Source organism: Pan troglodytes, chromosome 14 (assembly GCF_028858775.2).
Source record: "Pan troglodytes isolate AG18354 chromosome 14, NHGRI_mPanTro3-v2.0_pri, whole genome shotgun sequence".
NCBI lineage: Eukaryota > Metazoa > Chordata > Mammalia > Primates > Hominidae > Pan > Pan troglodytes.
In genome coordinates, this window is record NC_072412.2 from 57,623,676 (window position 1) to 57,854,347 (window position 230,672).

The 230,672-nt window shown below is 40.7% G+C and overlaps 5 protein-coding genes across 37 annotated transcripts; all 5 read right to left on the minus strand.

Annotated features, from left to right (window-relative positions):
* Positions 1-898: 898 nt before the first annotated feature.
* On the minus strand, positions 899-90,188 carry NEK5 (NIMA related kinase 5). 14 transcript variants are annotated; one of them, XM_063792588.1, is made up of 25 exons: positions 90,100-90,186; positions 88,669-88,736; positions 88,440-88,578; positions 84,868-84,992; positions 80,410-80,506; positions 73,331-73,428; positions 71,560-71,643; positions 71,406-71,476; positions 69,385-69,471; positions 65,622-65,676; positions 63,213-63,413; positions 63,054-63,135; positions 60,861-60,994; positions 54,170-54,351; positions 50,362-50,428; positions 48,446-48,562; positions 47,386-47,472; positions 44,490-44,582; positions 38,991-39,071; positions 38,688-38,756; positions 34,528-34,654; positions 28,087-28,212; positions 26,650-26,784; positions 14,935-15,052; positions 899-1,887 (listed from the first exon to the last, which is right to left on the minus strand). In XM_063792588.1, exons 5-25 carry the CDS (start codon positions 80,504-80,506, stop codon positions 1,617-1,619), a joined length of 2,382 nt encoding a protein of 793 aa, XP_063648658.1. In that variant the 5' UTR covers positions 84,868-84,992; positions 88,440-88,578; positions 88,669-88,736; positions 90,100-90,186; the 3' UTR covers positions 899-1,616. The 14 variants fall into 14 exon arrangements, with proteins under 14 accessions (XP_063648658.1, XP_063648659.1, XP_009425278.3 ...); XM_063792589.1 differs by lacking the exon at positions 90,100-90,186 and adding an exon at positions 89,895-89,915; XM_009427003.5 differs by lacking the exon at positions 84,868-84,992 and having other exon boundaries at positions 90,100-90,188.
* Positions 90,189-93,717: 3,529 nt separating this feature from the next.
* NEK3 (NIMA related kinase 3) lies at positions 93,718-121,354 on the minus strand. 13 transcript variants are annotated; one of them, XR_010150749.1, is made up of 17 exons: positions 120,682-120,859; positions 117,215-117,388; positions 115,221-115,314; positions 115,036-115,133; positions 113,740-113,823; positions 112,454-112,521; positions 112,275-112,361; positions 109,531-109,585; positions 105,801-106,001; positions 105,025-105,097; positions 102,103-102,152; positions 97,891-97,993; positions 97,196-97,339; positions 96,809-96,943; positions 95,496-95,583; positions 94,758-94,884; positions 93,718-94,297 (listed from the first exon to the last, which is right to left on the minus strand). XR_010150749.1 is itself a non-coding variant. In XM_054664984.2 (17 exons), exons 3-17 carry the CDS (start codon positions 117,329-117,331, stop codon positions 94,213-94,215), a joined length of 1,521 nt encoding a protein of 506 aa, XP_054520959.1. In that variant the 5' UTR covers positions 117,332-117,388; positions 120,682-120,825; positions 120,991-121,354; the 3' UTR covers positions 93,718-94,212. The 13 variants fall into 13 exon arrangements, 11 of the variants coding, with proteins under 11 accessions (XP_054520959.1, XP_001160404.1, XP_054520960.1 ...); XM_054664984.2 differs by lacking the exon at positions 95,496-95,583 and adding an exon at positions 120,991-121,354 and having other exon boundaries at positions 120,682-120,825; XR_010150748.1 differs by lacking the exon at positions 120,682-120,859 and having other exon boundaries at positions 117,215-117,480.
* A 7,493-nt stretch (positions 121,355-128,847) lies between these two features.
* LOC746049 (protein SGT1 homolog) lies at positions 128,848-151,064 on the minus strand. 3 transcript variants are annotated; one of them, XR_010150750.1, is made up of 7 exons: positions 150,789-150,924; positions 147,843-147,983; positions 141,737-141,809; positions 136,772-136,909; positions 132,300-132,390; positions 131,133-131,245; positions 128,848-130,448 (listed from the first exon to the last, which is right to left on the minus strand). XR_010150750.1 is itself a non-coding variant. In XM_063792600.1 (7 exons), exons 4-7 carry the CDS (start codon positions 136,778-136,780, stop codon positions 130,388-130,390), a joined length of 231 nt encoding a protein of 76 aa, XP_063648670.1. In that variant the 5' UTR covers positions 136,781-136,909; positions 141,737-141,809; positions 147,843-147,983; positions 150,789-151,064; the 3' UTR covers positions 128,848-130,387. The 3 variants fall into 3 exon arrangements, 2 of the variants coding, with proteins under 2 accessions (XP_063648670.1, XP_063648671.1); XM_063792600.1 differs by having other exon boundaries at positions 131,133-131,202; positions 150,789-151,064; XM_063792601.1 differs by lacking the exon at positions 150,789-150,924 and adding an exon at positions 145,125-145,263 and having other exon boundaries at positions 131,133-131,202.
* A 29,751-nt stretch (positions 151,065-180,815) lies between these two features.
* On the minus strand, positions 180,816-190,806 carry LOC112205260 (phosphatidylinositol 3,4,5-trisphosphate 3-phosphatase TPTE2-like). Its single transcript, XM_024348555.3, has 5 exons — positions 190,700-190,806; positions 188,419-188,510; positions 184,688-184,780; positions 183,206-183,276; positions 180,816-181,102 (listed from the first exon to the last, which is right to left on the minus strand). The coding sequence occupies exons 2-5, from the start codon at positions 188,464-188,466 to the stop codon at positions 181,000-181,002; spliced, it is 315 nt and encodes a 104-aa protein (XP_024204323.2). The 5' UTR covers positions 188,467-188,510; positions 190,700-190,806; the 3' UTR covers positions 180,816-180,999.
* Positions 190,807-204,932: 14,126 nt separating this feature from the next.
* Positions 204,933-226,425, minus strand: CKAP2 (cytoskeleton associated protein 2). 6 transcript variants are annotated; one of them, XM_063792159.1, is made up of 10 exons: positions 225,960-226,154; positions 225,413-225,443; positions 224,985-225,069; positions 219,956-220,031; positions 219,004-219,872; positions 218,355-218,559; positions 215,454-215,624; positions 212,579-212,648; positions 207,196-207,451; positions 204,933-206,388 (listed from the first exon to the last, which is right to left on the minus strand). In XM_063792159.1, the coding sequence occupies exons 3-10, from the start codon at positions 224,993-224,995 to the stop codon at positions 206,142-206,144; spliced, it is 1,905 nt and encodes a 634-aa protein (XP_063648229.1). In that variant the 5' UTR covers positions 224,996-225,069; positions 225,413-225,443; positions 225,960-226,154; the 3' UTR covers positions 204,933-206,141. The 6 variants fall into 6 exon arrangements, with proteins under 6 accessions (XP_063648229.1, XP_063648228.1, XP_063648227.1 ...); XM_063792158.1 differs by having other exon boundaries at positions 225,413-225,531; XM_063792157.1 differs by having other exon boundaries at positions 219,956-220,034; positions 225,413-225,531; positions 225,960-226,132.
* Between the last annotated feature and the right edge of the window lie 4,247 nt (positions 226,426-230,672).

The window sequence follows — 230,672 nt, forward strand, 5'->3', positions numbered from 1 at the left end:
AGTAAACAGACCTTAGAAATAATCTGACCCACCTTACCTCATCTTTGTTTTCTCAGTTTAACAGTGTATCGGTGAGACATTTCACTTTTATTATAAAGCAGATATTTCAGGCAGAATTCTACCACCCTGAAATGTAACCACCCTCTCCTTCCTAAGCCCAGACATACTCCTTAGTATTTAAATAAACATCTGTTAAGCTCCAGGCCATGTTCAACGTTGGAATTGTTATGATCAATTTTAAAAAGTTAGTTTTCCTACACCAAACAGCTTACAGTCTTAATGAGGAAATGTTTTAGCATTTATTAATTCAGGAAATATTTCTGGCACTGTGCTAATAACTGTATATAAGAAAATCATTGTAAGATATAAAGACCAGATATAGTCCCTGCCCTCAACCTATGCACTTGAAACTATTAGAAACTATTGAAACTATTAGACAAAATGGCCATGGTCATTTAGTGCATAATTAACACACCATGCCTTGTTCTTCTTGCTCAATTGCCTTATTCCTGTGTCAACATCAGCTTCAAAAAAGTGTATTCAATGCAACAAGAAACTTCAAAATCACAGTTTTGTAAAACGGCAGATTATGTTAAATGAGTGAACCTGTATATTGTATTTGTTTTCTATTGCTGTCCTAACAAATTATCACAAACTTAGTTAACACAAATTTATTATCTTAACAGTTCTGCAAGTCAGAAGTATGAAATTGAACTCACTAGGCTAAAATTAAGTTCTTGGCAGGGCTGTGTTCCTTCTGGAGGCTCTAGGGAAGAATCCATTTCTTTGCCTTTTCCAGATTCCAGAGGCTGTCTGAATTCTTAGTTTGTGGCCTTGTCCAACATCTTCAAAGCCAGCAACATCAGGCTGAGTCCTTTTCATGCTGCGATCTCTCTGGTTTTCTCTTTTGTCTTCCTCTTCCACTTGTAAGGACCCTTGTGATTACACTGCACCCAGGTGGATAAACCAAGATAACCTCCCTATTTTAAGGTCAGCTGATGAGCAAACAATTTCACCTGCAACCTTAATTCTCCTTTGCCGTATTCGCAAACTGTGGGGATTAGGATGGGACATGTTTTGGAGGGGGCGTTGAGCCACATTACTCTGCCTACCACATATATTAGCTGAAAGCTTTTTTTTTTTTTCTTTTTTTGAGACAGAGTTTCGCTCTTATTGCCCAGGCTGGAGTGCAGTGGCACAATCTCGGCTCACTTGCAACTTCCATCTCCTGGGTTCAGGTGATTCTCCTGCCTCAGCCTCCCAGGTAACTGGGATTACAGGCATGCACCACCATGCCCAGCTAATTTTGTATTTTTAGTAGAGACGGGGTTTCACCATGTTGGTTGGACTGGTCTCAAACTCCTGACCTCATGATCTGCCTGCCTTGGCCTCCCAAAGTGATGAGACTGCCTGGCCTAAGATTTCTTAATAGAAACTTTAAAGTAAAAATATTAATGTCTATATTCAAAAGTTCTACTTCCTAAATTGAAAGAAAAATTAATAAATCCTTGAGATTACTAGAAAACCCTTACAGTAAATGAGCATTTATGACTTGTACCCAAATAAATACTATAGGTAATAGACACTAACTTATTACTTAAGAAAAAGTACAATAATCACACTTGTATATTTTGACTGGTTGTTGATGTTCCTTGGTCTTCATCAGTAATACAAATGTGGTCATTAGATGTAGTAGAAATATTCTCCAAGCCCTCCCTTAATTCTTCAGATTTCTGCATACTTATCCCCTCTCTTTCTCTTGACTTTCTAGAGTCCTTAGAGGTACTGGAGGCCTCTTCTGTTTTTTCTTCCCCTTTGAAAGTAGCGAGTTTTTCTAAGTATTCTACTACTTCATCTCTCAACTCATCTTCAGATTCTTCAAAATTTCTGAAATAATAAGCAGTAAAAATCAGCATTATGATATGAAAGTACTGAAGAATACATGTAAAAACTCGTTTCCCTTTTCTCCATCCCCAGTTGAGCAATATAAAAGTTGCATTTTCACCTAGGTTTTTCTAAGCATGATAAACAGCTAATGTTGGGAGAATCAGTCTTCTGTTGAGTTGTACATTGTGTTAAACACCCTTTATTATATTTATTAATGTCCATCATCTAATGTTTAAGAGGAGAGGAAGAGAGAATAAAAAAAAAAGAAAAAAACAATTGCCGTACATCGAGCCCTTACTATATGTCCATCAATATCCTAGGGTACTTATACCATATTTCACTTAATACTAACAACATTTTGAGGTAGACATTATCATCAAATTACAAATAAAGAAGCTAAGGCTCAGAGAGGTTAAAAAATGTGTTGAAGGTCTCACAGCTACTAATTCATAGAACCAGGAATTAAAATTGTGTCTAAGACTGCAACATTGGTATTTTTAGAAAGGAAAGGGAATAGATCAATAAGACAATCTGCACCAACCTAAATTAAACCTAAAAGTAACTGCACCAACCTAATATTTAAGTAGCAAGTATGAGGTCAGGAGTTTGAGACCAGCCTGGCCAACATGGCAAAACCCCTTCTCTACTAAAAATACAAAAAATTAGGCATGGTGGCGCACACTTGTAGTTCCAGCTACTCAGGAGGCTGAGACAGGAGAATCACTTGAATGCAGGAGGCGGAGGTTGCAGTGAGCCGAGATCGCACCACTGCACTCCAGCCTGGGAGACAGAGCGAGACTCCATCTCAAAACAAAACGGAACAAAAAAAGTGGCAAGTGGAGGAGATTGAGAAAGAGCTGATAAGGGCCAAGAAGATGTGTATCGTGGAAGCCAAAGGAGTAGCCAAATAGGATGAGGACTGAGAAATGATTACCTGACTTGCCAATTTCAAGGTAATAGATGACTGTTGAAAGAATATTTCAGATGAGTGCCGTGCAGCAGGAGCCAATGTACAGTGGGTCCAGAAAGCAATGGAGATTAACAAAGTGGTGACAGGTGGGGACTACAGGTGAGCACCACTATGCCCAGGTTTTTTATTTTTAGCAGCTAGGAGGTCTCACTGTGTTACCCAGGCTGGTCATAAACTACTGTGTTCAAACAATCCTCTCACCTCAGCCTCCCAAAGTACTGGGAGAGCTACTCAGGAGGCTGATGCAGTAGGATTGCTTGAGCCTAGGAGTTTACACAGTTGTAATGAGCTATGATCATGCCACTGCACTCCAGCCTAGGCATCAGAGCAAGACACTCATCTGAAAAAAAAAAAAAGTGGTGACAATGAATTTAAACTCCTCTTTCAGCGAGCCTAGCTCTGAAAGGAATGGTATTATTTAGAGAACATGGGGGCAATGGTTTTTGGTTATTGTTTTTAATGGGAAAGAGTTGGGCATGTTTATATGCTGAGGAAAGGAGGTAGTAGATATTCAAAACAGGAGACAGGTGGAATAACCAATAGGAGCCAGGTCACTGAAAAGAAGCTGGGTTTTAGAGCACCTGCAGAGCATGGGCTTTCAGCAGGAAGAGGGACAGTTTTTCCTAAGAAAAAGAAGATAGGGAGAGAAAAGGAGAGAAGGACTCATGGATATAGAGAAGTTATGGAGCTAGAAAACTGATTCTGCAGAACGCGTACTATCTCTGTGAAGGAGGAGGCACAGTCACACGATGAGCGTGTGTGGATGGGAGTGAGCTGAGGGATGAGGGTTTGGAATCACTGATACACTGGGAAGGAAGCTGACCAGGCTTAGGATTGCCAGTCATCATGGAGGACCCCACTAAAACTGGAGACCATAAATTTGGGTGGACCAGTAAGTGCAACTCCCACTTACTGTTACCATTCCTGAGATATGTGCTTTACACAGATCTTTCCTTTGTCTTTGTTCCTCTACTAAACTATGCTGTGTATAGGTATAAATTTATTTTCGTTGTTGCTGCTTGATAATTGTTTTATTTCCCAGATATGATGATTCCTGGCTTCAAATAATTATAGAAAGTTCACAGCTGGAATTGATTTGCATATTGTTTTCTCATATTCTTTTCTTCTGGAACTCCTTTTCATATACATTTGACTTCATGCCTCTTAACTTCTCTGTCACATTTTCCATCATGTTTTTACTTAGACCTATCTTCCAGTTACTAACTCCTTTATTACCTGTACCTATTCTGTTTTTTAAACCATCAGTCGAATTTTAATTTCTATTCATAGATTTTTTTCAACTTCCAGAAGTTCTAGTGAATTATAAAAATTTTTGCTATGGTCTGAATGTTTGTGCCCCTGTTCCCAATTCATGTGTTGAAACCTAATCCTCAATGTGATAGTATTAAGGGGTGGAGCCTTTAGGAGGTGATGAGTCATGAGAGCACAGCCCTCATGAGTGGGATCAGTGCCCTTATAAAAGAAGCCCAAGGAAGCTTGTATGCTCCTTCCACCAAGTGAGGACACAGCTAGCAGGTGCTGTGTATGGAGCCAAAAGCTAGCCCTTACCAGACACCAAATCTACTGGCACTTTTTTTTTTTTTTTTTTTTTTTTTTTTTGAGAGAAATCTCACTTTTGTCCCCCAGGCTTGAGTGCAATGGCTCAACCTCGGCTCACTGCAACCTCCGCCTCCCAGGTTCAAACGATTCTCCCGCCTCTACCTCCCAAGTAGCTGGGATTAAGGCACCTGCCACCATGCCCAGCTAATTTTTGTATTTTTTAGTAGAGACGGGGTTTCACCATGTTGGCCAGGCTGGTTTCGAACTCCTGACCTCAGATGATCCGCCCACCTCGGCCTCCCAAAGTGCTGGGATTACAGGCGTGAGCCACTGCACCCGGCCTCTACTGGCACCTTGATCTTGGACTTCCTAGCCTCTAGAACTAGAAGAAGTATATTTCTGATATTTTTGTTAACTCATCTAAGGTATTGTGTTAGAGTAGCCCAAACAGGCTAAGAGAAACTTCCTGCTCTTTACCGAGGGACTATATTTTTCTTATGTTTGGATTCCTGAATTTAATTAAATTAAATAATTTTAAATACACAGTATTATAGTCTTCCTAAGATAATTATATTATCTGAAATTCTTTATGATCTAATCAGCATTTGTTCTATTTGCAATCTCTCATAGTGGATTCTGTTTTTAAATGTTCAATTGTAAGTTCATCTTCACCAGTGCTTCAGTGAAAAAATCCAACATTTATCCCTCCAGAGTGTCTTATATTTACTTCTAAAAATCCCAGGAGTATTACCACCCCTTAATGTTAATTTTAGTGTTAATTTCTCAACATAGATGTTTCCAGCCCATACAAGTATTGTAATTCAAGCTCCAAACACAAGTGAAGTCAAATCTATGGTTATAAATGTCTTAGGGAGAATTTTTCTTCCAGAGATTGGGCTAAAACAGACAAGCCACATTACTGGTATTTTTTTCCTAGACCACACTTGCTCTTCAAGGGTCCCAGCTAGCAAGAATGGAGGGGGACCTAAGGAAGAAGACCCTATTAGATATTTAGGAGGTATACAGGAAGAGGAAGGAAAGGAAGAAAAAGCAATTTTAAACCCTCCAAAACAAAATGAGCCCACAAACTAAAATTCTAACACCTGAATAAATCTAATGGTAAGACAGATGGCATAAAATTAATAAAAGAAAAAAATTGGACCATGAACTAACTCCAGATGAAATTATTTTTTATGGAGGATTTTGATAAGTCTCCTAAAGTAAGTATGCCCAAAAAGATAAACTAAAGCAAAGCATTTAAATTTTTTAATTATGAGAAATCATTATGCATTAATGAAACAAGACCATATAAATATAAGAAAAAATAATTATCTTGGGCATGAAATATATAATCATTTAAATTAAAAACTCAATAGATGGTACCCAGATAGGCTTAGAAAACACTATTCAAGGATTCATCCACGCCTGTAATCCCAGCACTTTGGGAGGCTGAGGCAGGTGAATTGCCTGAGGTCAGGAGTTCGAGACCAGCCTGGCCAACATGGTGAAACCCCATCTCTGCTAAAAATACAAAAATTAGCTGGGCATGGTGGCACAAGCCTGTAATCCCAGCTACTCGGGAGGCTGAGGCAGTAGAATTGCTTGAACCCAGGAGGCAGAGGTTGCAGTGAGCCGAGATCACACCACTGCACTCCAGCCTGGGCAACAAGAGCGAAACTCTGTCTCAAAAAAAAAAAAAAAAAAAAAAAATTCACCTGGAAAGGAACAAAGAAGAGAATAAAAAATATGAAAGTACAATTATGTACTACTGGAGATAATTGAGAAGATAAAAAATATATCTAATATCTAATTGGAGAATCAAAATGGATGCAATAAGAAAAGCAAATATTAAAATTTTCCAGAACTAAAGAAAGTCATGTGTTCTCAAAAGAAAGTGAAGCAAGCAGGATAAAAGACATTTTTAGACCTAGACATACCATAGTGAAACATAAGAATGTAAGGAATTAAAAAAATTATAAAAGTATCAGGGAGAAAGTTAGCATCCCTATAAAGGAAAAACAATGAGATGATAGTTGATGTGTCATCAACAATAATAGAAGCCAGGAGAAAAAATAGTTGTCAATCTAAAATTATATGCCCAGCAAAATTACTGCTGAAGACTCAAGTCAAAACAAAAACAATCTTTGATATGAAAAGAATAAGAAAGTTTACTACTCACTGACATATCATAAATAATTACTAAAGAATATACATCAACAAGAAAAAAACTGAAATCAGAGGGAAAGCATGGGATAGGAAAAAAATGGCAAGTTCAGAAAAATGATAAACTAAATTGGCAAAGTGAGTTACATTTGAGAATATGTATATATTAATACATATAATAATATATATAATATTTTTGTTTGAAAAAAAGGTAAAATTGGATGAAATGATTTGATATCTGAGACTTAAAGTATTCCACACTTACAAAAAAAAAAGTGTGGGGGACATGAAGACAGAAAAGAAACAATGTTGATAATTGTTGAAGCTAGATGATGGATACATGAGCGTTCATTATGCTGTTCTCTACTTGCACTATAAATGTTTGAAATTTTTAATAATAAAAAAGCTTTTTAAGTAAAATTATACTTCTATATTAAAATATCAGAATAAAAGGGTTTTGTGGTGATTAAAATTGTTTTTTTCATATTTGGGAGGAAGGAAGGAATACTGAGCAACTTTTGAATTTGTTAGATCAATTTGTAGGTAGTGTATAAAAACTAACCATTAAAAGATTAGAAATATAATCTGTATCTTCAAAATTATTATGGGGGAAAATTAATATAGAAAAGTTTGTCAACCAACAAAAGGCTAGGAAAGAAGGGTAAAAAAGAAATAAGAAAAGATAATAAATAGAAAACCAAAATGGTATGGTAGAGTGAAATCCAAATTTGTCAACATTATAATAAATTTTACTAAATTAACATTAAAAGACATTTTCACATGACAAGGAGCACATAAACCAACTACATGCACTTTATAAGAAATACAGCATAACAAAATTACAAAGAAATGATGAAAATAAAAGAATAGAAAAATACGTATTATAAAAGTACTTAAAAAAATAAAGAAGTTAGAATAGTAATATCTGTATCAGACCAAATAGAACTTAATGCAAACAGCATTAATAGGAAAAAAAAGTGACAATGTAAAAAAGGGACACTTTACCAAATTGATATAACAATCATAAATTAGAACACAGCTTCTATGTATTTAAAGTATACTGAAAAGGAGAGCAAATGATGAGAAATCATCAAAATCACACAGTTGAAGATTTCAGTGTATCTCTATTAGGAAGTGATTTTTTGTTTTAAAAAGGCTACAGAACATGTTAACAAAAAATGTTTAAGCTTGATACAATAATTACATAGAACATATGTACTCCCCAAATAGTAAGAATATGCATTTGTAACAGGCATAAAATTGACCCTGTGCTCAATGGTAAAAGAAGTCCAATAAACCTTTAAAATCACTAAAATTCAGATGATAGTCCCTGTCCAAAGTGCAAATAAATTAGAAATCCAGATTTTTTTTTTAAAGTGATTAAGGCCGGGTGCAGTGGATCATGCCTGTAATCCCAGCACTTTGGGAGGCTGAGGTGGGTGAATCACAAGGTCAGGAGTTCAAGACCAGCCTGGCCAAGATGGTGAAACCCTGTCTCTACTAAAAATACAAAAATTAGCCAGGCATGGTGGCAGGTACCTGTAATCCCAGCTACTCGGGAGGCTGAGGCAGAGAATTGGCTTGAACCCCGGAGGCAGAGGTTGCAGTGAGCCGAGATCACACCACTGCACTCCAACCTGGGTGACAGAGCAAGACTCCATCTCAAAAAAAAAAAAAAAAGAAAGAAAAAAGAAAAAAAAGTGCTTAAAAAAAAATTAGTCAGAAATTTCCAACTTGAATCATACCATTAAGAAAATGAACACAAATACCCAGATGGTGAGAAAATGTTAGCAAAGCAGATATCTGACAAAGAACTAGTAGCAAAGATATATAAATAATTTTAAAATTAAAAGACACCACTTCACACCTAGTAGATGGGTTAAAAATGTTAAAACTGACCATACCAAGTGTTGGTAAGGATGTTGAACAACTGGAACTCTTACACACTGTTCACAGGAATGTGAAATAGAATAACCACTTTGGAAAACAGTAAGTTAAACATTTACCAACTGTGATGGTTTATACAGAGTGTCAACTTGATTGGATTGAAGGATTCAAAGTATTGATCCTGGGTGTGTCTGTGAGGGTGTTGCCAAAGGAGATTAACATTTCAGTCAGTGGGCTGGGAAAGGCAGACTCACCCTTAATCTGAGTGGGCGCAATCTATTCAGCTGCCAGCACGGCTAGAATATAAGCAGGCAGAAAAATGTGAAAAGAGAGACTGGCCTAGCTTCGCAGCCTACAGCTTTCTCCTATGCTGGATGCTTCCTGCCCTCGAACATCAGACTCCAAGTTCTTCGGTTTTGAACTTGGACTGGCTCTCCTCTCTCCTCAGCCTGCAGATGGCCTATTGTGGGACCCTGTGATTGTGTGAGTTATACTTAATAAACTCCCCTTTATATTCCATTACTTCTGTCGCTCTAGAGAACCCTAGTACACCAACCATACAACTCTGCCATTCCACTCCTAGGTGTTTGCCCACAAGAAATGAAAACTTAGGTTCACATACAGAATATACACAAATATTCATAGCCAAATGAAAACTTAGGTTCACATACAGAATATACACAAATATTCATAGCCAAAATCTGGAAACAACATAAATGTCCGCCAACAGGTGAATCTACAAACAAATTGTGGTATATCTACACAATGGGATACTACTGAGCAATATAAAGTAAATGAACTACCAATATATACAACAACATGAATAAGTCTCAAAATTATTCTCAAACAGTAGGGTTTCTAGGCAATTTAAGGGTGTTGTTTCTCTGTAGTCTAAGCCAAAGCCCAAGATAGAGAAGGGCCTATATCAAAAAGATTTGTGGGTCTGGCTGTTACCTAACGAAGTGCCTCCCAATAAGAGTTGCAGAGACCTCTAAGATTTTTGAAAGAAATATATATACAGAAGCATAACCAGGTTGGACTGAAAGGGACACAGACAGTATGAAACGAAAAGAGGCCTTTGGATTCCAAAATTCTGCTGGCAAGGAGGCTAAGAAAACTCCTTCTTTTCCTCCTTCCTTTGCTAGACAAGGTGATTCTAATGTCCATATGGAAAAATAAGCAAAACAAGCCTGAAAACTCTAAGGAAGAGTATTTAGGGGACCTAGCCCTCAAAATAATAAACTATATTATAAACAATGTGTTTATAAATCAATAATTAGACTAGAAAGAATAGGAATTGAATGCAAATACGTATAAAAACATACCATAACAGTAGCATTTCAAATTAGAATAAAAAATCTTTTTTTTTTTTTTTTTTGAGACGGAGTCTCTCTGTCGCCCAGGCTGGAGTGCAGTGGTGTGATCTCGGCTCACTGCAAGCTCTGCCTCCCCGGTTCACGCCATTCTCCTGACTCAGCCTGCCGAGTAGCTGGGACGACAGGCACCTGCCCCCACGCCCGGCTAATTTTTTTGTATTTTTAGTAGAGATGGGGTTTCACCGTGTTAGCCAGGATGGTCTCGATCTCCTGACCTTGTGATCTGCCCTCCTCGGCCTCCCAAAGTGCTGCCGCGCCCGGCCAGAATAAAAAACCTTTTTAAGTAAATGGTGCTGGAATAAGTGAGGAGTTATTTGGGGAAAAAAAAAAAGTTGGGGGCCGAGCACGGTGGCGCACGCCTGTAATCCCAGAACTTTGGGAGGCCGAGGCGAGCGGATCACGAGGTCAGGAGATTGAGACCATCCTGGCTAACACGGTGAAACCCCGTCTCTACTAAAAATACAAAAAATTAGCCGGGCGTGGTGGCCGGCGCCTGTAGTCCCAGCTACTCGGGAGGCTGAGGCAGGAGAATGGCGTGAACCCGGGAGGTGGAGCTTGCAGTGAGCCGAGATTGCACCACTGCACTCCAGCCTGGGCGACAGACCAAGACTCTGTCTCAAAAAAAAAAAAAAAAAAAAAAAAAAAAAAAAGTTGGGACCTGCACGGTGGCTCACGCCTGTAATCCCAGCACTTTGGGAGGCTGAGGCGGGTGGATCACGAGGTCAGGGGTTTGAGACCAGCCTGAACAACATGGTGAAACCCCATCTCTACTAAAAATACAAAAATTAGCCAGCCATGGTGGTGTGCGCCTGTAATCCCAGCTACTCAGGAGGCTGAGACAGGAGAATCGCTTGAACCCAGGAGGTGGAGGTTGCAGTGAGCCAAGATCATGCCACTACACTCCAGTCTGGGCAACAGAGCAAGACTCCATCTCAAAAAAAAAAAAAAAAAAAAAAAAAGTTGGATCCACACTTTGTAGTGTAATATGAATAAAGTTAAAGATGAATAAATTATTTTACTATAGAGAAAATTAAATAATCAATATATTTTTAAAATCCTGGGATTGACAAGGTACAGTGGCTCATGCCTGTAATCTTAACCCCTTGGGGGGCCAAGGCATGAAAATCACTTGAGTCTAGGAGTTCAAGACCAGCCTGGGCAACACGGCAAGACCCTGTCTCTACAAAAAAAAAAAAAAATTAGCTGGGCATGGTGGTGCATGCCTATACTCCCAGCCACTCAGGAGGCTGAGAGGCAGGAGGATCACTTGAGCCCAGGAATTCAAGGTTACAGTAAGCCATGATCGGGCCACTGCATTCCAGCCTGGGGAACAAAGTAAGATCCTGTATGTTTAAAAAAAAGAAGAAGAAGAAGAAGAGTTTAAGACCAGTCTGGGCAATATGGTGAAACCTCATCTCTACAAAAAATAAAAAATAAAATAATTAGTCAGGCATAGTGGCAAGTGCCTGTAGTCCCAGCTACTCAGCAGGCTGAAGTGGGAAGTTAGATTGAGCCCAGGAGGTCGAGGCTGTAGTGAGGTGCGATCATGCCGCTGCACTCCAACCTGGGTGATAGACGGACACCCTGTCTCAAAAAAAAAAAAAATCCTAGAATCTTTGTTTTATAAAATAATTGATTAATCTAACTAAACAAAAATAACATGGCACAAGTCACCATAAACAAAATAAAAGGCAAAAACCAAGGAAAATATTTTTGAATCATGTTACAGATAAAAGACTAATTTCCCTGAAGTGCAGAAAGTTCCCAAATCAATACAATGTTAATACCCAAATTTTAAAAATGGCCCATGAACGAATTTTCCTGAAAGAGGAAATAAAGATGGCTCTTTAGCATATGGAAAGATAACCCCACTCATAAAAGAAATGCCAATTAAAACTATCATGAACTGACTTTTATTTAACCTATCAATTATGCAATAATCCAAAAATCTGACAACACACTGAGCAAGAGAATGGGGAAATAGGCACTTCTAGATACTGATGTTAATAGGTGTAACCTCTGTGAAGGACAATTTTATGATATCCAATTTACAAGTGTACATGCTCTTTGACCCAATACTTTTTGTTCTGGAAATTTAAACTATACATATACTAGTTTTTGAAACAATAATATGTATTTAACATAATACTGTTAAATAAAAAAAAAGCAAATTATAGGACAGTGCACTATGGAACCACTTATATAAAAAGACACATTTACACAAGAAATATATTTTTGCTTATATTTGTATGGAATTCCTCTGGAGAAGTATACACAAGAAGCAGATTAGATTGGTTGACTGTAGGGAGGAGGACTGTGTAGCTGATGTAAAGAGTTAGGTAGTAGGAAGACTGAAAAGGGTCTACTTAAAAAATTTGGGACGTATTTTAAAAGTAAATCATGGGCCAAGTGCAGTGGCTCATGCTGTAATCCCAGCATCTGGCTCACAGTTTACTTTATGGGACGCCCAGGTGGGAGGATCACTTGAGGCCAGGAGTTCAAGATGAGCCTGGGCAACATAGCAAGACCCCGTCTCTACAAAAAACAAAAAAATTAGCCGGCCATGGTGGCATGCTACACCTGTAGTCCCAGCTATTCTGGAGCCTGAGGCAAGAGGATCACTTGAGCCCAGGAGTTCAAGGCTGCAGTGAATATGATCATGCTGCCACACTCCAGCATGGGCAACAGAGAAAGATCCTGTCTCAAAACAAATGTTAAGTAAATTATAATAAAATTTTAAAAATTCAAAGGACTCCAAAATTTAGAACTAATAAGAGAGTTTAGTAAAGTTACAGGATACATCAGTAGTGTTCTATACATTAGCAGTGTCTCAAAACAAATGTTAAGTAAATTATAATAAAATTTTAAAAATTCAAAGGACTCCAAAATTTAGAACTAATAAGAGAGTTTAGTAAAGTTACAGGATACATCAGTAGTGTTCTATACGGTAGCAGTAGTTCTATACATTCCTCTTGAAAACACAAGAGGAAAAAAGGGAGAGATTTGTTAAAGGACAGAAAATTACAGCTAGATAAGAGGAATAAATTCTAGTGCTCTATACCACTGTAGGATGACTATAGTTAATAGTAATATGGTATATAGTTTTAAATCACTAGAAGGAGGATATTAAATGCTCCCAACACACAGAAACAATAAATGTTTGAGATGATGGATATGCTAATTACCTTGAACTGACTGCTATACTTCATATGTATTGAAACATCACTGTGTATCCTATGAATATGTAAAATCAAAATTTTTCAATTAAAAAATAAAATTAGGCAGGCACAGTGGCTCACGCCTATAATCCTAGCATTCTGGGAGGCTGAGACGGGAGGATCACTTGAGCCCAGGAGTTCGAGACCAGCCTGGACAACACTGTGAGACCCCCATCTCTATAAAAAATAAATAAAATTAAAATACAAAAAAATCCCATTTAAAATACCAACAACAACAAAATTAAGTGGTACCTATGCCATAAACAAAATTATAAAAATACTTAAAAATACAAAGAAAAAAGAGACATAGAGAGCTATACTATATTTATGGATGTTAAGATTCATAATCACATTAATGCGTGAATAGATAAAGAAAATGTGGTGTATATATACAGGATGGAATACTATTCAGCCTTTAAAAAGAAGGAAATTCTGGCATTTGTGACAACATGAATAACCCTGGAGGGCATTCTGCCAAGTGAAATAAGCCAGACACAGAAAGACAAATGCTGTATGAGCTCACTAACGTGGAATCAAAAACAATCGAACTCATAGAAGCAGAGAGTAGAATGGTGGTTTCTAGGGGCTGGGGTTGGGAGAAGGTGGAAGGGAAAGCCAGGAGATGTTGGTCAAAGAGTAGAAAATTTCACTTAGACAGGTGGAATAATTTCAGAAGATCTATGGTACAGCATGGTGACTATAGTTAATAACAATTTATTGTATACTTGAAAATTGCTGAGAGTAGATTTTAAGTGCTCTCACCATAAATAAATGATAAGCATGTGAGGTAATACATATATTTATTAGCTTGATTTAGCTATTCCACAATGTGTACATATTTCAAAACATCATGTTGTATACCGTAAGTATATATTAATACAATTTTTATTTGCCAATTAAAAATAATTTTTAGGACAAGTGCAGTGGCTCACACCTATAATCCCAGCACTTTGGGTGGCCAAGGTGGGAGGACAACTTGAAGCTGGGAGTTCAAGACCAGCCTGCACAACATAACAAGACCTCATGTCTACAAAAAATAAAAAAGATTAGCTGGGCATGGTGGCATGTGCCTGTGGTCCCAGCTACTTGGGAGGCTGAGGTGGGAGGATTGCTTGAGCCCAGGAATTTGAGGCTACAGTGAGCTGTGATTGTGCCACCACACTCCAGCCTGGGCAACAGAGTGAGGCTCTGTCTCAAATAATAATAATAATAATAATTTTAAAAGATTCATAATCCCAAATATGCCAATTCCCATAATTCAATCAATAAATAAAATGTCATTCCCACCAAAATCCCAACAACGTTTCTCATACTTTATAAGAGAATGCAAAGAGGTACAGCAGGGGTGTCCAATCTTTTGGCTTCCCTGGCACATTGGAAGAATTGTCTTGGGCCACACATAAAATACACTAACACTAACAACAGCTGATGAACTAAAAAAAAAAAAAAAATTGCAAAAAAATCTCATAATGTTTTAAGAAAGTTTACAAACTTGTGTTGGGCCGCATTCAAAGCTGTCCTGGGCTGTGGCTTGGACAAGCTTGATATACTGTGTATGATGAGGAATGGGCAACAATAGTTAAGATAATTTTGAAGAAAATGCTGTGAAGACTGCTAGCACAATGTGTGAGGACTGGCCCCACCAGGTATCAGGAGGTACAATGGAAGCCATGGAAGTTAAGACAGAGTATCACTGACGCAAATGTAGAAAATGATGCCATTGGAGAAGAATGGAGAGCCCAGAACCAAACCCGTGCATTGTAAAACTTGATTTTTGTAGCCAGGTCTCAGTTGGCTATTTTGAATGTCTCAACTGCAGCATTTTCACTTTGTACCAGTGCTTGACTTAGGTATCGGCAAATGATCTACTTACGTATCATCATCATCAGATCTTGGTTCTAGTTGTTCCTCACCTACTTCAATGCCAGAGACCATTTCTACCTTCCCTTCATCTTCTTCTTTGGGTAGCCATTGTTTTAATGTTCCCATTGCTAAAGAAATGACAGAGAAAGATATGAAAGCATCCCAGCCTATATACCCAATGAGGGGCATATACCAAAAACCTGATAGTGAACATCAATATAATGGTAAACCTTTTAGCCATTTCCATCAAAACAGAGAATAAGAAAGGGATAACACAACCAGACAAGAAAAAGTGACAGGAATAAGGATCAGAGAGGAAGAGATAAAACATCTCCACTTTTGGGGTAGATGCTTTCATTGTATTAGAAAAATTAAGAAAATCTTTGTGTAAAAAAAAGATTTACCACAGTTGGACCACTTTTATTCTCCACTGTTTCTATAACCTGAGTCTCCCACCATGGTTAGACTTCATCATGAATGCCTGTAGGGAAAACCCAAAGCACACACACACCTTCATCTTTTTTTTTTTTTTTTTTTTGCAGTTTTTTTTTTTACTTAAAATGTGCTTTTTATTTTTCCTCTTGGGAAAAGGACTAGACTGAAGATAGCACAATATTTCATTTGTTTTTTTTTTTTTTTTTTTTTTTTGAGACAGAGTCTGGCTTTGTCACCCAGGCTGGAGTGCAATGGTGCAATCTTAGCTCACTGCAACCTCTGCCTCCCAGGTTCAAGCAATTCTCCTGCCTAAGCCTCCTGAGTAGCTGGGATTACAGGCACATGCCACCACACCTGGCTAATTTTTGTATTTTTAGTAGAGACGGGGTTTCACCATGTTGGTCAGGCTGGTCTCGAACTCCTGACCTCCTGATCCACCTGCCTCGGCCTCCCAAAGTGCTGGGATTACAGGTGTGAGCCACCGTGCCCGGCCCTAGTGTTCGTTTTTTAATACCACAAAGAATTATAAGGCAGAGGCTTTTTTTTTTTTTTTAGAACTCTGGTCAGAAGTCAGGTTAATTAAAAGTTTAATATTTAGGCTATAAACGTTTTTTAAAGGCCTTTTCTGCTTTTTCTTCTTTTGGATGCTGTTTCCAGAATTTTTTTTTCAGTTGTTTCCTATCTTTTTGGCATGACTTCTGCTGAGAAAAATGTACAACTTCTCAATGGCCTTTTAGTTAGCTTAAAAACCTCCCCAAATTGGCTCCTATATGACTTGTTCTTCTATTTCCTTCCACTTCTGCTCCTCCTTCCTTTTGCCATTTTCAATAACACGTGAAGGAATCTGCAGGAGACTTCTAATGACTCTAAAACCCCTCGAGGAGTGCAGAAAAGGTGCCACTCATCCCTCCTTAGGTTGGTCTGTTTTCCTAGTGGAGTACAAAGAGTCATGGGCAGGTTCCTCTCAGATCTAAAGCTCTACTGTCTTTTGCAGTAAGTTACTTGATCAATCTGACTTTGGGGTACCAGGGATTACATTGTACTGTGAGAGAGAACTGATTTTTGTGTGTGCAATGGCTGACGAGTCACTGATAAAAGCTGTAGTTTTGGAAGTGGCTGACAGCGGCTGCGGTTGTGAAAGGAAAATAAATCTCGGGACCGATTTATCACTAAGGCAAGAAGAGAAAAGCTGAAAACTACGTCAGGCAAACCTGCCTCCCATTTTATTCCTAAATAAGATAGCTACAATTATAAAAAAGCTACATACCTCCCTCACAATTTGCCCACAGGGAAGTTCCTTGTAGGCCTCAGGATCTTTACCCTAAAACAATTCTGTTGAATTTCACCTTGGCAATGTAAACTGATAGCTGATCTTCACAGGTGCAGGACAGAAAGTCATTCCTCTGCTCACCCGAGACAAATCATATCTGATTGCTTCTGCCCTATTGTTTATGTAAAAATGCAGATTCACTGAGCCAGACTAACTTGTGTATTCAGTGAAAGGCTGATCAAGGACTCAAAAGAATGCAAACTTTTGTCTTTTATCTACCTATGACCTGGAAGCCCTCCCCCCGACCCCGCCCCCGCCCTGCTTCAAGTCGCCCCTCTTTTCTGGACCAAACCAAGGTACAATTCACACATAGTAATTGATGTCTCATGTCTCCCTAAAATGTATAAAAGCAAACTGTACCCTGACCACCTTAGACACATGTCATCAGGACTTCCTGAGGCTTTGTCACTGACGCATCTGTAACCTTGGCAAAATAAACTTTCTAAATTGAGACCTATCTCAGATATTTTGGGTACACACAGTGAATGGTTGTTACTGGATGGGGCTACTTACTTCTTTGTGCATTTAGATTAAAAGACAGGTTTGAACACTTGGAGGTTATGGGAACACCACCAAGGTATAAGACTCCTATTGGGGATGGGCTGCTCACAGAGTAGCTTGACTGGCATTAGGTTACCCACCAGCCTCAGGGGAATGTATTTGCAGCAAGGAGTACAGTCTCATGGTGTTTCCCTCTTTGTGGGGGACCCAGGATTCAATATAGAAGTGAGATCCTTGATTTTGAAAGATTTAGATGCACTGCCTTCGAGTTTTGCCTGCTTTTCACATATTAAATATTAGTCCCTGTTTTAAAACTCTTTGTAAAAAAAAAAGATTTATATCTATAAAGGAAATCTTCATTTGTAAGGCCTCCCTCTACACCCAAGCCACCAGAAATTTTTAAGATGGGAAAGGCATTGGTTTAAAGTTCACATAACAAACCTTACCTTTGTTCCAGACACCTTTCCTGGCAATCTTGTCTTGACTAAACCTTGACTGTGCCTTTTCCAGCAAACAATAGTGTTTAGATCTAAGTTCTGTGCCCTTAAGAGTCGTCCTTTCAGAAGTACAAATTTAGGGTTGGCTTGCTAACAATTGTTCAGGGCAATGGAACAGGTAATCAAGAGACTGATAGTCTAAAGTTGGAGGACATGGTGGCTCAGGCCGGGTGCAGTGGCTCACGCCTGTAATCCCAGTACTTTGGGAGGCTGAGGCAGGTGGATCACTTGAGGTCAGGAGTTCGAAACCAGCCTGGCCAACATGGTGAAACCCAGTCTGTACTGAAAATACAAAAATTAGCTGGGCATAGTGGCATGCGCCTGTAATCCCAGCTGCTCCAGAGGCTGAGGCAGGAGAATCACTTGAACCTGGGTGGTAGAGGGTGCAGTGAGCCGAAACTCCAATCTGCGTAACAAAGTGAGACTCCGTCTCAAAAATAAATAAATAAATAAAATAAAAAATAAAGTTGGAGGAAAAATTATTTGAAAACTGGCAAATGAAAGCCTTATGAAGCTACAAAACCTGCTTCTGTATGTTTATATGTATCATGTGTATGTGATTTTGTAACTGAGTGCCCTATTTTTAATTTTTTTTTCCTCCTGCAGCCCTCTGTATTAACTTTTTAGTAATGAAATAAAAATCTTGACTTTCTTTCCACCAAGCACTCCCTTGCATTGCTGGCTTATCTAATTATGTTTGCTTAGAAGTTCCAGAGATTGAATCTTGAGACAATCCAGATGCCTATGAAATTCTCCCCAACCAGGAACTTCAAGGCTGCAGCTAATTTACAACCCAGACAAGCCCAAGATGGTACCAGCCCAATTCACCAGATGGGGCAATAACTCAAGATAAGTCATTGGAACAAGTCACGTAGACTTGCACCATCTCGCCCCACATACCCTCCATACCAAACTTCCTCTTCTTAAGCCCTAGCATTTTGCCTGAGAATTCCGAAGTGGTTTTACTAAGGCAGGAGCCTGAACCATCTCCCCACTGCTAGCGCTGAAAAATAAAGGCACTTTCCTTCTACTGCACCTTGTCCTTGTTATTCAATTTTGCAAGTGGAGGGCAGCTGAACCTGTGTTTTGTTGATATTTCACTACCAAAATATATGAAAGAGCTATAGTTAATTGGCTTAAAGAAAAAGTAAGTGCTTAAATGAAATATTTTATCAGAAAAGTAGAAATGCACTAAAATGCCTTTTAATTCTTGTAACTTGGGTAAATTTTTGGTAAATAAGACTAGTTTTTTGGTTTAATGAAAGCAGCAGTGTCATTTGATCAGCAAAACGTCCATGTATTAACCTTAGGGCTTTTGCTTTGGTGGTGACTGCCTAACATTCACAAACTGTAGAAATGATTAATAAAGAAATAAGATGATGGCTAGATTTGTCCAACGTTTCCTGAAAATCTCCAAACATAGTTGTTATGAAGGAATAAATAAATGTAATGAAATAAGAGGTTTTTGTTTGTTTGTTTAGAGTTGGAGTCTCACTCTGTCACACTAACTGGAGTGCAGCAGCACAATCATGGCTCATGGCAGCCTCGAACTCCAGGGCTCAAGTGATCCTCCTGCCTCAGCCTCCCAAAGGGCTGGGATTACAGGCATGAGCCTGGCCAGGTAGAAGTTTTAATAATAATTAGGTTTTCCAAAAAGACAGCAGTAACCTCTGCAGACTTAAAAGTCCCTGTCTGACAGCTTTGAAGAGAGCAGTGGTTCTCCCAGCACGCAGCTGGAGATCTGAGAACAGGCAGACTGCCTCCTCAAGTGGGTCCCTGACCCCTGACCCCCGAGCAGCCTAACTGGGAGGCACCCCCCAGCAGGGGCACACTGACACCTCACACAGCCGGGTACTCCAACAGACCTGCAGCTGAGTGTCCTGTCTGTTAGAAGGAAAACTAACAAACAGAAAGGACATCCACACCAAAAACCCATCTGTACATCACCATCATCAAAGACCAAAAGTAGATAAAACCACAAAGATGGGGAAAAAACAGAGCAGAAAAACTGGAAACGCTAAAAAGCAGAGAACCTCTCCTCCTCCAAAGGAACGCAGTTCCTCACCAGCAACAGAACAAAGCTGGATGGAGAATGACTTTGACAAGCTGAGAGAAGAAGGCTTCAGACGATCAAATTACTCCGAGCTATGGGAGGACATTCAAACCAAAGGCAAAGAAGTTGAAAACTTTGAAAAAAATTTAGAAGAATGTATGACTAGAATAACCAATACAGAGAAGTGCCTAAAGGAGCTGATGGAGCTGAAAACCAAGGCTCGAGAACTACGTGAAGAATGCAGAAGCCTCAGGAGCCGATGCGATCAACTGGAAGAAAGGGTATCAGTGATGGAAGATGAAATGAATGAAATGAAGCGAGAAGGGAAGTTTAGAGAAAAAAGAATAAAAAGAAACGAGCAAAGCCTCCAAGAAATATGGGACTATGTGAAAAGACCAAATCTACGTCTGATTGGTGTACCTGAAAGTGACGGGGAGAATGGAACCAAGTTGGAAAACACTCTGCAGGATATTATCCAGGAGAACTTCCCCAATCTAGCAAGGCAGGCCAACATTCTGATTCAGGAAATACAGAGAACACCACAAAGATACTCCTCGAGAAGAGCAACTCCAAGACACATAATTGTCAGATTCACCAAAGTTGAAATGAAGGAAAAAATGTTAAGGGCAGCCAGAGAGAAATGTCAGGTTATCCTCAAAGGGAAGCCCATCAGACTAACAGCGGATCTCTGGGCAGAAACTCTACAAGCCAGAACAGAGTGGGGGCCAATATTCAACATTCTTAAAGAAAAGAATTTTCAATCCAGAATTTCATATCCAGCCAAACTAAGCTTCATAAGTGAAGGAGAAATAAAATACTTTACAGACAAGCAAATGCTGAGAGATTTTGTCACCACCAGCCTGCCCTACAAGAGCTCCTGAAGGAAGCACTAAACATGGAAAGGAACAACTGGTACCAGCCACTGCAAAATCATGCCAAAATGTAAAGACCATCGAGACTAGGAAGAAACTGCATCAACTAACGAGCGAAATAACCAGCTAACATCATAATGACAGGATCAAATTCACACATAACAATATTAACTTTAAATGTAAATGGACTAAATGCTCCAATTAAAAGACACAGACTGGCAAATTGGATAAAGAGTCAAGACCCATCAGTGTGCTGTATTCAGGAAACCCATCTCACATGCAGAGACACACATACGCTCAAAATAAAAGGATGGAGGAAGATCTACCAAGCAAATGGAAAACAAAAAAAGGCAAGGGTTGCAATCCTAGTCTCTGATAAAACAGACTTTAAACCAACAAAGATCAAAAGAGACAAAGAAAGCCATTACATAATGGTAAAGGGATCAATTCAACAAGAAGAGCTAACTATCCTAAATATATATGCACCCAATACAGGAGCACCCAGATTCATAAAGCAAGTCCTGAGCAACCTACAAAGAGACTTAGACTCTCACACATTAATAACGGGAGACTTTAACACCCCACTGTCAACATTAGACAGATCAACGAGATAGAAAATCAACAAGGATACCCAGGAATTGAACTCAGCTCTGCACCAAGCGGACCTAATAGACATCTACAGAACTCTCCACCCCAAATCAACAGAATATACATTTTTTTCAGCACCACACCACACCTATTCCAAAATTGACCACATACTTGGAAGTAAAGCTCTCCTCAGCAAATGTAAAAGAACAGAAACTATAACAAACTATCTCTCAGACCACAGTGCAATCAAACTAGAACTCAGGATTAAGAATCTCACTCAAAACCGCTCAACTACATGGAAACTGAACAACCTGCTCCTGAATGACTACTAGGTACATAACGATATGAAGGCAGAAATAAAGATGTTCTTTGAAACCAACGAGAACAAAGATACAACATACCAGAATCTCTGGGACGCATTCAAAGCAGTGTGTAGAGGGAAATTTATAGCACTAAATGCCCACAAGAGAAAGCAGGAAAGATCCAAAATTGACACCCTAACATCACAATTAAAAGAACTAGAAAAGCAAGAGCAAACACATTCAAAAGCTAGCAGAAGGCAAGAAATAACTAAAATCAGAGCAGAACTGAAGGAAATAGAGACACAAAAAACCCTTCAAAAAATTAATGAATCCAGGAGCTGGTTTTTTGAAAGGATCAACAAAATTAATAAACCACTAGCAAGACTAATAAAGAAAAAAAGAGAGAAGAATCAAATAGATGCAATAAAAAATGATAAAGGGGATATCACCACCGATCCCACAGAAATACAAACTACCATCAGAGAATACTACAAACATCTCTACGCAAATAAACTAGAAAATCTAGAAGACATGGATAAATTCCTCGACACATACACTCTCCCAAGACTAAACCAGGAAGAAGTTGAATCTCTGAATAGACCAATAACAGGATCTGAAATTGTGGCAATAATCGATAGCTTACCAACCAAAAAGAGTCCAGGACCAGATGGATTCACAGCTGAATTCTACCAGAGGTACAAGGAGGAACTGGTACCATTCCTTCTGAAACTATTCCAATCAATACAAACAGAGGTAATCCTCCCTAACTCATTTTATGAGGCCAGCATCATCCTGATACCAAAGCCTGGCAGAGACACAACCACAAAAGAGAATTTTAGACCAATATCCTTGATGAACATTGATGCAAAAATCCTCAATAAAATACTGGCAAACCGAATCCAGCAGCACATCAAAAAGCTTATCCACCATGATCAAGTGGGCTTCATCCCTGGGATGCAAGGCTGGTTCAATAATATATGCAAATCAATAAATGTAATCCAGCATATAAATAGAACCAAAGACAAAAACCACATGATTATCTCAATAGATGCAGAAAAGGCCTTTGACAAAATTCAACAACCCTTCATGCTAAAAACTCTCAATAAATTAGGTATTGATGGGACGTATCTCAAAACAATAAGAGCTATCTATGACAAACCCACAGCCAATATCATACTGAATGGGCAAAAACTGGAAGCATTCCCTTTGAAAACTGGCACAAGACAGGGATGCCCTCTCTCACCACTCCTATTCAACATAGTGTTGGAAGTTCTGGCCAGGGCAATGAGGCAGGAGAAGGAAATAAAGGGTATTCAATTAGGAAAAGAGGAAGTCAAATTGTCTGTGTTTGCGGACGACATGATTGTGTATCTAGAAAACCCCATTGTCTCAGCCCAAAATCTCCTTAAGCTGATAAGCAACTTCGGCAAAGTCTCAGGATACAAAATCAATGTACAAAAATCACAAGCATTCTTATACACCAACAACAGACAAACAGAGAGCCAAATCATGAGTGAACTCCCATTCACAATTGCTTCAAAGAGAATAAAATACCTAGGAATCCAACTTACAAGGGATGTGAAGGACCTCTTCAAGGAGAACTACAAACCACTGCTCAAGGAAATAAAAGAGGATACAAACAAATGGAAGAACATTCTATGCTCATGGGTAGGAAGAATCAATATCGTGAAAATGGCCATACTGCCCAAGGTAATTTACAGATTCAATGCCATCCCCATCAAGCTACCAATGACTTTCTTCACAGAATTGGAAAAAACTACTTTAAAGTTCATATGGAACCAAAAAAGAGCGTGCATCGCCAAGTCAATCCTGAGCCAAAAGAACAAAGCTGGAGGCATCACACTACCTGACTTCAAACTATACTACAAGGCTATAGTAACCAAAACAGCATGGTACTGCTACCAAAACAGAGATATAGATCAATGGAACAGAACACAGCCCTCAGAAATAACGCCACATATCTACAACTATCTGATCTTTGACAAACCTGAGAAAAACAAGCAATGGGGAAAGGATTCCCTATTTAATAAATGGTGCTGGGAAAACTGGCTAGCCACATGTAGAAAGCTGAAACTGGATCCCTTCCTTACACCTTATACAAAAATCAATTCAAGATGGATTAAAGACTTAAACGTTAGACCTAAAACCATAAAAACCCTAGAAGAAAACCTAGGCTTTACCATTCAGGACATAGGCATGGGCAAGGACTTCATGTCTAAAACACCAAAAGCAATGGCAACGAAAGCCAAAATTGACAAATGGGATCTAATTAAACTAAAGAGCTTCTGTACAGCAAAAGAAACTACCATCAGAGTGAACAGGCAACCTACAAAATGGGAGAAAATTTTCGCAACCTACTCATCTGACAAAGGGCTAATATCCAGAATCTACAATGAACTCAAACAAATTTACAAGAAAAAAACAAACAACCCCATCAAAAAGTGGGCAAAGGACATGAACAGACACTTCTCAAAAGAAGACATTTATGCAGCCAAAAAACACATGAAAAAATGCTCACCATCACTGGCCATCAGAGAAATGCAAATCAAAACCACAATGAGATACCATCTCACACCAGTTAGAATGGCAATCATTAAGAAGTCAGGAAACAACAGGTGCTGGAGAGGATGTGGAGAAATAGGAACACTTTTACACTGTTGGTGGGACTGTAAACTAGTTCAACCATTGTGGAAGTCAGTGTGGCGATTCCTCAGGGATCTAGAACTGGAAATACCATTTGACCCAGCCATCCCATTACTGGGTATATACCCAAATGACTATAAATCATGCTGTTATAAAGACACATGCACACGTATGTTTATTGAGGCATTATTCACAATAGCAAAGACTTGGAACCAACCCAAATGTCCAACAATGATAGACTGGATTAAGAAAATGTGGCACATATACACCATGGAATACTATGCACCCATAAAAAATGATGAGTTCACGTCCTTTGTAGGGACATGGATGAAATTGGAAATCATCATTCTCAGTAAACTATCGCAAGAACAAAAAACCAAACACCGCATATTCTCACTCATAGGTGGGAATTGAACAATGAGAACACATAGACACAGGAAGGGGAACATCACACTCTGGGGCCTGTTGTGGGGTGGGGGGAGGGGGGAGGGATAGCATTGGGAGATATACCTAATGCTTGATGACGAGTTAGTGGGTGCAGCATACCAGCATGGCACATGTATACATATGTAACTAACCTGCACGTTGTGCACATGTACCCTAAAACTTAAAGTATAATAATAAAAAAATAAAAAATAATAATAATCATAATAATAATTAGGTTTTCTAGTGTGTTTACCTAAAAAAGGTTTTTCAAACCCTTTTGGTAACTTTTTCTCCTCAAGTTTTGCTAAGCTAAATTAAATGATAGGTATTCATTATCTAGATCATCTCCAAATAACATATAATGCTAAGATATTAATGACTAATTATGAGTTTATAATCTTAAACTTTTGGCTTCATACTTCAGAGAAACAAAGATACTTAGATGTGTTAATAAAATGTCCTGTTCCACATAAAAAAATTCCATTAGAAAGCCTCTTTCAAAATATTATAAAATGTGTATTCATTAACTGTTGGGACTCAACTGACAGTTAAAAATTACTATGTTTTTGTAGTGGTAATTAACTTTATAAACTTTTTTTTGTTTTTTTTTAGACAAAGTCCCACTCTTGTCCCCCAGGCTGGAGTGCAATGGCGCCATCTCGGCTCACTGCAACCTCCGCCACCCGGGTTCAAGCGTTCCTCCTGCCTCAACCTCCCAAGTAGCTGGGATTACAGGCGCCTGCCACCATGCCCACCTAATTTTTGTATTTTTAGTAGAGACGAGGTTTGGCCAGGCTGGTCTCGAACTCCTGACCTCAGGTGATCCACCTGCCTCGGCCTCCCAAAGTGCCGGGATTACAGGCATAAGCCACCGCGCCCAGCCTAACTTTGTAAACATTTATCAGCCTCCAAGAATATCTAGTACCTTAGTTTTTCTACTTGTTTTTCAACCTCACTTCACCACAAAACCAGGTCCCAGACCTCACACTCACGCAGATGCTCCTGGGATCCCTGCTTGCCTGCAGTAGCTTTTCTTGTAGCACTTCACACTTGAATATCTGATATAAGACCAAACCCTCATTATGATGTGATTTCCCTCAAACTTTATTTTTTATTTTTAGAGACAAGTTCTTGCTCTGTCAGCCAGGCTGGAGAGCAGTGATCATAGTTCACAGCATCCTCTAACTCCTAGCCTCAAGAGATCCTCCTGCCTCATCCTCCCAAAGTCCTGGAATTATAGGTGTGAGCCATTACACCCAGGCCCCTCAAATTTTAGAAAATGATGGTTGGCTTCCCTTAAAGCAGTGGTCCCCAACCTTTCTGGCACCAGGGACCAGTTTCATGGAAGACAATCTTTCCATGGGGGCAGGGAAGGGGAGTGGTTTTGGGGACCTCAGATCATCAGGCATTAGATTCTCATAAGGAGCACACAGCGTAGATCTCTCACATGTACAGTTCACAACAGGGTTCATGCTCCCATGAGAACTGAATGCAGCTGCTGATCTGACAGGAGGGCAGAGCTCAGGCAGTAATGCTCACCTGCCTGCCACTCACCTCCTGCTGTGTGGCCTGGTTCCTAACAGGCCACAGACTGGTACTGGTCTGCAGCCCGAGGGTTGGGGGCTCCTGCCTTAAAGTAAACAAAAGCAGAATCTTGCTAAAAATTGGAGGAAAAAAACAAATGATATTATGTTGTATTTTTATTGTCCATGGGATAGTAATTTGAGTCCACTGAATAGCTGTCAGAAATAAACTGACTCAGGTAGAGAAAAACAATACTGGATCATCAGCTACAAAGCCAGTAGCCCTACTTAAACTTTTCACCAGTTGTCAGCTGATTGCATTAAAGAAAATTACACCACTCTCCTGGAAAGCTCATGTCTTTTGTTAGTAGCATTTGGAATAGGATTGGACAAAGCAAATCAGCTTCTGAAAAGGCTAGACACCCTCCCAATTCTCTCTCCCAGCTGAAGGTATTTTTATCCCCTTTCAGCATTTGCAAGTCTTGACAAAATTCCTCTGGGGACTGGTTATGTTGTTAAAAATAAACTACATACCAAATTCTTCATCGGCAGAAAATGAGCTACTCGTTAGATGTGCTGCTGCCAAAACACTCATTAAAGTTCCTGGAGCTTCATGCCGCCACTGTTTCCTGTTTCCTGGAATGCCTTCAATCACAATAACTTGGCCATCTGAAGAGGGAAGTGTTATTAAAAATAAAAATGCTTCTTCACTGGCATTTGTATAAGATCAAAGAATGTTAAAACCTTGGAGGTAACCTAATCCCACCTCTCATTTTATTAATAAAGAAGCCGAGATATAGAAAAGTTTAGTGACTTCTTGTCACATAGCTGATGAGGGGAAGAGTCATTCATTGCTTTGTAAACTGGCCTTTTTGGTGTGATAACAATTTTTATTCTATTTGCCTATTTTAAATTGATTTATAACTTAATAAGACAATTGAGGGGAAACTCAATTTATACACATAATTGCTCATTTCAGTGATATACTTACATATTTCAACTTACAGCACATGTACAAATTTTAGCTCCCTCAACATAGGAAATAAGTAATAAAAATCTTTACCACCTGTGAAGATAACATCCAGAGGTTGGAGGCTGCTATGGCCCTCTTCTTTTTTTTCTTTCTTTTTTTTTTTTTTTTTTTGAGACAGAGTCTCACTCTGTCAGCCAGGAGTGTAGTGTCACGATCTTGGCTCACTGCAACCTCCGCCGCCCGGGTTCAAGCAATTCTCCTGCCTCAGCCTCCCGAGTAGCTGGGATTACAGGTGTGTGCCATCACACCCGGCTAATTTTTCTATTTTTAGTAGAGACAGGGTTTCACCATGTTGGCCAGGCTGATCTTGAACTCCTGACCTCATGATCTGCCCACCTCAGCCTCCCAAAGTGCTGGGATTACAGGCATAAGCCACTGCACCCAGCCTGCTATGATCCTCTTCTAAGGAAAGGCTATGTGAGAGGTTCAAATGTAAACGACGGAATTTAGGTAGAAAACATAATCATATCCTAAACACTCCTAACATTTAAATAGCACATTGGCTTCAAAGCAATTTATATGTATCTTTGAACTATTAACTCTCGAAATCTTGTAGAGATAGCTACTCTTTTAATTCTTATTTTACTGGTGGAAAAAAAATGACCCTATGAAATCGCATAAAAAGTTGTTGAGCTGGCCTTGGAAGGTAAATCAAGTCAGCTGTCCTTCCTCACGCATTTTTCCTCACTCTGAGGAAGGTGGCATCCTGGATTTTTCCTCCTTTATATGTGCATGTCTAGAGTGGTCATTTGTCCAGGATAATTAGCAGGCAAGTCTCTTTAGGCGTAGGGAGATATCAAAACAACATATTTGAAAGTGTCTGATACAAGATCTATAGGGTGTATAGTGAGAAGTAGACTATCACATCAGGATGAGCACTGGGCTGTACGGGTCCTTGGTCTTCCCTTCCTGACGACTGACGCTAAGCACAGACTCACTGTCAGGCCCCGTGGGGCAGGTGGAGGTGATGTCGGCCACTGCCATCATCTGCAGCAGAGTCTGAGGCGCTCCTCCATCCCACTGCCTCCTGTTTCCCACAGCAGCTACAGTCTGCGTGGAAAACCCTGGGTGTAAGAAAACAACTCATTAATTCGAAAGCAGTCAAAGTGTGACTAATTGTCCCAAACACTTCTTAGGAACTCAGAGGCAGTTTATCAGCAGGTATGTTCAAAACCAGAAAAATGACCACCCTTGTTCTAACAGATATAAGACTGAAATGACAAAAAGGTGTCAACACTGTTTTACTTTTACTGTTAGTGTTTGACTGACTAGCCAATATTGCTAAATGCTAAGGAAATATCAGTGACACAAATGGACTTCCTTGAGGCATCTATGAGAACTTTCAATCTAGCCTTTTTCCACAGAAACAAAATCTGTTCCATTTTCTTAATTTAAAAAATAACTTGTTTTGTCTTTTTCCTTATTACTGTTTTCACTATAGAAAATCTGAAAATCAGGTAGGTAGAAGAAAAAAAAATCACCCATAATCTCACTGTCCAGAGACTATAATAATTTCAATTTTTCCCTTCTGCATATGGTTTTTGCTTTGTTTTGAAACAAAAAATTGGACCACATACTACATGTCCTCTCAGAGCTTGCTTTTTTCAATCAGCTACAGATCATATCCAGGTTATTAAGTATTCTTCTATACAGCTGTTTTAAAGCAAACATAATATTCTGCTTTATGAATGTAATATAACTAATCATTTCCTGCCAGATTTTTAGGTTGCTAGTGATTTTTCACTATTAAAAATAATACCATTATATAATGACCTCATTTGTAGCTAAATTTTTGTGGACATTTATGATTATTTAAACTAGATACATTATTGAAAATGACATTTCTAGGGGTTAGTATGATTTGCTTTATTACAGCTTTTTGTTGTTAAAGTTGAATTATTACTAATTTATTCTGTGTTTTTTTTTCTATGTATTTTGAACAGATAGCTCTTCCCTGTTCAAAAAAAATTACCTCGGCCAGGTGCAGTGGCTCACCTCAGCACTTTGGGAGGCCGAGGCGGGCGGATCACAAGGTCAAGAGATCGAAACCATCCTGGCCAACATGGTGAAACCCCGTCTCTATCAAAAATATAAAAATTAGCTGGGCGTGGTAGCGGGTGCCTGTAGTCCCAGCTACTCGGGAGGCTGAGGCAGGAGAATCGCTTGAACCCAGAAGGTGGAGTTTGCAGTGAGCCGAGATCACGCCTTTGCACTCCAGCCTTGGTGACAGAGTGAGACGCTGTCTCAAAAAAAAAAAAAAAAATGACCTATGTTCTTTTATTTCATTTTCTAATGTATAACTTTTTACATATAACTCTTTTTTTAAAAACTTATTTTGTTGTATCATATTATATAGGGTCTGATTTCACAATCTTCCCCAAACTGTTAACCAATTGGCCCAGCAGCATTTATTTGAATAATCCTTTCTTTACACGCTGACTTGTGATGTTACTTTTCATTTGTGCTGAATTATGATACATACTAGGATCTGTTTCTAAATTTCTCTTCTCACTGTTTTAACTATTTGGGTGCTACTATCATATTGTGTGAATGACTATAATTTCTGTAATATATTTTGACATTTGGAAATGTAAGTACCACTTCACTGTTCTTCTTTTTCAAAATTTTTGGCCACTTAAGAAGCTCCAGGATTCTCCAACCTGCCAAGATCTCCCCATACCACTAAAAAAAAAAATCCTACTGTGGTTTTGATTGAAATAGCCATAAATCCACATATTGAGGGAGGAGAAAGAAAGAATCAGTTAGGCAGGCAGTTAGGGCAGGTCCTCAGAATTCTTTCAAACAAAAGAACAGTCTGAAAAATCAAGCTGCAGACACAGATAAGGGAACTAGCACAGGAAGCTTGCCTAAAACATGCCCACAGCTGCACAGATAAGGGAGCAAAGCCCAACACAGAAATGCCTTTGTCCTTTGTGCAATCAGTGGGCCTCTAGCAAATAGTTCCTTCTCCTTTTGTGGGCATGTACATGGTGGGCCCCAGTGAGCACATTCCTTTCCTTTTTGGGGCATACTTTGGACTGTGAGCCAAGCCTCTGTGAACCATCACTCCAACACTCAGCTGGTTGTGGGCCAAGGCTCCAACTGGTCTTTACACCACGTCATTTTTTTTTTTTTTTTTTTTGAGATGGAGTCTTGCTTGCTCTGTCGCCCAGCTGGAGTGTGACTGGAGTGTGGTGGCACAATCTCGGCTCACTGCAACCTTCACCTCCCAGTTCCAAGTGATTCTTGTGGCTCAGCCTCGCAAGTAGCTGAGATTACAGGTGTGCACCACCACACCTGGCTAATTTTTGTATTTTTAGTAGAGATGGGCTTTAGCCATATTGGCCAGGCTAGTCTCGAACTCCTGGCCTTGAGAGATCTGCCCACCTCAGCCTCCCAAAGTGCTGGGATTACAGGCATGAACTACCATGCCTGGTCAACCATCATGTCATTTTCTGAGTGGTGCCTTTTCCAAAAACAACCCCCAGCCAGTCAGCATACTAGGAGAACAGGGTGGAGCTGCCAGAAATTCATGCCTTATGCAAGTGAAACACCCAGCCCTATCAGGTTCCTCATAAAAGCCTTTGTACTCAGCTGTGAAATGGCAACCCTCTTGGGTCCCCTCTCCACAGTGAAGAGCTTTCCTCTTTTGTTTATTAAATTTTCGGTCCAAACTCACCCTTAGTGTCCACCCTCCTTATTCTTTTGGTTATGAGACAAAGAGTTCTGGGTAATACCTCAGACAACGATACTGCAATATTTATTTGGAAAAAATGTTTCCAATATATAGCACCGTTATTTCTCTCCATTTATTCAAGTGGTCTGTAAATACCTCAGTAAGGTTTTACAGTTTTCTTTCTATATGCCGCACAATTCTCATAAAATTTATTCCTAAGTGGATGAATACACAAATACACACACACACACACACTCATATATATTTGCTGTTATTACTATAAATGAGATCTGACAACCAACTGAGGAAAACATTTGCAATACATATTACAGGCAAAGGTTTGATTTAAATCAGTCTTATAAAGAAAAAAACAAACATGCCATTTTCAGTAGAAAAAAGGATGAAGGGCATGAGTACATAATTCATAACAGAAATATGAAGGGTTGGCCGGGCGTGGTGGCTCACGCGTGTAATCCCAGCACTTTGGGAGGCCGAGGTGGGCAGATCACCTGAGATCAAGAGTTCAAATACCAGCCTGGCAAACATGGTGAAACCTCATCTCTACTAAAAATATTTTAAAAATCAGCTAGGCGTGGTGGCGCGCACCTATCCCAGCTACTCAGGGAGGCTGAGGCAGGAGAATCGCTTGAACCCAGGAGGCGGAGGTTACAGTGAGCCAAGATTGTGCCACTGCACTCCAGCCTGGGCGACAGAGGGAGACTCCCTCTCAAAAAAAAAACAAAAAAAGAAAAAAGAAAAAAAAAGGAGAAATATGAATGGTCAACAAACATACGGAAAAATTCTTCAGCCTAAATAATAATTACAGGAATACAGATTAAAATGAGAGACAATTTTCAGTATACTACTGATGAAGGTTTTTTTTTTCTTTCATCTAAAAAACAGCCAACCCCCTCTGCTTTTCCCAGCAAACTGATGCAAAGATAACCATTGAATTTACCCCTTACACAGTTGACTGCTTTCCCTGAGGCCATTAACGGCTCCTGAAGGGCCAAATCCCACTCACCTCCTCTGGCCTTTCTCTTCCAGTTGATGCTGCCAATTCCTGTGCCTCCTCCATGACCTGTCTCTCCTCTTTTGGCTTTACTCTCTCCTGATTCTCCAGAGTTTGTTTATATAGTGGTAGGGTTATGTCCTAAGCTCCATTTCCTTCTCACTCCAGTCCTTCTGCATAGGTATTTTGACCATCACCAAAGTTAAAAACCACGGATATGCTAAGGGCCACCAAGCTATATCTTTATCCCTGATATGCCCCAGGCCTTCAGTCTTATATAGAATCTGCAACTGATGCTCTATAGACCTAAATCTCAACATGTTCCAAATTTAGATCACTACCTTGTCTCTCCTGACCCCACTACCCTCCATGTGATGTATTTTTGGTTGACGAAAGCTTCATGCATTTGAATTAGAAAACTGGGAATATCCTTGAGCCCCTTCTCTTCCTCAGTTCCCACACTCAGTATCTATTCTCCCTGCACCACTCTGGCTCATGCACTTGGACTCTTCTCCTGCCTTCAGTCTTGCCCTCCATGCCATCCTTTGCTCTGCAGCCAGCATGATCCTTCTCAATCACAAAAATGATGGCATGCGAAGCCCTGGAGGAGTGCGGACCTCCCTGACTCTCCACCCAGCTCGCAGTTCAAACAGTGATTAACATTTCAGGCTCAGAAAACGTGTTTTTGACTCTTTTGCTCATAACACTTCTGTGATATTGAGAACAGGGCCCAGATTTCATTCATCTTTGAGCTCCCTACCAGCAAGCAGTCTTTGGCACAAAGGAGATCCTCAATAAGATACCTGCTGAATGGAGATTTTTCCAGAAGGAAATGAGGCAGAGAGTATTCCAGGAAGAGGAAACTGAGCCAAGTCAGTTCTGTAAATGCTGTAGGAGAAAATGGGCATTCCAGCTGTAGGAGAAAATGGGCATTCCAGCAGGCTGTATGGATCCCATTTTCCATGGAAGGAAAGAGGCCATGCTGGGATGAGAAAAGTGGGTCACAGCAGAATTAGGCCATGTAGTGTTAAATGTGATAATATGTGGAATGGACCTTATTCTGCAGGTATTATCCAAAAAAAAATCTGAGCAGAGTAATAATATGCCAAGATAACTTTAGTAACTGATATCGTTTGGCTGTGTCCCCACCCAAATCTCATCTTGAATTCCTGTGTGTTGTGGGGTGACCCAGAGGGAGGTGGTTGAATCATGGGGGCGGGTCTTTCCCATGCTGTTCTCGTGATAGTGAATGAGTCTCACGAGATAAGATGGTTTTAAAAAGAGGAGTTCCTCTGCACAAGTTCTTTCTCTTTGCCTGCTGCCATCCATGTAAAATGTGACTTGCTTTTCCTTGCCTTCCACCATGATTGTGAGGCTTCCCCAGCCATGTGGAACTGTAAGTCCAATTAAACCTCTTTCTTTTGTAAATTGCTCAGTCTCAGGTATGTCTTTATCAGCAGCAAGAAAATGGACTAATACAGTAACCATTTAGAGAATGAAGGGGAAATACTAGAGAAAGGAGGTCACATAAGCAAATAAGGCAATACAGCGAGGGGAAGGAAAAGGGAAAATGAAAAGACAGCACTTAATTTAGGCACCTAGTATGTGCCAGGTCGTTTATACATCAAAACTCACTTTGGTCCTCACAATTACCCTGTGTGGTTATTCCTACTACTATTATCCCCTGTTCCTAAGGTGAAACTGAGATTCAGTGTTGGAATAACTTGTGAAAGAAAGGTCACATAACCAGAAGGTGGCAGCAACAGCTGAGATTCAATTTCCATCTGTCTCTGAAGCCTACACCACACTACTGAGAGATGACAGAGCCCTAAACCAGTAACAGAGAGAATGAAGGAAGAGGAAGACTCCAGAGACATCTCAGAATAGACACTACACTAAGGGTGCACCCTGGTGACAGCACTGACTGTGAAGTTCTCATAAGATAAGTAAACAACAAAAAGGGAGGGGTCCCAGGTTGGGGGTGGGGATGGGGGAACAACTGTTCTGAGAGATGACTCATCACAGACAAGCTGCTGGCACATCCTGTTCCCAAATACCTCATTCCTTCTACATGTAGCCCAAGCAGCAAAACCTTATCTGCACACCTTATCAGCATGTAGCTCCTCCAATATGACCCTATAAAACTTCCCTCTAGCCCCTGCCTCTTAGCAGACAGCCTCTTCTCTGCTGTGCTGCCCATTGCACTCTTGCAACGTATCTCTGTACTTTAATAAATCTGCCTTTCTTTACTTACAATTGTGTTGATAAATTCTTTTACTGCCCACAACACTGGCCCCAGCCAGTTGCATCTGTGACACTAACCAAAATAAAGGGTCACTGGGAAGAGCACAGAAGAGCTTGACTTTACACAGCTGAGTTTCAGATACTGGCAACACTTGTCCATGGAGCTTCCCAGAAGACAATGAGAAAGACTGGTAAGTCTGGAGCTCCTGGGAGAAGCCAAAGCTGCAAGAGGGAGTGGGTATGGAGCAGGAGAGGAGGGCTGGATCTCAGGGAGTGTGGCCACTGCATGGGTGGCAGGAGAATAATAAGTGTGTTTCTGCCTTGCTTAGAGAGGGCAGAAAGGGGTCAAGTAACAGTGGAGCCGAGGCAGATGCATGGGGACAGAGTTCAAAATGGGTTGCTAATAAAACAGTTCCTTCTCATTTACAACTTTCAAGAAACACATACCTGCTTCTGGGCAGTGAAGTTTTTCAAATGCTTTGTCTGTATAATCTCCATGCTCCTTTACACATTCATATTCCTTAAACTTCATGCCATCCTCAAAGGTCAAAGTTTCATTTAGTATATCCATTGCCTAAATCAATTCCACAGTGTTTCATGATAAATTAGCCATATTTTGAAAGAAAGAAAAACCATATTTTCGTGTTCCTAGTAAAATTAATTAGCAAGGTATATAGTAAATATTCAACAAATGTTTACTAAACAAATAAATCCATAGAGTTTTAAAACTAGAGCTATGTTAGATAAAAACAGAAATGTTTTCATTTCTTCTCCATGTTAACAGTGTCAAGCACTGGTCATAAGGCAACTTAATTTTATCTAGACTTTCTGACTTCAATATTATTCCACTTCAGCTCCATTCTACAGTGCTCTCAAGCTTTTCTCATTCATGCCCTGTTTTAAGTGTACAACATTCTTAACCAGCTCCCTAAATCTGCTCCTAGTATTTTGTAGTCAATACCAAAATGACCACTTCTGTTTCACGCAGATCAAAGCAAAGAATAAGAAAGAGTGGCAGTTAAAACTTTTTGGACTCCAAGGAGCTGAAGGCCAGTCTGGGCAACATAACAAGACACCATCTCTAAAAATAAATAAATCCCATTAAGATTGAAGAATGTGCATATTGCATTCAAAAGTCATCTGAAGACATTATTTCTGTGTCAACTTGATATACAGTTATGTCCCTGTGTTTTCAATTTTAGGGTTTGCTTTTTTCTTTTCACTTTGATTTTATTTTTTAATACAGAAAATGTTCAAAAGTCAAAAGTAACTGAAAAGGTATACTCTGAGAACTCTTGTTTCTTTCTCTATACAGGTAACCCTGTAAGTAACCTATAAGTAAAAAAAAATTTAAGTTTAAAAAAAAAAAAACTTTTTGGACTCCATTCTTTCATTTCAGCAGGGCAACGTCAGCACCTCACTTCACAGAAGCTCTGTGAGAGTACCACTTCTCAAGTTCCCACTCAGAAGCAGGTCCCCAGATCTGCTCCACTCTGATGTCTCACCTCTGGGGCATTTAGGAATTTATGGTTGAACAGAGGTGAATGCTAACTATCACCACTCTAATGAAGTCTTTATGTAGCAAATGCTCATAAAAATAAGAAATGCTAACACGAAAATGTTTTAAGCTAATAAAGAACATTAAATAAAAACTGAGCATCAGGTATAATTATTCATACTTATATTGACTTAAAAGGTGAATTCAGAAAGGGTAAAATGGAAAAATAAACCAATTAATTTTGACATTTATTATAGGTCTGATAAAACCAGGATAAAAAAAGATTTTAAAATCAACTAATAAAATGAAATTTGGATTTGCTGCATTGGATTTACTGTATTTACTCCTTGCTGTGGCAAGGAGAGCCCAAATGCATAAATGAGATTTACTTAAAGTTATCAATAACTAATTAAGACCTAAAATAAATGTGCCTGGTTTCAGGGTACCTGTTCAATTTTTTAGGTCAGTATATTAGTTGTTGACAATGTATCAGGTCTTCTATTTTAATTTGGCTATGATAAAAATTAATATTATGAGTAAAATAGCTCTTTTATTTAAAGAAAAGTAAATTAAAATGTAATAATTTATCTAAAGAAATAACACCAATAAAATAAAATGGGAGAATAAAAAGTATTTGGAGGACTCATTTGAACACCAAACATTTTTCTTTCCCTTTTTTTTTTTTTTTTGAGACAGTGTCTCACTCTGTTGCCCAGGCTCGAGTGCAGTACAGTGATCTCAGCTCACTGCAACCTCTGCCTCCTGGGTTCAAGTGATTCTCCTGCCTCAGCCTCCTAAGTAGCTGAGACTACAGGTGGGTGACACCACACCCAGCTAATTTTTTGTATTTTTAGTAGAGATGGGGTTTCACCATGTTAGCCAGGATGGTCTCAATCTCCTGATCTCATGATCTGCCCGTCTCAGCCTCCCAAAGTGCTGGGATTACAGCTGTGAGCCACCGTTCCCTGGCCTTGAGCACGAAACATTTTTCTAGAAATATTTTCTAAAATTCTAGGCATCCAAATAAGAAAAGAAGTCAAACCATCTCTTCACGCTTATGATACTATAGGTTGAAAACCCAAAGACTCGACCCAAAGGTTCCTGGAACTGATGAACAACTTCAGCAAAGTTTCAGGATACAATATCGAAGTACAATAATCAATAGTATTCCTATACACCAATAACATTCAAGCAGAGAGCCAAATCAAGAATGTAATCCCATTTACAATAGCCACCAAAAAATAAAATAAAATACCTAGGAGTACATCTAACCAAGGAGGTGAAAGATCTCTACAAGAAGAACTACACAACACAGAAAGAAATCATAGATGACATAAACAAATGGAAAAACATGCCACACGCATGGATTGGAATAATCAATATCATTAAAATGGCCATACTGCCCAAAGTAATCTATAGATTCAACACTATTCCTGTCAAATTACCAATGTCACTTTTCACAGGATTGGAGAAAAAAAAACTATTCTAAAATTCATATGTAAACAAAAAAGAGCCCAAATAGCCAAAGTAATTCTAAGCAAAAAGAACAACGCCAGAGTCGTCACATTACCCAACTTCAAACTATACCATAAGACTACAGTAATCAAAACTGTATGGTACTGGTTCAAAAACAAACACATAAACCAAGGAACAGAATAGAGAACCCAGAAATAAAGCCACTCATCTACAGCCATATAATATTTGACAAAATCGACAAAAATAAGCAATGGGGAAAGGACTTCCTATCCAATAAGTGGTGCTGGGATAGCTGGTTAGCTACATGCAGAAGAATGAAACTGGACCCCTACCTTTCACTGTATACAAAAATCAGCTAAAGATGACTTAACAATTTAAAAGTAAGACCTTAAACTATAAGAATCCTAAAAGAAAACCTAGGAAACACCATTCTGAACATGGGCCTTGGGAAAGAATTTGTGATTAAGTCCTCAAAAGCAATTGCAACAAAAACAAAATTGACAAGTGGAACCTAATTAAACTAAGGAGCTTCTGCACAGCAAAAGAAACTATCAACAGAGTAAACAGACAACCTACAGAATAGAAGAAAATATTCGCAAACTATGCATCCAACAAAGGTCTAATATCCAGACTCTATAAGGAACTTAACTGAACAAGAAAAAACAACCCAAATTTTAAAGTGGACAAAAGATAGAAAGAGACACTTCTCAAAAGAAGACATACAAGCAGCCAACAAATATATAAAAGAATACTCATCATCACTAATTATCAGAGAAATACAAATCAAAACCACAATGAGACACCATCTCACACGAGTCAGAATGGCTATTACTAAAAAGTCAAAAAACAAATATTGGCGAGGCTGCAGAGAAAAGGGAATGCTTATGTAGTGTTGGCGGAAATGTAATGTAAATTAGTTCAACCACTGTAGAAAGCAGTTTGGATATTTCTCAAAGAACTTAGAACTACTGTTCAACCCAGCAATCCCATTACTGGGTATATATCCAAAAGAAAACAAACCATTCTACCAAAAAGACACATATACTCACATGTTCATCCCAGCACTATTCACAATAGCAAAGTCATGGAATCAACCTAGGTGCCCATCAGTGGTGGTCTGGATAAAGAAAATGTGGTACATATACACCATGGGATACTATGCAGCCATAAAAAAGAATGAAATCATGTCCATGCAACATGGATGCAGCTGGAGGCTACTATCCTAAGCAAATTACATAGGGATAGAAAACCAATTACATAGGGATAGAAAACCAAATTCTGCATGTTCTCACTTATAAGTGGGAGCTAAACATTGGGTACTCATGGACATAAAGATAGCAACAATAGATACTGGGAGCTACTACAGTGGGGGTAAGAAAGGAGGGAAGCAAGGCTTGAAAAACTAACTACTGGGTATTATGCTCAATACCTGGGTGAAGGGATCATTCATATCCCAAACCTCAACATCACACAACATATCCAGGTAACAAACCTGCACATGTACCACCTGAATCTAAAATAAAAGTTGAAAAAAATTATCCCTACAGCCTGTGAAATAATTTCATGAAACATGCTATTAAGATATATGCATTTTCTGATACCTACTAATGGAAATTTAGACTTAATGGCATACCTCTTCCTCTTGGAGGATGTTTTCATCAGAAATACATTTGTCTAAATTAATTTCAAATTTTACCCCCTTCTAGGAGAAAGCAAAAAAAAAAAAAGTTTAGCAATTCAGTAAAAGCCTTAAAATTACAACTCCCTAGGTCAATTTTGTTTGACATTATAGATTCTTAAAACCATTGGTCTCATATCACAAAATAGAGCAATTCTATAAAATACTAGGGTTAAAATCATGCAGGCAACCGAGATCACAAGGTGGCTCCCCAGCCAGCTATTTAATATGGAACCCAAAGACAAAAGTATTTCTTACCTTAGCTTTATATTTCTGTTCTGGATTTTTACTTTCCTTTGTGTTCTGAAGCCTCATTTGTTTCAAGTCTTTTTCAATGTCCTGAAAATTTAGAGAAAAATACAATTCTCTCACTGTATGTTTACATGAGTTGATTTCTGTGTTAAATCTGATGATTGATTTAATAACAAAAACAAGCTTTTATAATGGAAAGTTAATAATAATTAACTAAAAACTTGGGCAGAGTATCCATTAACTTGAAATATTAATACATTTAACACTTGCACTTCAGTGGGTGGAATTCTATAATGTGACAATACTTATCACTCCAGTCCACTCCAGTCCAACCCAATTCAATTCAAGAATGTAATTTTGACTACAGGATCTTTCCCTTAAGAGGCTTATGATCTTAATCAGGAAAATAAGCAAAGTGCGCAACTCATGATGGTATAAAGGAAGGAGAGGGCTCTGAAAATTGGCAGGCAATTTCAAGTAGGAAGAGAAGAAAACTAAAAGTGGATGACAAGAATTTCAAAGGCACAACTGAGATGTGAACTCCATATTCGGAGGTTTCTTAGCATCCTATCTTGGGCCATCTGCTCTTCTCTTCCCTAATACAAGGGGTTTCATTCATTCCTATGGATTTAAACGCCACTGTTAAGCAGAGACTCTTAAATGTGTATCTTCAGGCTTCACTTTTCCTCTCCTCTGAGCTCCAGACTCACATATCCAACTGCCTACTTAGCATTATCTTCATCTTAATATTCACTCCACAAATTCACACTGAGCACTCCCCAGGGGCCAGAAACCCTCAAAATGGGTTAGCACAGTGGACATGACCAGAAAGGTCCCTGCTGACACGAAAATTACATTTTACTGGAGTAGGATAGGTAATAAATGAGTTAACGAATGACATAATTTCAGAAAGTGTTAAGTGCTATCAAGGGAACAAAATAGGATAACAGGACAGAAAATGAGTAGGGAGTGAGAGTAATACAGGCAAAGCTTATCTGGCAATCAATTTAAGCCCCGGAATGATATTGGACCTTGGCATATGCCAGTCTGAGGAGAGCATTTTCCATGCAGAGGGAACAGTGGGGTAAAGGTTCCAGAGCAGGTATGTAAACTCTCACAACTTCTCTAACTCAATGTCCAAATGGAACTCTTGAGTGCCCTCCACCCCTCTCCAGCAGTGGGCACTGAAAACGTATGCTTTCAGCCAAGACAGAGTATCAGAAACCAGATTTAATTCCGCACCTGAAACAACCAAAGAGCCAAATCAAACATATAATAGATAAATGGTTTTTAATACATTAGACATCCAGCAATGAAAGACAGTAATCCCTAAGAAACAGAAAACCAATGAGACAAGCCCTGCAACTGCCCCAGCCTCCTGTCTTGAGAGAGTTTGCAAGCCATGGTGCGGGGATGGGGAACTGAAGAGGTGCAGGGATGGAAACCGAAGATGAGTGTGGCCGACTCCCTGAGTTGATAAGACAAGGCTTGGGGGGTATAAGGTGCTAGAGTCTGAAAGACAAAGACCCAAAGAGGAGAGAGCTGCACAGAGAGAACTGAAACACTCATACAATGTCAAGGGGAGTGTAACACAGTGCGACCATTCTGGAACACCATTTGGTAGTTCTTTGTAAGTTAAATATACACCTACTATATGATCCATCCATCCCAGTCCAATGTATTTACCCAAAAGAAAGAAAAGAAGCATATGACCACATAAAGATTTGTACATGATAGCCAGGCACGGTGGCTCACACCTGTAATCCCAGCACTTTGGGAGGCTGAGGTGGGTGGATCACCTCAGGTCGGGAGTTCGAGACCAGCCTGACCAACATGGTGAAACCCTGTCTCTATTAAAAATACAAAATTAGTCGGGCGTGGTGGCACATGCCTGTAATCCCAGCTACTTGGGAGGCTGAGGCAGAAGAATCACTTGAATCCAGCAGGCAGAGGTTGCGGTGAACTGAGATCGTGCCATTGCACTCCAGCCTGGGCAACAAGGGTGAAACTTGTCTCAAAAAAAAAAAAAAAAGATTTGTATATGAATGTTCCTAGCAGCTTTATTTATAATAGCCAAAAGCTGGAGACAACCCAAATATCCATCTACAGTGAATGGATCAATAAATTTTGATACATTCATACAATAGAATATACTCAGCAATAAAGAATAATAATGAACTATTAATATGTGCAACATAGATAAATCTCAACATTATTATGTGAATGAAAGTAGCCAGAAAAAAGAGCACATACAGCACGACTCCATTTATGTAATCCAAACAAATCTAGAAAATTCAAACTAACCTACAGTGACAGAAAGCAGATCCGTGATTGCATGGGGATGAGATGGGAGGAGAAGTAGGGAGAATAAGAGAGAGGAGTTTACAAAAGGGCGCAACAAACTTTTGCAGGTGATGGATATGTTCACTATATTGATTGTGGTGATGGGTTTCATGGGTGTGCATGCCAAATTTTATAAAGTATATACATTAAATATGTGTGGTTTATTATGATCAATTATATCTCAATAAAACTGTTTTTTTTTTTTAAAGAGATGGCGGACTCAAGTCCTAATCTGTGGCAGTACATTGGAGTAGTGAGCAAGAGACTGCACACCAGCCTAGGGTTCCTGCCTCAAGATCCCAGACTCCATGGCTACACAGTTAATCAGTCTTCACAGGGCCAAGAGGGCCTTTCAGATGACATGACCCTGGAGAGCTTGACAGCACACTAAGGTTGAATGTCCCACCCACTGGAGTAGATTGGGGTTGGAATCTGAGATCGTTGTATTTTAAGGAAAGTAAAGTAATGGAGCACTTATTGTACAATTCAGATGACCAGACTATCCAAGCAAATCAGACAACCAACTTCACAAATATCAGTAAGATAGATAAGTCATAGTCCTGATTTCAGACTTCATACTACTGCAAGGCAGAAAAACCCTTCCCAAGTTTGCAGGGCAAATAGCTAATAATGCTTCAAACCGACACAGGCTGGTGTATGAAGTACTTGGAAATGCTGTGGAAATACAGATGAGGCAGTTATTAATTCTAAGGGAGAAAGAGAAAAAAGCTGTGCTAGAAACTTCACCAGGAGGTCTGATAGATGTGTTCTGCAAGAAGAGAAGAGAGGGAAGGGATATTTCAGTAGAGAAATAAGCATTTTACAAAAGCCTGGAGGTTAAAAGGAAGATGTCTTTTTAAATAAGTAGGGCTTTAAAAAGTAATCTGAGACGTTTAGAGCTTTGGGTATGTTTGGGGGAAATGTGAGCAATGAGGCTGGAACATTCTGTTAGGAACAACTCACAAAAGTCTAGCATGCCATGCTAAGAAAAATGGCAGTCGCCATTGATTGTCGTGTAGAGAAATAATGTTCAAATCAGTATTTTGGAAAGATAACTCTACAAGTAGAGACTTTTTTAAAGTGTCTTATTATATAGCTGCATATTCCCTTCAAAAAAGATAATTAAAACCTGAATCCAAAAATTAGACAAATTAAGTGATAATTATTTCCTTTACAAAAGTTTGCAAAGGTATCTGCTGCTGGATTGCTCTGGAGGAGCCTTCAGGAAATATCAGATGCCTTTTCTTTTTTTTTAGAGACGGAGTCTCACTATATTACCAAGGCTGGTCTCAAACTCCTGAGCTCAAGGGATCCTCGGCCTCCTAAATAGCTGGAACTATAGTCTCGTGCCACCATTTCTGTCTTTCAGATGGCTTTTTTGTTTGAAGATATTGATTAGAGTGCTGACAGAACTAAGGAACGGATACTTTATTATACATATTTGTAGTAAAAGTTCTGTAACCTTCTTATAAAAAATCTAAAAAGTAGAGAGACAATAATCATTCCTACTCACACCAATCCAGATACCACCAATTACCACCATTGGCATTTTGGTGTGTTTTCTTTCAAAGTTACTCCTCTTGCATAAAATATACAAAATTTTATTCATCCAATTCCTGATACGAACTTTTTGAGGCAAGGTACCATCATTTGTTTGTGTTCTTCCAGTGGCTTATTTTTAATTACCTGACTTATTAAAAACTTTAAGGCACTGGATTTACTCTAACCAGGTTAAAAAATGTGAGAGAAAAACATGTCTGTAACATCTGAGCCGTGTTTTCATGGAATGTGACTGTGATCCTACTGGCACCTTTAAATGACAAGTTTATAATACCTTGAGGATTTTCCATTTCTAGTTGACTCTGGACCAAGCTCTAATAATAAATATAATTTAAAACACAGAGAATTACTCTAATTATAAAGATAATAATAATTCGCTCAGGCGGGGTGGCTCATGCCTATAATCCCAGCACTTTGGGAGGCTGAGGCAGGTGGATCACCCGAGGTCAGGAGTTCAAGACCAGCCTGGCCAACATGGTGAGACCCTGTCTCTACTAAAATACAAAAATTAGCTGGGCACGGTGGCAGGCGCCTATAATTCCAGCTACTCAGGAGGCTGAGGCAGGAGAATCGCTTGAACCTGGGAGGCGGAGGTTGCGGTGAGCCAAGATCGTGCCATTGCACTCCAGCCTGGGCAACAAGAGCAAAATTCCATCTAAAAAAAAAAGATAATAATAATTCTTAGTATGGGCCAAATCATTGAGAATCTTCTTACTAAGCAAAAATAAAAGCACACTTGGGCTTCTTATTCGCAAAATAAATATAACTCCTTGGAAAGTAAAACATTTTATGTAATTATTTTATGTAATCATAAAAGCATTGTTTATCAGGTCATTTCACAGGTTTAATAATTCTCAGAATTGGTTGAAATCAACAGATTCATCTTGTATTATAATTGCATTACCTTTTCTCAGAAGGGAAAAAAACTCTCTTGAGATTTACTTGTTATTTCAACTCTGCCCAGGCTCTTACCTCCACCAAAAACATAAGGTTGAAATGGAAGAGAACGTGACTCAGATTTCCTGACCAATGTGTCTGATACACTGACTTAGACCCTCCAGAGAGTGGAACGTTCTTATACTAAATAGCAGCAGTTCTCAAACTTGGCTGCTTACTAAATCACCCAGCAAGCTTCTGCAGACAGAATGCCTGGGCCTCATCCCAGACCATCTGGGGCACAGAGAGGCATCTGAGTTTTTAAAAGTTCTGGTAAAAAGGTGGTGGCTCATGCCTATAATCCCAGCATTTTAGGAGGCCGAGGCTGGTGGATCACGAGGTCAAGAGATAAAGACCATCCTGGCCAACATGGTGAAATCCTGTCTCTACTAAAAATACAAAAATTAGCTGGGCATGGTGGCGCATGCCTGTAGTCCCAGCTACTCGGGAGCCTGAAGCAGGAAATCACTTGAACCCAGGAGGCAGAGACTGCAGTGAGCCAAGATCGCACGACTGCACTCCAACCTGGCGACAGAGTGAGACTCCGTCTCATAGAAAAAAAAAAAAAGTTCCCTACGTGGTTCTGCTGCACAGAGAAGGGTAAGAGCCACTCGGGGTAGAGCACACACACTGCAAGCACACACATCTGATCATAGCCATCGTTACCTGCACAGGTGCTTCTCCCTCAGATGCATCTTGATGGACAGGCAGGTTACTCTTCTTCACCAAATAGGTTTTATGACTTATTTTTGAGTTCTCCTTTAACACAAATTATACACAGTCAACAAGATTGGTTCTGAGTGAGCTCTGAAGGCTACTTGGCTGATGCGCGATCAATGATGAAATGGCTGGACAGAACCCTTTTTATAGCTCCTTTTCCCCGCCACAGCTTCAGTATTTCCCAAATCCTTCCTCCATAGTCTCTGTAGAAATGTCTGATATCCACTTTTTTTTTTTTTTGAGATGGAGTCTCACTCTGTCACCCAGGCTGGAGTGCAGTGGTGCGATCTTGGCTCACTGCAAGCTCCGCCTCCTGAGTTCATGCCATTCTCCTGCCTCAGCCTCCCAAGTAGCTGGGACTATAGGCACGCACCACCACACCTGGCTAATTTTTTGTCTTTTTAGTAGAGACGGGGTTTCACTGTGTTAGCCAGGATGATCTCGATCTCCCGACCTCGTGAGCCGCCCACCTCAGCCTCCCAAAGTGCTGGGATTACAGGCGTGAGCTACCGCGCCTGACCAATGTCTGCTATCCATTTTTGCAGGGCTCAGGCTGCCCCTCCCAGCACACACAGTCCTCTGTCCCAACCTTTGCATGGTTCTTTCAGAATGCGCACTCTCCTCCTTTAACTCTGCCTCTCCAAATTCCATTCTTTAGGCCCCACCCACTTCTTCCATAAAAACCCGCTTCCTGCTCATTCTGCTCATCTTGGCTCCTGTGCACCTACAGGGCTTACTCTATGATTGTTTTATACATGTGTCTCGTCATTCCAACCATTTATAAGTAGAACTGCATATGCCAGAAAGAATAGTGGTTATAATTGTATTTTTTTATTTTTTGGGACAGGGCCTCCCTCTGTTGCCCAGGCTGGAGTGCAGTGGAAAAATCACAGTTCACAGCAGCTTCAACCTCAGCCTCCCACCTCAGCCTCCTGAGCAGCTGGGACTACAAGCATTTGCCACCATGACCCACTAATTTTTTAAATTTTTTGTACATATGGAGTCTCATTATGTTGCCCAGGCCGGTCTCAAACTCCTGGGCTCAAGCGATCCTTCTGCCTTGGCCTCCCAAAATGCTAGGATTACAGGCATGAACATGAGTAGGGGTTTTAGAGTCAGATTTTCATTTTATTTTACTTTATTTTTTTGAGACCGAGTCTTGCTCTGTATCCCAGGCTGGGGTACAGTGGCACAATCATGGCTCACTGCAGCCTTTAGCTCATAGCTCAAGCAATCCTTCTGCTTTAGCCTCCCAAGTAGCTAGGTCTACAGGTGCAAACCACCATGCCCGGCTAATTTAAAGAGAGAGAGAGAGAGAGAGAGAGAGAGAGTGTGTGTGTGTGTGTGTGTGTGTGTGTGTGTGTGTGTGTGTGTGTGTGTGTTTAGAGCTAGGGTTTCCCTATGTTGCCCAGGCTGGTCTCAAACTCCTAGGCTCAAGCAATCCTCCCACCTCAGCCTTTCAAATTGCTGGGATTACAGGCATGAGCTACCGTGCCCAGCCTAGAGTCAGATATTTAAATATTTCGTCTGCCTTGTAATAGCTACGTAACTTTGGATGAGCTACTTAACTTCTCTGTACAGGGGTAAATAAAAGAAAGTATGAACGTGATATGGTTTGGCTCTGTATCCCCACCCAAATCTCACCTTGAATTGTAATAATCCCCATTTGTCAAGGGTGGGGCCAGGTGGAGATAACTGAATCATCGGGGTGGTTTCTCCCATACTATTTTAATGGTAGTGAGTAAGTCTCACAAGATCTGATGGTTTTGTAAATGGGAGTTCCCCTACACAAGCTCTCTTGCCTGCCTTCATGTAAGGCATGACTTTGCTCCTCCTTTGCCTTCTGCCATGATTGTGAGGCCTCCCCAGCCATGTGAAACTGTGCGTCTATTACACCTCTTTTTCTTTATAAATTACCCAGTCTTGGGTATGTCTTTATTAGCAGTATGAGAGCAGACTAATACAGTATGTGAAAGCTCTAGTTCATGGCCTGGCAAACACAACTGAATTGCACCGTACATTCATTTGACTTATATGAATTTATCTGTATGCACTGCGGTGGGAGAAAGAGAGAGAGAGATCAATTTCAGCAGCATGGTAGCTCTACTCAATGAGTGTGTGGCCAAGTGCATGTGGGATGGGAGACAGCTGTCTCAGTGCCTGCAAGCTTCTCCTAGGAGAGCATTCCAGGGCACTGAGTGTGTTCCTAGTGTTTCAATAGCCATGTGTCTTTCTTACAACATGGTTTCCAAACACAGGCTGGCTATTTCATGTGAAGCTCTTTTGAAGAAGCAGTGATCTGTGCCAACTCTAGAGACCTTCTTGGGAGATGGAAGGATGAATTTCCAATGTGGCGCCTTTAAGAGATTTTTAAGAATCAGTTCAACTGCACTCAGATTTTGCCTTAAATAGCCTTTAGAACCTTACCCTGCAGAGAGTTGAAAAAATGCTAGTGTGTTGGGTTTGTTTTTTTCCCACCTTCTGGGCATGAACTTACACTCATTTTTGACTTTCTGCATCTAATCCAGCTCTGGTCTAAAGTTGCCACTCAGTAAATATGTATTGAGTGATTCATGAAGGAAACAATCAATAAGTACTTTTAATAATAGCCATTCCTGAGAATCTCAGATATCCTTATTATCTTGTGTAGTCTCTCATAAACCATAATAAACTGAAGCTCCAATGAGGTCTGACAGCTTTCCTATTAAAAAAGAAGTCTACATGATTATCTCTATGATAAAACTTTATCTTTTCTATAAGGAAATCATTACTTTTAATACCAGCTCAATTTAGTTAGCTCTAAATCGATAGAACAATGTTTCTCCTAGAAGAATGAATTTACCTCTGGTTCTCTCCCCATCTTCTTTCTAATTTCTTTCATGTCATTGTGGTACTGTTGGCGTATTTCCTCTAACTGCTTCCAATATTCCTGGAAAGCAAACCCAATCCAGAAACTTTAAATGTTTATGAACACCATAACAAAAATAATCTTTCTGCAGCCTACAATTTTAAAAGTGTGTAATATAAAATAAGGTTAGAAAAATATGTTGCTCCTAAAGATGATAATCTGCCTTATGTTTTGGCTGCAGTACTTCACTCCCTGTGAGACAGTGGCTTTAGCTACAGAGCTCAATTTTATATATAACCCAAATGTGTTCATGATGTACACTTACTTTATAAATCCCACTTTTATATATAACCCTCTTATGCACTGAACTTTGTTCCTCCCCAAAAAGAGATATGTTGAAGTCCTAACCCCCAGTGCCTTAGAATGTGACCCCATTTGAAAACAGGTTGCTGCAGATGAGACTACTTAAGATGAGATCATACCGGTGGGCCCTTAGTTCAATATGACTGATGTCCTTGCAAGAAGATGGCCATGTGAAGACAGGGACACACAGGAAGAACAGCATGTGATGAAGGCAGAGAATGGAGTGATGCGACTGCAAGTAAAGAAATGCCAAAGATTGCCAGTGATGCACCAGAAGCTAGGAAGAGGCAAGGAAGGATTCCCCTACAGGTGTCAGAGGGCACTTGGTCCTGCTGACACCTTGATTTTCTATTTCCACTCTCCCAGAATTGTGAGACAATACATTTCTATTGTGTTAAGCCACCTAGTTTGTTGAACTCTGTTACAGCAGCCCAGGAAACTAATACAAATCCCAAACCTGTTACTGATGGACGGTTACTCTATGAATCTCAAGGCGAAAAGCTTTATGAACTTAGCCATATCGCATTATCTGAGAAAGTGAAATACCTAACTCTGTTTCCCCTATAACACTCAGCATGGTGTTGACATATTCAGGGGCACTGTAGGAAATAGAAGTAACTCCCTATTACAGTACAAAAAACAGTAATACAAAGAAATACAAGGGTAGCCCTGGAATTAAACAGTTTTTAACCTGTTCCTTCATTTCTTTTTTCCTAAATGGCAGCTCCTGGAATCTAGGCTCTTCTCCATTACTTCTTAGCTCTTGTCTCTGGTTGTAATTTGGCTCGGCAGAAGATGGACGAAGACCCTATTTATTGAATGAAATAATTTATAATGCATACTTTGATTTCGGAAACATCTTCTGATTTGACCTTGACTTTTTCCTATAAATAAGAATTATATCACTAAGCAAACTCAGTATTTGGGAGTTTTTTTTGTGGTAAGTAGTAGAATTTTCTTAATTATAAAGCATTAAAAAATATATATTTTTTTCTGTTTGAGAGCGTCTCACTCTGTCACCCAGGCTGGAGTACAGCGGCATGATCTTGGCTCACTGCAACCTCCAACTCCTAGGCTCAAGCAATTGTCCTGTCTCAGCCTTCCGAGTAGCTGGGACTACAGGCGCCCGCCACCACACCCGGCTAATTTTTTGTATTTTCAGTAGAGACGGGGTTTCACTGTGTTAGCCAGGATGGTCTCAATCTCCTGACCTCGTGATCTGCCCGCCTTGGCCTCCCAAAATGCTGGGATTACAGGCATGAGCCATCAAGCCCAGCCTTTCTTTTTTTTTTTTTTTTTAAGACAGAGTCTCACTCTGTCACCCAGGCTGGAGTACAGTGGCGCAATCTTAGCTCACTGTAACCTTTGCCTCCCAAGCTTAAGCAATCCTCCGGCCTCAGCCCCCTCAGTAGCTGGGACTACAGGCACACACCACAACACCTGGGTAATTTTTGTTTTTTTTTTTGTAGAGATAAGGTCTCATTATGTTGCCTAGGCTAGTCTCGAACTCCTGGGCTCAAGCGATCCACCCACCTCAGCCTCCCAAAGTGCTGGGATTACAGGCATGAGCCATAATATCTGGCCTAATCACTTTTTTGTTGTTGTTTTTTGGTTTTTTTGTTTTTTTTGAGACAGAGTCTCATTCTGTTGCCCAGGCTGGAGTGCAGTAGCGTGATCTCGGCTCACTGCAACCTCCTCCTCCTGGGTTCAAGTAATTCTCCTGCCTCAGCCTCCCGAGTAGCTGGGATTACAGGTGTGCACCATCATGCCTGGCTAATTTTTGTATTTTTAGTAGAGACGGGCTTTCACCATGTTGGTCAGGCTCATCTCGAATTCCTGATCTTATGATCCGCCCACCTTGGCCTCCCAAAGTGCTGGGATTACAGGCATGAGCCACCGCACCTGGCCCCTTGTCACTTTTTTTAATGTGCAGCAGAATCTTTAACAAAATAGAACCAAAGCACTACAGCACTGCAAGGAAATTTGAAGCTCATCTACTCTAAAAATTGTCATTTATAGAAAAGGAAATTAAGGCTCAGATAGGCTGAATGAACTGTCCAAGGTCCCACAGAAGAGATAGAGCCAAGGAAGAAACCGGACTGCTAAGACTCTGATTCAAGCCTGTTCCCATTATTTTCTTTAGCTATTAAAAACTGGGGACTCGGGCCAGGTGCAGTGGCTCACGTCTGTAACCCCAGCACTTTGGGAGGCCTAGGTGGGTGGATCACCCGAGATCAGGAGTTTGAGACCAGCCTGGACAACATGGTGAAACCCTGTCTCTACTAAAAATACAGAAGTTAGCTGGGCGTGGTGGTGGGCGCCTGTAATCCCAGCTACTCAGGAGGCTGGGGAAGGAGAATTGCTTGAACCTGGGAGGCAGAGGTTGCAGTGAGCCAAGATCACACCACTGCACTCCAGCCTGGTGACAGAGCGAGACTCTGTCTCAGAAAACAACAACAACAACAAAAACAAAAACAAAAACAAAACTGGGGACTAGTAGAGAGTATTCTTGACCTTCTGGTGGAATGAACTTTGACTTGAAAATCTGTGAACAGAAAAACTATTAGGAAATTCCTAATTGCTTCCCATATTTGGTATTTTACTTACCAATTGCTTCTCCACTTTCAACTTATATTGTTGAGCTTCAAATTTTCTCTGAAGGTACTCAGCAGGCCTTAGAAAATAAGAATGTTCAGCTTAAGTAGAAACTTGAACGAATCTTAGGCACCAATTTGACAAGTAATTTTCAGTTTAGTAATGAGATTCACAATTCACCAGTGGCTTGAAGTTCCAAGTTCAAGAAGTAGTTCACAGTTACAGAATCTTTACATTGGAAAAGAAAATTTTGGAATCAAAAGGAAAAAAGGATAAAGAGTAACAAGTGGGGATACAGGAGAGGATTAAACAGAAAAATATTCTTATCCAGTGATTTTTCTTCAGGACAAGATTCAGTCCTTCCATTCTCTATAATATGTTGTGGGGAGGAAAACAGACCCACACCCAGAAGTTCTCATGCTTTGTGTAGGTGTCTAATGTACAGGTTGTCGCTCCTGATTTAACAATAGCGGCTAGATGTGGTGGCTCACACCTGTAACCCCAGCACTTTGGGAGGCCGAGGTGGGTGGATCACGAGGTCAGGAGTTCGAGATCAGCCTGGCCAACATGGTGAAACCCCGTCTCTGCTAAAAAAAATTAGTGGGGCGTGGTGGTGGGCACCTGTAATCCCAGCTACTGGGGAGGCTGAGCAGGGAGGCAGAGGTTGCAGTAAGCCAAAATCGCACCACTGCACTCCAGCCTGAGTGACAGAGTGAGACTCCATCTCAAAAAAAAAAAGAAAAGAAAAGAAAAGAAAAGAAAGAATGGCTGCATATCTGTTTCCTGCACCACATACTGAGCTCCCTGAGAACAGAATGTGTCCCTCCATCCATCCCTTTATCTCCGCACATAAATGCTTAATGAGGAAGGAAATAATGGTTTAGCTGTCTCTCCAAATGTTTAAGGTATTTTTCCAGCACAATTTTAGTCAATTCCAGTCAAACAATTTTCAAGTTTATACTCACATTTTATGTATCTATCTTTTTTTTGGCAGAATTTCCTGTAAAACATTTCTGTAATTATTGGTTGCTAAATAAAAACGGCATTTCAGACCATAAGTTTTTTGGAATACGAGTAACTTCTAAGGCTCCAAAGACAGAACTGTAATTTCAGAAATAACTCCTTTAGGAAGGAACATCATGATAAGCATCCCCAATTTACAAAGAGGCAAGTTAATAATCAGGGATTTAGAAATAGGATGAAATGACAAGCTAAAGTCTTTGAGTCTTAGTTCCTCAGCTGTAAAGTGGGCATGGTACCATTTCACAGGAATTGATACGAGGATTAGAAGAGATTAGGGCTGTGAAGTGCCTGACACACAGATAGTTCTTGAATCCAATGAGGGTAAATTGTAGCACTCATCTGTCTCATAAGCCTAACTGGCACATGTATCAATATCTTCATGAGAAAAAGGATTCCAACACTCAGGGGCTGTCCAAAAGACATTCTCTATCTCTCTGTCTACCTATTCCCTCTCCACCCCCCAAATCCTATACAAATTCCTCTTCCTCCGCCGGGCACGGTGGCTCATGCCTGTAATCCCAGCACTCTGGGAGGCCGAGGCGGGTGGATCACAAGGTCAGGAGATTGAGACCCTCCTGGCTGACACAGTGAAACCCTGTCTCTTCTAAAAATACAAAAAAATTAGCCAGGTGTGGTGGCAGGCGCCTGTAGTTCCAGCTACTCTGGAGACTGAGGCAGGAGAATGGTGTGAACCCAGGGGGCGGAGCTTGCAGTGAGCCAAGATCGCGTCACTGCACTCCAGCCTGGGCGACAGAGCGAGACTCTGTCTCAAAAAAAAAAAAAATCCTTTTCCTCCATCCCATGGCCTGTAATTGGACCTCCAGCAGACAGAAAGCTGGGGATGAGGGAGTATACAAAGAGGAGGGGTTACCAGGCATCAAAGGGGCATCCAGGAAAGAGAAGGACCCTTCCTACTGTTTCATGTGAGAGCTTGGGAGATAAAATCACATGTGGTCAAAATAATTGATAGCTTGACAGCTCTCAAATCTAGACAAAGAGTGGAAGATATATTTTCCCAGTGGTTGAGAAAAGAGAAAGGGAGTTTTGTGGCTGCTCCAGTTCCTCTGTAAAATCTATGTCCCTCACTAATTGAGTCCAATATGGATATTACAATTTGAACGGACAGAAGACATAACTTTTGATAATTGTGGAGATAATTAAAAATGTGTTATGAAGATCGATAAAAACCACAACAGTGCCCAATATCTTTAAAGATAAAACATATGCTTTTCCCGTTATATGTTTCTGAAGAAATTATTCTCTTATCATTCTTGCTTATCTCATTTTCACTATTAATGAGATTGCCATCCCATAGTATCTTGTGTTTTTCATAATTCATCCAAAATTTCAACAATAAACAATCAGAGTCGCCAAAGTAACAAATTCTTAACCCTGAACAAAAAAAGTTGATGACAAAACATTTTTAAAATAGAACTCTTAGACTTAAGTCTTCAGGCCTCTGTTAGGTGTCAATTATTCTGGACATAGGAATGTCGACATCAGTGTGAAAAAAATTTGAAAATATTGTAGATCTGCAGAAATCTATTATGGAGTAAATTTTTTGAAAATCTACCATAAGACCAATTTAAGAATACTATTTTCTTTCTAATATGTCCATATTTTGAAAATCCCTAGAACATAAATGCCGAATGAAATATATCTTATTTCTCAAAATGTCTCAAATGATCATTTGATTTTAATGATTCAATTATTGATTCATATTAGTAACCTCTTTGAGAAATGAAATATACACAACTATTTTTTCACCTGCCATATAGTGGAATATAGTAGGAGGAAGAAAGAATATTAAAAGAGCAAGGGTATGGGTCTGTGCCTACAGTTAAGCAGCTCTATGAATAAGAAAATAAGCTAGATCAGACTTGAGATGAAGAAGGGTTACAGGAAAAAGAAGATAATTTATCAATTACTTATCAATTGTGATAATCTATCAACACATTTATTGCTTTATTTAATTACAAGACTTTGTTACTTCTGTAGGCTAAATTATAGTATACATTACATCATAATTACAACACTTCTCACAGTACATGTAATTCCCACATAATTTATAAGAACATGTAATTGTTATAAGCTTGAGATGTCAACAGATTTGATTTGTGTAACATATATGACATTCTGATGGAAATAAAAACAAAATCTTTCTAACAAAAAAAAAAAGAAAGAAAGGCTGGGAATAGTGGCTCTTGCCTGTAGTCCCAGCACTTTAGGAGGCCAAGGCAGGTGGATCACATGAGGTCAGTGGCTGCCTGGTGAGAGGGTACCTGAGAATTTGAAGAACCAACTAACGAGCAGGTATAGGGCTGACATAGAAAGAAGGGACTAACATGGCCAGGCATGGTGGCTCATGCCTGTAATCCCAGCACTTTGGGAGGCTGAGGCGGGCAGATCACCTGAGGTCAGGAGTTCAAGATCAGGTTGGCCAACATGGTGAAACCCTGTCTTTACTAAAAATAAAAAAATCAGTTGGGCATGGTGGTGCACGCCTGTAGTCCCAGCTACTGGAGAGGCCGAGGCACGAGAATCGCTTGAACTCAGAAGGCAGAGGTTGCAGTGAGCTGAGATTGCGCCACCGCACTCTAGCCTAGGCATCAGAGTGAGACTGTCTACAAAAGCAAACAAAAGAAAAAGGTCAAGGGAACTATGTGTTTAAAATGAAGATTTGGAAAGTTCTTCTTGGATTATTTGTGTTAGGAGAATTTGGATTTCAGAATAATAAATGTTAATATATAAAGATATTTTTAGATTAACCAAAGCTTAAGCTAGACCACAATATTACCATTGACTTGGGGATGGACCATGCCTCGTTTCCTGACCATAATCCTCAACGCCAGTATTTTCTTGAGGAATAGGGTGATAACTTGGTTTGTGGGCTCTCCTCCTCAGCATATCAAGTTGAGCATAATAATAATCATAATGTCCACAGACAGCAGCAAGTTTGGGTCTTTCTATCATTTTTATCTGAAGAAAAGAAGAGAGGACGTTTTTAAAAACCATAATACAGGCTGGGTGCGGTGGCTCACACCTGTAACCCTAGCACTTTGGGAGGCTGAGGCGGGTGGATCACCTGAGGTCAGGAGTTCAAGACCAGCCTGGCCAACATGGCAAAACCTCGTCTGTACTAAAAATACAAAAATTATCCAGGCACGGTGGTGCACGCCTGTAATCCCAGCTACTTGGGAGGCTGAGGAAGGAGAATCACTTGAACCCAGGAGGTGGAGGTTGCAGTGAGCTGAGATCATGCCACTGCACTCCAACCTGCACAATGTGAGCGAGACTCCATCTCAAAAAAAAAAAAAACCATAATACAAATTTATAATACTTGACAATATAACAGTGACCATAGCTAAGATAAGGCACTGAAGGTGTATTTTTGCTGTTTTTCTTCTATACCTTTTTTTCCAGAATAAAATAATCTTAAGAGTCCCCAAATCCTAGAGTACAAAAAGACCTAAGTACTAGATAGTATAGTGGTTTACAATTTTGCTAAGATATGGATATGAATCATGCATACTTCATGGCTAGTATGTGAAAAATACTTAGCTAGTGAGTATGCCCAGGCAACCCAAGATCCAAAACTAAACTCAGAATTATTGTTTTCTATTTTTCATAAACTCATTTATACCTTACCATACTTTACAGGGAAATAAAAAGCATAGTGAAACTCACACATATGGGGATTTGCAACATTTTTAGTTTCTGATAAATTGACTAAATGCAAAATGGCATCATGACTTAAAGGAAAGAAGATGCTGAATCAGAATCATTCTTTCAGAGAAAATATTAAAAAGGTCATATAACAGCCATGATGGGCATATCACCATCCCAGCCCTCACCACCCTTCCCAACCAGAACAGAATGAGAATAGGAGAACCAGAAATGACAGTTTATCTTCCAACTGAGTAGAAGCCACTGAGCTAGAAGACAAGAAACAGATCAAATTAAGATATAAAAGCCAGTCAAGACCTTCTTGCTAAAGAGCAAAGTGGGGTCAATTTAACCTAAAGCGTGGCAACTCTGTCTAGTTTACAGTTTACAGTTAATAATAAAAAGAGAAAAAAAGATAAAACTACTGGAAAGACCTAGGAACTAATAGTTGGGAATATGAATAACAAGAACAATTAAAACCAAAATGTCCTCATGTAAAGAGGTAACATGTTATATTATTTGTTGTTTTTACTGCTATATGGTTCACATATATGTTAGATTGGACCATATGAAATTGCACATAATTGGCTGGGCGCAGTGGCTCATGCCTGTAATCCCAGAACTTTGGGAGGCTGAGGCAGGCGGATCACGAGGTCAGGAGATCGAGACCATCCTGGCTAACAAGGTGAAACCCCGTCTCTACTAAAAACACAAAAACAAAATTAGCTGGGCGTGATGGCGGGTGCCTATAGTCCCAGCTACTCGGGAGAATGGCACAAACCCGGGAGGCGGAGCTTGCAGTGAGCCAAGATCGTACCACTGCACTCCAGCCTGGGTGACAGAGCGAGACTCCATCTCAAAAAAAAAAAAAAAAGAAATTGCCCAGAATTGACCATCATTAATCTAGAAAAATGGCACTTTCATATAGTTCTATTTAAATATTTAAGTAAATGTATAAAATTTAGTTCATTAATCTAAATACAAATTATATGTTTATTTTTAAAATATTTTTTCTTTTTAAATTCTGAGACAGGATCTCACTCTGTCACCCAGCCTGCAGGACTGTGGTGTGATCATAGCTCATTGCAGCTTCAAACTCCTGGGATCCAGGGATCTCCTGCCTCATCCTCCCAAGTAACTGGGACTACAGGCACATGCTACTGTGTCCAGTAAAAAAAAAAAATTTTTTTTTTTTAATTTTACTTTTTGTAGAGGCGGGGTCTCAATGTGTTGACCAGGCTGGTCTCGAACTCCTGGGCTGAAATGATCCTTCTGCCTCAGCCTCCCAAAGTGTTGGATTATAGGCGTGAGCCACTGCACCTGCCTATTTTTAAAATCTTTTAAAGCAAGAAGTAGTTTTCTTTGTTTTACAATTTCACCTGTATACAACCTAGAAGAAAATGCTACTAATGACTTGTTGAAAAGTGGTAAAAAATATAGAAAAGTATTGAAAGGCAATAAACATTTTCTTTAAAATTTTCTCTAACATCCCAACAGTAATAGGAATATCAGAGGTAGTTCCTGTGGAAATCAATTTTACCTTTTCAAGGAACTGGAAAAATGTCAGTGTGTTCAACAGTTCATAATTTAATTCATCCTCAAATCTTTTAGATGTGTTTTCCCTTCTACAGGTCTGATAAAGAGTCCTCTGAATCACAACATACTTTTCTTATTTCTTTAATAAAATTAAGCCCTTAGGCTGGGCACAGTGGCTCACGCCTATAATCCCAGCACTTTGGGAGGCTGAGGCGGGTATATCACTAGAGCCCAGGAATTCAAGAACAGCCTGGGCAACACAGTGAGACCCTGACTCTATAAAAAATAAAAACTAGCTGGGCATCATGGCGCATACCGGTAGTATAGCTATTCAGGAGGCTGAGACGGTAGGATCACTTGAGCCTGGGAGGTCGAGTGATATGCTTTGGATTTGTGTCTCAGCCTGGGAGGTCGAGTGATATGCTTTGGATTTGTGTCTCTGCCCAATCTCATGTTGCACTGTAATCCCCAATGTTGGGAGACGAGGCCTGGTAAATGGATCGTTGGGGCAGATTCCCCCCTTGCTGTTCTTGTGATAGTGAGTGAGTTTTCATGAGATCTGGTTGTTCAAAAGTTTGTAGCGGCTACCCCTTCACTCTTTTCCTCCTGCATGTAAGATGAGCCTGCTTCCCCTTCTGCTATGATTATAAATTTCCTGAGGCCTCCCCAGCCATACTTCCTGTACAGCCTGCAGAACTGTGAGCCAATTAAATGTATTTTCTTTATAAATTACCCAGTCTCAGGTGTTCTTTATAGCAGTATGAGAACGGACTAACACAGTACATTGATACCAGGAGTGGGATATTGTATAAAGATACCTGAAAATGTGAGAGTGACTTTGGAACTGGGTAATGGGCGGAGGTTGGAAGAGTGTGGAGGGCTCAGAAGAAGACAGGAAGATGATGGAAAGTTTGGAATGCCCTAGAGACTTCTTAAAATCATAGTGACCAAAATGCTGATAGTGATATGGTCAATAAAGTCCAGGCTAAGGAGGTCTCAGATGGAGATGAGGAACTTATTGGGAAATGCAGCAAAGGACACTTTTGTTATGAATTAGCAAAGAGCTTGGAGGCATTGTGCCACTACCCTAGGGATCTGTGGAACTTTGAACTTGAGAGTGATGATTTAGGGCGTCTGACAGAAGAAATTTCTAAGCAACAAAGTATTCAAGATGTGGCCTGGCTGCTCTAGCACCCTATGGTCATATTTGTGAGCAAATAAATGATGTAAAACCAGAGCTTATACTTAAAAGAGAAGCAGAGTGTAAAAGTTAGGAAAGTTTGCAGCCTAGAAAGAAAAACCCATTTTCTGGGGAGCAATTCAAACCAGCTGCAGAAATTTTGAAAAATAAAGAGGAGTCAAATGTTGTTAGCCAAGATAATGGGGGAAATGCCTTGAAGGCATTTCAGAGACCTTTGAGGCAGCCCCTCTCATCACAGGCCCAGAGGCCTAGGAGGGAAGAATGGCTTTGAGGACCAAGCCCAGGGCCCCACTGCTCTGTGCAGCCTCAGGACATGGTGTCCTGTATTGTGGCTGCTCCAGCTCCAGCCATGGTTAAAATGGCCCAAGGTACAGCTCAGGCCATTGCTTCAGAGGGTGCAAGCCGTAAATCTTGGTGGCTTCCACATGGTGTTAAGTCTGCAGATGCACAGAGTGCAAGAGTTGAGACGTGGGAGCCTCCACCAAGATCTCAGAAGATGTATGGAAAAGCCTAGACGTCCAGGCAGAAGCCTGTTTCAGGGGGACCCTCTACTAGGGCAGTGCAGAGGGGAAATGTGGCACTGGAGCCTCCACACAGAGTCCCCACTGGGGCACTGCTTAGTGGAGCTGTGAGAAGAGGGCCACCATTCTCCTGACTCCAAAAACGGTAGATTGAACGACAGCTTGCACCACGCACCTGGAAAAGCCGCAGACACTCAACAGCAGCCTGTGAGAGCAGCCACAGGGGCTGTAGCCTGCAAAGCCTCAGGAGCAGAGCTGCCCAAGGCCTTGAGAGCCCACTCCTCACACCAGTATGCCCTGGATGTGAGACATGGGGTCAAAGGAATTTGGAGCTTTAAGATTTAATGACTGCCCTGCTAGGTTTTGAATTTGCATGGGGTCTATAAACCCTTTGTTTTGGCTGATTTCTCCCTTTTGAAATGGGTGTATTTACCCAATGCCTGTACCCTCATTGTATTTTGGAAGTAATTAACTTGTTTTTTATTTTACAGCCTCACAGGTGGAAGGGACTTGACTTGTCTCAGATGAGACTTTGAATTGTGGACGTTTGAGTTAATGCTGAAATGAGTTAAGGCTTGGGGGACTGTTGAGAAGGGATAATTGTATTTTGCAATGTGAGAAGGATATGGGAATTGGGAGGGGCCAAAGGTGGAATGATATGGTTTGGATTTGTGTCCCTGCCCAAATTTCATGTTGAATTGTAATCCCTGATGTTGGAGGAGGGGCCTGGTGGAAGGTGATTAGATTATGGGGACAGATTTCCCTCTTACTGTTCTTGTGATAGTAAGTTCTCCAGAGATCTGGTTGTTTACAAGTGTGTAGCACCTCCCCCTTCGCTCTCTTTCTCCTGCTCTGGCCATTTAAGATGAGCCTGCTTCCCCTTCTGCCATGATTGTAAGTTTCCTGCGGCCTCCCCAGCAATGCATCCTGTACAGCCTGCAGAACTGTAAGCCAATTAAACCTCTTTTCTTTATAAACTACCCAGTCTCAAGCAGTTCTTTATAGTAGTATGAGAACAGACTAATACATCCAGGCTGCAGTGAGCTGAGACATGCCACTGCCCTCTAGCCTGGGTGACACAGCAGGACCCTCTTTCAAATAAATAAATAAATAAATAAATAAAGCCCTTTATCAAATGAAGGGCAATAACTTAATTGGTTTTTAAAAAAATGTTTATATACCAACACATTTTCTAAAATGTCTATATATCAAGTAAACACTTAGTAAATACACTTCCAAATGGTTCTCTAATTTAACCATGAGCCTTCTTTAAAAATACAATTCTTTAATTAAAAGACAGTAGCCATTTTATCACTTACATACCAGAAGCATTTCACTAGTATGACCTAAAAGATTCAACACTCTGCTGAAGTGAATTCAAATAATTAAACACAAAGAATCACTAGGGAAATATCAATTATTATATCATAAAAACTTCTCAATCCTATACATAATATGTTAGAATTAAGAATATTAAATGCAGAGTGTTTTCTGTTGCTATGTTACTCACTTTTCCTATACAGAAAAATCTTATTTATTAGAAATTAGAAGAATTTCAGTTATAAAAAGAAAATTAAGCCTAAAGTATACTTATAAGAGCATACAGCATTGTTTCATAAAATATAAAAACTAGAAGTCGTCCAACAAAATACCATTATAATGCTCAGTACAGAATACTTCATTGTAAGTACAAAATTTGTGGACTCCAAACAATAAGCTTGTACCTCATGAACATGTGCAGATAGGTCTGTCAGAATATACCATAGCTTAATGGGTTAAAAAAACAAAAGAATGAATAAGACCTACTATTTGATAGCACAATAGACTGCCTATGGTCAATAGTAACTTAATTGTACATTTTGAAATAAGTTACAGAGTATAACTGGGTTGTTTGTAACTCAAAGGATAAATACTTGAGGGGACAAACACCCTATTCTCCATGATGTGCTTATTTCACATTGCTTGCCTGTATCAAAACATCTCATGTACCCCATAAATATATACACTTACTATGTACCCACAAAAATTTTTTTTTAATTAAAAAATTAAAGAAAAAGAATATAACAGCTGGGTGCAGTGGCTCATGCCTGTAATACCAGCACTTTGGGAGGCCGAGGCAGGCTGATCGCAAGGTCAGGAGTTCGAGACCAGTCTGACCAACATGGCGAAACCCTGTCTCTACTAAAAGTATAAAAATTAGCCGGGGCCGGGCGCCATGGCTCACACCTGTAATCCCAGCACTTTGGGAGGCCCAGGCAGGTGGATCACAAGGTCAAGAGATGGAGACCATTCTGGCCAATATGGTGAAACCCCATCTCTACCAAAAATACAAAAATTAGCTGGGCATAGTGGCACACGTCTGTAGTCCCAGCTACTCAGGAGGCTGGGGCAGAAGAATTGCTTGAACCCGGGAGGTGGAGTTTGTGGTGAGCCGAGATCGTGCCACTGCACTCCTCCAGCCTGGCGACAGAGCGAGACTCCGTCTCAAAACAAACAAACAAACAAACAAACAAAAAGAATATACCATAGCTAAAAAACACAAAGGAGGGTTTAGAATGACTTACAGATCTGGCCTTCTGGGCTCCAGCTGGTGGTCTCCATTCATTTCTATGCAATATAGCATTCCTTTTAATTGGCACAGATATCCTTGATCTTGGTGGGCACTTTCCCTGGAATCTCACTTTTTGTATTTTACACTCTTAATTAACCAAAATAAAACAGCTTCAATTTTTTAAAAATTGTACACCATTAATACTGATACTTGTAAGAGTATAAACATAAGCTACATTTCATAACACAGTAAGTTTACTTTTTAGCCAGAGATATTTTACACACAGTGAGAGTACTGATGAAAAATTAATATGCAATTTCTTTAAATGAAAAAAAAACCATTTTTTCAGAGTCCCTTTGCATATTTCTAGTAATACATAACATCACTTTTTTTCAGAAAAATAGAAATTAATATTAACATTTACAGAAACAATATGTATGGGGTAATAATAAAAGTTATTAAATTTGGTCATTAGAGCTTGGGTTATCAGGCCACTCCATTCATGCCACATTGTTTGGAATTTATGAGTAGATCTTCTCTCTTTTTTTTTTGTTGAGACAGTCTCACTCTGTCACCCGGGCTACGGTGCAGTGGCAGGGTCTGAGCTCACTGCAACCTTCACCTCCCGAGTTCATGCGATTCTTGTGCCTCAGCCACCCAAGGAGCTGGGATTACAGGCATGGGCCACCAGGTCCAGCTAATTTTTGTATTTTTAGTAAAGAGATGGTTTGGCCATGTTGGCCAGACTGGCATCAAACTCCTGGCCTCCGGTGACCTGCCCTCCTTGGCCTCCCAAAGTGCCAGGACTGAGGTATGAGTAGATCTTCTAATGCTTGTCTTTATCTCCATCAAAATTTGTTCTTGGGCTGAGTGAGGTGGCTCGCACCTGTAATCCCAGCAATTTGGGAGGCCAAGGTAGGAGGATTGTTTGAGCTCAGGAGTTCGAGACCAGCCTGGGCAACACAGTGAGACCCCATCTCAATAAAAAAAAAATTGTTCTTGTTCTCCTATCTTACCTAGATTAGAAATATGGACAATACACAGTCCCATACTCTGTACTTGTCTATTTTCTAAACATTCTCAATCTAGACTGGTATACAACAATGTTAGTCAAATTAAATGGCAAAGAGGCTCATTCACTTTCTCTTTAACTTTCCTTGATTTTAGAATCTCTGTCTCGATGGATAACATTTCCCTGTCATGGATTCCTTTGAGAGGCTTTCTGCTCCTCCTGATATTGTAAGTCCAGGCATTCAGTTACAGCTAAATTCTGGGGCTTTGACTTTCACAGCATCAAATGACTTAGTAATTTTCTCTTTCTTAACGTACCCCTCCCTCTGACACACAGCTTAGCTGATTCTTGACACCAGGACTAAAATAGTTTTCTCCGGCCTGGCGCGGTGGCTCACGCCTGTAATCCCAGCACTTTGGGAGGCCGAGGCGGGCGGATCACGAGGTCCGGAGATCGAGACCATCCTAGCTAACACAGTGAAACCTCGTCTCTACTAAAAAAATACAAAAAATTAGCCGGGAGTGGTGATGGGCAGCTGTAGTCCCAGCTACTCGGGAGGCTGAGGCAGGAGAATGGCATGAACCCGGGAGGTGGAGTTTGCAGTGAGCAGAGATCGCGCCATTGCACTCCAGCCTGGGCGACAGAGCGAGACTCCGTCTCGGAAAAAAAAAAAAAGTTTTCTGTATTTATTACTACCATAAAATATCTCCTGCCTTCTTTGGGAACTACAAAGTAACAGTTCTTACTGTTACCAATTAGGCCCCAAGATCCTAACTTCAGCTCCAATGGTCCTTTGCAACAGAATTCTTAATTGCCAGTCTATCCTCTTTTAGAAAAATAAGTTTCATCTCATCATCCATGTCTATCTGCAACCTTCTCCCACTCTGTCCCTTCACTACACAAAAGTTAAGTTTGGGCTCAACCTCTTCAAGCATCTCTATTAGCATGTCCTCTGCTTCATGGAGGTTTCCTGACTAACGAAAAGGAACCCTGCAGGTCATGCATGAGCTAGATATACAACTTTCAGGCACACTCACTAGTTGCCATTTGACAAGATGATTTTTCTCCTGCTTTATACTGCTTGTATTTTTTAAATGTCCACTTTCAATATGTTTGGTGAAATTTCCTTGCATTACTCTCTGTGTGAGACATGTGTAATAAATATTTTTGATTGCACACCAAAGTCACACTTACTCTGGACCACCTTCCCAGCATGTCGAGAAGCTGGCGCTCCTGCTCTGCATATAAGCATGTGACTGAATTCTTCCTGAATGACCTAAAACCGAACACACGTGTCAAGGACCTGCAACCCAAAATCTCTGCCAAAATCCAAACAGTCACCTCAAAACTTACCTCAGGAGTCAAATATTTGGGAATAAGATTCTCTAAAAAGGGCCTTTTCAAAATGGAATTTATGGATGGTCGGTCTCGAGGAGATACTTGAAAGAGCTGAGATATCAAGGAATGTAGCTCACGAGAAAACCCTGGAGATATTGGGGCAAAATGTGCTTGACAAATCTTCAGAACCAGCTGCTGTAAGTTGTTACCCTCAAACTGAAAGGACAAGGAGCAATGACACTAAATCAGAGAAAAGTTACTAAAGTAACAAATAATAAAAGTGTTAAAGTAACAAATATACCAAGAAGCAAAACAATGTTTTTAAATTGTAGTTAGAAGCACTAGGGTCACCTGTAATCCCAGCAATTTGGGAGGCCAAGGCAGGAGGATCACTTGAGCCCAGGAGTTCAAGACCAGCCTGGGAAACATAGTTAGACCTCATCTCTCCAAATCATGGTTTTTAAACATTTGCTGGGCTTGGTGGCATGAGCCTGTGGTCCCAGCTACTTGGGAGGCTGAAGCAAGAGGATTGTCTAAGCCCAGGCGGTCAAAGCTGCAGTAAGCCATGATCGCGTCACTGCACTCCAGCCTGGGTGACAGAGTGAGGCCCTGTCTCAATCAAAAAATAAAAAAGAAGCACTGTGGTCCACCCTAAATTGTTTTCATCAACTAATCTTTCATGAGCAGATACTGCAGTTATTCAACAAGATGCCATGTTATTTAAAACAAGTTTTTATTTTGTTTTAATTCTGTCTTATTATCAAAATAATGTTTACTCATAATAAAAAACTGGAAGGTATAGGAAGTTATAAAGACAGGGGAAAATATGTATAATTTTACCACTCAGAGGTATAGCTCCTTCTGATCTCTTTTAAAAATGATGTTTATTTTACAAAGTTGAGGTCATATTGATATGAAATTTTACCTCTTGCTTTTTAAAATTAACATAAACATCGTTTAATTTCCTCTAAAATGCTTCATAGACCAGAAATCTTCTATTGTATGAAACCAATAGTTATTTATACATAATAATATTCAACTCCATGGTGTAGCAATAAAGGTACACATTGGCCGGGCATGGTGGCTCACGCCTGTAATCCCAGCACTCTGGGAGGCCAAGGTGGGCAGATCACCCAAGGTCAGGAGTTCAAGACCAACCTGGCCAACATGGCAAAACCCTGACTCTACTAAAAATACAAAAAAATTAGCCGGGTGTGGTGGTGGGTGCCTGTAATCCCAGCTCCTCGGGAGGCTGAGGCAAGAGAATTGCTTGAACCCAGGAGTCGGAGGTTGCAGTGAGCTGAGATCGTGCCACCGCACTCCAGTCTGGGCAACAGAGCAGGACTCCATCTCAAAAAAACAATGGAGTACACATTTTGGTCAGACACTGGCTGTGCAACCCTTGACAATAATTAATAACAATAATGACAGCTGTGGAGAAAAGAGTTGATGTAGCAAGCTCTCCTCAGAAAGGCCTGCTTACAATGTTGGCCCGTGGCTGGTGTCTGGGAACTAAGATTTCAGAAGAATTCCCACCATTCCCTGAATGTCAAGAGTGGCTATCTTTGCCTCAGCTATTTATGTGAACAAAATGGTTTATGCTGAACACGTGCTTTCTTTCCAGGAGTCTGGAAGTTTGGCATATGCCAGGTAGAGGGTGCCTATGTGACCAGTCCCCAGTAAAAATCCTGGGCACTGGGTATATCCGATGAGCTTTCTTATAGATCACATTTCACAGGTGACGTGGGTAACAATGCTGGAGGATTTGGCACATCCCATGTGACCTCTGGGAAAAGACTCTTAAAAGCTTGTGCCTGGTTTCCTATGAACTTTGCCCATGTACATTTTTCTTTTGCTGAACGTATCTATTCATACAGTAATTAATTAATTAATTATTTTTTTTAGATGGAGTCTCGCTGTCATCCAGGCTGGAGTGCAGTGGCGCAATCTCAGCTGACTGCAGCCTCTGTCTCCTGGGTTCTAGCAATTCTCGTGCCTCAGCCTGCCTCCCAACTAGCTGGGACTGCAGGCACATGCCACCATGCCCGGCTAATTTTTGTATGTTTAGTAGAGATGGGGTGTCACCATCATGTTGGCCAGGTTGGTCTCCAACTCCTGACCTCAAGTGATCCACCCGCCTCAGCCTCCCAAAGTGCTGGGATTACAGGCATGAGCCACCACGCCAAGCCCACACAATTTATTTTTAATGGAAATATGCTACACATACTATTCTCCAACTTGGACTTTTTACTTTATACTATTGCTTGGACATCTTTCCATGTCATCTATCATTATTTTAAGTAGCTTATCCATATAATTTTTAACAATCTAATAAAACCAAACATTAACCTTTTTCTCCCAGAAGTTAATTTCTTTTCTACAATTCCAATAATTCAAGATTAGTCTGACAATGAGCATACTTACAGGATGTTTAAGTGTGCAGAGCTCATATAAGACACAGCCAAGAGACCAAATATCCCTAAAGAAGATAAGAGTTTACATGCCAAGAAAATATCCATAATTCTTAATAAAAGCTTTTATCCTTACAGTGCCTTAAATTTGTGTCACTTTACAATTTTATGTAAGTTGATCAGCTTTTACAAATGCTTTCAGATATATCATCAATTCTTATTAGAAGATAAGAGGTAAAATGAAAACCATTTGTAGTTTGTCAGATTTCTAGTCGAAGAAAGGCACACAAACTTTGCTACAACCTGGTGGCTTAATATTTAGTTCAGCTTCCTGCTCAAAAACAATGTATGTATGATGAAATGTTGAGCAATTTGGAGGAGGCAGGCAGAACTCAAACATGGATTTGTTTTGACTCAAAAGGTAATATTTGGTTGATTTTGAAAGATATATCCTACTCAAGGCTTTTGACAGAACCAAAGTTATATTATGTGATAAACATAGTATCTGATTCTCAATAAACATTTAAAAATATACTTAAAATATATATCATGAGCTTTGCTCCTTACAGATTTAGTACTTCATAAATATTTATATGTGATTGGTTTGAGGAGTTATTTTATAGAACAAAAAGCACAATTAAATCTAAAAGATCAAAAAATGTCTAATCAGAAGTCAAGGAGTCAAAGCAAGAAGGAATCATTAAAGTGAGGAGTGAGGTAAATGGCTCCTCTAGCAGCAATGCTTTGTGCATGAGTGTGTGTGTGTGTGTGTGTGTGTGTGCCAGAGAGAAGGAGAGAGATAGACTCATACTAAAAGTTTGAGTACAAAAGATGGTAAGTACAATAGACGGTAAGATTGGTGGGAAACAAATTTGTGGGATTTTTTTAAATAATTTTTTTTTTTATTAACAAGGTTTCACCATGTTGCTCAGGCTGGTCTCAAACTCTTGAGCTCAAGCAATACTCCCTTCTTGGCCTCCCAAAGTGCTGGGATTACAGGTGTGAGCCGCCTGCACCTGACCCAGGAAACAAACATGAACTTTCTAGACCTTCTAGAAACTCACTGACCATTTCACACCACACAGACTTTTGTCTTTACTAGGGCTTCCACAGACCCAAACTTCTCTTCTGTTCCCAGAGGACCCTCTGCAGCCAGGGCAGAGAATTCATATGCCCCCAGGGCTCAGGCAGTACTGCAGCCACCTGGGGGTTGGGTGGGGCCAGTTGCAGGCCTGAGACCACTCTGCATATTGAGGACTGTGGTGAACCAGTCCTCTAATGGAGCCAGCGGCTACCCACCTGATTATTGCTAAGATCTTCCAATTTTCAGAGGTACAAACTATGCATATTTTAAAGTCTTTCAATATTTAATTTTTTTTTTGGATGTAGTGACAGGGTCTCACAATGTTGTCCAGGTTGGTCTTGAACCCCTGGACTCAAGTAATCATCCCCCTTAGCCTCCCAAAGTGCTGGGATTATAGGCATGAGCCACCATATCCAGCAGCATTTAAATGTTGATTCAAATTCTTGAAAAGCAGTACAAGCAAACAAAACAATGCAGCTGACCCAAGGCTGTCTGTGGCATGCCCTGCTCTGAACAGCCTACTTTCCGTCCAACACACCCTACCTGAATTCCTGCACAACTAACTTGAGGCCAAACTCCTTGGTGCCAGGGGATGTCTCAAAAAAAAAAAAAAATCCCTGTTATTTTATTATGCAGAGAAATTCTTACTATTCTTTTTGTAAATCTCTATCGTCTGAGCTTTGCCTTCCATTTATCTCCTTCAAAGTCCAATAGCCAAGTATCTCTTGGGCATTTTTTCCTTGTTCAATGGCAGCCAGCTTTGAAAATGAAATTTTTTTCCTTCTCCTTATAGGAAGCAAAAGCTCCTCTTCACCTTTTCTTGCAGTATACATTAGCATTACTGCTGAGGGCCAGGTGCGGTGGCTCACACCTGCAATCCCAGCACTTTGAGAGGCTGAGGCGGGCAGATCACCTGAGGTCAAGAATTCAAGACCAGCCCGACCAACATGGTGAAACCCCGTCTCTACTAAAAATACAAAATATTAGCTGGGCATGGTGGGGCGTGCCTGCAGTCCCAGGTACTTCGGAGACTGAGGCACGAGAATTGCTTGAACCTGGGAGGCAGAGATTGCAGTGAGCCGAGATCACGCCACTGCACTCCAGCCTGGATGACAGAGCCAGACTCCATCTCAAAAAAAAAAAAAAAATTATTGCTGAGAACCAGACTCTGATATCACATACATAAAAACTAACTGGGTTTTAAAGCTGGAAGACACCTTGAAGATTACCTAGTCAATACTCTCATTATTATGAGTTAGGGAACTGAGGCCCACAGAGGTCAACTGACTTGGTCAAGTTAGCAACTGAGCCAAGACTAGGATTCCTAGCTCCTAATCCAGTGAGCGGTCACCAGACCACATTGTCTTCTACTTCATCCTCTTCAATCTTTCTTGCAATAGACTAAACAGTGCTTCAAAGATATGAACATATAATACAAAAATGGACATCACAGTGACTGCAATTTTTGATGTTATTTTTTATACCACTTGTATCTTTAAATGAAGAGAAATGGCTTTCTTCTAAACAAGTTTGAAACCTTCAGGTAACACTGCTCAGAGATAGTCACTGGGATCCCCATTTTGTGGCAGGCCAGGTCTTACCAATGCAGGCCTCCATCACAACTGTTTCTATACTAACTGAGTGGTGAAGTTAAATATTAAAAGCTAAAAAAGCCAGTGCCCAGCCAGGCACAGTGGCTCACACCTGTAATCTCAACACTTTGGGAGGCTGAGGCAGGCAGATCGTGAGGTCAGGAGTTTGAGACCAGCCTGGACAACATGGTGAAACTCCATCTCTACTAAAAACACAAAACTTTAGCTGGGCATGGTGGCAGGCACCTGTAATCCCAGATACTCAGGAAGCTGAGGCAGGAGAATCGCTTGACCCTGGGAGGTGGAGGTTGCAGTGAGCCGAGATCGTGCCATTGCACTCTAGCCTGGGTGACAAGAGCAAGACTCCATCTCAAAAAAATAAAAATAAAAAAAAAGCCAGTGACCTTATACAAAGGCTGTAATGTAACAAAAGCCCACCAAGAGTTTTGCCTAGGCCTTTCCTGGGCCTTAAACCATGACAAAATAATGAAGGAATTCTTAACAGGAGCCATTTAAGGTTAAACAAGTTTTATTGGTGGTCTGAAGAAACTCCCCAGGCCTCCACAAACAAGTTTATTGGAGGTCTGCAGGAACTCCCTAAACATCCATGATTTAGCAGGAGACAAAATAAGGGTAATCACCCCAGGACCTAGACCCATTTAGATTAAGTAAGCTTACTGAGGCTCCACAAGAAAGTCTTCAGGACTCAGACCTTAGTTATAGATTAAAAGGAGTTAATCAGTATGTCTTTAAATGAATGCACACTTACACATAGACATATAGCTTAGAAGGTGTATAAGCTCTGAAAAACTTTGTAATTTTGAGTTGGTCTGGTGATAATTTCCAGGCCTTCTCCCTGTACTGGTTACAGAAATAAAAACTCTCTTCCTCCCCAGTTCATCTGCATCTCGTATAGGACCGCGAGAAATAGCAACCCAACCCTCAGTTTGGTCCAGAACAATTTCACACATGAAGAAAATGAAATTACAAAAGTACCATAAGAAAGAGAGAAGAGATTTGAGTTTTAGTTTCTGGAATCTTCATTCAGTGTCATCCATCAGATTTTACTGACACTTTCAAACTAAGAGTCAGCAACTTACGTTTTATTGTTGTAGGGCTTATTCTGACAGATCTCTGGGGACAGGTAGTAAGGTGTTCCAATACAAGTTCGAGCAAGTTCCATGGAACTAGTAAATTATATTAAATAATAAATCAGCATGGTTTTTTATTAGAGTAAGAAAAGTCTTAAGACATGGACATGCAAGAAAAAATGTGAAAATGGATAACACAAGATTTGATGCATACATGTGTTAGAAGAAAGCAAAACACTGTATGTTGATAAAGTAACTAAATCAGCTGATTTTTAAACTTACAATTCACCTCCCAAAAATTTACACACTAAAATATATTTTTTATGGCTTAAAGACTCCACAAAGAGATGAAATTGTCATGTTATAAAAATCTCTCAGATGTAGAGATTATCAAATTGCAACCTCATGATTTAAAACTTGGAAAATACAAAAATGAATAAGGGAGAAAAAAGTTACCCAGAATCTTAGCACCTAAAACAACTATTGTTAAAATTCTGATGTATTTCCTTCCTGTCTTTTTTCCACACATATTTTTCATATAACTGTGATCACAATGTATTTAAAATTCAGAATTCCATTTTCTTTGCTTTGTATAACAAAGTTATCAAGAAGTCTTCAAAACCATAAATGTTTATGATATATTCAGGTACATGGCCATGGCCATGCCAAGCTTTATTAAATTTAACCATTTCCCAATTATTTAGGCATTTACGTTATTCCAAATTTCAAATTATTCCCTTGGAAGAAAGTTCCAGAAACAGAATATTTAAAAACCTCTTGGTACATATTGCCACCAAATTGTCTTCCAAACAGGTGCACCAATTTATTCTGCTAGGAGGTGTGTAAGCCAAAAATAAAATTCTAAGCCCCCCAACCAACTCATAAACCCTCCCTTTGGCCAAGGACATTCCAAAGTTAACCTGAAAAACTAGTTCAGGCCATGATGGGAAGCAGGGTCCGATATGCCTCATTATCTCCTCCTCCCCTTTGGAATTCAGGCACAGTTGACCAGCATTAACATTAAAACAGACCTTAAGACTGACAAAGCAGACTCCTTGTAGCAATAAGATACCAAAGTCCAGCCTGACTCTAGTATAACATCACATGACAGATAGCAGGCCTGAAAGGAATCAAAATATTTTACCCCAAATCATGTTTCTTTGTCCATATCTTGAAATAGTCCTGCAAAGGTATCTCTTGTGGGGAAAATCTACATTCTGAAGAAAATTCCCTTCTTTTTCCAAGGCTTTTTCCTGATACAGGAAAAAGTTAACTAAGAGTCTGGCACCTTTTTAAATCCGATAAGAGGAAACATTTACAATCTATTCTCTCTGAGGCCTGCTACTTGGAGATTTCATCTGCATAATAAAAACCTTCATTTCCACAACCCCTTATCTTAACCCAGACACTCCCTTCCACTAATTCCAGGTCTTTAGATAGACTCTTTCAATCAACTGCCAATCAGAAAAGTTTTTAATCCACCTATGACCTGGAAGCTCCCTCCCATTCTTCCCAGCTTTGAGTTGTCCTGCTTTTCTGGACCAAACCCATGTACATCTAATTGACGTCTTGCATCTCCCTAAAATGTACAAAACCAGGTTGTAGACCGGCCACCTTGGGTACATGTTCTTAGGATCTCCTGAGGGCTATGTCACAGGCATGGACCTTTGGTCACTCGTATTTGGCTCACAATAAATCTCTTCAAATATTTTACAGTTTGACTTTTTTCATTAAGAAGTGTAAACCTGCCTATTTCACTAAATTCTCTCTAGCTTTATGCGTATTACAGTCACATCCATATTTGATAAACTGGAATCACACTACAGAATATTAGCAACATCATTCTATTACACCACAATTTATCTTGAGAATTTTAATCTCAAAGTACCATCTGATGTAATGCATTTACATAAAGCTACCTAAAATTATTTAGACAACCAAGATTTTAATATCTTCTTAATCCATGATACCTAAAAATACATATTTGGGCTATTTTGACTAGAAAGAAAAATTATTTTCAAAGTACTTACTTATTCAGGACTCTTGCTATACCAAAGTCCCCAAGCTTTGCCACCATTCCGTTCTTGCTAAGAAAAATGTTCTATAAATGGAGAAAATGTCATGTTGTTTGAGGTACTTCAAGAAAAGATCAGTTCTGTCTTAGTCTTCTCTCTGAGCTGTTACCTGAGCTTTTATGTCCCTGTGTAATATCTTCCTGTCATGAATATGTTTTAGTCCTAGAGAAATCTGTACAAACCAACCGAGGATCTATAGAGAGAACACAAAACAAAGCCACTGAATAGCCTGGTAGTCACTGAAATGTCTTCATGGTAACATGCAAAAAGAAAGAAATTATACACACACACACACACATACACACATATAGTGTATGTGTATTTATAGGAATGAAGTTAATAGGTACACTTTATCATATTATTATTTTCATTCTACAACTAAAAAAATGGAGGCACAGAAAAGTAATCCAAATATCACTGGTAAAATCAAGGGAAATTCCACATGCAGAAAAAGATAAGTAGAAGCAAGGGAAAGAGGCATGCCGTTCACGATTTTCTTTTTTTCCTACTTAACCCTGGGGTGCTAACTGCATCGTGAATAGTACACAAGCAGCCCTGTTTCCTGATAACCTGGGAGCCATTGGTTCTTCCTTTACAGGGGAAGGAGGGTGACAAGGGTGGGGAGAGAAAGAGGAAGAAATGGGGGATCTGTGAGGTTAGGAATTGTAATAAAATATCGATATATCTAATATAAAACCAACAAATACTTTACCTTTGAAGTTTAATTTTATTTCTAAGTCATGATTTGATTTTATCTTTGTTGACCATGAGCCTCTTTATAAAAATGTGTTCTATGCCTACAGAGATTTATTTAAACTATTCTAAAATTTCACTGGTTCTTTGTCTGCCAAATTATACAGAAAGAGGAAAATAATAGGAATAAAGCTATATTCCAGACATTAATATTCAGTTGTAATTTTAGTTCATTCCCAACAAAAAGAAATGTAACTCAAAATTTTGTCATGAGAAGCATTTTTATAAAATGTGGCAAAATAATACCTAGATAAGAAAAAAGAGTTTCTATCAATATGGAATTTAATATATAATATAAATGAGCATACAAAGAATGCTTGATTAATCTTACAGAAGTTAGAGATATTGATTTTTTAATCCTTCATATATTCAAAATATTCAACTTTAAGAGGAAATTATATGGGCATGATGCTCTTACATGCTAAAATAGAACAAAGAAACAATGGCCAAAGGAAAGATGGTGGGCCTTTCCTGTGTGCTTCTTGAGGCAATGGCCTTACCATCAATCATAAAGGAGCTAATTCAGATTCCTCTCCACACATACAAACCTGTCTCCTTCATGAGTACCACTCCCAAGAGAGTTCCAGGGAGGCTTGGAGTATAGAAGAGAAATACATTTGTGCAAAGAGAAAGTGGGAGAGGCCATTATTCTTCATCTTTTATCTCCCCCTCTTAATAACCAATGAAACTAAATAGGCATTGCCAAGACAAGCTTCTATCCTCCCTAGCAAAGTGGGATATCTAGTTTAAAACAGAGCACCAAATGGTAAAAGAGAAAACAGTGAAGCTATAAATATGTTACACGTTAAATGGCTAAGGAACACTCACATTCAGATTTTTTTTTAACCATGAAGACTTATCTCAGAGGCATCCTACATGAGATTTTCCAAACAGACTATCTTTTCTCAAGAAAATCTCACTCTCTAAAAAACAATTCAGTTTAAGTTCAATTGCAAACTTGTTCTGGACTGAATCTACCAAGAATATTGATCCACTATTTTATGGTTTCAATCTCTCTACCAAAACACATGCTTTATATCAACATAGTCTACTACTTATGACATTATAAATTTAATTCTCCCCCACCACACATACATAAAATTAAAAAGCAAATTAGAAGTTTTTACCTGATCTTCACTAAATAACACACCCCGTTGTCTATTGATCCTTTTCATGAGATCCCCTCCATCACAATATTCCATTACAATAAACAGCCTGCCATTCTCTGTAAGAAAAGGAATCATTTGGTGCTGGAAGGATTTCAGATATTTATCAGTCATGTTCTGGCTGTGGAATCAAGATGGACTGGGTTCTAATTCCACTATACCATTTATATTTCTTAGCTCTGTGACTCTGGGCAAGTCACTTTAACTTCTCCATGCCTCATTACCTCATCTGTAAAATGGAAATATTATAGAAATTTCTTCTTTGGATTGTTGGAAAGATTAAATGAGTTAATCCATGTCAGATGCTTAGAATAATGCCTGTACATAATGAGAGTTTAAGAAATGTTGGCTATTTTTATTAATACATTCCTTTGAGAGGTTAGAAATCTGCTGTAAAAATAGCAGCTGTGACTCTTTCATAACACCCCAGGAAGAATTAATAGCCCCTTCTTGAATTTGGGCATAAAGCCATATTTATATGGCACTTATTTATCTATGTTGTTGAATACAATAGAAATTCTTATAACTGACCTCTGCCTAAACCACTCACTAGATTACAAGACACTCTCCATTGCTATTGCCCCATCAACGTTACCACTAAATACTACTAGGCTCTCTAGTATGTCCAAGTACCTCTGCTCTTACCAATTGGACTGAATCTTACCAAGATCATTTTGTTTTTTCCCAAATATGTTTACGCCATTTATTCTTGTCTTTGTAACAGAAACTGATGAAATATGAATAGAAAATGAAAGGTGATTATTTTCCAAAAGCTATGCTGAATATTTTAGAGGACTCAGTAAAAGTGAGTAGTTTTTAAAAAAAATAGCTATTGACCTAAATGTTGATGGGATGAATGAAATATAACTGGAAAACTTCTAAAAGGATTATGTACAGACTATCCACAAATCCTTGCTCCACATTAAAGAAAAGAGACTAGAAATTCTAAATAAGACACATAACTTACATAAGAAAGAAAATTCAGAACTATAGTCAGTGGACTCATAATCTACCAACTATAATTCTGAATTTTCTTGAACTGTAGTGAGTTATTCTTGTCTTTATTACATAAACTGATGAAATATGAATAGAAAATGAAAGATGTGATTATTCCTCCAAAAGCTATCCTGAATATTTTGGAGGACTCAGTAAAAGTGAGTTTAAAAATAAATAAATAAATAACCATTGACCTAAATGTTGAATGAAATGAATGAAATATAACTAGAAAACTTCTAAAAGGATTGTGGACAGATTATCCACAAACACTTGCTCCGTATTAAAGAAAAGAAATTATCCTTTGACAAATGCTTGTCATTTCCTTAAATTTTTTTTTCTTTTTTTTTTTTCCTGGCCATTTCCACTCAAAGGATGATTATGTCTTCTTATGTTAAAATATGTCTGTATAATTGCTAGGATCTAAATGTCTTTGTCTTCCCCAAATGTATATGTTGAAATTTTAACCCCCACAGTGATGGTATTAGGAGGTATAGGGCTTTTGGAAGGTGACTAGGTCATGAGGGTGGAGCCCACATTAATGGATTGCTGTCCAAGAGAGAACCCTCTCCCCTTCCACCATGTGAAGTCACAATGAGGCGGACCATCTATGAACCAGAAAGTGAACCCTCACCAGACACTGAATCTGCCTGCACCTTGATCTTGCACTTCCCAGCCTCCAGAACTGCCAGAAATAAATTTCTGCTGTTTATAAGCCACCTAGTTTATGGTATTTTGTTATAGCTGCTGGAATAGACTAAAACAGATGATTTTCTGCTCTAACCAGCTTTCTTCATTAGCCAACCAACTAACAGCTGGGATCTTGTTAGAAAAGAAGGATTTCTACTCACTTGTTTGTCTACACTTCATTCTTTCGTACCTAAAACAGTAGTTAGCACATCAAAGGGGCTTAAATGTTTGTTGAGTGGATTCATTAAAAACAAACAAACAAACAAAAAAATCCCGAAGGAACACAAAACATACGCGCCAAAATCAGTCTTATAAGCAATTGTTGATAACATTTTCCCCTGTAGTACCCACTAAATGCCAAAATCTCTTGCCAAATATCTATCTTTTGCTATCCTACTCTTTAAAGTACCCTAACCAACTTTACTGTGGATATCAGTAACCTGGCAATGTCTACCCTTGGTTGCTTCTAATTCACAAACCATGCATCTTCTTTCACATATTTCAATTTTTCCTCCTCTCTTCTTTAAGAGACGATCCATTCATTTATTAACAAACTTCTATTGAGGACATGCAAAAGCAAGGAATGCTGTGTAGGAATAAAAAGCAAAGAAGCCATCCATTCTACTGTTAAGGAGGCGAAGTCTAGTTGGGGAGTCCCTCAGCATTGGGTGAGAAGTGCTGTGAAGTCTGTAGGCTGGAGGGTGAGGAGAAAGCGCATGCAAGTAAGACTGGAGATCTAGGAAGGGTTCTGAGAAGATGCTTCCCCATATGCCTTAATATCTAGAGATCGGTTATTTTCAGGAATGTGTTACTTTTAGGAGAATTGATGTTTCTTATCATTGAAGCTCAGTCATTAAAAGGTCTGCCACAGCAATGAAGGGATGGCAATTTCAAAACCATGGAAGAATCAGAATAATGAAACAGAGGAGACATTATTTCATCTCACTTCCTTTTCACCAACCTCCAACTCACTCAACCTTACACTGGCTTTTGGTGAAAGAAACTGACTAAAAATTCATCATGACAGAGATACCTTTTTTTTTTTTTTGAGACGGAATCTCGCTCTGTCACCTGGGCTGGAGTGCAGTGGCGCAATCTCGGCTCACTGCAAGCTCCGCCTCCTGGGTTCACGCCATTCTCCTGCCTCAGCCTTTCCGAGTAGCTGGGACTACAGGCGCCCGCCACCATGCCCGGCTAATTTTTTGTATTTTTAGTAGAGACAGGGTTTCACCGTGGTCTCGATCTCCTGACCTCGTGATCCACCCGCCTTGGCCTCCCAAAGTCCTGGGATTACAAGCGTGAGCCACCGCGCCCGGCCAACAGAGATATCTTAAACTACTGGCCAGGTGCAGTGGCTCATGCCTGTAATCCCAGCACTTTGGGAGGCCGAGGTGGGTGGATCACCTGAGGTCAGGAATTTGAGACCAGCCTGGCCAACATAGTGAAACCCTGTCCCTACTAAAAATACAAAAATTAGCCAGGCATGGTGGCGGGCGCCTGTAATCCCAGCTACTCAGGAGGCTGAGGCAGGAGAATTGCTTGAACCCGGGAGGTGGAGGTGCAGTGAGCCAAGATTGTGCCACTGCACTCCAGCCTGGGTGACAGAGTGAGACTCTGTCTCAAAAAAAAAAAAAAAAAAGAAACTACTTAATGTCAATTAGCATTATCTGACTGTAAAATAAGGATTTTTCCCCATTAGCCACTGTTAATTTTATATTTATTGGAAGTGTCTGGAAAAATCATTTATGCTCTCAAATTTTCCATCTGCTGTAAAGCTCATGGATCACTGACACTTCAAAACAATTGAGGGGCACTAAATAACCTTTTTATTTGTCAAATTCCAACATTTATTAAACAATTATTATAATTCATTCTAAAATGCACTTTTAAAAAATCAAGGGCCTGGCGCAGCGGCTCTCTCCTGTAATCCCAGCACTTTGGGAGGCCAAGGCTAAGGCAGGTGGATTGCTTGAACTTAGGTGTTTGAGACCAGCCTGGGCAACATGGCGAAAACCTGGCTCTATAAAGAAAAAATATACAAAAAGTAGCCAGGTGTGGGGGTACATGCCTGTAGTCCCAGTACTCAGGAGACTGAGGTGGGAGGATCCCTTAAGCCCAGAAGGTCAAGGCTGCAGTGAGCTGTAATCACACCACTGCACTCCAGCCTGGGCAACAGAGTAAGACTGTCTCAAAAAAAAAAAAAAAAAAAAAAAAAAAAAAAAAAAAAAAAATCAAGATTATTTCTTACAGACATTGGCATCTTCCAATCACTTGCTGTAGACCCGGCAGGCTTAATGTTTTCACTGCCTAAATAATTTTTAGAATACCTTAACCAACTTTGTTTGCTTATATTTTCTTTTTTATGTGTGCATTAGAGTAATATAAAATAAAACTCTGTGTTTAAATAAATGTAAAAGAGCTCTTTCCGGCCAGGCACAGTACTCACAGCACTTTTGGAGGCCATGGCGAGAGGATCACTTGAGGCCAGGAGTTCAAGGCTGCAGTGAGTCATGATCCAATTAACCCAATTGCAAGTAAATGAAATCTATAACAACCTAAATAAGCTTAGAAGAGGACCATGAGCCACAGATAACAGTCCCAGCTGACACCTTGATTTCAACTAGCTGAGACTCCGGGCAGAGAATCCAGCTAAGCCAACCTCAGGCTTCTGACCTACAGAAATCAAGAGATAATAAATAGGTGTTGTTGTTAAGCCACTAAATTTGTGTTCATTTGTTATGTAGTAATAGAAAACAAATACAACAGCATGGGAATTTTTGCCTATTTTGTTTGCTGATATATCTCCAAGACCTAGAACATGCCTGGCATATAACAGACACTTAATGAATGTTTATTGATGGAATTTACATGGAATTAATTTAGTCTTAGGAAAATATCACTACATTCTCATTATTTTTCTTATGTTGCTTCAAGCCAATAAAAACATCCTATTTTCTTTTTTTTTTTTTTTGAGACAGAGTTTCACTCTTCTTGCCCAGGCTGGAGTGCAGTGGCGCAATCTCAGCTCACTGCAACCTCTGCCTCCCAGGTTCAAGCGATTCTCCTGCCTCAGCCTCCCAAGTAGCTGGGATTACAGGTGCACACCACCATGCCTGGCTTAATTTTTTTGTATTTTTAGTAGAGACGGGGTTTCACCATGGCCAGGCTGGTCTTGAACTCCTGACCTCAGGTGATCCGCCCGCCTCGGCCTCCCAAGGTGCTGGGATTACAGGCATGAGCCACTGCGCCCGGCCAAAACATTCTATTTTCTATAGACAAACATTAGAGCCATGGTTCTTATGATCAGAGATAAGCGATTTGAGGGAAAACAAGCCTTTACCTACACTCTCTAAAAGACAGAGGCTACAAGGCCTCTGAGGCTTTTAGATAAGCTCAGTAGTTCAAGTCCCAGCAATCAGCCAAGCAAACTCAAAGGCATCATAATAGCTCTAGCTTTCCTAAACACAGGGGTGCTCTACTTAAAAAGAGTCATAAGAAAACGTAAACTTACAGTATCAACAAACACAGCAGAGGTCATGTATACTGTAAAAATGATCTTAGTTCTGCAAAAGCTTCCAGTGGTAAACTGTCCTCAAAAATCAATCTCACATGGTATAAGGAAATACTCCAGTCTCTAAAAGTGGTCCAGTCCATTTGCTCATTCAGTAAATAGGTATTGAGCAGCCATTGTGTGCTAGATGGCAAGGATCAAGTGGTGAGCAAAACAGATGGAGCCCCAAAATTCATTAAGTTTACTATGTAAAGGGCGACAAATATGAAACAAATTCATAATTATATAAATAGACATATGTAAGTACAACTGCTGTGGAAGAGAACCAAAGGGAGCTGTAATTTGAATTGTGAGTTCAGAAAAGGCCTGAGGATAAGTAGGAGTTAGCCAGAGAGTCACAATAATAACCTCAAACAAAATAAAGAAGAGAAAGACCATCTTATAGCATTATCAGTAGCCAATGGACAGGAATGCAGGGCACTTTATTCAGTGGCTTTCCTTGAAAGTTATTCCATGCAACACAATTCCAGACCATGTGTACTGTTCTGCTCCCAGGAAGACCTCAGAAGAGTCCCAAGAGCTCTTTTTAAATACCCAGAAGCCAAAGAAGGGCCATACACACAGAAGTACCTTGAATGTAGCGGTTTTAATCAGTAAGGAACACAGCGCTCTGCACAGTTTACATACTCAAGACACAGTGGCTGTATTTATTTATTGACTGACTTTTACCCAACTGATGATGCCTGAAGATATTGAGGTTAACACTTCTGCTCCATGAACTACTTATCAGTCTTAAAACAGCCCTGCGCTGGGGGCTGGGCTGGGGAATGACCCTTCATAAAACTGTCAGCACATACGGCCCTGTCACAACTTAAGACACACCTGACATACTGTAGATTTGTTTATTGTCTATCTCTTCCCACTAGAATATAAATTTCATGAAAACAGGGATTTTCATCTGCTTTGTTCACTGCTATATTCCTGACACCTAGAACAATGCCTGGCATATAGTAAGCACTCAATAAGTATCAGTTCAGTGAATGAATGCTGTCTGACCAATGCTCCTTCATTTATTATTTATTTTTTACCTTTGGACTACAGTGATGGGTGGAGGCAGAATTGTATTCAGGTGTACGGAGGAAGGGACTTCCTTCCCTAAAGTTGTCAGCAGAATTGTATTCAGGTGTACAGAGGAAGGTACTTCCTTCCCTAAAGTTCTCCCCCTCTCCGTGGCAGTGTGCTAGGCTATGGTGCGTGGCTGTTTGCTGGCTCTCTGTAAGAGGATTACACAGTCCCATCTGTTGCCTAAGGATATGCAGGATCTCATGTAAACAGAGTACCCCCCAGCACACACACACAAACACACACATCCTAGCAGGGCTTTGAGAGCGATAGGGTGGTGGGCTCTGTGTTTTCCCCTCTTCTCTTGCTTATGAGAACAGCTGGTTCCTTATCTGAGCTGCTCCTTCAGCCTGGGCCCCAGACTCAAGACCCCAGCCCACCACAGCTAGCATGTAATGTAAGTGAGAAATAGATGTGTCTTATTGTAAGTCACTTAAATTTGGGGGTTGTTACTACAGCAAAGAAGCTAATAAGCCAGTCATTAATTTTTTGGGAGAGTGAGAATTAAGGAGAGGCAGAAAAACAAGAAAACATAAGAAAGCCGTCTACAAAAACTTACTAGAGAGGAAATAACGAGGACGTCTCAAGCTGCAATTTAAGTAAATGGGGAAATGACCCATTTACAAAAATTAATTTATACACAGTCCTTAGGAACAAATCTTTTTACATATGTCAACATGCCTATACTTTATAAAAATACTTAAGGAATATTAGAAAATCAAACCTTGAAATGAACTGAAGAAGGCTACAATGTTGGGATGTTTCATCTTTTCCAGAAGAATCACTTCTTTCTTTGAAGCTTCTTTTTCTTGTATGGGCATCTAAATTACATTAAGAGACAGAGTAGTCTATAAAGCTAACTTGGTTTCAAGAACATGCTTTCTGCTCATTTCCATCTAAAATTCTCTAGGATTCCACTGGCTTTTAATGTCACTTTGAAAACGATCTTTCAATGGCAGGAAACAACATTTCTAGAATTAGCAGAGTACCCTACATCTCGTCAATGGTTTGTTGACAACCATCATCAAGAAAATAAATATTTCTGGTGAAGTTTTGCTACATTAAAAGTTGGACTGGTGGTACCGTGTTCATTATCTAGCCATATGGAGCCATATTTTAATATCTATCTTTCAGTAGCAAAGGAATTCTTTATAAAAATGCAACATTCCAGGAGCAATCACTGCTGAGAAGAAACAAATGAAATCTAAAAAAAGAAAATGTGTCATATCCCACAGAAATCAGGCCAGTAAAATTTTGTATTAAGATGACTACATTTTTCATTTTCAAATAAAAATTGTCTTGCATGACTTCATTTTAGAAGTATGTGGGTGTATTTTCTTGTTCTACTTTCACCTATAGACAATACTTGCCAAGGGGTTTGGTGCCAGTACCAGTGGCCACACCTCATTTCTACTTTTTCTTCCTCACTCTTGATGCTTTGCTGACTTGTCATTTCTACCCTGACTTCCAGCCCCTGACTGCCCCGCTTTTCTGATGTCCACGGGGCCTCCACCCATTAGAGGTCTTCAACATTGGCCAGATTTCTCATTCTCATTTAGACTTAAGAACTTCTTAAAAATTAATATTCTCAATTCTAGCTTCCCTACATCTCAGCTGAAGGATCCTTCAGTAAGTTCCTTAACCCCTCTAAGCTTCAGTGTTTCCTGCCCCAATTTAAATTGTATAGTCAGTACATAGGAGTTTCAAAACAAAAACGGCTAAATTACTCCTACCAGCTAGATACATTTAGCAACTTAAAAAATTCCTAACTACTATTTATTTAAAAGAATATTATAAACAAAATTAAAAGACAAAAGGTTAAGATACAATATTTGTACCATATATGACAAATATATTTATAATATAAAAATTGATGGCAAATAATTTTTAAAAAGGCAAACACCCCAACAGAAAAATAGCAAAGTACAAGAATAGTCAACTCTAAAAAAACAAGAGAAATAAAAATGGCTGATAGAAAAAATATTCAATCTCCTGCAGTAATCAAAGGAATAAAAACTAAAGCAAAATTTGGCTGGGTGTGGTAGCTCATGCCTGTAATCCCAGCTCTTTGGGAAGCCGAGGCAGGCAGATCACTTGAGGCCAGGAGTTCAAGACCAGCCTGGCCAACATAGCAAAACCCTATCTCTACTAAAAACACAAAAAATTAGCCAGGCGTGGTGGCACACACCTGTGGTCTCAGCTACTCAGGAGGCTGAGGCAGGAGAATCCCTTGAACCTGGGAGATGGAGGCTGCAGTAAGCCAAAATCACACCACTGCACTCCAGCCTGGGTGACAGAGTAAGACTCCATTGCAAAAAAAAAAAAAAGGAATAAAAGCTAAAACAAAATGTAATATAGTATTCCATGTATGAAATTGGCAAAGATGAAAAGAATGTCAATAACCACTATTGGCCAGAAAGCAGCAAAATGGACACTCATTTATTTCTGGTAAAACTACACAAATTGATAAAATATTTCTGGGAAGGCAGTTTTACAATATATAATATGAATCTTTAAAATGTTCATTTTTGCGGGGGGTCTGTATCCTGCTGAAGAAATCTTTTTTTTTTTTTTTTAAGACAAGGTCTTGCTCTATCACCCAGGCTGGAGTGCAGTGGCATGATCTTGGTTCACTGCAGCCTCTGCCCACTGAGCTCAAGTGATCCTCCCACCTCAGCCTCCTGAGTAGCTGAGACCACAGGCAAGCACCACCATACCCGGCTAATTTTTTGTATTTTTAGTAGAGATGGGGTCTCACCATGTTGCCCAGGCTGCTCTCGAACTCCTGGCCTCAAGTTATCTAGCTGCCTCAGCCTCCCAAAGTGCTGGGATTACAGGCATGAGGGAAATGTTCCTATTTTTGACTAATTCTTCTAGAAATTTATCCAAAGAAGATAATAAAAGTGTACAGAAGAGTTCTCATACAAAAGACTTTGTTACAGTGTTTTATTGCTAGTTTTTAAGTTACTCTAATAATGCATGCTTGTTTTAAGTCAAATAGAAGTGAATAAGGTAAAAGTGAAACTTCCCTCTTTCTTTCTCATCTAGCCCACAGATGAAAGCCCATAGGTGGTAACCTTACTCTTAATGGCAAAAATGCAATTACTTTTGCGCCAACCTAATACTATATTCCCTAGGGATAACTGTTGTTAATAGTTAGAGCTTTTTATTTCATGCATATATAGGCAAGCATATATACATAGTTTGTTTAATAAAAATGAATCATACTTTACATATTAAATGTTATTGAATCGTAGCCAAAAACCCAACCAAACAATGTAATTATCTGAAAATAGAAAAAGAGTTAAATAAATTACAGGGGTGTTTTGCTAGCTTTTTTTTTTTTTTAAGACAAGAGTTCTGCTATGTTGTCTAAGCTGGATTTTAACTCCTGGGGTCAAGGGATCCTCCCAACTCATCCTCCAGAATAGCTGGGACTACAGGCACTTGCCACCATGCCCAGCTAAATTATGGTATTTTTAACCTGCTACCACTTTAATGCTATGCAGTCATTAAAAATAAAGGGAGGCAATGTAGTATCACGGAAAGAGCAGAGAAAGACTTAGATGGATCTGCTGATTACTGTGCATCCTGGAGCTAACTGCTTAACCTCTTTAGCCTCAGCTCTTTCACTTGTACAGTGAGAGTAATGAGAGCTACCTTTTAAGTGGTTGTGAAGATTAAATTGAGTTGATATACATAATAAAACACCCAGGATGGTGTGACATATAATGGACACCCTGCAGGTGGTCCCTTTATCATTAGTGTGAACACATTTAATATCATTAAATGACAACATTTTGTTATATAAAAATATTGAATGAGATGAGGAAATATTCACAATATATTGCTAATATAAAAAACTGTTACAAAAGAGTATATCTGGGCTGGGTGCAGTGGCTCACACCTGTAACCCCAGCACTTTGGGAGGCCGAGGCAGGCAGATCACGAGGTCAGGAGTTCGAGACCAGCCTGGCCAACATAGTGAAAGCCTGTTTCTACTAAAAATACAAAAATTAGCCAGGCATGGTGGCACGCGCCTGTAGTCCCAGCTACTCAGGAGGCTGAGGCAGGAGAATTGTTTGAACCTGGGAGGCAGAGACTGCAGTGAGCAGAGATCACGCCACTGCACTCCAGCCTGGGCAACAGAGCGAGACTCCGTCTCAAAAAAAAAAAAGAGTATATCTACCATGACACCAATCATTCTAATAACTTATATACTTATACATTAAAAATAGTCTATAGAGAAATTCAGCAAAATGTTCATAATGATTAAGAAAGAGGTTATATGCTATTTTTATTTTCCTCTAAATGGTCTTATTTTCTCCTTTGGCTCTTTTCAAAATTTCTACAATGAACATTTTTATTTTCACAATTGAGGAAAGATAAAACACTTTTATTTGAGCCCAGAAGGAAAAGAACATGCTTGATAATGGTATGATGATAAGAGAAATATTAGCTTTTTGGTACCTGTAAGAAAACAAGCAATTTAGTTCTGGGGTCTAGTGGAGGGAGTAGGGAGGCATTAGAGAGAAGAAATAAATTTCTCTAGATAAGAAGTAATGAAAAACTACATGAGAGTAGATAGGAAGAAAGAAGTAATAAATGTTAATATTGTGACACAGATATTATAGGTAAATTCGATAACATAAAGAGATATGGGAAAACAAGAATAATGAGGTCTAATATAAGATTCTACTTATTTATGGCATAGTGACAAGAGTAGTTCATGAGTAAAGTGATGAAAAATTGGTGCTCTATTAGAAAAATATAGTCAATTTTTGATTATACTAAAGAATGGGAGAGATGCTATGAAATGCAGTAATGTATATTTTTATAGAGATTCACCTCTCAAATATTTCCTCTTTACATAGAATTAAAATGGTTTTATAATTCCTAAGTATATACCAGCTTCACAGTAGAGCAAGAGGGCCTGAAAGCATCTGTCCAGTGAATCAACTATCCAATAAGAAGTTATTGAATATCTCCTGACACCAAGCATTAGGTGCTGTGTGGAATACCAGCACAAAACGCACATGGACTCGGTCCTCACAGAACATATTACAGCTAAATAAGGAGGAGAAGGCACAAAATAAACAGCCAAAGCATGTCCAGAAAGAAAGCAGTCAGTACTATAACAGAGGTTCCAATAAAAGTTATGCAAGTTTACAGAGAAGGATACATTCTTTAGAGTGGGAGGATTCTGGAGGTATGGTAGAGCTCAGCCTTGAACAAGTGGGATCTTGATGCTGGGAGATCAGCAGGCAACGACCTTGGAAGAAGTAGCCCCAGAAGCAAATGCAGAGGCTGGAGTGGGGGAAAAAAGTAGGGTATGTGATAGGAGCCGTAGTTTTGGAGCAAATCAGAGAGGGTCTCAAAACTTCTCTGAAGAGTGAAACAATATAAAAGCACAAGGCAGACCAGGCACAGTGGCTAACACCTGTAATCCCAGCACTTTGGGAGGCCAAAATGGGAGGATCACTTGAGGCCAGCCTGGGCAACATAGCAAGATCCTGTCTCTAAAAAAAATTTCAAAATTAGCTGGGTGTGGTGGCTCATGCCTGCAGTCCTAGCTACTCAGGAGGCTGAGGCAGGAGGATGGCTTGTTCAAGGTTACAGTGAGCCATGATGATGTCACTGCACTCCTGCCTGGGCAACAGAATGAAATCCTGTCTCAAAAAAAATGCACAAGGCAAACCCCACTTTCTACCTCAATAATAACAACTTGTGTCTTTCTTTGTACATATATGAACATATTTGTAGGTATACATATATATGGAGAATATATATATTTTTCCAAAGATTATATTATTTTACACTTACTATTTTCTTAAACATTGCAAACATTGAAATTTTCCCATGTCAATGCTTCACCTACAACATGATTTCTAATAGCCACTTAGTTTTTTATAAATTACTTAACAAATTACCTACTGTTGGACATTTGTTTTCTAACTGTTTATCTGTGGGGTTTTTCTTTGAATAAACTCCTAATTTCTTAGTTTTCTACTGAGTTTCAAATTTTTGTACGATGACTTCATATATGGATTTTATCTTTTTATTGATTTAATAAAAGGCTAACACCATTAAGTCAATACTTGCAAATATTTTTGGCACCTTCTCGATTTCTTTGAATTTATTTATAATGTTTGTTTTGACATACAAACGTTTTCTATTTTTATGTAGTCAAACCTAGGCAACTCTTTCTTTACAGCCTCTGTCCCAGTAAAGGTTTGGGGGCATGGCTGGAGCATTATCAAAATTGGGCTGGAGCCACTTGAAGGATCCAAGTGACCCAGGGCCTCGACAAAAGGACTGAAGCAAATTCAAGGAAGAGGAAGAGTCAACAGTATTCGCCAAATAATTGAATGTGGAGAGGGAATAAGCTCACAAACGATCCCAAGGTTTTCAGGCTGGCAACCATAAGGACACTGATGACATTAATACAGCACAGCACATAGGAGGTGAAGTGGGTCTGCTTACAACAAGGAAGAATCACTATTAATACTTGTTTTTGGGTACAATTGTGATACCAAGCCTCCAAGGTGGTCTCAATGATTGTCATCCTAAATTCTTGATGCACAGGATCTCTGAGACAATAAATGTTTATTCTTTAAGCCACTAAGTTTGGGGTAATATGCTACACAGCAATAGATTAATAACATAGATGTTGGATGGGCGTGGTGGCTCATGCCTATAATCCCAGCACTTTGGGAGGCCGAGGCGGGTGGATCACGAAGTCAGGAGATTGAGACCATCCTGGCTAACACAGTGAAACCCCGTCTCTACTAAAAATACAAAAAATTAGCCGGGCGTGGTGGCGGGCGCCTGTAGTCCCAGCTACTCGGGAGGCTGAGGCAGGAGAATGGCATGAACCTGGGAGGCAGAGCTTGCAGTGAGCCGAGATGGCACCACTGCACTCCAGCCTGGGCGACAGAGCGAGACTCCACCTCAAAACAAAACCACAGATATTACCTGAAGTTATCTAGCTGGCAGAAGAAATGCAGAACTAGGGTACTGAAAGATGCCAGGGGTAGAGACAGAGATTTAAGAGAGATCTACTTATTGGTAAACACTGAAGTGGGGCAGTTTAGGTGACAATGGACAGAAAAAGAAAATCAGAAAAGGACACATGGTTGAGGACATACACAGGGTGAAGACAGAGATAAGCCTGAGGGAGAGCAGTCAGATAAACAAAAGAGAGTGAGCAGAATAATGTCATGGGAGGAAGCTATTGCGGGCCACTAGAATAAGAGGACATTATTATGAATATGCCATGGATTCACAAAAAGAGACCTATATTGGGAAATAAATCATTATCCCTGGAAGCCAGTCATCTACTCTTGAGCTTTAAGTTTGGGTAGGTTTTCTTGCAATTTTTTGTGGTAAGATAAAATTTATATCATTTTAACGATTTTTAAGTGTACAATTCAATGGCATTAAGTATATTCATATGGTGTAACTTGGGTAGTCCATTTTGCACACACTTTGTATGGAACTTTTTATGCTACTCTCATTTATAAATCCTCTAGAAGCTGACCAACAAAACTTGCCTTAGAATTAATTCTAGCAAACAATGGACATTATTGTCCCAATGTATTATGAAATGAACATATCACTAAAGAGGGTGACATAAACACTGACCAAGGTGGATTTAGCAAAAATTATTAATTTTTAATTAACTATATTTATTTTCCAAAATCATTAGACCAACAATTACATATGGTTTTCCTCTATTCATTCAGTGCACTCAATAAATGTGTTTAGCACCTATTATGTGACAGGAACTGTTCTGCATACTGAGGAAGACAAGCAATAAACAAATGAATAATTAAGAGAGCAAAGTAATTGCAGAGCATTATACATGCTAGTAAGAAAATAAACCAGGCCAGAAGCAGTGGCTCAAGCCTGTAATCCCAGCACTTTGGGAGGCCAAGGCGGGCAGATCACTTGAGCTCAGGAGTTCAAGACCAGCCTGGGCAACATGGTGAAACTCCATCTCTACTAAAAATACAAAAAATTATCCAGGCATGGTGGCATGCACCTGTAGTCCCAGCTATTCAGGAGGCTGAAGTGGGAGAATTGCTTGAATCCCGGAGGTGGAGATTGCAGTGAGCCAAGATCATGCCACTGCACTCCAGCCTAGGTGACAGAGCGAGACTCCGTCTAAAAAAAAAAAAAGAAAAGAAAACAAAAAAGAAACCAGGAACCAAGGTGGTGTGATAAGGTGTGATTGTGGCTGGGGGTCTACTCTAGCTAGGATGTTTGCAGAAAACCCCTCGTAGAGGACCTGAATAAGGAGATAGGAAGTGCACCACAGAGAAAAGTCAGGGCAACAGAGGAGGCTGGCATCTCACAGGGCCTTGCAGGGCACCCTAAGGAGGGCCATAGGAGCCACAGAGATGTGATCTTATTTCTTTTCTATTTTCATTTAAAAAAAATTTTTTTTTAGCAGGGACAGGGTCTTGCTATGTTGCCCAGGCTATCTCGAACTCCTGGCTTCACACAATCCTCCCACCTTGGCCATCCAAAGTGCTGGGATTACAGGGGTGAGCCACTGCGTCCAGCCTCTTTTTAAAAATGAGATCATTGGTTGCTGTTTGGACAATGGACTTAGGAGGTTGAATTAACAAAAATCAATTATGGCTTAAAATTCGAAATTATAAAAAATAAAAATTTCCTTTTTATATTGGATTAAAAGCCAGCTGAATATCCCACTGAAAATTAACAGAAATTTGAACTTCTTAACTTTACCTTTTCAAAATTGATCTCTTTTATGACACAGTGCTTGCTATCTGATTTCCCTTTAGCTAAGTATGCTTTCCCGAAGGCACCTTGCCCGATGGCCTTAATCACATCGTACTTATCCATGGTCTCCAATGGGCTGAGGTTCCTGGAATTAGAGTAATGTAAATTTATCACACACGTCTCATAAAGACTAACAAAGTCAGAAAACTGATGACTAAAGTGTAAAAGAACTCACTTAGCTAAAACTTTCCTCCCAGCCTTGCCAAGACAGAGACAAATAACTTTCCTTGTGGCCACAGATAACTGAAATGAGACAGAGTTTCTTGGTCAGACACGGGTCATAGCTCAGCTTTGATACACTTTTGCCCTGTATTCTCGGGTAAGTCACTTAACCTGGCAAAACCTCACTTTCCTAATTTCTAAAATGGAATAACAATACCTGTTTTGCAAGTTTGTTCTGAGAATGAAAGATACTATATCCGGTGTTTCGCACGTTTATAAAGCAGGAATGTCCTTAGGCTTGTGCACTTTTATAGTTCAGCCTTTCTTAGTGGGGACGTACTGCCCCCTAGGGGGAATTCTGGAAATATATGGGGGTGGGGAAGCTGTTTCCCCAAGATTCAGAGGCATGAGGTTTACAGGTGGTTGGGGCCTGAGATGGTAGGATTCTGCGATTCGAGAGACAGTCCCGCACAATAAAGGATTACCCCGCGGCCCTACAATCTTGGAGAGTCTTCCTATACATTCCTGTGCGTGGAAAAATCCGTTTGTGGCTAGAACCAAACTCTATTTTACATCGAAATGCTAAGTATTTTTGCAGTTTTAATGAACGCTTCTTTTTTTTTCGAGGAATGCAACTACATGTAAATCAAGGCTTGATTGCACTTCGGTTTGGAGGTTTACCAAGAATTGTTCACCATTTGGGAAAACCACGCGCTTCACTGGCCACGCTGCTCCTGGTCCCGGAGACCCAACAATCTGCATTTGCTGCCGTCACGTTCAGGCGACTCCCCAGGCGCGGCTACTGGCTACTTCTCTACATTTTCCAAGGGTAGTAGTGCCAAGCATTTTCAGATTGAAATATGTACTTTCTTACTTATTGCTTTCCTTCTATTTCCTCTTTATGCTACAGTTAGGGCATAATACAGTTTTGTTGTTGTTGTTAATGGGGTGAGCAGGGGGCTTGTTTTCGAATAATTTTATGTCAGGGTGGGAAGTCGGTACTGGGTTGCAGGGGGCTGGGAACCAGCTCCGCAGCCAGGAGAGGCTGCAGACACCGGAGGATCGGGTTCTGAGAGAGACGCATACGGACTTGGGGCCGGGGGTGACTCGCCCTCGGGAGGCCCGCGACCCTCCCGCCCAAGTGGCACCAAAGGGTGGAAGCCCCCAAATTAGGAAAATTCCTTCTCCCCTAGGGCCGCCCCTGGAAAAGCGGCCGCGGGTGGGTGGCAAGACGCTTACCCGTACCCGACCTCCGCGTGTGGAGCGTTGCCATAGAGACCGACGTGCCCTGGACGCTACACCCACACAGCCCAGGACGCTAGGCCTTTTCTGGGCCGCCCCCGCCGCCCCAGGCCGAGACTCCATCCCTTTCCCCCACCCTGCCCGGCTCCCGAAGCCCTGTGGCGGCTCCGGGCAAGAACTAAGGGCGGCCCCTGCAGCGTACCTGCTCCGCCGGCTCCGCGGGGCCAACGAAGCGTCCCGGAAGGATCCGGGTTCCCAGGGCCGCTGCGCCTCCCTGCGGCCGGGGCGGAGCCGCGCAAGGAAACGCGGGCGGGGCGCGGGTCTGGAATGGCCTGGGGACCAGGCCACCTCGAGGCAGGGTCAGGCGCCAGGGAGTTTGGAGACCCGGCAGAGTCACCCCGCAACCGTCCCGTTGCCTTGGGTCGGGATTCCTTTGCTTTGCAGTCTACAGTAGCGCTCCCCGCTCTTGCTTAAGGTGCACCAGACGCTTCGCAAACGTTCTCTCTTTTCTTTACAACCCCTCAAGGCAGTAGTCTCCCAGTTTTACAAATGAGCTAAACTGAGACAGGAAGAGTGTTTCTTGTACAAGGTCTCAGATATTGCCAAAAGGTGGACGTGAGACTGGAACGGCTTCCTACTCTTTGGGCCACAGCGGCGGCCTGCCAAGGGACTTTCTAACGAAACCGGCGCTGCCCAAGCGTCTGCACGCACGCCCAGTGCCCATCCCACCCTGCCTCATTCTGGATTTGCACATCAAGCTGCTGTCTAAAATGTTTAAGTAGTTGAAAAAAATGTTAATTTTCAGCAATTGTAAATAATGACGCAAGTTAAATATATCCAATTGAATCGAAACACTACAGTAATATGGTACCCTCCATCGTCCATCTCACACACACACACACAAAAACCCCACAAAAAACTCTTAAAAATCGTAAGTTTACATCATTACTTTTCCTTCTTAAAATCATCTCTCCGCCGCCCCCTCCCCGTCCCCGCCACAAAAAATTTCTTCTTCTTGTAAGCACTCTAGTCAAGTTGGATTAGGGCTGAACTAAAGGCCTCATTTTGATCTAATTGCATCTTTAAAGTCTCTGTCTCCGAATACAGTCTCATTATTAGTTATTGGTGTTAGATTTCAGTCTGTGAATTGGGGGTGGCCGCGGCGGGGGTGAATGCAGCCCGTAGCAGGAGTCCAAAAGTTGTTTAGCAGTTGGAATATCCAATGTTTGTTTCTTTGGCAGTGAAATTCCCTCAAAATATTAGTAGGTATATGATCTACTTGTTTTTGTTTAATTACATGTGTCAGTGACCACACCCAAATTTCCTCCCTAGAATTCTTAGACTTGCTTCATTAAATCATATCTTCATTCTACTTTCCTGATAGAATTTTACCTCAGTTATCTTTTTCATACTTGAAAGTCTTATTGATCATCCTATCATACTGCTGAAAGAAGTATAGAAATGGAAATTTATATTTCCTGCTCATAGAATTTTATTTTTTCTGGATTAAATTGTTAAAATTACTAGTACTACACAATTGATCACAATAAAATGTATCACAATACTGATAATTATTAAATATAAAAAATAAAATTGTATTGAAAATTCATCTCTTTAAGACCTGGATGGGCTTCCCATGCACCGTTAGTTCCTGTATCCATACATGAATGCTAACTTCTTGCTACAATGAAGTTTAACACTGATTCTCTTCCATTTTCTTAAGGCTGTAAGTGCTGAGAAATAAGTACATAGGAATGAAAAGTTTTGTTAAAAGTGTCCCTCAATTTTTGTCTAGTTGTATCTCAAGAATCATATAGTAATCTGTCACCAAAACTGGTTTATAATCATGAACTGATAATTCCATTAGTCTTCTGAAATTTTATTAAAAGCAAAACCCCATAAGCCATTCTGATTTTGAAAAGGATTTATTGTCCAATACTTATCCAGTCTCTCAGTAACTGTACATAATTTCAAGTTTTTTTTGTTTGATGGTTTTGAAATGTTTATGCCCTTGGGCAATGCCAAGATTGAAGATGACTAAGAGGTATGGAATACAGTATATATGGAAGCTGAGTACCTGGAAATATCCTTAAAACTATCCATGCCTGCTTTAACTTGAAAAATCTTCAAGAGAGTGGTAAGCTAATTTCAAAGAGCTAACCCAAGTAATTTTGGGAAATGGTATTTGACTGGAAACCATGAGACAATAGGAAAGATATATAAACTCTGTACCTTAGTTGGTAAATTTGTTTCTCCCAGGAGTATGGGTTAATGATTTGGAAACTGCTTTACAAATAGACTAGGATTGAACAGCTAAGCAGATGGCGGATGGTACAAGCCAGTTTTCTCATTGTCAGGGAGAGAAGTTACAGAAAAGCGTGAGAAGAAGGCTAGAATGAACCTTGTAGTACTGGGTTAGTTGGAGACACCAGTATGGACCCATGCTTAATTTAATGTATGTACAGATGGAGAGATACAGAAATAACTGTAGAGATGTGTGGATGGATATACAATTATACAGTGTATACAGGTTAGTATACACACATATACTTCCTAGCTCTGTCTGCTGAGAGGGCCTAGAAGCAGTGACACCCCAGGAGCAACAAGCACACCCAGCACCCAGATCTCGGTTTCTAAACCAGTGGGAACCTTGTTGAAATGGATGATTTTGGGGCTGGGGCAGAGAAGGTAAAGATGAGTCTGGACCATCTTGTAGTGCCAGAAAGGAAGTGCTCCAAAAGAACCAGGGCACCTCAAAGGGACACAGGAGGTGACCTGAAACAACTCCCAATGGCCAAAGCTAGAACGATTTAAGCAAGAAAACAAACGACTTATTATTGGATTATACTCCCACCCCCAGAGGTGGAGATTAATTCCTTTGCATTTGACTATGAGCTGGAGTGTGTGACTCACTTATAGTGAACATAGCATGAACATGGAAAATTATGAAGTTGATAGTGAAGAGCCTGGCAGACACTGCCTTCATCAAGTGATCAAGGTGAACGACACCAGGAAGAAGTCATGCTGATGCTCCCTGAAATGATGTGATGAGAAGGGCACTTCACCTTTGTGATTTTCCCCAAAATCCATAAGCTTAGTCCAATTGTGAGACAAACCCAAATTGAGCAACAGTCTACAAAATACCTAAGCAGTACTCAAAAATGTCAAGGTCCCGAAAAACAAGGAAAGATTTAGAGACTGCCAGAGACCACTGGAGATGAAAGATATCTAAATGTAAATACAGCGTATGTGTGAGGTGGAGGGTTGGTTCTATACCACAGGTTTTACATGTTAAGATTTAAAAACTGTTAAATCTTTACAAGATGTATATATTCCAGATTTCAGCAACTGCTTGTTAATGACCCTAAATGTATTTTCCCCCTACTCTTCACTTTAGCACCGTTCCCTCTATTTGTCTGGCTCACGTCTCTTTGAGAGGTGTTGAGCGAAGCCTGTTTCTTTAGTGAAATAGTCTCATCTCACTGAAGTGCACACTATTAGATGAGGTTAACACACGACAGGACCCAGCACGTGTGCGCCATGCCTCCTATTCGTTCCATATCACTCTCTAGTTTCTGATATTTACCATTAACTGCTCCTCACCTCTGGCCTCTTCCTTCCTCATCTACAGGACTGCCATCTTCTGACAAGATCTGCAGACCACCCCAAGCTTCCCAGGGCTGACCCTCCAACCCAGGCTCTTTTGTGCATCCTATGAGGGACTGTATTTAAGGACAGCTGGTAGTTGGTGAAGATCATTGGAATGATCTTCAAACTACTCAGAATCAGGTCATATTGAAAAACTGCACACATTACTAAATCATAATTAAAAATATTTAATTCTCAAACCTTTAGGAAATGTAAAAAGAGTCACATAATAATAAACACACATCATAATGTGAATAATATCATACGGGCTGCTATAAAGGTCTGTGGTCAGCATCCCTCTGAGGTAGGCATTATTATCTTCATTTTATGGTTGACGAAATTGGGGCTTGAAGAGGTTAAGTAATTTCCCACAATCACACAAGTAGGTAGTGGCAGGCTAGCATCCCATTTCTGTTCTATGGGACTGCAAAGCCCGATGCTCACACTCATTCCACTATACCTTCTCCCTTGAGTTCCAAAACTTACAGGAGTTCTAGACTTTTCAAACTCATGATACTAATCAAGAACGATTTTAAGTATTAAGAGTTTCCTCTGCTTCATTCTGTTTCCAAAGGAAAATATACATCGCATGAACTCATGATCATCTCAGCATGAACTCCTGAGTGAAGCCTCTCCTCAGCGTGACTCAGGAACATTTCCTCAGGCATTATCTGTCGCACAGGCCTTGCCATCCAGCTCGCTTCTTCAGCTCTGACACCCAGTCGGGGTTGTCATCTTCCTCCTCAAAGTCCCTGTGAAAAAACAATTTGGACCATAAACCTCTACATTAGGGGCACAGTATCTGTTGATGAGTTCAAAGCGGAATACCACCATAACAATACTTAAGCTTTTGAAAATTGAGTTCCATAAGGCAAGTGAAGGGAAAAAATTGCCAGTTCTTCCAAAAGATCACTTCTTTGACTGTTTCTAAAACTTTTAACAATATAAAACCTAATATATTAAAAAATAACAAGTCCAAGCTGAAAGGCTATAGGTGTAGGGCTCAATCAGGAATTTTATAATCATATTGTAAGGCATTACCCATCCCAGACAAAAGATCAGAATATAAATATCCATTTATGATGAAAAGTAATATAAGAGGTCCCTACTAAATCTGAAATTATCATGGTCTAATTTAAATCACACACACACACACACACACACGCACACACCCCACCCCAGCTACAGCTTTCTATGCATATCACAACGTACGTGTCCTCCTCATCTAGCCCAGGCTCAAGTCGCTCTGGATCCAAAATGACAGAATCGTGACCTCCATCAACACTGTCCGATGCTTCTGTTTCTTCAGACAGGGGGCCTTTCAAGAACCCTTCTGAACCTTCAGGAGATATTAACAGAAAATATACCAATTTAAACAGTATTTACTTATTTCATGCAGTTTGATTAAAATCCTCCGTAAGCTTGCTGGCTGAGGACAATGCCATGTCCCATAACTCTTTTGTAGTGTCTCCCCACATTACCCAACATGATTGTGGGCATAAAACAGGCCCCTGAGGCAGAAGCACCAGGATGTGGATTAAATTTATAAACAGTACTTTCTTTATTCTTTTTTTTTGAGTCAGGGTCTCACTCTGTCACCCAGGCTGGAGTGCAGTGGCATGATCATAGCTCAATGCAGCCTCGAACTCCCAGGCTCAAGAGCTCCTCCTCCCTCAGTCTCCCAAGTTGCTGGGACTAGAGGCGTCCAGAACCATGCCTGGCTAATTTTCTTAGTAGAGGCGAGGTCTCGCTATGTTGTCCAGGCTTGTCTTGAACTCCTGAGCTCAAGCAATCCTCCTGCTTCAGCCTCCCAGAGTGCTGGGATTACAGGCGTGAGCCACCACAGCTAGCCTATAAACAGGATTTTCTTTAAGAGAAAAAAAAAAAACTCGGAAAATTGCCATAAAACCCTCCCAATATAAGAATGTATATTAAGGCATTAAAAGTTACCTTTGGAAGTTGGGTTATAGTAATTTCTTTTTTCCTTTGAACTTTCTCCTCCCAAGTTTTCACAATGGGGAGGAAGAAAAGTAGGGAGCTGAAGGAAGACCACATGCATGCTTAAAAAAATTTTCCAGGTGTAATTACTTTTAGATTTTTCACAAACAGCATGAAAACCTAACCTAAAAACATGGGCCGAATCTTCTAAAAGGCATTTCAAAATAGAACTATGACATATTTTTTAAACAGGGACTTTCCTAAAATGACAAAGACTTCATCACTGGACCAGACACAAAATCCAGGACCTAAAATTGCAAAATTGAAATTCATAACCGTTAACCTTCCTTAACATTTTCCTCCCATGCATTAGCCTCTCCTTAGGGCTTCCATGATCTTTTGTGCACAGCTCTATCTGAATGCATATATCACAGGGCACTATAATTCTTTATCAGTGTGCTGACCTCCCACGTAAAGAACTCCTTCATCCTTAGGGCAGGAATTGTGTTTTATTCTTTTTTTAATCTTAACCTATGTTAGGCATTCAATAAATACTGACCAAATAAACAAATACAACTACATCGTTGCAATAAATATAGTCAGACTTGCCATACCATTACATGCTCTACTTGGTATAATTTATCTTAGATCTTAACCTAGCAAGATGGCTTAGTAATTAAATTATCATAATTATAATACACATACACATATACATATCTAATACAGACCACTGGCCTGGATTCCTAAGGAGAGTATTATAAAAAAATTATTTTATACAATGTTAGTAAAAATATCTGTAAAAAAATTTAAAAATCAAATCCTAATTGTTCATCCTTTTTGAGCTCTATTCAGTGTAACAGAGTTCAGGTATACAACAAAAGAAATCTTGGAGTTGTTGCTAAAGCAATGGCATATTTGCATGATAAAAATGGGCTCCTCTTCAAAGAAAGTAGTAGCAGGATTATGAAAATAAGCAAACAAATGAGCAAACAGAAGTAATGTAGCTCCATGAAAAATTTTAATTGTAGCTTAAGACTGGCTAGAAAAGATTAAAAAACACCTAAAAATACAGTGCCATGAATTACTTTATAACTTTGAAATCAAAGCGTTTCTGGGAGGAGGGAAACCCTTTGAATTGAGTTTTGGAAGATGAGAACATTTCTGTGGATGGATACTGGTGATGGCTGTACAACAATGTGACGTACTTAGCGCTACTGAACTGTACACTTTAAAATGGTTCAAATGTAAATTTTATGTTATATATATTTTGCCACAATTTTCAAAAAGTCAAAGGGTTTCCAAGGTCACATACAGACATGAATTACCTGGTCTATATATTGTGTATGTTTGAAAAGCCAAGCTGAGATCAGCATTCTTAAGGATGTTCAACAAAGTGTCAGGGGTCTCTTTGAGCCACTGCTTACGAGTAGTATTTTTGCTGTACTTTATTACAGAACCACCTAGTTGCAAAAAGACAAAAATTAGTGCTGAATAAAAAAAGATTTTTCAGCATGTACTTTCCAGATCATATTTTCAAGCAAAGTTAGTTATATTTGACTGTTAACTAAAATCTGCTTCATTCACCTGTATGAGCAATGCTCTGATGTGTGACGCCAAATACCCTTCACAGACATTAAAAGCCTCTAAGTGCACTAAGTAACTATTAGAAAAAGTTCTCTAATAAAATAATAGTATTCAATCTGACTACTAACCTCTATCGTCCTCTGCTGTTAAACTGGAGGTGAGTATGGATGCATTTTCCAAAGCTGTAAGAGCTGTATTGGGTACATTTTTCTCCCACTGTCGTCTATGAAGATTTGGTGAACTGGCTTTCCTCAGATGGACTGACTTATTACCTGATTTTAAAGTGTGAAAAAGGAATGCCAAGCATGTTAAATTATGTATCCATCTCTGTCCACACATAGACTCTAACAAATATGGAAGTGTTTCTTTTCTCTTTCATATTCAGATCTATGTTTGAAAGATCAATGTTCTTTCTAATCTAAGTAGCAAAGGAAATTTAAAAAAAAATCCAAAATGAAAAGTTAAAACGAATCATTACAGTGACTGAGTTAAAAAAATAATATGTATATAGTTACATATTCTATATTATACAAGAATGAAGCCCTGGGAGGACTTATATACACACAGTATGCTATGCTTTTTATGGTGGATAGCACAATAAATACTACTCTTTCTAATGACTCTTACTGATCAATGCTATTCTCTCTTTTGTTGTAGGTAAATAAAATATTCCTAAAACATTAAATAAGTTACTAGATAAGCAAACAAATATCAGCTTGTACTCTTGTTTATGATATCCGAGACCTAGTAACATAAAAATTGGTATTCCCTCTGTATTCCCCAACTCCTCACCTAAGAAATGATTAGAATTTGAATAACTTACCTTTTTCTTCTCTGTTTACTCTTCTCAATGCACTTTCAACTAAATTTTCATTAATGCTTTCCAAATCAGTATGGCTACCCTTTCTATCTTGTTCTTCCTCTTGCTTTAAAAGAGATTAACAATACAGATTAAATAATGATTGAATTGCTACAAAAAGGTAAACAAATATGCAAAGTCAGCCATTTTAATTTCAAATAAAAATTAATGGATTAAAATACATGAATAATCATAGAACCCCAAGGACATGTATATTAATAGCCATATATATCTATATGTATTTAATAACATATATGTACATTAACCATAAACCTACATACATGTATATATTAATAGACATACACATTAATAGCCATTAATATCAATTATTATAAATATGAAGAGGATATATTAAAATGACAGCTATTTGGTAAGTCTTTACTAAGGAAAAGACTAATGAAAAATTTCAATATGGTTTGCTGTATGGGGCTTTACAAACTATAATATCAAAATGAGATATTTTATAAAGTTGCCATATAGAATCAAAATGTTCCCACTTAATTCAGTATCTTTCCAAATTATCTAAGCCCTTGATTTATCTCGTGAAATATAGTAATACACTATCTAGTTTACTAAGTCTGCATATACTTTGAGAAGAAGTACATATTGAATGCCTAAACAGTCTCAGGCAAACAAATTCTCAATTATTTATTGAATGAATAAATAAAGAGTAGGCTTGGGTGGCATGGTGGGTTTTCTTATTTCTAAGCAGTGGTTCTGAAACTTCTCTTCCCACACATGTAGGGAACATAAAAATCTGTCACTTAACAGTGGTAGCTCACTTACAGCAGAGATTTCAAAGCCTCCTACACTCAAGAATGACATCAGAATCTTGGAGGAGTAGTGGTGAGGGGCAGCTGTGAAAAGCCCCCCGGGGGATTCCAGTCTTTCCTTCCCATTGAGGATCACTGCTTTCTGTGTCTGCAGCAGCCTCCCACATTCCTCTGGGCGCTATTCAACTCTGCCTTCATTGCCATTGTCCTTTGCTGGCCTGCACACAAGTTTTCCTACCTCAAGTCCTCCATTTCCTGACTGACTTTTTGGCCTTTTCTCCATTTTGTTTACATGTTGCACCCTTTTCATTTTGCAAACACATATTGCTGTGTTCACTACAGGTGGTATCAAACTATAGCATGTGGGCACAGATCATCTGCAAAGGGCACAAGGAAACATTTTAGGGGATGGAAATCCTTTTCTTTTTGAGACAGAGTCTTGCTGTGTTGCCCAGGCTGGAGTGCAGAGGTGCGATCATAGCTCACTGCAGCCTCAACTTCCCAGGCTCAGGCGATCCTCCCGCCTCAGCTTCCCAGTAGCTGGGACTACAGGCATGTGCCACCATGCCCACCTAAAATTTTTAATTTTCTGTAGAGATGGGGTCTCATTGTGTTGCCCAGGCTTGACTCAAACTCCTGGCCTCAATAAATGCTCCTGCCTCTGCCTCCCAGAGTGTTGGTATTACAGACGTAAGCCACTCTGCCCCACCTGGAAGTTCTATATGATGACTGTGGCAGGGGTTATATGGATATTTAAATACCATCACCAAAATTTATCAAATTGTGCATAAAAATGGGTAAATTTTGTGGCATGTAAATTATACCTCAAAAACTGGAAAAAACAGACATTACAATGAAAAGAAAAAAAGTATAGAGGTCTGTATTCCATTTGTAGCAACATAATGGTGGGGTGTTGTTATTTATTTAGAACCTATGGTTCATTCAAAAAATTTAAAAGTTTAATTACTAGTACATTCCATGAAGAGAACAATTTGTTGTCATACAACATCTTTTCCTTTTTGAATTGAAAGGTTAGGCCAGGCGAAGTGGCTCACACCTATAAATCCCAGCACTTTAGGAGGCCAAGGTGGGAGGATCACTTAAGCCCAAGAGTTCAACACCAGCCTGGGCAACATAGTGAGACCTCATCTCTATAAAAAAGTTAAATAATTATCCGGGCATGGTGGCATGCACCTGTAGTTCCAGCTACTCAAGAGGCTGAGGTGGGAAGATCCCTTGAGCCCAGGAGGTTGAGTCTGCAGTGAGTGGTGTTTACGCCACTGCACTCCAGCCTAGACAACAGAGAGAGAGAGAGAGAAGGAGAGAAGGAAAGAAAGAAAGGTTAACTGAAATACTGAAGAAAAAATCAATAGTACACAGTTTGCTAAGGGGGGGGTGTGAGAACACTGAAACATGGATCGGCTGTTAATATCCACAGCTTTAGGGAAGCTTCAGTGTAAAAGAATGTCACAGTTGCCCAGGGCTAGATGAACAGGACCCCGAATGCCAGCCTGAAAATTGATTCTTGGGGTAACAAGGAGGTGCTACAAGGCACTGAACAGAAAAATGTTAAGATCTAAATAGTAATCTAAATGTTATTCAGCTTCAGCACAGCAATAAAAAGGAATGAAGTTTTGACACACAGAAGAACTTAAAAACATTATGTAAGTGAAAGAGGCCAGACATAAAAGGACAAATATTGTATGATTCCACTTACATGAAATACTTAGAATAGGCAATTTCACACAAAGATTTGAGCAGCTACCAGGGGCTACCAGATTTGAGATTAGAGGCTGCCAGGGGCTGCAGTGGTGGAAGAGGGAGTTATTGCTTAACAGGTACAGAGTTTCTGTTTGGGATGATAAAAAGTTTTGGAAATAGACAGTAGTGATGGTTGCACAGTATTATGAATGTAATTAACACCACTCAATTGTACACTCAGAATTGGCTAAAATGGCATATTTTATATTATGTATATTCTACCACCATAAAAAAACAAAAAGCAGGCCAGGTGTAGTGGCTCATGCCTGTAATCCTAGCACTTTGGGAGGCCAAGACAGGCAGATCACATGAGGTCAGGAGTTCAAGACCAGCCTGGCCAACATAGCAAAACCCCATCTCTACAAAAAGACAAAAAATTAGCTGGGCACGGTGGCTCGTGCCTGTGGTCCCGGCTAACCAGGAGGCTGAGGCATGAGAATTGCTTGAACCCGGGAGGCAGAGGTTGCAGTGAGCCGTGATCACGCCACTGCACTCCAGCCTGGGTGGCAGAGGGAGATTCTGTTTCAAAATAAACGAACCAAAAAGCAGCCAAGCCCAATGGCTCACACCTATAATCCCAGCACTTTAAGACGCCAAGGCGGGAGGATCACTTGAACACAGGGGTTTGAGACCAGCCCAGGTAACATAGCAAAACCCCATCTCTTTAAAAAAATGCCAAAAAAAAAAAAAAAAAAAAAAAAGCTAGGCATGGTGGCACATGCCTGTAGTCCCAGATACTTGGGAGGCTGAGGTGGGAGGATCACTTGAGCCCAGGAGTTCGAAGATGCAGTGAGCCATGTTCACGTCATTGCACTCCAGCTTGGATGCCAAAGTGAGACCCTATCTCAAAAAAAAAAAAAAACCAGGATAACACAAGATTTTCATGACTGAAAGCAAGACAAAATTCTTCCACATCTGTATTGAAACCACTATCATCAATAATCAAAAATGGAGGCTGGGCACGGTGGCTCACGCCTGTAATCCCAGCACTTTGGGAGGCTGAGGCGGGTGCATCACAAGGTCAGGAGATCGAGACCATCCTGGCTAAAACAGTGAAACCCCATCTCTACTAAAAATACAAAAAATTAGCTGGGCATGGTAGCGGGTGCCTGCAGTCCCAGCTACTCAGGAGACTGAGGCAGAAGAATGGCATGAATCCAGGAGGCGGGGCTTGCAGTGAGCCAAGATGGTGCCACTAGACTCCAGCCTGGGTGACAGAGCGACTCCATCTCAAATAATAATAATAATAAATGGAAAAATAAACAATAAATGGCGACCTAAAGTGGCTCAGCTGACAGTGCAGATGAACAGCTACCAGTTATTTCACATGCCAGAAAATGAAGGAAGAAGTACTTAACTAGAGGGACCAGGTCACAGTCTTCCAAATATCTTACGGCACTTAAGGGTAACCCGGTATCCAGGAGGTAGATATTTCATAAATGTATTTTTTTTTTTTGAGATGAAGTCTCGCTCTTGTCGCCCAGGCTGGAGTGCAATGGCGCAATCTCGGCTCACTGCAACCTCCGCCTCCAGGTTCACTTGATTCTCCTGCCTCAACCTCCCGAGTAGCTGGGATTACAGGCGTGCACCACCACACCCGGCCACCGCGCCCGGCCTCATAAAGTAATTTTAAAGCACTTACCACTGTGCTTGCTTCATTTCCCAAAGCTATCCTGATTCTGCTGGGGTTTGCTTTTAAAAGAGAGAGAGAAGGTAGAAAGATAAAACACATAAAGGATCATCCTATTAAGTTCCTAATATGATCTTCATACAGCTGGAGAAGTGAGTGAGGTTATTAAAGTCAAAGAGCCAAAGCTCTCTGATATCCTGAATGGGAATAACAAGCTTTAATCACCTAATAATACATCTCAGTTATTGAAAGAGGCTATTTCCACTGTTTCATTCCTAAAGTTAAAATCTAAAAGTTAAAAGACATCTCTATTCACTTATGCCAACCCATTTAAGCACTAAGAGGTAACATACTCTGCATACTTAAGGTTATTTTCCCCTTTGGTGCCTGCTAGCTAGTGGAGTCCGTACTTTTCCTGTTGGCTATCACAGCTGGTGAAATAAGTATCCCTAAAAAGAAGTGAGCTGTTTATTAACTCAGAAGAGAACAGCAGGAGAAGTCAGGAGAGAACCCTGGCAATTGATCCCTTTGGTAGGAATGGCTATACCTCATAGTGGTTCATGTCCCTTATTCATTCAACGTTTTAAAAAATTGCTATTGAACATGGATGATGATGCACTGAGAATACAAGAGTGAGCAAATCAGACGCAATCCCTGCCCTGTTCCATTTCATTATTCTGGTCTGTCTACAGATTAAACTGGAGATGCCATCAGACATATGGTCCCAGTCTGGTGGCATTTCTCTAACTACTTTATTCCTCTTTTTAGAAACTGTAACACTATACTTTTTTGGCCGGGTACGGTGGCTCATCCCTGTAATCCCAGCACTTTGGGAGGCCAAGGCTGGTGGATCACCTGAGGTCAGGAGTTTGAGACCAGCCTGCTCAACATGGTGAAACCCTGTCTCTATTAAAAAAAAAAAAAAAAAAAAAAAAAATTAGCCAGGTATGGTGGCGCATGCCTGTAATCCCAGCCACTCTGGAGGCTGAGGCATGAGAATTGCTTGAACCCAGGAGGCAGAGGTTGCAGTGAGTTGAGACTGCACCACTGCACTCCAGCCTGGGAGACAGAGTGAGACTCTGTCTCAAAAATAAAATAAAGTTAATTTAAAAAAAAACCCTACATTTTTCCAAACTACCTTGAAATTTTTTAGTCTCTTTTTTTCTTGCCCAGCATTTTAAAACTAATTTCCCATTACCTTGAGATGTGAACAAAAGCCACAGAATAACACCTATGCTAAAGCAAACTGGTAAAACAAAGGTAACTGGCTATCTCTTTTTTTTTTTGGAGACGGAGTCTCGCTCTGTCGCCCAGGCTGGAGTGCAGTGGCGCAATCTCGGCTCACTGCAACCTCCACCTCCCAGGTTCACGCCATTCTCCTGCCTCAGCCTTCTGAGTAGCTAGGACTACAGGCACCTGCCACCACGCCCAGCTAATCTTTTGTATTTTTAGTAGAGACAGGGTTTCACCATGTTCGCCAGGATGGTCTCGATCTCCTGACCTCATGATCTACCCACCTCGGCTTCCCAAAGTGCTGGGATTACAGGCGTAAGCCACTGCGCCCAGCCGCTATCTCTTAACTAATGGAGAAAAGGTTGAGTTATAAGACTGAAGGGTTTGCATCCTTCCAAAAACAACACTTAAAAGTTAAGTTTAAGAAAACAATACAGTTCTCAAAATGTTTCTTTTGTAGTATCTGCATATAACATTATGATAAAGAGCACCAGGCAATAGAGGTTTTGCAACATGTCCCAGCAGTGAATGATCTCCTACACTTCTTAATTCTTCTCCTGTATTCCATTCATAGCTACTATCTCTGTTGGATTTCTTCAGAAGGAAATCACTGATGAGAAATGAAAGGGAATAAAAATAGCTTTGAAAAAATTCAGAGATGACAACTTCCAAAGAGACAATAAATTAAATTTGATATTTTCTCAGGATAGGCTATAGATGTATGAAAATTTCATGTAGCTATTATGTGGATGATTCACAGCTTTGGAAAAGGCTCTGGTTTTTGTCTTTAATTAGGATATTTTACTGTTTAAGAGCAGTTTTAGGCCAGGCACAGTGGCTCAGGCCTGTAATCCCAGCACTTTGGGAGGCCGAGGTGGGTGGATCACCTGAGGTCAGGAGTTCGAGACCAGCCTGATCAACGTGGTGAAACCCCGTCTCTACTAAATTCAAAAAATTAGCCAGGCATGGTGGCACATGCCTGTAATCCTAGCTACTTGGGAGGCTGAGGCAAGAGAATCACTTGAACCTGGGGGGGCAGAGGTTGCAGTGAGCCGAGATTGTGCCATTGCACTCCAGCCTAGGCAACAAGAGTGAAGCTCCATTTCCAAAAAAAAAAGCAGTTTTAGGTTCACAGCAAAACTGAGTGGTGAATACGGAGAGTCCCATATACCACCTGTCCCCACACACATACCACCTCCCCAATACTAACATGCCGCACCATTACAGTCGATAAACCTACTCCGACACATCACTACCACCCATCACCCAGAGTCCACAGTTTACATTAGAAAAGCTTCTCTTTTTAAAAAGTCTGTTTACACGATGGTTCTTCAGAAACTTGGGATATATTTTCCTACAAGATTAGTGCTGTATTTTCATGGATAGATTCTTAGGTCAGCCCACAGAAGAAGCCTTCTACCTGACCTACACAACAAGCCAGAGAAAATATGGAACTAATAATGACAGCATAATCTTTCCATCACTAAAATATCCAAAACTAGGCTTTTTTAAATCCCAATTTTTTCAGGGATCAAAAAGTATTCAGTACAGAATTACATCTGAAGTAACAAAAAGAAAAGGTTCATTTGAGGAGTATCTCTGATGATCATTTCTAATAACTTAAAAATTATACATTTCTTTTCTGTTATAGTATATTTTTAAAAGAGCACTTAACAAAAAATACTCTGTCAAAATTCTTACTTTTTTTTCTTGGTGTATTATGCTTCGAATTTTTTATTTCTTCTAATACCTCCTCACCATATTCCATGATGATCTGAAATTTAAAGTTGAGAATTTAGAGATGTGAAAACATACTTTTCTATAGATACTGCCGTGATATCATTTCATCATCAGCATTCTTTAGCACAATAATATTTCAAGTTGAAAAACAAAAGTACCACTTTAAAAAGTACATACAGGCCGGGCATGGTGGCTCATGCCTGTAATCCCAGCACTTTGGGAAGCCGAGACAGGCAGATTGCCTGAGGTCAGGAGTTTGAGACCAGTCTGGCTAACATGGTGAAACCCCGTCTCTACTAAAAATACAAAAAAATTAGCTGGACGTGGTGGCGTGTGCCTGTAACTCCAGCCACTTGGGAGGCTGAGGCAGGGGAATTGCTTGAACCAGGGAGGTGGAGGTTGCAGTGAGCCAAGATCGCACCACTGCACTCCAGCCTGGGCGACAGAGCGAGACTCCATCTCAAGAAAAAAAAGTACATATAATTTTGATAGACAAATGCAGACATTTATATATGTCTAAAAAAGGTCTGGAAGGATATACAAACTGTGATTATACTTGGGGAATAGCATTGTGGGGGGGAAGAGGAAGGAAACGAAGTTTTAACTTTTTATTTTTTAATATACTTCTGTATCATTTGGATTTTGATGAGCACATGTAATGTATAATGTTAAAAGATAACAAACCATTTTACCATACACTTGAAAACTGTTCACAACCAATCCAACACAGATCATACCTCGGGGGGTAAGCACTTCTGGACAAGCCGAGCTACGATGCCTCGAGAGAGAAGCGTTGTAGCCGAGGGGCGATGTGAGGGATTCCTTTTAAACATCTGCTTGACTAGGAACTGAAGTTCATAGGAGTAATGAGATGGCAGTGGACTGATGCACCCTTGACATACTTTGAGGATAAGATTTTTCCAACTATTTGCCTGAAACTGAAAAGGAAAATTGAACTTCACAAGCAGATACAGGGGAAGAAATGGAAGCAAGAAACTACCAGTTATGTAAATTATTCTAATTTTATAAACATATCTGCTCTCTGGTCATTTTTCTTTCTAGAGGTGTCCTTAAGATACCATTATATAATCTTAAGGTGGCTTAGGAGAAAGTTAAACATGAATGGTAAAAAGCTTCCCCACCTAGAAAAAGTATTTCCATCAATGCCTGCTGTAACTACCTTATTAGTCCTAATGTTTTTTGCAGATATACATTATTAATATATATTGAAAATCAAAGTAATATATACACATGGCCTTTTAAAACATCAACTGATACTAAAGGTTTATAATAAGTGTAATATCCCTTTGCTCCAGCCCTTCCCAGAAACTGCCAGGCCTGCTCCATAGCAACATGCACTTCAGACTTTCCCAGTTTTCTACAGGTGGTTTTTTGGCTTGAGTGTGATGGTGCAATCACAGCTCACTGCATCTTTGACCTCCTGGGCTCAAGCGATCCTCCCACCTCAGCCTCCCAAATAGCTGGGACTACAGGCATGTGCCACCGCACCTGGCTAATTTTTAAATTTTTTTTTTCTTTTTTTAGACGCAGGGTCTTGCTATGTTGCCCAGGCTGGTCTTGAACTCCTGGGCTCAAACGATCCTCCCACTTTGGCTTCCCAAAGTGCTGAGATTACACGCATGAGGCACTGCACCTGGCCAGACTTTTCCAATTTTAAACTTCTACTGCAAAATCCTTTTTAACCATTCCTGTCATTAAAGCAGCTATGAAAATTTGATGAGTAACACCGTGGGATATACAATGACAGACTGGAGTAATGTTTTTAAAGTTTTCCATGTATAATAAATATATCAGAACTAACATTAGATGTCAGCCTTGGTAATGCTTATGAAAGAATGTGTTAGCATTCTACCTTGAAAGTGTATTGCCCTAATACCTACATGAGGGGTTGATAGGTGCAGCAAATCACCATGGCACCCATTTACCTATGTAACAAAGCTGCGTACTCTGAACATGTACCCCAGAACTTAAAATAAAAATTTTAAAAAAGATATTTTATTAATTCATTGCTAGTTACGTTTGAAAATGTTTTCTGCTGATCTGCATATTATGTTTTTATTTATGGTATCTTTTGCTATGCAAAATTTAAAATTTAGTATAGTCGAATTTATTCATCATTTTTCCTTAATAATTTCTGCTTGTTGAATCTTGCTTAAGAAATGATTCTACACCTCAAGGCTATGATAGATGTTAATTACAGTGTGGGGTATATGGAAGCTTTTTGTACTATCTTTGTAATTTTTCTGTAAATCTAAAACTGTTTTAAAATTTAAAAGAAGTTTATTTTTTAAAAAGTGTATTGTCCTATGAATATAAAATGTAAGTGAATATATGAAAAAGAAAAATCAACACATAACAAAGGACAAATTGTGATAATGACAAATACTACTGAATCTGCTTTGCCTCTGGCTTTTTAACCATTACACCAACTATCTGTGTTTCCTAAAGGTTTGAGAACAACTTTTGTCTTCGAGCAGACAAGGGATGACAGATCTCATGCCAAATATTCAGGGCACTATAGTCCTTAATACTCATTCTTGCTAGAAAAAAGAAGAACGTGTACATGTAAATTATGAAAAAGATACATCAGGAAGTAAAGAATTGTAAGATGTTGGAATTTTAAAAATAATTTTATTTGTAGACTATGGTGGTTCTCAACTTGGGCTGTACATTGTAATCACCTGTTTTAAAAACATTAATGCCCAGGACATTTTCAGAGATTTTAATTCAATCACTGTGCTGTGGGCCTAGGCATCAGCATTTTAAAGGTTCCCCAAGTTGTTCTAACTGTGTAGCTATCATTATAAACCACTTATATTCAAGGAAGATAACCTCTCATTAATACCAGGTGTCTTCAGTTTGAGCTACTTTCATCTGGTAGTGGTGAAGATTGTTTCTCAACCATTCACCCTCTCCTGAGCTCTATGTGCCCTCAAGTACATCTGTAAAAAAGCTAACTTTCAGCCTGTGCCCAAAGAACAGAATTTATTTCCATGCAAAGCTAAGAACTAATAGGAATTAGCCCTGCAGTTGCTGTTCTATATAATAAACAACGGCTGAACAAGCGGGACAAGTTATTTAACCTTTTTTTGTTCATATTTTTAAAAATATCTTGAAAAAACACATAATAGGGCAAAGTCTATGTTTTCATGATGTTTCAGTTAGAGAGGAAACTCATATAAGTGAAATCTAACTGCAAAAAGCTGAGGAAAAAAATGACGCGGCCACTCTTGCAAAGTTTGCTGCTTCCTCAAAAAGCTAAATACAATTACCATATGACCCAGCAGTTCCACTGCGAAATGTAAACCTCAAAATTTGGAATCAAGGACTCTAACAGATACTTGTACACTATTTGTTCATAACAGCATTATATACAATAGCCAAAAGACAGAAACGACCCAAGTGTCCCTCAACAGATGAATGGATAAACATGTCTATACACACAATGGAATACTATGCAGCCATAAAAAGGAATGGAATCCTGATAGATGCTACAACATGGATGAACCTTGAAAACACTGTGCTAGTGAAATAAACCAGACACAAAAGGGCAAAAGTTCTATAATTCCAGTTGTATGAAATACCTAGAATATGCAAATTCATGAGGCAGAAATTAGATTGGGACTGGGGAAAGGGAAGAAATGGGGAGCAACTATTTAATGGGTACAGAGTTTCTGGTTGGGGTGATGACAAAAGTTTTACAAAGAGATAGTAGTGGCCGGGCATAGTGGCTCATGCCTGTAATCCCAGCACTTTGGGAGGCCAAGGCGAGTGGATCACCTGAGGTCAGGAGTTCGAGACTAGCCTGCTCAACATGGGGGAAAATACAAAAAAATACAAAAAAAAATGTCTCTAGTAAAAATACAAAAAAAATTTAGCTGGGCATGGTGGTATGCACCTGTAGTCCCAGCTACTTGGGAGGCTGAGGCAGGAGAATCACTTGAACCCAGGAGGCGGAGGTTGCAGTGAGCTGAGATTGCACCACTGCACTCCAGACTGGGCAACAGAGCAAGATTCCATCTCAAAAACGAAACAAAACAAAACAAAACAAAAAACCCCCAAAGAGATAATAGTGGTGGTTGCACAATATTGTGAATGTAATTAATGACAATGAATTGTATACTTAAAAATGGATAAAATGGCAAATTTTATATTTATTTTATCAAAATAAAAAATTAAGAATAGCAAAAAGAAAGAAAAGAGGAAAAGAGAAAGAAAAAGAGAGAGAGAAAGGTTATGTATTGCACAGCCAAACTGAATAATGGAAATTTCCTATTAGTATATGCTACAAAACTAACCCAGGGCAGATGACTGCACTGGAAACATATACAAACTTTTATAATGACTTCATCCTAGGGAAGCAAACTGCCAACTAGAATCTGTCATATTATTAGGGCTCAGCTAGATATGACAAGCTGCGTTTTCCATTTTGCACGCCATACTTACTGGATGCTTAAGGGTACAGAGTTCATACAGGATGCAACCCAAGGACCAGATGTCACTGAAAGCATAAAGAAGCAATGTAATCACAAGCGGGTTACGTATTTTCTAGTACAAAAAATAATTTCTTACCTTTAATAAGAATAGATATCACAAGTAATTCCTAGGTATTAAAACATATAATTTTGGTCTAACACCTAGATACTTCCTAAGAGTAGTGTTCACAATAAAACTCTCTGCTTTTCAATCCCCACCCCCTTCAAATTGGGGCGGTTGAGATATCACTTCAGTAGCATTTGGGAATTCAGTAGCAAGAGGGAATATTTGTGGACTCAGATGATCACAGCTGGAAGAAGGACTCTGGAAGGCATCCAGTGTAGTTTCTATTCCGACCACCCTGGACACAGCACCCAGCCTTTGATCACATCTCCTGCTGGGCAGCTCTCTACTTCCCACACAGTCTGCTGGATGGCTCTAACGGATAGGGTTCTTCCTTTTCTTTGAGATGGAGTCTCGCTCTGTTGCCCAGGCTGTAGTGCAGCCTCACAATCTCGGCTCACTGCAAGCTCTGCCTCCCGGATTCACACCATTCTCCTGCCTCAGCCTCCAGAGTAGCTGGGACTACAGGCGCCCGCCACCACGCCCAGCTAATTTTTTTTTTTGTATTTGTTTTAGTAGAGACAGGGTTTCACCGTGTTAGCCAGGATGGTCTCAATCTCCTGACCTCGTGATCCACGCACCTCAGCCTCCCAAAGTGCTGGGATTACAGGCGTGAGCCACCGAGCCCAGCCCACCTTTTCTTTTTTTTAAGGGATGGGGTCTCACTGTGTTGCCTAGGCTGGAGTGCAGTGGCTATTCACAGGCATGATGTCACTGTACTGCTGCCTTGAACTCCTGGGCTCAAGCAATCCTCCTGCCTCAGCCTCCCAGGTAATTGGGACTACAAGCACACACCACCAGGCCCAGCTCCTCCAGACTTTTCTAAATGATATTCTTTTTTATTTTAATTAATGGTTTTTACCAACTATTTCCCCGTTTAGTTTTTTTAAATTTCAAATCTACAGAAAAGTTGCAATGTCCACATGCCCTTATCTAGGTCCCCCAATCATTCTCATTGGCCATGTTTGCGTGCTAATCTCCCTCCTCTATATCTATCTGAATCTCTTGAAAAAAGGTTGCCCGCCGGGCGTGGTGGTTCACACCTGTAATCCCAGCACTTTGGGAGGCCGAGCCGGGCAGATCACAAGGTCAGGAGTTCGAGACCAGCCTGGCCAATATGGTGAAACCCCATCTCTACTAAAAAATACAAAAATTAGCTGGGTGTGGTGGCGGGCGCCTGTAGTCCCAGCTACTCAGGAAGCTGAGGCAGGAGAATCACTTGAACTCGTGAGGCAGAGATTGCAGTGAGCCAAGATTGTGCCATTGCACTCAAGCCTGAGCAACAGAGTGAGACTCCGTCTCAAAAAAAAAAAAAAAAAGGTTGCAGATATTGAACACTTCATCCCTACATACATCAGCATGTATCTCCTAAGAACGAAGACCTACACTTTCCCTCATAAACACAATACTGTTATCACATCCAAGGAATTTAATCTCAATTCGGTAACATTATTTAAAATTTACTGCATACCCAAATTTCCCCAATTGTCCCAATAAGTCCCTGTAGAGCTGTTTTGTCCCCATTCAGTCAATTCTACTCTTAAAAAAACCTATTTAGTATAGATTGTCATACCCTTTTCAGAAAGCAAGTCAGCAAAAAGTAACAACAGCCTTTAGGTGTTTCTCCTCCTAGAATCCATGCCAAGAATGTCATATAAAACAAGGACAAATTTAGACAAAAGGTATGTTAATTACAGCACTGTTTATGAGACTGAAATGTAGAAATATAAGGCCAACAACAGAGGGATTACTAAGTAAATTTTGGAAGCGCCATATAGTAAAATATATGTAGCCATTAGAAAATTTATGAAGAGTTTAAGTATGTGGGGAAATGACTATAATATAAAACGACTAAAGTAAATTATATATAAAATATATCAACCAGTTTTAGGGGGAAAAGTAAATGAAGAAAAAAACATCAAAATGTTATTGGCAGTTAAGAAAAGTGGGTGATTTCCAGGTCCTTTCTTACAGGTCTATTTCCAATCTTCCCTGCACATCCATCCCCACAATGGGCACATATAACTTATATTCAGAAAAAATACTGCATTTTAAATCATTAAGATCTTCATATTAACCTCCTGCAATCAACTTACCTATCACAAGTGCTTATAATCTAGCCCTGTAAATACCAACTCAATGACACAATCTATTCATTCTCAAATGTTGCTGTACATTGGAATCACCCAGTGATCTTGAAAAATTACTGATGCCTGCTTCTCACCCTTTGCCATTTTGATTTAATTAGTGTAGACGCAACCTGGGATTTGGGATTTTTATAAGTGGGAGCAACAGTTTGGGAACCACTGATATAATTCATACCGTCCCTAGAAATGACTAGCCTTTCTTTCAGCATTTGCTCCTCTCAGCTATAATTAATAGCAATTGGAAAACTATTACTTTTATCTAGCAGCCTAGCAATATGGATTAGCAATATAGATTCCAGATATATTTCTGCTTTCAGATATATTTCTTAGAAACCAATATGATCCATGCATCTGTTTTGAAGTGACGTCAGACTCTAGCATCATTTGCAGGCTAAAATGCCTGTCACCAAATGGGCACCCTGACATCAAATATGCAGCACTCACCTTTTATTGTTATAAGGCAGGTTTTCCCAAATTTCTGGAGGCACATAATAAGGAGTTCCCACATAGGTACAAGCAAATGCCATCGGACTAAAACCATAAAAAGGCAACGAATGATTACAGAACATTCCTGAAAATGGATGTTTTGATTACTGTCACTACTGTAGAACAGACATACATACTTGGAGAGAAGACGGGCAGATCCAAAGTCTCCCAATTTCACTTTTCCATTCTGAGTGAGGAAGATATTCTGCATTTAAAAAGAAAAGCTCAGATTATGTCTTCTATCATCAAACATGAGGCAGATAAGCTGTCTTCCAAAGCCTGCTGATGATGGAGATTAAGGCTAGAAATGCTGACAGCTGAGTCCCAGAGTGGAACACAAAACACCAAGATCCCCTCTTGATCGCTAGACATTCCCCTGCATGGAAACTCAGGATGAGTGCTTCAAAATCTAACAAGCAAGTTTTAGGTTGTATCAGCAGACGCAATCGACCCGGTGAGAACCTGTGTCAGGGTGATGCCACATGGCAGGCCCAGGTGTCAACCGTTTTCCATCTGAGAACACATGGACTTAGTAAGTGGTCACTAAAAGAGAGCTAGGACACATTAATATACACAGTCCCATGCTGCATAACCACATTTCAGTCAACAATGGATGGCATATACGACAATGGTCCCAGAAGACTATAATACCAAATTTTTAATGTACTTTTTCTATGTTTAAATATACAACTACTTACCATTGTATTCCAATTGCCTGAGAAATTCAGTACAGTAACACGCTGTACCAGTTTGTAGCCTAGAAGCAATAGGCTACACTATATAGCCTAGGTGTGTAATAGGCTATACCATCTAGGTTTGTGTAAGCACACTCTACGATGCTCACACAACAAAATCACCTTACGATGCATTTCTGAGTACTTATCCCCCTGTCGTTAAGCGATGCATGACTGTACTACTACAGAGATTTCAATGACTTTTTCTCAGGTATTACCTTATTTGGTTTGTATAAATATTAAGTCAAAGGGTACAAAGTTTCAGTTATGACAAGTAAGTTCCAGTGATCTGTTGTACAACATGGTGACTATAGTTAATAATAATGCATAGAATACTTAATAATGCATAGAATACTTAAAAAGTGCTGAGAGTAGATCTTAAATGTCCTCACCACAAAGAAATAATAAGTACGTGAGGTGACAGATATGTTAATTACCTTGATTTAATCATTTTACAATGTGTGTGTATATATATAAAACACGTTGTACGTCATAAACATACATAATTTTTGTCAATTATATTTTAAGAAAGGTGGGGGAATTTAAATTTGAAAAGTAAATAACAAATATTAGGCTGACAAATATTTCTAAACTAAACAAAACTGTCCCAAAATGCATGGGATAACACAGTAAAATGACTGAATTAAGTACTTTTTTTTTTTTTAAGTCCAAAAATGTACTCCACTCACCTTGGACTTGATATCTCTGTGTAGCACACGTTTCTTGTGAATGTGATTTACTCCAAGGCACATTTGGGTAAACCAATTAAGTATCTGTAAGAAAAAGGTATGCAAAATCTTCAAGAATGCAGTAACTGGCTCATGTTAACTTACAATTCCAAAGAATCATCTCTAGGCCTTAGTCAACCAGGATTTTACATAATGTGAGTACAGAACTCCTATAAATTACATAGTTCAACTAAGATTCAGTGTTACTTGGAGAAACTGAGAAAAGCTGTGACTCCCATATTCCATCATCTTATGCATGATCCAAATAGCAATTTATTTTAGTAAAACTTCCACTTATATTATTCTTATATTCAACCAAATAAAAATATTTCTTAAATGCTTATATAAAGGGAGTTCACCAATAAGAAATACACTACAGCTTTTCTAGTGTAATCATTATGTTGGATTTTCATTTACTTCTGCAGAATATCCATACGGTAACATCAAAAGATTTCATTATATCATAAATAATCCTTTGAGGTCAATAGTTCCTGCTTATAAGTCCAAGGTCAACAGTACCCAGAATTTCTAGGTGTCTTGGGGGCCTACAACTAAATGTCAAACTAATTTTTTTTTTCCCTCTTGCTACGGAGATTCTTCCAGTTGAAGCCAAGGTTGACTTCCTTCTACGGAACCCATATTTTTAACAATATAGTTTCTAAATGAATAATATTTATTTACATTTATTTACATACTTTCATAACATGCTATAACCTAAATCAAACTAAGCCTCACTGGAGCAATTTAAATATTTTCCATAGCCAATTCATTAAAAAATATTTAGTATGCAATTTTCCACTAAAAAGGCAGCAAGTCTTAGACTGAAGGGACCACTTCAAGCTTTAGGAGGAAAAAGATTGAGAATAGGTACTCCCAAGAAACAGAAATGGCAAGCTTCATTCTTCTGATGTTTTAGTAATACAAAATAAAATAGACCTCTCTTCTAAAATTTCAGTACGATAAAAACCAAGATTTTAAATATCTAGTACAAAATTTGGTGATACGATCTTGAAATTATTCTAAACATGAAAGTTTTATTTCATAATAATTTATAACCTATAGATTTTACTTCCTAAAACCATTTCAGGCAGCCATATCCTGAGGACACTAAGTGGTAACACCAATACAGAAATCAGTCATTTCTATCTACCTTCTCAGGTAATTACAGACATCAATGCTTTTGTTTTAACTTATACAAAGTTTATGAGAAAAGTGGCTTCTAAACCTTGAGAGAAACTATGTAAGTCAATCTCTTACCATGTCTTCAGGAAATAACTTTCCTTTCTGCTGTTTAATCTTTTGCATTAGATCCCCTCCATCACAGTATTCCATCACAATATACAAGTGTCCTTCAGCTAAAACAGATATAAGCTCTTTAGAAAAGCTGTAGTGGCTATAAATCAAATTCAGAAATGCACATATCTGGGGGAATTCATATTTACCTTCAAATGATTCTTTGAAGGCAACAATATTAGGGTGTTTCATTTTGGCTAAAAGAACAGCCTCCTTCCTAGAATTCTGTGTATTAGAGAAAGACTAGAAAAACATTTTAAATAAGCATAAACTTAATACTGCATTTTAAAATACATAACTTTACAATAACATGGTTTATATGACACTTTAATGCTAGATGCAGTTTTATAACACACTTTGGCTCAACTTAAGTTTGTCAAATGACAAAAGAAAATACATGTTGATTTTTCAACTCTGGCTATATTTTCATGCTTGAGCTGACCCCTTCATTGTATTTTTATTTTCTTTTTTCATTCCTTACACATACAGAATGTAAATAGTTTTAATATCAGCCTAAGTATCACCTGACTTAGAGAGCCAGTATACCATCAAAAATAGTGTATCTTTTGCTTGATGACTTGTGATATAGAAAAAAAGAAAAAGAAATGTTTTATCCTAAAAGAAAAAAAAAAAGGGAGCGACGGATTTCATGTTTTGACTGTCTGCATCACTTAGAGGAGTCCACTGGTCCAGATAAAAAAAGAGTATGCTGGTATATTACTGCATCAAGGATGAACAAAGATGGCAAGCAAAGTAAGTTTCCAAAACCATTTATCCCTAACTTACTCTATGAGGATGAAATTCTGAATGATTCATCTTACAATCAAGAAATTGCCATTGTTAGTTGGGTGTGGTGGCTACCCTCCCCAGTGGCTGGGACTATAGATATAGACTATAGATGTAGTAGTCCCAGCCACTGGGGAGGGTGAGGTGGGAAGATCGCTTGAGCCCAGGAGTGTGAGCTGCAGTGAGCTACGATTGTGCCACTACACTCCAGCCTGGGCAATAGAGCAAGACCCCATCTATAAATTTTAAAAAAGAAAGAAAAGAAATTGCCATTGATTGTGTAGTAACACAAGGGTTCTCGGACCAGCAGCATCAGCACCAACTGGGAACTTGTTAAAAATGCAAATTCACAAGCCCACCTGGACCTACTCAATCGGAAGCCTGGGGGTGGAGCATAGCAATCCACGTTTTAACAAGCCCTCCAGATGATTATGATGCTCACTCAAGTTTGAAAATCACTGAATGAAGTCAAGAATACAGTGGGAAAAAAATACCTAGCACTCTGAGAACTTTATTAGAATGTATTTTTTAAAAATTGATCCAAAATATTATGACATAGTCTTCATGTAATGAATTCTTTCATAGGACAACTATGATACATAGTAATGGTCTACAAGGAAATAAAACCTATAAACTGATCCACAGAGTAGGTTTACTGGTACCAAAGGTTAGCATTTGTTCTTCACTGTATTTTTATGATCCTTTTTCATTAATACTGCACCTGAGTTGCTCTGGCAAAGATTTCCTGCACCATTAGGTATACGAAAGTGGTAGTTATTACCAATTATTTGCTGAAATAAAATTAGCAGTAATCACCACCAAAACTTTTACTGTTTTTCTCCCATTGTTAATTACAATATCCTAAGAACCACATATAATGTATCGAGCCCTCGTAAAGCTAACGAATAAACCAATTACATCTTTTGCATGAAGGAGAAATTCCATGTTAAAACTCAAAAACTTATTATTTATTTTTTGAGACAGAGTCTTATTTTGTCACCAAGGTTGGAGTGCAGTGGCACAATCTCAGCTTACTGCAACCTCTGCCTCCCAGGTTAGGGTGATTCTCCTGCCTCTGCCTCCTGAATAGCTGGGACTACAGGTGCACGCCACCACACTTGTCTAATTTTTTTTTTATTATTTTTACTAGAGACGGGTTTTCCCCATGTTGGCCAGGCTGGCCTCAAACTCCTGACCTCAGGCTGGTCTCAAACTCCTGACCTCAGGTGATCTACCCGCCTCCACCTCCCAAAGTGCTGGGATTACAGGTGTGAGCCACTGTGCCTGGCCAAAAACTTATTCTTTTATATAAATTGCATGTATACTTTCAAAGTGAGCTAATTTCTTTAGTAGTGACCTTGGGAAGCCTTATTTCTTTCATGGCAAACATCTGATTACTGCTTTCATGCTGAACCAAAAGAGCTCTGCCGAAGGAGCCCTCCCCAATCATTCTCAGGACCATGTAGTCATCCATGCTGGGGCATCCACACAGCTGGGCTCCACTCACGCAGTCACCATGGGCTCTCCCAAACTGCATTCAAAAGCAGAAACATTTGAGAATTAAATGTACTTTCAAAAAGCAAAAATTAATTCAAAGTAGCTCTCATAACCATGATAAGAGAAAAGCAATTATTCCTTTTGAAGGGGATCAGTGTATGCTACCCCAAAATATGCCACTTTCATGTAAGAATTGTTTTGAGCTGAAACCAATTTGCTCTTTGCCCTCCCTTTTTTGTATAAATGCAGGGCATAAATTTTCCTATGTACAGGTAATAAATATCCATTTGTAAATGTGTCTTCCTTTCCAGTACCAGGAAGAGGAGAGCAACTCTTACCAATGGGGAAGGCACCAACTTGAGTCCACATAACAAACCTTACTGAATAACCCTTATCTTATGTTAGCTTCCGCCATATATTTACCTTCCTACAATTTACCCAAGAAGCATTCCCCTACTTTTGTCTAGTTACTTCTCTACAATTTATCACTCTTTGTTAAAATGGCATATGAGCCCCCTGGTCTAACCACTTCTTTACATTTATGCATAAACCTTTTTTCCTGTTAATCTATCTTTCATCAGTTTACTTTGCAGGGCCCAGCTACTGAACCTAACAGGGTAGAGAAAAAATGTTTTTCCTCCCCTATACTACATTCAACAGGTAGACACTGAGCACCAACTCTGAGTCAGATGTTATAATCTGAAAAATCTCTCGTAGTCCCTGCCAACGTGGACATCCCATGCAGAGATAACCATAAACCTCAACAAATGTAGGCTATTTAAGCTGAAGCCTGAAGGATGAATGAAACTTGGCTAGACAAAGAGGAGGAAAAGAGTAATCAAGGAAGAGGAAATTGCATATTTAAGAGCTAAAGAAATTACATTCAGTTCAAGAAATTGAAAGAAGAATGTAACAAGCTGCTGAAGCATTTTAACCAAGAAGGCAATATAATCATATTTGCATATTAGAAAAAACATTCACTCAGATTGCAGATTAAATGGACCAGTGGAGGAGGGGCAGGAAGGCCAGCTCAGAGACACAGGCCAGTTAGAAGGCTCCAACAATAGAAAAGGCAGGAAAATAATGAAATGGAATAGAGTGGAGGCAATGGGGTCAGAAAAAATGGGAAGGAAAGATGTAAGAACAGTTGACAGGATTTGTGGTGGCAGATTTATGGGGGGCAAGCAGAGAAGGGGGCAAGGTTGACTCCCAAGTTTCTGGCATGAACCAGATGGTTTCTTGGCACTCCCTGAGAGAGGAAAGGCACAATGGTTGTGTGTGTGGTTTTTTGTTTGTGTGATTTTTCTGGAAGTGGGAGTGTTGCAGGGGTTGGGCAAAACATATTGATAGAAGACAGACATGTGTTTCATTTTGGACATGCCGAACTGGAGGTTCCTGGGAGTCAAGAGAGATGTTAAACACACAGTTGGAGTCCTTGACTTCAGTCTCCCACCTATATTTCCAGGATGAAGCAGCTAGCGGGACTGCTTAGCACATAAGAGAAAATGGATAAAACGTTCCTAACACTTTGCCTGGTACATACAAGGTCCTGAATAACTGGCAGCTATTATGATTATTAAAACCTTAGAAAAGTGATGCATTCTTTTTCATTGCAGGAAAAACACTGTAATGAATTTACTTGATTTTTCAAAAAGCTTACAGTGTTTGTTTTTTATTTTGAGATGGAGTCTCGCTCCTGTTGCCCAGGCTGGAGTGCAATGGTGCGATCTCGGCTCACCGCAACCTCCACCTCCCAGGTTCAAGTGATTCTCCTGCCTCAGCCTCCCGAGTAGCTGGGATTACAGGCATGCGCCACCACGCCCAGCTAATTTTGTATTTTTAGTAGAGACGCGGTTTCTCCATGTTGGTCAGGCTGGGCTCGAACTCCCGACCTCAGATGATCCGCCCGCCTCGGCCTCCCAAAGTGCTGGGATTACAGGCGTGAGCCACCCCGTCCGGCCCTAGTGTTCGTTTTTTAATTACACCACAAAGAATTATAAGGCAGAGAGAGCATGACAGGCGAAGCAAAAATCAAACTAAAACCTCTACTATAGTGACCTGTAAAAATTCCAGTTTGTATTCCTGTTTATCACAGAATTACCAGGAAATCCTAGAAATAATTTCTTCATATAACCAAATCACTCATACACATTGTCTTCGAAACAATGTTTTTCCAAGATCGATGAGGTCTTTTGAGTGTATACAGATGTGAAAGAAACAAGTCCTTTACTACTATTCTAACACTTGGTATTACACGGTTTAACATGGAAGCCAAGTTTCCCCATGATCTTATTCTTCGTTTCTTCAGGGCTTTATTCTATGCAGTGGAGAGTAACTGAAAATTAAGAGCAACCAGACTTCTTAGCTGAAAACCACATTTGATATTTTCTGCCCACATTTACCTGTTACTCAATATTACACCCATATGATCATTACAAGACCTGAATACACTCTGGACATGGCAAAAGTATATCGGCCCCTTCGCATGCCTGCAACAATACTTTTAAAAACCTAATAAAGTGATTTGCAAATACCCAGAAGTGGGATCACCAGTGAGATACGGGCTAAGTTCAGAAAGGTCCCTGAAACCACCTTTACAGATGTATAAATAATGCGAGAAATCTAACATGACTGACTCCATCTTGCTTCTAACCTCACGGGCTAAGTTTTCACCGTGTTGTCGTTTTCTTATTCTAGCACAGAGGCTAGGATAACTGGGAGAGGGATTTCGTGTAAACTTCAAGACAAGGGAAACTGACCCCACCCCCTTCGTGGGAACCAACGAAGCCGCCCCGAGTTTCAGACGCTCTTGTGATTTCATCCCCAGCCGGTCAATTGTTTCAGTTCCCCAGCCCCCCGACGCCAAAATGCCCTTTAAAACCCTCGCCCCCGAATTCTCGGGGAGACAGGTCTGAGACCCTGTTCTGGTTTGGCCAGCCCTGCGCTTATTAACTTCTTTTTTGCCGCAACAGCGGTTCTCACTGGTTCTTTCCGGGCAGCGAGCGAGAAGAATGCGTTGAGCCGGGGCCGGCGCCCGCGGGGCAACTGCACCGCGGGGGAGCCCAGTCGCCCCGCTCACCCGTGAGGGCCCTTTCTCCTGGAAAAGCCGCTCCGCCCTGCTGACCCCCACGGCACCGCGCGCCCAGACCCCAAGGCGGCGAGGGACTTGCGGGTTTGCGGCGAGCGGTCCAAACCGCGGGGCGGAAGTGAGGGGCGCGGCCGCGCGCCCGGAGCGCGTCTACCCCCCGCTCCCACTCGGCTCCGCGCCGCGACCACGCGCCGCGCTCCTCGTTCTTGAGGCAGCCCGCCAGGGCGGGGACCACTCACCCGCTTCCCCGGCGACCCTAGTCCACTCCTTGGCCTGGCAACCGGCGGCTTCCGCGGGGCGGGCCCGGCGGGTCGTCTCTCGGGTTGCGGGTGAAGGAAGCCGCCTGGGTCTGGCGGGAGGCACTGTTCTCGGAGTAGCCGGGCCTACGAAGAGCACGTTTTAAAGCTGTTGTTCCACGTTGCAGTGGAACAGTGCTATTAACATTGAGGGAAATTGTCCCCCACTAACTGAGTTCTGTCTGCAGGTTAAGTGAAAGCCTATGTAGATAAATTTCACGGGCACAGCACTCAGTGCTAGCTAGAACTTACTAGCTATGTGACCTTGGGCAATTGTGGAAGGCGGGATAATGCTTCCGCCTCAGGATGTCCACATCCTACTCCCTGGAACCTGTGCGTTTGTTCTCTTGCTTGGCAGAGGGGGTTAAGATTGCAGATGGAATTAAGGTTGCTAATCAGCGGACTTTAAAATAAGGAGACGATCTTGGAGTGTGTGGTTGGGTAATTACAAAGTAATTACAAGGGTTCTCTAAAGTGGAAGGGGCCCAAAAAGAAGGTCAGAATCAGAAAGCTATTTGAAGGTAGAGGAAGGGGCAACAGCCAAGGAATGCAGCTGGCCTCAAGAAGCTGGAAGAGGAGCAGGCACAATGTCTCATGTTTGCAATCCCAGTGCTTTGGAAGGCAGAGGCAGGAGAGGAACACTCTAGCCCAGGAGTTCGAGATCAGCCTGGGCAACATAGTGAGACACTCGTCTCTACGAAAAATTAACTAGACATAGCGACGGGCACTGTGGTCCCAGCTGCTCGGGGGGCTGGGGCAGGAGGATCACTAGAGCTGGAGAGGGCTCATGATCCCACCACTGCAGTCCAGCTTTGGTGACAGAGCAAGAACCTGTCTCCAAAAAAATAAATAAATAAATAAATAAATAAAGGAGGAGGTGGGAGGTGGAAAAGGAGGAGAAGCTAGAAAAGGAGGGGGGAAAAAAAAAACAAAAAACAAATTGTTCCCCAGAGCTTCCAGAAGTAACAGTCCAGCTGACCCCTTGATTTGTTTTTTTTGTTTTGTTTTGTTTTTGTTTTTTGAAACAGGGTCTTGCTATGTTGCCGGGACTGGTTTTGAGCCCCCCGGGCTCAGCGATCCGCCCACCTCAGCCTCCTGAGTGGCTGGGACTGCAGGAAAACCACCATGCACGCTGACGCCTTGATTTTAACCCAGTGAGCTGTATTTCTGAACTTCAGAACTGTAAGGTAATAAATTCGTGTCGTTTTAGCCACTTAGGTTGTCACAGTTTGTTACAGAAGCCTTAGGAAATTAATACAGCAGAGTAACTAAATCCCTCTGTATAAAAGTATAGAACCTGCCTCATAGGATTACTGTGAACAACATCTGGCTACCCTTTACTTGTAAGTGCTGAACATGTTCATTATAACGTGTCAACCAGAGTCAGAGAGACCGAAATCCAAGTAAAGAAGTTTATTGGCAGTCTGAGAATTGCAGTTCAAGGAACACAGATTCCAGAAGCATTTGAATTGTGTCCTGACCAGCTATTTTTGGGTAGGGTTTTTAAAGGAAGTAAGAAGTCAATTCTCACTAGTTCATCCATAACCTTCGTAACCCACTATTTTGATTGAAGATAAAGCGTTAATCATGACAGTTCATTGGTTTCTAGGCAAAAGTCCTTGATTCAGGGGTTTGAGAAAAGTTCAGTCCTCAGCATAAAGTCCTTTTCATAATGGCAGCAATTTTGTCTGCAACATCAGCAAGTACATTCTGCAGTCAGGCAGTTGTAAAATGGCATTCAGGAACAAAATGGCTTTGCTCCGGCCAGCTCCAATTGCCTTCCTTCCACAATGTCAAAGTTAATGTACAACTATTCTGTAGTGTGGTGATAAGAGAAGGGAAATGCTACAAATCAACATTTACAACATCTGCACTGCTTTCTTTGTACTCTATACAAAGACTAGTTTCCATTAAAAACAAACAAGGCCAGGCACGGTGGCTCAGGCCTGTAATCCCAGCACTTTGGGAGGCCGAGGTAGGCAGATCACCTGAGGTCAGGAGTTCGTGACCAGCCTGGCCTACATGGTGAAACTGTCTCTACTAAAAATACAAAAATTAGCCGGGCATGGTGGCTGGCGCCTGTAACCCCAACTACTCGGGAGGCTGAGGCATAAGAATCATTTGAACCTGGGAGGCGGAGGCTGCAGTGAACCAAGATCGTGCCACTGCACTCCAGCCTGGGCGATAGAGCAAAACTCTGTCTAAAAAAAAAAAAAAATACTACCCATACCTGTACTCAGAATGCTGCTCTTGAGAACTGAGCAAAAGACAGATTTCTATCAGATTAAATTTGTGACAGCATCAGGGGAGAAGATGACAAAGGTGCTTAATGCTTTTCTTTCCCACCCAATGTTGGCAGTCATGAAAGGGATTCTTTCCCTTGTTCCATCGGTGTATTAGTTTGCCAGGGCTGCTGTAACAAAGTCCCACAAGCTGAATGAATGGTTTAATCAAATTTATTATCTCATACTTCTGGAGGCTAGAGGTCCAAAATAAAGGTGTTGACAGTGTTGGTTTCTTCTGAGGGCTGGAAGGAAAAGATCTGTTCCAGGCTTCTGTTCTTGACTTGTAGATGGCCTTCTTCTCCCTCACATTGCCTTTCCTTTATGTGTACTGTCTCTGAGTCTAAATTTCCCCTTGTATAAGGACACCAGTCATATCAGATTGAGGGACCATCCTACCCCAGTGTGGCCTCATCTTAACTAATTACATCTGCAACAACCCTATTTCCAAATAAGATCACATTCTGAGGTACTGCACATTAGGACTCCAGCGTATATTTTGCGGGGGATGCAATTCAACCTGTAACTCAGTAAGAATAGACTGGTGAGGGTGGGGAGAGGGGATGGTGAGAGAAGGTCTGGCCCCCTTTTTATGCAGCTGTTGCCAAGCTGTGGATACCCAGCCAGGAGAGCTTCTGGATATATCCAGAAATAATAAAACGCCACTTCTGAGATGACTGGGAGTTTTCACTCTGTATTAACTGCTTTGTAGTCTACAGTTATATAGACTTTCTTATACTTTTTAACTTCGGTTTGGTTTAAGAGCCACAAGATGACTCACTGAATATATTTCCAGGCATTAAAATAGATGATCTCTGACCCTCACCAGGATTGTTATGTTTGGTTTTTGTTTTGTCAAAGGGGAAAAAAAAAGTTGAGTAGAGGAAGACCTAGAACAAAAAGCAATTGTTCCTTGCTTTTTATCTCCCCAGCTTCAGTCCCACTTCCAAAGGGCAACCACTTTGACCTTTGTGGTTTTAAATTCTCCTGATGATCTTCAACTGTATGAATAGGATTAAGCTGCTATTTTGTGACACTATTGACTCTTGCAAGGACTGATAAAAAGTCAGCTTAATTCACCCCCCAAAGGTGCACATGGTAGTTAACACTACGGTTTAGTCCTATTGTTCACTTTAGTAACTTTAATATCCTTAAACTTTTGTTTTTAGTTCTATTAAATACAGACAGCGCCTCTTGGTTCTCCATTTCATGATAGGAAGAACTCTTACTTCCCTTGAACTCCCCACCTCTGCTTCTACCTCCAAATTTCTTATTTTTTAGAAATGAGGCCTCCCTCTGTTGCCCAGGCTGGAGTACCTCTGGTGCAATCATAGCTCATTGCAGCCTCAAACCTCTGTACCTCCAAACTTTTCAAAGCTGTACTCTCTTAGATTTCCACAACTGATAGCATGTATATTCCCTTCTGTAACTAAGTCTTCTTTTTTTTTTTTTTTTGAGATGGAGTCTCGCTCCGTTGCCAGGCTGGAGTGCAGTGGCGCCATCTCAGCTCACTGCAACCTCTGCCTCCGGGGTGCAAGTGATTCTCCTGCCTCAGCCTCCCACGTAGCTGGGACTGCAGGCGCGCACCACCACGCCCAGATAATTTTTGTATTTTTAATAGAGACGGGGTTTTACCATGTTGGCCAGGATGGTCTTGACCTCTGCCTGCCTCAGCCTCCCAAAGTGCTGCGATTAGAGGCGTAAGCCACTACGCCCGGCCTAAGTCTTCTATAAGTTTGTTCTAATAGACAATAACCAATAAGCAGCATTAACATTATGAAAATGTTGGTCCACAGCAGAGCTAAGCAGTATGCTGGGCCTGATTTTCCTGTGTAATCACAATGTCTCAACCCTGTACTGTTCAGTTTCTCAAAATCATGGTTACTTTGTTGTTGTTGCTTTGCCTAGTACTTTTTTGTTGTTGAAAGAAATCTGTGCCATTTTACCCATTCTATTTTCTTGGAATATTTTTTTGAAAGCCCATTGATGACTCAGTTTAATTCATATTTGTATTGTGATTTTCTTGTAGAGTCTTTTAGGAAATATAATTTCTAGGTGCTTTTCTTATTTTCCTTTTCTTTGCCTGAAGTATATCTTCAAGTTCTTCCAACTGTATATTCCATGAAATACCTTTGTTTCCTGGATCCCCCATTCTTGCTCAAATATGAACTGGTGGCTTAGTCACCCACAAAACTGACATTCTGAGTCACATCTGCAGCTGCCTGAATCCCATGGCTTCCTCAGGATACTCTGCTCTTTTACTGATGGAGTACCTGCTCTAATAACTCCTCCTTAAGAAAAGGTGTCTGGCAGGTAAGCTTTCTGAGTCTTTGCATGTGTAACAATGTCTTTATATTGCCCTCGCAAGTAATTTGACTGGGTAGAGGCGTCTCAAGTTGAAAATCATTTTCCCCCTGAACTTTCAAGCTATTATTCCACCATTTTTAGTGCAGCTGATGATCAATCTAATGCCAGCATACCTTTTGTTTCTTGTAGAAGTTTGTGTTCCCCTGTTTCTGGAAAGCTTTTGAATAGCTGGTCATTTATTAAACAAATTTTATTGAGCTCCTACTCTATGGCAGCCACAAGGGCTAGGACCTAGGGACACAACGGTGAAGACTAGATTATTTCTAATGAAGTTTCCCACATATCCACCAAAGACAATGCTTGAGGCATCTTCCTTTTTCTCAGAGGCAGAGACCAAATTAGCTTAACTTTGAAATACAGAGATTTTATTTTTTTAATTTATTTTTTGAGACAGTCTTGCTCTGTCACCCAGGCTGGAGTGCAGTAGCACAGTCTTGGCTCACTGCAACTTCCGCCTCCCAGGTTCAAGCAATTCTCCTGCCTCAACCTCCCAAATAGCTGGGATTACAGGCACCAGCCACCAAGCCTGGCTGGTTTTTCTATTTTTAGTAGAGGCCGGGTTTCACCATGTTGGCCAGGCTGGTCTCAAACTCCTGACCTCCGGTGATCCGCCTGCATCGGCCTCCCAAAGTGCCGGGATTACAGGCGTCAGCCACCACACCCAGCCTAGAGATTTTATTCTTAGAGCTCCAGAAAAGTGGGCTAGGTAGATAGTGAACATGTTAGATGCTGGTGTTAGCTCACTGCGATATTAATTTAGATGTGTGATTATAATGAAGAAGAACACAATTTAACAGAAAATCTTTCTGTTCATAGTGTTTTCCTCTACTTTCCACCTTTCCCATATCTGTTTTGGTCTGACACTGTAGGGTACATCACTGTGAAATCAAAAACAAGCAAGCACGTACCCTTTGTCCTCAAAGGCTGGCATGCAGGCCTATGAACTTGGAAAGACAACAAAGCTTTCTAGTATGATAAACAAAGAAAATGGAGATTAAAAAGTCTGGTTTCCTCTTCCTGGCATCAGCAAATACCAGCTGTCAGAGAGCTCTGAGTAATCTACCCCTCCTATTCCTAAAAGGTAATTAATATTAAAACATTGCCAAAAGGAGGTATATTTAGATTTTCAATTAAAATGACACAAATGAAGTGGCAATGCAACAAATATGAGAGAAAAATAGAAAATTGCAGTATTTGCATTTGTGATGTTTTTCCCATCTAATTCCACTCTCTCCAGTGGTCCCTGAAACATCACCAGCAGGCTGACATCCTGATAAACTCTAAAAGGAAGGAAAACATAATCTAAAAGGCAGGGTGGGTGTGGCAGTTAGAGGTCACCACGAAAAAGAAGGAAAGTGCAGCTACTCAAGGGATACAGAAAAGTCATTAGGGTCAAGGGTTGAAGCGAAGTACATAACATTGCAGACTGCTCATATGATAACTAATGACAGACTTCTAGTAAAGGAATAAAACCTTTAGGTTCTTTTGTTTAGCCCTTACTGCCAAACAAAGCAAGTTGTAAGACCAGTCCTAACATTTCATCAAGCAGCAGGAAGCTTCCTTCCATTGGGAAAAGCTAATAGAGGTGTCTCTTCATACCTTCTTATTACAAAAAAAAAAGGGCCAGCTTTCTCCTGATGTTTCTGCTATTAGAGAAGATTTGTAGGCTGGGCGTGGTGGCTCACACCTGTAATCCCAGCACTTTGGGAGGCCAAGGCAGGCAGATCACTTGGGGTCAGGAGTTCAAGACCAGCCTGGCCAACATGGCGAAACTCCATTTCTACTAAAAATCCAAAAATTAGTCAGATGTGGTGGTGGGTGCCTGTAATTCCAGCTACTCAGGAGGCTGAAGCATGAGAATTGCTTGAACCTGGAAGGCAGAGGTTGCAGTGAGCCAAGATTGTGCCACTGCACTCCAGCTTGAGTGACAGCGTGAGACCCTGTCTCAAAAAAAAAAAAAGACTTGTAAAGTTTGTGATGGCAGAGTGGAAAAAGCATATTTAGAATAATGTATCCATGCGTGTCCTAGCAAATCCTGTTACTCTCCCGGAACCTCAAATGTCTTGTCTGTGGCCAGGCATGGTGGGTCATGCTTGTAATCCCAGTATTTTGGGAGGCCGAGGTGGGCAGATCACAAGGTCAGGATTTCGAGACCAGCCTGGCCAACACAGTGAAACCCTGTCTCTTCTAAAAATACAAAAATTAGCAGGGCATGATGGTGGGCGCATGTAATCCCAGCTACTTGGGAGGCTGAGGCAGAAGAATCACTTGAACCCGGGAGGCAGAGGTTGCAGTGAGCCAAGATCGTGCCACCGCACTCCAGCATGGACGACAGAGCTAGACTCCCTTGCACGGGAAAAAAAAAAAAAAAAGTCTGTCAAGTGTAGAAGACTGAAAACGCAAACAAAAGCGATTCTAAATTTCTACAAAGGCTTATTTCCTCTATTTCCTTCTTTAACGCATGCTTCTAATTTAAAAAGCTTCGCTGTGCACTGTAACTGACGCCTGTAATCCCTACACTTTGGGAGGCCAAGGTGGGTGGATCATGAGGTCAGGAGCTCGAGACCATCCTGGACAATATGGTGAAACCCCATTTCTACTAAAAATACAAAAATTAGCCAGGCATGGTGGGCATGTGCCTGTAGTCCCAGCTACTCGGGAGGCTGAGGCAGAAGAATCTCTTGAACCCAGGAGGTGGAGGTTGCAGTGAGCTGAGATCATGCCACTGCACTCCAGCCTGGCGACACAGCGAGACACAATCTCAAAAAAAAAAAAGCTTAAACTGTAAAATTCTAAACTGTTCTCCCTGTTTTATATATACCTAAAGTTAATTAATGCATTTTCTGAACAACATAATAAAAGTTACGTTTAAGAACAACATACATGCACCAGTTCTCACGCTGAGGTCTCTGCTGCCAGTTTGGTCCAGGAACACGTAATCAGCATCCTGGTCCCAGGTAGTGGCATGGTCAGTACCTACTGCCCATTTCCTCAGAAGACAATACTGTCCTTTCCAAAATGTTTACTATTTATTTGCTCAGAACAGATAGGTCTTCATTTGACTCACTCCCTGAACCACCAGCTTCTTACATTATCTCTTTAAAGCAGAATTCTTATAATTTTGTCGTCACCTGGACTCAACTCTCATCTGAAAGTTCTTGAATATCTGTGGTATCACCATTTCTAAGTAGCTCAGCAGTCTAATGGTCATAGTTAACTTAATCAGTCAAATATGAAATCTGTTTGATGCTGCCATTGTAGGAGTCAAATTCTTAATGTATTTATAACTTAATAAATTGCAATTCAGAATTATGACACTAAGTTAACTTCGCTCCATCCCTTTTTAGTTGAGGTTCCAGATTTCTGCTTCAGGTTGGAAACTGCCAATGCAATGTTCAGAGCATGTTCTACTCAAAAGTCACATCTTAACTTTCATAGCCACATGACAGACCAAGCCACATTTGCTCTTGTTTACATTTTATTATCATTATTAGTAATAAACCAATAAAAACTGAATAACAAAGGAAAAAGCTCAAGATAAATAATTTCTTCCTTGTGAATTCAAACACATGCATACACACACATCCTCCTCTGTGTGTTACTTCCTCCTCACATTCTGTCCTACGGTACAAATAGTTACACAAAAGTCTACAAAATGCGAGTAGCAGACCCCAGCTGTGTAAAGCTCAGGCTGATTCTCAGTCTAGATCACCAGCTTCTCCACGCTAAGTGTACTTGTGGTTTCATCCTCTTCATTTGACCCAAAATATCCTGGGAGGTCCAGCATCCTCTGCTCAGCCTCAGTGAGGCCAAGTGACGTATTGTCATAGAAGGCAAACTCAGGGTGAGTGGGGAAGCTTTGACACTTGTCTTTTCTACACTGAGAAGGGTTCAGAGGACTGACCCTCTGGTAGCTATCTTTGGGGAATGTGGGAGAAGACTACTTCCTTGAGATACTCTTGTGACTGGGGGACGGTCCCCGACGAGCTCTGTGGGGCTCTGTTCTCTCAATTCCTGCCACTAATCCTGCCTGGCGATCCCCAAGGTCTGGTTTCCTCAAAGGCTGCCCCATGGGCCTTAATAAAAATTTTAAATATACTCTCACACACACACTATATTCTAGAGAAGAACTATTGTATCAAAATCCTAGATTTGAATAACTTATTATTTTAAATAATCAGTAACTAAAACCAAGCAATCCATCACACAAAGAGGGGAAAAGGTAATATTCTGAGTTATAAATTTTTTACCCTGTCTGATAAAAATAGAAGCCTAAAAGTTTAAATTTTTCCTGGATTTAAATTTAAAGATAAATTTGTTTTTCAGTGAAATATCCTCAATAGCAATTTTACCAAAGAGGCCTCCTTCTGAAGGCCACCTCTGAAATAATTAGAGGATAAATGTCAATGGCATGATACTAAGATATTACTTGGCCAGGCGTGGTGGCTCACGCCTGTAATCCCAACACTTTGGGAGGCCAAGGCGGGTGGATCACGAGGTCAAGAGTTTGAGACAAGCCTGGCCAACATGGTGAAACCCCATCTCTACTAAAGATACAAAAAATTAGCCAGGCGTGGAAGTACACGCCTGTAATCCTAGCTATTCAGCAGGCTGAGGCAGGAGAATCACTTGAACCCGGGAGGTAGAAGTTGCAGTGAGCCGAGATCATGCCATTGCACTCCAGCCTGGGCAACAGGGTGAGACTCCACCTCAAAAAATAAAAAAAAAAAGAAAAGAAAGATATTACTCAAGAAAAGAACTTAGGAGCCAGGTGCAGTGGCTCATGTCTATTATGCCAGTACTTTGGGAGGCCAAGGCAGTAGGATCACTTGAGGCCGGGAGTTCAGAGACCAGTCTGGGAAACGTAGCAAGACCTCGTCTCTACAAAAAAAGTGTTTAACAAATTAGCTCAGTATGGTGGCACATGCCTGTAGTCCCACCTACTCAGGAGGCAGAGGCAGAAGGATGGCTCGAGCCCTGGAATTCAAGGCTGCAGTGAACTAAGATGGTGCCATTGCACTCAAGGATGGGTGACAGAGCAAGACTCCATGCCGCCAGCCCCTAAAAAAAGAAAAAAAAAGAAAGGCATTTAGGCAGTTCTAAATAAAAACATCTTAGTATTTTCTATTGTTGAAAGAAAAATTTTATTTTAAGTATATGTTAGTAAGCCAAGAGACTTTCTAAAATACTGTTAACATCTAGTACAATTTTCAGTAAAATTCAATTTTAGAACTTGCTTCAGAAGGAATTTCACTTTAATTGTACATACTTGCTTATTCCAAAATATAATTATACAAAGGAATTAAAGAAGTTTCTTACTTAAAGAATAAAGTTACACTTAGAAACAAGATGGGATATAAAGCACACAGATATAGAGCTTTCATAGCATTAAATGCGGCCTATTCAGCTTGGTTGAAAGATAGGATGTTCTCTAGTCAGTTAAATACAGTAAATTCCAAATGATAAACAAAAAAGGAATGTGAAATCCTTCAGTTTCATCTATACCTTGCAGTTATTTCAATCATCACTATTTTAAAATATGTTAAGTATAGATCTCCTATCACATACTATGGCTAACAAAGTAATAGAACTATAACTTTGTATTTAAAATTGAATCATATCTCTGCTATAAAATGTACAAATATAGAATTTTACTACTTATAAAGCTTACAATGAACTCATTCAACAAATTAAACATCTACCATTTACAGTCCAAGCTCAACAAAAAGAGTAGCTATTGAATACCCTTTTCTCAGCATAGCAGTGGAATTATTTGGATTGAGTTCACAAGACTTCTTTGTGTTGGCAACAGCAACTACGTAGAAACAGATGGGTTTTTCGTCAGTTATTTACAGATCCTAGCAAATACACAAAGAATATGAATCAGTTTTAGATTTCTAAGTTTTTGAGTTGATAGAAACAACAAATGGTTTTAAATTAGGAAAAGCTAATCCAAGACAGAATTCAAATAAATAATACTCTTGTACCTTCCTTTTGGCTTAACATTTAGCTTCATTCTTAAAGCTCTTCAGTCAATGAATAAAGCTGTGTCACAAAATTCATCTCCTTTTCTCATTAGCATAATCTATATAATTTGGCCGGGTGCAGTGGCTCACACCTGTAATCCCAGCATTTTGGGAGACTGAGGAGGGTGGATCACCTGTGGTCAGGAGTTTGAGACCAGCCTGGCCAACATGGTGAAACCCCGTCTCTGCTAAAAATACAAAATTAGCCAGGCATGGTGGCACGTGCCTGTGGTCCCAGCTACCTGGGAGGCTGAGGCAGGAGAATCCCTTGAACCTGGGAGGCGAAGGCTGCAGTGAGCTGAGATCAAGCCACTGCACTCCAGCCTAGGCAACAAGAGTGAAACTCCGTCTAAAAAAAAAAAGATATTCAGTTTTTCCCTATCCAGATTCTTCATCAGAATAACTTTTTAAAGTTACACAATACAGAAATACATTACTTTTTAATATAGATAGGGTCTTGCTATGTTGTCCAGGCTGGACTCGAACTCTTGGGCTCATGTGATCCTCCAGCTTTGGTCTCCCAAAGTGCTGGGATTACAGGCATGAGCCACCATGCCTGGCCACATTCATTTTTATAAAAGATACAAAGAAGAGCATTTCATTTTAATACTCTGTCAAATAGTAAATATGATACTATTCTTTATCAGCCTACCCTATGAATGAAATCTATATACATTCTCCACCCACTGAAGGAAAATGAGACATCCATAAAATTTAAATAGGTGTTGCTCAACATGTCTGTCACACTTGAGATACTGTACCTTGTATGAAAGACCAATTTAAAAATCCTCAAAGACAACCTTTATTTTATTTGACTAATTTGTCATGGGTAAAATGTATAAGTAACTTATTAAAAAGGGACAATATACTTTGGAAGAAAAATTACCACAGTAATTCCCAAGAAGAATGTGACAATAAGCTCTTTGACAATAATATTGTGCATCATCTGGTTTCTGTTTCAAAGCCTTAGTCAGCTCCTACAAAAACAAACATGTGGAGTGTAACAGTTTGTAAAAAGCCATGAAATTCTAATTAAAACAATTTTTAATCAAATAACTTATTATCAGAAACTATTTGGAGGAAAGATAACAGGGATGTAATCTTGGAGTTTTTCCTCATAAGAAAATCTCCCCTTCTCCTGCCCCTCCTCCCAAAAGTAGACAATCTAACATAGTATCTCTGTACTGTAAAGCATTTAGTTCCTGGCCTATAGAACTCAATAAATGGTCATAATTATCATCTCACATATTCTGAAGAGTTTAACTGATATACATTGACCATTACAGATTTTCTCCTTCTAATTTGGAGAAGATTCAAACTCCATATAGAATTTGAGATTCCTAGAAAATGTGAAGCTGTCCAAAAAAAAAAAGACTAAAAGTTAAATCTAGAGCTCAGGGAGGTTAAGACAATCAATACATACACCATCAAGCTTACCTGGCCCTCTCTTAGCCTCTATCAATAGCACACAACTCTAATAAAATGCAATTAAACATTCTGTTCAAAGCCCAGATACAATCTCATAGATGGCTATAGCAACTGATCAAGAGTTAACATTAGAGAGATTAAGACTTTTTACCCTGTGCAGTCACAACATATAGGTGTGGTAGCTGGAAAAATAATGATGTAAGAGATTACACAATTAGGGAGATCAAGGGCAAGTACAGGAACACTTTTATTTTCTGCCAACTGCCTACAAACTCTGGGGATTTGGTAGTTTTCTTAAATGGTAAAATTATTTCAATAGCCGCATGTGTCACTGACTTAGCTTTAACCTAGTTTAATTCTCACAAAGCAATGAATACAGATACCCCTCAACTCACATGGGGTTACAGTCAATCAACAGAAAGTGTGGCTCAAACTAAGAGAGCAAAGAAGCTATGAGATGCTACTTCAAGGGCCTCACTTTGTACCTTGCAGGCTGTTACAAGGAATTTGGACCTTAGGTGTGATAGAAACCCATGGAAAGTTCATTGTTAGTAGGAGAGAGACATGGTCCAATTTACTTTTTAAAAATGTCATTCTGGTTGCTGTATGGTGAATACATTATAACAAATCAGCACTGGAAACAGAGACTTCTTAGGAAACTACTACATTAAATCTAGGCTAGAAAAGGCTGTTAGCCACAGAGGTGATGAAGAGAAATACAATGAGCTGGAATATATTAGAACCAGCAAGACTTGCTAATGGGTGAACATGTGGGATAAGAGAAACTGAAGATCACTCCATGGTTTGGGGCTTATTTAGATCTCTACCTGGCATGCAGTAAGCAGTCAATGGATGATTTTTCTCCTTGCAGACTTTTTTCAACCTTTTCCCCAATCTCTACTTTGACTGCATCTCCTTTGCCACAAAATATAAAAATATTTGCCTCTCTAGTCTTAATCTTCTCAAAGCCACTAGTAACCCCTTATCAAATCCAACTGATTCCTATCTGACTTGATCTCTCTGTGGCCCCTGACAATAATAACCAGGACTTTCAGCTTACCATTCTGTTGCCTCTTAAAAACTAATGTTTTCTGGGCTGGGGGCAGTGGCTCACGCCTATAATCCCAGCATTTTGGGAGGCCGAGGCAGGTGGATCACCTGAGGTCAGGAGTTCGAGACTAGCCTGGCCAACATGGTGAAACTCTATGTCTCTACTAAAAATACAAAAATTAATCAGACATGGTGGTGGGGTGGAACCAAAGAATTTACATCAGCTGGGTGCAATGGCTCACACCTGTAATCCCAGCACTTTGGGAGGCCAAGAAGGGGTGGATCCCTTGAGCCCAGGAGTTGGAGACCAGACTGGGCAACATGGGGAAAACCTACAAAAAATACAAAAACCAATTAGCCAGGCATGCTGCAGGCCTGTGGTCCCAGCAACTCGGGAGGGTGAGGTGAGAGGACTGCTTGGACCCTGGGAGGTGGTAGTTGCAGTGAGCCATGATTGTGCCACTGCACTCCAGACTGGGTGACAGAGCAAGACACTATCCCCCAGAAAAAGAGTAACATTAACTCTGAAATAGCTGGCCTAGGAACCCAGTTTGATGGAGGAATCTGAATGCTAAGCTAAGGATTTTGGAGTTTACCCTACAGGTAGCAAGAAAGGCATTGAGGGTTTCCATATATGAACATTATGTATTCCCAAGGGATATTTTTACTTGATTTTTTTGAGACAGAGTCAAAAAGAGAAGAGAACAGAAAAAACGAGAGAAAAATACAGGAAGGCCAGTATAGAACTGTTAACAATTCAGGAGCTGGTAAGCAAAGACACACTCAGAGCACTTCTCTTTGCTTCCTTGCCCTCTGAACTCTTCAATAAATAGTGAAGAACACAAAGCTAACTGCAGTATTTGTTTCAGACCTGCTGCTGCTCTCCAATTTAAAAGCAATACAGGAACATTAAATTTGTCGCAGCTGAAATTGGTAAAGGCAGACCTCTACAGGTGCTTCTTGACTTACAATGGGTTTATTGGGAGGGGAAAATATCGTAAGTCAAAATGTCTTTAATACACCTAACCTACTGAGCATCAGAGCTTAGAAACGTACTCAGAACACTTACATTAACTTACATTTGGGCAAAATCATCTAACACAAATCCTGTTTTATTATAAAGGGTTGAATAGCTCATGAATTTATGGGAACAATGTCCTGAACGTGAAAAACAGGACAGGTGTATGGGGACTCAAAGTTCGCTTTCTACTGAATGTGCGTCGCCTATGGAACCATCATAAAGTCAAAAAATTCTGAGTCAAACCATCCTAAGCCCCGGACCGTCTGCATGTGAAGTGCTCCCTAAGGGGCACTATGCCAGATACCATGCCTAAGTGTTTTCCAACTTTCTGTACCACATTCAAAAGGAGCATCTTCATAAAGATGTTACTGACATTGTGGAAAATATTAGTCTTTCCTTTCCTTTGCAGCTGACAGGATTTTTAAAAGAAGCTCTAAACCACAAGCATATTCCAGCAGCTGTTTGTTCTTCCTAGTATGAGTTACTTCCTCCCTCTGCCACCGTCACTTGTATTCTAGTTTGAGGAAATATTAAGCAGCACAGTAAATAAGTCTGTTTTCAGAAATTGCTTAGTCCTGGAATTAATATATTTTATAAAACAGGTTTGCTTTAGCTCCTTAAGATTTGGTTACTTAGAATAAAATCTTCCCAGTTTAACAGACAACTTGCATACATGTATAAATACATGAACTTTAAAAGCACCTTTAGGATTAAGAGGGTTTTGTTACCTGTATTTACAGAATTTAAAGCTGATTACCTCAGCAAGTTTTAGAGCAATTTTAAGAATAGTAATAAGAATCTTAAGATAACACATTCTTTAGAACCAAGAACTTTAGAACCAAATGTGTAAATGGTTAAATGAAGGATGTTTTAACAACATGGTCTCAACTGTGGAGGTATCATCATCTTTCAAAGCTACCTGCAAAAAAGGGACAATGTCCTCACTGGCTAGTGAAAATTAGAAAAATTTAAGGAATTCTCAGCAAATTTCTTATCTTTTAAAACACCCATGGTCATCCCTTAAGAGGGTAAATGCACCTGTCATTAATAAGTAAGTGAGTTCATAAGCAATACTACCTCCAGGATTTTTAATTTCTTGGCAGGGATAATAGTGACATTAAAAGCATGCTTATACGTTCCTATTAATAAGGAGCAGTAGATTTATTCAAAACCAATTTCTGCTTCAAAACACTTCCAAGCATATAAAAAATGCCATCCTTAAAAGAAGGATTTCCTATTTGATTGTCTCAGTTTATTATAATATGGATGGGCTTTGCATTCTAGATAACATGCCCTTTGTTTGCTGTTTTTGTATAGGAATTATCTCGGAATCTGATAATGCTGGGACTCTACTGATGGCTAGGTACTGCATATCTTCGTTATGTGCCCATTTCCATTCATTCCTTAAAATATTATGAAACACTGTTACAAACAAAATATAATGTATAATTATAATATAGCTAACATATAGCATAATATATACAACATATAATAACATAAAAGCATGATGAAATGACCACCTGTGAACCTGCCGTCCAACTTGAGGAACAGAATGATAGTACTGTCGAAGCCCCCGGGTGTCCCTACTCAATTACCCTGCCTTCCTGAAATGTTGATCATTTTCTCTATAGTTTTATCACCTTTAGAGCTAAGAAAGTATATTCAAAATTTGGTTTTTGAATTTTATAAAATTCTCTTATATTGCATGCATTCTGCTACAACTTACTGTCTTTAGGACACCGTGAAGATATCTACACAGTGTTTTGAAATTCATCTAAGTATCTACACTCTAAAAGTGAATATCTGGCAGAAATAATCTCAGTCAATGAATTTTATAAACCCCTGAAATTAACACTTACCTGCTTCATTGTTAATTGGGAACTCCCAGTTTCCCCTCTTTAATCCACTGGATCAGCTCTTCAAACCCATTCTGAAGGGATGTTCATTTTCTGTGGCTTACTTAGCAAATTCCACATCCCAAAGTGAAGGTGATGTGTCTGTATAAGGCATTTTAAATAAGAACAAGTCAGTGTAAACATCTTTTTAAAAAATGTTATAACCAATTCTGAATTGTGTATTTTTCATACCTTGACACTCATAATTACAGTATATAATAGAAAGTTGTATCACTGAGATTTAACTGCAACAAAAATTATGTTAAAGACTATAACTAGGCTCACGCCTGTAATCCCAGCACTTTGGGAGGCCAAGGAGGGGAGATCACCTAAGGTCAGGAGTTCAATACCAGCCTGACCAACATGGTGAAACCCCATCTCTACTAAAAATACAAAAAATTAGCTGGGTACGGTGGTGCATGCCTATAATCACAGCTACTTGGGAGGCTGAGGCAGGAGAACTGCTTGAACCCCGGAGGTGGAGGTTGCAGTGAGCCAAGATTAGGCCACTGCACTCCGGCCTGAGTGAAAGACCAAGACTCCATCTCAAAAAAAAATAAATAAAAATAAATAAATAAAGACTAACTACAATAATGGCAAGCTTAACTTTGCTTTTACAACAATGCCAGGTAATCACTGCCCCTTCTACTGGAAAAAAAAATTAAATTTGTATTTTGTTTAAAGGTATTTTTATGAATACAAATTTTTTATACAATATGTGACTTTGATTTTTAAAATATAGGCTTATTTTTACTCTATCAAAATTAGTCACTAATGTACTACTGTTAACAACCAAAGAAGTTAGATCAACAGAATAACAAAACTGCTAATGAACACTGAGTACTTCCTCTGTGCTTAAATGTTTTTTATGCATTAGTACATTTAATCCTCACAACCAACCCTATGAGTTGGCTAATTACCACCATCATATTACAAGTTTCAATAACTTTTTTACTTTTGAAATTTCAGATCATCTTTTGAGAATGAGCTTTATTCCCACCAGTTACTGCTGCTGGGAACGTAAGATGGTACAAACATCTTGGAACACAGCTTGATGGCTTCTTAAAAAGTTAAAAATACATCTATTATTCATCATAGCTATTTCATTCCTGGATATTTACCCAAGAGATAATACATGTCCACACAAAGACTTGTACACGAAAGTTCACGGCAGCTTTCTTTGTAATAGCCAAATGTGGGTTGTAATTTGGGAAACAATCCAAATGTCCACTAACAGGTGAATAGGTACAAAAATGTAATACATCAGCCAGGCGCGGTGGCTCGCAGCTGTAATCCCAGCACTTTGGGAGGCCAAGGCAGGCGGATCATGAGGTCAGGAGTTCAAGAACAGTCTGGCCAACATGGTGAAACCCCATCTCTACTAGAAATACAAAAATTAGATGGGCATGGTGGTGTGCGCCTGTAAGCCCAGCTATTCGGGAGGCTGAGGCAGGAGAAATGCTTCAACCAGGACCCAGGAGGTGGAGGTTGCAGTGAGCCGAGATCACGCCACTGCACTCCAGCCTGAGCTACAGAGCGAGACTCTGTCTCAAAAAAAAAAAAAAAAAAAGTAATACAGCCATACAACTGTATACTATTCAGTAATAAAAATGCATTACTAGTACATGGAACAAAATGGATGAATCTCAAATCATTAGCTGAGTGAAAGAAGCCAGATGCAAAAGAGTACATACTGTGTGATTTCATTTATGTACAATTCTAAGAGATGCAACCTAATCTATTTTAACAGAAAGCAGATCAAAGGTTGCCTGCATTGTGTGTGTGTGTGTGTGTGTGTGTGTGTGTGTGTGTGTGTGTGTTTGTGTGGCAAAAGGACATAAGGAAACTTTTAAGGGTCATGAAAATGTTCAGATTTATAAGTGGTAGTTTCGTGGTTGTATCTATTTGTCAAAACTAGTCGAGTTATATACTTCAAATGTGTGCAGTTTGTTGCACACAAATTACACCTTAATAAAGTTGTAAAAGGAAAATGAATATCAATATCTATCCCTTGGCTACTTTTTTCCCTGTATTTTTGGTCCTGAATTATTTTTTCAAACATTTTTGACCTTTCTGGGCTAGAGGCATAGATTGCATATGATTTATCCTCCAGCTTACCTGTTTACACACTTTTGTCAAGCCCCCTAAAGCATGTCAACAAATAGCTCATTTACTCTTCTACCTGGGTAAGCCTTATTTTATCTATTTGCTTTTTCTGAATGGGTTTCTGTGAGCCTTTATGTGCAGAAATGTGTCTAATCACACACTGACTGGCAGAAATTAAGTATTTTCACCTAGATCATCTGATACTGGGTAACTATCACGGTTGTTAGGCTTAACTAGCCACATTTACAGAGCAATCACACCAATAAAATAACTATCTCAGTTATCTTTTATTTGGTGGACACTGACCAACCTACGTCTTTTCCATCATCATTAGGATCATCATATTTTACACTTGCTAATAGTTGCAAACATTTATTAAATGTGTACTACGTTCCAGGCACTGTGCCTCACACTTTTCTCAGATGACCTCATTTAATCCCGGAGATGTATGTACTAACCCCCATTTTATAGGTGGGGAAAGGTTAGTGCAGCAGAATCGGAATTTGAATCCAGTTCTACACAACATCAACACTCTTTCTGTCGAGCTATACTACCTGTCGACTCTAGGATAACCAGTAGGGCCTATGACAATATCCTTTGTAGCAGTGGTAAGAATTTAGTGGGGAACAAGACGTGGGAATCATGGAACAGAATAACTCCATCAATCGGTCAATAAAAAAATTACTGAATGCCAATTATATTTCCAGCATTGTTTGGGATGTAAGATAACAACAATGAACAATTGCTAAATTTAAGTTTCCACATTTTGTTATTCTTGTACTTAAATGGAAACAAAAAACATTCTTTAGACTCATGCAAGTACAGCACATTCAAATAGTAACTTCATTAAATTATTACATAAATTTGTGTGCTACTTTCCTCACTAGAATATAATCATTTGATACTGTTTTATAAAATACATAAAATTTAAATGCCTCCTTGCCAACTAATTTCAGTTTAAGAAATAAGATTTTTTTATTTTAAAAAGTAAGCTGGCTTCTTCAAGAATCCAAGTGTCTCTTTTGGCTGGACAACAGCAGCTGCCCTGACAAAAAATTCCTTTCTGATGCACACTTAATGGATACCATTTGAGCAGGGGAGAGGTGATTCATTGTCCCTATGCATTTTGCGTTTCCTTTTTATCATACACAACAGAATGCAGTTTTTGTAATACAGGGGGTTGTTCTTTTAGCTTCACCTTCAGTTCTAACGAACAAACGTTAATTGAATTCACTACTTTCCTTTATAGATGTATATTTTATACTACAGTTTCTTCAAAAAGAATTTAAGATTTAAGATAACTAGTTCCTATGATCTGTAAGCCACATGAGTAAATGCTATAGGGTATATAGACATGAATGAGATCTAGCCTCTTATATAGTTTATTAAATAGGGGGAAAATCAGAAGTTCATATAAGTAACTGGTAGAAAGATTAAATGAGTCATTGGAGGCTGGCCTAGGAACTTATCTATCACGTACAACATTTTTTTTTTCCCCTTTGAGGGGGGGTCTCACTCTGTCACTTAGGCTGGAGTGTTATGGCACAATTGTAACTCATTCCAACATCGAATTCTAGGCTCCAGTGATCCTCCCACCTGAAGCTCCCAGGTTGCTAGGACTATAGGCATGCACCACCATACCCAGATAATTTTTTTCTATTTTTTTACAGAAAGGATCTCACTATGTTGCCCAGGCTGGTCTTGAACTCCTAATCCCAAGCCATCCTGTCATCTCAGCCTCCTAAGTGCATATACAACATTATTTCTATCAAAGTCCAAAAAACTAAATTCTATTCATTAGAAATGCTCATCACTTACACTCTGGAGACCATCTGTATTGAGTTTCTTCATTTATTTTACTAGTAAACCAAATTTAATGCCAAGCAAGAGGACACTCATTTCTCCTTTAGACTTAAATGGTAAATTTCTTACCCAAAGAAAAGGGGAAGAATAGAGAACAAAGACCAACCATGTGTTAAGAAAAAAACACGAGTCTCTTAAATATATTCCTTGAATGTTCTTCCCATCTCCTGAACAATCACTAAATCACTTCAGTAAGTTATTTTATAAATGCTATCTCCTCTTCTAGATAGCAAGCTGTCTAGGGACAGGAACCAGTATGTCTTTATGTAATAGTATAGAGATACACTGCAAATGGTAGGTGATTAATAATGTTCTAACCCAAATTAGGGGCTAATCTGGACCTCTGGATTCATGTAATCGGTAGTACTCACCTCCCATTATCTCACAGAATGCAACATTTCAAGAGGGAAACCGAACCACAACTAGCAATCTCAACAACTGTAGTGTGGTATGTCCCCCACCAGGTTACTGTGTATGTGTGTTGCTTGAACCCTGAAGGCTGGGCAGGGAGCCAAGGCCACAGTGCCTAGCTGAGGAGCAGGTGTCCCTGAGAACCCAAACATCCCAGGGCATACCTCAAAACATATCAAGGAAAACAGTCTCATCGTGCACACACAGTAGGCAAACAGCCAGAATATAAGCTTAAAAGCAGCTTAGAGATAAGAGGCAGGGTGACTCTACAGCTGCCCAGAAATGTCCAGTAGGTAAGTTCTAGTAAACTCATCTATTCATCAAGCTGGACTTGCCCAAATTATTCTTTAGTCTCTCGATGCCTTCCCAATTTGGGGGGACATTATAGACCCGAGTTTTCCTTCTAACAACCGCCACATTCATCATTCGGATCCAGGCCAATGACAGGAGGGAATATTAAAATATCCGACTATTACACCATCAAAACCTCAGGACATCTTGAAAAGATGGAATATTTCTCCACCTGAGAAACAGTTATTCTTAACAAACCTGTTCAGGTGCTTCTTTAGTAACTGTCGTCACGTCAAAACTATTACATCTCTTCCCCTTGAATATGTTTTTCCTAAGACAAAAAGAAAAAAAAGAACATTTTAATGAATATATTTTAAACTGTCAACAAAAATTATGAGAAAAAAATTTAAGTGAAATATTCTATGTAAAAATTCAAAATAATTCCACTGACACACATCAAACATCTTACCTAAATTGCCACATTTTTAGGACTGATAGACTAAAAACAGAAATGTGCACTTGAAGTTTTGCTTCATAATACAACAAATCAGTTACAGCAACTTAATTTCCAAAATATCTAATTGAAAAGATTAGCTCAATTTGCCATAATTTTTATTTGTTCCCTTTTATATTAAGTTTTAAAAACTCTATGTTGTGAAAAACTATAAAACTATGCTAAAAAGAAGCTGTTAAAGTCAACATTTGTTTTTAAGGGCAGAAAACACTGCAATGTTTAATTACAAATTATAATTACAAAAGATTGCATAGGTAAATCACAACATTCCCTTTCATAAAGCATTCTGTAAAATAACTTTCTTTACCTGATGATTTTTAATTAACTATTGAAATTAATATCAGAGTTAATAAGTAACATTTTCTTGCAAACTTGATAATCAACTGCTTTATGCATCAATTTACATATTTACTTGAATAAACTTACTGGCAGATTAAAATCCAGTTTATAAACTGGAGGGTTAATTTTAAAAATAATTTCAAATTTTTTTTTATGGACTAAGTTACTTTTCTCTACTAAATAGAACTGGAAAAAATGCAAATACCATATGAACGTTAAATAATGTGATCTCAAGTCATACAAGTTTTCCTCTAGCAGGTTCCTAAGTTATTTGTAAACAAAGGTTTTTATGCTCCAGAATTTTCCTCAGTGCCTTGCATTCTTCTCCCTCAACCGAACATCCGGTGAACAGGATGGTGGATTAAAGCAAGTCACGGCAGAGAGGAAATGCCTTGGTAAAGCACTGAACTTCAAAAGAGGAATGCACAACAGAGAAAGGGAATGGACATTTGCTGAGCACCTACTATGTACCAGAGAGTTTATACGTGTTTCTTTTCTGTTCCTCAAGAAAGCCATTTAAGCTAGATTTCACTGTCAGCATTTTATAGCCGGGGAAACAGGCTGATGGAGGCTATAAAAGGTGCCCCGGTCACAGAATTAGTCAGTGGCAGTGCCAACATTCTGAGAAAGGCCAGTGTGAACTGTCAATTTCCAACAGAAGCAATAAGTCCAGGCCTGGGTTGTCTGGGGTTGATACCCCAGACCCTGCCCAAGTCATAGCAGGGTGAACAACTTGGCATCTCACCATTGCTTCCCCTTACTCCCCTTTAGCTGGCTTTTTAACACACTGAAGGCACAGGAACCCCTTTCCTACTTTTTTAGTTTCTCCTTTGCCACCTAATTTTTAAAATATTAAATATCAAATCTAATATTAAAAATCAAATATGCCATCCCGATGTAGCTGCACAGTATTATATGCAAGCTGAATGATTCAGTTAAATTTTCTCCAGTATTAACCGACTCAGTTAAATATTCTTAAGTAAAACTCCAAGAACACTTTCTACTTTATTCAGTAATATGTAACAGATAAGAAATCACTTTAAATTAGTAATTCAAATAATATTCCAAAGTCACCATAAATTCTTGAACTTCGTGTGTTAACTGCTAACCACCTTTTCCAACTTTCCTGTATAAATCAGTAATTTAACACCCAGAAGGAGTTAACTCAAGTGCCTGATTTTACTTAAAACAAATCCACGGAGGCCAGGTGTGGTGGCTCACGCCTGTAATCCCAGCACTTTGGGAGGCTGAGGCAGGTGGATCACGAGGTCAGGAGATAGAGACCATCCTGGCTAACACAGTGAAACCTCATCTCTACTAAAAATACAAAAAATTAGCTGGGCGTGGTGGCGGGCACCTGTAGTCCCAGCTACTCAGGAGGCTGAGGCAGGAGAATGGTGTGAACCCAGGAGGTGGAGCTTGCAGAGAGCCGGGATCCCGCCACTGCACTCCAGCCTGGGCGACAGAGCGAGACTCCATCTCAAAAACAAACAACAACAAAAAAACAAATCCACGGAATACACAATCTATTGAAAACACTCCAATTGTGAGCATATCCTGCTATAAAGACAGGTTAGGCCGGGTGTGGTGGCTCACGCCTGTAATCCAAACACTTTGGGAGGCCGAGGTGGGTGGATCACTTGAGGTCAGGAGTTACCAGCCCGGCCAACATGGTGAAACCCCGTCTCTACTAAAAATACAAAAATTAGCTGGGTATAGTGATGTGCCCCTGTAATCCCAGCTACTGGGGAGGCCGTCAGGGGAATCACTAGAACCCAGGAGGCAGAGGTTGCAGTGAGCTGAGATGGCACCACTGCAGTCCAGCCTGGGCGACAGAGTGAGACTCCGTGTCAAAAAAAAAAAAAAAAAAAAAAAAGACAAGTTAATTTTTGTCCGGCCATGCCAAATATCTGGCTCCTCCTTCCCAACTACCACTTTCAGGATTTAAAGGAGAGAAATAATAGAAACCTTATGCAAATACAGAACAACTTTAGATTCTAAAATAACTATATAAGACATGGCTCAGCATCTTTAAGAACTTCAAATGGCCACAAGTAATCTATCATTTTAAGGTACAGGGTGCAATGGCATGATCTTGGCTCACTGCAACCTCCGCCTCCCGGATTCAAGCAATTCTCCTGACTCAGCCTCCTGAGTAGCTGGGATTGCAGGTGCCCACCACCACGTCCAGCTAATTTTTATATTTTTAGTAGAGATGGGGTTTCACCATGTTAGCCAGGCTGGTCTCAAACTCCTGACCTCGTGATCCGCCTGCCTCGGCCCTCCAAATTGCTGGGATTACGGGTGTGAGCCAACGTGCGCGGCCTACGCCTTTCTTTTTGTTGATGGTGGGTCATTTCTCTAACGTATAACAAAAGATAAGCATGTATAGAGATATAAAGGGTAAATGAATACACAGTATTAGGCATTTATATTTATTTATTTATTATTATTATTATTAGGAGACGGAGTCTCGCTCTGTCACCCAGGCTGGAGTGCAATGGCGCAATCTCGGCTCACTGCAACCTCCACCTCATGGGTTCATGCCATTCTTCTGCCTCAGCCTCCCTAGTATCTGGGACTACAGGCACCTGCCACCACACCCGGCTAATTTTTTTTTGTATTTTTAGTACAGACAGGGATTCACCATGTTAGCCAGGATGGTCTCAATCTCCTGACCTCGTGATCTGCCCACCTCGGCCTCCCAAAGTGCTGGGAAACAGGCATGAGCCACCGCACCCGGCCGACATTTATATTTAAAATGAAAAATAATGATTCTCACAAAATACTCACTTGTTCAGAATTCAGTCAGCTCTATTTATTCTTAATCAAAGTACCCCTATTCATCGTGGGTAGATGTGAAGCATGGCCCATTTTGATTTAAGGTATAGAAAAATGCAGGACTGGCTAAATCCAGCACATGGTTCCCTCTCTAGGAATTGGTATACAGAGAGTAAGAACACAGATGTAAATGCATTCATAATGCTCACATATCCAACAGCAATAATACACACATGCAATAAGGTAAATCTACAGTCAAGGTAAAACCAAACTACACAAACAAAACCCAGCAGACTACAAAGCCTGATATCTGTTTCTAAGATCAGCGGTCTTCTCCTAGCCAGGATAATTGTCATAGCCTTTGTCAAACTGAATCTGATGCTCTGGTCTTATATTAACTCTAGCTGTAGCACATTTGGCAATTTTCATATCTCATATTTTGTTACTGAAACTGAAATAATAAAAAGGTAAAGTGCATTAGAAATCTTAGCTACAGCCGGGCACAGTGGCTCACGCCTGTAATCCCAGCACTTTGGGAGGCCAAGGTGGGCGGATCACCTGAGGTCGGGAGTTCGAGACCAGCCTGGCCAACATGGAGAAATCCCGTCTCTACTAAAAGTACAAAATTAGCCGGGCATCATGGCAGGCACCTGTAATCCCAGCTACTTGAGAGGCTGAGGCCAGAGAATCGCTTGAACACAGGAGGTGGAAGTTGCGGTGAGCCAACATCGCACCACTGTACTCCAGCCTGGGCAACAAGAGCGGAACGTAGTCTCAGAAAAAAAAAAAAAAAAAAAAAAAAAAAAAACCTTAGCTACAGAACAGTAATAAACTTTCTTAAACAGGAGAGTGATATCATTTAATTCTTATTTCATTGCTATGCACTAATTATACAGCATACAAAGTTATGTTTAAAAAAGTCATCTATTAACATTCACAAAACACAGAACATTACGATTTATGTTTACTTCCATCTTTTTCTCTTTTTGAGACAGAGTCTTACCCATCTTTTAAAGATGTTCTTCAGAAATCTTCACTTCAAACATAAAAGTGTCACATGAAAAATTATTTCGAAAAGGGCTGGGCGTGGTGGCTCACGCCTGTAATCCCAGCACTTTTGGAGGCCGAGACAGGCGGATTGCAAGGTCAGGAGATCGAGACCATCCTGGCTAACACAGTGAAACCCCGTCCCTACTAAAAATACAAAAAAATTAGCCAGATGTGGTGGCGGGTGTCTGTAGTCCCAGCTACTGGGGAGGCTGAGGCAGGAGAATGGCGTGAACCCAGGAGGTGGAGCTTGCAGTGAGCCGAGATCATGACACTGCACCCCAGCCTGGGCAACAGAGCGAGACTCCGTCTCAAAAAAAGAAAAATTATTCCAAAAAAATGAAAGTACAATCAGTATCTGTATACCTATCACCTACATTCAATAACTAAATTAAAACCAAGAGGTAGACATATTTATTTATTGCCTTGTATTTGTTCAAACACAAACAAAATGAGTCACTGAACTGACAGTCCAGATAGCTATGTTTTCCTTTTTTTTTTTTTTTTTTTTTGAGGTGGAGTCTCGCTCTGTCGCCCAGGCTGGAGTGCAGTGGCACAATCTCAGCTCACTGCAAGCTCCGCCTCCCGGGTTCATGCCATTCTCCTGCCTCAGCCTCCCGAGTAGCTGAGACTACAGGCGCCTGCCACCACGCCCGGCTAATTTTTTTGTATTTTTAGTAGAGAAGGGGTTTCACCGTGTTAGGATGGTCTCAATCTCCTGACCTCGTGATCCACCCGCCTTGGCCTCCCAAAGTGCTGGGATTACAAGCGTGAGCCATTGCGCCCGGCCTTATCTTTTTCTTTTTTTAAAAATACAATTTCTTTCAGAGATAGGGTCTCTGTCGCTCAGGCTGGAGTGCAGTGGTGCCATCATAACTCAATGCCGCCTCAAACTCTGGACTTAAGCCATCCTCCCGCCTCAGCCCCCAAAGTAGCTAGAACTACTGGCACACGCCACCATGCCCAGCTAATTTTTTTATGGTTTGTAAAGATGGGGTCTTGTTTTGCTGCCCAGACTAGTCTCAAATTCCTGGCCTCAAATGATCCTCTCACCTCAGCCTCACTGTGCTGGGATTATGGGCATGAGCCATCACACATGACCATTTCTTTCAACTTCCTGAAATACATCTGGTACACACGCTCACTGGGAACAACAGATTTAGATCACTCTCCAAAATGAAGCAGTGTTACCACTTACTACAATGTAGGCAGCAAGGAGTCTAACGTAGCATAAAATAATGAGAGATGAAGAGAGTAAGCGGAAAGATGTCAGCTTAAACATAAGAATAAGAGGAAAAAGAGAAGGAAACAGACCTGAAGATTGCTATACTGTGCATAAAACCAGCAAGCTATTTAACTGAAAAAAAAATTACTTTTCTCAGAAAAGCTATCTTATTCTGTTATTTTTAATAACATTACTGAATTTATCATTTCTTGTTTCATGGACAAGAAACTGTAACTTCCTAAAAGGAAAGTAACTATTCAATTGGTCTCTTAAAACTGTATCTTACTTAAGACATATGTTTTTTAAAAACTTGAATTGCTAAAATTCCACTTATATGTTATATTCTATATGTAAATTCTACTTATGTGATCTGTATTATGTGTATTACTTACTAGCCACATGAAAATGGCCTATTTTGAGATATAAACATTACTAACCTAATGGTTTGATTCACTTACCTAATTGGGTCTCTCTCCATCTCTCTGTGCCCCTGACTCTTCCTCATGCTACGGAGCTGCCTGAGCAGTTCTGGCTTGTTTGCTTGTCAAAACAGAGCAGCAGATGCAGCTGCCACCAACTCAGGACTCAGGGGCTCATTTCTGAAAAAGAAAATGAAAACCAAATGAGAAAGAAAAAAGAGAGATTGCTTATTATGCCAGTAGTTTAGTGAAAAGTAAAATGATTTTTTGGGGAAGACTTTCTATTGTTCAAAAAAGTTATCATTCAATTCAATTTCTGACAAAAGCAAGAATTCTCAACTATTAGGTATCAGTTTTATATAAACTTTGAAATGTTAACTCAGAACAATATATTAAGGTGGAGGGATGAGGGATCAGCGTCAAACATTATAAATTAGTGGAATTTTCAACTAGATGCTATTGCATTTCAAAAACAATACATATTGCAAGCAAATATTGAGGCAGCTTAACCTGTTCACAGAAGCTTTACTCAAAATAGCCCCAAACTGGAACCAACCTAAGGTCTATTATTAGAAAGAAAAAACAAATTGTGAGATATCCAAACAATGGAAGAGTACTCAGCTTATGCCAACATGACTGACTCTCATAGACATTAGATCAAGTGAAAGAAGCTAGACATGGAATATATTCTGTATGATTCCATTTCTATCAAGTTCCAGAACAGGCAAAACTAATCTGAGGTGAAAAAACAAAACAGCAATTGCCTCAGGACAGAAGGCTACTGACTGGGAATGTGAAAATGGGAAACACAGTGTCTTGGTTAAGTGTGTGGGTCACATGGGCTTATCCATTTATCAAAATCCTCCAGCCACCATGCGGTGAGAAAGCCCAGGCCACAAAGAAAGCCACATGTAGGTGTTTCTGCTAACACCCTCAGCTAAGGTCTCAGCTGACAGCCGGCATCAACTGCCAGACCTATGAGTGGGCAAACTTCAGATGATTCCAGCCTCAGATTTCTAAGTCTTCCAACTGAGGACCCAGACATCATAGAGCACAGACTGGCCTTCCCCACTGTGTTCCAGCCAAATTGCTAACCCACAGAATCTGTGAACATAATGAGTGAATGTTTTATGCCACTAAGTTTGGGAGGTAGTGTAACCATGGTAACCATATCAATGGGGATTTAATATATAATACAAAGAAAGAAAAGCAGGCTATGCATGAAGCTATGATGACAGTGCCTCATGAAGCAAAGATCATGACTCATCTAATCCCATGCATCCTGGAAGTCCTTGAAAAGCGGGGAGGGGAGGCAAAAATCATTAAAAGACACCTTTTAAAAACTCAAAACAGATGCACCTCATTCACCAGTCTTTTGATGTAGGACCAAAGCCTCTTTTTTAAACACAGGACCACTGATAAAAGGTTCTAAGGCATATATTTTATATACATCACACCCATCCTGCAATATTTTCAATTTTGGTTTAAGTGGAAAAGTGGAGCAAGAATGTGAGACAGCTTACAAAGCAATCTAAGGGTATGATGCTCCTGCGTATGTATATTTGTCTCACTCATGCCTAATTGGAAAGAAATTGTTTACGTGACCTTTACTGACTCTTTCCAAAGCATTCAACTCACTTTACCATTTCTGTAATAGTTAATTAAATTATAATAAAGGGCATGAGGGGTCATAAACAGGTCTGGTAGCCTTAAAAATGCCATTCTTGATAAGTATTTATATATGTTTGTGTGTGTTATTTACTTCCATATACTTATACAACTGTTTTCTTTCTAAAGGAGGAGGAGGAAGTACCTATTATGGGTACTGATTGTCTGAATTAGCTTACTCTACCACCCAATTATACTTTCCAGAGGTATTTTTGATACCACGTAGAAACCAACAAGTTCCATTAAAATGTTAAACCATTCTGGGAAACAGAAGCCTATATTATCTGTTTGTTCTGATAAGGGAAGTCAGTGATGGGTATCCTAAGCCACACACCTTACTACTTCAATTAATGACATCACTGAAATACATCATTATGTATCACTAAAAAAAAAAAATACTGCCATTTAACCTACAACACAATGCCAAGATATCACTGATTGCACTCAGAATTAAATATAATACCCTTTTGCCAAGCACAAGTAATTATAATGCTCTGAGGAAGCCAAGAAAGCTGAAAGCACGGATAGTTATTGGTCAAAGGAAGTCATATAGAGCAGTTGTAATCAACATGCTAAAACTTTATTCCAGAAAAAAAATCTTTAAAATGGAAAATTTCAAATAAGCGAGTCCTTTACAGACATGAAGCTACCTTCAAATCAAGATGTAAATGATATTGTTAATTAACAGCTTAAAGAGACAGTTAAGTGGCAGTTAATAACACCGATAAATATGTAAGAGTATGGAATTCTCAATGAGATCTCTTTTCCTTTCACTGGATTGCGTGCAGATATCCTCTTGTTATTTAAATATAATACAATAACAGCATTTCTCAAGTAATTATTAGAGTCCCTGTGTTTACAAGCTGATATTTATTCCTCATTAATTCAACATCTCCCAAGTACTTGTATTAAAAATATTTTTGCCAAAAGAAAAAGCTTACTGGAGTTTCAAAAATTAGTTTCAAACAGCCGGACATGGTGGCTCACGCCTGTAATCCCAGCACTTTGGGAGGCCAAAGCAGGTGGATCACAAGTTCAAGAGATCGAGACCATCCTGTCTAACATGGTGAAACCCCGTCTCTACTAAAAATACAAAAAATTAGCCTGGCGTGGCAGCATGCGCCTGTGGTCCCAGCTACTTAGGAGGCTGAGGCAGGAGAATGGCGTGAACCCGGGAGGCGGAGCTTGCAGTGAGCCGAGACGGTGCCACTGCACTCCAGCTTGGGTGACAAAGCGAGACTCTGTCTCAAAAAACAAAAACAAAACAATACAAAAAAAATTAGTTTCAAACAACATTCAAATTACAATTAAATTTACCTCTTCTTTGGAGCATGCTCTGTAGCTCTTTGAGGCCCGCCAGTTGTAGCTTTTAAGTGGACTTCTGTTGGGTGGCTTTGTAGTTTGTACATTTACTGTGCTCAATTCAACTTTCGTGCCCTTAATAATGTCTAACAAGTCTTTTTTCCTGTTTTCCTTTACACTGTCTTGGTTCTCTGAAGTCTTCTTGGAAGTCTCAACAGTTCACACTGCTCAACTTTCTTGCTACAGATAGCGCCGTTAGTGCCAAAATATCTTTAGATATTATTTTTTGTCCTGGAAAGATGCATTAAAAAAAATGAAAAATACAGTGCAGGCTAATAAGGAAAAAAACTATGTGTCTAAATTTTTTTCAATTCAAGCCTTTTCCATTTGCTTTTTATAATTATTGTTAACAACCATAGCAGCAGCAACTTACCATTTATTAGCATACACTACATGCCTCACCTTGTGCAATATGTTTTATGTACATTTCTTATACCCACATTAACTCCCTAAGGTCTCCATTTTGCAGATAAGGAAACTGAAAATCAGAGAAGTAACTTACCTAAGGTCATGCACCTCACCGCTCACTAAGGCCTAAGACATACTGGGGTGCCACAAATAAGTAGAGGTATGCTGAGATATTGATCACCTGCTCCTTGGGGTGGCCAGGGGAGGCCTGGGGGTGCTGGTGCTCCCAAATCTGTTCCTTCCCACCATTTACCCCAGAGTTCGGTAGAAAAACTCTGACATGGTTAATAAATGACAATTTATTATTCTCAAATCCAGATCTGACTGACTGCAAGTCCTTGATCTTAACATGATATAACACCTCTTTAAAAAGTTATAATTAGGCCGGGCGCGGTGGCTCACGCCTGTGATCCCAACATTCTGGGAGGCTGAGGCGGGTGGATCACGAGGTCAGGAGTTTGAGACCAGCCTGGCCAACGTAGTGAAACCCCGTCTCTATTCAAAATACAAAAACTGAGCCGAGCGTGGTGGCACGCACCTGTAATTCCCAGCTACTTGGGAGGCTCAGGCAGGAGAATCGCTTGAACCCGGAAGGCGGAGGTTGCAGTAAGCCTAGATCACACCATTGCACTCCAGCCCAGGCGACAGTGCAAAATTCGTCTCAATTAAAAAAAAAAAGTTATAATTAAATATGAAAATAAATTTCTATCAATCAAAAAGATTACTTTCAAAAACTGAGTGGGTGTTAACCTGATCATCATTTTCATCAAGCTACATGCCACTTACACTTAACCCATAACCACTTGTAAGCTAAGCTAAAATGGAAGAGAAAAGAGAATAATCAATGGCTAGAAATGTCATTTTTGCTTTCTTCATTAGATACATTTATGAAAGAGAACACCACAAATGATTACATCTATATTAGACTCATGCAAAAGATGTCCTAATTCTAAGTAACCCAAATACCCATTTATTCTGTGGGGTTAAAAATCTCTTTTGGTATTTGATTACTGAAGAACTTTAAAAACTCTGAATGTGTTGGTTTCAGTAAGAGGGTATATTTAAAAAACCATTCATTAAATATAGTGAATATCTACTCTATGCTGGGCACTACACTAGGTACTGACAATATATTAGTAAATAAGAATTTCATAGTCCCTACTTTTATGAAGCTGATGTGCTACAGCACTGCTTCTCAAACTTTAATATGCATAGAAATTATTTTTTTTTTTTTGAGACAGGGTCTCACTCTGTCACACAGGCTGGAGTGCAGTGGCATGATCTTGGCTCACTGCAGCCTCAACCTCCCCGGGCTCTGGCGATCCTCCCACCTCAGCCTCCTGAGTAGTTGGGACTAATTTTCTGTAGACACAGGTTTCCCCACGTCACCCAGGAACTCCTGGAATCTGCCCACCTAGAACTCCCACCGCCCACCTAGGCCTCCCTAAGTGCTGGGATTACAGGCCTGGGCCACTGTGCCTGGCCCATAGAAATTATCTATGCTGTTGCTAAAATACAGATTCTTTGGTCCCACCAAACTACTCTGATTCAGTAGCTTTTTCCAGGAGACACTTGAGAATTTCCATTTCTAACAAACTCCCAGGTGTTGCTAATGCTGCTGGTCAGGGGACCACATTACAGTAGCTATGTTACCTATGTTACTTAATCCTTACAATCTTAAAGCACAGATTTTATTATTCTCGTTTTACAGAACAAACTGCTGCCCACAGACGTTAAGTTAGTGGTTACGAATCTCTACAGGTTATACAAATCACATAGGCAGCCGACTTAAAACACAGATTGCTGAGATTCTTAGTTTGTAAGTTTGGAATGGGGTTCAGGGATCTGCATTTTAAATAAGACCCAGGTGCTTCTGATGCAGGTGAGCTCAAGAGCCGTATCCGACCTTAGGTTAATACCATATCAAGTTCTCAAAGCCAGAAAATGGTAGCCACAGGCTAAGGATAGTTGCATGAAAGAGAAAATGCAATTTCAAAAAATGCTGAAACAAACTATTTGATCTGCTTATGAAAACGTCAGAGGCTATCAAATCAGGCACTTTTAAATTAGAATGAAAAAACAATTGCAAACTAGTATCCTCATACTAAGGACACAAGGACTCTCATAATATTCAATATATGGTACAATCTAGGAAAATAATCTATTATTTTACATTTAAAGTTAATATTGGCCGGGTGCAGTGGCTCACACCTGTAATCCCAACACTTTGGGAGGCTGAGGCGGGTGGAACACCTGAGGTCAGGAGTTGGAGACCAGGCAGGCCAACATAATGAAACCCCGTTTCCACTAAAAATTATGAAATGAGCCCAGCGTGGTGGTATGTGCCTGTCCTTTAAGATTGTAAGGGTTAAGTAACATAGGTAACATAGCTACTGTACTCGGGAGGATGAGGTACAAGAACCACTTGAACCCAGGAGACAGAGGTTGCAGTGAGCCGAGATCGTGCCACCGCACTCCAGCCTGGGACACAGAGCAAGACTCTGTCTCAAAAATAATTAATAATAATAATAATAAATAAAGTTGGCCGGGGACAGTGGCTTACGCCTGTAATCCCAGCACTTTGGGAGGCTGAGGGGGGCAGATCACCTGAGGTCAGGAGTTCGAGACCAGTCTGACCAACATGGAGAAACCCCATCTCCACTAAAAATACAAAATTAGCCAGGTGTGGTGGTGCATGCCTGTAGTCCCATCTATTTGGGAGGCTGATGCAGGAGAATCTCTTGAACATGGGAGGCAGAGGTTGCGGTGAGTCGAGATCAGCCTGGGCAGTAAGAGCGAAACTCCGGCTCTAAATAAATAGTTAATACTAAAGGTATTTTAACAGAAAGGTGGTAATCAGGGGAATGAATCTCACATATAATCTTTACTACCGTGTTTTCTTTCAAGACTGCTATCATACCACAGAAAGCAATCTACATTATAGGAAAACCATGTATAAATAACTCCATAACACTAATATAATAAAATTCTAAACCTAACCTCCCACCTGAGTTTGTTTCCACTGACAGCATCGCATCAGTACTTCAAATGCAACACCTTCAAAACGACATTCAAGACGTCCCCTTTCAGACTGACTTTCCATTTTTCACACTTCTATATTAAAATGCCCCTGACATAAACAGATTTTTTTTGTTTTCTAAAAACTATAACATATGTAAAAATCTTTCTCAACCCCGGATCTGCATTCTTCTGCTAACATTAAGGATACCAACTCCAACGCAGCCAGTTGAAATCTTTGCTCTCTCTGACCACCCTACCATTATCCCATGATGTCACATCCCCCTTAATTCTACCTGGGCAATTTTTCTCCTCCATTCAGCTGGTCCTTCCCATCTTCACTGCTACTAACCTGCTTCAGCACTGTACTTCTGAGTGTTATGCATGGAAATTACACAGTGGAATTAGGCTTTCATAACAATAAAGTACTCGGAGGATAAACAGCAAAACCAAGTATGCTGCAACATCTTTTCTTTCCTGGCTAATTTCAACCAGTGGTCCTTCAGATTTCATCAGACTTTTCTTCCAGAAAGGATATCCTGAGTCGCCCCTGCAATGGTTAGGTGTCCCTATTTGCTCCTCCAGCAATTACTTGTTGGATGAATGGTGTACTCTGTGCTTCCATACACTATCTCAGCAATTACTTCACTACACAGCACTTGAATTGTCTACTTGCTGGAACTACACGCTCCGTGATGACAAGACTGTCTTACTTGGGGTTTATGACCAGTACTGGCACGCTGTGAAGTTTTCCAATAATGAACTAAAGAATAAACGAAGGAAACAGAAATGAGACTATCAAATAAATCTTGGGAAGCAAAAGCTAAAACAACTTCGCTTTTGGAGCTTCGATAAACTGACAGGAGTTGATGACAAGACGAATGAGGCACAGCGACCAGCTTGTAATCGGAGGACTATTTTCCAGGCACGCTATGACATTGGGCAAGTCATCCTATCTTTCTGGGATTTTTCTTTTCTCAGATGTAAAGCAATAGCTTCTAAAACCCAGCAGGTAATACCTTCGACCCCGGGAAGTCGGAGGATAACTGAATGTACAGCACGGGGCACGGGGATGCCCGAGGACCTGCGGGGCCAAGAGTGCTGAACTGCGGTACCTGACCGTTCCATGCCGAGCAGCGAGTAGCAAAATTGCAGCCGCTGATGTCTCCGGGCTTCCACAGGACAAAGGGTGGCAGGAAAGGGTGCTAAGAGGTAGAAACACCGAGACTCTACGAACACCGCGGAGACACAAAGCCAACCAGGAGCGCAACAGTAACAGTGCGTCCCCATGCCAAACACATCTCCCGCGCTCTCCTCCGTTTCCGGTCTGGCTTGTTCCCCTCCGTTTGCTTTCCGGTGGGCAACAGGGGTGGGTAACTGTGTTCCGGACTCGCCCGCGGGCCGGGCGGAGCCAGCTACCTCCAGGCGACCCTACCCACCCCGCGATTCTATTCCTGGAGACTGAGTCCTCGCCAGTGTTCAGCAAGGTTCGCTGGCCTAGGAGGATCCTAAACCGCCGAGACCGCCGAACGAGATAGTGGAGGGCGTGATCAGTTGTGCAAAAACTACAGACGCAGTCTGTTTTTATGTTGTTGTTTTTTTCTGAGACGGAGTCTCCCTCTGTCGCCCAGGCTGGAGCGCAGTGGTGCGATCTCAGCTCACTGCAACCTCCGCCTCCCGGGTTCAAGCAATTCTCCTGCCTCAGCCTCCTGAGTAGCTAGGATTACTGGCGTGCGCCACCACCCGCGGCTAATTTTTTTTTTTTAATTTTTTTGTACTTTTAGTAGAGACGGGGTTTCACCATGTTGGCCAGGCTGGTCTCGAACTTCTGACTTCGTGATCCGCCTGCCTAAGCCTCCCAAAGTGCTGGTATTACAGGCGTGAGCCACCGCGTCCAGCCGATCAGTCTGTTCTTTAACAGACACTACTGTGCGTTGTTTGGAGGGAAAGGGTCTATAGCGTTCATCACGTTCTCAAACCAAAGAGGTTTAAAAAAATTACCATAGGACCTGCTGCCCGATGAAATGGCGTTTCTTTTCAGTCTTTATTCTTGATGTAGAGTCAAAATAAGACTTAAGTTTCATTTTTCACAAGTGATTTTAGGCCGGGCGCGGTGGCTCACGCCTGTAATTCCAGCACTTAGGAAGGCCGAGGCGAGCGGATCACCTGAGGTCAAGAGTTCCAGACCAGCTTGGTCAACACGGTGAAACCCCGTCTCTACTAAAAATGCAAAAATTAGCCGGGCGTGGTGGCGCACGCCTGTAAATCCAGCTACTCAGATTCCCCGCGGGCGCGCGAGAGGCTGCCAGCCCAGGCCCGGGGAGTTCGGCCAGAGCCAGGTGCAGGGAACCGGCTCTGCGGGAGCGTGGGAAAAAGCTGACGCGCTCTCGCGAGTTCCCACTTAGGGAACTTAAAGGAGAGTTTTAATTTGTCCTCCCTGCCGTTCGGGGGCGCGTGCGCGTGTGCCGCCCGACTAGCCCAGGATGTAGTGAGCCCCGCGGCTGCCGCTGCCCCCTTAGACCCAATCAGAGGGTGAGTGGGAGGTGACACCGGTCAGCCTTTCCCGCCCCTCTGTCTCCTGCTGCCGTCGGGAAGGCAGAAGCCGCGAGGCAGGCCAGTGGTACATGGTGCTCCCGGCTTAACTGCACCCTGCATGGCTCCAAGGGCTGGCCAGGCTTTCGTGTCGCAGGTTCCCGCTAAGTGCAGGATTCAGATCTTACCATGGTTCTTTTTAATAGTGAGGAGCTGTGGCCGCGCGCGGTGGCTCACGCCTGTAATCCCAGCACTGTGAGAGGCCGAGGCGGGCGGATCACGAAGTCAGGAGATTGAGACCGTCCTGGCTAACACAGTGAAACCCTGTCTCTACTAAAAATACAAAAAATTAGCCGAGCGTGGTGGCGGGCGCTTGTAGTCCCAGCTACTAGGGAGGCTGAGGCAGGAGAATGGCGTGAACTCGGGAGGCGGGGCTGGCAGTGAGCCGAGATCGCGCCACTGCACTCCAGCCCGGGGGACAGAGGAAGACTCCGTCTCAAAAAAAAAAAAAAAAAATAGCGAGGAGTTGCCTCTGTGCTATGTGGAGATTAGGAGGGTGTTGTATTACTCTCGATAATGGAGCTTGTGCTTTCGACCTGTGAGGACTCAAAAGTTAAGTTTTAATATGATCATGAACATACACAAAGCAAAGTCTTATGGATATTAAAGGATTATTTATATATTCTAATTTTCATCATAGTTTAAAAATAGTCATAAAGAGGGCCGGGCGCGGTGGCTGACGCCTGTAATCCCAGCACTTTGGGAGGCCGAGGTGGGCGGATCACGAGGTCAGGAGATTGAGACCATCCTGGCTAATACGGTGAAATCCTGTCTCTACTAAAAATACAAAAAAAATTAGCCGAGCATGGTGACGGGCGCCTGTAGTCCCAGCTACTCAGGAGGCTGAGGCAGGAGAATGGAGTGAACCCGGGAGGCGGAGCTTGCAGTGAGCTGAGATTGCGCCACTGCACTCCAGCCTGGGCAACAGAGCGAGACTCTGTCTCAAAAACAAAAAAAAAAAAAAAAGAAAAGAAATAAAAAGCAGGAGCATAAAGCAGTCACACTAAGCCTCCACTGCTCAGGTGTTGAGTAGACACAGCAGAGCACTGCTGTGCTGCAGGATGGGCGCAACCAGGCAGCCAGGCTCCGCCCCTTTCTGTGGCACTCCGGACAAGTTTTCGCACCCTCTCTGGGTCTCAGTTGCCTTATCTGTGGAAAAGGGAATCATGTTAGCACCTACCTTGCAGGCATACTCTGAGGATTAAATGGGTTAAATATGGAATAGTGTTTACAGCCGAGTGTAGCACACAGTAAATACTATAGAAGTGTTTGTAGCTGTTACAGTCAAAATGGAAATGTGGAATGGAATTTGAAAGTCTATTTAAAATCAGGGAGCCTATGCAAAAAAAAAAAACAATTTTGGGTGAGGTTGCTAAATTATCTAGAAGGTTAGTAAACACTGTTATTTATTTATTTATTTATTTATTTATTTGAGACGGAGTCTTGCTCTGTCAGCCTCCCGAGTAGCTGGGATTACAGGCGCCCGCAACCGCGTCCGGCTAATTTTTGTATTTTCAGTAGAGATGGGGTTTCACCATCTTGGCCAGGGTGGTCTCGAACTCCTAACCTCGTGATCCACCTGCCTTGATCTCCCAAAGTGCAGGGATTATAGGCGTGAGCCACCGTGTTCGGCGAACAACACCGTTCTTTATAAGGATAGCTTCTGATTTCTAATGTAGCCACTTCTAGAGAACATCAAAACCATTTTTTTTTTCAGCAGTGACTACTTTAGACGTGAGTGAATTTTCATTAGTCAACCTTATCAAAGAGTCCAGGAGAATATATTGTTGTTGTTTATAGAGTGTTAATATATTGCTACATTCAGGAGCTCAAGAAAATGAAAGAATGTTAAGAAATCAGAATATTAAGGCTGGGCGCTGTGGCTGAGGCCTATAATCTCAGCATTTTGGGAGGCCGAGATGGGCAGATCACCTGAGGTCGGGAGTTCCCAACCAGCCTGACCAACATGGAGAAACCCCGTCTCTACTAAAAATACAAAATTAGCTGGGCGTGGTGGCACATGCCTGTAATCCCAGCTACTCCAGAGGTTGAGGCAGGAGAAGCGCTTGAACCCAGGAGGCAGAGGTTGCGGTGAGCCAAGATCGCGTCATTGCACTCCAGCCTGGGCAACAAGAGCAAAACTCTCTCTCAAAAAAAAAGAAAAAGAAATCAGAATATTGTTTCTAGCTATTAATAATTCACGGTGCTGCAGACCTCTTGAATCATCATTAAGTCAGAAATCTAAGTGAAAATAGTGTTGCTCTTGCATTCAATTGTATTATAAAGCACTTAGCACTGGATATTATGAAGAGTTTTTCGTGTTCCAAAGTATAGCATATCTTTGGAGGAGTCCAGCATGAGAGCTTAGGATCAGTCCTATCCTGAGACACAGATAGGCATTCTTTGTTTTCTGCAGTGGGATGAGCAGATAGGAAGGACCAGCACCAAGAATCTGACTTGCTCTGGGGGTTGCATGGATGCAGAAGAACCACAGGGAAGGAGTTGGTCCAGCTGCCCAAAAGAAATCTTTGAAGCCCATGCTGACCAGTATCTAGAGTCCAGGACAACAGTTCTATTTACTGCCATACAACACAATAATGCTCACCCAACTTTTATAATCACCACCCTGATTCCAAAACACTCTATGAATAAATGATCATTTGAAAGTTGATAGCTAATGGTTAGAGATGGGAGTCAATGACTAGTGAAAAGCTGAAAAACTATGTTATGCATGGTATTCATAATAGCGTAGAAATACTAAAAACAGGTTAACTCTTACAAAGTTACAAAATCACAGCAAAGATATTAAAATAGCACATTACCTTAATGGTACAAGCAATTTCAATTCACCTTAATGAATTTCTTTCTCATGATATTTAATGTACCCCAGATTCATTTCTAACATTATTTAATTACTACATGAATTCTAAGAAACACTTTAGATCTAGTAAATAATACATCTTGGAAAGATCTAAGTGAATAAATAATACATCTACAAAGATTCAGAAAAATTTAGAATATTCTGTCCATCTGCATGAAGTAATCAGTAGTTCATGCTAGTGGATCACACACAAAAAGGTAAACCATGAAGCCACTTCTCCCAAGTGGCAGGATGGCAGAACACGAATGTCATGGCCCAGGTGAGGCTTACATGCTCTGTCACTACTTTGCTTTTCCAGCAAAATGTATCCTATTCTGCTGTTTGTTTTATGCCATTTTCCATCATACTTACTTTGTCTATGTACTTGACAAGCTATCAAATGTATTTATTAATTGCTTTTTAGTCACTAGAATTGCCCATATACGTGACTTCATTTCCCAATAAATGTCTGTAAATCTGTGTCTTTTATGTTCAAAGTAATCCTTTCCCCTAAAATCAACTATGAATTAACTTTCAATGCCTCTGTGTAAAAAAAGTACATAAGACTGTTTCCAACAAAATCGGGGTGCAGCATAAATACCTGCGATGTGGAAATGAGATAATAACACCACTGACTGCCCACTGCACACTGAACAATTTACACCCTCATCTCATTTAATTTCCTCAATGACATCAGGATTATCCAACAAGCACAGTCATGTGTCTCAGCAGGTGTATGAAAACCTGTAACAAGGAGTCCAGGAATGGTCAATATTTGGAAATCCAACTAGCCAGGCCAGCAATGGCCTCAGTTTTCTGAGGTTTGCTCTTCGTGAAATAAGCCTGCAGAATAAACCCAGTTGTCCAACAGTTTCAGCTACCTACTTCTATTCACTTGTGGCTCTACTAGCAAAAGTATTAAAGGATTATGGACATCTTTCCAAAGGCAATGTGCTAGCTAAAGGCACAGAAAGAAGGAGAGAATGAGGCTGGATGGGCTTACTGGGGGCATAACTCATTGTGAGGTTTCCTGATCTGGGTGAGGGATGATGTGTGTGGTACATACTGGATGTGGTATTTCCTTTCTTTTTCTTAGGTGGATTAAGAGCTGTTTTGTCAGGCCGGACGCGACAAAACAGGGATCACGCCTGTAATCCCAGCACTTTGGGAGGCCGAGGTGGGCGGATCACAAGGTCAGGAGATCGAAACCATCCTGGCTAACATGGTGAAACCCTGTCTCTACTAAAAATACAAAAAATTAGCCAGGCGTGGTGGCAGGTGCCTGTAGTCCCAGCTACTCGGGAGGCTCAGGCAGGAGAATGGCGTGAACCCAGGAGGCACAGCTTGCAGTGAACCAAGATCACGCCACTGCGCTCCAGCCTGGGCGACAGAGCGAGACTCCATCTCAAAAAAAAAAAAAAAAAAAAAAAAGAGCTGTTTTTTCTCTGCATCTTCCAAGTTGGGAAATTTTTATCTTTCTTTCTGGATCTGTCTGTCTGTCTGTCTGTCTGTCTGTCTATCTATCTATCTATCTATCTATCTATCTATCTATCTATCTATCTGGATAGATGGATCTCCAGCTGGTCTATCTTATAAACCAGATCAAACTACAGTATCAAACACAGCCTAAAACAACACTTTAGGAGGCCAAGGTGGGTGATTACTGAAGCCCAAAAGCTTGAGACCAGCCAGGGCAACATGGTGAAACCTCACCTCTACAAAAAATACAAATCAATAAATAAATTAGGTGGGCATGCCGGTGTGTGCTTGCAGTCCCACCTACTCTGGAGGCTGAGGTGGGAGGATTGCTTGAGCCCAGGAGGCAGAGGCTGCAGTGCCACTGCACTTCAGCCTGGGTGACAGAGCAAGAGCCTGTCTCAAAAAAAAGAACAACAGCAAAAGATGAACATACGTGCATGTTTATATAATATATAGGTAGATGATATTAGTGTAACTGTATAACACTATGTGAAAAATGAAGCTTTAGTCCCCTTGGAATATACAGGTGAGTATGACTTGTTCCCTGCTTCAAGGGGCTGGTGATGTAGCAGAGATCACAGATGTGGAGCAGGTAAACTAACAAGATAGGCAATGCAACAGGTGCCAGGCCTGTGGAGGCCCAGAGAGGTTGCACCCAGATGGATGAGTTTCCTAGATTTCATTAGCTTCTTCACAAGCGCTTTAGTGCCCAAAGCCAAAGGACAAAGTAAGAGGGAGGGGCACGGAGAGCCCCTCAGCAGCAGGACTTACGGGAGATGGGACGGAAGATGAAGTGGTTTCGTGCCCTTCAAATTAGATTGTCTAGGTACTTGTCTTTCCCCTCCACGTAAGATGACTCATTCTTAGTATATTCATGTGTAAAACTGCTTTGGATTTTAGGTGCATGGAAGACCAGGATCATGTCACACTAGTGTGTATTGCACAGCATATGACATAGAACTATGTTGAAACAGTGCTTAGCACATGACTTTTGGAGACGACAGAGATATGACCAGGCAGAACTGTCCTCAGGTCAATTTCTAAAGTGCATGAGAGTACTCTGGTTCCCCCAGCCCATCCTCTTGCCTTCTTGTACTCATTCTCCCCCGTCCCTTGGCCCCTCTCTATGTTGCCTTTTAGCTTCTCAGAGCCTCCTTGCTTTGGGTCTCACCCAGGCCTGACACCCTTGCTGAGACCTCTCTAAATTAGCCTTTCGTCCCCTCTCCTACCTGTCAAACTCCTCTCTCATCTATCCACCAAGGGGGGGGCTACGTTGTTAAACTAACACTAATGTATATGAAAGCCCACATTGTTAGCTTACACTTGTACTATCTCATAAAAGTTAATTTTTAAAAGAGGTGCTTTCAAATTTCAATAAGCAAAGGCTACAGCTGAGATTATTTTCTTTTTGCTTTCCTGGCCTCTGAAGTTATGCTTTCAGGAAACTGCTTCTCTGTCTAAGTGTTAACCTAAGCCGGCCCTTAGATGCATTTGTTATGTTCACGTGCCCTCTGGAGGCAAACATAGTCTCTTGTTAGATAAAACACATGCCTGCCAACGACCCACAAATGATTGGCCCCCGTGCTGTGGGGTCCATTCATTCCCATCTTTGTGCATTCCCAGCACAGCCCTGCCTCAGGGCCTTCAGCTTAGGCATGGAAAATTCTTTGGCCTGGAATAGCTGTCCCAAAGATTGTCCCATGACTGATTCCTTCATACCATCCACTTCAGCTCAGCAGTGCTTTCTCAGCCGTGCACCGCACCTAGCCAAGTCGACCTTCCCATTCTGTCATGTAGCGCTGTTTCCTTGTCTTCCAGCACTCAGCAATATCTGAAATAATCTTCCGTTCACTCAACATGTTCATCGAGTGTCTGACCTAGGCCCTGTCTCATGCACTTGGGATAGATCAAGGTACAAATGCAACATGTTCCCTGCCCTGGTGGAATGTACAGGTCTTGGGAAACACGTGGTTTCCTTTCTCATCATCAGCCTCCCTGCTGGAATGTAAGCTCAGTGAGAGCAGGGATCCCTCATCGAGGGGCAGCCTCATTTACTACCTTATCCCAAGAGCCTAGAATTGTGCCTGGTACATCCTTCATGGTCAATCAATATTTGTGGAATGAATAAACAAATGTTTATATTAGCTAGACACAATGGCTGAGGCGAGAGGTTAGCTTGAGGCCAGGAGTTCGAGACCAGCCTGAGCAACATAGTGAGACCTCTGTCTCATGAAGAAATCTTTTTAAGTTTATATTTTCTATCAGGATACACAACTAACATTTTAAACTTATTTTGCTGTGACAAAGTTCATTCATTCCATTATCACAAGTCTATAAAATGAGACAAACTGTATACCTCATTATTATTCAAATGATCCATAACAACAATAGTTAGCATTTATTGACCACTGAGTATTAGACACTATAATAGTGCTTTATATGTATTGTCTCATCTTCACAAAATTTCCCGAGGCAAGTAACACCATTTTTCACTTTTAAGATGAGAAATTTGAGGCTTACAGGAGCTTCTCACTATCACAAAGTCATCAGGTGGGAGAGCCAGCTTTTGAGAACCGGACAGTCGACCCAGAGTCCATGCTGTCAGCCTCCTCCACACAGCTACATTCACATCAGGAAGTCTGTATTACTCAGCGGCTCCCTCTACCATCCTCTAAAGAAACCCTGCATTCTCTTAGCAGGGCCTGTGAGACCCCTCAAGATCAGCCCTGCCTCCTTCGCTAGTCTCCTTCCCATTACCTCTCCTCCCACCCTGACGGGAGCCCCTGCAGCTCCCAGACGCGGCCATGCCTTCCCCCACCTCCTTGCAATCCAATGCTGTGTTCCCTTCCTCTTCCCTGCCTAACTCCTACTCCTACTTCAAGGCTCAGCTCTTGCCCCAAGCTCCAGAACCTTTCCTGGTCCTCTGGGCTGGGTTCTGTGCCCATGCTCTACTGCTCCCAGCCCCCTGTGCCTGGCTTTGTGATTCTCAGTGAACGAAATGAGGTGCGGCTTTTCATCTCCAAATTTCCGGTTCTTAATTGGAACAGAGAAATTGACTAAATACTTTGAATAATGAACATTTGGGAATTGGCCATGTTTTACAAATTTAGGCACAGTGAGGCAAACAATCCCATTGTAAATAAGAGGGTTAATGCTGGGCACAGTGGCTCACACCTGTAATCCCAGCACTTTGGGAGGCTTAGATGGGAGGATTCTTTGAGGCCAGGAGTTTGAGAACAGCCTGGTCAATATAGTGAGACCTCCTTCTCTACAAACAAACACACAAACAAAATAATTAAAAATTAGCCAGGCATGGTGGCACAGGCCTGTAGTCTCAGCTACTTAGGAGGCTAAGGTGGGAGGATCATTTGAGTCTCGGAGCTCAAGGCTGCAGTGAGCTATGGTCACGCCACAGCACTCCAGCCTGGGTGACAGAGCAAGACCTTGTGTCTTAAAAAAATTAAAAAAGGTTAGAATGTGGCCCATGGAAGTCCTCAAAGGTACAATCGCATGAAGCTGAGAAGCAGCAGCATGGAGCAGGGGGTACTCAGAGCATCAACTGGCAGAACCAGATCTTTCCTCTCATTCCCACCCCAAGAGACTTTTCCGACTCATCCAGCTGGAAGCAGAGAGGCTAGGATTTCCCCCTCAGGTGTCTGACCCAGAGCTTGCATGCTAATCTCTAAGGCAATGGCATCTCAACTCTGCTGGGCCTTTATTTGGGTGTCCTTTCAATGGTTATATTTGCCTGTGTTTGCCCAGAATAACTAATTTAATGAAAGCATTTTAAAAAGATGTTATAAATGGCTAAATATCTAGTGATAGGTGCCATACAAATATTTAGATACAAAGGGTCTAAATCCAGATTATTTTTCTGGGGGAACCATTATTAATGTAATTATAAAATAGTACATTGTGGAAAAGTACACACAAGAGAGAAGGAGAGAGAGAAGAGAAAGAGAGAGAAGCTGCATACACTTGTTGTTTCACAACAATGACGCAATCCAACAGTTTACAAAGATGATTCCTTTAGACAGATACTGACTAAAACTCACCAGGGGCAGGGCCCTGGGCCTGGTAAGGAGTTAGTCACAGCTCCTGGGCCTGAGCAGGGCACACTGAGTAAGATACAAGTACTTGCCCTTGCTGGGCTTCATAGCTCACAACTATAATCCCGGTGCTTTGGGAGGCCAAAGCAAGAGGATTGCTTGAGACCAGGAGTTCAAGAGCAGCCTGGGCAACATGGCAAAAACCCATCTCTACAGAAAAATACAAAAATTAGCTGGGGGTGGTGGCGCACACCTGTAGTCCCAGCCATTCAGGACACAGAGGTGAGAGGATCGCCTGGACCCAGGAATTCGAGGCTGCAGTGAGCTTGATCATGCCACTGTACTCAGGCCTGGGTGACACAGCAAGACTCTGTTTCAAAAAAAAAAAAGCATTTTCCCTTGAGGTTGGAGCCACAAGGACCATGAGTTTAGCAGGGGCTCCTGCTGGCTACTCCAAGCAACTCTCCCAACACTCACTGCTCTCTTCTGCAGAAACAAACTGCTTCCATTTCCCCAAACGTGCTCTGCCGGTTCACACCTCTGTGCCTTTGCATGTTTCCTTTGACTGGGATGCTCAGTCTGTGCAGAGTGGACATGTGTCATGTTTCTTGGCTGCCTAGCATTGTTTGAAAACCCCGGCTATGTTCTGGAAATTTCCTAAAACATGAGTGAGTCCTACCTCTCCAAGGCAGATGCCAGAGATCCCAATCAGCCAGGCTTCTATGCAGAGCAGGGTACAGGCACATGACCCAGCCTCCCTCCATCAGCTGCATCTACATGAGATACCAACTTAGAGATGAGCAATCCAAGGCAGTGGACGCAGTGTGAAAGTGATGTATCAGGCAAAGCTGGTAACACAGGCAAACAGCTTAGAAGGAGCAAAGGTTACCGGGCTGTGGCCCTGGTATGAGAAGGGGCAGCATCACAAACCATCACATCCAGAGCTCTAGGGGGGCAGCAACAGTGGTTTCCACTGCAGGCCAGGTCTGCGGTGGGCATAGGGCCTTGTTGCAGGAAGCTATTGACGGCATTCCACCTCCCCATCCAGCAAGTAGAAGAGTCACTCTACAACCTTTTAATCCTTTTAATCAATCTCTTTTGTGCTTCTGTTGATTACAACTAAAAGCCTGGCTTATTTGCAACTCTCCTGGCCCCTGGAGTAGATGATACACCAACTACATTCATCCTCATAACAAAGGACCAGATGCCATTTATGTTGGCATGGAGGTCTCCTGTGGGCCTCCCCTGAAACTTCTATTCCATCCCTCACTCATTCCCTCCGGGGATGCCCCCCTACCCACACACCTCTTGCAGCATACCCCCCTGAATTATAGTTGCTTGTTTCTTCCTCCTCTGCTTCGACAATGATTTCTTTTTTTTCTTTTTTTCTTTTTTTTTTTTTTTTTGAGACAGAGTCTCGCTCTGTCTCCCAGGCTGGAGTGCAGCGGTGCGATCTCGGCTCACTGCAAGCTCCGCCTCCCGGGTTCACGCCATTCTCCTGCCTCAGCCTCCCGAGTAGCTGGGACTACAGGCGCCCGCCACCACACCTGGCTAATTTTTTTTGTACTTTTAGTAGAGACGGTGTTTCACCGTGTTAGGCAGGATGGTCTCGATCTCCTGATTTCATGATCCACCTGCCTTGGTCTCCCAAAGTGCTGGGATTAGAGGCGTGAGCCACCTCGCCCGGCAACAGTGTTTTCTTTGAGGCTTGCCATTGGCTCTTTCACTTCTGCATTTCTAGCAGTTAGTTTGGGTTGACAGCATCCAGCACAGGATAGGTGCTAAAGGGAAGTTTGTCGTGGATAGGAAGGGATGTTCCAATTTGGCTTCTGAGAACCAGGAATCAGAAACAGGTGCTCTGGGGTGGCTGCGTCTAACATGGATCTCGGTGGATGGCAGGGATTTCAACAAGCAGAATTGGTTGGGATCATCCTGCCCATACTGACATGTAATCTGCTTTTTAAAAATTATCATAACCCTCAGCATTTTTCTATATCCTTAATATGCTGTAGGGGACATTCTCAGTTGCCTAACAACACTTCCCTCACCCTTCTTTTTTTCAGGTGTGGGTGCTGATGTCTCAGGGAAGGTGGTCCCTTCCCACAGCCCCAAGGGGATGAGTCCTCATTGCTCCAAACCAGGGATTGACAAACTACAGCCTGCTAGCCAAATCTGGCCTACCACCTGTGTTTGTATGGCCTCATACCATACAAAATGCTTTTTACACTTTTAATTCGCTGGAAAAAGAACAAAAAAAATGCTTTGTAAGAGGTAAAAAATATATGAAATTCAAATTTCAGTGTCCACAGTGACACTGGAGCACAGGCATATGTATTTGTTTCCAGTGTCTCTAGCTGCTTTGGCTCTACAAGAGCAGAGCTGACTAGATGTGACATGGACCCCATGCCCTGCAAAGCCTGAAATATTTACTGGCTGGTCCTCTTCAGAAGAATTTTGCTGACCCTATTCTCAAGCGATCATGCTAACACCAGTCTCCTCTGAGTGTTGATTTTTGGGAGGAGTATGAGACCCATTTCTAGGCAAATGAAACACAAGGGAAAGCCTGACAGAGGGCTGCTGGGAAAGACTGTTTTCTCTGATGAGAGGAAGATACGTGAGCGTGCTTCCTTCCTGCCTTTGGATGTTGCATGTGCGGATGTGATAGGCAGAGCTGTGGCAGCCATCTTGCAGTCATGAGGGAAAGGCTAAGAGACTTACAGAGAAGCTTCCCCAGATACTCTTGAGCAGTTAAATTAATCAGCTCTGGAAACTTCTACTTCTAGAATTTTTTAATTCTAGATTTTAAATTTCTAATCAGCAGCCAAGAACATGTAATGGGAACTAAAATTGCATAATCAAAAGGAAGTTTTCTTCTTTCTTGTTTTTTTTCCAGATGGAGTTTCACTCTTGTCGTGCAGGCTGGAGTGTGCAATGGAGCGATCTCGGCTCACTGAAACCTTGGCCTCCAAGGTCTCCAAGGAGAATCGGACTCCAGCGATTCTCCTGCCTCAGCCTCCCAAGTAGCTGGGATTACAGGCACCCACCACCATGCCCGGCTAATTTTTTTTTTGTATTTTTAGTAGAGACGGGGTTTCACCATGTTGGCCAGGCTGGTCTTGAACTCCTGAAATCAGGTGATCCACCAGCCTGGGCTTCCCAAAGTGCTGGGATTACAGGCATGAGCCCCCGTGCTGGGCCCCTCTTCTTTCTTATTAACTAAAAATACATTTGAGTCAGAGATGTTTTATGCTCTTGATCTATTTGCAACCCCAATTAACTCACTTTGTTAAAACACGCCCCACGTGGTGTCAGGACCAGGGATACATTTTGTGAAATTATTTCTCCTTTTAGTGTCATTAACCAGTGCATTATGGAATTCTGTAGAATAGCAAATGCTCGCTTTTCCATGCAGCCATTCTGTCTGTCCTCTCATCTCTGACCCATATCACACCTGCCACCCATCACAAAGCCAGTTGCATTGAAGTCTCTGACTTGTGCAATCCCCAGTGTAGCAAACAGTCACCTGGAGCAGAGAGGTCAGTGTGATGACGTTTGCTGTCTGGAGCCTACATGTAAAATGCTCTTGAGTTGAGCTACCTCTATAGAGAGCAGGGATCCATGTCCCTAAAATGCTGTTCTCAAGAGGCCATAGGATCCCTAGGAAATTACACTCAGAACAAAGTTTGCAAGGACACTTTCTTGATTTAGTGCCAACCAGGTGATTTTGAAATCAGTTCTCTGAGCATCTGAGAGATAGGAAGCATTTTAACATCAGTATCTTCATTTCTCTTCCTAAAATAAAGACAGCAGAAAGAGCACTGTTGTGGGGGATTTTAAGCTGCTGAGGTGATTTTTATAAAATACTGTGGAAGGAGATCTATCCCGGAAGAAAGAACTTCCAGTTCTTGCAGCTCTCTTGCTTTTAACAAGAATCTCTGGGAGGGAGCACCACACAGTGTAGCGGCTGAGCACCTGACCTTCTGAGTTGGACAGAACTTTATTGAGTCCCTGCTCTTCTCTTCACACCTGTGTAACTTTGGGGAGTGACCTGGCCTCTCTAAGCCTTGGTTTCTCACTCATCCTCATTCTTCCCGGCCATTGGGCTAGGCAAGGGGACAGAGCAAGTAAGTTGGACAGTGGACAAATGGATGAGAGTTTGTGCAAAAAAAGAGGTAACTTTGTAGATTAGGGATTAAAAACCTGAGCAAAATTCAGATTGTTTCTTATAGAACAAATTGAGGCTGATGGTTGCACAGGGGAGGCGTAGAGAGGAGAAATGTGGAAGGCTCGGCAATGATGAGAGTTTGGAATAGCCCTTGTGAGGACAGGAGAGGAAGGGGCTCGAGGAAGACAAGACAAAGCACTAGGGTGGGGCCCAGTGGCTTGCGGAAAGTACCAAGCGCCCTGCACGGTGGATTCTTCCAGCAGACTGAGCACAGGGGGTTCAGAGGAGCTGGTAATGCAGTCATACTGTGGCTGGGGTTTACAAAAGGTTAAGTGACTCACTAAAGGTCACACAGGGACATTTACACAAACATCCTGGCCCCAAGTCCAGTGCTCTAATCTGTAACAGGGTCTATCCTTTTTTTTTTTTGAGACAGGGTCTTGGTCAGTCACACAGGCTGGAGTGCAATGGTGTGAACACCACACACTGCAGCCTCGCCCTTCCAGGCTCAAGTGATCCTCCTGCCTCGGCCTCCCAGTGTTGGGATTATAGGCATGAGCCACCATACTCAGCCAAGTCTGTCCTTAATCAGGGTTCTTTTGGGTCTCATTTTCTTAAGCTGCAAAAGCCACTGGACCAGGTGATACTGCCAACCCCTCTAGGCTGCTGTAACTGTAGTTTCGGCTCCTGGATCTGCTTCCAATTAGTTATGTTCCCTGTCACTTTGGGTAAGTCATCCCAGCTCCATGGCTTGCTTCTGGAACTCAATTATGGTCCAGAAGCCCAAGTTCTAAAGTGCTGATTCTGATGAGTGCCCATTTACCAGGCACTCTGATCCCATCATAGCATCTACTACAGCCTGGGAGGTCTATTCATGTGTGCATTCATGTTAAACACTATCACCAATCAAATCACTTAAATTACATAGGTAATAATCCAACAGCACATCCAAACAAGGCTGAAAGTTGTAAAAGAAAATTACAGGCCGGGCGCGGTGGCTCACGCCTGTAATCCCAGCACTTTGGGAGGCCGAGGCGGGCGGATCACGAGGTCAGGAGATCGAGACCATCCTGGCTAACACGGTGAAACCCCGTCTCTACTAAAAATACAAAAAATTAGCCGGGCGTGGTAGCGGGCGCCTGTAGTCCCAGCTACTCGGGAGGCTGAGGCAGGAGAATGGCGTGAACCCGGGAGGCGGAGCTTGCAGTGAGCCGAGATCGCGCCACTGCACTCCAGCCTGGGCGACAGAGCGAGACTCCATCTCAAAAAAAAAAAAAAGAAAAAAAAAAAAAAGAAAATTACACTCTGTGTGTGTGTGTGTGTGTGTGTGTGTGTGTGTTTAAGAGACAAGATTGCTCTCTGTCACCCAGGCTGGAGTGCAACAGTGCCATCATAGCTCACTGTGGCCTCCAATTCCTGGCATCAAGTGATCCTCCTGCCTTGGCCTCCCAAGTAGCTAAGACTATAGGCATGTGTCACCACACCCTGTTTAAGGAAGAAGATTGTGTTGAAAATGAAAATCAATACACAAAGGCTGAACCAAAGCAATGGGAAGGTGGTGGCTGCATGTTATGTTGAGTGGCTGTCTCAAGTAGACCAAAACCCTTCTGACCCTTTGTCTTAGGGCATTAAAGAAAATTACTCCGGGCAGGCCGGGCGCAGTGGCTCACACCTGTAATCCCAGCACTTTGGGAGGCTGAGGCAGAAGAATCACTTGAGGTCAGGAGTTCGAGACCAGTCTGACCAACATGGTGAAACCCCGTCTCTACCAAAAACATAAAAAATTATCAGGGTGTGGCCAGGCGCAGTGGCCCACGCCTGTAATCCCAGCACTTTGGGAGGCCGAGGCGGGTGGATCACTTGAAGTCAGGAGTTCGAAACCAGTTTGGCCAACGTGGTGAAACCCTGTTTCTACCAAATAATACTAAAAAGTAGCCGGGCATGGTGGCAGGCACCTGTAATCCCAGCTACTTGGGAGGCTGAGGCAGAAGAATCGCTTGTAGCCAGGAGACGGAGGTTGCAGTGAGCCGAGATTGCGCCATTGCACTCCAGCCTGGGCAACACAGCAAGACTCAATCTCAAAAAAAAAAAAAAAAAAAGATACTACCTTTCTCCTTCCAGAAGCAATGTGCTTTACCTTTGGGATGAATCCATTTGATACATAGTGTAGTGTTGCTCAAAGCATGGCAGAAGACAGAGTAGTGTCCATTATTATTAATACCTTGTGAGTCAGGGTGAGGGGTGGAATGTGCCCAGTACTGCTGGAATACAGCTCAGAGATGAAGCCCCTTGTCCACTGTCACCTGACTGGGATAGGCAGGTGATGTGGTTCTTCACTTCAAGCCTGGCAGTCTTCAGAACCCTTGTAGTGCAAAAATAACACCATACGGTCCCTCCCAGGAAACGCCACTTACTGTCCTTACTAGTGTTGGGAAAGAAAGGAGGACATTCTTAGAAATGTCTTTAAAAATGAGACTGATAATGGAGTGTGTTTTAGAGCCATGAAAGGAAAGGAGAAGTTGTAGGATTTGCTGGGAATGTCAACTAACCGGAGCCTAGTGGCCTGAGCCCAAGGGCAGGCTGAAGCTTCCTTGGCACAGGAGGGTGCTGCCTGTGATACGGGGGGCAGTGCTGGCACCATGCAAGCTACTCCTTAGAAAGATCAGCTTGAATATGCAGGAAGAGCAGGACCCTCGGCTGAGGCACATGGCGGAATGGGAAGTGCATGATGGTAATTTGGTTCTCCAGAGTTCTTGTTGTCTTGGGACCAGGAGGCATGGTTGGAATGCCGATTGCCCAAAGGGAGACCGTGGACTACTCTGGCCTCCCACAGAATTCCCATAGTGGTTGCAGCTCCCTGGACTGGGGAGGCCAGAGGGGGCGTTGCCCAATGCTCCCTTATCCAGGACACCCGCTACCCACCACCACCAACAGATGAGTATGGTCATGAGTGTGGTCACCTCTCATCCAGTCATTAGCTCAATTGGGAAAAAGAAATTGTTGTTCAGAGAAGAGCAAAGTGTTTTTCTATGAGCCAAAGCTTGGCCAAGGTATGCTAATGAGGAGCACTAGACAGAATGCCTCACAAACACTGATAAGGAGCACAGGGAAGGGCACTTCTCCCAGGACAGAGCTCACAAGGAGTGTCCTGGCCCCAGAAGCAGGAGAACTGAAGGCTGGCAGGAGTCTGCCCGGTAGTCTCTGCAGTGCCCAGTAGGCACTGCGTGCCTTCAAGCTACAGCCTCCCAGGCCCTGTGCCTCATCTTCTCCCCCACACCACATTGGGGAAGAGGCTGACCCTGAGAATGGTGCAACCATCTGCCTGCCCCTGGGAGCCTCTCACCAGCAGGTGAATGCTGTTGGGCTCAGTTCTGTCTGCAGTAGGAGGGTGTTTAGCCACATGACAGAGTCTCACCTTTGACATTTTATATCCTTCAGTCAGTCTATCAAAGATCTAGAATTTATTGTGATAGAATTAAAAAGTTTACCTTTTCCTACTTATGGGCATACAGGTATTTGGGTGCCATCTTTATAATTTACAATTAGTTTGAAAGATGGAAATTGCAACCGTATGGCTGGGAGCCTGGTATGTAAGGCATTTGCTGGTGGGCATGTTTTGAACATGTATTGGGCCCTTATACGTACTGTCACTTATCTGTTCCCATCACCATTGGACAGGTATTTCTCCCTGTGCTGGCAACACAGGCACACCCCTCACTAAGGTAGAGCTGCCACAGGTAGTCTAACTCCTGAGGACAACAAACCCTTTTGCTGGGGGGAAGGGATGGGAGGAGGAACAAGACGTGAGAGGCGGCTGGGCAGAGGACACAGAAACCTACATTCTACTGTGAGGCCCGAGGAATGCAAATGGAAAGTAGGACTCCCACTTATGAGATCTTGTAGAAAAGAGGCCCAGAGAAGGGGCAGTAGATTTGTTCAAGGTTACACAGCTAGATGGTGTGAAGACAGGGCAGCACTGTGGTCCCTGTGTCCCTTGTCTGATGTTGTTGCAGTCTCTGCATTAGTGCTCCCTAATGGGTCTGTGGTGTGCCCGGATGTAAGGGTTGGTTTGGAGCATTTCCACCCTGGCTCTCTGGACGTGGAACTTGCAGGGCTTTGGGATTTTTCTGTCAGCCATTGATAGAAGCAGAGTGTTGTAGTGTTTTGTGGCAGAGGCCACCCATGGAAGTGATCGACTGTCAGCACAGAGCCAGCTGCAGCCCGAGGTGATGTGGATGGAGCCTAAATGTGTTGTTCTGTGTGTCTCTCCTTTTCCTTTTAAACAAAGTTTCCCTCACCACACAGGTTTTCAGCCAGCTCATCTACTCTCAAGTGCTGGGAAGTTCATATTTCCCTATCTGCAGTGGCTGTAAGAGATCTAGAGACCTAGAGAGCTAGTATGAAGGAGGATTTGAAGAAGTTAGTTAGGTAATTAGATAATTATTGAAATGAGGCAACATGGATCCCAAAAGTTAAATAGTCTTAAAGGGAAACTTGGTACCACTTTAAGACTTAGTCATTCAACAACTCTGAAACAATGCAGTCACTACTTTGAGTACTGTTGCAGTGTGCCTTGTTTGGCATAGTTGGGGAATGTGGCATTTCAGATCATTGAAGTTTATCCCCTCAAATGCCAAAATTAAAAACAACCCCAAACCTTTTTGGATTGGAGTTTCTTGAAAATGATATGCTTCCCTGCCCTGTTAAACTGAACCTTTACGGATGGCCTCCAGAGGGGTGTGAGGGTCTCACCTCTGCTTGGGTGGGCCTGGTCCTGTGATGTGAGTCTGCGTCACTCTTCTCAGCTCTCTGCCCTCTACTTCAGAGCTGTCCCTTCCTTGAGACACTGTCTCTGCCCTGATAGATTTCCTCTATATCTCATGATTTACCGACTCTATATCAAGGACTGAAAATCCAAACCACCACCCTTGGTAAAGTGTTACGTATGACATAGTGTGAGTGCTGTGGAATAAGAGGCTTGGCTGGCCACCACACCGCCTAAAGAATGTTTTTATGTGTCTTGTAAGGAGAATAAGATCTAGGCAAGTGGAGAAATATAATCTCTGTCATTTATTCATGGCTTTATGGACTTGATAGATCTTTGAGAACCTACTAGGTGTCAGGCTCCGTGGTTAGTACTGGCATTCAGAACAGTCTTCACTCACTTGAGGGCACAGTGAGTACCATGATGATGTCATCAGTGGTAAATTACATGGGAAGGTAGCTTACCCTCACAGAGGACGGGAGACAGTTGTTGCTAGCATTTGTATATTCATTAGTCTCCCACATCCTCCCAGTTGGAAATGTAACTGTCCCAGATAGACAGCATATGTGTATTGTAGGAACCTGTAATGCCCGAACTGTTCAGGATGATCACATTAAAATATTAATGTGCTGAGTTAAATGCTTTATTCAGCTTATCTGCATCGAGGCTATCTAAACTATGCAGCCACTTAAAAAATTCTGACCATCACCTCTTCTCTTGGAATAATTAAATTATTTTGATGTAATTCAGATCTCATTTTATCATAGCCCAGCAGTACCTGGGAGAGAATGACTCTAAATTTATGATAGTAAAATCATATTAAATTGTATTTCACTAATTCAGAAATGGGGATAATTTGACGATTAAAGGCAGAAGTGTGTCATTCCTCTCCTGGAAGAAATGAACAGTAATGATGGGATCACAGAGATTGTATTGCTTGTTGCTTAAAAAAGCGATCAAGCAGTTTTCAGACTCTTTGGAAAAGTTGGTTTATCTGCCAAGAAATAATTGAGAATTATTCTTAATGGCCCCTCCCCCAACTCCACTTTTCAGACTTTAGATGGAATAACTATGCATAATGTCAAAGTCAGGAAGTTGCATTTTTTTAATTATACTTTAAGTTCCGGGGTATATGCGCAGAATGTGAAGTTTTGTTACATAGGTGTACACATGCCACGGTGGTTTGCTGCACCCCTCAACCTGTCATTTACATTAGGTATTTCTCCTACTGTTATCCCTACCCTAGCCCCTCACCCAACAGGCCCCAGTGTGTGATGTTCCCCTCCCTATGTCCACGTGTTTTCTTTGTTCAACTCTCACCTGTGAGTGAGAACATGTGGTGTTTGGTTTTCTGATCTTGTGATAGTTTGCTGAGGATGATGGTTTCCAGCTTCACACATGTCCCTGCAAAGGACATAAATTCATCCTTTTTAATGGCTGCATAGTATTTCATGGTATATATGTGCCACATTTTCTTTATCCAGTCTATTATTGATGGACATTTGGGTTGGTTCCAAGTCTTTGGAATTGTGAATAGTGCCATAATAAACATACCTGTGCATGTGTCTTTATAGTGGAATGATTTATAATCCTTTGGATATATACCCAATAACAAGATTGCTGGATCAAATGGTATTTTTAGTTCTAGATCCTTGAGGAATCGCCACACTACCTTCCACAATGGTTGAACTAATTTACACTCCCTCCAACAGTGTAAAAGCATCCTTATTTCTCCACATCCTCTCCAGCATCTGTTGTTTCCTGACTTTTTAATGATCACCATTCTAACTGGCATGAGATGGTATCTCATTGTGGTTTTGATTTGCATTTCTCTAGTGACCAGTGATGATGAGCATTTTTCCGTATGTCTGTTGGCTGCATAAAAGTCTTCCTTTGAGAAGTGTCTGTTCATATCCTTTGCCCACTTTTTGATGGGGTTTTGTTTTTTTCTTGTAAATTTCTTGTAAATTTTCTTGTAAAGTTCTTTGTAGATTCTGGATATTAGCCCTGTGTCCGATGGATAGATTGCAAAAATTTTCTCCCATTCTGTAGGTTGCCTGTTCACTCTGATGATAGTTTCTTTTGCTGCGCAGAAGCTCTTTAATTAGATCCCACTTGTCAATTTTTGCTTTTGTTGCCATTGCTTTTGGTGTTTTAGACATGAAGTCTCTGCCCATGCCTATGTCCTGAATGGTATTGCCCCGGTTTTTTTCTAGAATTTTTATGGTCCTAGGCCTTACATTTAAGTCTCTGATCCATCTTGATTTTTGCATAAGGTGTAAGGAAGGGGTAAAGAGATCAATGTAGCAAGAAGAGCTAACTGTACTAAATATATATGCATCCAATACAGGAGCACACAGATTCATAAAGCAAGTTCTTAAGAGACCTACAAAGAGACTTAGACTCCCACACAATAATAGTGGGAGACTTTAACACCCCACTGTCAATATTAGACAGATCAATGAGACAGAAAGTTAACAACGATATTCAGGACTTGAACTCAGTTCTGGACCAAGCGGACCTAATAGACATCTATAGAACTCTCCACCCCAAGTCCACAGAATATACATTCTTTTCAGCACCTCATTGCAGTTATTCTAAAATGGGCCAAATAATTGGAAGTAAAACACTCCTCAGCAAATGCAAAACAATGGAAATCATAACAAACAGTCTCTCAGATCACACTGCAATCAGATTAGAACTCAGGATTAAGAAACTCACTCAAAACCGCACAACTACATGGAAACTGAACAACCTGCTCTGGAATGACTATTGGGTAAATAACGAAATGAAGGCAGAAATAAAGATGTTCTTTGAAACCAATGAGAACAAAGTCACAACATACCAGAATCTCTGGGACACATTTAAAGCAGTGTGTAGAGGGAAATTTATAGCACTAAATGCCCACAAGAGAAAGCAGGAAAGATCTAAAATTGACACCCTAATATCAAAATTAAAAGACTAGAGAAGCAACAGCAAATAAATTCAAAATCTAGCAGAAGACAAGAAATAACTAAGATCATAGCAGAGCTGAAAGAGATAGAGATACGAAAAACGCTTCAAAAATCAATGAATCCAGGAGCTGGTTTTATGAAAAGATCAACAAAGTAGATAGACTGCTAGCCAGACTCACAAAGAAGAAAAGAGGGAAGAGTCAAATAGATGCAACAAAAAATGATATAGGGGATATCACCACTGATCTTGCAGAAATACAAACTACCATCAAAGAATACTATAAACACCTCTATGCAAATGAACTAGAAAACCTAGAAGAAATGGATAAATTCCTGGCAACATACAGCCTCCACAGTCTAAACCAGAAAGAAGTCGAATCCCTGAATAAACCAGTAACAAGTTCTGAAATTGAGGCAGTAACTAATAGCCTACCAACTAAAAAAAGTCCAGGACCAGATGGATTCACAGGTAAATTCTACCAGAGGTAAAAAGAGAAACTGGTACCAATCCTTCTGAAACTATTCCAAACAATAGAAAAAGAGGGAATCCTCCCTACTTCATTTTATGAGGCCAGCATCATTCTGATACCAAAACCTGGCAGAGACACAACAAAAAAAGGAAATTTCAGGCCGATATCCCTGATGAACATAGATGTGAAAATTCTCAATGAAATACTGGCAAACCCAATCCAGCAGCACATCAAAAAGCTTATCCACCACGATCAAGTTGGCTTCATCCCTGGGATGCAAGGCTGGTACAACATATGCAAATCAATAAACATAATCCATCACATAAACAGAACCAATGACAAAAACCACATGATTATCTCAATAGATGCAGAAAAGGCCTTTGACAAAATTCAACACCCCTTCATGCTAAAAACTCTCAGTAAACTAGGTATCAATGAAACGTATCTGAAAATAATAAGAGCTATTTATGACAGACCCACAGCCAATATCATAGTGAATGGGCAAAAACTGGAAGCATTCACTTTGAAAACTGGCACAAGACAAGGATGCCCTCTCTCATCACTCCTATTCAACATAGTATTGGAAGTTCTGGCCACGGCAATCAGGCAAGAGAAAGAAATAAAGCATATTCCAATAGGAAGAGAGGAAGTCAAATTGTCTCTGTTTGCAGATGACATGATTGTATATTTAGAAAATCCCATCGTCTCAGCCCAAAATCTCCTTAAGCTGATAAGCAACTTCAGCAAAGTCTCAGGATACAAAATCAATGTGCAAAAATCATAAGCATTCCTATACACCAATAATAGACAAACAGAGAGCCAAATCATGAGTGAACTCCCATTCACAATTGTTACTAAGAGAATAAAATACCTAGGAATACAACTTACAAGGGATGTGAAGGATCTCTTCAAGGAGAACTACAAACCACTGCTCAAGGAAATAAGAAAGGACACAAACAAATGGAAAAACATTCTATGCTCATGGATAGGAAGAATCAATATCGTGAAAATGGCCATATTGCCCGAAGTAATTTATAGACTCAATGCTATCCCCATCAAGCTACCACTGACTTTCTTCACAGACTTGGAAAAAACTACTTTAAACTTCATATGGAACCAAAAAGAGCCCGCATAGACAAGACAATCCTGGGCAAGAAGTACAAAGCTGGAGGCATCACGCTACCAGACTTCAAACTATACTACAAAGCTACAGCAAACAAAACAGCATGGTACTGGTACCAAAACAGATATATAGACCAATGGAGCAGAACAGGGGCCTCAGAAATAACACCACACATCTACAACCATCTGATCTTTGACAAACCTGACACAAACAAGCAATGGGGAGAAGATTCCCTATTTAATAAATGGTGTTGGGAAAACTGGCTAGCCATATGCAATTCTTAAATATTTTTTGTAAGCCTTCTTTTGCATTTTGATGAAGCTTTAAGGGCTCCTTTCAGGTCCAGGGGGAGATGGTAAACACTAACCATTGGCAGTTATCATGACACTAACCCTAGTGTAGGTTCTGAAGATGTTGTAGGGTGGTTTCAGTTCAATCTTTTTCTTCTGTTTAGAATTTGTATTGAAATGATTTCACCTGGCTGGGCATGGTGGTTCACATCTGTAATCCCAGCACTTTGGGAGGCCAAGGCAAGTGGATCACCTGAGGTCAGGAGTTTGAGATTAGCATGGCCAACACGGTGAAACCCCATCTCTACTAAAAATACAAAAATTAGCTTGGCGTGGTGGCAGGCACCTATAATCCCAGCTACTTGGGAAGCTGAGGCAGAAGAATCACCTGTACCTGGGAGACGGAGGTTGCAGTGAGCCGAGATTACAACACTGCACTCCAGCCTAGGCGACAGAGACTCTGTTTAAAAAAAAAAAAAGAAAAAGAAAGGTGGGTTCCCCTGCATTTTCTCAGACATTTCTGACCCTTCAGCTCCTCAAATCTGGTTCAGACAACCTCTTCCACTATTCTGCATTTTGCTAATGGTATAAAAGTGGCCAGACACGATGGCACATGCCTGTAATTCCAACACTTTGGGAGTCCGAGATGGGTGGATCACTGGAGGTCAGGAGTTCAAGACCAGCCTGGCCAACATTGTGAAACCCCATCTCTACTAAAAATACAAAAATTAGCCAAGCATGGTGGCATGTACATATAGTCCCAGCTACTGGGGAGGCTGAGGTGAGAGAATCACCTGAGCCCAGGAGGTTGAGGCTGCAGTGAGCCAAGATCCTACTACTGCACTCCAGTCTTGGCAACCAGAGTGAGACCCCATCTCAAAAAATACAAAATAAAAATAAAAAATTTTGTTTAATTAGCCAGGCGTGGTGGCGTGCACCCGTAATCCCCGCTACTCAGGAGACTGAGGTAGGAGAATCACTTGAACCTAGGAGGTAGAGGTTGCAGTGAGCCGAGATCGTGCCACTGCACTCCAGCCTGGGTGACAGAGTGAGACTGTCTCAAAAAAAAAAAAAAAAAGTGTTTAATAAAAAAGTAGCATCCAGCACCAATGAGGAAATAATAATGATTCCCTGTGGACACAGGGCTAACCACTGTTTTCAATGAAAAGATTACCTCCCTTCAGAGTTCCCCCAGGGCTTAGGTGACATTGGTTGTGAGCAGGAGTAGTGGATTTCAAAATAATACACCTAAATTACTCTAAGAACAAATATTTCTTTTGACTTCACTTACAATTTTATACAAAAGCAGAAGTTACTGAAGGTTACTTCTCCTTCATATTTACTACGCCCTTCTTACCCCAACCCCCATGTCTGTGTGTAATTAAAGGAAGCTTGTTAAGTAAGCTACCCATTTAGTGCTTGGAACAAGAGAAAAGTGTGTGTTGGGAGTTGGGGGACTGCTTGTGTGAAATATTTCTCTCTTCTGGGTTTAAAACTTAGTCTTTGCTGCCAATCTGTTAACAGTTTGTAAATCGAGTAGAAGGAAAAATATAAATTAGCTTTCTAATAAACCTGAAATTACAAATGTGAAAAAAAGCAGGGAATAAATACCTGACCAAAAATGAATAAGTAAGTGGGTGTTGGGGGATCACAATTTTTAATTATCTCTCAATTATTTTGATACGAAAGTTCTATTTCAAAGTTCTTCAAAATGACGCCTAATGTTCCTAAGTACTGTGTTCCAAATGTATGTAAATACAAGATGGAAACTGTGAAATATATGCCTTCAAAAAGAAAAAAAACCTGACATTTTATCTGTATATATTTAATAGATTTATAAAGAACATGTGTATACATATATCAATATAGATGTACCAGCAAGGAAGATTTAGAACATATAACTATGTGGCAGGGTTAGAAAGAACATAATTCTTTCCCAGAAGGGGTGCAGGGAACTATACTTAATCAGCTACCAGTTACAACATAACTTAAGTCATTTCTCATCAAAATATGTCTCTACTGCATATTCTGGTGGATAAATTTTCCATGTTTTTTGTTTATGAAGATTATCCAATTCATTTCTTTGTAGATAAAGCCTAAGAATAGAAAAAAAAATTGTTACATTTTATTTTGGGGCTAACTGAAAAGCCATGTAGTAGGCACCCTTGTTAGAGCTTGAAGAAACAAACAAAAAAAAGACTTGCTCACCATGAATAGAACCTCAGCCCCTTTTTTGTGTCTCAGTTGGCTCCTTCTACCCTTTCGGTGAGACTTAAAAATATCTTAATCTTCAGCAACACATCAGTAACACATGCTACTGATTCTTTTAACATTGCTTTTTATGGAATTAATGACATCTAGGTTTAATACAGTATCTAAATTTCTATATGTGACAGAAATCAGTCTGATTAGACATGTATCAAAACCCAATAATAAAATACTATATCTCTTTTAATTTATGCCTGAAGTTGCAATTTTTTGAATTTTTGCAATCAGCCCTTGGCGATGACCTTGAGCAGTAGGATATAAATAAATCCCACATGCTTAGCGTTCCAATAATGGAACACTAGGCATAAATTGGTTAACCCATTTATGCCTAGTGTTCTAAAAGACAGAAGTTGGCATTTTTGGCTAAACAACAGTCTCACAACTAACAAAAACAGCTTTACCAATAGTATATAAATTTAAATATTACAGAAATCTTTAGAAATTTATATAAAAGTGAAAATAAAGGTGATCTAACTTATTGCTTCCCCAAAATGAACATGGTGTTTCAAAGGAAAAAAACTATATCCTTTACCAAGAATCAATCTGAGGAGCAGCAACAAATGAAGCTCCACCCAGCTCTCACATTTGAGGGACTTTGCTCATGTTAGGAGTCAAAGCTTATTGTTTGTATGCATCCAAGAAACAACTTTGTAAAAAATTTCCATCCAATCCAAAGTTCACTCTATCAAAATCTATTAAATGTGTATGTATTGCAAGTGTGTAGACCAGAGGTTTAATTTACTCTTGCCTTGCTGGACTTAAGGAGTTATTAGATCCAGCTCAGATTTGAAGAAAAGACTAGAACTGGTTGCAACAATAACTACCAATTCATGCTACATGCAATCATAGCCACTGCCTCAACTGTGACCTGAAGCATTTTAAAAATATTTTCTCTTTTTGTATTGAAGAGTATGGTTGATACAAAAAAATCTCAGCTTTTCACCAGCACAGAACAAATGCTACTTAAAGTGGAGAACTTCTAGACTGAGAAATAAGTTTCCAAATATGGCAGAAGGTTTTCTGGGAACAATAATCTCCAAATCCAAGTAATAGTTGTTCTGTTTTTTTGCTTTTTTCTTTAGACAGAGTCTCACTCTGTCGCCCAGGCTGGAGTGTAGTGGTGCGATCTCGGCTCACTGCAATCTGCCTCCTGGGTTCAAGCGATTCTACTGGCTCAGCCTCCTGAGTAGCTGGGATTACAGGCACGTGCCACCACGCCTGGCTAATTTTTGTATTTTTAGTAGAGACAGGGTTTTACCATGTTGGCCAGGCTGGTCTCGAACTCCCAACCTTAGGTGATCCGCCCGCCTCAGCCTCCCGAAGTGCTAGGATTACAGGCATGAGCCACCACACCCAGCCTCCAATTAATAGTTTTTAAGAAAGTTTTCCCAATTCAGTTATTAGAAACCCATGTTTAAATGGGAGACTATCAATTTTAATGATTTTTAAGCTGTATTTCTTAATACTTACTGTGTCTTGTAACTTCTCTTAGATATAAGTGTGTCAGTCAGCTTTTCAGCTAGCTGAAGCTTCCCTAGGTCCTCCCTTACTTTAGCACAAAATTTGGTGGTGGTTCGTCATTGGTAAATCAGCACCTACTGAGGACCTGACATGTTGAAGGTACTGAGCAGATTCATATTGAACTTCTCTGGGAGGAATTTACTTCCACACTTAAGATCTGATTATAATACTTTTGAGCTCATAACACAGTCCTATGGCATGGACCTTGAGGATACTGCAACTGAGGATACTGCAACTGTATTTTTAAAATAGCCAAAGTAAAAGGAGTAAGACAATGAACAATGGTGGCTCGAGGATTTTTTGTTTTCTATAAATTAAGCTTATGACAACCAGCAAAAGACTTGCCATTACATCTTATACATAGACATTGAAGATTAGGTTGTTTCTATGGGTTGATATTATATCCATACCTGTTATTTTGTATTAAAGATGTGTTAAACCAGAAGAAAAAAGGGTAGTTGTGATAGTATTTAGGAAAATCCTAAAAAGAAAAAAAAATATTTTAAAAGTAAAATTGATGCCAAGAACTAATCATTCTAGAGAAATCAAAGTTCCTTCCTTTATTCCTTTATATATTTATCAAATAATTATAACCATTCAATATGTAGCACTCTGCATTCTATAACAACACACTCAAGACACAGAGGAGGAGGCTTAAGAAAATGCTATTGCTTTCTCTTGCTATTTCTATCAAAATTTTCAAGGAATAGTTTATTTTCCATGATAGATATTTAATTTAAATGCTGAAATTTGAATCTGGTTTAGATAGTGCTAAACAGAATCTACTAAGGACCTATGCTTATATATAGCCAAGTATTTTTGTAGTGAATTCTTACAATTTTTTTGTGCCTCAGCATCCCTTTCAAATATAAATTGGACTTTCTGATATCAGAAGCAGGGTTCAGTCACCCTTGACAGTTTCCAGTTCACCTCCTCCAGGTTTCTCAATGTGACTGATCCCAGTATCTGCCTTATACAACCTTCTGTTGGTGACTACTTCATTATGGGACAGCTAGATATAACCTCCCTACAGACCCCCGTACTCTGCAATGACCACCTCTCAGTCACAGCATGACTCCATGGAACTCATGACTGCTTGCATTAAATCCACCAGTTAGACCTCCCCGTAGGAAACCTGCTCAGGTAACACCTTATATCCCAATAAAGGCTTCCACTCTCAGGTCCCTCCCTCGTTCTCGCTATTGCTCCCCACCCATCAGTTGAGCACAGGTCTCCTGGATGGCTCCCCCTTCCTTAGCCCTGCGAGGTGTGCTGCCCTCTTCTCTCTGGAATTAATAAAAAACTGCTTTGGTTATTTCATGTGTTGTATTGTGCTGCCTTCTCTGTGTTTCACCCAACTGAATCACCCAAACCTAACTCTCTTTCAAGTTAGTGCTCCCAGCTACTCAGGAGGCTGAGGTGGGAGGACTGCATGAGCCCAGGAGGTGAAGCTGCAGTTAGCTATGGTCATGCCACTGCACTCCAGCTGGGGTGACAGAGTGAGACCCTGTCTCAATTTTTAATATTAAAAATGATGCAAAACAAAATGTAATCACTGCTATGCAGTAAAACATACCTTTGGTTTTTTAGCATCTTGGCTTTTATTTTTTTTGTATTTATTTTGTATTTTTTGGATTTGTGAATTAATACATGTAAATTTAGAAAAATTTAGAAAATGTACAATTTAGAAAAAACAAATGAACAAAAATTATCCAAATTACATATGTTCTTTTAAAAAAATTGTTATAGATCTGATTTATTTTCTCCCCCTCCCTCTATGGGATGACATCTATCATCTCCCTTGTTGGGAACTGTAGCAAAGGAAACCTTAAATAAAACCATTCAAAAGTTCAGACAAGAACAATGGCAGAGGCCGTTTCTTGATTACTCACCGAAGAGGAAACTTGCACTTTCACATCATCATACAGAGGTGGACAGTTGAACACATCAATTATTACCCTGTCTGTTTCAGTGTCATGAAATACCTGTGAATGAACATGGAATTTAGAACTATAAACCTAGCTAATGATAACAATGAAGTTCCTTTTCACTTATCAAGACTTCCTATATTTATCAAGTACTTTTGGTCTCACAGACCAATCACTACATCTATAAATAATTATTAATAATCTTTTCTAGTTGCAATACTGTTTATATGTATGTGTGTCTGTATGTGTGTATGTGTGTATGTATATATACATATATATATATATATATATATTTTTTTTTTTTTTTTGAGACAGTCTCACTGTCACCCAGGCTGGAGTGCAGTGGTGTGATCTCAGCTCACCGCAACCTCTGCCTCCCAGGTTCAAGTGATTCTCGTGCCTCATCCTCCCGAGTAGCTGGGACTATAGGCGCATGCCACCACACCCCACTAGTTTTTGTACTTTTAGTAGAGATGGGGTTTTGCTATATTGGTCAGGCTGGTCCCAAACTCCAGGCCTCAAGTGATCTGCCTACCTGGGCCTCCCAAAGTGCTGGGATTACAGGGGTGAGCCACCATGCCCACCCTGTTGTTTATGATTTTTAAAGGCCAACATGTTTGAGGGTTATCATGAGGCACTTTTCAAAAGTGTCTCCCTTTTCAAAAGTATTGAATTTTCTATTAGACACTTTAATCAGTTAAATATTGTTATTTAATGTGTGTCATTTGATTTTCACACATTAGGGCCTCTTTTGAGAATATGTTGAGAAGCTCAATTTTAAAGCTAGCCTTGACATTCGAGAAACAATGCTTAACTCACGGTCTTTTATTTACTAAATTTAAAAAATAACAACAGGGGTCTGTAACACTTGGGGGGTGGGCCCACCTGCCCCTCCCAAGAGAGGGGAGGGTGGGGTCCCCCGATCATCGTGTTTTATCAGAACTCTTGTGTTTGTCAGTGGGATCTTTGGACTTGACCATTACCGGCTGCAGATGGAGTGACCAAAGATAGTTCAAGTTTTGGAATGAATGACTTTGAAGATATACTATTTCTTTGACTCACTCTCGTATAAATAATGGCACCCACAGTAAGAAGGATCTATGCTAGGCCCTGTGAAAAACACAAAAGGAGGTGCAGACTCAGTTGGTCCCTTCAGGGAGCTATACACATAAGAAACAATCGCAGAGGCCGGGCCTGGTGGCTCATGCCTGTAATCCCAGCACTTTGGGAGGGCAAGGGGGGCGGATCACAAGGTCAGGAGATCGAGACCATCCTGGCTAACACGGTGAAACCCCGTCTCTATTAAAAAAATACAAAAAATTAGCCGGGCGTGGCGGCCGGCGCCTGTAGTCCCAGCTACTCTGGAGGCTGAGGCAGGAGACTGGCGTGAACCCGGGAGGTGGAGGTTGCAGTGAGCCAAGATGGCACCACTGCACTTCAGCCTGGGCGACAGAGCGAGACTCCGTCTCAAAAAAAAAAAAAAGAAAAGAAAAAAAGAAACAATTGTAGAATGGAATATAATTCTCAATCTGTATGATGAAGACTGGGTGTGCTCTTATGCACCATTGAAGGCTAGTTAACAGGAGGTGCAGAAAATTTCATTGAGGAGGTAGAAACTGAATTGGGCATGAAAGCTCTGAAAATAGAATCTAGTCCATACAGAGGGAAAAAGACCAGCAATAACGCAAAGTAGAAATTAGAAAAACAACAAAAAAGTCAGGCAGTGTGGCTCATGTCTATAATCCCAGCACTTTGTGAGGCTGAGGTGGAAGGGTTGCTTGAGCTCAGGAGTTTGAGACCAGCCTGGGCAACATAGCAAGACCCAATATCTACAAAAAATAAAAAAAAATTGGGGGACTGCTTGAGCTCAGGAAGTTGAGTCTGCAGTGAGCCATGATTGTGCCACTGTGCTACAGCCTGGGACAGAATGGGACCCTGACTCAAGGAAAAAAAAGGAAAGGAAGGAAGGAAGAAAAGAAAGAAATAACCAACTAACTAACTAAATAACTTAGAGTTGTGTTCCAAGAGCCAAAGGGGATGACCCAGTTTATTCGGAATGGAGTCTGCTGGTCGAGCTACTGATAAAAATAAGCTCAGGTATGTTAGGGCTATTACATCTTAAGAGTTCAAGAGCCAAGGAAGTAAGAGTGAGGCTTTTGAAGAATATCGTGGGGTATTTCCTATGTGACAAAGAGGCCTGATAATTATCACATATAACATTTATTTAGTGATTTATAGTTTACAAAGCAACTTCATATATATATTATCTAATTTAATTCCCATAACACTTGAGGTGTGATATTTATTTTACAGGTAAGGATGTTAAGCCAAAGATGTTAACTGGCTTCGACCATGGGCATGCAGTGTGTCTTCTGCTCTACCTACAACTTTTCACAATGAGAGCAATATTTCAGTATGCATATTTCAGGATTCTATACATTACATTATATAAGAATCAAGAAAAGGTAAGGAGAGGATTGTAGAAATCTAGGCATGAGCAAATGAGGTTCTGGACAGTTAGTGGCAGTGAGAACAGAAAGGAAGGCGAGCATAGAAACATTTCAAAGGCATCGTCAACAGGGATTGATGCCTAACTGGATTTAGGGAGCCGAGGCAAAGAGAATCAAAGCCCAAGGCCTGAGTGGGAGAATGCTGGTACCATTTGCAGAAGCAGAGAAAGCTCCTTGATAATTCAGACTGGCAACTGCATTTCAGTTCGAGTGGAAACTGTTCATGTTGCAGCTCTTGCATCTACAACTCAGTGGGCGACTAGAAATACCTCATCAGTAAATGAACAAATAATAGTTTAAGTAAGGGAAATGGGTGATTCTTTAACCAAGAATAAAGCATTTGCTAAGAACAGAAAGCCAAGGATCAGGCCTGGGTGAATGCCCTCAGTTGGGAGAGGCCAAAAAAAGTGGGTGCAGTGCAGAGAGCCAGGGAATAGGATTAGTAATAAAAGAATTTGAGACAAAGGCCTGGGTAGGAATTCTAAAAGTTTATGGTTATTAGACCCATGAAGGAAGCTTTCTCATTGTTTCAGAAAAGGTATATAGTTTTAGGCATTTCTTCACTGTAGCAAAACATTGACTACCAGGTCCCTTTTGCTTTGGATAAAGAGATTCCTCCCCAATTCATTCACTCGTGCATTGTTTCTCACAGGGTCATCCCACAGAACCTCTGACTTAGAAGAATCACTTGGGACACTGCTAAGTCTATAGATTCCTGCCCCCATTCCAGATTTCCTGAATCATACTTTAGAGTACAACCTAGGAATGTAAATCTTTACAAGCTTTTCGGTGGTTTTCATGCACACTAACATTTTAGAATCAGTGCTATATAATAAAAGATAAAATGACCGAGAAGAGGAGAATATGGCTAAAAATGACCAGACATGTAAATTAAAATCCTTAATACATTCCTGGGAACATGCTCAGCATTTGTGGAAAAGTGAAAGGCAAAGCAACACTGAACAGAAATAAATTCTGGAAAGTACCCTGAAAAAACGGTTTTGAACAAACAGGTTAATTTATCTCTGGTTTGCATTCAAATCCAGTGACACCACGATGGTAACCAGAAAGCATCGTGGAATCTCTTTATGGTAAGTGATAGTTTAGGGAGGTCAACATTGCTGGTTTGACATTCAGCCTTAAAACAAACATCAGATTTTTTTCTATTCACATGTTTTCTCTTACCCGACAATTGTTTAAGGAAGTACAGGAAAAGACAATCTTTTTCTTCATTACTATTTGGACTTTTAGATCATATCCATCGCCTGTTCCAACACCTAAATGAAATTAAAAAGTTAGGTTGGTTAGTGTGAAGATCAAAATGTCTTGCCAATTAACATTATGGATTAAAAAGAGAAAAAAAATGGCTGGGCACGGTGGCTCACGCCTGTAATCCTAACACTTTGGGAGGCTAGGCAGGTGGATCTTTTGAGGTCTGGAGTTCAAGACCAGCTTGATCAACATGGTGAAACCCCGTTTCTACTAAAAATACACAAAAATTAGCCCGGTGTGGTGGTGCATGCCTTTAGTCCCAGCTACTTGGGAGGCTGAGGCAGGAGAATCGCTTGAACCTGGGAGGTGGAGGTTGAAGTGAGTCGAGATCACACCACTGCACTCCAGCCTGGACCACAGAGTGAGACTTAGAGCAAGACTCTGTCTCCAAAATATATATATATTTAGGGAATAAATATATATATATCTATATTTAGGGAATATATATATATATTTAGGGAATAAATATAGATAGATAGATAGATATTTAGGGAAGGTGACTTGACACCTTTCTTGCTAATGTGTTGCTTTCTTCAGACTTCTAATCATAATGATTCTTAATAAGAAATACTGTGGTCTAAATTACTTTGGCCCTACTTTAAGTCTAGTTCTTGATGCAATCTCCATAAAAATATAGGTTATATCCAAAAATTCCCACGGTATTCAACATATATTTACAGACAAAGGCTACTTTGCCCTTTTTTTTTTTTCAATTCAAATGACCCGCTTCCTTAGCATTTCCTCAAAGGCTTTGTTTCTCAGGCTCCAATTAATTTTTTATTGCTTTCATCTCAACTCTACATTATTTTTAATTTAAAATGGCACAAAACTAAAAGTAGAGAATTAAAACAAATATTCTAATAAACAAGTGTATTAATTATTCTTGATTGATCATCTCATATGCCGTTTGTTTTCTTTTCATTTAATTTTGTTTTCACTAACACCATGATATTCATTGGTCATTAGAAATCAGTTTCTTGCCTCAGTTCCCTCTTTCCCATTCCAGGTGCAGAACTTCTTTCTATTGATGTCCACCAGAAATCAGTGAAATGCAGAACGAAACTCAGGAGGCTAAAAATACTAGGCTCTCTGTGTGGACACAAGCACCCCGGCACCATGGCACCTATAACACCCAGCAGTGGCACCATCTCAGGTCCACACGCTGGCTGTTATAAGAGGTTTGCTTTAGGGGTTCAGATGCATCACCTCCCTGCTACCTCTCTGGCAGTGGGAGTGGTGAGACCCCATCCCCTCCACACAGACACATCCTGCTTTCCCACCTCTACTGAGTGTTAAGCTGTGCAGGGGAAGCAAGGTTGGAGATGGAGAAATGGACATGGAAATGGAGGCCAGTTTCTCTCTGCACTTTCTTTCTCAAGTCCCGAAGGTGTACGACTGACCAATTTCCCTGCGTCCCTGGGCAACCGTGCATCCCAGCTTTATCTCTCTGCTTACATTCTGGAAGCAGGCAAATAGCTCTCGTGATGTTTATATGGATTTTTACAACTGCTAATACTCGGTAACAGCCAGGCGGGTGAAAGATACCTCCACAGAGCCCCACTCTCTCCCAACCCTTTCCATTTTCATGTAGATTCAGGCAGGGAAGACCTAAGCGCTCCTCCTAGGAGGCTTTTCTTGACCCCCAGCACTGTGGCTGGGAGTGAGAGCCACAAGGTATGGGAGTGGCTGGGAGTGAGAGGGTTACAGATGGAGGACAGAGGGGAAAGAGAGAGCCCAGGGGGATGAGAAAAAAATATGCCTCTGAAAGAAGGTAAGAAAATGATATGATATGGAGACACCTCCACCAAGACAAACTCTCCACTAGAGGTGGTTTGAGAAATAACCAGTCTAGAAGGCACATGGGACCTCCTCCTCCCTCATCAGAGGCTCACTCTGCCCTGAAAAGTCCACCTTGGGTTGTGACCAGAAGAGCGAAGAGAACAGGAGAGATGGGAAGGGGACGAAGTCCTCCAAATTGATGATGGAAAAGAAAAAGTGAAGAACATCTAAGGGCTGGCAATCAATGGGCAATTCCAGGAGGAGGAGCATACCTAAGGAGGAGTTTATGCATGAGGATACGTAAAAAGACAGGTATAAGTTAGGATCATCTGTGTATATAACAATGAGCAAAACCCTCCCAGAGTGGGAACCTTGGCCCTCCTGCCCAATTCTTCAATTTTACATAAACACTTACCATGAATCGAATAAATAACGAATCTTTTTATAAACAGTGTTTTTCTTGGAGGGAGATTCCAGTTGTAGCTATGTTTCACTTGTGCAAAATATCCAACATATCTATTCTGAAAAGCAACAGAAGCCTTACTTCAAGTGGAGATGAAAAGCCTAAAGTCAGCATTCCTATTTTTAGTTTTCCCTTTTTTTTTTTTTTTTTTTGCATAAAGGTTAAGGGCAGTAAATAATTAAGGAAACATTTCCTGGATGCCATTATGTTACTAGATATTTTGAGGGATGCTGCCTCACAACTATCTACCTTGGGGAAAAAATACTGAATTAAGTGCTATGGGGAAGTGACAAGGATGGAGCCAGGTCTTGTTGACAGGCTGCTTATGGTTGAGAGGGCAACTAATCAGAACCAACAACAAAACAGTTACAGCATTAGCAGTGTGCAGATAGAAGCTTAGTTGTGACTGAGTTAGAGGAAGGTGTGTGGTTTAGTGAAGAGCAGGTTCCTGGGCATGAGAGAATGCCATATGTGAAAACTCAAGAGGAATACCTCCATATCTCAGTAGCAGGTTTCCTGTCATTCTTCTCTTGTTCCTGACAGCTAGAATTTCTTCACTTTCCATTTCCCCAATTCTGTTTTCACGAGGAAGCCCCGGAATTCCCTTAGCCTTGTCCTTTTCCTAGGGCAAGCTGTTCACAATGGCTCTCCTTGAATCTATCTTCAAGGAGTTGAAGAGCTCTGGTACTGAATCAACTGGTTCAGAACTCAAAAGTTGGCTGGGCTGGTGGCTCACACCTGTAATCTCAGCACTTTGGGAGGCCGAGGTGCGCAGATCACTTGAGGTCAGGGGTTCGAGACCAGCCTGGCCAACAGGGTGAAACCCCGTCTCTACTAAAGCTACAAAAATTAGCCATGCGTGGTGGTGGGCACCTGTAATCCCAGCTACTCGGGAGTCTGAGGCAGGAGAATTGCTTGAACCCAGGAGGTCGAGGTTGCAGTGAGCTGAGATTGCACCACTGCACTCCAGTCTGGGTGACAGACGGATTCTGTCTCCAAAAAAAAAAAAAAAAAAAAAAAAGTACTCATAAGTTCATGGACTCTACCTTACCCATTGAGAAATGTTCATAGAAGAAACAAACTGCCATACTTTCCTTTAGAAAGGGCCAGTCATGAGGAAGGCTCATGAAAGTTCTTAACTTAGGAGTAGATGTAGTCAGTAGAATGGCCCACAATGCAGGATCAGAATGTGATGGTATCCGAGAATCACCACCAGACACAGAGGGCACTCTGTCCTGAGGTCTTGCCAACACATCTCTCAGACATGCAGCTGAGACCCTGTGTTGCCTTCTCAGTCAATCAGAAGAGATTCAGTTGCAGCCTTTGGTGTGCTAGTTCTGGACTAAAGTTCGGGAAACTATGCATGACTACAGAAGAGATGGGGATGGGGAGACGTGTGGGGTGAGTTGCTGAAGGAGCTCTATCTAACATCTCCTTGGCTCCTGCCACCAGATTCTCCACCTTCCCCTAAAGGCTGTAACCTGCCAGGGCCCTCAAGCTGCTTTTGCTCCCATGCTTCTTTCTATTACAACTTAAAACAACATGGACTTGTAGTAGAAATTCATACAACCAACCCATAGGAGGTACTCACTACAAACAAAGAAGATATTATGAGGAAAGGGTGGAAAGATGGGTAAGCCATGGGCCTTGCCTTTAAAGGGGAAACAGAAGTCACCACTTCAAATAGCTAGAGAATAATGCAAAGTGATATCATCCCTAACAGAAACACAAAGGGCTTTAGGAACTGAAAAAGCAAGAGACTACTTCAGGCTGGGAAGGGAAAGGGACTCTAGGAAAAGGGGCATGAGCAATGGCACGAGGGAATCAAGTGTCCATGGGCTGGGAAACAGCACACAGTCTAAATGTGTTAGAGTGTGGGATGTGTGCATGCACATAGTGGAAGAAAAGGTTGGAAAAGTCAAACTGTGGATCTTGAGTGCCAGGTTGAAACATTTAGTTTATTGCTACTGGCAGTGGGGACATATTCTGGGTTTTGAGCATGGAAATGGCATGAGTAGGGCTGCACTTCAGTAAATCCACACATTCCTTTTCGCTTAGGGTCTATGACTGTTCTTTGTTTGGTTTTGTTTTTGGCTTGGGTGTGGGAGAAGAGTATCAGTGGATAAGGCTGAGTTCTTTTGCCCAAACTAAACGGGGACAGTAGTTAGTGTTCTTATAACAGGGCCAAGAGTACTTATTCAGTTCCCACCACCTAAAGAAAAACTCATTTACAGCCACATCCAAATCTATTTGAGAATTCCCAACCCACTCTCACTTCGGTTTGAGGGGCAATATAGAAAAGGCAATATAAATGAGAAGCTGTGCACAGCATGGGCTTCAGAGTCTGACATCTAGATTTCAGTCCTTGGTTCAAAAGCTAATTTCTCTGAACCTCAATTTTCTAATTTATAAGATGAGAATCATAGTAGTGCCTACTCATAGAGTTACTGAGAATATTAAATGAGATAGTGAATGTAAAACTCTTAGAATGGTTCAGCAAAGTCTAGAATGTTGTAAATGCTATACGATAAACATTCTGGTTTCTGCAGTAAACAAATTACAAGCAATAAAAAATGGCAAGAAATCTATGAACTAAAAGAGACTTAGGAGACATAGCGACCAAATGAAATGTGTGGATGTTGTTTGAATTCTGACTGAAACAAACTAAATTTTCAAAGATTTTAAGACAATTTTGGAAACAAACATGGACCAGAAATTTGATATTAAGGATTTTAAGGTGTAATATTTCAGATATGATAAAAGTTATTAAGGGTTTTTTGTTGTTGTTTTAAGAGTACTTAGATGTCATACTAAAATACTTGTGGGATAAAATGATCTGATGACTGAAATTTCCTTCCAAATAATCCAGGTTTGGGGAAAGCAAGAGTGGAGAGTGGGGTTGGGGGTGTGAGTGGAGTGGGAAAAGTATGGATGAAACGTGGCTGGTTGCAGGCTGAAATGATTGTTGCAGCGAAGCGATGACTACATGGAGATATATTGTATGATTCTCTGGACTTTTGTATATGATTAAAATTTTCCATAACAAAATTATTTTTAAAAGAAAAAATAGAGTAACAGCTTATGTTTCATATAGGTGTTATGGGTTTTCAATGAGGTATGTAAAAGTGCGGTACTGTCTGGTATATAAAAGGGTTTTTGAAAAGTGTATTTCCCCTTTTCTTTATCTTTTAAAATACACCTCTCCCACAACACACACACACACACACACACACACACACGGGAATCACCCAAAAACAGTCTTTGTGATGTTCTGCAAGGGTTGAATTGCCCTAATAAGGATCTGTGAAAGACTTAGATCTTTTTTACATTGAAATCAAAGGCTGGTGATTTTAGATAAACTTCAGGGTCCTGGAGCCTTAGGTATTGGACTTTCCTGCTTTGGGAAAATAATCAACTCCTGAGCTCCGTAAACAATAACCAGTATAGAATAGAAAGCAGGATGCTCTGAGGAGAAGCCAGACCCCCCAATGTGTGGGTGGTACCTGACACATGACCCTCAGCATCAGGGAGGGACCAAGGCCTGTCGCAGGGCACCCAAATGCTGCTGACTGATCACCAAAGGAGAAGAGTCTAAAATGAAACCAAATAACAGATGGCAATCTTAACCCACTGCCCTATAAAAGCTCCCTTTCTTAAAAAGAAAACTTACCTGAGAAGGAGTTTCTACTCCCTGATATTTTAGTGCCATTGGTTTTATCTGTTCGCCGTTCTCCAAAATAGTACAAGCTTTCCTACAAAAAAGGAACCACGGTTCATCTGCACTCTTTCCTTTTCTATATTAGGTACCTTAGTCTTTCTAAAACCACCTTCTTTCCTAAAGTCAGTGATTTTTTTTTTTTAGTGGAGTCTTGCTCTGTCACCCACACTGGAGTGCAGTGGCAGAATCTCACCTCACTGCAACCTCTGCCTCGCGAGTTCAAGCGATTATCTTGCCTCAGCATCCTGAGTAGCTGAGACTACAGGCGTGTACCACCACACTTGGCTAATTTTTTGTATTTTTAGTAGAGATGGGGGCTTTGCCATGTTGGCCAGGCTGGTCTCAAACTCCTGACTCAAGAGATCCGCCTGCCTTAGCCTCCCAAAGTGCTGAGATTACAAGCATGAGCCACCGTGCCCAGCCGCAGTGGTCTTTTGGCAAAGGCTACCCAAATTACCAAAATTAACAAAGTCACATCAAAGACTTCTCTCATTCAAGGTTTCGTAAAGACATAAAAGTTTAGAGCTGGAAAGACCTTAGAAATCATCTGGTCCAACCCTTCTTTCCATCTTACAAATGAGAAGACTGAGACCAAAAGAAAACTACGCAATCTGCCATGGAGATGCTGCAGCCAGTTAGAAGCAGCACAGGCCTGAAATACAAGTCTCTGGTTTTCAGTCTAGGGCTCTGTATCTGTGGCTTTCTTTTTTTTTTTTTTTTTTTTTGTATTTTTATTTATTTATTATTATTATTATTTTAATTGATCATTCTTGGGTGTTTCTCGCAGAGGGGGATTTGGCAGGGTCATAGGACAATAGTGGAGGGAAGGTCAGCAGATAAACAAGTGAACAAAGGTCTCTGGTTTTCCTAGGCAGAGGATCCTGCGGCCTTCCGCAGTGTTTGTGTCCCTCGGTACTTGAGATTAGGGAGTGGTGATGACTCTTAACGAGCATGCTGCCTTCAAGCATCTGTTTAACAAAGCACATCTTGCACCGCCCTTAATCTATTTAACCCTGAGTGGACACCGCACATGCCCCAGAGAGCACAGGGCTGGGGGCAAGGTCACAGATCAACAGCATCCCAAGGCAGAAGAACCCCTCCCAGTACAGAACAAAATGAAGTCTCCCATGTCTACTTCTTTGTACACAGACACAGCAACAATCTGATTTCTCTATCTTTTCCCCACCTTTCCCCCTTTTCTATTCCACAAAACCGCCATCGTCACCATGGCCCGTTCTCAATGAGCTGTTGGGTACACCTCCCAGACGGGGTGGTGGCCAGGCAGAGGGGCTCCTCACTTCCCAGAAGGGGCGGCCGGGCAGAGGCGCTCCCCACCTCCCTCCCGGACGGGGCGGCTGCCTGGCGGAGGGGCTCCTCACTTCTCAGACGGGGTGGCTGCCGGGCGGAGATGCTCCTCACTTCCCAGACGGGGTGGCTGCCGGGCGGAGGGGCTCCTCACTTCTCAGACGGGGCGGCTGCCGGGCGGAGGGGCTCCTCACTTCTCAGACGATGGGCGGCCGGGCAGAGACGCTCCTCACTTCCTAGACGGGATGGCGGCCGGGCAGAAGGGCTCCTCACATCCCAGACGATGGGCGGCCAGGCAGAGACGCTCCTCACTTCCCAGACGGGGTGGCGGTCGGGCTGAGGCTACAATCTCGGCACTTTGGGAGGCCAAGGCAGGCGACTGGGAGGTGGAGGTTGTAGCTAGCCGACATCAAGCCACTGCACTCCTAAGCTGGAGCATTTCTAAGGCTTGTGGTCATTGTTATTTTTGTTTTGTTTTTTTTGTGGCAGGGTCTCACTCTGTTTCCCAGATGGAATGCAGTGGCACGATCATGGCTCACTGAAGACTCCACCTGTCCGGCCAAAGCAATCCTCCCACCTCAGCCTCCTGAGAAACTGGGACTACAGGAGCATGTCCCCACGCCCGGCTAATTTTTGTATTTTTTGTAGAGATGTGGTTTTACTATGTTGCCCAGGCTGATCTTAAACTCCTGGGCTCAAGTGATCCTCCTGCCTCAACCTCCCAAAGTGCTGGGATTACAGGCATGAGCCTCCCCATTGGGTCCAATCATATCTTTAAATACAATAGGACATATCCCCGATTGTTCTCTGCTTTTGAACAAGAGCTGAGAAATGACACCACCACTGCAGCTAAAAGCCTGTGACTCCCCTATGTGGGTTTCACATTAAGAAACACCCCAAAGTCCACTGTATTGCTACCCTGCCTTTCGCCGTCACTGAGAACATCTTACAATGCTGGGCAGTGTGTGGGATCTCTCTAGGCTGTCATACTTCCACATGCACACACAGATGCTGGAACTCCCTGGTGTAGTGACGAGTTATACCAGGGCCACGTGAGGACTGCGGAGTAGCAGCCCATCACGTCAACCTTTCACTCATTCCTGAGTTCACATTCGCCTTTCCCATTCAGGAAATTGAGAGCTTGGGAAATTCATCTCTCCACCATCTCCAATCTGAGGACCGGGGATGTTAAACTAAACTTCAGGTACAGCTGTGGTAAAGGATGAAGTGTCGACTGATGCCGGGATGGAATTTTGTTTCTAGAACATTGATCCTTGGGTCATGCTTTGCACAGAGGAACATGCTTTCTAGAGAAATGCACACACACTCCCAAAGGCATTCACCATCACTCCACACGGACTCTCTCCTCCATATCTCCCCACCCTGATGCACCCTATTCCTATTTAAATGACATCACTGCTTCTGGGAACTGCAGTGGATGGCCACAGTTGTTGACTAAACTCTTCATTTTTTTACATCAAACTGCCCAACCTCATTTCCAGCAGGAAGCTCAAACCAGGGTAGTTCTCCAGCAAAAGTAGGGAGGAAAGTGTCACCTTTCTCAAAGCTAAGATTTTTCCTTAGCAAATGGGAGATCCCAGAGTGCATACTGTAGAGCTGAATCGCTGAGTGTGTCAAGTGTGCTGCCTGGATCAGGTCCCAAGAATCCAGCGAGGGAAACCGCCAATTCTGGCGGTAGAAGAAGCTTTTGGTAACACCTTTCATTTCTTATCATCTTCATTGAATCTCACTTCTTCACATTTACCAAAATGTCTACTTTTGAGCCATGGCAATTCTTTGAATCTTCAGATCCACCACATGCTGATCAAGCCTTCCTTTTTGTCTGTACTCTGAGGAATCCCAAACAGGCATTTTTGCAAGAAAGTCTCAACATTGCTGATGGTGTGTCCAGAATTGGTAGGTTCTTGGTCTGACTTCAAGAATGAAGCCGCGGACCCTCGGTGAGTGTTACAGCTCTTAAGGTGGCGCGTCTGGAGTTTGTTCCTTCTGATATTTGGATGTGTTCGGAGTTTCTTCCTTCTGGTGGGTTCAGGGTCTCGCTGGCTCAGGAGTGAAGCTGCAGACCATTGCGGTGAGTGTTACAGCTCTTAAGGCAGCGCATCTGGAGTTGCTCTTTCTTCCTAGTGGGCTCCTGGTCTCGCTGGCTTCAAGAGTGAAGCTGCAGACTTTTGCGGTGAGTGTTACAGCTCATAAAAGCAGTGTGGACCCAAAGAGTGAGCAGCAGCAAGATTTAAAGCAAAGAGTGAAAGAACAAAAGCTTCCACAGTGTGGAAGGGGACCCGAGCGGGTTGCCCTCTTCAGCAAACTAATAGAGGAACAGAAAACAAAACAACACATGTTCTCACTTATAAGTGGGCGCTGAATGATGAGATCACATGGACACATGGCAGGGAACAAAACACACTGAGGCCTGTTGCGGGGAGGGCCTGATGGGGGGAGGGAGAGCATCAGGAAGAATAGATAATGGATGCTGGGCTTAATACCAAGGTGATGGGTTGATCTGTGCAGCAAACCACCATGGCACACATTTACCTATGTAACAAAACTGCACATCCTGCACATGTACTCCAGAACTTAAAATAAAAGTTGAAGGAAACAAAAACAAAAATGAGGCCGGACGTGGGAGCTCACCCCTGTAATCCCAGCACTTTAGGAGACCAAGGTGGATTGTTCACGAGGTCAGGAGTTCGAGACCAGCCTGACCAACATGGGGAAACTCCATCTCTACTAAAAATACAAAAATTAGCCAGGCGCGGTGGGGGGCACCTGTACTCCCTGCGCTTTAGGAGAGCAAGGCGGATTGTTCACGAGGTCAGGAGTTTGAGACCAGCCTGACCAACATGGTGAAACCCCATCTCTACTAAAAATACAAAAATTAGCCAGGCGCGGTGGGGGGCACCTGTAATCCCAGCTACTCAGGAGGCTGAGGCAGGAGAATCACTTGAACCCGGGAGGCGGAGGTTGCAGTGAGCCGAGATCGCGCCATTGCACTTCAGCCTGGGTGACAGAGTGAGACTCCATCTCAAAACAAAACAAAACAAAAAGCAAAAATAGAAAATCCTTTATAAATATTTGTTAAATTGGTAGGATTGTTAGCATAATTTACAAAAATTTTATTCATATTATTCTATAACATATCTAAATAACATTCATGTTAACAAATATCAATGGTTCTTTGATTTAAAAGTGGTGAAAAACAAGCTAATCATAAGTTTTCTATACACCCATATATTTTCCAATAGCATGACACTGTCCAGATATTTAGAAATAGGCTATCTGGAAAAGAAAGAACTTGCTGAACTCCAGAAAATATAAAGTAGATACAATTCAAGGTTTTTGAACCTTGGAAAAGGAAGGATAATTTTCTATAAATAATTTTTTCACAACTGTGTTTCTTATATTCATACCCGGGTATCTTAATTGGTGTATTACCAATTTGCTTCACTAGATGGAGATATGAGGCCCAAGAACTATAAATTTCTTCAAAAATGAAGCATAACTCTTGATATTTTGAAAAACATAATTTATTTGTAGAAGAGAAACTACAGCTTGTAAGACTCTTCTTAAGGGAGACGATCTTCCATGTAATAAATTGTTGGCCCCAGGGAGAAACGTTTGCTGGGATTGATGGTGAGTAGTTTACTAGTTAATATTTCATCAGTATACTGAGCAGATTTTTTCATTTATTCGCCCACTTATATATTCTTCTTTTTTTTTTTTTTTTTAAGACGGAGTCTCTGTCTGTCTCCCAGGCTAGAGTACAGTGGCGTGATCTCTGCTCACTGCAAACTCCGCCTCCTGGGTTCACGCCATTCTCCTACCTCAGGCTCCCCAGTAGCTGGGACTACAGGTGCCCACCACCACGCTCGGCTAATTTTTTTTTTTTTTTTTTGTATTTTTTAGCAGAGACGGGGTTTCACCGTGTTAGCCAGGATGGTCTCGATCTTCCGACCTCGTGATCCGCCTGCCTCGGCCTCCTAAAGTGCTGAGATTACAGGCGTGAGCCACCGTGCCCGGCCAACAATTCTTAATTAATGAAAATACGCCTATCTGTAACGGGCCCTGGACAGTTACTCATCATGAGCCCTTCTTTTTTAAGTCTTTCACAGATCGTCGCAGTAAACAAAACTTTAAGACAAATTTATAAAGAAACATGCCCATCCACTCTGAAAGCTTGGTTAAACCAATTTTGAAGACTAAATTGTAACTTTAGACCAGTTTGCCATCCAAAGGTTTCTCTTTCCAGTTTCAGTTTCCTCTAAGCCAGGAAGAAGTTTCGGGAGATTCACAGGTTATGTAAATGAGTAAAGCAAGATAACAGGGAGTGTTAGAAACTCTGGAAAACTGGATTGTATTGGCCCCGTCAAAAAAGAATTCAAATTAAAATGTTTTGTCCAAAATTCACGTGTGGGCCTGAGTCAGTGCTCAGGTAACCAGACATCAGCCTTTGATTTTTAAAAAGTTAGTATACCTAACTGAATGAAGTTTACATTAACTGGAATCCAGAGCTGTTTTATACAGCTCTTTCCTCAACTTCTCTTACTAAATTCCTAGATGTTTATTCAGAATTGACCTCTCTCCTGCTTCATCATCTAGCAACCGTACTAACACCATACATAGCTTGCTGCTGTCAGCAGAAAGGTACTATTAAGGGATATGGCTAGCTGCTCTTAGGAACTCATCAAAGCTATAGAGGAACTGCAGTCATGCAACATTCATCCAACAGGTATTTATAGAGCACCTACTCTGAGCATAATGAAATATCACAAAGGCATCTAGGGCAGGTTTTTCCATTTGTCCACCCCTGTTGTACCAAAAGGATTTGGATTTAGCAAATCAAGGCGTCAGTTTCCTTTCTTAGTCCTTTGGATAAACTGGTGCCTTTCATTTACCAGGAGCAAAACATTTTTTCCTTGTTATTTATAACTAAAATCACAGCAAATCTGCTTCTCATCTTGTATTTCTGAAATTGCTATAAAGTCATTCTGAACACTACACAAGTCAGTTCAGCCTATATATGTGGAGTGCAGGTACTCTACTCAACCATATGTGGAGAGTCAAAAGGCCTTTGGCCCTTATGGAGTTTATGATCTAAAATGACCACTTACGGCTGGACGTGGTGGCTCACGCCTATAATCCCAGGACTTTGGGAGGCTGAGGCAGGAGGATTGCTTGAGCCCAGGAGTTTGTCACCAGCCCGGACAACATAGTGAGATTTCATTGCTACTAAAAATTTAAAAATTACCCAGACATGGTGGCACATGCCTGTAGTCAGGGGGCTGAGGCAGGAGGACTGTCAGCCCAGTAGTTCAAGGTTGCAGTGAGTTACGGTCAAGCCACTACATTCCAGGATGGATGACAGAGTGAGACCCTTTCTCTAAAAAATATAAAAATAAAAATAATAAAATGACTGCCTACAACTCCGGTACACATTAAATGAATATACAAAATTATAATTGCACAAAAAACACAGAGCTTATTTTAGGATGGTAAAGTTTATAAATTGGTTGCCAAAGCAGAGTATGGCTGATACTTTAGTTCCACTTTTCTGTTTAATCTCAGAACTCAGGTTATTCCTCTCCTCATTTTAGTTAAGGAAACTGAAGCCTGAAGGATTAAATGCCTCACAAAGTCCATAGAGGCCAAGAGACAATAACTCGGGCTTCTTGGTGGGTGACAAGCCACACTCTGCCACCACACTTAGATGGCATCTCCCTTTCTGCACTGAATAGCAACCGCCCAATCCTGGGCCACCGAGAAAGTGTCTTAGAAACATGTTAAATGAGAATTTCATGTTAAATGTGAGGTGATGATGAAGAGTAGTATTTTTACTGTTCAACTTAATAAACCAGAATAAAAATTCTGTGCCAAGAAAAAAGTTCAAAAAGATGGTTAGAATGAAGTTTATTCCCTCCTGGGGGTCACAGATGCTTGAGGAAGATAAGACATGTGAAAACCAATTCCTGCAAATGCAATCAGTGCTGTAAATGAGGTACTTGTAGGAGAGGACAGAGAGGAAGCTTCTGTTTCTGCCTGGGGATATCAGGGAAGACCTGAGTAGGAGCTCACCAGATAGACAAAGCATGGAACAGCATCTCTGCATTGGGAACAGCATGTACAAAGTACACTGGGAACAGCATGTACAGAGGAGATAAGAACGAGTGTGGCTTCTTTAAAGAATTATAAGTAGTCCATACCATATGCAGAATATTTGTGTCAGGGTAAAAGATGTGACAGATCTTGAAGGGCCTTCCATACTGTGCCAAGAAGTTTGGATGATTTCTGCAGACAGCTGAGAATCACAAAAACGGGGACTCTTTAAGGGGAGAAGCATGAGTAGGTTGGCATTTTTAAATGAACGCTCTGGCTGCCACGTGTGGGATGAATTAGAGGAAGGCAAGACAGAGGCAAGGGAATTTTAGAAAATTAATGAAACAGGACAAGCAAGAAATGATAAGGCGGTGCAATGGGTATAGAGTGAGCTGGGATAACACGGACAGTTTGATGTCCTACTGCTTCAGAGTGCTGGTGAAAGGAAGGAGAAGTTCAAGGTGACTCTTAAGTTTCTGACTTGGGTAATCAGTTGTGTGTTGGTGCTTAACCTAAATACAGAGCAGTTTGGGGAGGAAAAAAATGTGTTGGGATTCAACATGGGAGGGCCATTTCAATGATGGAAGGAGCAAAGTCAAGAGCTGGAAATATATGCTTGAGAATTCTCATCTTGTGGATGGTATTCGAATCCCCAAGTGCAGATAAGCTTATCTGGGAAAGCGTAGAGTAGGAAGAGCAAGATAACAAGGACAACACCAGAATGGCCAATATTTAAGAGTAAGAAAAGAAGCTGGCAAAGGGAAATAAGTGGTATGAAAACAGGAGGAAACTCAAGAGTGTGGTCATGGAAGTTCACGGAAGCAAGTGTCAAAGGTCCCTGAGAAGTCAAGGAGGACATGGAAAAGGACACAATAAATCTGGAGATAAGAAAATGCATTTATTTGTCCAAGTCAGTGAATATGCATGAAGCACCCAGTAGGTGCATCTCCTATTCAAGGCACTGGGGATAAAGCAGTGAACAAAATAGAAAATAAAAATCCTGGCAGGGCAGGGTGGCTCACGCCTGTAATCCCAGCACTTTGGGAGACTGAGGCGGGCAGATCATGAGTTCAAGAGATCGAGACCATCCTGGATAACACGGTGAAACCACGTCTCTGCTAAAAATACCCAAAATTAGCCGGGTATGGTGGTGGGTGCCTGTAGTCCCAGCTACTCGGGAGGCTGAGGCAGGAGAATGGAGTGAACCCGGGAGGCGGAGCTTGCAGTGAGCCGAGATGGTGCCACTGCACTCCAACCTGGGCCACAGAGCAAGATTGCATATCAAAAAAAGAAAAAGGAAAGAAAATCCCTGCCCTCTAGGATTAGATTCTAGTTGGGAACACAGACAATGAGCAAATAAATATGTGAATATTTAATGTATTGAATAAGTGCTCTGAGGAAAAATAAATCAGGTAAGGAGGATATGGAATTGGGGTTGGGAGAGGTATGAATCCAATGTAATAGAGTGATGAAAGGTTTCAGTGAGCAAGTGCAAAGTCCTTGAAATTAAACTGATTTTTCTGGAATGTGTTTCAATCTAGGGAAAGCAAAAGCTAGACTGCAATTAATTGAAGAGTGAATGGAAAAGAGGAAGAAAATTACTAATAAAAGAGGAGCAATGGAGTAAATAACTTCTCCAAGAAGCTTGATGCTAAAGGGAAAGCATGAGTTCCTAAGCACAGGTAGAAGAGGTAAAGAAAAAGTAGGAAAAAAAGGCTTAGAAACAGATAGGTGTGTAGGTTGGAGGATACAAAGCCAGAATGTGAAGTTGCACAATCTCTCAGAGGCCATCTTTCACTCTCGTCTGTGAGAATATTGCTCCCTAGAGTTGTGAAACAGGTGTTACCAACTCATCTGGTACACTAACTCCATCTTTGTTATAAATTGGAAAGAAAGAACATCTATTCTCAATAGAGCAAGTACAGGCATATCATGGTGGTTTTGACTGGTTGGGATACAGACAATAAACAAACACAGATGTAGAATTTATCAAAAAAGCTAATGTCACAATGGAAAGGTAAGTTGAAACTAGGAATAAACAAAATGTTGGCCACATAGCATTGGAAGCTCAGAGGATGGTGGGCCACTCATGGGGCCCTTTACTTACACTGTCTCATTTAGTGTTACCAACAGTCCTGTGGCCGGGCGCGGTGGCTCACGCCTGTAATCCCAGCACTTTGGGAGGCTGAGACGGACAAAAATGGTGGTTAGAGTTCAGTCCTGTTTCTCCTTACCTGAGGTCCACTTGACAGTGGTTGGCATTTTTATCTGGTATGGATCTGGGTTTCCAAAAAATTCAGCGTCAAGATGTTCTTTCATTTCTATAGGAAACGAAACATTTTTTCCTTATTCCAGGATGTTCAATTTACTTTTTTGAGGCTAGCTAGGTAGGTACCTGGAATTTCCCTTGAAGAGACTCAAGATTTTTCCTTTATTACTATACACGGGAAGATCCAAGCGGGCCCTTAAGAGGGGTCCCTGTTATGTCTCTACTGGATGCTTATGCACGGTATCACATCATTTAGCTTGGAACAAACCTAGGGGAGAGATAACATAGCTGTCCTTAAGCACCAGAAAAGGGGTTAGACCTCTGGTTGAATGTTAGAACTAGGAATATTTAGAGACAGATTTTCCCCTCAGGTAAAGGAGGAAAAAAAACACTCTTAAAAACCTGTCCAAACATAAAAGTTGTATCTTGAGTTCTCTAACAGAGGCATTTCAAACGATGCTATACAGACAAATGAATTATATGGTACAGATATTAAAAAGCTGAGTGTATCAAAGCTTGAATTTTATTTCAAAATGGCATGTTTTGGGTCAAAGTATGAAAAAACAAGGGCATAGTTATGTTTTTGTTAAAGTGAAAAAAATTAGGTAAAGTTTATGTAAGTAGACTGATGACTTTTGAAAATATATCACTAAGCATGTACTTAAGTGTCAAAAACCTCAAGTCAAATCTTACAATGTATTTCAAAAGCAAAGCTAAAATTCATTCACTGTGGTTAAACTGCATTTCATAAAATATTTGTTGAAATAAACTTCATTAAAACATAATTATACAGATATTTTAATTGTATATATATCAGGTACACAGAATAAAAGTCCTACTCTCTAGAACATGAGAAGTCAATAAATAGAAAAGATATACAAAGTGGAATGAACATAAAAATGACTAAGCATGTGATCTTCACATTCATACAGTTTTTCAACTAATCTTTTACAATTAAAAAGTCACTTATTTGAAACTGTAGAGTTGATATATGCCATATTAGTTTGGAACCTTACAAAACAACTTTAGTGGTGTTATTTATGTGTGGAGAGAAAACTGTGTATGTAACTATCATGTTTCAGGGGACATGACTTAACAGTTAAGTTTTTTATGTTATAGGGAAGAAAACAAGCATTAGTATCAGGTATCTTAGAAATGCTATCTAAACTAGAATGACATTTATTCAGTATGATATGTTTTTTCCCTAACTCCATTCTAATTGCTTAAAAACTATCAAGTGAAGTTACAGAAGTTAAACCACTAAATGTGGCATCTTTTCTTACACAAAGTATCTTCTCTTAGAAATGCGGTATTTAATTAAGTAACCTTCTTGGTGACCCCAGTTATAATCAAAAGAGGCCACGAAACTACAGACTACTGACAAAAAGTGTCAGTGCAGACACTTTCCATCAATCAACAGGCAGTCCAAGGGACGCAAGAGAACACAAGTCTGGGTAACATGAATTTGGTAAGAAAGCAGGCTAAACCTCCTGTGTCTTAGTATTCGAAGTGAGTCATTCTATACAATTTTTGACTAATCCGAGAAAGGCCAAAAAAAAGAAAAAAGTATTCTATTTAAAGGCAGGGAGGTACATGATAACTTTTAAAAACATGTCAAGGCAAACATACATTTTTACCTAGAAGACCTCATTTTCTAATTATGCATCATTACTGTACTTATATTTAGTAAAGTGAACAGGGTAGTATTATAACCTGTTTATATTCAAGGAACATAGTAAACTAGCTGACAAAATTTACCTTTCTTAAAGAAAAAACTCAGTCAGTTGAAATTGACAAGGTAGGATTAGCTTTCCAATGTAGAGGACAACTCTTGCCATAACATGAATGTTAGTAAAGGAGCTCACTGCTGTGACTGCTTAGGATACATAGGTACATGGCCAACTCCAGACCTAAGAGCAATATAAAGCTACTCAAAACAAAACATCCCACAAATAATAAAAACCCCATTCCCTATCAGAGCTTTATTTCTCTTATGTTGTATCAGCCTCATAGTACATCCGGCACAGTGCTGCATTAGGGCGGCATACAAAAGCATCAATTTCTCTTCCCAACTCCGTTAGCTGTTCCAATGAAGACACACAAGGATAATGATCTTTTAACATATCTGGCAATTTAGAAGTTTTCTCTTGAAGACGTCGAGAACGTCTCACTGGTGTTAAAAACTTCAGCTCTTTAAATGCGGAATTTGTTTCATCAAACTGCACCTTCTTTTTCACACTGAAAATTAAAACAATATTCCAGAGTTCAAAAACATGTTAACATTTTCACTCTGTACTTTCATGATATGTACCATACTATATAGCTTGTATGTTATAAGCATGTAAAAGCATGTAATTGTCTTTTAGAGCGGTACTATAAGCTCACTGAAGTGAGAAACTTATCCTTTTCTCAATTTGTCATTACAACTTGTATACAGTAGATACCTGAGTATCTGTAGAACTGGCTAATTCCTGAATGCCAAAACCTACTGTTATTAATAACACACAGATTAAAGTAAATTCAAATAAAAGTTTTCTTTTTCAAAATGGCAATAGTTAGGGAAAGTAAATACAGTATTTAAGAGGTGAAATGTTCTAATGACATTCTATTTGTTTAAAAACTTTTCTGTTTTCTTTTTTGTTTTGAGACAGGGTCTCGCTCTGTCATCCAGGCTGGAGGACAGTGGCATGATCTTGGCTCACTGCAACCTCTGCCTCCTGGGCTCAAGTGATCCTCTCACCTCAGCCTCCCAGGTAGCTGGGACTACAGGCACACAGCACCTTGCCCAGCCAAATTTTTTTTTTATTTTTTGTAGAGATGGGGTTTTGCCATGTTGCCCAGGATAGTCTTGAACTCCTGGGCTCAAGTGATCTGTCTGCTTCAGCCTCCCAAAGTGCTGAAATTACAGGCGTGAGCCACCATGCCCGTACTGAAATTTCTATATTAATAAATGGTAGCTGTAATCTGAAGCTATCTCAAAGATTTTTAAATGCCGTTATTATCCCCAAGCATGAAAACAAATCATGGTACATTTTAAAAGTTTACCTTTGCAAGTATGGCGTAGTAGACACATTATATTTAATTAAGCAACTTGTTCTCGTTTCTGTATTGGGGGTTTTAACATCATGGGTTGGATCTTTTGTTTTGTTGTCTTGCTCTTTTTCACAATCTTGAAATAGCAAATTTCTATGATGTTTACTCTCCATTTCCAGTTTTTCTGGATCTACATCAACACCTGTATCTTCAATACTGACTTCTTTGACTTCTTCCTTGCTTGCACAAGACTTCTCCATATTTTCTCCTATAGAAAATACATTTATAGATTAAGCTTTTGGCTGAATTTTAAGAACAAAATCAGAAGACATTAAAGTTGTTCCTAGTTGGCCACATTTTCAAAATACAAGAACACAATTGCCATCTCTGAACCATTCCTTTTCCTCAGCAAATACTGCTGCCAACTATATAACAAATACTATTATAAAATGAAATAAATGCTATATATGAAATGAGAACAAAGGATTATTAAAACCCACAAAAATAAACAACTAACTTTGCTTGTGGTATAGGGAGATGGTTAGGGAATGCTTCACAAGCGAGATTTAGGCTGGGTCTTAAAAATGAGTACTTGATCAAGACCAAGGAAGACAACCTTCATATGGCACATAAAAGAAAATGATCTATTAAATTAACATAATGTTAAAGAGCCAGTGTGTTTAGAATATAGGGTAAGGAACAAGGTTAGGAGTGGGAGCAGGAGGTATTGAGCTTAGATAGGTAAGCAAGAGCTAGATTGTAATGAGCTTTATATGAAAGAAGTTTGGTAAAAAAAAAATTCACCAGAGACAGACATAATTAAATTTGGTCAATGTAAAGGACTGTCTAGAATGGCAGAGAATGAAAAGTAACAATCTGTGATGGCAAGAAGACAAGGTTGTTGTAATAGCCTAAGTAAGTTAGGAAGAGATCAGATAGGAAGGAAGGGTCCAATCTGAGAAATATTTCTGCGAACATTTTTTTTTTTTTTTTTTTTTAGAGACAGGGTGTCTGCCATTCTGTCACCCAGGATGGAGTGCAGTGGCATAATCTTAGCTCACTGCAGCCTCAACTTCCCAGGTTCAAGTGATCCTCCTGCCAAAGCCTCCCAAGTAGCTGGGCCTAAAGGTGTGTACCAACATACCCAGCTAATTTTTACATTTTTTTGTAGAGATGGGGTCTCACTATGTTGCCAAGGATGGTCTCGAATTCTTGACCTCAAGCGATTCTTCCACCTTGGACTTCTGGTGTTGGGATTATAGGCGTGAGCCACCACACCCACCCGAGTCAGAACTTATTAACAAATGAATACATGACTGTGTAGGAATGAGTGTGCAAATGTATTAGGAGCGTCTTATCCAACATTTCTTAAGAGTCATAAATGCCAGAGAAGAGTTTTTTCTTTTCTTTTTTGGGAGAAAGGGATGTTGGGTATGGGAAAGGGATACTGGGCATGGGAAAGCAGTGAGGGCAGACAAAGAGTTCAAAATAAAACATGTTAGGCTGGAAATACTTGTGAGACATCCTGGTGAATCCATTGAGCTGAAAAAAAAAACCTCTGAATTTAATTATTAGGAAAACTATTAAAAATTTTTACTAAGAGAAGTTTTAGTTGCATGATAGTGACTGAGTTTTAAGTGGAAGCTGAAGAAGAGAGAAAAGAATATAGATTAATTCAACAAATATTTAAGTGCCAAATATGTGTCAGGCATTGCATTAGCACAGGAGACTCAATGGTCAGGAACATCAGACACTGTCCTTATCTACTGAGTTTACATATGCAAAAGACAGGACAAACAACTACATAGTACAATCAAATGCATCAAATATTGCATAGGGAAAAAACAGGGAGCACAAAACAGGTGCACTAAACCTAGGTTGAGAGGAGAGGGGATGGTATATCAGGGAAATCATCAGGGAAGGCTACTCCAAGGAACTAACAGTTGAATTGAAGTCTAAAGGATAAGCAGAAATTAAGAAAAAGTAGAAGATTGTCTTGGAGAGACCTGGAGGGAAAAGAGAGTAAAAACCTTTCAGGAAATGGAAAAAAAGAAAGAGAAATTCAGGGATGTAGGGGAGAGGGAAAGAGAAGAGGCTGGACTCAGGAATTTATGCAGATGAGTGACAGAAGATTTTGGTTGCAGTGTTGAGAATGGATTGGAATGAAGAGCAGAGAGGCAGGAAACTTAAGTTTGAAGACCACTGTTATAGTCTAGGTGAGCGTGTAGGTCATCTTGACTATACAAAGGAGAGTAGGAATGGAGTGAAGTAGATAGATCTTAAGAAATACTTAGGAAGTTAAACTGAATTTGATTAGCTGGGGAAAAAAGGTTGGGAACTGGGAAAGAAAGAAGGAGTAAACAATCACACCAAGATTCTGACCTGGACAACCAGACAAGGCCATTCATTAAGACAGAGAACTAAAAGAAGAATCAGGTTTAGGGGAAAATTATGTGTTCAAGTTTGGCTATTTGTGTTTCAGGTAGCTGTGAAACACCCACGTGGTGCTTGTTTCTTATTATTTGTCCTTTTTTTTTTTTTTTAACCCTCTTCTGAACTACTTCGACCACTTATGTTCTTTTGCTGTTCACAAATAACTGATTTGTGAAATTGGTTTTATATCCAGAACTTACAATTATACATTTCAGAAAGCCAAGAGTTTATGGATACCTCCTTACCCCATCTAAAGACTAATGATACCTGCTAGAAAACACCAACTAGTACTATCCTATAAGATAGGAAGAGCAACTTAATCAGAATACTGCTTTTATCTTTCCACATATCTCCAGAAATAGAATTATGAGAGATCTTTTTATGAAATTTGAATTTCCACTTCGCTGTCTTTTGTGAATAAGAGACAGGACTGGGTTATTCTTTTTTTTTATTTTTCTTTTTGACATGGAGTCTCACTCTGTCACCAGGCTGGAGTGCAGTGGTGCAATCTCGGCTCACTGCAACCTCCACTTCCCGGGTTCAAGAGATTCTCCTGCCTCAGCCCCCCAAGTAGCTGGGATTACAGGCACATGCTACCATGCCCAGCTAATTTTTGTATTTTTAGTGGAGATGGGGTTTCACCATGTTGGCCAGGATGGTCTCGATCTCTTGACTTCGTGATCCACCCGCCTAGGCCTCCCAAAGTGCTGGGATTACAGGCGTGAGCCACCATGCCCGGCCAGGACTGGGTTATTCTTAAACTTTTCTCCTCCTTTTGTTTGTGGTACACTAGTCTTTCCTCGGTTTTCCCTTCTCTCCCTCCTTCTCAAGCTCCTTCACTAAATACTACTAGTAAGATCAGATCATATAGATGTTCCATATGTTCCCTTGGTACATATTAGCAGTCACCATAAATTGAAATAATCCCTGATGAACTAAGCATGCTGCCATTAGAAGCATGACCTCCAACACAGCTATTAGCATATTAACCCCAATGAACAAGTTTTTTTTTTCAGTTAATACATGTAATCAAAAACTTACATAACATACTTAATTTAGAACTTTAGTATGCTCTTTGATTTTTTTTTAAGGTTTAGCCCTTCAACCTAGATCTCTACATCTTAAATTAATTTTGCATACTAAAAAGGTACTAATACTGTTCTGGAAAGCAATCTGGCAGCATATATCAGGAGACTTTAAAAGTTCAAACTGTTGGCCGGGTGCGGTGGCTCACACCTGTCATCCCAGCACTTTGGAAGGCCAAGGTGGGTGGATCACCTGAGGTCAGGAGTTCAAGACCAGCCTGCCTAACATGGCAAAATCCCATCTCTACTAAAAATACAAAATTAGCCGGGCAAGGTGGTGCATGCCTGTAATCCCAGCTACTCAGGAGGCTGAGGCGGGAGAATCGCTTGAACCCAGGAGGCGGAGGTTGCAGTGAGCCGAGATTGCGCCACTGAACTCCAGCCTGGGCAACAGAGCAAGACTCTTTCAAAAAAAAAAAAAAAAAAAAAGAAAAAGTTCAAACTGTTTGACTCTTGTTAAAATTAATCAAAAGAAAATAACTAGATATATAGGCGATGGTATATAATATGCACTCAAATATTTGTTGACTGTATAATATACAGTTACAGCAAATAATTGAAAACCATTTTTCTAAAGTTAATTAATATTAATGACTACAGTTTAATGACTTTACTATGTGTCATAGACTATGATACTTTATAAATATTATTTCATTCAATGGTCCCCCAAAATCTGTATTTTACAGATAAGAGGGTATTTTTTGCCTAAAGTCATATCGACTGGCATAAACTTTATCTGAATCTTAAAATGTTTTTATGACTGGCAACTAATGAATCTCTTATCTCCATCTACTATCCCCAGCAAAGAGAATTCTTGAATGAGCTTTTCTAGCCAACACAACAGATCACAGAATTTAACAGGTGAAAAGTCTAGATATCTAGTCAAACTGCCTCATTTTAAGGCAGACAAAGCCTAGAGAGACAATGCAACTTTCACAGACATTCAGTGACAAATCTAAATATTGAGCCAGATCTCCTAATTAAAAATTCTTTATACTACGTAAAGCCACTTTATCTCAGAGGTAGGTCAACAGAAGTATGAGGAAGGAAACCTACATATTTTAAAAATTTAAAAAGATAAAAGAAAAACGAATTCAGCAAAGAAACAATAAAACTACAATTCACAATGAAATACCATCTCACACCAGTCAGAATGGCTATCCTTAAAAGGCCCAAAAAATAGCAGATGCTGGCAGGGTTGTGGAGAAAAAGGAATGCATTTACATTGTTGGTGGGAGTGTAAATTAGTTCAACCATTGTGAAAGACAGTGTGGCGATTCCTCAAAGACCTAGAGACAGAAATACTTTCAAACCAGTAATCCCATTACTTGGTATATACCCAAAGGAATATAAATCATTCTATTATAAAGATCCATGCACGCATATGTTTATTGCAGCACTATTCACAATAGCAAAGACATAGAATCAATCCAGATGCCCATCAATGATAGACTGGATAAAGAAAATGTGGTACATATACACCATGGAATACTATGCAGCTATAAAAAGGAATGAGATCATGTCCTTTGCAGGAACATGGATGGAGCTGGAGGCCATTATCCTTTGCAAACACAGGAACAGAAAACTAAATACTGCATGTGGGAGTTAAGTGATGAGAACACATGGACAGCTAAAGAACAACACACACTGGGGCACATGGGTTGGAAGAGGGAGAGGATCAGGAAAAATAATGGATGCTAGGCTTAATACTTGGGTGATGAAATAATCTGTACAACAAACCCCCATGACACACATTTACCTTTGTAACAAACCTGCACATCCTGCACACATACTCCTGATCTTAAAATAAAAGTTAAAAAACAACAACAACAAAAAACTACAATTCACATGAAGGATATAAAATAACTAAAACTTACCTAAATTAGCTTTTTCTTGACTCTTCATTGTTAGAATATCTACAATCGTGTGTCGCATCTCTTCAATAGGCTTAATTTTTTTAATGAAGAAAGCAGATCCATGTAAGTTTTATTTTCTCTGACATTAACTAGGTATCCAAGTTGCGATTAAATTTTCATACTGTATTTTAAAGTAACAGAGTGGCTCTTAAACCATGCTTCTCAGACCACTTACAATTAAGATTGAAAAATGGCTGTCTTGGCTGGGCACGATGGCTCACGCCTGTAATCCCAGCACTTTGGGAGGCCTAGACGGGCGGATCACGAGGTCAGGAGATCAAGACCATCCTGGCTAACACGGTGAAACCCCGTCTCTACTAAAAACACACAAAAATGAGCCGGGCGTGGTGGCAGGCGCCTGTAGTCCCAGTTACTCGGGAGGCTGAGGCAGGAGAATGGCGTGAACCCAGGAAGCGGAGCTTGCAGTGAGCCGAGATCATGCCACTGCACTCTAGCCTGGGCGAGAGAGTGAGACTCCATCTCAAACAACAACAACAACAACAACAACAACAAAAAACGAAAAATGGCTGTCTTTTCCAATTTATTGAGTAAAAATGAAGGATAGAATTTCTTTTTTTTTCTTTTTTTGAGACAGTCTCCCTCTATTGCCAGGATGGAATGCAGTGGTGCGATCTCGGCTCATTGTAACCTCAGCCTCCCAGGTTCAAGTGATTCTCCTGCCTCAGCCTCTCGAGTAGCTGGGATTACGGGTGTGCACCACCATGCCCAGCTAATTTTTTGTATTTTTAGTAGAGGCAGGGTTTCACCATGCTGGCCTTGAACTCCTGACCTCATGATTTGCCGGCCTCCCAAAGTGCTGGGATTACAGGTGTGAGCCACCACGCCTGGCCTAGAATTTCATATTTAAAAACTTCCTCCATAATTTTACTTAAGTCTTGCTCCTTTTCTCTTACATTTAAGTCTATGGTTATATTTTTGTTTCATATGCTATGAAATGTATCTCTGAAGAGCTAAGGTTGATCATCTCAACATATTTCATTCATTCAAAAATTTTCAAAAAATTACTAAGTGCCCATTATTTACCTAAGCATTTGCTATGTTCCATCCAACACAATCAAGATTAGGGAAGGTGTAATTCACAGTCTTAGTTCCAGAACTGAGTCCTGAATTACTCAGCTATCCTGCTTTCAGTTTTCTTGGCTAATTTTTTTTTTTTTTTTTTTTTTTTGAGACAGGGTGTTGCTCTGTTGACTCAGGATGGAGTTTAGTGGCATAATCATGGCTCACTAGTCTTGAACCCCAGAGCTCAAGCAATTCTCCCACTTCAGCTTCCCGTATAGCTGTGACCACAACTGTCTACCACCAAAAAAAAAAAAACTTCAAAAATTTTTTTTTTTTTTGCAGAGATGGGGGTCTCACTCTCTTGCCCAGGCTGGTCTTGAACTCTTGGACTCAAACGATCCTCCCGCCTCAGCTTCCCAATGTGCTGGGATTACAGCCGTGAACCATCATGCCTGGCCACTAATTTTAAGAGATGGGGTCTATGTTGCCCAGGCTGGACTCAAACTCCTGGGCTCAGGCAATCCCCCCACCTTGGCCTCCCAAGTAGTTGAGACTACAGGTATCCACTACTGTGCCCAGCCATGTTGGCTAATTTTGATTCTTGTTTTCCAGCAGCTTTTCCTCTGCTGTTACATCCTGCTGTTTACATTATTGCTTTCTATGTGAGCCTTGGCTCCAGTTTTGCATCCTTGCTACAATGTCCTTAGCTGCCTTAAGTAATGTCCCTTCTGATACAATGTAGTAGGGGCCTAACACTCCCCTCCAGGTAGCATTCTGTCAAATATAGTTACCATTCTAGGAAGTTTTACACATGACAGCCACTGAGAGACTATCTGCTGAATATCTGATTTTTTATTTAAGTGAAAAGTCTAACAGCATTCGTTGATTTTGTTGAGACAAAGGTGAATAGATCTTTCTTAAAAGGGAGTTTTAAAAAATTATCTATGTAAACAATCTCCAGGAATGTGTTTCTGAGAAACCTGGTCAAAAGGAAATATATTTTAAGAACATGTATCCATAAAAACAAAAACCCAACCAAACAAAAAACTCAAGAAATGATTTATTCTATACCCAAAACTTTGTGTATCAATACGCTAGAAGAGATAAGGAGTATGGTATCAAGCCACTAGAGGTAATAATGTTAGAGAAACTGGTTTATTGCCATTTTCTGTATGCAGAAAGGACCAATATATACAGTGTGTATATATATATATATGTGTGTGTGTGTATATATATATGTGTATATATATGTGTGTATATATGTATGTGTATATGTGTGCATATATACGTGTATGTGTGTGCATATATACGTGTATATGTGTGTGCATATATACATGTGCATATATGTGTGTGTATATATATGTGTATATATACATATATCAGTACATTCGGGTTTACTCTTAAAGAGTTCTCACACAAAACCAAGAGAGCTTGATAACATTTAAAAAGCGAATTTAATCCCTTTTGCTTTATATTCAATAAACAAATTTTAATATTACATTCAGTCTCCCAGTAAACTTCCAACCAGGAAATGCATACAATAATATGCTAAAACATTTCATGCAGAAAGTTTCATTAAATATACATTTCAGCTTATATCCATTTTCTAAAATCTGATTATTCCCAATACAGGAATAAAAGACTTAGAAAGCCAACAAACAGCTTTTATAATGCAATCCTTGCAGTCTTTAAACATTTATTACCACTACATATACAAAGAAAATTTTCTCAAGTTATGTTGTGATGTGTTTCAAATTAATTCCGAATTGTCTACTACACTGTAATTGTAAAGATCAGTAAATTTTTATCTTACCTGAGCCCCTGCCAGAATGGCTTTCTCATAGATTGCAATAATATTTTCAATAGGACTTGTGATTGGTTCAATAAGTGCAAGACATATCCAATACTTAACAAGCTTTTTGGCATCTGGAATATTTTTAATCAGGTCATTCAGTGTGACCAGTATATCTTCTTTTGGACATCCCTAAAAGAGCAAGAAATAATGTGTGTAATATTTTTTAGCTTACAAAGTATGAACAATAATTGAGCCTACTATAGTCAAGATCAATGATAATGATAGCCCTAAGCATAAAGCAAAAAAAATGAAACAGTTGAGAAATTTATTAGTAAAAAATGAACACTTATTTGATCTTGATTTTATCCTCATATATATTGTGGGATTCCATTTGTTAATACCTTCTACCAAATGTTTATGAGTAAGAATAGTCTGCGGAGTTTTTTTTCCTCTTGTCTTTATCAGGTTTTGATATTAAGATTAAAATGAATCCGTAATGGTTTATGTCACAGTTACATATAATTAAATAATAGGGCAGAAAAAGTTCATAGTATCAAAAGGAAAAACTCCAACTGAGCAGAAATAAACTCTAATTCTATTCTATTAGAGACTCAAGAGTTTTCCTGATTGTAACTTTTACTGGTGTTCAGAACCACAAGAAGTTAAAAGATGCTCATGAAGAGTAAAGTTTGAAATCATACCTTGAATTCAGTTTTGCTGTGGATCTTACACACTAGTGGGTGACCAAAACAAGATTAAAGAACAGTCAGGAAACAAAGATATTATCTATTATTAAACAGAATACTGTTCTGGAGCTGATTATTATACTCCATAGGATTTTGGTCCAAATAGCAAAATTCTGCAATAAAGTCAAAAACATGATGATGATGTTGGCTTAGATGAATGGGATTTTGTTTCTTTTTTTTTTTTTTTGAGACGGAGTTTTGCTCTTGTTGCCCAGGCTGGAGTGCAATGGCACAATCTCGGCTCACTGCAACCTCTGCCTCCCAGGTTCAAGCGATTCTCCAGCCTCAGCCTTCTGAGTAGCTGAGATTACAGGCGCCTGCCTCCATGCCCAGCTAATTTTTGTATTTTTAGTAGAGACAGAGTTTTACCACGTTGGCCAGGCTGGTCTCAAACTCCTGACCTTGGGTGATCCGCCCGCCTTGGCCTCCCAAAGTGCTGGGATTACAGGCGTGAGCCACCCCACCTGCCCAGATGAATGGGATTTTTTTTTTGAGTATTTTAGGTAACTTAATCTGTGATAATAATGACTCACACAGTATTTGTGTTGCTAGTCTTTGGTAAAATGTGTAATGAACGTAAAAAATAATGTGTAAATATAATGAATAGATGTAAGAAACAAAATATTAGAAGCAATAAGTAAATATCACCTCAGTGTATTACATATTAATTATCTCAGCGAAATCAAATATTTGTAATTCAGTAAAAAAACCCAATTATCCCTTTGATACAGGCTGAGTATCCCTAATCTGAAAATCCAAAATCTGAAATCCAAAACTTTTCAGTATCAACATCACAATGCAGATGACCATCATTAACACTGCAGAAAATGTACCTATAGGCGACAAGGTGAAAGTATGCAACAGGCTTACTGAAGAACTAGAGCAGCATTTATCCAGAACAGAAAAAGAAATCATGTCCCTTTATAAAATCAAAGAGAAACTTCTAAGACAAAAACCATTGCTAATGAGGCAGATGACTCTGAAGTAAATATCTTAAAAAGCCACCCAGCAGAATGCCTCCTTATCCCTAGAGGACCCACTTCCTGGTCCCTCAACTGCTTCTGGTGTTTCTTCTCACCTAAAAAAATAAAACACAGTGTAAAATACCTCTTAATTAAACACAACATCAAAGATGGAGATTGAAAACGTGCTGCTGTTTGTTGTTGCTATTGTCTAACAGCTGATACAGGCGTTCTGATGATGCTACTGTGCTGCTTAGTTACTCTGAACATATTTTTCACTGTATTAATGTGTCTTTTTTTAAACTGTTAATTAATTATGTGTGAATAAGTGTAAGAGAATAATTGCTTATTGGTAGCATGGAAATTCAGAGTGAGGAATGATGGTGTTGCCAAACAACCGGACTGTCCCATGGGTGGCTGACAAAGTGACACCTTTGCTTTCTAATGGTTCAATGCATACAAACTTTGCTTCATGCACAAAACTATAAAAAGTATTCTATCTTTAGGCTACGTGTATAAGCTGTATATAAAACATGAATGAGGCCGAGCGCAGTGGCTCACACCTGTAATCCCAGCACTTTGGGAGGCCGAGGTGGGTGGATCACATGAGGTCAGGAGTTTGAGACCAGCCTGACCAACATGGTGAAACCCTGTCTCTACTAAAAATACAAAACATTAGCCAGGCATGTGGTGCACACTTGTAATCCCAGCTACTCTGGAGGCTGAGGCAGGAGAAGGGCTTCAACCCAGGAGGCAGAGGTTACAGTGAGCTGTGATCACACCACTGCACTCCAGCTTGGGTGAGAGTGACTGTCTCAAAAGCAAACAAACAAACAAAATGTAAATGAATTTTGTGGATCCCATCCCCAAGATAACTCATTATGTATATGCAAATATTCCAAAATCCAACAAAAAACATCTTCAATTACTTCTGGTCCCAAGCATTTTGGATAAGGGATACTCAACCTGTATATTTATATGAACTCAATGCAAAATGTAGTCAATTAAAGGCTAATAAGCTCACAATTAATGAATGAAGCAGTGTATCTCACAATTAAATAATTGTTAAAATAATCTCACAGTTAATGTTAAGTCAACATAGTATCACCAACATCACCTGGTCAAAAAGACTGACAATATAATTTAATGAAATAATGCTTATGAAGGTAATTTGCAAACTATAAAATGCTAAGCAAATATAAAGACTCTACCTCATTAATCAAGTTCAGGCATTCAGAAAATGTGTTGTTTACTTTTTCAGTAAATAATCTTTGTTCATCTTCTTCTGCCATGGTAGTCCAAAAAGACCCAACTGGTTTTTCATTTTGTCCTTCAGGCTCATGCTGAGTAACTACTGAATTAGGGGGCCTTTTTAGCACTCTTCCTTTGCCAGCTTTCCACTCACTCAGACGAGCTCTATAGTTAGAAGCAGATATAAATGTTACTTTGAAATTGCTGACAGAACTCTGTCAAATAGAGAAAAAGTTAAAAGAAAAAGTCATATTTTTAAGTAATCGTACTCTAATGGCATATATATTGTTCACAAGCTTGAAGAAATATTAAACATATCAAGGTCAATTATGCTCAATGATTCCATGAATGCATTTTTTGATTTGAGATTATAAAGTATTTCCCAATTATTATTAAGCATTTACCTTAGATTTTAAAAAGCAACCTTATAAAACATACTCAAACACAAAAACTTTTAGGTCATATTGTTCCACAATATAAATTTGCCTGCATATGACAGAAGAGAAACCATGAAAGAAAATTCTAATGCAGTCAAGGAAATTATAATCCAAATCTACAAACAGTACTTTATTGAAAACTAAGGTAATAAAGAAAATTATATCTACTCACTTTCTCTCTTCCGAGGTTTCTTTGGGCTGAGCTGATCTACTCTCAACAGTTGCTTTTCCTGCAGTATGTCTTCGCTGGTCAACGGGCTCTGACTTTTCCATCAGTTTATCATTAGACAATGAAGCAGGCCTGGCTACAACTTCAGATGCTATGGATCCTGATAGTGCCTTATTTCTTATTATACCTTGAGAAGAACTGGTTTTGACACTAGATAAAGCTGTTTTTGACTGTAATAGTTCTTTTTCATGAGGCCCTTTCCGGATTGTAACATTGGCAGAGGTTCTACTGATGCCTTGTTTCACAGTGTCCCGGCTATTACTGTGATGACTTCTAATAGGAGGTCGCACAAGTTGTGTGTTCTGAGATGTAGTGCTCACAAATTTAGTAGTGGCAGTCATATTGGAGGATCTATTACTTTTCACTGTTACACTGCTGGTGTTTACAGGCTGAGGTTTTGTGGCTTTAGGGATAGTGGCTGAAAGTTTCTTTGCTGCTGCAGAACTCTCATCTTTGACTTGTAGAGGTTTTCTAAATGAATTAATCTTAGACTGAACAATCTGGCCACGATAAGATCCAAGCACAGGTTTCTTGGGCATGTTAGCATCTTGCTTTTGTTTTTCTGTAGTCATTTGTTTCTTTTTACTATTGTTTTTAAGGTGAAATGCCTGGCTTAATGTCATATGTTGACTTTGGTGATCATCTTCAGTTAGTAACAAATGCGGAGTTTGATTACTATCCTTAGGTTTATGTATGTCAATTACTACAGTTGAATTGGTTAGTTCATTTGAAGGTTTTAAAGGAATACAATGTTTCCCCACCACCGTATTATTTTTGCTCTCTGCAGGTCTCTTCATGTTTTCTTTATCAGCCTAAAAGAATTATTTAAGAAAAGTGTTTAGGAAAGGCAAAATGGAAAAGGGGACAGTTTAAGAGTGCTATGTCCACATCTTACCATTTTTGTTTTAAGTTTCAGCACTTTAGTCCCTTCTTGAACTTGGTCCTCAGATGTCACAACTCTCTGATCTCTACTACTTAAAAACAAACAAACAAAATGATTAATCAATCCTGTACCAAGGAGGCTTCCTTTTGGGGAGGAAGAAGAGGGCAATGTTAACAATTAACTGACTTACTAATTTTAAATTTAAAAAAGACCTGAGTTGAAATTTGTCCTAAGCGGCCAGGCGCGGTGGCTCATGCCTGTAATCCCAGCGCTTTGGGAGGCCGAGGCAGGTGGATCACAAGGTCAGAAGTTCGAGACCAGCCTGGCCAAGATGGTGAAACCCCGTCTCCACTAAAAATAAAAAATTAGCCGGGCATGGTGGCAGGCGCCTGTAGTCCCAGCTACTCGGGAGGCTGAGGCAGGAGAATTCCTTGAACCTGGGAGGTGGAGGTTGCAGTGAACCGAGATCGTGCCACTGCACTCTAGCCTGGGCGACAGAGCGAGACTCCATCTCAAAAAAAAAAAAAAAAAGAAATTTGTCCTAAGCAAATTTTTTTTTTTTTGAGATGGAGTCTCGCTGTCACCCAGGCTGGAGTGCAGTGGCGTGATCTTGGCTCACTGCAACCTCTGCCTCCTGGGTTTCAAGCGAGTTTCCTGCCTCAGCCTCCTGAGTAGCTGGGATTACAGGCACACGCCACCTCACCCAGCTAATTTTTGTATTTTTAATAGAGACAGGATTTCACCATGTTGGCCAGGCTGGTCTTGAACTCCTGACCTGAGGTGATCTGCCTACACTGGCCTCCCAAAGTGCTGTGATTACAAGTGTGAGCCATCACGCCCAGCCCTAAGCAAAACTTTTAATTATTTTTAACAGTGTAAACAGGCCGGGCGCGGTGGCTCACGCCTGTAATCCCAGAACTTTGGGAGGCCGAGGTGGGCAGATCACGAGGTCAGGAGATCGAGACCATCCTGACTAACACAGTGAAACCCCGTCTCTACTAAAAATACAAAAAATTAGCCGGGCATGGTGGCGGGCGCTTGTAGTCCCGTAGTCCCAGCTACTAGGGAGGCTGAGGAAGGAGAATGGCATGAACCCGGGAGGCGGAGTTCGCAGTGAGCCAAGATCGCGCCACTGCACTCCAGCCTGGGTGACAGAGAGAGACTCTGTCTCAAAAAAAAAATAGTGTAAACAAATGGCTGAGGAATTTAAAGATATTTTCTAAAAGTCCTAACACTCTCTGCCCATAGAATTTGTAAATACTTAATAATCTTATTTCAAATCATTCTCAAGTCATTCAAACAAGTCTTCAAATAACCTTTAGTAAGTAATACCTCCTTGGGTTAGTTTTAAGTACTTAGTAACAGATGTACTACATTGAAAATACTTTTATTAAAGAGCCCTCCCAGAAGTGATCCAAAAATTACCATATGCCATTCACAGCTTAATTTATATTAGGATACATTAAGAATATGCACTGCTGGTTGTGGTGGCTCATGCCTGTAACAGCAGCACTTTGGGAGGCCGAGTTGGGGGGATTACTTGAGCTCAGGAGTTCGAGAGCAGCCTGGGCAACACGGCAAAACCCCATCTCTACAAAAAAATTAAAAATTAGTTGGGTGTGGTGGTGGGTGCCATAGTCCCAGCTACTTGGGAGGCTGGGGTGGGAGGACTGCTTGAGCCTGGGAGTTGAGGCAGTGGGCCAAGATCCCGTCACTGCACTAGAGGCTGAGTGACACAGAGTGAGATCATCTCTCAAAAAAAAGAACGTTAGTTTCTAGGCGGTATTGCAAAGAAAATCCCTCCTCAAGAAACTGACTTAACTTATTTTTACAGCTATAAACTGGCTAAGGCAGACTGTGAGCATCTCTTAGCAAGTGATTTTAACAATTCTGTGTACTATAACGATAGGAAAAAATATGGTCAATTAGACATGCCATTGATTTTAAGACAGATCCTAAGTTCAGAGATCACATTAAAAGGCGTGATCTCTCATTCTCTGAAAAAAAAAAATGAGGCCAGGAACAGTGGGTCACACCTGTAATCCTAGCACTCTGGGTAGAGAAGGTGGGCAGATCACCTCCGGTCAGGAGTTTGAGACCAGCCTGGCCAACATGGCGAAACCCTGTCTCTACTAAAATCAAAAATATTCACCAGGCATGGTGGCAAATGCTTGTAATCCCAGCTACCCTGGAGGCTGAGGCAGGAGAATCGCTTGAACCCACGAGGCAGAGGTTGCAGTGAGCTGAGATCGCGCCACTGCACTATAGCCTAGGCGACAGAGCAAGGGTCCGTCTCAAAAAAACAAAACAAAACAAAACAAAAAATACATATATGTATATTTTACATTTGACATAATTTAGTAGTTAATAATTTTGCTTACATTGCCTTTCATATCTATTTGTTCTGTCAGCTTGGAGAAGGAACAGAACTTTGACACAACCTGTACTATACATTTTGAACAATGGTGAAGGAAGATCAAAATGTGCCACTTAACAGGGTATCTTAGTAGCTAACTGCCAGCTAACAAAACAAAACTCAGGATGACAAGAACCCATCTTACTCACCTGTCCAGTGGGGAGACTTAATCCTATTCTGTCTTCTTATTATAAAACTGCCCTCAGAAGGGTTATCGGAAATGAGTCTTAGGATATCTATACTTTAGAGATTGTAAAATATAATTGTTTAATTCTGAAAAGCTGCAACACAGGTCGGTTGTCTTATTTAATGATTCACTGCTGAGGTGATAACATTTAAATTGACATCTGTTTTCCTTTTTTCTTTTTTTTTGAGACAAAGTCTCGCTCTTGTCACCCAGGCTGGAGTGTGATGGCCTGATCTTGGCTCACTGCAACCTCCGCCTCCCGGATTCAAGCGATTCTTCTGCCTCGGCCCTCCCTGGAATTACAGGCGCCTGACACCACACCCGGCTAAATTTTGTATTTTTAGTAGAGACGGGGTTTCACCATGTTGGCCAGGCTGGTCTAGAACTCTTGACCTCAAGTGATACACCCGCCTCAGCCTCCCAAAGTGCTGGGATTACAGGCATGAGCCACTGCACCCAGCCAACATCTGTTTTCTGAAAGGAATAAATGTAGTACTTAAGCCACATGAAGCGTTTTATAATTTTCTTTTCTTCCTATTAAGAGTATTATAAACCCCTGACCTTGTTGGATTATTTAAATAAGTGGTTGACAGTCTCTGTCTGAATCCATATTATCTCTACTTATTCCCTAGTAATTTCATTCCATCCTAAGGTTTTTAAGTAAATATCATCTGTATACTAATCAATTCCTGAGTTTATGCTTCCAGCCCCAAACCCTCCCCTGAACTTCAGACACACAATTGTTTGGCATATCTGCTTGGATGTCTGGTTGGTACCTCAAACATAGTCAAAACAGAACTCCTAATTCCCCAGCTCCTCCTTCAGGCTTCCTATTTCAGTATATGGTTATCACCATTCATTTACTTATTCAAATAAAAAACCTAGGATCACCTTTTTGTCTTAAACAAAGAAGTAAAAGATTTATTTGTGAAGGACAAACTGTTTATTCCAAACTAAAGCAACTTATTAATATAAAGTTAGAAATTATTTTTAAAATTCTAGAATGCCAAACTTACACAAAATTGCAAAAATATAAACAGGTCAAAGAATATCTGTATACTCTTTACCCAGGATCCACCTATTGTTAAAATTTTTATCCCATTTGTGTTATCATTTCCACTCTCTGAATGTGTGTGTGGGTGGTATATACAATTTTTTACCTGAGACAATTTTTTTTTTTTTTTGAGACGGAGTCTCGCTCTGTCACCCAGGCTGGAGTGCAATGGCGCGATCTCGGCTCACTGCAACCTCCATCTCCCAGGTTCAAGCGATTCTCCTGCCTCAGCCTCCCGAGTAGCTGGGATTACAGGCACCCGCCACCATGCCTGGCTAATTTCTTGTATTTTTAGTAGAGACGGGGTTTCACTGTGTTAGCCAGGCTGGTCTTGATCTCCTGACCTCGTGATCTGCCCACCTCAGCCTCCTAAAGTGCTGGGATTACAGGCGTAAGCCACAGCACCCAGCCTAAGCCTGTAAGGATGTTATTACTGGTTATCCCTAGAGAGTGAGGGGACCTTTTGCCTTTCTGCTTCATCTACTTTCATGGGTTTTTGTTTTTGCTACAGCTATGTACTATCTAAAATATTTTAACAAAATAATAAAGGTATTTCTGTGGAGGGTTGAGACTACAACTAATAATCTCTAAGCATTGGGGAGGGCCACCCAACCCTTCCCTGATGAACTCCCCCATACACTGAGTAAAAAGCTTTACTAAATAATATAAAGACTGACCTTTGTGTGGTGTAAATAGTAAGTTGATAATCTAGTCTATGCACATACTTTGCTTTATAATTGTTTTTTTTCCTTAGATTGTGAATTAATTTACGTAGAAAACGATAATCTAGGCCGGGCGCAGTGGCTCACCCCTGTAATCACAGCACTTTCAGAGGCTGAGGTGGGCGGATCACAAGGTCAGGAGTCCAAGACCAGCCCGGCCAACATAGTGAAACCCGGTCTCTGTTAAAAATACAAAAATTAGCAGGGAATGATGGCGCTTGCCTGTAGTCAGTCCCAGGTATTTGGGAAGCTGAGGCAGGAGATTCACTTGAACCCAGGAGGTGGAGGCTGCAGTGAGCCAAGATCACGCCACTGCACTCCAACCTGGCAACAGAGCGAGACTCTGTCTCAAAAAAAAAAAAAAAAAAAATTAATAAAACGATGATCTAATGCTGCACCATCCAATAAAGTAGCCACTAGCCAAATGTGGCTACTGAGTGCTTGAAATGTGGATAGACCAAATGGAAATGTCCTGTAAGTGTAAAATAGACACCAGATTTTAAAGACGTTGTACCACAAAAAGATGTAAAATAATATGTAAGCAGTTTTTCTAAATGTGGCTACTAGAAAATTTAAAATTACAGATATGGCTTACTTTACATTTTTATTGGACAGATCTGATACAATTTTACAGAAGTGAAAAGAAATAAACTTGACCTTACCTGGATAACATCTCATTTTCCTGCTTGTATGCAAAAAGCGTTTTTCTTCTCAACAGATGTTCCTTGAGTTTTTGTCTTCTTTGCTCTAGATAACAAAGGTAAGAGCTACAAGTCAATATTAGTTAAAACATCGATAACGGCAAATAAATCTTGTTGACTAAATGAAGAGTTTACTTCCAAAGCTGGTTCCACCTGAGGTCACATCTATATAACAGAAAATTCCCCAATTCAATATTGCCTTTGAGAAATCACCTTAGAAGAGACTGTTACCACAACAGGTCCCCAAAACCCCTCTGCATAAGAATCACATTCTCTACTCCCTGTGAAAAATCTGGAGAACATCATTTTCTACATACAGCTCCTGAAAGCCAAGCTTTAAGAAACTAAATGGTAGAAGTGAGGCACTAGACTCGAAAGTTCTAACTTACCAGAACTGGGTTAGATGAGAATTACTTTCTTCTGCTTTCCCGTGTGTAGAATAAGGGAATAACAATATTAGTTTTGAAGACCCAACCAACCCTCGGTTTCCATAAAGTCGAAGGAGAAGCTGTGAAATTGGAAATAACACACGATGCGACCCCAGCCCTGCAGAAATTCGCTAGGGACCCAAGAGGCGGAGGACCCAGCGCAGGCGCAGTCGGTCCCTGAACCTGTGCAGCCCCGCCCGCAAGCGGACCCAGGGTCTCCGACACCGGCCCCAGCCTGAGGCCCGCGCGTTTCCCCTTGCCTAACGGATTCCTTCTTAGGAGGGCCCATCCCAGCCAGCAGCGACCGCACAGTAACACCACGCAGCGGTTCCTGTTTTTATGATCCGTTCCACAAGGCCAAGAATGAGGCAGGGCGAGGCCGACGCCGCGTTCAGGGATCTCACAGAGCGGGGGAGAGGTGAAGCGCGCCAGCGCAGCCCCAAGCCCCGACCGCCGGGCCCGCGCCCGCCACCGCCACCGCCACCGCCACCGCCACCGCGGCCTTCACCTTTGAATGCGGACTGCGCCCTCTGACTCGGGGGCAGCTGCAGGTCCTGGGGCACGGCCGGTGTGCTCATCGTAGCCTCGGGTCGGGGGATGCGTCTCCGCTTTAGCGCCGAGATAGAACTTCCTCAGACCACCGCCGCCGCACTCTGCACCGCGGCTAAACCGTCAGACGGCGCGGCTGTCGTCTCCGCCCATTGGTTCCTGCGTGAATTGAATAAGCCAATGGGCGTAGGGAGGCGGAGCCTGGACTGCAGTTGCCGGGGCTAGTCTGGTGTCTGCCCAGTTCGGTTGGGACTGAGTCTGCAGGTTTCAAACCTAAACAGCGCTCTTCATCCTGGACGTGCGATGGGGGAGGAGTCGGCCTGCTCAGTCCCCACGACATAGCAGGACTAGGTTGACAAACAACCGAGATGGGACACATCTTGAGTCCCTCACAGTCCTTGGAGGAAGGCAGACGAGAAAAAGACAAGAAAAGTGTTGATTGGCTGCCCTTCTTATTAAACATCGGCGCGTTCACTGACGAGGACGTAAACACCGATCTGGCGTACCACGAGCGTGTGTATTTTCCTTTCACAAATACTGCTTCATTTTGAGCATCATAACTCTGAGGTGGGACGTTATCACCACTTTTTCCACTGAGAGGTGACAGGTTCAGAGGTTGTTTGTCCACGTTTGCACAGCGTGTGAAGGGGAACTGAAATTGGGATCTACTTTCCATACCTTTATTCTAAGCAATTATCAAATGCAAAAAAGGGAGGAGAGGAGGAGAAACAGAAAAAAATGAAGATAAACCTCATCCCCTCCTCAAGGTTATATATAATTCTCCTTTGAAGATAAAATAGCATTTGTTACAGACGTTTTGTGTTTGTGCGGTTAAGTGTGCCGCCATAATCTTCGTTTTTCTCACCTAAAAATACCACCTTCATAAAACCCACACAAACACTCAATCCACATGACAGAACGAAACAAGTCAGGGCTAGAAGGTTTTAAGAGCTACTCGGGAGGCTGAGGCAGGAGAATGGCGTGAACCCGGGAGGCGGAGCTTGCAGTGAGCCGAGATCGCGCCACTGCACTCCAGCCTGGGCGACTGAGCGAGACTCCGTCTCAAAAAAAAAAAAAAAAAAAAAAAAGAGTGGCAGTGGGGAAGTGAGGGCGAGTCTGGACTGCACCTGCCTGATTTCAAGCACTGGGTTTACATTTCTTGCCTGATCACTGCAGTAAGGCTGGACTGGACTCTTTCAGCCAGGTTTTAGGTGCTCCGGGCACACAGACGGGAGGATGTGATTTCCCCGTTTACCCTTCCCAGGTCTGAGGGCCTCCACAGCTGGCCCTCGGCTGTGGTCAGTTTTTCCCACTTCTGCCTGCTTTTTTCTTCAGACATCTTATGGTAGCGTCTTGCTAATGAGGAATTTGGTTTGAGATTTTATGTAGTTTTTTACTTGATGAAATGTCCCAGTTTGTTTAACATTGTCCATCACCATCCTTAAGATATAACTTGCTGTTTAAATATGTCTGTCATTATTGTTGATTATTTACTAAAGTTTCATCAGACAGGTGGGGCAACCAGGGATTTCTATTAAGTGAGAACAAAATACAGCGTTAATAAGTGACTCAAAAACCTCCAAAACATTATGCTAAGTAAAAGAAGTAATATATGAAAAGTTACATATGGTATGATTCCATTTATATGAAAGATCTAAAATAGATACATCCATAGCGAAATAACTCAGAATAGTAGTTGCCAGAGGCTGAGGGTAGGGGGAGAATTGGGAGACAGTTTAATGGACAAGGGTTCCATTACCTTGAAGTAAGTGAAATGTTTTGGAATTAGAGGTAGTGGTTGGGTGACATTGTAAATGTATTAATGCCATTGAGTTGTTCACTTTAAAATGATTAATTTTATGTTATGTGAACCTCAATAATTTTTTATAAGTGGGCATGGTAAAAAAAGAAATTGACTCAAAGGATACCATGGAGATCTCAGTAGGCTGAGATGGTGAATAGGAAAACCTGCCAAACTGCTAGGTTTTTCAAAATGGCAATTCTCCTCTAATCTCCAGACTCACCCACTCCAATGATATGTCTATTTTTGAGACACTTTTTAATATTACTGCTACACAATTATTGCAGAGAAAGCAGACCTTTTTCTAAAAGATCCAAAAAACAAACAAACAAACAAACAAAAAACAAAAAAGATTTCCTTTCAGAACAGTTCTTTGCCAACACAGCTGACCATGAAACTGCAGGCACCTGGAGTACTGATGATTAATTAGTGTTAGTCATTCCTCCTGTGGTCATGTGAAGAAGGTAAAGTGCCTGTGAGAGAACAGGGAAGGACAATCTGAAAGTTAGGAGGATAATGGGGTCACAAAGTCTGGGGAAGAGAGAAGCTGAAGAAAGAGGTAATGGACCACAGTGTTGGGCACTACAGAGGTCCAGTAGGATTGGGACTGAAAGGAACCATTTGATTCAGAAGGTGGGAGGTCCTGGCAAAAACATCCTGGGGATGGCTGGGCGTGGTGGCTCATGCCCGTAATCCCAGCACTTTGGGAGGCCAAGGCGGGTGGATCACCTGAGGTCAGGAGTTCAAGACCAGCTTTGCCAACATGGTGAAACCCTGTCTCTACAAAATATACAAAAGTTAGCCAGGCGTGGTGGCAGGCGCCTGTAATCCCAGCTACTCAGGAGGCTGAGGCAGGAGAATCGCTTGAACCCAGGAGTCAGTGGTTGCAGTGAGCCGAGATTGTGCCATTGCACTCTAGCCTGGGCGGCAGAGTGAGACTCTGTCTCAAAAAAAAAAAAAAAAAAAAAAAAAAGCATAGACCTAAATGTAAGAACCAAAACTATGAAGCTTCTAGAAGAAATTATAGGAGAAAATCTTAGTGACTTTGTGTTAGGCAAAGATTTCATAATCAGTATCAATCTCTGGTTTGTGGAAAAAAGATTTCTTAAATAGGCAAATTCCATGAACTATGAAAGAAAAAAATACACTGGACTTCATAAAAATTAAAACCTTTTGTCTATTCATTTATTGCCATATATAAGCCACATGACGTTTCTCCTTGCTCCAGCCTGGATACAGGAAACCCTTATACGGTTGTCTATCCCAGCAGCTATCATATGCCAGGCTTCTATTTGTGTCCTACAGACTGTACATCCCTCAAGGGCAGAAAACATACCTTGCAAATGTCCTCACTGCCTAACATGTTGATAATTGCAAAGCCCAGGCAAAACTGCACAGTTCCACATCTGATTAGGACGCTTAGGTCACGTTACTTTCAATTAAAAAAGACTAAAAAGTTGGTAAACAATCAAATGCTCAAAAATCAGGCAATGATGGTAAATTGTGATATATATTGATAGCATATTAGAGCAAATCAAATGTTTTCAAAGAACTTTTGGTTATTGGGTATATGGTCATGATGGAAATTGAAAAATACGAAATACAGAAGACACTGTTTAGAAATAGACCAAAATACACACAGGATTTTGGAACACGGTAAAAGTAGCAATTCATTTCGGGGGAGAGATGGCTTATATTCATTGGAAAGAGCCTTTCCTTTCTTTTAAAGCCTAGCCACAGACCACTGACTCCACGACTGGGGGAAATGTGGAGCCCTGGGGGCAGAGAGCAAGCCTGCCTTCTGTCCCTCTGCCCCTGTGCCCCTCTGCCCACGTGGGCACGCAGCCTTAGTTAAGACCCCAATAAGTGGTAGGCTCTCTAAAATGTGTTCACAACCTTTAAAGCAGTCATTCTATTTTAGGAAGACACTGTAAGAAAATAATCCTAAAGAGAAAAATATGTATCAGTTGTAGAAGGACATCTATAAGGTGCTCCATTTATTTATTTATTATTTATTATTATTATTTTTGAAGCAGAGTCTCGTTCTGTCGCTCAGACTGGAGTGCAATGGTGCGATCTCGGCTCACTGCAACCTCCACCTCCAGGGTTCAAGCGATTCTCTTGCCTCAGCTTCCCGAGTAGCTGGGATTACAGGCACCCGCCACCACGCCGGGCTAATTTTTTGTATTTTTAGTAGAGACAGGGTTTCTCTATGTTAGCCAGGCTGGTATCGAACTCCTGACTTGTGATCCGCCCGCCTTGTCCTCCCAAAGTGCTGGGATTACAAACGTGAGCCACCGCGCCCGGCCAGGTGTTCCATTTATAAAGCAAAATACAAAAATGAAATGGCTAGGGGCACGAGGCCGCCTGGTGGGTGAGAGCAGCGGCCATGGATGGCTTTGCGCAGACCAACAAACAGCTAAATTATAGAGGAACTACATATTGAAATGTAAATTCACGCATGAGGTCTGTATTAATATTGAAAATGCCTAAATAAAAATAATCTTTTTTTTCTGAGCCTGGGGGTGGGGGCGTGGAGTGGCGTGGGGGAGTTGGGGTGGAGGGGGAAAGGGTCTTTCTATGTCGCCCACTGGTGTCAAACTCCTGGGTTCAAGCAATCCTCCCGCCTCAGCTTCGGAAGCAGCTGGGAATACAGGCGCGCGCATCAAGCCCGGTTAAATAAAATCTGTTTCCCCCAGTTAAAAAAAATTAATTTGTGTGGGTACATAGGTGTATATATTTCTGGGGTATATGGGATATTTTGATACAGGCATACACTGTATAATAATCACATCAGGGTAAATGAGGTATCCGTTACCTCAAGCATTTATCCTTTGTGTTACAATATAATCTTAAAGGGAAAAAAAGAGC

Bases quoted from the DNA above. Each gene is read 5' to 3' on its own strand.
- NEK5 (XM_063792587.1), bottom strand. From the start codon at position 89,417: ATGCAGATTGTTGGGTCTCCGGGACCAGGAGCAGCGTGGCCAGTGAAG. The intron at 73,429-80,409 runs GTTTGATTTTCT...CTTTTCTTACAG, and splicing joins CTTCTTCAGTTCATTTCAAG to AGAATGGCAGGCTGTTTATT. The intron at 63,414-65,621 runs GTAAGTATGCTC...TTGTCCTTTCAG, and splicing joins TCTGCACACTTAAACATCCT to TTTGAGGGTAACAACTTACA.
- NEK3 (XM_016925333.4), bottom strand. From the start codon at position 117,394: ATGCAGTTTGGGAGAGCCCATGGTGACTGCGTGAGTGGAGCCCAGCTG. The intron at 113,824-115,035 runs GTAAGAGATTGA...TTTTTCTTACAG, and splicing joins AGTTATTTCCTGAAGACATG to ATACTTAATTGGTTTACCCA. The intron at 105,098-105,800 runs GTATGATCTGTG...TTTAAATTTCAG, and splicing joins AGAAGTGCTTACCCCCCGAG to ATCATCATGGAATATGGTGA.
- LOC746049 (XM_063792600.1), bottom strand. The intron at 131,203-132,299 runs GTAATTTTTCTT...GTTTCTACGTAG, and splicing joins TCTTCTTGGGAATTACTGTG to TTGCTGTTGCCAACACAAAG. The intron at 130,449-131,132 runs GTATTCAATAGC...TTCTTTTTTTAG, and splicing joins ACTGCTATGCTGAGAAAAGG to GGGCTGGCGGCATGGAGTCT.
- LOC112205260 (XM_024348555.3), bottom strand. From the start codon at position 188,466: ATGAAGAAAAAGATTGTCTTTTCCTGTACTTCCTTAAACAATTGTCGG. The intron at 184,781-188,418 runs GTAAGAGAAAAC...GTTCATTCACAG, and splicing joins CTTCCTTAAACAATTGTCGG to GTATTTCATGACACTGAAAC. The intron at 183,277-184,687 runs GTGAGTAATCAA...TTTTCTTTTTAG, and splicing joins AAGTGCAAGTTTCCTCTTCG to GATTTTCCTAAATACTATCA.
- CKAP2 (XM_001135710.5), bottom strand. From the start codon at position 226,029: ATGAGCACACCGGCCGTGCCCCAGGACCTGCAGCTGCCCCCGAGTCAG. The intron at 220,035-224,984 runs GTAAGGTCAAGT...TTTGTTTTTAAG, and splicing joins GAAAATGAGATGTTATCCAG to TAGTAGAGATCAGAGAGTTG. The intron at 219,873-219,955 runs GTAAGATGTGGA...TAATTCTTTTAG, and splicing joins TGAAACTTAAAACAAAAATG to GCTGATAAAGAAAACATGAA.